General features: G+C 37.9%; 1 protein-coding gene, 1 long non-coding RNA gene and 1 other non-coding gene across 7 annotated transcripts; 1 reads left to right on the top strand and 2 right to left on the bottom strand.

The window, feature by feature from the left end:
* Positions 1-18,400: 18,400 nt before the first annotated feature.
* PLA2G4A (phospholipase A2 group IVA) lies at positions 18,401-178,327 on the bottom strand. 5 transcript variants are annotated; one of them, XM_019426657.2, is made up of 18 exons: positions 178,081-178,327; positions 146,426-146,528; positions 133,237-133,318; positions 110,148-110,296; positions 109,321-109,434; positions 95,799-95,836; positions 90,501-90,642; positions 74,175-74,311; positions 66,937-67,159; positions 65,964-66,078; positions 59,586-59,723; positions 59,405-59,497; positions 55,887-55,958; positions 48,615-48,857; positions 40,714-40,898; positions 29,107-29,302; positions 27,437-27,594; positions 18,401-19,017 (listed from the first exon to the last, which is right to left on the bottom strand). In XM_019426657.2, exons 2-18 carry the CDS (start codon positions 146,456-146,458, stop codon positions 18,886-18,888), a joined length of 2,250 nt encoding a protein of 749 aa, XP_019282202.2. In that variant the 5' UTR covers positions 146,459-146,528; positions 178,081-178,327; the 3' UTR covers positions 18,401-18,885. The 5 variants fall into 5 exon arrangements, with proteins under 5 accessions (XP_019282202.2, XP_019282222.2, XP_053765182.1 ...); XM_019426677.2 differs by lacking the exon at positions 178,081-178,327 and adding an exon at positions 170,642-171,035; XM_053909207.1 differs by lacking the exon at positions 178,081-178,327 and adding an exon at positions 169,428-169,624.
* Positions 111,200-113,787, top strand: LOC109253598 (uncharacterized). Its single transcript, XR_002074477.2, has 2 exons — positions 111,200-111,310; positions 113,070-113,787. It is a non-coding gene; the product is annotated as an uncharacterized LOC109253598 (long non-coding RNA).
* Positions 178,328-215,589: 37,262 nt separating the features above from the next.
* Positions 215,590-215,693, bottom strand: LOC128778917 (U6 spliceosomal RNA). Its single transcript, XR_008424779.1, has one exon. It is a non-coding gene; the product is annotated as a U6 spliceosomal RNA (small nuclear RNA).
* Between the last annotated feature and the right edge of the window lie 5,466 nt (positions 215,694-221,159).

Here is a 221,159-nt window from a genome sequence, read left to right as displayed (position 1 = left end):
TCACAACACATTAAACAAAATCAGTTAGCATTCTGCTACTTTTGCTGACAAATTTTGTAATAGGGATAACATGAAGTTATTTGCTTAGTAAACCTGGGTAGGATAAAAGTATTATATTTAATGCTGATAACTCCAAAGACATGTCTATTTTCATTAAACAAGTAAACTTAAATTAGCTTTAATATCAGTTATTTTCCAGATCACATAAACCTGAGATTCATTTGGATTAAATTTCTATTTTATTTTGGAGAATTTTTTTGAAAGCCAAATTTATATAAGCACTTAATTTTCTTTAAGCCAATTAAACAGAGCTCTTTTACAAATTTATTATGGTAACACCACCTGAAGGTAGGAAAATACCATAACTCTAACATACGTGCATTCAAATACATCTAGTCAAACACAGAGATCTTACAGCTTGCTTTAAAACAATATGAAACTCACTAGTTTATAAATAACAATTGGAATAAATTAAGTATACTCGCTCAGATGGCTAAAGTCTTTTACTATTTGTGGAGAAGACTTCTAAGATTTGTATTTGCCCCCGTAAGTAATCTTAAGGAGGCTGTGCTGGAGTTTGGGTACAAGAGGCCTTTTAGCAGTTTGGTTTTTAAAAAAGTCTCTTTACTTTTTTTTCTTCTTCAGTCTCAATTGACTGTGGGATGTGTTTACAGTTCGAAAGATTTATAACTTTAAGGGAAAGAGAAAGAATTCACGTTTGCCCTGTGTAAATCATGTAGTGAAAGTTAAAACAAGCAGATGGTGCCAGATTGTAAGAAAGAGATTTTATGTTGGAGATGGATGTTAAGCTTTGGCTTACATCTAATTTCTGTTCTTTCACATGTCAAAGGAGTCCCTAAGTATAGCCTTTATATTAGTAAAGGAATTGTTACAGGGAAAGAATGCAGGCATTGGCCTTGTCAGCTTGCTTTTCGAGCCAGCCTCACAGACGGGCATGCTCGTGATTCTTGTCAATCTGGCAGGTGTTTAGACAAACTCTGCTGTGGGTCTCATATGTAAAAACTGAATGAAACTTTACTTTTCTTATTAATAGCCTTTCTATTAATAAGACAATTGAGCACTCTATGAAGAATTCCTTTTTTCTTTCAAATTTGGCCAATTTAAAGGATCTATCATCTATCTGGCCACCGACAGATGGAATCCTACTAAGGAAAAGGCCTTAATCACACGGGTAGTAAGGATGTGTGGCGACAACAGTATCTCCAGTTTCCTATGAAAATATGCAGCATCTCTAGTCACAGACCTGCTAATCTGTGACACCAGGCAGGCACTGCTACAACGGGACTTTTCCAGCACTAACAAGCAATGAGGGGTAAGGTGACAAAGGTCCCTCATGGCTGGGACTTCTTATAACAAACATGTCTGGCATGAGCTGGCATGTCTGGACAAAGAGAGTGCTGCTAGTAAGTGCACATCTTGCAACCCCAGTCTCTTTGACCAACGTCCACCCAGGTAATTGTACCCTGTGGCTGGTGAAGACCAGAGAACATTCTCCCTGGTAATAAAGCCAAGCTCTGAGGACACAGAACAAGATTAAAGGAAAACCTCATCAAGATTGTACATAGAGGACCCACAGCAAAGTTTGTTTAAACAGACACTAGTCTGATGAGAACCTTGAAATCATCAGTCTGTGAGGCTGGCTGGAACAGCAGGCTAACGAGGCCTATGTCTGCGTTTCCTCCCTATGGTAATTCCTTTTTATGACAAATGACACAAAAGACAAAGAAAAACAGTGACGGTCTCTGGGAAGAAATGAATCATTCAGAACAAGAGTACTTTACCAAATTTATAAGAGTTGCCAAGCCCAAGGAACTGGTTCCATGAATATTTTCTTCTGATGATCTAAATTTAGAAAGAGAAAAAGGACTCTCCATACTCCTTCTCCATGAGATTCTTCAGGCAGAGAGCTGGTGGGGATGGGGATTGGGTGAGTACTGACATAGTAAAGATTCCTACCTTCTTCTGGTTTTTGGAAGATGTCCCAGGGTCTCTCAGCTGCAGCAGTGTCCAGCCAGAGAAGTTTATTCTGCGGACTACAGCAACTTTTGGAGAGGAGAAATATTTCTCTACCTTTCAAGGTTCTTCTAGCTAGTCTAAGAATTAAATTGACAGGAGACAGATTAACAGGAGAAAAAACAAATTTCATTAGCTGTGGACAGAGGTCCAATATTTAAATTGAGACCCAAAGAAACAACAAAGACTGGCAGCTTTTATACTTTTTAGATAAAGAAATAAGAAATCTTTGAGAAATGGGCTGTAGAAAAAGTAGAATTGACAGCAGAAAGATAGTAATGAAACTTACATGTGGGAACTTGAATTAGTAAGGAATTCTAAACAGAATTTGGGCTGGAGTAGTAAATTACTAAAAGTAAAAAGGTATATATATATATATATATATATATATACATATATATACATATACCTTATATATACACATATATACACATATATATATGCACACACACATACATACACATACACACATATACACACACATACTTCTTCAGCCACGAATTACCTGTCTGCTGAGGAATGTCATCAAAACTACATGACCACTGATTGACCTATAGGCTGGACTGGGCTCTTGGAGGCTCCTCACCCCCCTCTTCTGTCCTTGGAATGTGGGTTACACTTGCCTTTCCTGTTCCCAGAGGCTGCTCCAAGACAAAGCCTTGAGATAGTGATGTGTTGAGAAGACCTGTACTGTATATATGACTGAACCCAGTTAAGGCCTCCTTATAAACTTTTAAGACTGGCAGGCAGGTGGGAGGACCCTTTCCTCTTGCTGCTACCCAAGACACGCCTCTATATAACTTTTCTTTGCTTATTAAAACTGCCACCTACCTAGAGTTGCCTGCTTCTTTCTGTGATCTTTACCTGTCCTCTGTGTATGGGGGCTGGTTTTAAAATGATAACTGAGAAACCCTTAGGAGGGTTACAAATCAACACGGTCTCTGATGATAAGGGGGTCTCTTTGCTTTCTGGTACAGGAGGGTACCACTGACATGGGTGATTTGTTTCCTGCTTTCAGGAGACAAAGGGGAATCTGGGTGTCCTTATTCCACTGGCTGTTTCTGAAGTAACTTTAATTCAAAATAGCAAGTACACCAAAGTGGCATATCTTGGGGTAGCCTGCTCTTGGTCCCCATGTGTACATTAGTGTAGGTTCGAGTTTGGAAAAAGGCAGATGCTGTTGTCCCCCCAACAAATCACTCTGGGGACCTAGATTCTCTGGACATGGCCCACTTCAGGTCCCTGCTTTCCCAGACCTGCAACGGCCCATACATGGGCAGTATGCACCCCATCAGCCATCCTTGGATGGCTGGATACCCTAGTGCTATGGAGCTCAGATGAGTCCCCAACCAAATACATAGCCTCCAGTGCAGAGGGAGTCCAATCTCCCCAACATCATTGTGAAATAACAGCTTTAAACTTGCAACAACCAGTCCCCATTTGGACTGGCTGACTGCAGGGGTCCCGAGTTTACCCGTAACCAAGGCTCCCAGATGTCTGTTAGTAATGAATACTCTGACCAGCCCGCTGGATCCAGCCCTGGCGAGACAGCCCAGACTTCTCTAACTCTGTCTTCAGGGTGAATATGCACATTTGTAGAGATTAATGCTTGGAATTAGGCAGATGCCAATCAGTATCTCCAAGAGCCCCATCCTGTGACCCATCCTTGCCCAACATTGCCCTGCTTGTGTGTGCCTGGCTACCCAGACTTGTGAGGCTTGCACATGTGCAGTGAGAACCTGTAAACCATCCTTGAAAAGATGGACTCCCCAAAGCTTAGAAACTCTGGCCACAGGTATAACCTGCAGCGTGGAGGAAGCCCACCTTCCAAAAATCCCTCTGAGGTGGCAGCTGCAAATGGGCAACAATCCCCATGTGGATTTGCTTTTGCTGGGTTCTGGGCTTCTTTAGGAACCTGGACTCCTACGTGGCTTCTAATGGAGGATACGGTTTCCTGTCCACTTGGCCCAAGGCATGTAAAATACCTCCAGCTCTCTCTTTAGGGTGCCCACTCCACAATGGGTAGTTTGGCCTTGCAATCTGTCTGGCATTTTGCACTGCTAAGGGGCCACTCCTATGAACCAGCCTCTTGCAACACTTGCCTCTTTCAAGGACCTGGCTGGCCTGACTGGGACAATTTGCACAAGCCATATATATCTGGTCATCTGCCCTTGGTAGCCAGGCCCCTTCAGGCCTGTGGAGCTAGAGCCAAACTAGTACCCCCTTGGGGTGCCTGGGTGGATCCAACTTTGGTTCAGGTCATGATCTCGATGTTCATGAGTTCAAGCCCCAGTGCTGGGTTCTGTGCTGCTAGCTCAGAGCCTGGAGCCTGCTTAGGATTCTGTGTCTCCCTCTCTCTCTGCCCCTGCCCTGCTTGTGCTCTCTTTCTCTCTCTCAGAAATAAACATTAAAAAAAAAAAGTACCACCTTGTCTCAAGGGTAGAGAGTGCCCACCCCTCCAAAAATCACTCTGAAGCATCAGCTGAAGTTGGCGACAGTCTGTCTCCCTCTCTGCTGGGGTCCCAGACTTCAGCAGCGATCAAGGCTCCCAGTGAAACTCTGGCCTGGCCCCAAACACCTACATAGCCTCAGGCATGGAGGGATCACACCTGCTGAATAGAGTCCTGAACCAACAGGTACAAATGGGTCTTTAGGTGGGCTTGCTGCCTAATGGGGTACATCCCTAGGAACTAGGATTGCTAGGTGTCGCTAAATGAAGGATAGCCTATCCTATAAAACCAGCCCTCCCTGAAAGGCAGGGCATTCAGGGCCCTCTGGGTGTGTGGATCGGGGTCAGTCCGGAGTCAACTGCATAACCTCCAGCGCAATAGGCCCCCCCCCCCCCATCTTTGTGAGGTGGCTGCTTTAACCTGGCAACAGTCCAGTCTATTTGGACCAACTGCCTAATGGGGCCCCGGACTTACCCATAATCTGGGCTCTCAGATGTCTCAGTGTGGGATATCCCAGCAGCCTGGTCATCCCTGTCTTGGCCGGGGAGTCCTTACACCTCCAGCTTTACTTTCAGGGAGACTATGCACATTTGTGTGGATTACGGCTTGGAATTAGGCAGATGCCTTATATCCCCTGTCAGCCTGCTCCTGGGACCAGGCCTCCCCAGACACTTTACTTGTAACAGGTCCCTAGCTCGTCTGACCTTTGCCGCATGCACTTGTGTTAAGTAGGCACTTGCTGGCCGGCCTTGGGCAGCTGGGATCCTTCAGGCCTGCGTGTGGAGTTCTTTCCTGTTCCCAAACGCCCGCATAGCCTTTAGGGCATATGGAGTCCACCCCCGAAAATCCTTCTGTGGAAGTAGCTTTAGAATAGTGATAGTCCCAATTTGGACCGGCTTCCATAGCAATCAAGGCTCCTAGATAGGTCTTACTGAAGGATAGATACCCCAGCCAGTCTGCTGAGCCAGATGATGGCAAGGCAGTGCAGTTTCCTCTGGCTCTGCTTCAGAGGGAATATGTGCATTTTCGGAGGATGATGCTTGGAATAAAGTAGATGCCAGGTACCCCAAAGAACTCGCTCCTGTGATCAGGCCTCTCCCTACAGCTGTCTTCTTCCAGATCCCCCGCGACAACCCGCACCAGCGCAGCCCGCACATGCGCATTCCTCACCTCGTCCTCCGGCTTTGGCCTGTAGAGGGCACTCCAGGCTCGCGCAGCTGGGGAGGACGCTCAACCACCTGAAAGTAATCAGAGTGGACGGAGCTCGCGCCGGTGAAGTTTATTCGAGGCCCCATTTGAAACAAGATGGTTAGTTCCCATGTGGACTGGCTGCCTGATGGGGTTCTGGGCTTACCAGCAATCAGGTCTCCCATGTGTCTGTCAGTGAAGGATACCCTGGCTGGGGAGTCCAGACTCCTGCAGATTTACCTTTGGGAAGAACATGCACATTTGTGCAGGGCAGGGCTTGGAACTGGGCAGATGCCGGTAGCCCCAGTAGCGCCCACTCTTGTGCCCCAGCCTCCCTGTACAGCTGCTCTGTTGCAGGTTCCTTGCTTTCCTGACCCGCACCGCCACGCATGGGCAGTCTGTACTGTCTTCATCTGGACTTTGGCTGCCTGCACTCTTCCAGCTGTTTGGGTTTAGGCCAGTCCCCAAAACCTTCATAGCTTTCAAGCTGGAGAGTGCCCTGCCCCTCCCTCCCCCCAAGTCATTTCAAGACAGCTGCTTGAACTGGCTTCGGTCAGTTCCCATTTGGACTGGCTGCCTGAAGTGGGCCTGGGCTTCCCCAGCAAGCAAGCCTCCCAGGTGTCCCCGGTTGGTGGATCCCAGGGTAGACCTCCTGGCCCACCCCTGACAAGGTAGTTGAGAACTCAAGGAAGTTGAGAACTTCAAGTTCTGCATGTATGGGGGATATTTTCCATGTGGTAGTTAGAGGTTTCAAGTACATATATGCCTTGTCTCCAAGAACCCCTTCAGAGACCCAGCCTCTCCTTGTGCCCTTGTGGGTCCCTTGTACCCTGAACTGCCCTGCACTAGTGTGCAGTTTGTCCCCTTCAGTCAGGCTTGTATAGTGGAGCCGGTCCCATGTGACCTGCATAGGCCAGTGTGGAGGGATCCCACCCCTGAAAATCACTGTGAGGCAAAAGCTGCACATTAGTGACAGTCACTCCTTATCTGGACTCGCTGCCTGAAGAGGTTCTGGATTTTTCCAGCAACTGATTCTCCCAGGCTTCTCTTATTAGGTGGTACCCGGGCCAGTCTGCCTGGCTCCATCCTGACAAGGCAAGCCAGTAACCTCCAGTCCTGCCTCCAGAGGGAATGTGTACATTTGTGTAGATCAGTGCTTGAAAAGAGGCAGACGCCTCAGGTCTCCAAGATCCCCATCCTGTGACCCAGCTTCTAAAGACTAGTGACCTGGTTTGGGTTTTTGGTTTCCCTGAACTATGTTGCAAACATACGTGTAGTTCACACCCAATCAGCCGGCCTGAGTTCAGCTTGGGCCTCCCAGGTTTGTAGAGTTGGGGCCTGGCCCTGACAACCTACACAGGCTCTAGCACCCAGGGGACCCACACCTCCAAATCACCCTGAGGCAGCAGCTACACATGAGCAACAGTGAGTCCCCATTTGGACTTGCCTGATAGGGTCCTAGGCTTTTCAGCTACCATGGCATCCACATAGGCTTTATTAGAGGGTTTCCCACCCAGTCTGCCTGGCCACACCCTTGCCAAGCAATCCAGTGTTCTTGAGCTCTGCCAGCATGGAATATGGGTATTTGTGTAGGTTAGGTCTTGGAACTGGGCATATGCCTTGGTCTCCCAAGGTCCTGCTCCTGTGACTTGGTCATTCCTGTCCCTTGCTCTGGCTTTCCTGATCCAAGTCCCTGGCTACCCTGAACTGTTGTGCATGTGCGTTATGCTTCCTTTTACCAGATTGTGGGGTTCCTGTGATGGGCCTCAACTCCCTACATAGCCTATAGGGTGGAGGGATCCCCTTCCCCAAATATCTCTATGAGGATTCCAACAGCGTATTCCTGCCTGATGGGGTCCCGGGATTTGCCCACAACCAGCACTCCCACGTGTTTCTTGTTAGAGTACTTAGTCTCTCCTTCCCGCCCCCTGCCCCCCTGCAAGACAGAATTGCCTTGATCTGTTCCTTCAGGGAGAATATTCCCCAGTTACTGGGCTTGCAATTAGGTATATGTCTTGTCCCCTAAGAGCTGTTCCTTTGAACTGGCCTCTCCAGACTTAGACTCTCTCCCAGATCTGAGTACCCTGAAGTGCCCTTGCAGGTGCTGTGCATTCTGTCCCTCTTTAGATGCAGTAGGCAGCGTGGACCCTCCCGGGCCTGTGTAACTAGGGCTCAGACCCAACCACCCACATTGAATCTAATGTTGAGGGAGCTCACACCTGGAAGATTCTGAGGCAGCGCCTCACATCTGGTCCCATTAGGGTCCCATTAGGTCCCATGTGGACTTGCTGCCTTCCACGAACCAGGGCTCCCAGGTGTCTCTCGTTGCAGTTCTCCCTCACCCCGGGCCCCACCGACTGAGGTTTTAAGGGCCAAGATATGTGTGTTCAGAGTGATAAGGTCCTTTGTGTAGGTGCAGGCTTGGACACTGGGAGAAGCCTGTTCTCCCACAAGAATCCATGACAGTGACAAAGACTATTAGGTTTACTTGTTTATACCCTCCATATACTCAGATTATACCATGGAAACAGATTGAGGCTAGAATCCCCCTTTCTTTCCTGCCCCAAACATGTCACTAATTTAAAACACTCTTGTCAAACTCGTCTCAAAAAGCATTAAAAATTGTGTGCCAGGTCCTTTTCCAGGAGCATAGGGAATGTATCCTCATCAAAGTTGTAATTCCAGTATTATAATGCAAATGAGAACATAGAATTGAATTCCTCAGTCGGCCTCAAGAAGTGAGGAAGGTACCCAACAGAGGAGGTGATGTTTCTAGGACTCCCAATGAAGATAATGTTTTCATGGGGAAGGCATTGCTGATGGAGTGACCAGTAAATATAAAGGCGGGGTGTGTGTGGGGGGGGCTGTGAGATAGAATGAAGCAGACTGGTGAACGGAATGCAGATTGCGAGAGGCATAGGGGTGTGATGGGAGAGAGAGGGGAAGGGAAGGCTAAAGATGTAGGTGGAAACCAGACAGCCCCAAGCTCTAGGTGTCTCTGTAGTGTTGTGACTGCTTTCCTGGACTGAATGAGGAAGCGTTGAAAAGATTTCAACGGGAGGATGACAATCACATTTGCATTTTGGAAAGGAGGCTCTGATAGCAGTATGAAGGCTGGATTGGGGGGCTGATGAAACTTGCTTCGGGGACACTTGTAAGGACACTGAGCCACTAGACTCCTGTGCTCTAGTCAACAGAGGGTATATTCCAATGTGTCTCCTATCAGAGACTTTTCCCTTTTTTCTGTTTTTGTTTAAAATAAATATATGATTGTTCTATTAACCTTATTCTCCTAGAGCTGATTAATGTCACCACTGTTTCCTTTGATGCTTTACAGGGCTTAGTATAGCACTTGGCCTTAGTGAGCATGACATAAATGCTAATACTTAAGACAGAAATTAATGAAACAAGAGGTTGGCTGATGAAAATCAGAAACTGGGCCTGGGATGGGTTTGCTGTTTCTTTGGTGGAAACAGAACATAAGGCTGATCTAAAGGCACAGGGGTGGGAGCATAGAGGGTCATGCTTAACTCTGCAAAGGTGACTTTGAGGCTTCACTGAAAAGAATATTTCCACTGGATCTAGAAGAACAATCCAGAAGAAAAAAGTTGTCCAAAGGAATTGTTAATGAGAAAAATGCAATTAAGGATCGGAGTATGAGAAAGCACACGCGAAGTTCATTCAGCTGGAGCAGGCCAAGAGTGGTCAGAAATCAGCCTAGAAGTTTGTGTGGATATGAAGAGCTTCATAAGCCATGCTACATTTAGCTTCTTTTTTCAATAATATTTTTAATATCTAGTCATTATATTTACTATCTGCTTTGCATCTTCACTCAGTGTAGTGTGGGGGAACAGAGGAAATTAGCTCAGGCTAAAACGGAGAAAGGGAAGGTTATTAAAAGTCACTTTGTTAAGGTACGGACAATAACTTACATGGTGGGGTTCAGCACACATGGCAATGGTTAGAACTCTGCCTAAAATCTCCTTCCAGCCAGGTATCTGGTCTATGAAATTTTTTATTTTTTTATTTAAAAAAAATTTTTTTAATGTTTGTTTATTTTTGAGACAGAAGGAGACAGAGCTTGAGTGGGGGTGGGGCAGAGAGAGAGGGAGACACAGAATCCGAAACAGGCTCCAGGCTGTCAGCACAGAGCCTGATGCGGGGCTCGAACCCATGAACCTTGAGATCATGACCTGAGCCAAAGTCGGACGCTTGACTGACTGAGCCACCCACGCGCCCCTGATCTATGAAATTTCTCTTCAGAGATGAACAAACATCCTGATTAAAGTGCCAACAGAGCTACAGCTTTATATACTCCGAGTTGGAAAGAGGCATGAGTCCACCTAAACTGTCCCCCACTGCACCTAGCAAATGAATCTCTTGAACTCATGTTCTGTGAATAGGTGGATAACTCCAGTGACAAGGAATTTATTCACTTCATGATTGTATTCCATTCCGTAACTGGTAGAAACTTTCCCCCTATTTACAGCTGCACAGTATTTAATTCCTCTTCCACAAGAAACCTGGTAGTGGTTTTCAATTCCTGCCAATTCTAATCAACGGGTATGAATGACCTGGGGCGGTACCCAGCAGGAATCTACAACTTTGTCCAGATTCATCAGGAAGAAAGATGGTTCAATGGCTAGGTCAGTTAAGTATTCTGGAAGGGAGAGTGGCAACATATAGGATATATATTTTCATTCCAGACTGAGATATTTGAAGCCAATAGCTTTAAACAGCTCTACCGCCTGTGCGTTAAGTGGTTCCCGAATTAACACCTAGTATATAGAAGAATCTGAATAAATGTCTTATCAGTGGATTCAAGACACTGTTTCTAGTCACACCCCCACCCCCGCTCTCAAGTCATTTTTCCTTAGATATTCTAGACAATGTCTACCCTAAAACCTTGATGTCATACTTCTTTTCCACTGCATTATTGGTTTATTGGATTCCAGTATAGGGTTCTCCATTCATGACCATTAAATTTCATCTAATTAGATTTAACTTGTTGCAACATATAAAGAAAATTACTTGTCAAAATATTCTAAGGGTTTAGAGTTCATGAACTTAATACAGGTCAGTGGGTTGATGCCAAAACAAATCCTAAAGTGATATTAAGATGTATAGAGGGATACGGAATCGACAAAGAGGTATTAAGCTTGCTCCAGTAGAGAAATACTTGTCCCTAAATCCTACTTGGAATTCTACTTACCTTTTAAGAATTAATCTAAATGCCAGTTCTCCATGAAAGTTTCCCTAATTAGCCCCTTAATTTTTTTTTTTTTAACATTCATTTTTGAGACAGAGAGAGACAGAGCATGAGTGGGGGAGGGGCAGAGAGAGAGGGAGACACAGAATCCAAAGCAGGCTCCAGTCTCTGAGCTATTAGTACAGAGCCCAATGTGGGGCTCAAACTCACAGACCATGAGATCATGACCCAAGCTGAAGTCGGACACTTAACTGAGCCACCCAGGTGTCCCCCCTAATTAACCTATTTTTAATGAATCACCCTCACAGCAATTTGTATAAACATAATTTTTGGCATTTGTCATCTTATAGGTGTTCTTTTCTTTTACTAGTTTGTAACCTCTAAAACAATCCAGTCTTATGCATTTTGGTATCTGCCTTAGGTCAGGTTCTCTAGGGAGAGAGACTGAGATGAAGGTTCTTACATAAGTAATTTAACTTATTTTTTCAAATTTTTAGTTGGTATTTTTGAGAGAGATAGCATGCATGAGCGGGGGAGGGGCAGAGAGAGGGAGAGAGAGAATTCTAAGCAGGCTCATGCTGTCAGCGCAGTCTGACTTGGGGCTGGAACTCACGAACCCTGAGATCATGACCTGAGCCAAAATCAAGAGTTGAACAGTTACCCAACTGTGCTACCTAAGTGCCCCATGTAAGTAATACGTTGAAGGAGTACTCTTAGACAAACAATAAAGGAGAGAAGCTACACAAAAAGTGGGTTTAACTGTACTCTTACCTCAGCCTGATCCTTGGGAGAACTTTGGGCAGGAAAAGCATCAATCAGCCCATCATGGGATAAGGCAGCCCTTTGTAGCCCTACATCAATTAGTCATTGGTTGCAGGCTTCCTCCAGGAGGAAGTCCTAACAGCGCCAGCATATCTCCTCAGCTGAAGGCAATGCTCAGGAGAAGGCTGCAGGGATGGGCTTTTAGAAGCCAATACTTACAGCAGCTGGAGGAAGGGGCCCCCCGACCAGGCAACGGGGATCTGGCCACCCACCAACAGTTCCTGCTATAGTTTCTCTCCAGAACCAAGCATGGCATCTTACACATACTGGGACATAATAAATGTCTGCTGAACTGCACTTTTCAAAGTGTTCAACCAGAAGAACCACTTTTCTATTCAACAAAACTTTTCTTACTATTGCTTATTTTGCTTTGGTGTTTATGCAGCCATTGGTGGCCCTAATTGGATTTATCATTTTGGTATTAAAGTAATGGAAGAAATACAAAAATCATTAGGATGTCATAAAGCTCTATTCCTTAAAATATTCAGCAAAAGCTGGGGCACCTGGGTGGCTCAGTTGGTTAAGCGTCCGACCTCAGCTCAGGTCATGATCTCATGGTTTGTGAATTCGAGCCCCGTGTCAGACTCTGTGCTGACAGCTCAGAGCCTGGAGCCTGCTTCAGATTCTGTATCTACCTCTCTCTCTGCACCTCCCCCACTGGCATTGTCTCTCAAAAATAAGTAAACATTAAAAGAATATTCAGTGAAAGCAATTTCATAGAATTTTTAGCCTATGATTTATTTTGCTGGCCTTTATTCAATATAGATAAGTAGAATTTGCATACATCAGCTGTAAGAAGAGTTAAAAGAAGAAAATGTGGATATGAAAAGGAATCCACTCATGTAAAACCTCCTTAATTATTTGAGAATCTTCTGAGAGCCTACTGCCAAAACTTTAAGAACTTTTAACAGTTTGAAATAGTGCAAACGAGGGGCACCTGGGTGTCTCAGTTGGTTTGAGTGTGTGACTCTTGATTTTGGCTCAGGTCATGATCCCAGGGTTGTGGGAACAAGCCCTGGTTCAGGCTCCACACCGAGCATGGCGCCTACCTGAAGTTCTCTCTCTCTCTCTCTCTCTCTCTCTCTCTCTCTCTCTCTCTCTCTCTCCTCTGTCACTCTACCCCCCACCCCTGCTCACACACACTCCCCCTCTCTCTCAAATTAAAGCAAAACAAAAAACAAAACAGTGTCAAGCTTACAGACAAGTTGCAGGTAGAATTTGAAGAGAATATTTTTTTCTTTTGTGAGCCATTTGCAAGTAACTTGCCAACATAATATCACCCTGAGAATTTTAATGTGTAATTACTACAAATAAGGATAATCTGCTATATAATCACAATACAACAATCAGAAGCAGGATATTAACATCGATACCAACAATCTTCCTGATGACATCCTTTATAACAGTAAGAATCCAGGTGAGAATCACACACTGTCTTCAACTGTCAGTCATGTTTCTTTAGTTTTCCTCAGTTCAGAACCATTCTTTAGTTTTTCCTTGATTTTTCTGACCATAATAATTTTGATGATTACCGGCAATTATGCTTGGAGTTTCCCTCAGTTTGGGCTTGCCCACTATTTACTCATGAACAGACTGAGGTGATGTCTCTGTGGGACTATCACAGGAGAATGCTGCACCATTCCCATTGCATCCTGTCAGGTGTGCAGGATTTCAATCTGTCCAATTGCTGATGATAATTTTGATTATTCTGCCAGATTTTTCCATTATAAAGTTACTTTCCCACTTTGTAATTAATAAACATTGAGATGATTTATTATTTATCAACATATTTATTCATCAAGATACAGTAATGGTTTCCTATATTATTCGATGGGATTATGATCTGTTGCATAGCCAACAGATTATGATCTATTATCATTATTTATTTTAATGCTCAATTTTCCCAAAGGGAGTCAGTCAAACTGGATTCTGTGTCTTTTGGACATGTTCCTATTATTCCTTGAGCACTTCCTTGCTTTCTGGCAAAATAAAATGGTCTAAGATTATTTTATACTTTTCTTGTCCCAGCCCTGAAATCAGCCACTTCTCCAAAAAGCCTAGGTTTCTTTTTGTAAATAATGAGATTTAAAGGCCAAAATTGAGTGATGTCATCAAAAGGGCAACACAGGATGCTCCTGACTTTTCTTCCCCTCACAAGAAGGACAATTAACAATTATTCAAGAACAAGACACCACTGAGAATCCTAGAACATAGGAGTAGTGCTAAAGTACCCCCTGCCCCTGCACCACAGAGACCGAGACAGATCACATTAGAAGGGTAGGGGAGGCAGCTACACATTGACTGAATTGCCTCTTCCACAGACCAGTGCAGCACTATGCAGAGAGGTCTTTCCTGAGCCTCTCTGGTTCCTCCAGTGGGGAAAGAGAACCTAGGGAGACAACCAGCCACAGCTCTCCCCGCCAACCCCCAGCACTGTGAGTTGCTTTGCAGGAGCCCCTTCTCTGACTTCACACCACAGGGATTATACGGGAATCTGAGGGGCCAAGACAGAATAGAATGACATATTCAAATATTGAAAGAGAGTAACTGTTAACCAAGAGTTTTATACCCAGTGAAGCTGTCCTTCAGAAACAAAAGAGGGATACAGACTTTCCCAAACAAAAGCTGAGGGAGTTTATTACCACCATACCTGCCTTACAAGAAATGCTAAAGGGAGGTGTTTGAGTAGGAGGAAAAGCATACTAACTAACATCATAAAAACATTAAAAAAGAAGTATAAATCTCACTGGTAATGGTAAATATATTGTCATAGTTAGATTGTACAAAATGGTAATACTATAGTGCATAATTCATTTAAGACTCTAGTTTGTAAGTTAAAAAAATAAAAATAAATAACAATATTAGTAAAAATAACCATCACTACAACATAATATTTAAAAAAATGTAAATTGTAACAAAAATAACCTAAAATGTGAGGGACAGGAGAAGTAAAGGTGCAAAGTTGGTGAATTCTATTGAAGTTAAGTGGAATCAGTTTAAAATAGGGTGTTACCAGTTTACACTATTTTATATAAGACTCATGATAATCACAAAGGAGAATCCTATAGTAACTGCATGCCTACAAAACCACAAATAACAAGTCAAAGTACACCAATACCAAAGACATCAAAACACACAAAAAAGGTGGTGGCAGGACAAGAAACAAGGATCAGTGGATCTACAAAACAACCAGGAAATAACTACTAAAATGGCAATAGTAAGTCCTTATCTATCAATAGTAACTTTAAACATAAACTGATTAAATTCTCCAATCAAAAGACAAAGAGTGGCTGAAAGAATTTTAAAAAAATCCAATAATATGCTGACTATAAGAAACTCAAATTAGCCTTAAAGATCAAGACAGACAGAATGAACAGATGGAAAAAGAAATTTCAAGCAATGGTAACAACAACAACAACAACAACAACAATAACAACATCAGGGTAGCTATGTCAGACAAAATAGACTTTAAACTAAAAAGGTAAAAAGAGACAAGGTGATTATATAATGAAAAAAGGGTCAATATATCAAAAAGACATTACATTTTCCAGGATAGACCATACATTAGGCCATAAAACAAGTCTTTGCAAATTCAAGAAGATTGAAATCATACCAGGTATCTTCTCTGACTACAATGGCATGAAACTAGAAATCAACAACCAGAAGAAAACTAGAAATGCACGAACACATGGAAATTAAACAACATTCTAATGAAAACCAATGGATCCAAGATGTAATTAAAGGGGGAAATTAAAAAAAAAAAAAAGATTGAGGCAAATGAAAATGGAAACAACATACCAGAATTTGAACCGCAGCAAAAACAGTTCTAAGAAGAAAGTTTACAGCAATAAACACACTAAGAAACAAAAAAGATCTCAAATAAACAGCCTAACTTTACTCCTCAAGGAACTAGAAAAAGAACAGCAAAGTGAACCCAAAGTTAGCAGAAGAAAGGAAATGATAAAGATTAGAGAAGACATAAATGAAATGTAGAACAGAAAACAATTAAAAAAGATTAAACAAACTATTAAGTTGGTTCTTTGAGACAATAAACAAAATTGACAAGCTTTTAGCTAGACCAACTAAGGAAAAAAAAGCCCAAATCACCAAAATTACAAATGAAAAAGGAGACATTACAAATGATAACATAGAAATTCAAAAGATCATAAGAGGCTACTATGAACAACTATACGCCAATAAACTGGACATCCTAGAAAGAGTGGAAAAATTATTAGAAACATACAACTTATCAAGACTGAATCAGGAAGAAATAGAAAATCTGAATAGACCAATTACTAGTAAGGAGATGGAATAGGTAATCCAAAATCCCCCAATGAAGAAAAGCCCAGGGCCATATGGCATCACTGGTGAATTTTACCAAACATCAAAGAAGGATTAACACCAATGCTTCTCAAACTCTTTCAAAAAATCAAAGAGGAGGGAACACCCCCAAACTCTTTTTATGAGGCCAGTACTATTTTGATACCAAACCAGAAAAGAACACTAGTAGAAAAGAAAACTACAGGCTGATCAAAAAAATATCCTGCTGAATATAAATACAAAAGTTTTCAATCAAATCCTAGCAAACTGAACTTAACATCACATACAAAGGATCATTCACCATGATCAAGTGGGATTTACCCCTGAGACGCAAAGATGGTTGAACATATGCAAATCAATCAATGTGATGCATCACATTAACAGAATGAAAGAAAAGAAACATATGATCATCTCAATAGACACAGAAAAAGCATTTGACAAACTAAACATTTATTCATGATAAAAATTCTTAGCAAATTAGGCATAATTAGGAACATATATTAACATAGTAAAGGCCATATATGACAAACTCACAGCTAACATACTCAGTGGTAAAAGGTTGAAAGCTTTTCCTCTAAGAACAGGAACAAGACAAGTGTGTCTACTCTTATCACTGCTATGCAATATAGTACTAGAAGTTGTAGCTAGAGCAATCAAGCAAGAAAAATAAATAAAAGGTAGCAGAATTGGAAAGGAAAAAGTAAAATTGTCTCTTTGCAGATGACATTTTATATACAGAAAATCCTAAAGACTCAACCAAGAAAAAAAAGCTCTAATCAATGAATTCCATTGCAGTGTACAAAATAAAGTTTCAGAGGGGCGCCTGGGTGGCTCAGTTGGTTAACATCTGACTTCGGCTCAGGTCATGATCTCACGGTTTGTGGGTTCAAGCCCTGCATCAGGCTCTGTGCTGACAGCTCAGAGCCTGGAGGCTGCTTTGGATTCTGTGTCTCCTTCTCTCTCTGCCCCTCCCCCACTCACTTGCTCTCTCTCTCTCTCTCTTAAAAATAAACATTAAAAAACTAAAAAAAAAAAAAAATAAAGTTTCAGAATACAAAATTAACACACAAAAATCAGTAGCATTTCTATACACTAACAACACATTTTCTTAAAAAGAAATAAATTGATCCCATTACAGTAGTATCAAAAACAATAAAATATTTAGAAGTAAACTAAGGAGGTAAAAAAATGTCTACTCTGAAAACCAGAAGACACTGATGTAAAAAAAAAAAATCTAAATAAATAGAAAGACATCCTGTGTTAATATTGTTAAAATGTCAATACTACCAGATTCTATAGTTTCAGTACAATCCCTATCAAGATTCTAGTAGTGTTTATACAGAAGTAGAAAACACACTCCTAAAATTTATATGGAAGCACAGAAGACCCTGAATAGCCAAAGAAATCCAAAGAACTAAGCGGGAGGCATCACACATCCTGACCTCAAGCTACCCTATAAAGCTATAGTCCTCAAAACAGTATGGTACTGGCATAAAAACCGACAAAGAGACCAATGGAACAGAACTGAGAGCCCAGAAATCAACCCAAGCATATATAATCAATTAGCATTTGACAAGGAAGCCAAGAATACTCAATGGAGAAAAGACAGTCTCTTCAATAAATGGTGCTAATAATTGGACATTCATTCTTCCTTCTTTGAATTACCTTTCTTTACGTTCTCTATTCATTTGTCTTTTTTTGATCACCTTTTATTCACATTCATACGTGTGAGGAAAGATAAAGAAACAATAACAAAGAAGAAGGGAACATTCTTTCCTTGGCTGATTTATGCATACAAGAAACTGGTGCCCAGTACACATCATCAGACATGCTGCAGCATCTGGGGATACAGCAGTGGACAAAAGTGACAAAAGTCCCCACACTCAAGGACCTTACATTCCAGTGGAGATGACTGACAATAACCAAGATAACCAAGACAGGTGAGTTTCTTTACTATGTTGGTTTCTCCTTAGGTTTACACCAACCCTGAACCTTAGCAGTTCAATGGGAACAGAAACCACTGTCATGCGATACAGACTGTCCCTAAGCCAAGACTTCCAGATACAGCCTATGCTACTCTTCTGGATTTTTCTCTGAGGTCAACTGTTCTCTGGTGGGCAAACAGTCCAAGATAATCTCAACAAAGTAAAATATTAAACTAGAGGAAGTTACATTTTTTTTCTACTCGATGAATAAATGCATACCATTTATTCAACAGATTACATGTTTTCTCCTTTAAGAAAAATAACCATGATTTAAAATGATACGTTTCACATTACCAGTTAAGATTAACAACTTTTGTGTTCGAAACCTTTGAATCTGAGAATGTTTCATAGTTTACAGTGCAATACCCCATTAAAAATAAACAAAAAATCTGTTATGTTAATTGCATATTGATGTATTTATTTCATGTATGTATGTATGCATAATATAAATAAAAAATAGTGTTGTCTCGTGGTATGAATAAATCCAGTCAGTGAATAACATTTACACACAATGCGAAATCTTACTTATTGAGACTGAACCATTAAAGATTCTTAAAAGAAAACAATTTTTTAAAAAGAGGACACATAAGATAGTTGGTGAGGAATGTCTTAGCGACAGTGTATGTCCCTACATTTGCATCAGGAAATTCATACTGACAGAGAATGTAGCTGAGCATAATTTTACATGATCACATCATCTGCCAACCTAACAAATTTATAACCGTATAATTCTCACGTGGCTAAGTAACTTCAACTTTGAGTATCAGCCAGTCTCTTGTGATCAGTACTAACATCTATACTGTGTTTTCAAATCCAGTAGTAATGGCATTTCAAACTGCCTCAGCTTCAGAAATTGCTACCCTTTCCACAACACAAACTATGCTGCAGGTTTGCTTAGAAATTCCTTGTTGAAGAATCGTCTTGCTTCAACATTACTAAGAGAAACCGAGCAACGAGACGGATTCTGTCTTCTGTATTCAATGCTTTCAACTATGGCGTTCTTTATCACCTGCAAATAGAGGTAAAGTATGCATAATTAGTATTGCTCTAGCCCCCTGTAAGCATTTGTTTGGTCAAAACAAATATCTAATTGATCTTTTTAGTATAGTTTTCTTTTTGAAAGAGAGAGAGAAATCTCTGAGTCATGCATGTGTATAGTTAGCTCTAACATCCCACCATTTATACTCTTATTAAGCTCATATCCAGATAATCTTCCCTCCCCAACAAGAGAAAGCAGTATTCTGGGAATGTTCCAGATTTTGTGCTGATAAAATTGTGAATAAAACATTTGTAACCTGGTAAATGTATCCTTATTCTGGTTTTCTATGGGAAGGTGTCAAGAGGGAAGAAACAAGTAAATCTAGAATTTATGTCCTTTGCTGTTAGTGGATAAGCAGAAATGAGGGAACACAAGGAAGTAGAAGACTTTCTTTAAACCTACAGAGAAAAGAGGCATTGCTGAAGACCTGCCCTGCTTTCTCAGCTAAACAAGTACAGGGATAAAACATGGATGTCCTCTATCTAGAAAATGCCATACTTAGTGATTTTATGGATGATCACTATTTTTTTATTCAGAATAATCTTCATATATACTCAAATTAATGGTGACTATAACCTCTAAGAACTTCCATTGCAATTTTCATACTCTCTTCTGGTGTGAAGTTAACCTACTTAAGAACTTCTGGAAAGAAGACAAGACTTGGAATTTGGTTGAAGCGGTTGTTGCAGAGAATGGGAATGGGCTTTGGCAGAGAGGCCTGGCTCTGCTGCTGTTTTGGAACCCTGTCCAAATCAGGAAGACTCTATTCCCTAGGACTGGACTGTAGGATTTCATCTTAACCAACGAGGTAAAAGTTTGAGGGCACAGAAGAAAATCACAGGGATAATTTTACAATCCCCTTTATTCTCTACCCCAGGGACTGTTAAACAGCATTAAGGTATTATCTGCCTGTGTTTGAGCCCTTGGCCACAGGTAGGAAGCCTTGGCAAACTCATGTCCACAGCCAGTGTCACTGAGCAAGCCCAGGTCAATGCCTGAAAGAGAGAGATACTGAGCTGAGTAGTGCTAACATGTAACTAATATTCTGTGACTTTGTGTTGGGCCCGAAGGGCAGGCTCCTCTAATTCTCCAATGGTAACTTTAAACAACAAACAGTTGTATTCTGGAAAGAGGTATTTATCACAGAAATGGGACACCTTTATTTGCTCTATGATTTTTAAATTATATAGAGAGAATATATATAATAAAACATAGTATCATTTATGTATATTTAATTATCTTATGGGCTCAACTGTTACTGAGTTTTTTTAAGTAAAGCGGGTATTTGCTGACGCCATTTTCCCCACGAGTAAGGGAAACATAATTAATTCTATGGTGACAGAAGAGGCTTCAGGCCTGTGAAGGAGACCTTGACCAAGGACCTCCAGGCTCAATTACTTCTTGGCTATGTGAGGTCAAGGGGAATTAGCTTAAATCCTTGAACCTGTTTCCTCTTCCCTTCCTTCCTTCCTTCCTTCCTTCCTTTTCTTTCTTTCTTTCTTTCTTTCTTTCTTTCTTTCTTTCTTTCTTTCTTTCTTTCTTTCTTTCTTTCTTTCAAAAATATTTATTTATTCTTGAGAGAGAGAGAGAAAGAGAGAGAGAGAAAAGGGGGAAATCAAGCAGGGGAGGGGCAGACAGAGAGAGGGAGACAGAAGATCTGAAGTGCGCTCTGTGCTGACAGCAGAGAGCCCGATGAGGGGCTCAAACTCAAGAGCCGAGAGACCACGACCTGAGCCGAAGTCAGATGCTTAACTGACTGAGCCACCCAGGCACTCCTGTTTCCTCTTCTTTAAAGTGGGAATAATAATACTAACCTTGGCTTTTGTGGGGATTGGAGATCATTTATATAAAGTGTTTGGCACAATACCTGGCACGTAGGAAGCATTCCCTAACTAGCACCTATTTATTGTTGTTATTTTTAAACTGACCATGTGTGCGAGAATTTAGGAGCTTTAATTTGGATGTGAGGCTATAAAGTCTACCAGAAATAAACACACAAGGTATATCCAATTGTGGGCTTATTATATGGTAGAAGTCAGCAAACCAATTCTATCAAGTGTGTCCTACGTCTTCTTTTAGTAATCTCTCTGCCTTTCTAGATCTTATGTCAGCAAGTTTTCAGTTGGTTTCTCCTTCACCATGCCAGCACAAGACACATGAACCCTCGCTGCAGAGAAATACCCAAGTAAAATAAAAACCAATGATTTATTTTCCAAATACCTAAAAAGCTTTAAAATATAACAAACCACAGGGCACTTATACTAATAATGACTGCTGTCAATTCCTTTATAATGAATTCATAAACACGCAAAAATGAGCAGTATCAGTATCATGAACTAGTGGATTTACCGTAAGTGGACGTTGGAGGTGTTTCTAGAAAACAGGCCATTTTTATACAGGAAAATGAATATTTACATTTATTAACTGAAAATCCCAAATCACAGTTAAAATGCGCAAGTTGAACCACTAGGTGGCACATTAATACTATGAAGGCATTGCCCAGATTTTTCAGATGGCTGCAGAAGACAGCCCTTTGTTGTGATTTATAATTCTGTGATATAAACAGAAGAGACTAGACTCAATACTGCATCAGTTGCTAAATCCAAACTTTCTGGCATGATCCATGGTACGATCACATGTATCCAAAGAACTCTTAATGTGGATCCTTAGAAACTTAACAGAAGACCATGGGGAGGGGAAGGGGAAAAAAAAAGTTAGAGAGGAAGGGAGGAAACTGTAAGCGACTCTTAAAAACTGAGAACAAACTGAGAATTGATGGGGGTTGGGAGGGAGGGGAAAGTGGGTGATGGGTGCTGAGGAGGGCACCTGTTGGGATGAGCACTGGGTGTTGTATGGAAACCAATTTGACAAAAAATTTCATATTAAAAAAATAAAATAAAATAAATAATAAAAAAATTAAATTAAAAAAAAGGCCACCCCCCCCACAAAACAAAGAGGCAATATGCCATCTTTGAATCTTCCTATTTTTAAAATGGTATTAGGGGTAATCTTCAATAGTGTTTGTATCTAATTTCCTCTTTCATTCCCCTCTGAAATTCATTGAGATTCCAAATTCTTCCCTTTCATGTTATACTACAACAGCCCTCATCTCTCAAACCTCTCCATCCCCCTGCTCATCCCTAAGTATGACTGACCTATGTCATCCTTCACTTGTGCCATTCAGTACCCTTCAAATGTTGATCCAGACTCTAAATCTATGGCAATAAAGGCCAAGAATAAGAAAAGGAAACATGTTAAATGTGATCTTCTGCCCTAGAGGCATGAGATTAGAAGCAATCCACAAGCAAATACTGAATTCCCACAACAGAAAATGAAAAATGATCCCCAAGAGGAAAGTTATTGTATATTTTGAAAGAGAAATAAAAATTACAAACATAGAAGACTATGAGAAGATATTCTGGTCTAAATTACTATGAATTTGCCAGCAAATGCCTGCCTTTCCAAAATAAACTGAGTGTCATAGAAACAGGCACCCTATTAGTCTTGTCATTTTTGATCCCAGCATTTAGAACACAGAAGGAGAACCATAAATATTTGTCAAAGTAATGAATGCATGGAAAGTTGATCAAAACAAAGTTCAACTCATGGAGATAATGAGATGAATAGAAGGACATGAAGATTCTATAAGTGTGGTGGATGGACTGGGCATTCTCAGTAGAATTCTAGACGATCTTGTAAAATGGGCTGAAGATAGGAGATCATGGCATACATAGGAAACATCTGGGAATTGGCCTGGCAGGAAAGGAGACTATGTTTGGGAAACAGGAAAGAAGGCTTCTTGAGAAAAAGATGCTTCAAAAGTGAGGAAAAAGTGAGAAAAAAACCCCTGTGACCCCCATCTTGACTCCTCACATGATTGTGTGGCTTCCAGCAATCTGCCTACGTTATCCTTGACTCAGTTTCTTCACATATAAATAAAGATACCTACCTCATAGGCTAATTTTAAGTGTTAACTATTCTAGGGGAGAATATCTAGCTTATCTTAAACACTCAAAACTGTTTTTTTGTTCTTTTTATTTTGTACACTGTCATATCCTTAGTTACGAAAACAGTGCCTGGCACAGTAGATACCCAACAAATCTGTGTTGTGTTAATGAATAAATAAGATGGAAAGAGATTATAGGCAGCATTAAAGGTAGATGATTTGGGGCCTAACATATTAGGCCATCATATATAATAAGCTTCTAAATTATTTTTTTAACCTCTTTGTATTTTTTAAAAATATTTTAATTTAATTTTTTTTAAGTAGGTTCCACCAACGTGGGGCTCGAACTCACAACCCCGAGATCAAGAGTCCCATGCTCTACTGACTGAGCCAGTCAGGGTCTCCTAAATTATTTTGGAAAAGATAAAAACTTTAACTTGTAACTAAGTGCTCTTATGATGATGATGAAGAATTAAGTACCAGTACTTCTGGATACATGCTTTTCCTCATTTTAATTAACATCTAGTATTTTCCGCTTTAAAGAACTGTTTGCGAAAGAATTTTAAAAGCTCATTATTATGCATCATTGGAACATGTTGAATAAGTTGACACATAACCTTAGAATATGCCTACCAAAGTAATCAACTGAATGAATGAGGCTGTTTAACAGTGCATTTCCCTGTGGCAGTTAAATCAACAAGGTCCTGGGAAGGAGAGGCCATATTCCCTCCAGATCAAATTGGGGGTTTATGAGTCCAGCACGCTCCATGCCCAGGCATATAAGGTGTAGAGTTTCTGTGTGGTCAGAAATTCTGCCTCCAACCAACAGACCTGTGTCCTGCCACTTGCTCTCCTCTCCTCCTATGACATCAAACTCTTCAATAATTTCAGCCAGTAACTCAATGACATTTTAAAAATCATTCACAAAAACTTTATCGCATATTTATTTTAGGTGCCTGGCATCATGATCAATGTCTCTGGAGGACACAAGGTAAATAAGGCAAGTTACAGTTTTCAAAGGGTTTAAATTTATAAGTAAAAGTAGAAGACAATATGAACACTGATAATAATTATTATCATTATCATATTAATTGCTTCAATTTATAGTGTCTCTTACATGCCAAGCCCTTAAATTACATTATTTTACTTAATAATAATTTACTTAATAATATTTTACTGTAAGATATGTATCATTGTTTCTCTTTACAAGTGAGGGAGGCAAAATTTGGAAAAGTTAACCAACGTGTCCAAGATCACCCAGCCAAGAGGCAGCAAGCAAGGATTTGAACACCCAATTTGGTCTGACTCCAAAGGCCCTTCATTTCCATACCACATGTTTTGGTATAAGTCATTCTATGGTAGGTTTCTTAAAACAAACAAACAAACAAACAAAAAAACCCAGCACCCACCCCCGCCCCCACCCAATGAAATACCGCCATTGTAAAAGCACCGAGGCAATGTTCAGTGAGAAAGAATTTGGGAGGACTGAGTAAGTGCAGAAACCTGATGCTAATGAGAAACCCAGGCTGTTGTCACGATGTGAGCAGAAACAGAGCAAGAATTCTCTAACGGTGAACTAAAATTTAGCTTTAGCAAAGAAGGCCAGCTAGGATCTCTGGGAAAATAACCCAACAGAAGCATACAGCTGTCAGAGACAGGGTGGCCTTTTCAGAGTAAAAAGTTAAGCCAGAATGTTAATCGAAGATGAAAATTTGCCCCAAGCCAACAGTGGCCATGGCCACAAACTTGGAAACCATCTTCTATGGAGTTGGCAGTCAGGGGTCTGCATTAAAAGAATTTCTGTTCCTAGGGTCCACAACTGGCAAGCAACTGACAGTCCATGGGAAGTAAATATGTGCTGTGTTGCTGAAGTATGAATTAGTAAGCTACGCCATTCAGGTGGTGTGGGAATGAATGATTTAGCTAATGATTGAGTCTAATGAACTCTCCAGCATCCTGCCCTGGCAGTTTTATTGTTCTGTTTTATCATCCCTTATCAAGAAGCTTTGATTCTGATAAAATTTGTTTCCTTGGTTACAAGTGAGGGGTTGGGGGAATAGTCAAGAAAGAGATAAAATGTCAGTGAATACTGGAATTCCTACCCGGCTGGGTATGAAATGTACCCACGTGTACGTTCACACACACACACACACACACACACACACACACACACAGGAATCACTTGAACACAAGTCTCAACGGTCATAAAATTTAAGAGGAAGTTCACATTCACTCATGACCTCCCATTCCCCCCTGCCAATTTACTGCCTAGGCTACTATTACCTGTACAGACTTGTCTATGTTATTAATTCTGGGCATTTGCGAAGGTCTTGGGGGTATCTAGCATGGTATAGGATATAGATACACGTAGGTAAGATTCCCATTTATTGAGCGGCTTCTGTTTGCAGGTTATTGTACATACATCACCCGATGATTCACTATAGCTATTATAATAGGTGCTGTTACATCTGTTTTAGAGATGAGGAAACTGAGACCCCAAAAGTAGCTTATTCAAAGTCACACAAGTGGCCCCTTTGAAATCTAAATAAGATATAAAGCCCAAGGCCTTACTTCTACATTCTATGCCAGAAATATTCTTAGAAGCAATTTAAACCTGTTTTATTAATTAATGTTTGATGAGCTATATTTCAGGAAAGTTATTTTGGAATTCAGTCCATTTTTGCTTAGGCTTTTGCTTGTTCATCTACGTGTCAAACTACTTTTGAGAATATATAAATAGAACTGTATCATTCTTTATAGCAAATAGCTTAGCAGACTTTATATAAACCAGAAGTGAAAGCAATGAGAGAAATGTAGTTGTTTAAATTATATATCTATATCTATCCACTCACACATTCAGACTATATAGAGGTATGTAAATATGCAGATGTAAATATGCATATGTATGTGTGGGTATTCTTTTATTTTTCCAAGTCTAACAGGGTATTTACATATTCTTATATTCTATATTTTTTTTCCATTTGAGGACAAATGGTCAAGTTTAATGCATTTAATCCCAAGGAATACATAGGTTTGAGTTTGCTGGTTTCATACCAGATATAGGATTACTATGATATTACCCCTTAGTTCTCTTCTGACAGCATGGGGTTTTATAAAACACAACTCTATTTTGAGAATGTCTGTTCACCCCCTATAAGTTAAAAATTAAAATACTGATTTTCTCTTAATATTCTTTAAATTTTTACAATCACCACAGAAACAATGTAGCCTATGGATTTCAGATGTCCACTGATTGTAAGATAAAAGAAACAAGAAAAAGATAAATATATTTAGAAAATGATACATGCTATAAACTTTACTAAGCATGTTTGATGTGAATTATCACATATTATTCATAAGTAAAGGCTGACAAGAAACCATTTTAGAGTTTTAGGAACTGAAGCTTATTAGGGAAAAATTTCATGTTTATAAAAATTAAAGATACTGATTAATAAACGTATTATGGCATAACTGTTATAACTGTACACAATTGATCACCACTAGTCTCAGGCCAACTAAACACACAAGTGAACCAGACGTGCCAGAATTCTCTTAGTGCACATGGAACACTCATCCACATACTGTGCTTTCTTTGGCATCATTTGTACAGTATCCAAAAAGACTGGTAAGTCAGATAGGATACCTTTCCCTCTCCATTTAATACCTTTATTTTTCTTTTATTCTTTTTTTTAATGTGCAAAATCCAATTAGGCTACTGAACTTGGGCTTTCACAACTGATAGTAATTTATTAGACACTATGGTTTGGAACTACAAACCAACATGATTTCAGTTACACAACCACGTTCCTGAATGGTGAATTAGAGATTACAGAATGTCACATAGACGCAGAATCTTAGCAGCAGATTTATTGGGGATAGGAATGACTAATACTGAAGAGGATGACTTGTTGCTGAAGTTCCTAATGCAAAGCATACTTAATATCTCATAGGTGAAAAATGAGAAGGCTGTGACTGATGGCAACATTCCCAAGATATACAAAAATAAAGACGTTTAAAAGCATGTGAGTGTATCTATGAAAGCTCCTGATATTTTAGCAGATTAACTACACTTCTATTACATTCATTTTCCTACTCTTATATTTCCTTTTTATCACATTTCTTCCTACTTATAATTTATTTTATCATACGATGAATACATTAGATACTCTGGGAAAGAAGCTGAGAGTATTAAACAATCCTTCAATCAAATAATAGTATAAAATGTGGGCTCTGCCCAAAAGCAATCTTGGAAAGATTGCTTTTCTTATTTGTGAATTTTATAGGGTTCTTCTGGAGAGTAATAAAATAATTTACAAAAAATAAAATTGTACACTTTGGGTGGCATCATTCATAAACTTTATTTTTAATTAATTAAAAAGGTATTGCTATGTTTATGTGATATAGAAGTATGTGACACCATCAATGATCACAGGAGATACTTACATCAATGTTGTTCAGGGTATTGAAGTACATGAGATCATGCAGCCTTTTGAATGCTTGATTTGGATATTGAAAGTTGAAGGTTGAAAATGGTGATTCGGGGTCATCAAAAATATCAAAATCAGCTATTTCTTTCTCTTCCTTAGTTTCTCTTGGGATACCTAAATACCCAAAGAGTCTTAATTGGTGTGATTTTGAAAACTACAAAATATCTCTAAAACCCAAGAAATAAAACATACAAATAGCCATAAACATAACATTGGGAGCCCCCCACTGGGGTCATGTAATCTGTAGTACGCACTGTTTTGCTCTCACCCATATTCCCTGGGTCGGGATTTCTATGTGTTCTGCCTGGGCAACTTCCAATTGCCAGCAGCTGCATCCCTGTGCCTAAGGACTTTCTACCCCATCCTGCAACTGGGGAAGGTTGCTTTGCTCTCTAACAGCAGGATGTAAAGTCTGGTAAATAACACTCTGCCCCAGGCAGTAGTCAACCAAAGACACTAGGAAGTAGGATATAAATACTCCAGTTCCCTTGCCTATTGCTGCATGAAAAGGAAGGATGATTCTGGAGCATAGGCTCTATTCCTTTTCCTAGAGTATTCCAACAGGATCAAGTTCTCCTCATGGTAGCTGGCTTACTAACACATCTTTGCTTGTCTACCTTCCTTTATCACTTCCCCACTCCCTTACTAAGGTTCCCTAGTCCACCCAAATAAACCATCTGCCCTTGAATTCTTTCTCAGCATGTGCTTCTGGGGGAATCTGAACCAAGACATTATCTGTGTTCATGCCACAGGAATCCCCTACACAGCCTCTTCTTGAGTATTAACAGTGATAGAAGATTCTCTAGGTTTTAAGTACTCTACTGCTCAATAATTGAAAATGCCAGCCAATTCTTCCTTCTCTTGTTTTGAAGTATGACTCCTAGTAACCAACCCCCCACCCCGACTGATCTTTTCTTTGTCTTCCTCCACTCTCTGGAAGATCACTTTCTTTTCCATCAACCCCTGTCAAATCTTCCATGACTATCTTTTGTATCTTTCCGTTCACAACTGCACTTTCTGGTCCGAGGATAATATGATTTTTAGGCCTTGAGCATCCCGCTCGTCAATCTCTAGATCTCCTTTTTGTTAATCAGTATCTTCTAGGATATTGAAGAGTCTATAGACTCTGGATGTAGTAAAACAGGATGACCGTGCCTTGAACTTGATTCTCTTTTTCTACAAAAGATAACATGGCAACCTGAAATTACTAGCTATGTTGTATTATATTAATCCTGTGGTCACTTAAAGTTCTCAGAGTTTTTGCCTGATTTGTTCTGAAACAAGGGTTTTCTTGCATGGGTGATTTTTCAAAATATTTAACAATCCCTATGACAAGGGCACCAACCAATCAGAACAAACACAAGCCCAGGTTCTGGAGTAAAGCCCCAGAGACTTTTATTGATATGTTAATATATCAGTTTCTGAATTGTGAAGAACTCAGGGGATCTTGGAGTGAGAAAGAGGGGAAGTACTTGGGGTCTCAGGATAGTAGCTATTTATTAAGAGAAGGGAAGAATTCAAAATTTTAATAGTTGGTACAGCAAGTACCATTATGAAACCACTTAACATCAGTCTTGCTCCTTTCCCAGATTTCTACTCTACAGATATAATATATTCCCAACGTACCTGGTGCCTTGTAATTTCTGAAGTTGATGTTGGCCAGAACAAAGTGGATGATAGTTGGGCAATCTTTCTCAACGTCAGGATTCTTGGGTTTAAAGACATAGCATTCCTTCAGTCCTTCTCGATCAAACACATTGGGATCAATCTTTGGAAATGGAAGCTTGTTCATTCTGGCCCACTTTTCTGCAAGTAGAAGTTCCTATGGAGGAGAGGTAAAGATGCATTCGGGAATTTTCAGTTTTCATGTATTCAGTTGGTCTGGCCATCGTTCAATATTCATTAGGTGTTGACTGTGTCCTAGCAATGTGCTCCTTGCTAAGATGAATAATGACCTTGTTCACAAGAAGCTCATTAGTGTAAAAAGATACATAGTTGCCTCCAAACAAACTCGCTATTATGTTAATTCTTGGCCTCATAGGAGGCATGTGAAAATTTACTGATGGACTGAACTGAATGAAATTATATTGATGTAATTGCCATAGGAAAAAAATATTAGGGCTCTGGTTATCTATAACCCTTCAGAGTCAAAGATCTGAAGAAGCTAAATGAGGAACACTCTATTACTGAATTCTTACCTGTATCTTCTTAACACAACCAATTAAAATTAATAAATTTCATGTATGCTAACATATCTGAATTACTCTGAATCAGCTTTTTTAAATCTTCTGTTTATAAAAATATTTTAGCTTCTGGCCTCAGAATGCTATTAAATGTGTAGTGGCCAAGAGTGGGCCAGACAGGGAAACCAAACATTTAGTTAGTGGGTGTCGCAATGGTGTGATTGTTTCCACATATTAGCTCCCTTCCTGATAAGAGAATTATACATTCCCACCAGAATGAGAAGACACCTACACATAGTCACAGCAGATGATTTGTAGCTGCTGACACGTAATGTGACCAAGGAACACATGTTTTTTTGTTAGCCACTGAGATTTTAGATTTGTTTCTGCATCAAGGCTGACTAAAGGGTGGGTAAGCGCACAGACATACACACACACACACACACGCACACAGAGTGTTGAACTAGAAAACATAAATCAATATGGACAGATGCCATAAATAGGGCTTATTTATATTTAAAAATATTTTTCAATGTTTATTTTTGAGAGAGAGAGAGAGAGAGACAGAGCATGAGCAGGGGAGGGGCAGAGAGAAAGGAAGACACAGAATCCGAAGCAGGCTCCAGGCTCTGAGCTGTCAGCACAGAGCCCGACACAAGGCTTGAACTCACAAACCGTGAGATCATGACCTGAGCCAAAGTTGGACGCTCAACCGACTGAGCCACCCAGGGTCCCTGAACCTATTTATATTTATATACAGTTTCAGGGGGAGTGGGAAAAATAAGAAGCAGACTCTCAGTGGTAAAAGCACAGACTCTAGGGCCCGATTGCCTGAGTTAAAGCACAAGCTCTGAGCCTATGGGCATGTTTCTTAGTGTCTCCATACTCAATATCCTCAAATGTAAAATAAGGAAGGTAATAATAATAATACATATCTCCTGATTGCCATTCGAATAAAATAATCTCTGTACAGCATTTAGAACAGTGTCTGACACTTATGATTTGCTATACAAATGTTTGATAAATAAATGCCAATAAAGAGAGGAAAGAGGTGGAAGGGGAAAAGTGAGGAAAGAAAAGAGGAAAAAGAAAGAGAGACAGGTACAGTATTAGAGAAATTCTCATAGAGGTGAGGTATTAGGGAAATGATCACTGCAATCTTATTTTAACTACTCTGTGTCATCAATCACATCAATTGATTCGATGATAGTCATCAGTTGCAAATCAAAGCTCCATGCTAGGAGGTGGGAACATCACAGTGAATGAAACTCTTGTTGTTATGGGATTTATAGCCTGGTGGGTAAGAGATAGTGACCAAGTAATTCCTTGGGTTTAAAACTGTCGTAAACGCTACAGAGTCTTCACCATGAGATTTGCAGTGTATGTGGACTATTTCTTCAGAGCATACATTAATTCATTCAACCATTATTATCAGACACCTGTTTTGTTCTAGGCATAAGTCAAAGGCTGTCTTTGAATCCTTGAAGATTATAAATCAATGGGAAAGAGGAATAACAGATATTATAGTGCAATATGATAGAGGCAGCGAATGTGATGGATGGCTTCATGTGTGGGCTGTGCAGCCTGAAAGGCCAACCTCAAACAGAGACACCTTGATTTGCTACCTGGGTGGTCTGAGTCAAACTGCTGAGCCACCACAAGTCAACAGGGACGAAATTATTTTATGGGTTGAAGTATGTAGTGATATTCCCCTAATGGGAAGCATAGGAACCAACCAACCAACCAACCAACCAACCAACCAACCAGACAGGGACCAGGTTGTTCACTATCCCTGAAATAGTAGACTCTCAAACCCATTTCACCTCTATTCCTTCTGTTTCTTATTTCTCAGCAACTTATTTTCTACCACTGTGTGTAAAGTTTAATACTATTATTTTCCTCAGGATTGCTGTGATGATGAAATGAGGTAATGTATTAAAAAAAACTCAGTAATTTATATTTAACAGTATAACTTATAGTTTAAATATTTATATTTGTATATGTATATATATTTTTAATTGTAATTTTATTTTTAAAAATATTTATTAGTTTTTGAGAGAAAGAGACAGAGAAAGAGAGAGGAGGAGAGCGAACAAGAGTGGGGGAGGGGCAGAGAGAGAGGGAGACAGAATCTAAAGCAGGCTCCAGGCTCTGAGCTGTCAGCACAGAGCCCAATGTGGGGCTTGAGCTCACAAACCATGAGATCATGACCTGAGTTGAACTCAGACATTTAACCCACTAAGCCACCCAGGCACTCTGATATTTGTGTTTATATTTAAAATAGTACCTTAAATTTACATAAAAGTATACATTGAACCTTTCAGTACTCTTGATGCTTCTGGAATGTTGGGAATTTTAAGTTGATTAACTCTCAATGCCATTTACATTTTATTTACAAGAAATAAAAATTGGGGGGAACAAAGGATATAATGTATATTAAAGCAGTTATTTCATAAACTACTAGGCAAAATATGATTATATTTTACTGAAATATATATACAGATATACATATAAATTCTGGTTTGAAATTTGATGAAACTTTTATCACTAGCCCCTTTTTGCTCCCTGTTCCATTGAACTATTCAGTTTAGTTCTTGTCTGGCACTTTCACAATTATTCATTCAAGATTATTCAACACCAAAATAAAACCAAAAGTTCATACTGTGGATCATTTGCGTGAGAACGAGGCAAAAAAAGAGCTTTCTAGTGTTTACAAACATGACTCAGGATGACTAACTATGTGTGGATAGTTTCCTCTTCACAAGAGGAAAAGGAACTGTGTGAGGTAAAAGACCAAGCTATTTTTAGTTAGATATTTTATGCTGGAATCAGGAAGCGATTGAAACTTTCCCTTTCCTGATATGATCCTGCTGTGGAAAACGTTAAAATCCGATGACTGTAGAGATGGTGATTACAGGATGGAAAAACTACCTCCTCCCTGATGTCTCGTTTCTCTGTCAAGACTGAGAAACAATGACACAGTCTATGAGTAGAGCAGACGAGTTAGAAAAGAGTATTTTAGAAGAATGCCATGAGCAAGAACATTGCTGCTTTGCAAATTATGGCACTCTGCCTGAACTGTTTTCTACCACAAGTATCCATTTTGGTTGTTGGACACCTCACACTTCTGATTTCCATAGACTAATTCATGGCAAATTTACATACTACTAAAATGATTTTCTGTGGAGACAAAAATTTGTGAGTACCCTTCAAAGCAACACTTTGTAAGAAGTACTCATTTTTGAGCACAAAAACATTGTGAAGGATAAGAAAAACAGCCTAAATAAAATAGAAATATATACAAACTATAGTGTGAATGGCATATATGTGACATTTTATTTATTTTTATATGTGGATAAATATATATTTATATGTATTTTTAAATGTATAAATATATATTTGTATCTACTAAATTAGCTTTTCTCTAGAGGAAACGAGCATTTTCTCTGCCCAAACCTAGGATATGTACTTTCTATGATGTTTCTCAATATTTACAATCCATTTTTAGATTGGGAAGAGGTATGGAGTATAAATATGAACATAAATTGAATCTTAAAAAAAATGAACGAAGCAAGTAACATAAGATACAATAGATAGGGGTGCCTGGGTGGCTCAGTCGGTTAAGTGGCCAACTTTAGCTCAGGTCATAATCTTGCTGTTCCCGAGTTTGAACCCAGCCTACTTTGGATTCTGTCTCCCTCTCTGTCTGACCCTCCCTCCCCCCTCAAAAATTAATAAACATTAAAACAATAAAAAAAAGATACAATGGATAGAATCTACAGTTTAGAATTCACTATTTTCTGGTTATGATCATCATCGCTTCCAATAAAAAGCATGCTGGTATTAGGATCCAAGAGCTTTATAATGCAATGGGTGTGAAAGTAATTTTGTATATTTAATAACGTAGAGTATTTACATAGCACTTTACAGTTCTCTTTAGTTCTTCACCAAGACGTTACTATAACTTCACAAAAATACGTAGAGAAATTAATGTTGGGCATATCTGCTCATCAATAGGCATCTGATCCTTAATGACAAATACAGGTGTAGTGGGTTGAATGGTGGCCCTCCAAAACAGAAGTCCATGCGCTCTAACCTCCCACCCTGCCCCAGAACCTGTGAATGTAACCTTATTTGGAAGAGGGGTTTTTGCAAATGTAATTAAGCTGAGGGTCTCAAGATGAGATCATCGTGGGTTATCTGGCTGGGGCATAAATCCAATGACAAATGTCTTCATAAGAGACAAAGATCCTTATAAGAAGACACACACACATATAGGAGAGCCCATATGAAGACAGAGCTGAGATTGGAGTTATGCAGCAACAAGGCAAGGAAAGCCTGGAGCTGGCAGAAGCTGGAAAAAGCAAGGATGAATTCTAGCCATAGAGCCTTTGGAGGAAATGTGGCCCTGAGATACCTACATCGGTGATAATTTGTGATGGCAGCCCTAGGAAACTAATATTTGAGGTAAATCTGTAAATGCTATGTTTAATAATGGGTAGTTCCCTTTATTGGCCACAGTAGATCGATGCCCAGCAAGCTAACACTTGGACTGGCTTGGCCATGATGGTGTGACCCAAAACAAAGTCATGAATAAATCATATGCAGAGGTTTTCACACAAGGATCATGCCACAATGTTAACAAATAAATCAGGTTAGTGTGGAAAAATACAATTCTCTGTTTTTTTGTCAGTTTGATGGAATTTTGACCTTGAGTGAAATATAACAAGATAAAGCTAATTTAGATAAATTACTTTTATCATTGGTGAAAACTTGTTCATTTCAGACTTTCCTTTCTTCTCTTTTTCTCCTTCCCTCCTTGCCTCCTTTCCTTTCTCTGTTCTTCTTTCCTTTTATTTTTAGGAAAATGAACCCACTGCTCTGGGTTCTGCTCATTACGCATTTAAAAGGGCACTGAAAAACTGAGTTAGACTTATGTCCAATATATGGTAACATGATATAAAATAACATTATTTACGGCATAATAACTATTCTATTATTCTCCATAAAATTTAGTAAGGTTAAAAAAAATTTCTAGTAAACTCTGAATTCTCCTATATTCTTTGCTTGCTCCTTAAAAGAGCCAAAGCTTTCTTAAAAATGTTTTTCCTAAAATCAGTCTGTTCATTTCGCAGACTTGAATGTGAAAACACCCCTGGCTTATTTTCATGACCAACATTAAAGACAAACGCTATTAGAATTCTCCTTGAATGGACCCTAATGGTGAAATAAATTTGTATGGTATATATCTAAGTTATTATAGAGTTAACAAAAGACTCTTGACAAAATGAAACATAGAACTGATTTTTTCAAATCAGTAAGAATATTATTTAGAATCATGAGGTTCTTTATATCCAACCTACTATTAGGGTGTGTGCCTACAAATCTAAAACAAAAAAAAACAACAAAAGAAAACATAAAAACCTTCCAGTATTATTGACATTGACATCATCAGTTTTCAAGGCCAGTTACAACATAGATACGATAAAAACTGTGATTGCCTCCATCAAAATCCATGATATCTATCATTCATATCTCCCTGACAAAATCTGAGTTTTAACTATACTTATGAAATGCTTCTATCAATAATTGTGAAATAAGGTTTATGGTTTTATTTTTTGGCCCAGCATCTTTGTTCTGTTCTTTTATTACAAATGGCATTTATATTTCAACTCAAAAAAAGAAAATTTCTGGAGGAAAACATTATAAACAATAGTGTGTAACTTCCTTTATAGTAAGTCTTTGAAAATATAAATCCTTATTTCCAGAGTAATGGGTTTTATGCTATACTAAACCAATAATAAAAGGAAATACATACATATTGGGGAGAGAGGTGAGATGAAAGGAATTGACAAAATTTCTACAGCACATCTATGAGAATGCATAGCTGGAAATGTCTACAGAATTTGTAAATCTATATAGATGGAGGGATTGTAGGCTCTAAGATAGTAAATACATAATAAAGCTACAGTTATTAAAATACAGTGTGGTACTGAGAGAAGAATTACCAGATTGTCAGATGAACCAATGGAATACAATAGATACATACAAAACAGATCTAGGCATTCTGTAGTACATGATAAAGGAAGCATTGCAAATAATATCTTTGAGGGATTTGTTATTATGCACCTCATATATTGAAAAATATTAATGAGTTAGAATATTTTAAGAGAATATTATACAAAGAAAAATACCGGGGTGGCTGGGTGGCTCAGTCAGTTAAGTGCTGACTTCAGCTCAGGTCATGATCTTGCAGTTCGTGAGTTCAAGCCCTGCATCAGGCTCTCTGCTGACAGCTCAGAGCCTGGAGCCTGTTTCAGATCCTGTGTCGCCCTCTCTCTCTGTCCCCCCTGCCCACCCCAGCCCCAGCTCATACTCTGTCTCTGTCTCTCAAAAATAGAAAAAACATTTTAAAAAATTTGAAAAAAAGAAAAATATCAGTCTATATGTAACTGATTTTGTTAATATGAATTTCAAGAATAAAACCAGTGAGAGAAGTGACTACATAAATATTTAAAATGTTAAAATCATCAGAAATAAAAATTCCAACACAAATACTCATTAGATCATATTTGCAAAAATAAGACAAATTTTAATATCTTTAAGATATAAAATAGTAATGAACAGCAGCAATACTAATAATCCAATTAAAAGTAGTTTAAAAACACGAATATAAATAACCATAACAAACTATTTACACTCACAAGCAAAGGGAAAAGTTGGAGGAAAATGTGCTTCTTTTTCTTTCTGTCATATTGTAAATTTTTTTAACTTTGTTTTCAATATTTTTTCAGCCGGAAGAGCCATGTAAAATAAGGACTCACATATACAGTCTTATATAGTAATGTCAATTGGTGCAGCCTTTTGGGAAAGCAAACCAAAAATATTTATTAAAAGTCCTAAACTAATACCTATCTAAGAAGCCAACCTAAGCAATTAATAAAAAGTATGGTTAAAGATTCATGTGCAAGGATGATCACAGAGAAAGTGACAAAAGAGCAATAATCTGAAAGTTGAAAATAGAGCCTTGTTAAAAATTGTTGCATATTCACATACATATAGAGATACCATGCTGTGTTTATAATTTTTTAAAATTTTTAAACTTTTATTTATTTTTGAGAGAGAGAGAGAGAGAGAGAGAGACAGAGTCAGAGTGCAAGCAGGGGAGGAACAGAGAGAGAGGGAGACACAGAATCCAAAGCAGGCTCCAGGCTCTGAGCCATCAGCACAGAGCCCAATGTGGGGCTTGAACTCATGAGCCATGAGATCATGACCTGAGCTGATGTAGGACGCTTAACTGACTGAGCCACCCACGTGCCCGGCATGCTGTGTTTATTATTGTGTTAAAAAAAATTTAATGGGGGAGTGCTTGGGTGGCTCAGTCAGTTAAGTGTCCAATTCCTGATTCGGCTCAGGTCATGATCTCATGGTCATGAGACTGAGCCCCATGTTGGGCTCTGTGCTAAGTGTAGAGCTTGCTTGGGATTCTGTCTCTCCTTCTCTCTCTGCCTCTCTCTCTCTCTCTCTCTCAAAATAAATAAACATTAAAAATTATTTAATGGCATGGGAAAATGCTCACATTATAATTTTAGGTAGAAAGAAGCAAAATGCAAGACTATATTATCCTGGTGTTCACACACAGAGACACACACACACACACACACACACACACGTGAAGAAAATTGCAAAATATCAGCAGCTGTTGTCTGTGTACAAGAAGCACTTAATATATATTCCAAATATCCAAATTTTTAAATAATAAGTATACATTCTTCGTAATTAGAAACAATGAATCAAGTACATTTAAAAACTACAACAAAGTACAAGTTCTTTTTAGAGGTACAAAGTGATAACCAAAGAAGGTGCAAACCTTCTTCCCCATATTAACTCATGAGGTGGCAGGGCTATGATTCATATATAAAATTATGGCTTTGACATTTTCCAGCCCCCCTGGTGAAATGAATAATACAGTTTCTTCCATGTCCAGAACTAGTTTCCAAGCTATCCTCTTACAGTCATCCATTGAAATTCACTCCCCCATAGCTGCTCGTAGGTCATCAGATCTTCCTCTTGGCTTTCTCAGTCACCTGCCCTGTACAGTACTTCATTATCCTAGGCTTGGATTACATTAAATCCCTCTTAATTTTAATCTTTTGCTCTTCTTTCTTCAATCTGTCCTACTTTCCACTGTCAGATTAATCATCCTAAAATTCCAATTTCATGAGGCTGTTTGCTGGCTGCAAAGCCTTCACTGATTCTCTATTTCCTATCATCCAATTTTAGAGTCTCCCCTAAAGCCTTCCTAATGGGAGCTTAATATCTATCACTTCGAATCAGATCACTCCACTTCCTCAGATGTGCTCACTGCCATCTCTGTGCCATTTTCATCCTGGTCTATTTATTTCCCTGCTCATCTACCCCAGGACATACCAATCTATTCTTACATGGATCTCCCGTAACACCCATGCTCATATAAATCAAAATAACTCTTTAACAGTAAGTTTCTTAATTTCCTTCCAAATGACTCTCGCATGTAAAGCCTTTCCCCCAAGAAAGCTAAAATGTTATGGAAATCAAGAACCACGGTTTATCATTAATTGCTGCACACAGCACACAGCACAGAAAAATGTACATCTACAATGTATACGGAGGAGGCAGCTAGTGAAGGAGAAAGAGCGTTAGATTGTCATTCTGGAGCCTTGGAAGCTGGTCCAGCTTAACGGCTTCTTCTTCTTTTTTTTTAAAGGCATTAAAAAAAAAGTTTTATTTATTTATTTTGAGAGAGACAGAGAGCATGAGTGGGTGAGGGGCAAGGAGAGGGGGGGGAGAGAGAATCCCAAGCAGGCTCCGCACTGTTAATTCAGAGCCCAGTGTGAGGCTTGATCTCACAAACCATGAAATCATGACCTGAGTAGAAATCAAGAGTTGGATGCTTAACTGATGGAGCCACCCAGGAGCCCCCAGCTTGACCACTTCTTAACTAGCACTTTCCTAGCCATGTCCTGAGCTATGTTCTGTTTACTCATTGTCCATTTTATTTTATTTTATTTTGAGAGAGAAAGAGAGATATAGAGAGGCCATAAGTGAAGGAGGGGCAGAGAAAGAGAGGGAGAGAGAGAATCCCAAGCAGGCTCCGTGCTGTCAGTGCAGAGCTCCATGCGGGCTCAATCTTATGAACTGGGAGATCATGACCTGAGCCGAAATCAAGAATTGGATGATTAACCACCAGGCACCTTCAGCTTGACCACTTCTTAACTAGCACTTTCCTACCCAGGTCCTGGACTATGTTCTGTTTACCCATTATCTTATTTAATGTGAGGATATGATGAAATTGCTTATCTCATCAATACTTGTTTCCTTGTCAGAATACCACTAACTGCCTCTAAAAAAATTAAATGTGAAAGCATTTTTAAAATATGAGGTTTTATATATATTAAGGAGCTATTATGACAGCCACTGTTAGCCTTGAGAGCAGTTTAGTCATAGTATAACAGAAAGGAAAGCAGATACCAGAGGACTCAGGTTATCACTGACTTCCTGGTTGGGAGATCATGGACTATTTCACTTACTTTCTATGAATTTCCATTTCTTAATCTATGAAATGGGGATAATAACTCCATATCTGTTATAACATTTCCTTCATTCACCAACGAAAAAATGACCTACCTACACTTTGGCTGGCACTTATAATACAATTAGAACCAAATGATTAAAACAAAACATACATTCAAAATAGTGTTCTAGTTCCCAAGGAGTTCACAGACAGTGGAAGAGATATATATGTAAACAAATACAGACAATACACCATGAAAATTGCCATGTTAGAAGAATATACTAAGTCCCTTGTACTGAAACTAGATCTGTGGAGGTCAAGAAAGATAACATTTGAGATGCATCTAAAGAAAGTTTGAGGTGTTCCAGGTGGAGGGAATAATATTCATGATCTCGCTTGGGTAATATCACAGTGTTGCTGAGCAATCTATGTTGCCTGTTCTGAACTTTTTCTCATTTCTTCAGAGGCAGACTTTTATTCTCCACATGACCCTGGTTCCACCACCTCTACCCTTTCACTCTCAAAAGATAACATTGACTTCTAATTCCTACAAGAGTGAGAAGTCATCAGATAAGTACTCTCCTATCTTCCCCTCTCCATGCCTAACAGTGAAAAATCCTACCCTCTTGCCCCAATATGGACATTTCTATACTACTTTCCAACTGTATTTTTTTAAAATCTGCTTTGTACTCCTCACCCCTGTAAGTTTCCAGGACTGTGACTCTGACTTTATCATATATGTCATCTCTCCACTCTCCAATAACATCTTCATTAATGACTCCCAGGCATCAGCATTTAAATACACTCAAATCTCTTCTATTAACAACCCACCTGTTCACATACACACATAGTTTTCCTGTTCCCCACATCCTCTTGCGGATATAGTACATCTCCTTCTTCCCTGGGCAGTCTATAGAGTTGTCTCCATTTTCCTATCTTGCACTCCTCCTTCAAATCAATGCAGTATGATTTCTCCCCTCACAACCTTATTGAAATTGCCTTTGTCCAGTTCACTGAAGATTTCCTTGTTGTTAAAGATCTTCAACTGGTTTTCATACCACTGTACAATTCCTTAATTTTCATTATTTTTCCCTGATAGTTGTTGTTAAATTTTCAAGATACTATTTTTGTCCTCTTCTTGAGAGTATATATTCCCCTGGCATGGTTTTAATTATCTTTTACTTGCTAACATCCAACTTTCAGCCTCATTTCCTTGAACGTCAGATACATTGCATCATTCTTGTTCTGTTGAAGACTGTGAACTTTAATGTGGGTCATGTGAAATCATTTACAAATTTCTTTTAAAAATTTTTAAATTTTACAAATTTCTTTAAGAATGGAAGTGATTAAATCACATCTGTGTTTTTAAAATATTACTCATCATAATGTAGAAAGTAGGCTAAAGGGATAAGAAATTGGAGTGAAGAGGACTAAAATATCTACAAGGCATGCAAATGAACATGTTAGATAATGGAATGTTGTATAAATTCTCCTTACCTTGAATGGAGGACTAGAGTCACTTGGTCGTGCAGAAAAGTCAAAGGAGATAATGAGATCGACTCCTCTCTGAGGTCTCAGGATCAAGGGGTATGGCAGGTTAAATGTGAGGCCACTGTCCACTACATGAATCTTTTTACTTTTGACATCCAGAGGCTCATATATTTGCTCAAATTCATCAGGATCTTTAAAAAGGGAAGAAAGAAAAGAATAAATTAAATGGCCATTTCACATTATTTAGAACATAAAAAAAATGCATTTTAAAATAGTATTTATTTTGAGAGAGGGGAAAAAGAGAGAGTGCATGGGGGCGGGGTAGAGAGAGAGGGAGTGAGAGGATCCCAAGCAGACTCTGATCTGTCAGTGCAGAGCCCAATCTGGGGCTCGAGCTCACGAACCATGAGATCATGACCTGAGCCGAAACCAAGAGTTGATGCTCAACCGACTAAGCCCCCCCAGGTGCCCCCAAAATATTTTTAAGGTAAGTTTGTGAATAAAGTTTTATATGGTTAGGTCCTCAGGCTTTGGAGACAAATAGAGCTGGGCAGGAGTCCAGCTTTAGCAGCTGCCAATTAATTATTGTCTTTAACTCCTAGTTTCCGTATCTGTACCATCAGGTAAAAGAATCAAATAAAGGTGCTGTGAAGATGAAGTGAGACAATGCATGGAAAGTACTTAGCTCAGGCCCTGGCATTAATTCTAAGCTATGTACCCCTTTAACAGCTTTACCTCACATTACCTAGGTCTTTACTGGCTTAAAAACATTTCCTCATACATTATCTGGTTTTAAGTCATAACAGACATGTGAGGTAGACGACATCTATAAATGAAGGATGAAATACATCCATCTCTACAGTACAGAACAGGGGGGGCGGGGTGGTAGAGTGAATGGATCCCGCACTGCATCTCCCTGATGGGCGTCCAAGGAAATAATCCAGCCAATACATTCAGCAAACGTGTACTGTCTGCTAATATTTGGGCTGTATTTCAGGTGCTGAACAAGATGCAAACTCTGTTCTAACAGAGCACGTGACTGATAAATAGTTCGGGTAGTGATAAATGCAATGTAGAAAATGATAGAGGGTAATATAATAGGGAGTAACTTCAGGTGGATAAATGAGAGAGACCTCTTTGAGAAGAAGACCAGAACTGACCAGCTGACAATTTGGAGGGATATTTTTTTTTCTAGGGAGAGGAAAGAGCCAGAGCAATGTCCCTAAGGCAGAATCTGACTTGGTATGTTTGCAGAACAGCAAGAAGCCTGGTGTGGCTACAGTATCAGAGGGCAGTGAAATGAGGTGACAGAGGATCTGAAAGGTAGCAGGGTCTAGAAATCATTTGTTTTATGAATAAAATGGTAACATGCTACTCTTCACATTTATGTGTGGTGCTCCACATTCACTTCCCAGGAAAAAGGAATGTGATCAGAACCGAAGTGATCTGAGCTGAATGAAATAACCTGTAATTGTTTAGTTCTGTTCCCTTGCCTTCACACGTGGACTGTTAAGAAGAACAGAGTGATTATGCTCAAGAAAGAACAGAGTGATTATGATCTCTGAGGAAGCATTGAAATTCCACTTGGCAAGCCTTTTCACAGAGGCAACAATCAAAACTAGAGGGTCAGACCAACCTGTGTTTCTAGAATCACCTGAAAATGTAGTTAATACCTATTATTCAGGAAAATGTTCAGCACATGATGGGAACCCATTGAATGTTAGTTTCCTCCATATATTTCTAAGTAAGAATGATACTGACTATATAGTGAATTTTATTGTTATGTTTCGTAAGAGCAAGAGATCCAAAAGTTAGGCAAATCTTTAACTTCTTACTGTCCCATTAAATCCACAATCCTCATCATCATTAAAAGCTGAAAAGCACCGAATAGACAATTAGCCTTGATTATTCCGTGTAAATCGAAAACAGTTCTAAATTAGACTTTGGTTTAGTTACTTAAGAAAATATTATTATCCTTCTAAGTTTCTTCAGTTAACACAGAGTCATGTGTTTTCTTCTCTCATATTTATTAAAATTTCTCATCCCTAAAATACTGAATAACAAGTGAATGCTACAAACATATATTAGTGTGTTTATGAACGAAGCAGAACAGAGTTTACAGCAAGGTGATTTGTACCGCCCAGAACTGTTGAATGAGAGAGGGTATGAATGAATGACCTTAAACAAACAAACAAACAAAAAACCAAATATGCTTAAAAAAAAAAAAAAGGCTATGGGGGGAGTGGTTTAGACAAGAATAAGGTTATATAACTAAATGAAAATGTGGGCCAAGTTAAAAAAAAGAAAAAGTCTTGCTATGTCTAAGGTGAATAAATAGGCCAGCAAGGAGAGACAAAAGAAATTATTATTTAAATAATTATCTTTAGGTTAATTCTCTTTTCTTATCAAGTATGTATGGATTGTAGTGACAAGGTATTTTTCTACCAGCCAAGATTCTAAATTTCTATCCATCACAGAAACTGGAACCTAAGAATTATAACACTGAAAAATACATATATTATCAAATGTGATTTTAATATTTATTCCTCTGAAATTCTTATGGTTTAAAAATTACATATGTGAATGTTTTATGTGAATGTTTGTGAGTCTTTTCTTATATTAGTTTTTAAATATTTTAATAAGAGCTGAAATTCATTATTTGGGTACTTTTATTTCTCCTAAAAACAGCTTCATTTATTTTGAGGGTCTATAATGTATTAGAAATTTCATATATGATATTTATCATCCCCATAATACTCTTACCAAAAAAGGTGTTATCGGTGTCATTTTAAAGATAAGGAAACTAAAACCCAAGGGGTCCAGTTTCACACAGTGACAGTCTGGATTCTAAGACAGGCCCACAGGGTCTAAGCCTTCTGCATAGGGTCATGTTGTTACTTCAGTAAGTGGCATGGCCATAAAATTGAAAGGGTTTAAAATGGATGACTTAAGGGGTGCCTGCGTGGCTCAGTGGGTTGAGCATCTGCCTCTTGATTTTGGTTCAGGTCATGATCCCAGGGTCATGGGATGGAGCCCCACGTTGGGCTCTGCACTGAGTGTGGAGCTTGCTTGAGATTCCCCCCACCCACCGCCTCTCTCTCTCACTCTCTCTCTCTCCCTCTCCCCTGCTCGCACTTTCTCTCTCTAAAATAAAAAACATATACAATTAAAAAAAAGTAAATACAATGGGTAACTTAAAAAGCAATAATTACAATATAGAGAGGCTACCTACACATGCATCTGTCAATCATTAAAACCACATTAATATGTGTATTTCATCACAGGTAAACACAAAAGTTTTAAAAACATATTAGTGGCAGTATTTTTTTTACACTGCAGTGATTTTCCCCTAATACGATAAAGTAAAATGATTATCACAAATATCCTTCTTTGGCTTCATAAATAGTGCTTTTTAAAATCTTAGCTAAAAGATTACAAAAACAGACCATTTCTCTCATATTCCGTTTGGTTTGCTCCCTCTCATCATAAAACTGGTAGTGTCCCTCTTCCTCTTTTATATCCAAGATAACACCTGAGAGACAAATCATTATGTGCGCCAATTCCCAGCTGTGGCACATAACTAAATACCGTATTTCCACCCTTCCAAATAAACTGACAGAAAGTAGTGTTTCCTACTTGTGTTGCAAACAACATAGTTTTGCAAGATATTAACAGATGTTCTTTACACAAAATAAGAGTTCCATGATCAAATGGGCTTGAGAAATAGGATTTCAACAGCTTAAAGTAATAGCCAGTTATTGTGTTTGCCTTGGGCTAATAGCTCTTTTTAATGAAGATGCTATTTAATCCTCACAGTAAGTCTCTAAGATAGATATCACTATTACTTCTATTTTATAAGTAAGCTATTATTTCTATTTTATAAGGAATAAACTGTGAGGATTGCTGCAACCTCACTGCCCTACGGTTCCGTCAGGATCAGGGCTGTCGGTTTTTAGTTTGGTTCCACTTTTCTACCATTGTTAACTGAGACTTATGCTAAGTAAGGGCCCAAGACTGTCCTGCTAATAAATGGCGCACCCAGGATTCAAATGGAAGCCAGTCTGCTTTTCAAGTCCTATACTTGAGGCACATTAAGTAAGCCAGTCTGCTTAAATTCATTAGAGTATCCCACTGCATTGTGAAAAGGGGGATGGAGCTGTTAGTTCTCCCAAATTTATTTGAATTCGAACCCGATTTATTGTATGATATCCACTAGAATGTCATAGAGAGTTTGATGAATACCACTACGGAGGAATATCCTCCCATAGTTTAAAGCCCACATGGTTTCTAAACCTGTAAGTGAGTTAATCAGGTTTTTTGATAGGTATGGAAACATGCTGGGTTCTATAATTACGTACCACCTCCTTAAAGCAGTTCAGCTGTATCTGCAGATACTGTATCTCCAGGTATCTGCAACGGTAATTTTATAAACACATCACACAGATTCAATTTATGATGTACCAAAATGTTTGGCTGTTTGTGTATTGAACTCTGGCCTGAATTAACTCATGCCTCGATTTTTTATTCCAGATGGTATGTGTCACAGTGAATAACATAAACACAAAAGTAAACAGGAAAGAAGTTATGTAATTAATGGGCAGCTTCTCCAAAATTAGGTTCTAAAGGTATACAATGATTCTGAAGTAAACAAATGAGAGGAATCCACCTTCTCTTATTTTCAGAAGATTGTCTGCAAGGTGAGGTAATAGGCACAAAAACTGCACTATTTTTTTTTTCTCATTTTAGGTTAAGAGATTGTTTTAATTTTAAGATACTCAAATTTTAATCTGTAAAAACAAAATCATCATAGATAAACCAAAATGTAAGGTTTTCCTAAAATCTGTGGGTTTTTTTTTTGCATAGGGGTGTGGTACAAAAATAAAAGAAAGAAATTTGGTGAATGTTTTAATTAAGATATGGTATTTTAAAGTGTATAATAAATAGAACTTTTAATGAAGACTTTATGAACCAAGCTGATTATAGTTGGTTCATTATGAAGACTTTATGAACCAAGATGATTATAGTCGATGATTATAGTTTATGATACATCTTTTAACTTTAAGCTCCACAGACATAGTTAGTCTAAAGCTTGGAAATAATCAGGAGATAAACAGGGTCTACCTTAGTAAGGAGCTGTCTGGAAAAGCACTAATCGATTTAGCAAATCCAGTCTAATCTGCAGTCATTTTTTAGCAACGTTAATCTGTGAATTATAGATTTGAACGAGCTCATCACTGACCCGACTGGCTTCTTGACTAAAATCAATAGGCCGTATACATTTTCTCAACTGGATAAATATAAAGTCAGTGAAACAGAGTTTTTATGAGATACAACACAAAGAAAAAAATTTAAAGTTCCTTCCAAAGATCATTAATTTAAAACAATTTTCGGGTAAAACATTCCAAAACAGGCCAACAAAAGAATGGTTAGTCAGTGTAATACCATATTTTGAGACGATTTATTTTTCTGCTTCCTCATTTTACTTTATGAGAACCAACCATGAGACTTCCCTCAAAGAGCACCCAATAAAGAAAGGAGTCAGATAAGGTGATGTACAACTCTGTTCTCCAAGCACTATGGAGAGAAGTGAGGACTGTGTCCCACAGTTCCACCAGAATCAGGGTTGCTGGGTTTTAGTTTTACTCTACTTTTCTATTATTCTTAACTAGAGTATATAAATCCCTCCTATGAATCAAAACTTTAAGGAAAGGTCCAAAATGATTTTAATTTTTATGAGGGTGAGAATTACATTTGTCTTGTTGAGCACTGGGTCTCTAGAACCAAACACATTGCAAGTGCTCTGCAAATACTGTGTAAATGCATGAACAAAGGAAAGAAAGAAGATGAAAATGAAGAACAATTTGAAAGAAGGTGAAAAATAACAAAAGCCGCGCATTTCCTAAGGTTACCAAATTTATCTACTAAAAATACAAGATGCCGTTAAATTTGAATTTCAAACAAACAACAAATAATTTTTTAGGACAAGTATGTCCCAAATGTTGTAGGGGCCATATTTACATATGTGTGTGTGTGTGTATTATATATGTAATATATACAATATATATATATTATATGTGTAATGTATAATTTGAATTTCAAATTTAACTAGGCCTGCTGTATTTGATCTAGCAACCCTAATGCCTCTGAACCTACATAAAATATTGCAAAACTACCAGGAAGTTGTTAAAATGCAGTGTGAAGAATTCATGCTGTGCAAACCACAGAGCTATGCTGGGTAAATGCAATCAAAGTAATAACATAAAACAGATGTAATATAGTACACAGAAAGGAAACTTCCATTTTACATCAGCAAAACAATGACTAACAGAGACATGGAGTGTAGCAGAAAGGAAGAGCTTTTGAGCAATGCTGAGGTCTGTGACCCCATTCTAGCTCAGCTGATAAATTTTGGAAAATGGGAACGATTTTCTTTGATCTCCCTTTTCTATAGTGGAATATAACTAAAGATTCTTCCTGATTCTAAATGATCTTTGAGAATGGGGATTATAACAGCAGTAAGTATAATCATGTGCCACAAGACAAGTAATGTCACTGATAAATGGTCAAGTGTTTTTTTTTTTTTTTAATTTTGGATGAATTTTCAAATGGGATATTGATTTTATCACAAAGAGACTTTTATCATTGCTAATATATGAAAGGGTTTGGATTGCAGGTATATAATCATACCATACTTCACATCCTAGACTTGGATGCCATAAACATAATGCAAAGTATAGTGAGTTTCTACTCCTCTTGTTTAAACAAGGGCAACTTCTGCTTTTGCAATTTCCCTTAAGCTCAAGCAACAAATGGAAACAGCCCTATGAGAAACACCACCAAACCTAAAGTCATGCCCTAATTTTCACAAATATTTTATAGGCATGATGCTTAACCAAAGAGTAGAAGAAAGGTTTTTGGAAAAATTCCGCTTAAGTTTCTAAAGCTTCCTCTTGATGCCCTTAGGCAGAAATGAGTGGGAAATGACATTTGGGCAGTTAACAGAAAAAATGATGGTGTGATGTAGTAGAAAGATTTAAGATGACAGAATCATTATAAGAAAGATTATTATGAATTGATTAGTCACCAAGGCAAATTTAACTTTTAATTTGAAACATGAAATGAACTGAAGAATAAAGGGAATTATTCTTTGGAATTTGGCCCAGTGAGTGGGTTCTGACCAGCTGGCCTTAAGAAAGCTACCTAACCTTTCTGAGAACTGGAGGGACACACTCAGTAGCCTGATGGTCACTGAGACTGGTGAACTCAACTCTATTTCACGCACTTGGGTTGCATGCATTACTGTGTGGCAGCAGATGGCCAACTAAGGACCCCATTTACCAGAATCCCTTCCAGCACTGGTTCTGCTGAGACCTGTCCTTTGCCAAGGAGAAAAACCCACATGAGATTCAAAGGAGGAAATGAGACAGAAGATACATTTCTGCCATTTCTACTGCCAAGCACAGTTGTGTGGGCGTTTATTGGGGGTGATTCTAAAGTGTTTTTGGAATCATTTCTAGAAGCTCAGTCTGGAGCTTGCTCTTCCAAGCCTTGGAGCAATTTTGTAAACACCTACTTCCCTACTTTAAACCCCTCTCAATTAAACAAGGGAGAGGGTTTCCTGTTTTCTGAGTGAACCTTGTCCACTACAGAGAGGATCTAAGATCCCTCCTCAATGTTTCAATGAAAATTTTCTATGCTGAAATAACTATGCCCTTTCCTGTCCAATGGATGTTCTTCTTCTAAAAAACAGTAATCTGAAGCCCTTCACACATTACATGGATGTAGCTGTAATTGAGTATATGTGAATAAATATTGAATATGATCAAAAGGCTTCTTCTCCCTAGAAAGGAATACAGATCTCCTGAATTAGGAGAAACAAACACATGGATTTTGTGTTGTGTGCTTACCTGCAACAGCTGTATCCAATTCATCTTCATCCAACGATTCCTGTGTGGTAAAGTCTTTCAGAGGAGATATTGGATAGGATGTATTGAGATTCAAGCCCAACATGAAGTTGTGTACCTTCCCAGCACGTCCTTCTCTGGTATTGAATAAAGTTGAATCACTCACCAAAGCCATTAACATACGATGGACCCAACTTGCTTGGTTATCATTTTGATATTCCCTTTTAGCATCGTCGTTTTCAGTGCCTAAGGAAAAATAAAAAAAAAAAAAACCATTGTGTAGATTCCCAAATCCATTGAAAAAATCTTTGGGCAACTGAACGTTAAAATTAACAGCAAAGCTAGGGGCGCTTGGGTGGCGCAGTCGATTAAGCATCTGACTCTTGATCTCAGCTCAGGTCATGATCTCACAGTGTGTGAGTTCGAGCCCCACATTGGGGCTCTTTCCTTCTCTCTGCCCCGCCCCAGCTTGTGTGCTTTCTCTCTCTCAAAATAAATAAATGAACTTAAAAAATAAAAAAAAATTAAGAGCGAAGCTCTATGGCTTTTGATTTAACAAGCATTTATTTGTATAAATTAATGCAGTAAAATATTTCAGTTAATAATTTTTGTTCTTAAATTTTTCTTACTTTATCCTTTACCTATAGTCAGTCTAGAGGTTATGTTCTTAATGTGTTACTTGGTCTATGCTTAGGTTTTCAGGCAAACTGCTACTTTCCCCTTTCTGTCCTTCCCTAGTCCTTTTCTTCCTTTTCTCTTGGCTACACACACACACACACACACACACACACACACACACACACACACAGAGGGAAATTCCACAGTAGATAGTCCTCTCCTCTTCATTACTTAAGTTGCGTTCTGTATCCTGTTTAGTAAACATCCAGAAATCATGCAAACCGAGAAGAGGCACCTGAAGGATTCAACACGCATATTTGCTGCTCAATAAACACTCTATAAATAGTCATTTCATCCTTGCTTGTAAAGTATGGAATTTAAAGCCATGTAATTTAAACATGTGCTTTAAAATGTCTTACAATTCAGCAACTTTCCAAAAGAGGCAGTCTTAAATGACATCTTCCTTCAAACCTACACACATATCACCGTTACTTGGGAAGCCATGTTTAGAACATTGGCTCCAGAATCAGATTGCCTGGATTTCAATCCTCTCTCCGCTGCTTAACTAGTTAACTCTTTTCAGCCTTCATTTCCTCATCAGTAAACCCCACAGGGCTGTTGTGAAGACTGAGATAGTGCATTTGTGTAAATCTCTTAGAAAAGTGCATGGCCCATATTAAATTCTTAACAAACATTAGTTAGTGGAAGAGATAGTTGTGGTGACAGCAGCAGCTGCATAATCATTATCATTGACATGATTCATTCACAATCCAAATCAAAGAAAACTGTGGTCGAGTATAACCCCACCTGCCTACATCCCTCTGTTCAGATTTCTGGGAACTCTCTTTATATGCAATATGTAAAACTGTATGTGTGTGTATTTGAGAAAAAAAGTCTATGTTCAAACTTCATAATTTCTAGTAAATGTTAATTAAACATACAGAAAACCATAATAAATACTGATTTTTACCCTCATAAAGATTTGCTTAACTAAGCTAAGTAAATGAATGGATATTTCTTTCAGGAACGAATTCAGATGACTACATACAAAAAACATATACATTTTCCTACTCTCACACTTCTCTAAAGCCAAATACGACAAAGAAAATCTTTCATGAGAACAAATTAGGCTTTAAAGTGAATGATTTAGTGGTGCCTGGGTGGTTCAGTCAGGCATCTCACACTGGGCTCTGTGCTGACAGCATGGAGCCTGCTTGGGATTCTCTCTCCCCCCCTGACCCCTCTCTCTACCCCTCCCCTGCTCATGCATGCGCGCTCTCTCTCTCCCTCAAAATAAGTAAATAATCATTAAAACAAATAAAATGAATGATTTAGAGGTGCCCAGGGGCCCAGTCAGTTGAGTGTCCCACTCTTGATTTTGACTCCTGTCATGATACCAGAGTCATGGGATTGAGCCCCATACTGGACTCTGCACTGAGAGTGGAGCCTGCTTAAAATTCCATCTCTCTCTCCCCCTTTGCTCCTCTCCCCCACTCGCATGCACTCTCTCTCAAAAATAAATAAATAAGTACATAAATAAATAAATAATAAAGTGAATGATTTATATCTTCAGTTACACAGGATATGAATAAGATAATCAGTAATTTGTAGCTTCTTCCTCCTCCTCCACCTCCCTCTCTTTTTCTCCTTCTTCCTCTTTCCTTCCTTCTCCTCCTCTTCCTTCTTTTGCACCATCATAATTACCATCATCATCATCATTATTATTGCTATTATTAAATAAACACTCTGCACTAGAAAATCTACTGTCCTTATGAGACATTTAGAAATGGCATCATTTGTGGGACAAACCCAGGCTTCAACATATAAATGATAATCTACTGCTTTTTTAGTTAGAATACTAAGCACATTTCTATTTGCATAGTCTTTTACAACTTAAAGTCCTTTGTATGCATTTGCAATTTGATAATTATAACAATTCTATGACAGCAAGTAAAATGATGCCAGTATAGATTTGAAGAAACCAAAGTTGAAAATCCCTGAAGACCTTGCTCAAAATCATAAGACGAAAAATGAAGAAGCCTCAAGACAATGAAAAGACAAGACACGGACTGGGGGAAAATATTTGCAGAAGACATCTAAGAAAGGACTGTTATCCAAAATGTACAAAGAACTCTTAAAATTCAAAATAAGAAAACAAACATCCCAATTTAAAAAATGGGTAACAGACACCTCACCAAAGAAGACACAGAAATGGCAAGTAAGCACATGAAAAGATGCTCCACATCATATGTCATCAGGGAAATACAAATTAAGCAACAATGAGATAACACTACACATCTATTAGAAATGTGCAAATTGTAAACACTGGCATTACTGAATGCTGGTGAGGATATGAAGCAACAGGAACACTTATACATGCTCATGGGAATGCAAATCACTACAGCCACTTGGGAGGTTTCTTTCTTTCTTTCTTTCTTTCTTTCTTTCTTTCTTTCTTTCTCTCTTTCTCTCTCTCTCTCTCTCTCTCTCTCTCTCTCTCTTTCTTTCTTTCTCTCTTTCTCTCTTTCTTTCTTTCTTTCTTTCTTTCTTTCTTTCTTTCTTTCTTTCTTTCTTTCTTTCTTTCTTTCTTTCTTTCTTTCTTTCTAAGTAGCCTTCACATCCAACACAGAGCCCAATGTGGGGCTCAAACTCACAACCCTGAGATCATGACTGGAGGTGAGATCAAGACTTGAGCCGAGATCACTGATTTTTGCACTGTTGGTGGGAATGCAAACTAGTGCAGCCACTCTGGAAAACAGTATGGAGATTCCTCAAAAAATTAAAAGTAGAACTACCCTATGACCCAGAAATTGCACTACTAGGTATTTATCCAAAGCATAAAATAATGCTGATTTGAAAGGGCACATGCATCCCAATGTTTATAGCAGCACTATCAACAATAGCCAAATAACAGAAAGAACCCAAATGTCCATCGACTGATGAATGGATAAAGAGGATGTGATATGTATATACATATACATACACACACAATGGAATGTTACTCGGTGATCAAAAAGAACAAAATCTTGCCATTTGCAACAACCTGGGTGGAACTAGAATATATTATGCTCAGTGAAATAAGCCAGTCAGAGAAAGACAAATATCATATGATTTCACTCATATGTGGACTTTAAGAAACAAAACAGATGGGGCACCTGAGTGGCTCAGTCGGTTAAGCATCCGACTTTGGCTCAGGTCATGATCTCACGGTCCATGAGTTCGAGCCCCGCGTCGGGCTCTGCGCTGACAGCTCAGAGCCTGGAGCCTGTTTCAGATTCTGTGTCTCCCTCTTTCTCTCTCCTCTCCCGCTCATGCTCTCTCTCTTCTCAAAAATAAATAAACGTTAAAAAAATTAAAAAAAAAAAGAAACAAAACAGATGAACATAGGGGAAGAGAAGGAAAAATAAGATAAAAACAGAGGGAGGCAAACCATAAGAGACTCTTTTTTTTGTCTTTTCAAAATTTTATTTAAATTCTAGTTAGTTAACATACAGTACAACACTGGTTTCAGAAATAGAATTCAGTGATTCATCATTTACATGCAACACCCACAATCCTAAATACCCATCATATCACCCGGCTAGTCCATCTCCCACCCAACTCCCTCCATCAACTCACAGTTTGTCCTCTATCATTAAGAGTTTCTCATGGTTTATTTCCCTCTCTCTTTCCAGCCGCTCTCATATGTTCATCTGTTTTGTTTCTTAAGTCCACATATGAGTGAAATTCTCTCTCATTGACTTATTTTGCTTAGCATAATACATTCTAGCTCCATCCACATCATTGCGAATGGCAAGATTTCATTCTTTTTGATCGCTGAGTGATATTCTATTGTGTGTGTGCATATATACACAATAGAATATTGTGTAGAATATATAAGAGACTCTTAAGTTCAGAGAACAAACTGAGGGTTGCTGGAGGGGAGGTGGATGGCAGGATGGGCTAAATTAGAGATGAGCATTAAGGAAGGAGGGCACTTGTTGAGATGAGCACTGGGTGTTATATGTAAGTCATGAATCACTGGGCTCTACTCCTGAAACCAATACTACATTGTGTGTTAACTAACTCGAATTCAATTTAAAAAAAAAATACAAAAAAAAAAAACCCAAAAAACAAAAAAAGGACCTGAGCTGAGATCAAGAGTCAGATGCCCAATCAACTGAGCCACCCAGGCACCCCTGGAAGTTTCTACAAAACTAAATTATATGCCCATCACATGATCTAGCAATCATGTTTCTTGGTTTTTACCCAAAGGAGTTGAAAACATATCTACACAAAATTTGAACATGAGCATTTGTAGCAGCTTTATTCATATTTGTCAAAAATTGGAAGAAAATAAGATGCCCTTCAATAGGTGAATGGATAAATAAACTGGTACATCCAGACAATGGAATGTTAGTGCTACAAACAAATCAAAACAAAACCAAAACAAACAAAAAAGAGCTCTCAAGCCATGAAAAGACATGGAGGAAATTAAAATGCATATTACTAAGTGAAAGAAGTCAATATGAAAAGGCTATACTCTGTATGATTCCAACAATATGACATTCTGGAAAAAGCAAAACTATGAAGATAGTAAAAATATGAGTGGTTGCCAGAGGTTGGGGTGGGGTGGGGGTAGAGGGATGAATAAACAACACAGAGGGATGCTTAAGGCAGTGAAAGTACTCTGCATCAAACTATAATGGTAGATACATGTCATTATACGTTTGTGAAAACCTACAGAATATACGAGACCAAGAGTAAATCCTTAAGTTTGGACTTGGGGTGATAAAGATGTGTCAATGTAGGTTCATGGATTATAACAAATGTACCATTCTGATATAGGATGTTGATAGTGGGGGAGGCTCTGTGTGTGTGGGGGTTCAGGAAGTATATGGGAACTCTCTGTTCTTTTCGCTCAATTTTGTTGTCAATCTAAAACTACTATAAAAACATTTTATTTAAAAGGAAGAAAATGAATATTAAGAGCTAATACTAGAAATCCCCAAATAATCCTCAACAGCCTTCACCAAACTAGGCTGGTACTAAAATCAAAGCAGCCATGTTCAAAGGGTCTTTGAACTTCTCAGCCCTAGGGTAACCAGAGGTGATCAAATGCACTGACCATCTATAGTAATTTACTTAATAATTAACAAGCCATTATTATGTCTATCTGATAGTCCTTATGTCAATATCAGTTCTAGAAATGTTAGACATATGCTGTCTATTCCCTTTGTACTGGCTAGCTCCCTTCATTAAAAGGAAATTCAAAATAATAACAATAATAATAATAATAATAAAAAGACCTGAAGACCTGAACAACTAAAAAAATTAAAATTAAAACTATGAAGGAGAGGGAATTAGGACTGAGTTCTTTCCAGCGCAGGGTTCCTGCCTAAGGACCTGGCTACTATATGTAATGAGGCAAATCACTGACTGCATGAAGCAGCCGGACAGTGGGCAAATTGGGACTGAAGTGCAAACCGAGCAGTGGTCAAACCTAGTGCCTGGTGGAAAGTTCTGTCTGCCCAGGGAAAGGTTATTTTTTTAAAAACGTTACAAGAAACTACATGCTAGCCAAGCTGTGGGCTTGTGTAGCTGCTGAATTTTGCAGAGAAGGTACCTTTCTCCTAGGTTATACAAACTCATCTGATGAGTAAGTCACAGCTCAGGCGTGAAAATGTTGATTTGCAGCAAGGATTAAACGGGCTCTTCCAACATCTACACCACGGCTGGAGGAATTCTTGAACTTTAGAGCAAGAAAGCACTTAATATCTCCTAAAATCTAGGTGATCATATTCAAACTGTTGTAGGATGTTTACCCAGTTGTTATAAAATGTAAAAATCACTCCATTTACCACATAACATTGGCATCAAATATCCCTGATCCTCACCTTGTCCCTGCCCCGACTTCATCATTGATGTCCTGATCCACACCAAGCTCAAAGCTGCCTTGTCGAAGTGTGAAAGAACTCATTTGCACTCAGAAATAACATATACAATAAAAAGTTCTTGATAATTCTCCCCCACTTTATCACCGATCTCTTCCTAAAAGATAGATTGCTGACAATGGGGTAAGGCTCAGGGAGTGTGAAGAAGTTTTCACATGATACTTTATCAATAATAAAACTTTTCAAGATAAAATTTTAACTTTTAAAGCCATGTAAGAATGTTCCCATAAGAGGGCGCCTGGGTGGTTCAGCTGGTTAAGTGTCCAACTCTTGATCTGGGCTCAGGTTGGGATCTCACGGTTTATGGGATTATGCCCCATGCTGGGCTCTGTGCTGACAGTGCCTTCTTGGGATTCTCTCTCCCTCTCTCCCTCTCTCTGCCTCTCTCCTGCTTGTGTGCACTCTCTCTCTCTCAAAATAAATAAATAAACTTAGAAAATGTTCCTATATCACAATTTTCATGCCAAGAAGCCTGGTGCTCTAATCAGACCTAGAATTCGTTACTTCTACCGTCTTAGTTTATTCTCCATTTGTCCCATGGATAACATTTTGAGCTATTAAAAAGAAAAGAATAAGGGATATTTCTGTTGTACATTTTATTACACATACAACATTGATTTTCTCTGTGAACTGAACGCTGCAATTCGATAGCACTCAGTGAGACAATCAGACACAACATTCATATTCTTTTCTAATGGACCTCTGCCAGAGCAAATTCCCTTACCTTTGGGTTCTTGTGATTCATCATCGCTATCCGAGCTGTCATTGCTCACAATATGCTCTGCTGTAATATTTTCTGTGGAAAGAAAACAAAACAGTTGGACTATCTCAGGTGTCAAGGCTCACAATTAAACTTATCATAAGGAAGTAATCTGAGGAAAACCACCAAGTGAGATCTACTAGGTTTATTAGTGGAAATTTAGATCAATTTAGTACCTAATTCAATAGTTTCAAATTTCCCATTGGAAAACAAATTTCCTGGGACGGGAAAAATTAGTCTAAAACTACTCCTTCATGATTTAAAGGAAAGGATCTTTATTTCTCTTAATTCTGACAGAAAGAATAACTTGGTCACAGGAGGCTCCTGTTATAGCAAAACAATATAATTTTCTTTAATTAAATATGTTTAAGGCTGTTTCTGAGGGAAAATTCAGGGCAAAGCCAAAATCTATAGGAAGACTACAGAACAGTTCCTTCAAAATGAATGAAAGCTACTAATATAAGGTATCTTTTGATTTTCAATAATACAGAAAATTGTTTATTGAAATGTGCCTTTTGGTGTCAAAAAATTTGTGCTTTCTCAGAACATATTAAGAGGGCAGTTATGAAAATTAAAACTTAGAAACCATATACCCTTAAAACAAAGACAGGAGTAAAATCTGGCATAATAACTAGTCATTGTTTTTTTAGAACACACAGACCATCCTTATTATCATTTGTAGAAGAATCAAACTTTCTTCGGACACTTACATGAAACCACTTTCTATATAACAGTGACTTTTTTTTTTCCTTCTATGAGTCAATAGACTTTTTTTTATTTAAAAAAAACCCTGATTCTAAATTTTTAATTTTCCGTTCTAGAATCATTTAGGGGCTTTAAACTTGGAGAAATATAGGTATAACATATAGTTTCCCCATATTACTCTGTGTATGTTTATTATATCTGCATAAATGTCACATACCTGAATGAGAGTATATAACAGAAGGGTTTTAAATGCTTGAGGTAGTAGGTTAACTTTTTAGATTTATTTAATTTTACTGGTATGATTGCACATATGAAATTCAATAAAAGACAGTGTTCACAGACTAATATTATTCATTTAATTTCATGAGTATTACAGAAAGTAGTTTTGTTGTACAGAAGAGGGTGAGGTGTTAGCAAATGACCCACTGTGGGTGTCATATACATTAGGTATGTTTTTGGTCCTATATATATTTTGGCAGAACAAAATTTTCTTTCTTTTTTTTTTTTAAGCATTTTTTTTTCGGTCAACTTGATACTCTCCTTTAAGAAAATGGTTCACCAAAATATCATTCAATTTTACAAAGATATTTTCAAGAGATGAACAGCTTAATATTTGAACGTATCTATTGTCCATCACTATGGTATGATATGTAGCTCCATCTGTTCAAAAGCATAGATGGCTCACATTCAAAATTCCTTGAGAAAATGTGAAGAATTTCATTTCGAGTTATCGGATTATAGTCCAATTTTCCGTAATGTCATTCTTCAGAGGGGAAAAAGCAAAAACAGAAACAACCTCTGAACATCCCTTTAAGAGGTAAACTTTAATCAGCCAGTGGATGAAAAGAATCAGCAGGAGTCTTCAGATTCCCCTCAGTCACCTCTCTGGTCTCATTTCTGGAAAGCCTTACCTAATCTGAGGTAACACGCATCCTGGATCACAAGCACATAATACCCCTCACAGTCTGACACAGAGGACAAGTAAATAGGCCGCCAAACCACTGGCCTCAAAGGAAACATCCAACAGCAAAGAATATTCTGAAGACTGTTTAATATAAACATTCTCCTTTTTCTTGGCCTTCAGCCATTGTCTCACCCACCTTCGGATCTGTTATTTCAGTCCTATTCTCTTCCTGCCATCGGAGGAAAAAATAACAAGCTCTAGAGGTATCTGGATCATTCAACAGAGAAGGAGCTCAGAGAAGCAAGCATTATAACATGGGCTCCTTCTGTTTCTTTCCTCTTTTATTCTGAAATCTTCACAGAATTTTGAGAAGAGTTAGTGATTTCTGCAAGATTAGGTGGCTATTTATCCATCTGCGCTGTGATGTTCATTTTAAAAAGTCAAGTCAGAACATTTCAGCATGATACACTCGGCTTTATAGTTACTCTTAAGAGAAGGTGGCTCTGTAAGTTAAGGTCGGAGCAGGCTCAAAACTTCCACCAACCCTGACTGCTTGTTAAGTGAGTGCTGCCCAGAGGACAGAAGGCAAAGTGCTTTCTTTATTGTTTTTATTTTTATTTTAAAATCTTTCATTCTAGTGCAATCATTAAGATCACTTCTCTATTACTTATCAAGAGCTACTCAAAAATACAAATGATACTATTTAATAAAAAAAATTAAGGACCATGGAGAACTGCTGTGAACATAATACACATATCAAATAGCTAAACTCAATTTTGCAGGATGAATAACACTACTTATAAGCCAATTTGTAGTGCATTAATTAATGTTACAATTGTGTTCTTTTTTCTTTTTTGCATATAAAACTTAATTGAATCAACTGTCACTGCCTGGAAAAGCTAAGGGCAGCTTGTCAAAAAAAATCCTACATTAAGCTTTTTACGTCCAAGTATTCTTCAAATGAATTGATTGTTGAAAAAGCCATTTATGCTATTCTGTTAACTCTATCCTTACATAGATTGTGATATTTCATGGCAGAGAAGAGACAGTAGGTAGTTAGTGTGCGGATAATCTACAGGACCCTCTTCCCCAGTCCCTGCTGGGCTGACTCCCAATTCAGATTTAGCATTCACTGTTCCTTCCCACAGCCAATCAAAGTAGCCATAAGGAAACAGGGTCGGCACTTGGGAGACACTGAAGGTATGTTTCATTTTGTTTGCTTTGAGTCAAATTTACTCATCAAACAAAACATAAAAGTTCCTGTCGTTAATCTTATAACGAATGAAAACCACTGGTCCTCAAATGAGTTGGTCTACTTTTTCAAGTTTTGTAAATATTATATTTTAACTTATTATGGGACAGGAAGTTAGATTTAAAGAAAACCATTAGTGTTCATTTACTAGATGTGATTTGAAATAATTTTTTCCTCCTTCTTGATGTGACTTAGCTATAGGAAGCTAACAGAATTCTAGTGGGTTAGTATTTTAGAGGTAAGTAAACCCGCAAGTGTGAATTTAGGTGTCATATTGTGTTTAACTGCTGATGAGTCTAATGTTGTAAAAACTAACTGTATTTGATAAAAGGAAACAAATAGTATGTTTAGATATTTAATGACTAAGAGGAATAGAGATGCCTAGTTGAAAATTATTCTTAGGAATTGATAGTTTTTATGAAATTCACAACCTCAGTGTCAGGATAATATTTAGGAAGTAATATACATATGATTTCCAGGAAATATTTAGGTTGATTTAACCAAGCTATTGGTAACTTCAGAATAACTACAGTCTTTATGATGATTTAATTGTCTATACATGCATGTTAAAATTTGCCAGTTTAGCATAATATGGTCAACAGAAACATGTTTTTACAATACCTAGTTCTTCCTCCATTGTGGAACCTTTATTTTGTGAGCCAGAAACTCCCAAGACTCTGTTGAACAATATAGAAAACGCACTGCCCCAGACACCTAAAATAAAGCAAAAATGAAGAATAACTTAGAATTCACCAAGATTTAAAACAGTCAGGCAGACAAAGAGTAGATTTTGATCACTTACCCATTAAGAAATGCAAGGGGTTTTCTTCATATTTCTTCACAACTGTTCCCATAAAAAATTTGCTTCCAAATAAGTCAGGAGCCATAAAAGTACCATATTTAGCCATGCCAATCTCATATGGACTAAATTCAACCCAATCTGAAAGCATTTTTAAAAGGCACAATCCATTAGTAGGAAAATACTACAGAAATGCACACTGTTAAAGATCACTTCCAACAATGCCTTGATTATTTTCATTTATTTAAAATATTTTTTAAAACTTAACCAAATGCCTATTATGTATATGCCATTGTAGAGAAGTCAGTGGAAAAAACTTACTGAAATGAGAACAAAAAAAATCCCTTCAAATTTGTACAAGCTGAATATCTTTTGCATTAAAAGCTCAGACATCTTTAATAAAATCCATCATAATTCTAAAGAATGGAAAACAGAAAACTGCTAACTCAGATGTAAAATCCATGAAGGTGATAGAAGAAATTAAACTCTGATAACGCAAGTAGACTATGAAAGTAGAAGAAATTGTTTTCTAATATTTTCTTTATCTTTCCTTAATTTTGCCTATTAACCATTGTTCTAACTCACAAGATTATAACACAAAGTTTTTATGCTGAGTGTCTTAAGAAATACATGGTAATAGGGTCAATAAAGTATAATTTCTAGGAGTAGAGGCTATGAAGCCAGAGTCCCAGGTTCAAATCCCATTTTTCTCCTTACTAACTGTGCAACCTTGGGTAGATTACTTGTGTTCTTGGCGTCTTACTTCCCTAATCTATAGGATGTGAATAAAATCAGGAGACTGTAGAATTGTGAAAATCTAATGAGTTAAGAAATGTAGGGGCGCCTGGGTGGCTCAGTCTGTTAAGCATCCGACTTCGGCTCTGGTCATGATCTCATGGTTCGTGAGTTCGAGCCCCACATCAAGCTCAGTGCAGACAGCTCAGAGCCTGGAGCCTGCTTCGGATTCTGTGTCTCCCTCTCTCTCTGTCCTCCCCCGCTCACACTCCGTCTCTCTCTCAAAAATAAATAAACATTAAAAAATGTTTTAAAAATGTAGAGAACTCAGAAGAAGGAATAGCACATCTTAATCACTCCATAAATGGTAGCCACTACTACATTTCATGTATTTCCATGGCTATCACTATGTTTAATTATGCATCCAAAAAGAATTCCCATTTCTGACACCCATTTCCTACACTTGCTTCTCTCTCAGTCTTCCTTTTCTTGGTAAATGGCACTACTTTTCATATATTCGTACCACTATATATACTTTATCCTTGACAATTCTTTCCCCTTTATATCTTACATACAAAAACTCAAGTTCTGTAGACTCTCTTATCAGATAAGGTTAGAAACTGGCTGCTTATCCATTTGTCCATCATGGATCACCATCCATTTGTACCCTACTTGTACAAGCTGTCATACCCTCCTCCCTGGATCTCCCCAGTAGTCTTCTAAAACATCCCTTCTCTGTTCCCCTGCTATCTTTTTGATATCTGTTGCCAGAACAAAAATTTAAAAATAGAAATCACAGCACACTAATGCCAGCTGAAAGCTTCCCAATGGCTTTCCATTACACTGAACACAAAAATGTGGTCAACAAGGCTTCTTAGTGGTCTGGCTAGTGCCTCTTGACCTCATGTCCTAACCAATCTCCCATTATGTTGGTCTTACTCTTTCCACTTGAGCCACACAAATCTTCTTAATGTTCCTCAAGAGAAAGCTCACTGACACTGCAGTGCCTTAATGCTTGCTATTACCTTATGCAATTACAAGGCTTGCTCCTTCTTATCCCTTAGTTCAAGGTCAATTTTCATTGGCCATCCTCTATGAAGTTCCACCATTATCTACCCTTGCCTAACCCATAACCCTCTGCCCTCCTTTATCCACTCCCCTTTCTGAAACTATTAAAAATCTATTCAAACAAACCAAAATCCAGATAACTTAAAACTCCACAAAGTTTTTTGCTATTCATTTGGTGGTAAAATCTGACCTGAATTCATTCAGCAGAAAAAAACAGTCCTGAATGATGTATGGCTTTTTTTTTTTAACTCACTAAATATGCATATTGACACATTCTATTACAGAAATCACTCTATTTGATTATAAGATCCCCAGCGGTTATTATGTACCATACACGGCAATTTTTTTTTTTTTTTTAACTTTAAAATCTAAAATGTTCTGAATTCCAAAACATCTATCTCTAGTTTTAGAAAAGGGATTGCGGGTGTATATTTATTGCTTACTCAGTGGTAGATCATAACATTCTACTTCTGTGAAGTAAGTTATGAAATCACAGTTGTGATGAGAACACATAATTCATTTCAAATCAAAGCCAAGTGGCACATATACCTTTCTTCATAAAGTGATGAGCTTTATAATGATTTACATGGAGTTAGTGAGATATGACTAGCAATGAATCAGAGGCTGCTAGGAAAATTTCTGTATCACTAAAAGTAATTACCTATCTCTGAATCTCATCCCCTTATCTTGGGTACTGAAACACAATAACTTCTCGAGTAATCTCATCTTTATTAATGCTGTGGTTTGTGTACACGTAATTAAAGCATTCTCAAGGTAAGATTGCTCTTTATTCCTTAGTCAAGAACTCACCATGGTAGTGCGTGACTATTATTCTTTTGCTGTCAACTCGTATGTTTCAAACTTGAACTTCTCTCCCACACCTCCATCTACTCCTTTCCAACTTCCTGTTGTGGATTTACACTTACATACACTGTCGTCGCATCCCACTATGCTTGCCTGGAAAGGAATTCATCACCTTTCCTCCCAGTCTAGCCTACCTCTTTTGGTAAACAACACTATTACAGCCCTCAAAAAGAAATTTTTCAAAAATTGAAACCACTCTTTTACTCACTCACATCAAACCAATCCATGACCACCTTTCACTGATAACCTTTGGGCTTTTCACCTCCGTCTTCTGCTCTTCTTATCAGTATCTCCCTAGTTCCAGGACTTTATTACAAACGCACAGTGATAACACTGCTTCCGGTTTCCTTCCTTGTTAATCTACCCATATGAATCAACAAAATACTTTTTTCAAAAACACTAAATAATTTCATTGTCCTACCCCTAAACACTAAATGTTTCCCACTATCTTCATAACTGAAGAAAAATATTTCTGTCTGGAATTCAAATCTTTCTGTAACTTGGCACTAATAATTTTCCCAAATGTATCACCCTTCACCGGCTCATACTAAGTCTGGTTTCTTTTTACTGCTCTTGAAAACATATTTTTGACCCTCTTTCCGAGCATTTTCTCATCCTGTTTCACACAAAGAGGACTATTCACCTCCACTTGATAGATCTTTCCATGTTCAAATGGAATCGGAGCTCCATCACCTCATAAAGCTGTCCGTATGACTGTAATAAATCTGTACGATATCTTACACTTAGATCAGTTCTACACACTTTGATAGACCATAATATTCGTGCTCACTTCAGCAGCACATATACTAAAAAAACAGATCATAATATTCTATGTGTACGGCTCTTTCATTTTTCATGTTTTGTTTTTGTCTTGCTAATGGGATTGTAACTTTCTGGAGGAAAAATGCCATATTTTTACTCTGACGGTATCTCAAAGAATTTAACATGATGTTGGTAAGTTGTACTCAATAAATGCAATTTACTGACCAATGGAAATGAAAACGAAAGCAGTCTAGTTAAGTGAAGGAGTCAAAAATATTTAACAGTTTAAACAATGAATGTTTGTTTGTTTAAAATCTTCAAAAGAGGAAAATGTTTAAAGGGAAGAAAAACATTCTCTAATATTGTTGAAATAAAGGTGATCAAACTTCTGTAAGCTAAGATAATTTGGCTCCTTGGCTTTTAAAAATATTATTCAGATAATATTTCAACTTTTTCCCTTGAATATTCACTTTTAATCTAAGCAAACTTTAAAAGAATAAAGTATAGACATGTCTCCTTTTTTTCCTTCAATAACCCAAGCTACTTGAACCTTCATAACATACACTTTTGAGTGTCTTATCGGGTATAAGATCCACAGAACTAATGCTTGATGGCTTTGTCCAACTCTGTTAGAAGAAACAGCTTTGAATCTCCTTATCATAGAAGCTTAACAATGAAGGTTAATGGTGTATCTCTCATCCTGGTACCAGTATCACAGTTAGGCAGATGGCCCAAATAAGACACATCCAGGTCAAAAGATGACCAACTGAACATAAAACGGCCTTTCCCAATTCTAAATGAATCCAAAATATTCACTTGCTGAAATATTACTTGTTCTTTAATTTTCTCGATGAGATTTTCTATTGAGAATTGCTACTGCTTCAAAGTTAAGAATGAAAAAAGGTAACTGTCAAAATGTCATCACAATTTTAACAATAGTAATAGCACTATTATATTTTAGGTCTCTTTTACGATATTCTGTCTTCTGCCTGTCTCATGTGATTGTCTTAACAGCTGTGTAATATAAACCTGATATTTATTAATATCATTTTTTTAATAACGAGGAAAATAAGAATCAGATTAAATGACCCACCTAATGTATTTCAGCTCAGAAATAAGACAAGGCTTCCAAATTAGTCTAGTGCTTATTTGACCATAGCATAATGCTGTGGGGTAAAATGGCTTATTTGGCTATGCACAGATTTGACTAGCTTACTAGGAGGATTTATCAACCTATCTCCAATTATTCCAGGACCTCAAAAAACAACAGCTGTAGGAAAGCAAAAACAAAACAAAAGCAATTTCATCATGGCACTTACTTTTCTTATGTGAATAAATTTCACCTCTCCCTCTGAACTACATTACATTCAAGATCTTGCTCCCAATTGCTGCTGACAAGCCATGGTTATCCCAGACTCCTACCGCGTGCCTTACCTCCCATTCGAAAATTAAATTTGCCTCTCATATACAAATCCTATTTATCATTAAGATCCAAGACCTCTGATTTCTCATACAGCTTTCACAGAGCACTACATTTTTAAGACTTACTTAAACTTAATTTGGGCCTGCCACTGCTTTTATGTACTTTGCATACTTTATATCATTTATTTAGTGAAAACACTATGAGAGTCTCATCCTCATTTAACAGATGTGGAAACTGAGACTAAAAAAGGCATGTAACTTGGTCAAGGGAACAATGCACAGTAACTTCTTTCTTGTATCTTAACTTGTTTAACAATTATCGCAGATTTCCCAAACAGATTATAAGGTCTTATAGAACAGGGGCAATATACTGTGGGGGCGGGGGAGGGGAGTTCATGCTTAGCACCTGTCATACTACGTCTACACAGTCAGGAACCAGAGAAGCCATTATTTTAATAAAAAGAACAAGGGCTTTTTGCGAACAAACCTCAGCTCTGCTGCTTACTTTCTACGCGGCAATGTGCAAATCATTTAATTTTTCTGAGGTTTTGTTTTTGCTTCTAAGAAGCAGAGCTAAAAATACCTCACTTCCCGAGTTATAGTAAAAATTGAATAAGATAATAAATATAGTAAGTGATTTCTGAATCATAAGCATGACGAATGTTTTAGTCAATTAACTGATAAAGATTAGAATGAGTGAATTCCAGGTGCACTGCTTTCTATAAACAATTCAAAATTCTTGCCTGGGAATAGTCAGTCGAAAAGAGTGAGACCTTGTAAAATTTGCAAAAGGATTCTGGCTACAAATCTGTTAATTACCTTCCATTCACAATGACTTTTTTAAGCTCATGGAGTGACTGATTTCACTGAGGTACTTTTCCTAAAATTACAATGAACCCTACCATCTACAGTCAGAAATGCTACCACATTGCAGATTAGGACCAGCAAAGGCCCCCACAAGTATGATGTCACATACTTTTAGAGCACCCAACAAGAAGCAAAGCCACAGAGAAAACAAATATTTACATGTGAGATTTAACAATATGAGGTATTTTGTTCGCCAGCTGCCAGAAGCATAGACTAGTACTTTTTGAATGCTGAATTATAAAGACGAAAATGGTGCTTTGAATGATAAACATATATCATGTTACCCAATTTAATGAAAATATAAGCAGTAAGCAAAAGCATATGCATTGCCTAAAAGCATGCTATTTTGTTAAAAGTCCTTGAGGAATGAGTAACTAAAATTGAGGTGATTATATTCATGACTTTTTAATAATTTCTTTTTTATTTTACTAATTTAAATGAAGGTATATTAGTAACTGGAATGTATATTAGTTTCATGGAATAGTCTGTCCAACCAGAAAATCATCTAGCTTAACATTGTCTTGTATCTTCCAATGTTTTTATGTTACCGAAAATACATTAAAATAGACAACTAAAATTGCTTAGGATCTTCCTCTAATAAAAATCATTAGAAACCGCAGTTCAAAGGTTCCTGGAAATGCTTCGAAAGAGGAAATCACATACCTGCAAACATTAGCTCCGAAACATCAGGTTTGACATGGAGACAGGTGAAAAGGGGTAAAGGGCATTGTGCAGAATTGACTTTTTCCTTCAAACTACTCAAGGTAGTGTTCATTCTCTGTCCACAGAAGAAATAAAGAAATGGTTTTCAATATAGAAACATATACAGAGAGAAAACTATTTAAAATAGTACTTCCAATCAAGACACTTGAAACTTTTCTAATAAAAATCAGTCTTCCTTCTTCCAGAAATCTCTGGGTCCTAATAAACGACAACAAGTAAGCTCTATGGAGGTAATTATTATCTTCATTCTAAGAACAACCGTAACTCTTTTAAAGATTATGGCTACATTTGAACTGAAGAAGAACTTGGCAGCTACGAAGCCCAGAAAGCAGTTGGACCCCAGATTCCCTGGCACAGACTCTGTCTCCCACACTTTATCTTCAGATGAAATGTCACACTGTAGTCATGTGTCAAATAGTCTTGCTCCCTGTGACTTATTCCCTTTTCTGGCTTTCTTTAGGGAACCTCCGTTTTTCCTCTACCACTAAAATACTACTTGTATTCATCCCTTTATTTAAAAAGACTGCCATTGGGGTGTGGAGGAGTGGACAGTAAGAGGTCAAAATGTGTATTGAAGAATACAAAAGTACTTCTCTATACATCAAAACTGATACACAGAAAGAATTAGTAAGCACTAGTTGGAAATGTAGAAGTGTTATGTCTGGCGGGACAATGTGTACTCAGGACACATTGTTGATAGAATCAGCTGAGTCAAGTGACTTTTATAAAATGTTATATGGAAATGATGAATCACTGCGTTCTACTCCTGAAACCAGTACTACACTGTATGTTAACTAACTTGAATTTAAATAAATTAAAAGAAAAACCAAATGTATCATTTTGTTTTATTAAAACATTATGATACACATGGCCGATTTGTATTAAAAGGATTGCAGTTTGAGCCATAGCTTACATTGTGAATTAGTGTTTCTCCAATTAACATCCCAAAGATGTCAGTAAAGGTGACAGGTTGCCCAGAGCTTTTCTTCTTCCATAGAGACTCAATGTATCTCTTAACTTTCTGTGGTGTGAGAAGTAAAAGGGGGTTGTGGCTAACATTTTTCATTAGCTCTTCATTAATCTCCTCTGGCCCTTTCTCTGGAAAATCAGGGTGAGAATATAAGGTTGACATGTACCTGTAAAGAAGACAAAAGATGATTAGTAAAGAGAAAGGACGTCACATAGTAGTCTCCAAAGAAGGCAGGTGCTCTCTGTCATAAGAAAAATAAAGAATGTTAGAAATGGTTGGTTAACTTAATTATCTGATTAAAGATATTAATCCATTTAAGGAAAGAATGTATCAATCAGAAAGGAGCTGGTCCACAACAAAGGCAAAGTAAAAGAGAGGTCTCAAAGGAAATAGTGGACTTCCCAAGCCCAGTCCAGAGGAGAGGATGTCCTAGTGGGCTTACTGGCTGTCCACCGTCTAGCCTCTGGGAATGGGTAATTCCTATTAGACTATCAGAGACTGATGAACACAACACATTTAAGTCACGTAAATAAACTTACTTGTCTGGATATAATACCAGTCAAGTAATCTGGTAATTTGACTTTCCATAATGATTAACTATAGGTAGGAAATGTGCTGTCTAAACTATTGTGAATGCCTAGTTCTCCTAACAAATGTATTTTTGTTTTTATTTTGCCCATTGCCAGCTGGGTAGAATCCCGAGTCTTGAACTGAGAAAACAAAATAATGAAAGAAATATATACTCCACCCCTTCATCCAACCAAAGAGAAAACAGGGCATAGTTTAATCTCCTGTTTCCTTGACATTCAAATAGAAATGCCTACTATAATGGTTTATCTTTCCTTCAGGGAGGGGAGAAACCTGACCCTTACTGGGTCCCTGCCCTTCCTGAAGCCTGGGCTGGTTAACTGTACATAAGCTATTGCCTTGAAGACCTAAAATGCTTTCAATTCTTCTATTTTAAAGATGAGGAAAGAGAGGATTGATGAATTTAAATAAATGTTCACAGTTCCCCAATTAATAACAGAATGAGAATTTAAAATGTGTCTTCTCCCCTGATAGGCTTATTAAATCTCTTAAACAAGATTTCAGTTCTTAGAGACCAAACTACTTCCATTTCACATGAAATTAGAATTTCTTATTGGATTCAGAGTTCTTTGGAGACAAGTTGAGAATAATTATAAGTTAACAAATGGAGAGTGATGAGAGACCTTTTAACGTTTATTCATTTTTTGAGAGACAGAGACACAGCGTGAGTTGGGGAGGGGCGGAGAGAGAGGGAGACACAGAATCCGAAGCAGGCTCCAGGCTATGAACTGACAGCACAGAGCCTGATGCGGGGCTTGAACTCACAGACTGGGAGATCATGACCTGAGCCGAAGTCGGACGTTTAACCGACTGAGCCACCCAGGCGCTCCTCCCACAAAAAAATTTTTTTAAATAAAAATCCTTGGGGCGCCTGGGTGGCTCAGTTGGTTAAGTGTCCAACTCTTAACTTCAGCTCAGGTCATGATCTCACAGTTTGTGGGATCAAGCCCCGTGTCAGGCTCTGCGCTGACAGGACAGAGCCTACTTGGGATTCTCTCTCTCCCTCTGCCCCTCCTGTGTGCACATGTGTACTTTCTCTCTCTCTCAAAATAACATAAACTTAATAATAAATAAATAAAAACAAATAAGAATTCTTAAAAGATCTTTATTACATAAATTGGATTCCTAAAATTCCCCCAAAACATGTGATAAAGATAAATAAAAAAGACTTACTCCAGACTCAAGCCTGGGATAATTACCAAATATCTATAAAAATACAGCTTAGAGTACTTGAGAGATAACCAGGGTCTGTCTACTCCTGTAGTTATTCTAAGGTCTATCACATGACTCATAAAAATCAATAAATGTCTGGTTTTCTGGACCTCATCCTACTTTTCAATAATTGCGTGCATTGATGGAATGCATTGGTTTGTATTTAAGAACATAATAAAAATAGGAAAATAAAACATCTTTTGGTGCCTCTGACTGGTTGACTCTGGAACTATCCAGGATATGCTTCATTCTTTATGGGAACACTAAGAACTTCTTTACTGGTTTTATTAACAAGAATAATTTCTACCTCCATGGACAATTGGTTTGCCCTTAGCTTTTTAAAAATTATATTATGCAATTGGATTTTACATAGTTCGATTTTGCCTTGGACTTTAGAAGGCTTAAACTCAAGCCTGTGTTTCATGCTTTTCAGAGCTATAGGTTATAGAATGAATTTTTAATTGAATTTCTAGTTATATATTTACTTACCTTTTTTCACTTCTATCCTTATTGTATGCAACCCAGTTTTACTTTATAAGATACATTAAATCCTTTCCTTAATGAAGCAGGGTAAAGATAAAGAAAAGGACCAAACACTTAATGTCAGTAGAGAACAATTTAGCCTCAGAATAATCTTTTCAAAAGACAGATAAAAAGGAAATAATATGATCATTCTGCTGTTGGAAGTTGTCATTTCCAACTCCTCAGCAGAAAGATGTAATTACTCAAATCTGAAATAACATTATTTAAGACTTCCCTTCTCCATCTCTACTTAGCTGGTCTTTAAATGAATCAACTTATGATTCTAGTAAGTACCTTTGCCCCATGAATTGCCCCCAGCAAGATCTGAAGGCCCTTCCCTTCCCTTCCCTTCCCTTCCCTTCCCTTCTCCTCAATGTTAGCCATTGGCTCCAGATCAAGAAAGTCCTTCCTCTGGGGTTTGAGAATTGCTCAGAAGCTAGGACTTGTGCCACAGTTTCAGAGGTAGATTTTTTTAAATGGCCAAAAATTATACAGATGTCAGCCCAATTCTCTCTGTTCCATGTAGGAAGGTTGTAGTCCATTTCTTTTCTCTAAATGCTGAAGTAAACTCATTCACTTGAGGGAATTTTTCTCTCCCCCTTTCCCTCTCTGATTCTTTCCCTACTATGAAGCACTTGGTTTGAGGATACAAGCCCTAGCCAAAGACAAAAAGACCTAGATACCTCAGCCTTTGGCACTGGGTTAATGTTCTCTGCTTGTTCAGCATTTATTTTTTAGAATTCATGAGTGTGAACTGGACAGACTTTTCATGATGTCATCATGGTGACATGCAAGACCTGAGTTTTAGCTTTGGTGATGCTAAAGATGGAGGGGTAGGCAATGGCCAGTTTTCCTTAAATAGCTGTCTTTGTTTCCTTGGTTGCACCAAGGCAGGATTCACTGTTACTAGTGTCTGTGGACATGCTACCATCTAAAGCACACAAACATCACCTCAATTTGCAACTCTATAGTTAAGTCTTAATTTTCATCTCTTTACTAATACGTGATTCCCAATTATACCAATCAAATTTCTGAAACTAAGTGACTTAGACATAGCAGGGCCTTTACAAATAGTTAATTAATGAATGGAAGGATCCTCAACTTATTTCTCTATAAATCTGAAGATATCAGCCTCTAATTTTTCAACATATTTATATGATGGAACACATCATTCTCTCCATACGAATGCATTTTAGGCTAAGTGTGAAATTCTAATACTTAAATCATGTCAAAACTGCACAAGGAATTCTCAGTGCAGTTTCTTCCTCCAGATCGCCCGGCCAATGTTTTAAAATATCAGTGCCTGGCCTCCAAGGACTTGCCAAATCAGAATCCTTAGGGGTAAACATATAGAATTTCTATGCCTAAAAAAGTGTCAAAAGCAAGTCTCAAAAGCAACTAAAATTCGGAATGGCTTGAGAAGACCCTTGACATTTGTGAAGCAAATAGCCTGAAACCCTAAAGAAATCTCTAGATTAATTTTCCCCTCAAAAGGCAGTTACTTATGCAAATCTTCATTTAGTCATTCAGTGTGTGATAAACTGGAGAGATTCATTAAGCGAACAAGCCAAGCACAGTCACCACCCCAAACAACATATTTTTCTCTAACTTACACCTTGATCTTTTAGACTATCACCTCTTATCTGACAACGTCTCCTAAAATTGTTTCATTGTTCAATGCTGCAGGAAGTCTTCAGACTCCTGAACTGAAAGTTCTCCTTCTTGAATTCCGTTTGGGTCACTTTAATGGACTGAGCCCCACTGCTATCATTGCAGAGCTACTCTGATTTGTCTTTAGATGGCAAGGTCATACAAGCGTGGCAGTCAAGAGCCCACAGCCCCTTATGATTCTGCAGATGAAGCTGTACTGGGGAAGAGAGTTGTGCCAACTGGTTGGCTAACATTTATATGTAATGAATAGCACAGTATCATCCCAAAATAATTTCAGAAATAATTACCATAAGGGTAGTAGCAATTACAAGGGAAGCCTTTGTCCTACATAAAATTCTCTTTTGTGATCACAGAAACCTTTTTGGGAGGTCCAGGGCTTCTCCAAATATTTCCGTATTACCTCATTTGTGCCAAGTAATGGTCATGTGTCAGCAGAATATAAAAACTTACACAACACAAGAGTGTAATTTGTTTATCCAAGTCTTTCCGAATTCCTTCCTTTGAACTTTTTACCTTCTTGCCTATACTGTTCAAGAGAAAATGAACATGCATCATCCTGACCACCTTTTCTTCTGTTCAGGAAGTATCTCTTCTCTCCACAATGAACAGCTTTCACTTGTGCTTCTTCTCTTGTCCCGTCCTGTCTCTGTCTGAATCTTTTTCTATCCACGAACCACCTATTTCTTTACCTTCCATCTATCCTTTTACATTATTTCCTTTACTTCAGACTTCTACAAAAATATCCAAGTGCCTGAAATTCTGAAAATAAAACAAAACCAAAACCCTTCCCCAAGTTCCTATATTCCCCTTCTTGAAATACAGCACCTGAAAGGTTTACCTCCCCACTTTTCTTCATCTTCTATTCACTTCTTACTTGCAATTTCAAGATCAAGAGTTTTCTTTATTTCCTTTAGTGATTTTTGCTAAAACCACTAAAGATTTCCAAACCCAGTTCTAAGCTAAGCTTCTCACACATGTTTCACTCTATTAAAAGACCCACTACTTCTTGAAGTACTCTCCACCCTTGACCTCTGGGTCGTTTTTTACGTGATGCTCTTCTCTGACAGCTACTTTGCATTGTCCATTAAGGATTTCCTTCTCTTTTTGGTCCATTAGCTTTTGGGGTGTTCTAGAGTCCCATGAACTAAATTATTGGTAGTAATAGCTGAAGTGGTAGAAATTGGTGAAATTACCAAGGGGGGGGGTGTAGATATAACAGAACAAAAAGGAGGTCTCCTCACATTAAGGAGAAAAGCAGTGAAAGTAGTAAAGACAGTATGGAGGGCAGAGCAATAAGAGAGGAGGAAATAAAAACTAAAAGGCATAGTAAGAGGGATTTGTAAGAGGGACAGCTAATGTGTGAAATGTCCCAACTGCCAACTTCATCCTCCCTGGCTCCCCCAAAAAGTCAAGGAGGAAAAGAATTTCAAGACACCATTATATTTGAAAGTTAGGTGCTTTCAGGTGAAAATCAGTTGTAAGGATTTTAGGAGTGAGTGTCCTTTAAGGAAATAGAATAAATTAGTGAAGGCTAATCTTGAGGAATTTAGACAATTTTTTGTATATAGAAATTTTTGTATATAGAAACACATGGCCTGTAAATGTTTAAATGATTGGCCTGTAACATTTGAAATTCGAATTACATTTTGCAGGACTTGTTTTTCGAATCCCGACAGAATATAAGATGTTGCCCAAAGTTGCCCCAAATCCATAACCAACTCAATGACTGCAGCTCTAATTAAGCCTAAACATGCATTATTATACCCTCAAATCAGCACCCCAAATCATACCTGCTCTGTCTTTACTAGCTGAGTCTAAGAAAGTAAGCTTCCTGTAATGTATCAGTCAGGGACGGACCACAGGGATCTAACAAATATTGAATTCAGAGAAAGAAAGCCATTCAAAGAGTAATAACAAAATGCTTGAGTAGGCGAATTAATCTAAGGGTCCAAGTTTTTCCATCATATTACTCATTAAACAGGCAGGTGCCTGTTCTTTCCTTCAAGGGAAAGAATAATGATGGGCTACACCCTTTTTTCAAAAGAGATAAATCATTTTGAGGGTACATACAAAGAAGGTGGCAACCATAATTCTAAGTTTTTGTTTCTTAGCTAAAGAATCTGATTCAAAATGTTTAAGAAACTATAGACTCTTTATAGGTGAATCTCTATGTAGAATCTATACCTGTCCAATAGAAGGTTATGGTTTAATTCAAAGAATGCTAGAACAGAGGATCAAAAGCCTGACTTTACATGCTGGTTCAAATCACTTGGCTTCTGAGTCAAATTTTCTTTAGTTGAAAAATGAAAAAACTCAGATCCATCTCACAGGATGAGAAGGTACAGAAATTTTAGAGTGCTAGACATATTTAGTATAGTATTATAAGAGATGAACTTTACTATGGCTGCATGATTAAAAAGCCTTGTAAATCAAAGTCAGACATTTTGTAATAAGGTGACACTCATAGTTGAGACATCTGGGGAAGAACTAATATTTGATTTTCAATGTGCTTCTATGAGTTAGGCAAACCAAAAAGTACACAGTAGAGTCTTTGAACATGTTTTATACACGTTTGTGAAAAGTCAAATCTACAGTGCACAAATATTATACATGCAGATGTTTTATGTTTCTATCCAGATTTAGCTGCGCTTAAATACATTTAAAGGATTAATTTCACAATTATATGCAAATCAGTGAAACTTATTGCATTTCTGCATTCAAAAGTTGTTTTTCTTCTTTTATATACTAAGGTATCTTGCATTTCATTCTATTTGCCCTAGAGAAGAAAATGAATACCCAGTGAATCATGGAGACTTAGACATGATTGCTGAAAGATTACAAATCAGAAAATTATAGGAAGATTAAATTAATTACGGGTGGAGTATGTTATTCCACCTCTGTGATATTTATATAGAATTTCAATTGATCTATTTTTAAATTTTACATTTAACTGCATTTTAAGTTACAAACAGGCTTAAAGGGAGTAAATTTATGACAAGAGTCATCATTATGTATGAATTTGCCGTAAAAAACGTTTTTAAGAAGCAAATTATTCAATGAAGCTGCAATACTTCAGTAACGTGAAGTTAAGGTTAATTTTCTAAATCTTCTTTTCTTTTCTAAGGTTTGAGGTAGATAAATGCAAAACATTTAGCATGATATAACTAAGATTTAAAATGCATACTAACCATGTGGAGCCAGAAAGGCCAGCAACGTAAGTAGCACAGTCCAAAATTCCTGATTCATATAGTGCCTTCATCACACCGGAGAATCCGACCATGGCTCGGAACCCTCCACCTGAGCCCAGTATGGCCACCACAGGCACCTGGGATGATGAAACAAAGAGATCATTTGTGAAGCCATAAAATACATTTCTGTTTTGTTTCAACTTTTATGTTATATGTTCTACATTTGGTAATCAGGAATTGTAAATTCCATCATACCTTAATAATAACTAATTTTTAAAAAGGAAAATGTTTCATATAAGACAATCAAGAATTAATGTCTCTTAGAAGGCAGACATTGCTAAAACACCAACTAACTCTATTTAAAAATAACAACCATAACTCCCTATATTTACTTGACCCTTTGCAGTTTTTGGCTTGCTTTCGGGTGCATTTTTTTTATCCTCTCAAAAATCCTGCAAGGTGAACAAAAAAGTCTTTGCTTATTCTGCAGATGGAAGTTCTACAATGGTGATATTACTTGCATAAGGCCTATTAACTGGTGACTTCTAGTTAAGTAAGCACTGTGCCCTCTTGGCGCATAATTCTTACTACTCCTTTATGCTGACTCATTTCAAAATACATGCTATTATTCAAGCAATTAAAAAAGAATGTGACAAGACCTAAAAAATTTATTTACTCTTTATTAGATAAATCTCATTGAGCGGTCTCTATCTTTCAGTCATCACAGGTGGATCCGGGGAATATAGTTTATTTAAGTGAGGCAGAAACATAATAATAATTATGACAATAGTACGAATAGGGACAGATGATATCTGTTGAGCAATTACTATCTGATAGGAACTGTTCTAAGTATTTCATAGAAATTATCTCATTTGATTACCACAAAATCCACATGAAGATTTTACAGGTGTATAGGATTTTATGCTCTTTTATAGGTGAGCAACCAAGGTACTTGGAAGCAAGACCTCGAAAACTTGTTCTGGGTCATGCAACTAATAAATCGCAGTCAGGAGTCAAACCCCAGGTTCCTACATTGGGGTTCATGCTAACATGCCTTACTAAAATAAAGCGCTACAGGTTGGGAGTACGTGAGGTCCAGAAGGTGTGGTGAATTCCAATCAGAGAAACTGAAATGGTAGAGAGAGCTTCATAAATAAAAAAAGAAACCGGTTCTTAATTTTAAAGATGCACAGTTATTCAATAGGGAGGGACGAGGGCAGGGAAGGAGGCCGGTCTGGAAACGGAAGCAGCATGAGTCAACCAAGAGTCTTTCCAGTAGAGAAGCAAAGGCTGTCTGCAACATGACTAAAACACGAGTGTTTGTTTGGAGAGGAAGAGACTGTCATTTTCTTTGTGGTCCTCAACCATTATTGCTTAAGAGAGCTGGTGGTTTCTCTCTCTACTCTAGGGAACAGCTCTTAAAGTGTACACAGCTCTCAGGGTGTCCACAAGGTCAAAACTATTTTCATGATAGCAGTAAGAGGTCATTTGCCTTTTTTTGTTCTCATTACTTCACGAGGGTGTGATGGAGTTTTTCAAGAAATTACAGGATGTGTGATATAGCAACAGATTGGATTCAAAAGCAGATAAGAGAATCCAGCTGTTTTCTGTTAAGTCAAACAACAAAGATAATTGTAAAAATGGATCTCATTTTTTTTTGGTTCTTGAAAATTTGATTATTTTCATAAAATGTTATTTATATTAATATGACATCAACATATTTAAAATTTTTAAATGTTTTTATTTACTTTTGAGAGAGACAGAGACAGAATGTGAGTGGGTTAGGGGCAGAGAGAGAGGGAGACACGGAATCTGAAGTAGGCTCCAGGCTCTGAGCTGTCAGCACAAAGCCCGACGCGGGGCTCGAACTCACAAGCTGTGCGATCATGACCTGAGCTGAAGTCGGACGCTCAACTGACTGAGCCACCCAGGTGCCCCAACATCAACATACTTAAAATAAATACATATTTTAATAAGTTTTCTCAGTTTCAGTTTTTAATATGGTAAATATCCATAGAGATAACCCACATAAATAAAATATTTTAGAAGTTTATGGTATTTTTTAAGAGTATAATGGATTTCTGAGACCAAAATGGTTAATAACAACTGCTTAAGACTATCAGGCACATGGTGAGCACAATCCAACATCTTCCAGTAAAATTCAGAGTCTGTTGAGGACAAGACAGTGGGAAGAACAGACAAAGGCATAGGGAGTGGATGGAGGGAAATATTTACTGGACGGACAGAGGATGATGTGGAGGCATTGTGAGATTGCCAGGGAGAAGAGGTGTCTTTTGTTTGACATTGTTTCTCAGTGATAACAATTATCAAAGAAGAAGTTAGAGACAGAAGACTGAGTAGTTCATGGAGCAAAGATATTAGATCATGGAGCAATTCAAGGCTTTAGAAGAAACAAAGTGAAGAAACAAGCCCCCATGGGTAGCAGAGCAGAACCTGAACTGTGTGGGGATGCTCTGACTGGAGTTAAATAAAAATTTCCTACTGTTATCAGGTTTTCCTTTCTACATATGTGACAAAGTCTCATTTGCAAAATCAATGTCCAAATCATGGAGCGCATGTGCAGAGATGAGCTCAAGTATTTTCGGCAGTTCCATCTTATCTGTAACAGTCATGGTATCCTCTTCTTCTGAGGTGCAAATGGCAAACAATTCCTCCTTTCTTCTACCCCCTAAAGCGAAGCTTGTGAGGAGAGAAACAGAATCAAGGTACATTTACAAGGAGAAGCTGGTGACTGATCTGATGTTAGGCACAAAAGAGGAAGGAGTGTGGTCAGACTGTTAGGGTTTCTAGCTTTGCTCCCAGCAGATGATGTGGCCATTGCCCAGGAGAAGAACCCCCGGGGCAAGGGGCCAGCTGCAGGGGAAATATTGCACTCAATCTCAGAAATGCAAAATACACAACACGGATGCATTGTGTTCCAATCCCTTGGATTCTGATCCTTGGGTATTCATTGACCAATGTGATATATATATATATATATATATATATATATATATATATATATATATATATATATATATATATATATATATATATATATACATGGAACTATTATTTTAGAACTAGAAGAACCAAAAGTCTATCAAACTCTTATATATGGAAAGGGAAGTCTTAGCGGAGATAGGACGGTGAAGAGCCCGACACCTAGGACTAATTTCCTCATCCAAGGCTTTGTCTAATACCAAGTGGTCCCAACATGGAAGACCCTAGGCATCCTAATTAGATGCAGTTTGGGGACCTCACTGATGAAAACGCATTCCACCGGCACAATGGAGCAATTTAAATGGCTTTGAACCTGTGTATATTTAGATACACAGAATGTTCTCAAACACAAATGTTTAAATTGTCAATAAAGTAAAACACATAAGCTCTTAAAAACTGATCTGGAGGGGAAGGAAAGCTAAGATAGAAAACAGAAGTGGTTTATAAAGTGGGTGAGTGGAGCACAGTACAGTGTAGTTGTAAACAGGCCAGCTAAGAAGTTAGAAGGAGGAGGGATTTGAATTAGGCCTTGAGAGAGGAGTTGAGTTTATAGGCAATGTAGTAATAATAGTGAACATTTATTGTTGCCATGTGCCAAGCACTGAGCCTAAGATCAGGCCAAGATCGTCACTCTCTCTCTCAAAAAACAAATAAACATGTTATTTTTAATAATAACATTAAACCTATACAAATCAGATAGTTTAGAGAAAGAAAACCCTTAGTAACGGAGTACACTGTTCAACACAGAACATACAACCTGTATTGTTGTTTGGAGTCAGATTTAATAAGAAAAGTTGGAAAATTGAACATGAGACCTTCTCCAATCCCCAGCTGCCCTTCTTCCTAAGCCAGTAGCCCAGCATAATTTATGGATGCCTATTTTATATTGTTAGGAATTTTCTGGAAACAGCCACTTGCTCTGGAATTCGTTGTTGTATAACCCATTGTTTTCATTATTGCTTTATAGTAAGTTCTTAAAGACAGTTTTCACATAAGATTTTTAAGTCTGATATCTGAGCTGCTATCAGGTAAAAAAATGTCAGATGTTTGCACATAAAAATTGAATAATCACATGATGGAAAGACTATGAAGATTATAATTACCATCCTCATTTATTACATATGAATTAATCTGTTTTTATGTCTATCATTTAATTTTAATAACTCTATGAGATATATATTTTCACCTACATTTTAAAGATAAAGTAATTGAAACACAAAGAAGTTCATTTTTCCATTATCATAAAGCTAGAAAGTAATGTCCTGTGGATTCAAAGCTGGATCTGTCAGACTCCAAAGCTTTTAATTCACTATGCTCCACTGTCTCTGAAAGCTTTCCTTACAACTAGCTTTGTGACCCGAGGCAAAGAAAATCCTCTTTGAACTCTGTTTACTTCTATGTAGAAATGTTGGGTACAATGAACAACTTTTTTTTTTGCTACTAGTAACACTCTAGATTCTATAACTACTACAGAATATGAATTATAAAACTATAAAAGCACAGGATAGGGGTGCCTGGATGGCCCAGTCGGTTAAGCATCTGACTCTTGATTTCAGGTCAGGTGATGATTTCAAGGTTCGTGAGATTGACTTTCTCATCAGGCTCCATGCCAACAACACAGAGGCTGCTTGGGATTCTCATTCTCCCTCTCTCTCTGACTCTCCCCCACTCACACATACTCTCTCTCTCTCTCTCTCTCTCAAAATAAACTTAAAAACAACCTATAAAAGTATAAATTTTTATTAACTACAAAAACGGGAGATTAAACTTATCAAGAAAATACTGTGTACCTGGTATGAGCTTGGGTACTTTCATTCAATGTGTTTCATTTAATCTTCCCAGGCCTCTAAAGGAGATCAGCATTATTTCCATTTTTCAGATGAAGAGCAATTCAGTGCACATAAATACCTTGTCCACATACAGACAGCTGTTAGGTCATAGAACCATGGTGTGAACAAAGGTGTCACTGACACGATAATTCATTCCCTTTCCTTTTACTCACTGTTCAGAAAGACAGGGTAATCTTTATTGAAAAAAAACCATTTGATATTTAGCTAATTTATATTTCAGATTCATGTGTCACTTCAGATGATATCAGCACAACTTTACCTAACAAATGAAGGCTAACTTTTGATGTTTTAAATGTCTTGGTCATTCCAAAATAGCTTCAAAGAAAGCTGGAGAGTTATAAGATGCAGCTGTTAGACCTGGCTCAAAGTCTAAACGATTTAAAACAAAGGTTATTGAAAGTTTTGGGGTTATATTTAGACCTTATAGCATCAGAATTTGTGCATAAATGAGATCAATGAATATTTCTCATACTTCTCTCATATGATTACAGGAAATGAATTTTCACTTACCAAATATCCTGTGGTTTTGATTAAATTATTGTAATGCAGGGGCATATGGATATTATTAATTTCCTCCCTTGCAAAAGAAAACTCTAAAATGCTTAAGGATTTTTTTTTACATTTTCATAAATTTTTATGGTCTGAAAATTATACAGAGACTTTTTGCTTCCTTGGCTCCCCTATTAGTCAGGGTTCTCCAGAGACACAGAATCAACAAGATGTATCTACATATCTACCTCTCTAGAAAGAGATTTGTTATATAGAATTGGCTCATGAAATTAGGATGAATGGCAAGTCCAAATCTGCAGTATGGGCCAGCAGACTCCAGAACCAGGGGAGTCAATAATACAGTTCTAGGGGTGCCTGGGTCACTCAGTTGGTTAAGCATCCAACTTCAGCTCAGGTCATGATCTCACAGTTTGTGGGTTCGAGCCCTGTGTCAGGCTTTGTGCTGACAGCTCACAGCCCAGAACCTGCTTCAGATTCTGTGTCTCCCTCTCTCTCTCTCTCTGCCCCTCCTCGACTCACTCTCTGTCTCTCTCTCAAAAATAAAATAAACATTAAAAAAATTTTAAAAAATACAGTTCTAGTCTGAAGTCTGGCAGGCGGAGACCCAGGAGAGCCAAGAGTGCAGATGAAGAGAAAGGCAGTCTGTTGGAGAATTCCCTCTTGCTCAGGGAGGCTGATCTTTTTGTTCTATTCAGGCCTACAAATGATTGTACACCCCCTCTCCCCCCACATTACCCATGGCAATTTATGTACTGAAAATTCACTGATCTGAATGTTAATCTCACCTAAAATCACCCTCCAAGTTGACACATGAATTTAACCATCATAGCCCCATTTCATGTTTTAAAGAGGTAAAAGTATATAACCACCTCTGTGCCATAACTATCAAGTATTAAAAATAATGCTCAAAAATTATGAAAAACACAAAGAGAAAATTTTTTTCCTTGGTAAATTATTCATTTAACAAACATTTTTCACTTGTTATTGGGAAAAAGGTGTTTTTAATACATAACTCTACTGATATTAGATAAAAATATACTTCATTATATTTAGTAAAATATAGACTTAAAATATTTTACTTATAGTACTTTTTAATACACCTAGTCCAGTTCATTAAATGCATTTTTTAATTTCTAAGATGGCTTATTATTTTATTGACTAGTATGAAAGAGGACTACAAATCAAAAAAGTTAAGAAGTGTTAGAATTACTTATGCCAGTTCTTCACTAGTAGTATCAAAGACAGATGGTTATAATCATTTAGATTGTTATGTGTCTGGGTTTCATTTTTGTTAGTAATTATCACTTACAAATTATCCCTTTTTCTTTTTTCACTGACAAAATCAGGCAAATAAAAAGGGAAACAAAAGCAAAAATGAACTATTGGGACCTGATTAAGATACAAAGCTTCTGCACAGTGAAGGAAACCATCAACAAAATTAAAAGGCAACTGATGGAATGGGAAAAGATATTGGCAATGAATCTGATAAAGGCTTAGTATCCAAAACCTATAAAGAACTTAACAAATTCAATACCCAAAAAAACCAAATAATCCAGTGAAGAAATGGGGAAAAGATATGAAGAGACACTTTTCCAAAGAAGACATCCAGATGGCAGGGTTGATGCCTGGTGGCTCATTCAGTTAAGTGTCTGACTTTGGCTCAGGTCATAATCTCGCTGTCCTTGAGTTCAAGCTCTGTGTTGGGCTCTATGCTGACAGCTCAGAGCCTAGAGCCTGTTTTGGATTCTGTGTCTCCCTCTCTCTCTGTCTCTCCCCTGTTCGTACTCTCATTCTCTCTCTCTCTCTCAAAAATAAATAAACACTAAAGAAAAACAAGAGGGGCGCCTGGGTGGCTCAGTTGGTTGAACATTGACTTTGGCCCAGGTCATGATCTCGCAGTTTGTGAATTCAAGCCTTGCATTGGGTTCTGTGCTGACAGCTCAGAGCCTGGAGCCTGCTTCGGATTCTGTGTCTCCCTCTCTCTCTGCTCCTTTCCCACTCATGTCCTGTCTCTGTCTCTCAAAAATAAATAAACGTTAAAAAAAAAATTTAAAAAAAGAAGACATCCAGATAACTAACAGACACATGAAAAGATGCTCAACATCATTCATCATCAGGGAGATACAAATCAAAACCACAATGAAATGCCACCTCACACCTGGCGGAATGGCTAACATTAACAACTCAGGAAACAACAGATGTTGACGATGCAGAGAAAGGGGAACACCTCTGCACTGCTCGTGGGAATGCAAACTGGTGCAGCCACTCTGGAAAACAGTATGGAGGTTCCTCAAAAAACTAAAAATAGAACTACCCTACGACCCAGCAATTGCACTACTAGGCATTTATCCAAGGGATACAGACATGCTGTTTTGAAGGGACACATGCACCCCCATGTTTATAGCAGCACTATCAACAATAGCCAAATTATGGAAAGAGCCCAAATGTCCACTGACTGATGAATGGATAAAGAAGATGTGGTGTGTGTGTATATATATATACATATATTGGAATATTGCTCAGTGATCAAAAAGAATGAAATCTTGCCATTTGCAACAATGTGGATGGAATTAGAATGTATTATGCTAAGTCAGAGAAAGACAAGTATCATATGATTTCATTCATACGTGGACTTTAAGAAACAAAACATAGGGGAAGGGATGAAAAAATAAGGTTAAAAACAGAAGGAGGCAAACCATGAGAGACTCTTGAATACAGAGAACAAACTGAGGGCTGCTGGTAGGGTGTTGGGTGGGGGGGATGCGATGAATGGGTGGTGGTCATTAAGGAGGGCACTTGCTGGGATGAGCACTGGGTGTTATATGTAAGTGATAAATCACTGAATTCTACTCCTGAAACCATTATTACACAAAATGTTACTAACTTGGATTTAAATTTAAAAAAATCAGGCAAATAAAGAATGAATGTCACAAATTCCACATTATTGAAATTTATTTCTGATTATTTATTTCTATGCCCTCTAATTTGCCCCCAATTATCTCTATGTTCTTGCCAGTTTGAAGAGAAATCTGGTATGAATATAAAATCAGGACCCTTTCTTCCTCTACTTTTACTGAAAGTCAATTTTCCACAGTGCCAACCACCTCCAAACCCTCTGCCCCACAAAGCAGAGTCAAAGCACTTGAACATGCATTCCAGGAGGTAGCCAGGTCCTGGTTTTACGATCTTCAACTGACCAGTCCAATTTATAAAAGGTGCCAGAGAAGCTCTATTGAAAATTAGAGAGCCAACCCTGTAAATGTAAAGGAGGACAGAAAATGTAGCATTGATTTTTTTAAAGACTGATTATCTCCATATTAAAACTGTTAGGTTTTACACTGCTAGTTTGTACATCCTAGGTTGTTGCTGTTGTTGTTATTATTATCATTATTATTATTTATCATTTGGATTAGAGTATAGAAGCAAAGTTGACAATTATCGAGTCTGATTAACCAGTGCGTCCTCACAGTATTAGCAATGGTAGGAGCAGACATGGCTGCCCGGACTTGTGTAAATGGTAATCCCTGCAGTGTGCATTGCCTCCCCACCACCCTGTGCCCAGTACCAGCCCTCCCAAGGTGCTGCCCAGTCCATTTCTGGTCAGAAACTTAGGCAACATCTTTGTACACAAAGAGAAGGAGCTCACTGGCTTGGTTTGCTTCATGAAACATACAAAAAATAGTGTATATGATCTCGTTTCAACGTATTTACATTTTTTCCCCAGCACAGCCATAATTTCACATGTAAAATTTAAAAAGTGAGTTTACATTAAATTAAAATATATTATTGTTACTAGCATTTTGTTTTCATCGGGCCGCTGGCCCTTCAAGCCCAGTAAGCTTCCTCACATAATGCCTGATTTATAAAACAAATCACTGAAACCTGCAGCAAATCCAGCACCTGTCCCCATTGGCCTCCTCCTTCCTTGCTCCTGACACATGTGTTCTTTCGTGCCTCCCCCTGAGCCTGTCTCCCCGAGAGCTCTGTGGTCTGCAGGAGTCACCTGCCTCATAGTGGACAACCCTCCTGAGTGCAGTCTGGGCCGCTTGGACATCTACTTTCTAGACCAACTTCCAGGTCTCTTATTCCTTTGGCTGTTCACATCCCACCACTACCTCAGAGGAGAAAAACTCCCACTCCACCTTGTGCGTCCTCGGAAGCTCACACCCGCTCAGTGCTCCTTTCTGGCCTCTACCCTTGGGACTTTCACACTGTCTTCCCTGTGATACTGGCATTCTGGGAGGGGAATAGGAATTGAGAGTACAAAGTGCTGTTGTCACCAGGAAGGGAGGGAGCAAGAGGAAGAATGTTCTAGATGACAGAAACAACACAAACGAGGAATAAAAATTCTTATTGACTACTCAAGGTTGACTTCTATTACCTCCCTCAGAAACGGCTTTGCTTTGCTTCGTTCTCTGTCACCAAATGGACTCTTTTCTCTAGTCTTTCACTTCCTTTATAGGACAAACTTAAGTAAGAATAGCACTCACAGAATATATTACTCAAGGTCCGTTTTGATTTTCATCAAAAGATATTTGTTTAAATTGAAAGTATCTCTTGGGGCGCCTGGGTGGCTCAGTCGGTTAAGCGTCCGACTTCGGCTCAGGTCACGATCTCGCAGTCCATGAGTTCGAGCCCCGCGTCGGGCTCTGCGCTGACAGCTCAGAGCCTGGAGCCTGTTTCAGATTCTGTGTCTCCCTCTCTCTCTGACCCTCCCCCATTCATGCTCTGTCTCTCTCTGTCTCAAAAATAAATAAATGTTAAAAAAAATAATAAATAAATTGAAAGTATCTCATAAATTGTGCCTTGGGACGAAACACTTTCTCTTTTGTTCTCTGCTGCAGGTGAAAGTAAAATTACTTTCTCTTGCTTTCCCACTATTATAGTTCCAGACTCTAGTCCCCTAACCAGCTTTGCTTTGTTATGGTCAGTTACTAGGGAACATAAAAACTAGTGAGTAGCATTTCCCTTCACAGAAGACTATAATCTGGGAACTTCATCTGACCAAAAAGTATTTTCAGACCAGAAAATTCATAAGAATGGCCTCTGAACGATCCAACTATGCCAAAAATCCCCACGTACAGAGGCTTGCAGGTCTTAGTCATAGGAAAGATCTCAGGCCTTTATTCATAAAGAAATCACACTAGTCAGAGACACTGTTCTAACAACAAGCCTGCTTATCAGATTTGAATTCCACAACAGCAAAGTTGAAAGAGAAAGGAGTGGTTTGAAGAAATTACCTCAAGGGAACACATAAGGCATGGAGAGATGGCAGCTGATTGGAAAGGACACAGACCTGAGAACACTCAAATCCATTCAGTCAGGACGAGGAATGACCTGTCACTTTAGAAAGACTTCCATCTAAATGATTAAAATCAATACATTTCAAAATTTTTTTTTAATTATTGAGAACACATTTTTTTAAAGTCTTAGTATTTAAGAGAATAAACTCCTGAGTTATTAGATGCCTCAGCTCTTTGACTAACTCATTGTCCAGATGGAAAAGCTCAGATTTTATTAAATTTGACAATTATTGCCCTTGGGTGTTATGCAACAGAAGAGCCACACTCAGGTACAATACTATTTTCTTGAGCAACTACTACATGCTCTTACACATTGTGCTGGAGGCTTATAAGCAGTAGTACTCATCCTGTGACCTAATAAGAGCCCCAGGCTCCATTTTACAGGTGAAGCACAGAAGTGAAGGACCGTGCCCAAGTTTATGCTGCTCTAATTTATTTGACATTTCAATTTGACGCTGAAGTCCTAAACTGGATGCTGTCTGTTGAACACTTGGAATAAGACAAGCACAGTCTCTGCCTTGAGAATTAAGAACTGAGTAGAAAGTGAAGTCTTATCAGAGAGCAAGGGAATTGGGAACTTAAGACACCCTTCTCACCAAGGAGTAACATAAAAATAGGAAAGGGACGCCTGGATGGCTCAGTTGGTTAAGCATCTGACTTCAGCTCAGGTCATGATCTTATGGTTCATGAGTTCCAGCCCCGTGTCGGGCTCACTGCTGTCAGTGCAGAACGTGCTTCGAATCCTCTATCTTCCCACCCTCTCTGCCCCGCCCCTGCTCGTGCTCCTTCTCTCTCAAAAATGAAGAAAATTTTTTTTAAAAAACAGGAAAACATTACTTGTGGGGATGGGTGGTTCTAAATATATCTCATCTAATTATTCTGGACAAGAGAAAACAACTCTAGACCGAACTGAAACAACTACAATAATTCCAGGAACGACTTCCAAAAACACGGATTTAATATTTTTGAAGAAAATTCCACGGAACACAGAATTACTTTATTCTCCATCCCTTGCAGAAAAGCCAATTAGTATGAATATGAGGCCAAGTTTCATTTTCCTAGGAACACTCCTTTTTCCACAAAAAGAGGACTGCCTAGGGGCAGAGAGAGGGGGACAGAGGATCTGAAGCGAACTCTGTGCTGACAGCAGAGAGCCCAGTGCAGGGCTTGAATTCCTGACCTGTGAGATCTTGACCCGAGCCAAAGTCAGACGCTCGACCAACGGAGCTAGGCACCCCACCCCCGCACACATACGTTTCTAATTGAACAGTTCAAGCTGGGATCTTTTCCTCCAAACCTTCTCCTCCACCTGCGTCTCCTGCCTCACGACCTGATTCTGTGTTCCTGGGTTCAGAGTCTCTGATCCCTCCCTCTAGCTACTTCATCCCCTGGAGGCAGTGCGAAGCTACCTCCTGAATCTGTGCCCTGACTCCCACAACGCAAGACTTACTGAGGGTCTACCGTGTGCTAAGGAGCCTTTGCCAGGTGCTGGGAATATGAAGGTTAAATAACACAGCCACTGCCCTGGTCTTCATGTAACTTATATTCCACTGGAGAGAACAGACATTAAACGAATATCTGTACAAGTATTTTTTAAGTATACGTGTTGTAAATGCTAAAAAGATAATGTGCATATATTTGTGCCATTAATATAGAGAATATAACTGAGATCTAACAGATGTGGGGGGAAGGAGGGAGGAGCTGGTGAGGACAACAGCCTCAGAAGAAGCTAAGTATGTGGTGCTTAAAGTTGGGAGGGTCCTAGGTACCCCAAAAGGCGGTGGGGCGGGGACAGGGTGGCACAGGGAAGCACAGAGAGGAGAGAAGGGAAGCACACAGAGAGAGAAGAAACTGTGTGGAAAAGCACCACATGGGGAAAGGTTCTGAGGGGACATGGGACCAAGAGGCACCTAGTGAAGGAGCGTGGTGAACTGGGGGTGAACTGGCAAAAATGGATGCTAGAAAGATGCCAAGAAGCCAATCCTAAGAGCAGGAAAAGTTTTTTAAGCTTGGGTTTGAGAGTGAACAGGACATGGGGGAGGGAGGACAGGCCTTAGAGGAACTACAGAAAATAGAGGTGTTGTGCTCAGATTCAGACCTGCTGAGTTTGAGATGCAAGAGATACCAGTGAAGGAATCAAGTAGGTACCTAGATATTCAGGCCTGAAGCTCAGAAGGGAGGTTCTAAGTTGTTGACCTACATGGGGAAATTCTTCGTACACAGGCGGTGGGTGACATAGAAGGGAGAGAAAAAAATTTTTTTAATGTTTTATTTGTTTTTAAGAGAGAGAGAGAGAGAGCACAAGCGGGGAGGGTCAGAGGTGCGGGGTGGGGGACAGAGGACAGGAAGCAGACTCTGCACTGAATAGAGAATGTTTCAAAAAGTAGGGAAGCATCTATCATTTGCACCTACAGGGCTGGGGAGAGACAGGGCCAGGTCTTTTGTACTTATTAGTACTGGCGACTGGAGGAGCAGATGTGGTAGAATCATGAGGTCTGAGAAAGTGAGGAAGGAGAATGAGATTGTGCAGAAAACTCTAGAGAAGTTTGTGAACATAGGGAGAGAAGTAGAGAGAGGGGGGAAGGGAATGCACATCCCAGGGAGACTTTTTGTTGTTCCTTTTTTCCCCTTCATGTCGGAGTTTGTATTTTTATAGTAAAAATCTATACAGAGGTAGAGGCAGACAAAGGGGGGGGGGGTGGTGCAGCGGCTCTGGGAGGACCAATTGATATCCTGGGGCTCTTAGTTGGGGTTGGCAATCTGTATCTGATGTAGATCTGCATTTGAAAGAAAGGAGCTGTTTTCTCCACTGAATTCAAGAGGGCAGGAGCAAAGGGTAGCATCGGTTATGGGATATGGCAATCCTCTGGCAAGAAATGAAGGATTTGTCATCTGATGACATTTGATCTCTCTTTGATTAGGAGACAACTCTATCAGTTGTGAGGGGAGCAGAGCATAGATCAGCAGCTGGGAGGGAAAGAAATAATTGTTGCAAATAACTGGAAAGCAGCTAAGCAGGGAAACACTGAGATTACAAAAACAGTCTCCCAAGAGAAACTGACGGCCAGGAATCACAGAGGTATCCATTCCCTGCTTGTTTTCTAGCAAACTCATTGCTCGAGGCCTGACCAACAGTCTTCAATTCCAAGGAGGACTTTCCATTGCAGGGGAGGAAAAGGTTTTCCTCGACCCTTTTAAGGTCCCTGACTGGCTCTGAAAATGAAACTGACAAGAGGGATTCACAGGAGAAAAGCATAGAAATGTATTTAAGGGAAGTTTTATGTGACATGGGAACCTTCATAAAGAAATGAATATGCAAAAAACTAGTTATACCTGAGTATTTTTAATGCTGGGTTTGATGAAGAGTGGGTAGTCATATAGAAGCAGGATAGGCCGGAGGATGAGTGGAAATGTAGAAAACTGGAGGAAATTTAGCAAGACCTGTCTGTTTATATTCTTCTTGGAATCCCTTTGCCTTTGGAGATAAGGATGCTCTTTTCCTCCAGGTACAGGGAGGGGTCCTCTTGCATGAGGGTCTTATGGCCTGCCGCAGGGGAGAAGGGTGGGAGGAGGTCACAGAGAGCTTACTGCTTCTGTTTTCTCAAACTCCTTCAGCTTGACATATTCAATATGCTGAGCTGCCCTATGTTGGGTCAGTGAGTCCTGAACCCGATCGGCATCTCTCCACCACAGAGAGAGAGTGGGTCACCCTACTGCAAGCTCTTCTATCCTTCCATTCACGCCTCTTTTTAAAAAGAACCTGTGTTATCTGCTTAAATGTCTTTCTCTGCAACTCGGCTTTAAACTCACCGAGGAAAGTGACTGTCCAGCTTTGCTCATCTCTAGTTTTTAGCAGTGGCTCAACAAGTGACAAATGGCAGAAATGAAAAAAAAAAAAAAAAAAAAGAAAGAAAACTTGAAATACCATTTCTCTGCGCCAAGGGTATAACAATTCCAAACAAGGATGGGGACGAAAAGAAGATTGTAGAACTGTTGCTGAAAGATTCACTATACATTAAAAACAACAAACGAAGACAAAAATTTCTCAAGAAGCTAGAAACTTCTGAGTAATATGCAGAGAAGGAAATGTCTTCAAAGAGTAATTAACCTGAGACAATGATCAACCACAAGTGCTACCAGGGATTTGTATGGTGACAAGCAAGACGGATGGTTGAAAAGAAGTCTCTCTTCTTTTTTTTTCTTAATAGAAACCTCAGTAGAGGTTTTGCTTCTCCTCCAAGCTTTCCTTCAGCAAAAATTCCATATAAGCAACACTTTACCACAGAGTCTACTCCTTTAACAAAAAAGTCATTCCAGCAGCAGCAGCAGATTGGCTTTCAAACACCCCTATGTCCACCAAATAACACATTTGGAAATCTGCAATCACATTTGGGACAGATGTGCCTATCTGGCTCCCTTATTCAGAATTTATGTCTCATTTCCAATTGCATTTTGCCCTTAATTTATAATAATCTTGAATCCTTGGTCTATGTGTGCATGTATGGGAGTGTGTGTGTGTGTGTGTGTGTGTGTGTATACACACACACATAAATGCGTTACTTATGCATTTAATAAAAGGATAGACCAATAAATGGATGGACAGGTGGTTAGATGGGTAGATAGATGATAGATCAGTGAAGAGAAAAATGAATAAATGGACAAATAGCCAACAACTGGTTTACACATTACATGTTATTGAACAATAAATGATATTTATTTTCCTGGAAATTAAGGGAAGAAAAAGAAGTTAAAGTACAAATGAAGGATTGTACTTGCTATATTTGTTCACAAAAATATTTTAATTTTAAGATCTCTCTATCATTAGGATGATGAAAACATTAAAAAGTAGAGGTCATCATTCTTAACTATTTGGTCAATCTGGGATGATAGACTTTAGCTTCCTGTGATGAAATATTAAGAATTTGAAACATTTCCTTTTATCTCTCCCATTCACATCTACATAGTTTGGTTAACTGTGTTATCATTGACAAGACTTGTAGCACTTTCTTCTTGTTTGGTGATGATAAGTCTCACAATTGTTTAATCTTAGTCCATATTAAAGTTAATTCAATGATCCCAGAGGGGAGGGAGCTAGAGGGATGGCCAAAATGGGCGAAGGGAGTGGGAGATACAGAATTATGGTTATAGAATGAATAAATCACAGAGATGAAAAGTACAGCACAGAAAATATCATTAACGGTGTTGTAATAGTGTTGTGTGGTGACCCATGGGAGCCACACTTGTGGTGGGCACCACGCAATGAGGAGACTTGTTGAAACACTGTGTTGTACACCTGAAACTAATGCAACATCGTGTGTCAACTATACTTTAATTAAAAAAATAATAAAAATAAAATAAAATTAATTCAATGATCTTTTTACATCTGAGGCTAATCTTTTCTTACTATCAATAGCTTGTTTGTGTGTAAGTATGCCTATGCCTCTTTGTAAAAAGAGTACCTGATCAATATTGCTAAATACGGGCAGCATTTGTGATGATCTTCCTCAAAGAATCTGTATTTACGAAACACTTACCTCATCTTAAAAAACTGAAGATATAATACTCAAACTCAATATTTCCATACTTGGGTGAAATTTGGGAAACAGTACAAACACAATTATTATTGAATTGCAGTAACATTGGAAAATTTCCCAACTCACATCGCGCGTAGAATACAGGCCTCCACTCTTCTCTGGACCCAGGAGTTTCTTCATGTTTTCCTTTATGTTTTCTTTCCTCTGTTGTCTGAAAGTCTTCTCCTGATCACACAGAGCCATACTGAATCGGAGGTCTGGGGATGAACTGTATAGAGAACACAGTCGTGAGCCAATGTCCCCAGTAGCCTTGTTAAAATCACCCAGTCCCCGGTAGCTAACGCTGATACCTGCTCACTGTTCCCCTCAAGCCATTTCCTAGAAGGGGAGCTGAACAAGGGTATAAAATGATGGCTGTCTTAAAACTGTATGTTCCAAGGTGTGTTTCCAGAAAATATGGAGTAGGAGATGCTTTAGAAAAAACAAGCAGGCACACGAACGGCCAATGAGAAATTCATTGTATGATAGTAAAGACTTGGGGAAATATTTCAGAAAATAAAGCTGCTGAGATCTATTTGGCACAGTATTTCCCAAATTTATTTGATCAAGAATTCCTTCCCCTGGCTCTTCATTCCCCACTTCTCCATGACATACCACTGACATTCCAAAGAGTCTATGTTCTGTGGAGCATACTGGCAGAAATACTGCCTTTTTTTTTTTTAATTTTTTTTTCAACGTTTTTTATTTATTTTTGGGACAGAGAGAGACAGAGCATGAACGGGGGAGGGGCAGAGAGAGAGGGAGACACAGAATCGGAAACAGGCGCCAGGCTCCGAGCCATCAGCCCAGAGCCTGACGCGGGGCTCGAACTCACAGACCGCGAGATCGTGACCTGGCTGAAGTCGGACGCTTAACCGACTGCGCCACCCAGGCGCCCCCAGAAATACTGTCTTAATGAATTGCCTTGTCTAAGAGATGTCCCCGTGTGACAAAAAAAAGGCACTGCTAACGCTAGAACTTCAGACAGCGACAAGTAAGTTTGACTGGAGGATTTCAGAGCTCTTACACTGTATACCCTTCCTCATAATAGCAGCGGCGGCAACTTCTCAGATCCCTAGACTATGCTAGAAACCACTTTAGATATGTAGGCATGTATCCCTGCAGAAATAATGGGAGTAAATCTCACACGTTATTATACAATATATTATTTTTCTAACTACCTATTACAGATTAAAAAAACCAAAGCTCTGAGAGGTTAGGATCACAGAGCAAATAGATGATGTATTTTCCTCAATGCAACAATTCCTCACAAACAAGTCCAATATTGTATTCTAAAACCAGCTTCTGAATTTAAAAATAGTAAAAAGCAGGAGCACTTGGGTGGCTTAGTCGGTTAAGCAACAGGTTCTTGATTTTGGCTCAGGTCATGATCTCATGGTTCATGGGATAAAGTCCCATGTTGGGCTCTGTGCTGACAGTGAGGAGTCTGCTTGGGATTCTCTCTCTCTCTCTCTCTCTCTCTCTCTCTCTGCCCCTCCCCGCTTTCTCTCTCTCTCTCTCCCTCTCAAAATAAATAAATAATTTTTTTAAAAAATAGTAAAAAACAAAACAGAACAAGAAAACCTAGAACTCTATGTTGTGATGCAAATAAATCCAAATGTAGAAAGTAAGAATTTCGCTGATAAAATATTGTCTCTTTACCATTCATAAAAGTAAGTCCTTCCCTTCAGAGTGAATTAAAATTAAGGAAACTTCTGTTAATTCAGTGCATTTATTCCTCGTAAAACATAGGCCAAAAGACGAGACTCCATAGCCTCTGGGCTATGTACTCTATAATGATCTTTGTTTACCAATAATATTTTAATTACTATTTCCCAAAGGACAAACATGGATAACTCACAAAAGAGGAAGTATGATTAATAATGAAAAACAGAAGAATACTTAGCTTCACTAGCAAATTTTTAAAATACTGTTATTATTTAGCAGTTTTTAAGAAATATTTTAAGTATTTATTTTCTAGTAAAAAGTAAATATATTCATTTTGGGAATATAAATTTGCAAAACACCTTTGAAAGTCATCAAGTGATGAGCACCAAAAATAATTAAAATGTATATTCCCTTTGAGTAGTTCTATTTTTGGATATATGCTTTAAGAAAACTAACTGTAGGGACACCTGGGTGGCTTACTCAGTTAAGCATCCTACTCTTGATCTTGGCTCGGGTCATGATATCATGGTTCATGAGACGTAGCCTCAAGTCAGGTTCATGCTGACAGTGCAGAGCCTGCTTGGGATTTTCTCTCTCCCTCGCCCTCTGCCCCTCTCCCCGCAAAATAAATAAACTTTAAAAAACAGAAAATTAACTGTAAATTTTGAAAAGAGCACTTAGCCATATTACCCAATAATAAAAAATGATCAGTATAGCACATCAAAGCATTGGATTGCACAGTTATTAAATTTGATTATTATGAAGCTTTCCAAGGAGCAAAAGAGTTACGAGTGAATCAGTAAGAATTTTTTAAGTCAAGTCTTAGGGGTAGACTCTCTATTATTATTTATTACAATATATTAGGTTGAGTATCTTCTAACCACTTTGAGAAATAAAAATCTCACCTGCACAGTTGTCTCTGTGAATCCATCTCAATTGTGTTTCCTTTTCTGCTCCTCACAGTAATCACTACCTTAAACTTGCTCTTTATTATTCCAATGTATTTACACATTTATGAATTACAATTATTTATAAATTTATACATTTATAAATTATAAATATTTATAGCTTCACAGTATATATTTATATCTCTAAAAAATACATAGAGTCATTTTGTATGTTTTTAATTTTTTTATAAATTCTATCAACTATATGTATTCTGCAATATTTTTTCCATTGACCATTTTGTTTTTAAGATTCATCTGTGTTTGTATATATAGGAACAATTCAAACATTTTTACTATTGTGAAGTATCTCCATTATATGATTATAGCATAAGTTATTCCATGAATATTGAGGTTGCTTCAAATTTCTGCAAACTATTACAAGCATTTTTACTATGAACTTGTGGTGTACATGTGGAAAATTTTTCTACTTTGTATTAATATAAAATAATATGTGCTCTTTTTCTAAAGAACATCTCATTAAATCATCACAACAGATATGCTTATAAAGTACTCTTTTCTTATTTCACAAATGAGCAAAAGTGTCATTAAAAATGTTTCAACTGTTAACACAATTAGCAAGAGGCTGATTTAAAACTAGGATTTCTCATTCTGGAACTCCTGTTCCCTGTAATATACTAGGTAATATACTTGTAACATACTATGCTGATCACTATCCTACATTAAACACAAGGGCCATGATTTTTCAAAAAACCTATGAACAGAGCAATGAACACAGATATTTAGAAGATCAGTACAAACATGTAAAAGAAAAATAAAAAATGTTGAGTAATTTTATAAATACAATAACAAGTTTGGTTCATTTATTTTCCTCTTTTACATATTATCTTTAACTGTTTAATTTGATTTCTTGATTTTATTTTATATCTAATGAAAAACATTCCACGGAAAGTTAAATTTTTCTTTAAAGAACATTTCTGGGATACCTGGATGGCTCAGTTGGTTAAGTGTCCAACTCTTGCTTTTGGCTCAGGTCATGATATCACAGCTTCGTGGATTTGAGCCCCACATCAGGCTCTGTGCTGGCAGTGGAATCTTAGGATTCTCTCTCTCCCTCTCTCTCTGCCCCTCCCCCACTTGTGCTGTCTCTGTTTCTCTCAAAAGAAATAAATAAACTTTAAAAAATAATTTCTAAAGGGGCGCCTGGGTGGCTCAGTTGGTTGGGCAGCCAACTTCGGGTCAGGTCATGATCTCGTGGTTCGTGGGTTCGAGCCTGCGTGGGGCTCTGTGCTGACGGCTCGGAGCCTGGAGCCTGCTTTGGATTCTGTGTCTCTCTGCCCCTCCCTGCTCACGTTCCGCCTCTCTCTCTCTCTCAAAAATAAATAAGCATTTAAAATAATAATAATAATAATTTCTAAGAACATTTCCATTTCAGAGTCAAGACAAATGAACAGATAAAAATAGTTTGATCAAAGTTCATTATAAATATATAGTAAATTGCTTCTGAACATACGTATCTTATTTAGCTGAGTTTTTTTCCTCCATTTTTTGATATCTGTACTTTGTTAAAGCAAATTTCTTTTACATAATATGGTCCTAATTACATCAGTGAAGATCATTTCCCATTAAGACAAATAGCATGACTTTCTACTCAAATAGCAAAAGTTCTTTTAATCTCATGCTAAAATCTCATGTTATACCACATTTTTAAAAATTTTAGACAGAGAAAGAGAAAGCCTGAGTGGGAGAGAGGGGCGAGGGGGGCGGGAGGGAGGAGAGAGGGAGAAGGAGAGGGAGAGAGAGGATCTTAAGCAGGCTTCACAACGTGGGGCTCAATGCCAAGACCCTGGGATCATGACCTGAGCTGAAATCAAGAGTAGGATGCTTAACTGAATGAGCCACCCAGGTGCCCCCAAAATATACCATGTTTTAGCAAGAATCAACACAATGCAAAATAATGCAACTCAATTACTTGGACTGTCCTATGAGACTTCCTGACATATCTTGAGGGACAAGTAGTAATTTATGCAATAATTCACAAGGTTGAATCAACATGTTCTAGGAACCTAAAATAAGAGAAAGAAATACCGAGCCCAATGTCAACGTGTCCCTCAGCATTCATTTGGCAAATCACAATATAGGAGAATGTTACACTAATAAATGCAGTGTTTGGGAGAATTAAATGTGTACTAGTTACTTCAGTAAAACCCACTTCAACAGGGAAGTTCAAGGAGACACAGAGAGTTTGAAGGAGGTCGGATGTACTGAACTCAGCGTTAGATCCAGCTAATTCTCCGGGCAGGCCTAACTCCCCTAAGATGCACCATTTGAAAATAAATAAATGATTTTCCAACATTTTTTTTGGAGGCCACTTTGAAACAGCAACATGCTTCATGGAACTTTACTATCTCTGTGAACAAAAACAATCTCATTTTCAGTTTTTCCTTTTTATAGTTTCCTGTTTATGTTTACTTTCATGTTCTTGAGTATCTATCTGAATCAACAATGAAAAAGAGGCTTAACTAACCATATTTGTTCATTTCTACGGGAAGTAAACCAGAGGGAGGACTCTTTCTAAAAGCCCTTATTGACCTGATAAAAACTACCAGGAAAAGTAAGCAAAGATACAAAATTTATTATTTTTTAATGCCATAGCTATTAGGGAAGAGCTAAAGAAAAGTTTATTTAATGTGTTTTTTATGTTCAAAAGCTCTCAGAATTATTTCTTATTTTAAAAGTGGACCCTTAACAATTAAAATAAGATAGTGAATCACTCACAATATTTTCCACCCAATGAAATAAATGCACTTACCAAACTTCAAGAGACATTTCCAGAAACATTTCAGTGACCTAGAACAGATACATTCATCAGATTCGGTCATAAAATGGATGTGTATTATATATAATGCAAACAAAGTCAAAACCATTTTTGAGTGCCAGATTATTTTTAACCTAAAAGAGTCCTAAAGATAAAAGTAACATAGCTTCATGGATGTACATCAATAAATACATGTTTTTGCTATTTTTAATGATATAAATCTATTTAATCAGTCATTTTAGTAAACATAAGAATTGCTTCTGCATAGTTGTTTTCCTCCTTCACTAAAAGGAGGTAGTTGAATTCTGCAGTCATTATGGATGAGACATAAAAATTGCCTGAGCTCTAGGGGCACCTGGGTAGCTAGTCAGTTAAGTGTCCGACTTTTTCTTTTTTTTAATGCTTACTTATTTTTGAGAGAGAGACAGAGCATGAGTGGGGGCAGAGCAGAGACAAAGGGAGACACAGAATCCGAAGCAGGCTCCAGGCTCTGAGCTGTCAGCACAGAGCCTGACGTGGGGCTCGAACCCATGAACCGTAAGAGCATGACCTCAGCCTCGGATACCTAACTGACTGAGCCTCCCAGGTGCCCCTAAGTGTTCAGTGGCTCAGGTCATGATCTCATGGGGCTCACAGGGTCAAGCCCCATGTTGGATTCTGCACTGACCACGCAGAGCCTGCTTGGGATTCTCTCTCTCTCCCTCTCCCATACTCCCGTGTGTGTGCGCACTTCACACCCCGTCTCTCTCAAAATAATAAAACATTTTTGAAAAATTGCCTGAGTCCTAAAAAACTATGAAGATATTCTGCCTGTTATTCAGGAACTGTCCCCGGGCCTCCAGACAGAGGCAGAAGTGGTCAGGAGGTTAAAGAAAGCCTGGGTGAAAATTCACACGTGTGCATTTGTGACAAATGTGGGCTGTCAGAGACTGGAGACAGAACATCTATCCAAGGTGGCAGCAGGACCAGGGGCCAGCCAACTGTGGTTAGCTCAAGAAACATCTACAAATGGGAGGTGGGGCTCAGGTTTTCATTTTCCAACACTCTGTGAGCTAACCAAATTTCTGGGAGGACTCTATCCTGCCAGTGAGCCAATTTTAGTCTAATGGAAAAGAGAGTGATTAATATCCAAAGAGAAAAAGGGGGATTAAAAGGTATCTCTCCAGGGACTATAATTCTGTTGTATAGAAAGACATTCTCTGTACTATCCCTGTCATTAGTTATGAATAATGTAATTTTAGACTGTCTTGAGAACCAATTGAGAAAATGTTTTGAAGATTGCTGCATAATTATAAAATAGTGCTATTATTTTTATCATATCAGTTACCATAGAATATAGTTAGAGTGAACCTTTCCAATACCTTCAAATAGACCAGAACTCAGATATGTCTCTTAAAAGGTGAAGACGGCATTTTCAGAAGCAACACAAAATGCTATAGATTACTGGCTTTGTTTTCTGTTTGGTTTCGGAAGATGGAAAAAAACAAACCAGAAGGAGCTTTCCAAAAGGTTAAAATAAGTTCACGGATAATTCTCAGCACTGAATTTTATGAGTAAGAAAAAGGTATGGAAATCATCTGTACAAGAATTTGCCTCTCCCACTAAACTGTATCTATCCTATATAGATCTATCTTATATGTATTTATATGTATCTTATATGTATCTATTTTATATAGCTCTCTATTACTAGTTCATTGCAGGGTTTGGCATATGAGACATAATCAATATCTGCTGAATTACTGTGCATGTGTGTGTGAGGGAGCACATAAGGCAGTCTTTTCTTGTTAAGAAACATTCCATCGCTACTAAACATAAAATCATGGGCTGGTGTAACACAGACAGCCGTTCCTATGAAGTCCTATGAACCTTTACTCATCAAAGCAACATATCAATATCACTTTGCAGTTATCAAAATAATCAAGAATCCCAGTACAAGTAGAATTCCACATGCCCAGATGAATCATAGTTCAGTTATAAGTAAAAAAGATGAGTGGTTTGGGGCGCCTGGGTGGCCCAGTCAGGTCAGCGTCTGACTTAGGCTCAGGTCATGATCTCATGGTTCATGAGTTTAAGGCCCACATCGGGCTCTGTGCTGATAGCTCGGAGCCTGGAGCCTGCTTCAGATTCTGTGTCTCCCTCTCTCTCTGCCCTCCCCCGCTCATGCTCTGTCTCTTTCAAAAATAAATAAACATTTAAAAAAAATCTTAAAAAAGGTGACTGGCTTCTAAACAATTACTGTAACTGTAGTCTGTTCTATCAATGTTAGTAGCACCGCTCAGACCACATCCCGACACATCATGTCTATTCCCCATTTCTAAATTTCAAATGGAGTCTTTCCTAAAGAGGGCTTGGAAAACTTTATATTGAATGAGCTTGCTCTGGATATTTAGTGAGAAAAACAAGACGTGGGTAAAAACATAAGTCTGTTTTCTACCCTCCCTCATGCCCCCGAATACATGAAAGCTGGTATTAAAATAAGACTAGATTTACTGTTTTCATTTCCAGAGGGCAAAAACACCATGGGAGAATGGAAACTAAAAGAACAACATTACAACTCATTGTGCAGTTTTCTAACAAATGGAAAGATTTTAAGCTGGAATGGGCTTCCTAGTCCAATGTGCCACGTCATGACAGACTTCCCAACTGGAAGGTCCCTAAGCAATTTGTACGGTAAGATATTCAGTGCCTGGATATATCTAATGCCAACTTAATAAGTAAAAGGAAAATCAACTGTGCTATGTTTATGGTCACATTGGTCTTCAGAATGTCCCTTACACATCCAGCCATAGCACTTCTTGGCTGAGACATTCATAATCTTTGACTGACTGATAAGAATCCTTAAATGAAGGCAGGATGAGAGAAAGGAAGACACAGGATTTTCCTGCCATTGGCAATATTACAGAATATGGTGTGGAGGGACTTGCCGCATGGATGGGGATCTTCACTTCCTCATGTTGCCCAAGTGGATCACCCACAATCTGGAGGAAATTTTAAACTCTCCCACTTGACGTGCCATGCTCAGACATGCCATGAAGACTGACATTTACAATCTCTCCGCACCTTTTACCTGAAACATGTCATTCGGATGCAATAGCCACAAAAGCATGTACTTCCTGTGAGGCATGAAACAAGTATTGTAAATTCCTTCCCACCCACTGCACGAAGCAGCTTTGCATCACAGTCTTCCACACTGCTGGCACCACCAAGGTAAGTTGAAGAAAGGTGACCCCGTCTGGCTGGCTCTCCCCAACCCCATAACGCTTAGCTAGGAGCCAGACGAAGAAGAAGAACTTCACCTCTTCTAGGAATTATAAATGTAAGAAGCAGGCTGTGCTCATTGTCCGTTCTTGTGGAAAACAACAATCTCACCTTTGAATTCCACAGTGGAAAGCAATGTTACATGCTACAACAGGAGATGTTCAGCGTGGGGAGGGGGTGTGGGCCCAGAGGAAAGAACCTATATAGAGAAGCCATTTTAAACTTAAAAATAATGTTTTAAAAGTATCTAATCCACTAATCCTTGCAAACTTTCCAGGGTCATTCTGAAATGATAAAGCAAAAGCAACAAACATAGTGCTTGGCATGAGAGAGGTTGTTTAAAATTATCACAAAGAGATGCAGACAAATGATTTTAAACTTAAGAACCTACCCTATTGGTAAAGAGCTCTCCAAATGCACTCTGCCTTTTCTTAAATTTTTTTTTTAAATGTTTATTTATTTTTGAGAGAGACAGAGACAGAATGTGAGTGGGTTGGGGCAGAGAGAGAGGGAGGCACAGAATCAGAAGCAGGCCCCAGGGCTCCGAGCTGTCAGCACAAAGCCTGACGCAGGGCTCGAACTCACGAGCTGCGAGATCACGACCTGAGTCGAAGTTGGACATTCAACCGACTGAGCCACATTTTTCTTATTAACATACTCTAGCACTTACAACCTTCACTTTCAATAAAACATTATATTGAATTCTGATCCCTCCCGAGTCAGGTACTCTTTTTCTCCCCCTTAGCAGACTAAAACAGCAACTAATCACCAAGTAGTTTCAATAATCATTTACATTGAATTATAAAATATGTTCTGCTTTGTCTCTGTATAACTGACCTGTGCAAGAAACATAAAGTTACATTTAAGAAATAAGGGCCACTTGCACTAAGAATCATGTTTCCATACACTGTCACTCTATCCAGTGAAGAAGGAACCAGGTGTGGATCTAACAAGAGGCAACTCAAGTGTGAAGCAGAAATTACAATCCCACCAATACAAGCCAGACCCCCTCCAGATAAATTTTGCACTTTTAAAATGGAATGAGATACTGCTAACATCACTTTTTCAAATGTGTCTGATTTTTAATAACGAAAAACTAATGTTTGTTTATTTTTTTAACTGAGATATAATTGACATTTAACATTAGTTTCAGGTATATAGCATAATGATTCAATATTTATATATATTGCAAAATGATCACCATAGTAAGTCTGGTAACATATATGATTTCTTAAGAAAATAAAATTAGCATTTACTACCAGGAATCATCGAATCCATTCACCCAAGAATTCAGGATAACTGTGTCCCACGCCCCCACCCTCCGCCAAATATCACGGATAGTCTTAAAAGATTTGAAAGATTAAAAAATACACTATTTCCCCTAGTCATGTTCCACTCTATCACGCAGCTTTCCTCCTTTCATCTGAGGATGATGTCTCTTTCCTTCATTTAAGGTCCCTTTTCTTTACGTGGACATTGGAAATTCTAAACCTGACTTCCAAGAGCACTGTTACTAAACCAAGCATTCTCTCTTTTTCTCCAAATGGGAATTTCCCAGACTCTAGTTGTTTTTTTTTTTTAAACTTAATTTACTTTCATTATTCCTGTCTGAGCAGTTCCTAGATTCTCTGTATTTCCCATAAGTACATTCATTAATCCATTCATCCAAAAATGATTCAAGCATCTAATGTGTATCAGGCTAGGTATGCAATGGTAATTAAGGTGAATGTGTTCTACTCCTTGATGGAACTTGATGGAACTTAGGTCCAGTAGAGGACCCCCCCAGGGATACAAGAACATTCTAAAGTACCTTATAATTTAAAAGTTGTCTTGTGAAAATGTCAAAAAAAGACTCACATATGTTTCCATTGATAGCATCCCCAAATAAAAATGCATTCTCTTTTAAAGCCAGGAATTATTTGGCCTGTGTTTGAACTCTGACCTGCATCCAACGGATGACATTCACATCTTAGCCAAAGATCCCCCAGACTTCTCATCAAAGTATATACTTCTCTTGTTTCCTTTCCAAACTTTGCTTTGTCTCATTCACTTCGCTAAATTATAGTCTTAGCCTTCACACATCAATACATGGTTTTCCAAAGAAATCATCCTGACACTAACTTATTCTGAACTCAGCATCAACACTACCATTTTTTTAAAAAGCTTTGTCACTATCTCTTCTATTGAACTACCTCTTGCATTTTCAAGTTTGCAATCATGAATAAGCAATAATCAAAGAAAGCAATCAGCCAGAACTAGATACCACAGCAGTCATGAGACATGGCTATTTTTAAATAATACCACTAATAGCTAAGTAAAGATGGCAAATAAAAACACCATACCATGTAAACTTAGAGGCCACCTTCCTCAGAGTATTGGCCTAAACAAACTAATTTTGTCTAGAAAATAAAAAGAATAAATATCTTACTTCAAAATCTCAGCATTTTTATGATCCTCTTGAAGTGGGCTACTTTGTTTACAAAAAACACACTAAATTCTGAAGACGTTATATCTTTCCACTTTAAAACAGGATTCTGTAACCCACAGCCACACTTGATCTATTCAGTAACAGGTGACTAGAGCATTTTTGAACTGTCTTAAAACAAATGATCACGAAACTTATAGGCTCTACCTGTATATACAAATAAGTTCATTTTGCTAAGTTCAAACAAATATGTTTCATAGTTAAGTCGGTTCCATGAACCAAATGACAGATAATTAAATCTGGCCAGTTATAATTATAATGAGAATATCTAATATTTATTTAGTGCTTACTGGGCCAGGCACCGTTCTAAAGCTTTACATACGTCAATTAATTTAACCATAACCACAAACTTAAGAGGTGGGTACTATGTATAACCCTGTTTCACAGACGAGGATGGCAAAGAAAAAGAAACAACTTGTCCAACATCACATGGCGAATAATTAACAGAATTGTGATTCCAACCCAGGCAGCGGCTGGCTGACTCTGAGCTGGGGGGTCAAAAACAGCAGGTCCTGCCAATTTCTCTCAGATGACAACTTTGATGCTCTCTCAAGTTGTGACTCCAATAAACACAACCTCACCTTATTTTATTTATTTGTTTATTATTATTTTTTCAATATATGAAATTTATTGTCAAATTGGTTTCCATACAACACCCAGTGCTCATCCCAAAAGGTGCCCTCCTCAATACCCATCACCCACCCTCCCCTCCCTCCCACCCCCCATCAGCCCTCAGTTTGTTCTCAGTTTTTAAGAGTCTCTTATGTTTTGGCTCCCTCCCTCTCTAACCTCTTTTTTTTTTTTTCTTCCCCTCCCCCAAGCTCTTCTGTTAAGTTTCTCAGGATCCACATAAGAGTGAAAACATACAGTATCTGTCTTTCTCTGTATGGCTTATTTCACTTAGCATCACACTCTCCATCACACGTTGCTACAAAGAACACAACCTCACCTTAAATGCCAGCTAGAAAACAAAAAATGTGGACCCAGCTCTAAGATTGCCTTCTCTAATGATAATAATAATAATAATGACAACAACAATAATAATAAAGAGAAGAATGATAAATAAATTAAATAAATAAATAAATAAATAAATAAATAAATAAATAAATAAATAAATAATGGAGTGACAAATCACAGTCTTGGGAAGGGCCAGATCTACCGTAAATTCCCACTCTGCGACTTCTCTGGTCCTCACTGCCGCAAGCAATCTTTCCTTCAACTCCTACGGACGCATTATAGCTGCTGCCACACTCATTTTCCTCAAGTTACCCTGCACTCCTCGTACCTGTCTGTTGCCACAGAAGTAGTCTGCTTTTTGTTTTCTTTTTTTTTCATCCTACAAACTTTATTTATTTTTAAATATATGAAATTTATTGTCAAATTGGTTTCCATACAACACCCAGTGCTCATCCCAACAGGTGCCCTCCTCAGTACCCATCACCCACCCTCCCCTCCCTCCCACCCCCCATCAGCCCTCAGTTTGTTCTCAGTTTTTAAGAGTCTCTTATGCTTTGGCTCTCTCCCACAACTGATGAATGGGCAAAGAAATTGTGGTTTATATACACAATGGAGTACTACGTGGCAATGAGAAAGAATGAAATATGGCCCTTTGTAGCAACGTGGATGGAACTGGAGAGTGTTATGCTAAATGAAATAAGCCATACAGAGAAAGACAGATACCATATGGTTTCACTCTTACGTGGATCCTGAGAAACTTAACAGGAACCTATGGGGGAGGGGAAGGAAAAAAAAAGACCTTTTTGTTTTCAATAGTAAACATTCTTTATCTACTAACTTGTTGCTTACTAATACATCTGAGAAAGAAGCCAAATCCTGTTTGCCCGAAATTCCCCATTACCTGGTCAAAAACCTTCCATGACTCACTGCTGTCGGTAAGAAAACATCCAAATTCCAACATCTAACATCTGAAATTTGAACTCTGCTATAGTTTGATCCCAGCGTACCCATTCTACCCTCACGCATGAATGCTCTGCTCCCATCACACTGGTCTAGACGCTGTTTCCTGAACATGCTTGTCGTTTTTAGGCCCATGACTATGAACAAAGGCTCAGTCTAGTCTCTCCACCAGAAGGGCTTTCCATCCCTTTAGTGATCCAACCACATCCTTCCTTTAAGGACAAGCCTAAGCCATTGATAGCCACTGTAAGTAACTCACTGAAACCCCATCCCCCTTCACCTCCCTGCCCTCATCTCCTACCACAATCTCTGCTACTCTTTCTCTGTGTTCCAGCCATATTCTCCTCCTTGCTGTTACTCAACATGGCAGGCAAACTTTCACTTCAGGACTTTTCTACTCAGAACAACTTCTGCCCCCGATATCATCCGAGATGTTTTCTTAGCCACATTTTTGGAACTGCACTTGCAACCCCCTTTACCCACATATACAAATGCCCCTCTCTTCCTTCACTAGTTTATTCAGCACTTACTGCTATCATTATCTAACACAAGCAACTTTTACTTACTTATCTTGCTTCTTGTCTCTCTTACTAAATAGAATATAAGTTCCAAAGATGCTCAACGTCGCTCCTCATCAGGGAAATACAAATCAAAACCACACTCAGATATCACCTCACACCAGTCAGAGTGGCCAAAATGAACAAATCAGGAGACTATAGATGTTGGAGAGGATGTGGAGAAATGGGAACCCTCTTGCACTGTTAGTGGGAATGCAAACTGGTGCAGCCGCTGTGGAAAACAGTGTGGAGGTTCCTCAGAAAATTAAAAATAGACCTACCCTATGACCCAACAATAGCACTGCTAGGAATTTACCCAAGGGATACAGGAGTACTGATGCATAGGGGCACTTGTACCCCAATGTTGAGAGCAGCACTCTCAACAATAGCCAAATTATGGAAAGAGCCTAACTGTCCATCAACTGATGAATGGATAAAGAAATTGTGGTTTATATACACAATGGAATACTACGTGGCAATGAGAAAGAATGAAATCTGGCCCTTTGTAGCAATGTGGATGGAACTGGAGAGTGTGATGCTAAGTGAAATAAGCCATACAGAGAAAGATAGATACCATATGTTTTCACTCTTATGTGGATCCTGAGAAACTTAACAGAAACCCATGGGGGAGGAGAAGGAAAAAAAAAAAAGAGGTTAGAGTGGAAGAGAGCCAAAGCATAAGAGACTCTTAAAAACTGAGAACAAACTGAGGGTTGATGGGGGGTGGGAGGGAGGGGAGGGTGGGTGATGGGTATTGAGGAGGGCACCTTTTGGGATGAGCACTGGGTGTTGTATGGAAACCAATTTGACAATAAACTTCATATATTGAAAAAAAAAGAATATAAGTTCCATAAGGGTAGGGATTCTTGTTGTTTTGTTCTCTGCTGAAGAAGTGGTGCCTAAAAACTGTCTGCCACACAGTAGGTATTCAATGGTTATGCGTGAAATGAATGAATCAATGAGTAATTCCTTCTTATAACTCTCATTGTACATATTGTCCACACTATTTGGCACTTAAAACTATATTATGCAAATACTAAACTCTAGTTAATGAAATGCTAAAGTGTTTAGGGGTAAAACATTTGTTGCCTGCAGTTTGTTTCCAAATGCATCAAAATAGTTTGATGGATAGGTAGATGGAGAGCTATGTGGCAAAGTAAATACAGCAAAATGTTAATTGTAGAGTCTACGTGGCAGTTTTTCAAATCTTCCAACTTTGTACATGCTTGAAGATTTTTATAATAAAATTCAGAGAAAAAAAATCTAATACTTTAGAAAGGCCTTCCCTGACAGAAACATTAGTTGCCACCAACTATTCCCTGTCACATCCCTCTATTTTCTTCACAGTATTTATCTCTAGCTGATGTTCTGCTGATTATCCTTTTGGTTTTGTTGCCTATTTACCTCCCCCCATAGAATACAGGTTCACTGGAAACCAGAACATCATCTGTCAGGTCCTCTACCGTTTGCCCACCACCTGCAATACTGTCTAGAACATAACAAGTGTTTAATAACACCTAAGTAAGTAAATTAATGAAGAGATTCCTTATGCCACTAATTATTATATTACTTACCAGTTTACACGCGAATGTCTACTCCTTTCCAGCTTATTAATTCCTTGAAAACGAACTTCTTGTAGTTTTCTTAACATTTAGCAAAGCGTTAGCTGCAAAATTTTAGCTGCTCAAATTCTCATACTGAAAAATAATCTACTGACGGGTCAGTATTTTAAAATCACATAATAAAGATTTTTTTTTTGGCATCCCCAGGTGGGCACAAAATGAAGGATTTTTATTACTGCATTATTATTATTTTGTGTCCATGGACACAATATGGAAAGAATTAAAAATGTTTGAATAAAAAGGTCATATGAAAAAAGGTAATCTTTCTAGATCACAAAATTTTATAAATTAGAAATGGTCTTAGAAATATGTTAATCAAAACCTCTCTTTTAGAGATGAAGAAAATAAGACAGAAAGAGTGACAACTCAAACACTGTACAGCGAAATTAGTGACCTAGAGAAAATCAGAGAATGGGGCTCCTAATTCCCAGTTTCTGCCCTGAGTGGGCAGAGTAGGCTCCTTGGGAATCTGGCACTCTCCATTTAGAGGCTCTTGTTCTTTCTCTAGCTGGCTGCTGGCCACAGAAATCACTGTATGTTGACTCAGTATTGACTTTGGGAATTTTGAAGAAGTTTTTGCTAATGTCTTGGCTGGAAATATGTGTTCTCTATCTCTCTTTCTCTTTTTTTTTTTTTTTTTTTTTTTTATTACTTTGCCATGATCATCTTCAAGAATTGTTTAAAAGTCTATTTTCCCACATTATATCCTCCCAGTCTGCTCCCTCTCACCTCTGTGAACACTGTAGAAAGAAGCCCACATTCCTCTGAAAGGTCTGGTTCAGAGGTGAGGCAAGGCTAGACAGCTTGCATAGGGCACACCACATGATCTGGAGAAGACAGGGGCTCTCCAACCTGTGGTGCGCATTCACCTTTCTCCCCTCTACCATAACAGGTCACTAACTCAAACAACTGTCCTTCAGATAAAAACTGCAAAGGACTCTTAAGAACAGAGTGATGTAAAAAAAAAAAAAAAAAGCGGGGCGCCTGGGTGGCGCAGTCGGTTAAGCGTCCGACTTCAGCCAGGTCACGATCTCGCGGTCTGTGAGTTCGAGCCCCGCGTCAGGCTCTGGGCTGATGGCTCCGAGCCTGGAGCCTGTTTCCGATTCTGTGTCTCCCTCTCTCTCTGCCCCTCCCCCGTTCATGCTCTGTCTCTCTCTGTCCCAAAAATAAATAAAAAACGTTGAAAAAAAAAATTAAAAAAAAAAAAAAAGCTGCTTGTCCAACTGTTTTCTCAGGCACACTTAAGAAAATAATTATGTAAGCTACTTTAAATTCAGGAATGTAGAGAGTCTTTTTTAGAGCCCGGAGGTTATACAGCTAACCATAGGAAATGACAGGAGGAGAGGAAATGCATGTTTCCCTACAATATTTTCTCTTATAATCAGACTGAAGAGGGGGAAAAGCATACTTTGGGAAGGCCAATCCATGCTTACAAAGCTCTCAGCAAACGTTTATTAAGAACCAACTCCAGCAACATGCCTTAGGAAGGTCGGGGGATGTTAGCCTCGACCATCTTTAAAGTTTACCCACGGCTCATCAACGTGTGCCTGCCAAGCCTTGTGACTTGCCAGGCCCCAACTTGCTTTCTTCTTTCAAGACTACATGCCTTTGCATTTATATAGAGCTTAATGTGTTCTAAGCACTATGTGTATGTATGGATACATCCATGTGCATACAGTATTGATATATAGTTCTATAACCAAGCACCATTATATATTTAATATGTAATAAATTATATACTTAATAAACACATAAAAGAAGTAACTTTTAATCTATACCTTATGTACTAAAGTGTATAAAAGTATAATTAAATAATTATAATAATTAAATACATAAATATATAAATATATACAAATAACATATGTAAATCTATATAAATCTATAAATCTATAAATATTTATATTTTTATATAAATCTATATTAAATATATAATTATATCTAAATATATTTAAAATACATGTATACATAATATACATTATATATTATACAACTATATAAATAAAATTAACTCATCTAATCATATGAGATATTATCTCCATTTGACAGATGAGCAAATCGAGGCACAGAAGAGCTAAGTGATTTGACCAGGATAAAACAGATAGTAAGGGACAGAGCTGGCATTTCAACACCAAATAGCCTGGCTTCAAATGCCAAGGGATTAAATCACCATGTTCACTGTTCAGTCTATTCAAAATCACCTACTAATACGCAGCCATCCCTGGCTTCCTCCCCCAACACAGTCTGTCTTTATTCTGTCTTCCTACCATACTCTGCACATTCCTCATTGATGCTTATCTCACTGGATGGTGGTTTCATTTCATCACGTTCACATCTCCTAAGCCTGCTTCCTATTTCCACCCCTACCTCACCTCCACCCCACAGAAAGACAACTGAGGGAAAAGCCTCCTGTGTCTTGTTCTTTCTTATATTCCTCGCACAGAACACAGTGGCTGGTACACAGGGCAATTCCATAAACATTTGCAAGAGGGATGAACGAAATAACTTCAAAAAGTCAACAGAACTGTGGGCTGTGTATCTCTTGGCACTGGATTAAGACATACAGAAGACATGCTTCCAGAAGCAGCTCAGGGAGTCGGCAGAGAGTGCGTAACTAGAGTGTCCTCAGGCACCTGGGCTGCTCTGATTGCATGAACTGGTCAGGTGGCCCTTTGGGCTTGAGTTGGTTTCTAAATCGGTATACCCTCATTCAATAAGTATACCCTATGTATTAACTCTGTAATTGGACATGCATAACTAGTATTCCTGACCTATAGGATTTTAGTGTACGGGGAGAGGGAGGGAGGTGAGCAATGGAATGATTTAAATGATTCAGTCCCAATGAATACCACAGATAATTATCTTAGGAGTTCGGAGAAGGAGGAGGTCACTTGGGATAGCAATGGCTAGGGAGGTGAGACTTAAGGAATAGGCAGGTTTGAGTGAAGACAGCAATTTGAAGTCATTCCAAGAATGAGCAAAAACAGAGCCTCTCCCAATAAGAAATTAATGTATTAACCAGTCCCTGCATACTTGTCCACCAGTTGTTTACATTTCTCACTGTAAAGTATTAAATTAGTTTCTTATAAAATTCAAAATCCAATGTTTGCTCTGTAGTGATAATTTTTCTAAGGCTTTATTGTTCCTAAATTATTGAAATTTCAGAAACGCAGCAAACCTAGCATTATAAAGAGAATAAAAACCCCAAGACTATTCCTGTTGACCTTTCATTGCTTCAGCCCTAATTGTTTGAGGATTGTTTGAGACAGATCCTCCACAGAGGCTTAATTTATTACTAAGCATGTAATTTTGGAACAGTTTGGACGTCCCAATAGTTTTCTGAGTTCACTCCCTCATTCTCTCTTCTCTGCTATTCCTTTCAGATTTCATATCTTCTTTCAGCTTTCCAAAAGTTTTGTTAGACCTGCCAGTGGGATCCAAAGTCATTGCCTCACTGAGAGCAACAACAGAGATTAATGTCTTAATAGTATTTACTGTGATACCTCAACCAAAGTCTATAAATATCAAAACAATAAAAAGATTAGTATAAGAAGTAAAAGGGAAAACAAAATTTTCCTGTTTAAAACACAAACATTCAAACAAACAAAGAAATAAAATTCCAGAATAAAGAGATTTTTATCTGACATAGGGTTGAAAAATAATCCTGTTGTGTTGCTTACTTGGTTGAAAATAAAAGGAACCTCTTTCTTCTCTCCCACTCTGATAGAGGATATGGGGAATGTTGCTGTTCCTAGAGTTTCATCCATGACGTAATTGGCATCCATTAATGTGACCTGTAGACATTAAAAGGTAAAGCACAAGAACACAATTTCTCTTGGATCTTTGGAAATTATATCTAAAATCTCCACCACAATCAATAAATGAAAGTTTTCAAATGATCTTTAATAATCATTTGAGGTCCTCAACATTCAGCTTTGTTATAATACTTTGTCTTTTCTTTCAGACACATTTGCTACTAAAATAATAATTTTTTTTCATTTTCCTGATTGACGTCTTCATTATCATGCTTTCAAAAATGGGACTTTATCCCCTTTCAGGGGAAATGCTATTTTGGAGTATGAGAAATAAATTAACGTAGAAAACCCATGCAACCATTTTGGAAATGATCTATTTTAACTTCATTGAAAGTTAATGATTTTAAGTTAGAAACCTTAAGTTACCTTAAAGTCACAATCAATTGACAGTAGGGTTATTCTCTTATACTTGGACTTTTCTCTTTATAACAGAAAATGTTTTCTCCAAAGCACTCAAGGAGGATAAACGATTCTTCCCAGCCCTACCTAACTCTTGTGTTTTCCACTGGACCTTCCCATCACCCGGGCGGGGGGGGGGTGTCACATCACCTGGGGGGCACCATCTGGAGCCTAGTGTGCCATGCTGCACAGCTGGACTCCAACTACACCCAACTGAAGAGAAGGGACAAAGCTCAGGCACCAACTTCAACATGAATTATGATCATTGAACAGTCCACAAATGATTCACTGACCTCCAAAACATTTTCCTGATTAGGATCCAAAATAAATTCAAAGGTCTCATTCCACACTGGGTTTATGTCATTATTGAAGTGTCTTGTTCTCTTCCTGCTGTCAGGGGTTGAGGAGATGAAAAGTTCCACATAGGGATCTGGGGTATCAACTATAGACAGCAAACACAAGGGAGAAGGATACAAAGATGTGATTCATAATTCCTAATTTGTTTTTACTGTATGCTCTGTCAGATTATTTTTAATGAATCTGCCATCACATATTCAAAATGTCTGAGACAAGATACTACATAACAGAAGAACATCACAGGTTATATACTTCTTACACATTATGTCCCTGCCCTTCACAACAGTCTTGTGGGAAGGAATCGTTTATTAGGTGCTTTACTCAGAATTCTTCTGTCCACTTTAGGACATGTTCAGTCAACATGTCAGTCCAACTGCTAAATGATGAGAGCAATCTCACCCAGCTAACTACAATATAACCGTCACCCCAGGACTCTGATGGTGACAAGGTCATGGGTTCAGGATCATAGTCTACAACAGAAAAAAATTATCCTAATTACTTTCTTTGCCAAACAATGACAGTCAGTGTGAGATAAATATTGTAGTTATAGGGTTGCCTTGTATAGCTGTACAGGCTGCACACTGAACAGCACCTGTATTAGTAATCCATGTATGTTTCTGTATTTATTATAGCAGTACTCAATCACATGGAAGTGGGTGTCTCAAGGAAGTGACAGCTTTTTCTTTTCTTTTTTTTTTAAACTTTTTAAAATGTTTATTTATGTTTGAGAGACAGAGCACAGGCAGGGGAGGAACAGTGAAAGAGGGAGACACAGAATCTGAAACAGGCTTCAGGCTCTCTCAGCACAGAGCCCAACATGGAGCTCGAACTCACAAACCATGAGATCATGACCTGAGCCGAAGTCAGAAGCTTGCTTAACCAACTGAGCCACCCAGGTGCCCCAGGAAGTGACAGCTTTTTCTTTTCTTTCTTTTTTTTTTTTAATTTTTAATTTTTAATTTTTTAATATATGAAATTTACTGTCAAATTGGTTTCCATACAACACCCAGTGCTCAGTGACAGCTTTTTCTACTGTACATAAAGACTTGCTTGAGTCAGGGCATGATGTGGGTACCATTTTAAATAGAAAGAAACAAAGGTACTATTTAAATTTCTTCCCACTATATATACACTTAACAACAAGGCAACTGACTAAGCCGTGGAAACATTGATCACTCCCTCCTTAGTGGTTCCACTGAATCCTTCACCGTCTTACAGCATTGCACACACTACATTTCATGGATGTAATTACACATTTATCTTTTCCTACAAGACTGTCAACAGCTTGAGGGCAGCCATCAAGTCTGACTCAACTTTATCTCTTTAGAACTTAACAACCATCCCAATATTCATAGGTCTCCTAACTTAAGGACTTGACTTTTCTCTTTAACACATCCTTTCCCAAGTGGCCATTGTAATTCATAACCACAAAAACCAACAGTTGAGTAATGCCTGCTAGGATCTCCGTTAAGCACTGTACACACATAAGTCTCATTCAGATCTCCCAACAGTACTACAAGGTAAGTGCTCTGTTGAAACAACAGGAACTGAGGGATGTTAAGCAATCTGTCTACTATCATCCAGCTGGTAAATCTCAGGGGAAGTTCTGACTGCAACAATCATTCATTTAATGACATCATGCTCCTAAGTTCTAAAGATGATATCATAAGGTAGGCATTGCTATAGAAAATAGAAAGAGTCATGGAAAAGAAGAGGGAAGGAGAAAGAAAGGGAGGGAGGGAGGAACAAAGTGGCACAGATGTCCACACAAAAAGATATAAAAATTGAGAACAAAGGAAAAGCAAAAATAATAGTTCTCAAATGATTGTTTTCCAAAGAAATTAAAAAAAAAAAAACCTTTGTCTTTCAACAGTAGTTATGGCCATCAAACAATTTAATCAGTGCCCTTCACTTAATTTTTAAACGCTGTTCATAGTTCTATGTGGTGATCACATTTTTAAAAGCCTTTTTATGGTAAAGTGGAAAGATTTGTGAATGAGGTATAAGCATTTGGAATTGTCTTTTATTTAATTTTCCCATTTGGACCTTATGCATTGATAGTTAAGGGCAGCTGAGTCTCAAAAGTAAGAGTGTAATATAAATGCCTAGGGTTCTACTGGGCACCTGACTGGCTCAGTTGGTGAAGCGTCTAACTTCAGCTCAAGTCATGATCTCACAGTTCATGAGCCCCACATCGGGCTCTGTGCTGAGAGAATGGAGCCTGCTTCAGATTCTTTGTCTTCTTCTCTCTCTCTCTGCCCTTCCCCAGCTTGCAGTCTCTCAACCAAAATTAGATAAAACATTAAAAAAAGAAAAACCTGCAGACCCCTGACCCTCATTTCCTAAGACCTATGATCAGCAGATCAGCAGAGAACTTAGAAATGTGCAGTTTTAAAAGTTTAGTTATTTTTGAGAGAGAGAGAGAGAGAGAGAGAGAGAGAGCGCTCACACACATGAGTGGGGGAGGGGCAGAGAGAGAGGAGACAGAGAATCACAATCAGGCTCCATGCTGACAGAGCAGAGCCCAATGTGGGGCTCAAACTCACAAACCGGGAGATCATGACCTCAGCTGAAATCAAGAGTTGGATGCTTAACCAACTGAGCCACCCAGATGCCCCAGGAATCTGCATTTTAAAATAAATATTCTAGCTGATACTGATGTAGGTCATCTTCTGTTCACACTTTCGATACCCTGTTTTAGAGAAAAGGGAAATAGGTAATTATTGGAATTTTATTTATTTATTTTTATGGAGGTATAACTGGCATATAATATTGCATAAGTGTAAGGCAGACAAAGTGTTGGCTTGATACATTTACATATTGCAGTTTCTAACCCAGTGCTTGTATCTCTCAACCAGACCATGGAAGACAAACTAGAAAACAAAAGTACTGAGCAGGAGGGAAGGCAAGGGGAAACGGGCCAAAGCAGAGGCGGGCAGGCTACAAGGTGACTCTTCCCACCTCCTCAACCAGGAGATGTTGCTTTTCCTTAACCATGTTCTTGCCGCAGCACCAGCGCTCAAGACGGCAAATCAGAAACAAAACTACAGGTTAGAATAGCAGGTGGTGGAAGGCCATGAAGAAAAATATCTTCCCTCTTTTGAGAAGTCAACACGTGATTTAAAGGAGACGATTCAACTGGTCCTTCACCTTAAATGTGCAAAAATGGAGCCCCTTCACTAGCCCATAGGGCAGGTTCTTTCTCATGGGGCTGATGCTCTTTTCTGTTTTCCCCAAACACTAGAACACACAAAACCAGGCAAAAATCAATCTAGAAAACAAAAAGTGTCCGGGAAGAGGAGGCATGCAAATGGTAAACATCACTCCTTCGCTCAACAAATATTTGAGTGCCTACTCTACGCCAGCAACTACCTGTCAAGAAGCAGTTTGGCTTTACCAGGCCACCGAGCGTGAAACTGAAGATCTGGACTGTGGAAGTGACTCAAATGCTAAGAGCCTAATTTGAGAGGCAAAGGTAAACGGGAGACAAGCAGATACACTACGCCCATGACTAGTAACTCAGTCACTCGGATTATTACACACAAATAAAGTCAGATCGTAGGTGGAGAAATTGCCTTTGAGGCTTGGTCTTCCTCTGAATCTGAGGAAAGGAGGGAGAGGTTTTCTTGGGCCAAATGAGGAAGAGAAAGCAGAAAGTTACGTTCCTGGGGAGAAACCCAAGAATAAGAAAAGAATGCAGCAAACTGAAATAGCATAAGTCAGTCAGGGATATAGCCATCTTCCAAGCCATCCTGGGCGCTCAGTTCAGGTCACACACCCTGGCAAATTCTAACTCTGAAAAAATGATAAAGAAAATACCGTGCGACAGGATGCCAATGCTACATTTATACATCAAAACAGGGACAGACCTCTTTTAAGAAAACCAGAACCCAGTTTAAAGCTGTCACTTTGGATTCTTCTTTTCACTTGTCCCCAGCATCAATAGTCTACAACTTCTGTCAAGAGTGGTAGTTGTTTTACTTTCTCCTCTCGCTTCATTAGTGAGAGACCTCAGTTAAGATGTCAAAGGGTGCTGGACAGTGGAAAACCACCGACAGCTGCAAACTTTGATAGCGCAGTCGGCATCACTGCTAATCTTTGCAAGCTGAGAAACATCTGGCAGTGGCAGACACTGCAAGATGAAAAAGAATTTTAGAATGCTAGTTTCAAATTGGATTATGCTAATCACACAGCTCACGCCCTTTATATAATCTATAATCTTCATTGGCACCATAGTGCCTAGAAGCTTTTTTTTTTAATGTTTATTTATTTTGGGGGGAGAGAGAGAGAGAGCACGCACTAGTGGAGGAGGGATCGAGAGAGAGAGGGAGACAGAGAATTCGAAGCAGGCTCCAGGGTCCGACCTGTCAGGACAGAACCCGGCACAGGGCTCGAACTCACGAATCGCAAGATCGTGACCTGAGCCAGAGTCAGACGCTAAACCGACTGAGCCACCCAGGCGTCCCACACACGGAAGCTTTGAAAAGGGAAAACAGTCCAGTTCGACAGCACAACTTAGCCAGGTGCTTGAGAGCAGTTCCTAGATATGCATTAAGGGGAGAAAGAAGTCAAACGTAGGAAAAGAAATGTTTGGGTTTCTTTCTCCTGTATACTTAGTTCATGGTTTTGTGAGTTGATGCCTATAGGGTAACTGGATGCTGAGTCAATGATTCAGCTTCGCCTTGATTGGTTCCAGCAAAACAGGTGGTAAAGCAAAGATGCAATGTGTGGGCAAAGACTTCCTCTCATTGCATCCTTTTATCTAAATTCTGACAACCAAAAATGCAAGGGGTGTGGGATACAGATCTTTTTCTGCTCCCATAAAGATGACATGAAACTACATGCACCTGAAATAGCTTCAGAATTCCAGGGTTGTAAAACTTCTCATAAACTTCAGTAGTTTAAGGAGTGCCTACCTAAATTAATAACAGGCCCATCTGCCACTTCAGCTTTGTCTGAACAAAATATTATATGATTCATGATAGGGGCTGATGGCAGCTTCTGTACTCTGTTAAGTTCTATTTTAAATATTCTCCATTTGCTTTCTCATATCCACTTTGCTCAGCAACTTAAACCCTTTGCTCTAAATGAAGGTGACTCATAACCTGATACAAAACAACCAAAAAATCCCCAAAAGAATAATCCCCCCAAATTCCCAGTCAAAATATCATTTTCCAAATAGCTATTACTATTGATGGTGAACTTAAGGTAGTGTTTCTCAAAATTTAGTCCCCTAAAATATCTTCACAGCATCGTCTGGAGTGTTAAAAATGCACATACTTTGCGTCTTCAGTCAGAGCTCAGGCTTGGAAATCTGCATTTTTAACAACTTGACCAGGTGGTTCTTAGGTACACAATTTAGAAAAATGTGGTTTAAGGTATATGATTAGAACCAACTAAAGAACAATAATATAAAGAACACAGAAAAGTAGAAATATTTTGGCACTGAGACGTCAACAGGCTTACTGGCCGTCTGTCATGGAGTCATGCTGCCCATAGACTATATTAAGCACAATCCAGTAATTCACTTCCGTTTCTTTCCAGCCATTAAAGACCTTTTCAAGTAGCCACATGAAAACAAATCCAAGAATAAAGTATGCGGGGTGTGTTAGCAGGCAACGTATATAAGGTGATAGACTGAATATTCAAGCATTCTGCTTCAGTTACCACCAAAATAGGAGTACCGTAAGACCAAAAATTAAATAGTAATTTGTTGAAATAAATGCTTCTGCATATCGCTTTCAGCTGTCATCACTCTTTGAAATATGTGTGATTTCATGATAAAGGTAATTATAGGGAGCACTTAAAGCTTTTCAACTTAAAGGTTTAAAAACTTAAAGGTTTTATGATTACCAAACTTTTCACTCCCCAGGTTCTATGCTGGCTGAGTGACTAGCCAGGAAAGTGATTGTTAGCCTCACCGTAAATGTACAAATTGCAAGAGCCATTTGGTTCTTTTTTACCGTAAAGTTTTTGTTGAAGGAGAAGATATAGGCAGAAGAGTTAGAAGATCATTGCTACAGTCTGTTGAGTTTTCATAAACTGAACTCACTCACAATAGCACCACCCACATCAAGATACAGAACGTTACCAGCACTCCGGAAGCCTCCCTCAAATCCCTCCAGCAGGGTGACCAGTGCCCTGCCTTCTATCGGCATAGAATATTTTTACCTGCTTTTTATCAATAGAATCAATAGCACAATATGTACAACTGGGCCACCATTAAGTATGTGAGATTCATCCACAGTAACGTGTAAAATATGCTCGTTATTACTGATGGAAACTATTCCACTGTATTCCATAAAATGTTTATCCATTTCACCGTTAATGGACATTTGGATTGTTTCTAATTTGGGATATTACCGGTGGTGCTGCCATTGAACATTCTGGACGTGGCTTTTGTTGTGTACATGTGTATGTTTCTGTTGCAAAATTCCCAAGAATGGAATTCCTTAGGTATGAAATTATTACACTATTGGACACGCTGATGTTAATAGTCACACGGCAGCACATCCTTCCAATACTTAATATTGTCAGTCTTTTAATTTTAAACATCTGGTGGATGTAAGATGGTATCTCAGTGTGGATTTATTTCACACATCTTGGATGATGATGAGGTTGAATACCTCTTCTTTTTATTGGTCAATTGGTGATTCTCTGGAATGAAGAGCATACTCAAATCCTTTGTCCATTTCTTTCCATTGGGTTGCTTGTTTTTTAGATTAATTTATGAGTACTTTACATATTCTGGATGAGTCCTTTGACAGACATACATAGGTTGCAAATATATTTTCTCAATTTAGGGTTTCCATCTTTTCACTACTTTAAATGATGTCTTTTGACCAAAATAAATGCCGAACTTTAATATAGTTCAGTGTGTCCAACTGTTTTCTTATAATTCAGGTTTTTTGTCTTTTTTTTTTTTATTTTAGAGAGAGAGTGAGAGACGGTGTGCATGTGTGTGTGTGAGTGGGGAGGGGAGTGGGGATGGAGGTGCAGAGTGGGGCAGAGAGAGAGAGAATCTTAAGTAGGGCTCAACCTCACGACCCTGGGATCATGACCTGAGCCAAAATCAAGAGTTAGGTGCTTAACTGATTGAGCCACCCAGGCTCCCCTGCTTTTTGTCTTTTAAGAAAACCTTAGCTATTCCAGTGTCATAAAATAGTTTGCATTGATGTCTTCAAAAATCTTACTGGTTTTACTTTTTCTTTTTAGATCTAAATTGGAATCAATTCCTGCGTATGGTGTGAGGGGAGTGTTATGATTTTTTTCATAGGGACTCAGGATCATTTACTGGAAACACTGCCTTTAATCCTAGCATGGCAATGTAACTTTTGCATTAATCAAGAGGTCACATAAATGCAAGTCTGTTTCTGGATTTTTATTGGTTTATTCGCCCATTAGTCTATTCATTTACTCTTGCACTAATGCCACTCTGTCTTAATTATCCTAGTTTTATAATAAATTGATGTCAGGTAGTATAAGTTGTCTTTCTTTAATTTCTTTGGTTATTCTGGCAGATATTTTATTTCAACACTTCATAGATGTCATTCTGTTATCTTGTGGTTGTTTTTTTAAATGTCTTTTTTCCTCTGGATACCTTTAGAACATTTTTTTTCTTTCTCTTTAGTTTCCAGCAATTTTACTGCAATATGCGTAGGGTTGGTACTCTTTGTACTTATCCTTGAGTTCATAACCTACACACACACACACACACACACACACACACACACACACACACACCCTTTCTCCTTCCCAGTGCTTTCTATCATGCCCTAGATATTCCTTACGTTTTCCTCTATAGTTTATTTCCCTTTTTGTTCTCTGTGTTTCAGTCTGGATATTTCCTACTAACCTATTCCGTTAATTAATTGCCTCTCTTCAGATGTGTCCAAACGACATCAAACCTATCTATGGAGTTTTTAATTTCACTTCTTGTTTTTAGTTGTAATTCTTCCATTTTATTCTTTCCTATGTATCTGGATCCCTGGTAAAATTCTCCATTTGTCATCTATTTTCTCGAACATATCAACCATAATTATTTTATATAATCTGTGCAGATCTATTTATTTTTCTTGATCTTAGTCTTTGGTATACCTGGTGATTCTTGGCTCAATGCCAGACCTTTCTATGAAAAATGGGAAGGGACTTAGATCTACCTCCACAGAAGCCCCATCTTATCTTCCGGAAGGCAGGCAGGGAGAACAGGATGGATCTCCTGAACTTAATCAAAAATGGAACTGACTCCAATCTTTATAAGGTTCAGCCTACCTCTCGTTCAGTCCCACTGAAACTTCTCAACTGAGAGCCCAGGGTGTTTCGAAGGCCCCTTTTCATTTGGAAGTTCTGAATTCCATTTTTTTCCCTCTTAGCACTGTGATGCTGCCAATATCTCTGCTTTGTTTTGGGGGGTATTTTATGTTTGCTCCTCAGCCTGTTGCCCCACGCAGATTAAGACTTTGTTTAGTGCACATGGTGAAGGCGCTGACTTTCAGCTTCTCTGAGTTTCCCTTCTCTCAGACGCTCTGCCCCTCAAATTCTAACTGGCTTGTCTCGGAAATGCAGTTTTTGTGTCCCCAAATCCTTTGAGATTGTCAGAGCCCTGGTGGATTGTCTGCCTCTTCACTACTTGGCTACTTCCTACGTCCTTGTGACCCCCCCAAACCCACCTAAATCCAGCAGTGGATTGAGGGGGGAAAGATGGCTTGTAGAACACTGAGGCCTACTTCAATGACTTCTCTCCTCTGAGATTTTGGTCCCTCAAATCCGGGTTGACTCAGCAGTTTTCAATCTTTCAGACATTCTTTAAATTAATTTAACCTGTGTCTTATAAGTTGCACTCAGAGGAAATGAATGTTCTGCTATTAGTTGCTTCAGCATAGTCCAATGCCTACTGAGTCATTAACTTGACCAAACATATACTAATCCCTATTCCTTTTATTTCCATTCTTTACATGACTGCCCAACACTTATTACATTTCTCAAGTCACCCACCCTATCTGCTACTCCTCATCTGAGGGTACAACTCAGGCTCATACTTCACTGAGAAAACAAAAGGAGAGGATTAGATGGATTCATTCAATTTCTCTTCCCTATACTTCACAACTGTAAAACCATATTTATAATTAGAAAATGCATTTATTCATACTTAAGTTCTTCCTTCATGTCTTAGAAGAACAAGTATCCATACATTCTTCTCTCAATGTCATACTATTCTACCTCCTCTCAGATATTTCTCATTTATCCCCAGCCCCAAATTTAACCTGTAAACATTTGCTTTGCCCTGGCTACACCTTCGCAACCTATAAACAAACACTGATCATCAAAAAAATAAATAAATAAACAGGAGTGCCTAGATGGCCCAGTCAGTTAAGCAACCAACTCTTGATTTTGGCTCAGGTCATGATCTCAAGGTTCATGAGTTCGAGCCCCGCATTGGGCTCTGTGCTGACAGTGGGGAGCCTGCTTGAGATTCTCCCTCTCTCTCTGCGCATCCCCTCCTCACATTCTCTCTGTCTCTCTCAAAAATAAAGAAATAAACTTAAAAAAATAAAATAAATTCATTATTTTTGCTAATTCCTCAAGATCCTTCCTACCCTCATGAGTTTAGAAAAATAAATGCAGTCTATACTTGCAGCTTCTAATCCCATCATCTTGTAAAATTCTGACCCATTATACTCCACCTTTTCTATGACATAGTGTTATTCTCCCTATTGTAACTTGTTTTCTCAGCTTTACTGAATTATACTAAACATATAACACTATGTAAGTTTAAGGTGTACAACATGATGATGTGATACACATATTGCCAAATGATTATCACAGTAGGGTTCGTGAACACCTCTATCATCTCACACAATTACCATTTCTTTTTGTGGTGAAACCATTGAAGATCTACTTTCTTAGCAACTTCCAAATATAGCATATGGTATTGTTAACTACAATCACCATGTTGTAATTAAATCCACAGAACTTATTCATCTTATAACTGGAAGTTTGTTCCCTTTGACTGCCATCTCTCTATTCCTGCCTCCCATCCCCCAGCTCCTGGCAAAAATCATGCCTCAATCACAGCTTCCATGGAGACTTGATGAATTTTTTTTTCTCAATGCAGTACCCTTTACGCAAATAAATGATATCATTATTTGCAATTTCCTACCTACCTCTGTAAATGTTCCCTCAGTATATCTTGCCCTAAGTTTCCCCCTCAGCTCACCACTAAATTGTGGGCTCTCATTTCACATCTCTTACAAATCCTTCAAAGAATCCTTCAAAACAAAGTGAACCCCTTAAATTAATGTTCATGTATTCAAAACCAACTTATAAAAGAATTATCAACTATTCATATTGTCTTAAAAAAGCACACTCAATATGCACCCCTCAGGTCACATGACCCACACGAAGCCTGCAGTTTGATTAATCTCATATCTTTTATTTTTATTTATTTTTATTTATTTTTTTTAATTTTTTTTCAATATATGAAATTTATTGTCAAATTGGTTTCCATACAACACCCAGTGCTCATCCCAAAAGGTGCCCTCCTCAATACCCATCACCCACCCTCCCCTCCCTCCCACCCCCATCAACCCTCAGTTTGTTCTCAGTTTTTAAGAGTCTCTTATGCTTTGGCTCTCTCCCACTCTAACCCTTTTTTTTTCTCCTTCCCCTCCCCCATAACCTCAGATCATCTTCAAGGCTTAAATGGCAGCCGTGATACATTCATTTCCTCGACGCTGCAAGGAGGACAAATATGAGATTCTTGATTCCATGTCCATATATAACCTATTGCCAAGTAATATATCTTTAAAGGCCTCCATCTTTTTTTAACCATTCTGAATCAATTCTTGAAGTCCTTGAATCCTTTCTTGGCTCTGGCTTCCACATAAATATGATTTTCTCCCTAATCTACATTCCTGAGCCCCTCTCTACTCTGAGACTTTGAATCTTCTTCTTGAATGCCTTTGAAAAATACCTCACACTCAACTTGTACAAAACAAGTTTATTCTCTTTCCACCTTTCTTTCCTTAGCTGCAAGACAAAAGAAAAACAAAGCTAAATGAACCAAAAACCTGTTAATTTTTCCTGACTTTCAATGTCTTACTTGCATGGAACCATCACTTCCAGCCCCAGAGCTGGACACATGAGGGTCATTCTCTTTTCCTCACAGCTCCTGTATCCAATCTGCCTCCGAGTCCCACCTAGTCCACCTCTAACGCGGCTATCACGTCTGGTTCCTCAAGCCCACTCAAAATATCACCACCTCAGTCCAACTAAGCAGTGCCTCTCACCTGGGCTGTTCACATCATCTCCTAGCTGCTTGCTTCCCCCACATTCCAACCACTCTTCACAAAGCCACCACCACGATGTCTTTGGGAAACACACTTTTGTCTTGCACTGACTGACTCTGAGGGCAGGCCTATGCGTGGTGAGGAAGGGTCACAAGGGTGCCCCTGACCGGACCCCAGGTTCTCTTTCCAGTCAGTGACCCTCCTCGATCACACGCTGCAGAATCACCCCCACAAGTCAACATGTAGGCCACGTGGCATCTCTGGAATCCAACATTTTGAACATTCCACACAGTCACCTTGATGGTGGAAGCATTTGTTCTGAGTAAGAAAACACGGCTTCTGTTTTACTTGTGCACACCATTATGTTTTCCTTTGGCATTTCAGCTGATAACTAAATGCTAGTAAGGTGTTGTCCTTGTCCTAAGAATATTCAAGGGTCCAAATACTATACACATAAAGGATGAGCAGAAGGAGATGTTACCTGTATTTTTTCCTTATCCTGTTCATACATCTCTAGGCAACTAGTTCTGTTTTCTTATCAGGTAAAATTGGCTACTGTAAATCATATTCCCCAGAGGCCTCATCTATATACATCTGCATAAAACAGAAGTAATTCCACATAAAGCTTCAACTTGCTGAGTTAGATATTATTATTCCCATCATGAAGGTGAGGAAACAGACCCAGAGACTTTTAGTAAGTTGAGCAAGGTCATTTAGAGATAGGATTTTAATCTAGGCTTTCTGAAAGCCAAATTCCTTGCTCTTTCAAATAATCCAACACTGACCCTTACCTATTTTTGCCTCTACTAAACTGTAAACTAAGTCTGAAACGTTATAGGAATATATAAATATTACCAAAGTAATGGATAATAGGCTAGCCCTGAGCAATACTGCAGAAAAGGTGACATTTTAGGCACAGCAATCTCCCACTCTTAACTTCTCTCTGCTCTTGCCTAATATGTCTCAACCTTCCTGGAGCTTTGTCCCACCCCATTCATTTGCATTTTAATATGAGTCAATGCCAGTCATTTCTTCCCAGTGCATTTGCATTTAACCTTTGCTTTCAAGTTCTAAACGCAGTAATAATAATGATAAACCTTTGAATCTCATCTTGCCACCCTTAACACCTCCAAGGAATCCGGTAGAGTGTCAAGGGACTTGTTTATAGATAGCAGTCCCTGCTTCTTCCAGAACAGGCTCAAAATTGGAATGGTCATGGCTATAGATGCTGAAGGGCAGTCCCTGAAAACTGCTGGAAATACAGAAGCTAGAAAAGTTAGTGATGAATCCAATATAGTTTAGTAAAACAGAACTTTGGTAGTGATTCTGGATACATTGGACAGAGAAGAGAAAAGCCCTTGCAACAGCAGCATTGTCTATGTTCTCAAATAATCACAGAATACCTTATCCTTATTTGAAATTACAAAGCAGTTTTAGGGATGTCTGGGTGACTCAGTCGGTTAAGTGGCTAGCTGACTCTTGATTTCGGCTCAGGTCATGATCTCAGGGTTCCCGAGTTCAAGCCCCACACTAGGCTCTGGGCTCCCAGTGCGGAGCCTGCTTTGTATCTCGTCTTCCTCTCTCTGCCCCTCCCCAACTTGGATGTGTGCATGTGCACATGCTCTCACTCTTTCAAAAATAAATAAATGTTAAAAACAATTTGAAATTACAAAGCAGTTTTATTAATACCATTTTTAAATCCATTTACCAGATAGAGTCTCCAATGTGAACTCTCCTTATTTTTTCATTTTCCTTTTTCTCACAGCCTCAGATCTACAAAAGCGCTTTCCCAGGGCACGTGTGTCCCTTTGTAAAGGGACATGAAGCTGTCAGAATGTATCATCAGCCAAGTGGATGTCAGGAAGAAAGCCCAATAGCATCTCTGCACAACTGACTGGGTGCAGTTTGAACTAACAATTGACTTAGTACATTAGTGAAGTGGTCTACCATCTGGCATATAGTAAAAATAACTTACTGTAAAGAATGTTGATATTCACAAGAAAACAGAGATAAATGCAAAACAACCCAAAGCAAGCTAAAGGCCAATCTACAACAGAACTGAAATTTTCGTTGTTACCTACATTGCCTTTTTACTTAAATCTCTATGATAACTTCTTGGAAGGAAACAAAAATACCTTTGTTACCAGTATCTATGTTTGGAATATTTTTTAAAGATTTAGAACTTAGAATGTTTCTTGGCATCTGTTTAGGTAGGAGAGAAAGAGTAATTCTCCAGAAATTCTTATATATTATTATAAAACACATTAATTTATTTATATTATTAATGTTAGTTATATGGGTTTAGTTGTATGTGTGCATTCTACCCTATACAAGAATAATTCTTATTTTTCATTAAAATAGGAACTCTCAGCCTTGACACTCTTGGTATTTTGGGTCAGATAATTCTTTGCTCTGAGATGCTGTCCCTGGCCTCTACACATTACATGCCAGAAGGGATCCCCCAATTGTGGCAACTAAAAATCTCTCTAGATATTGCCCAAAGTGCCCTGTGCAGCAAAAGTGACCCCCAGTTTAGGGTCAGTATACTCAAACAAGGCATTATCCTTGCTACCTGACATTTATTCACTAGCATAAACCATTAAAAAATAGCCAGATTCCTTAAATAATAGACATACCGTGCCCGTAGACATACCATGCCAGCCCGATGTTTAAGACCTTTTATGATGTTTTTTCGAAACTGAAGTATCAAAAGTATTTAATAATAACAAATTAAAATTCTACTGAAGTTATAAAATCCGTCTCCATTCTAGCTGTGAGGTCTTCTGGGAAGTTTATTGCCAGCACTTTTCAAAATCAGTAACATCATACAGCCTAAACACACAATTACTGAGTGCATATCTTCTTGGGTTGGTTTTCCAGACTTATTCACAGCTGTTTCATCTTATCACCTAGGCCATACAAAGCTCAGAGGCAAAGCTACTGTACAAGTAAACATCAGAGTGAGAGAGATTTCAGTTCTAGCCATAAAACCTAACAGCTGTGTGATTTGGGAACATTTACTTAATGTCTTTTTAAAAAATTGTGTATCTGTAAAATTAAAATAAAAACAGCATATATCTTCTAGGGTTACTAAGATGAATAAATGCAGTATGTTAAGTTCTATGAACTCCACTTAATAGTTTTGCTTATTTATTTAACACATATTGTGTATACTATGCATCAAGCCCCTTTCTAAATGCTTCATAATCTAATTTAATTCTTGTAAAAAAAAACCTATGAGGAAGGTATAATTGTTACCCCCGTGTAGCCACTGAGGAAATTGAGGCTTAGGAAAGCTAAGTACCTTACCCAAAACCATGGAGTTAATAAATAGAAGGCAGATTTGAATTCAAGCAAGCCAGTTCCAGAGTCCTTGCTCCAATCTCTAAGCCATGCTTCCTCTCTGGTATGAAATAGGCACTGAATAAAGTTATCTACCACACGTATTATGTTTATTTTTTTTGTACTTCTCAAGATAGCAGATGCTCAACATTTATTGATGAGGACATTAATAATGGAGCCTTGCTTGGGGCGCCCGGGTGGCTCAGTCAAAGCATCTTACTTTTTCATGATCTCGTGGCTCATGGGTTTGAGCCCTGCGTCAGGCTCTGTGCTGACAGCTCAGAGCCCAGAGCCTGCTTCAGATTCTGTGTCTCCCTCTCTGCCACTCCCCAATTTTCTCACTCTCTCTCTCTCAAAAATAAATAAAAAGTAAAAAAAGAATAATGGAGACTTGCTGGAAAAAACACTGGGTTCTATTTCTTTTAACATTTGTTCTCCAAAGTTAAAATTTCCAAGCTGTTATTTCATTTTGCAACTGCAGATTTGGATTCACCTTGTATATCAACTGAAAATAAATTTGTCTAGAATTTTATCTAAAATATTTCATAAAAAATATATTGATGCATCATGGGGAGTAAGAACGGAAAAGTACTTATGAGGAGTCAGTGAAATTTACAAAACTCCCAGACTATCCCTTGACTGAGTTTAACTTAACTTAACTTCAATCTCTATGTCATAGAATTTTTATTTTTAAGAAATATTTTAAAATATTAAAATATACTAACATAGCATACATGATAAATGTTTTCACATACATGCTCAAACTTTTAGAGCAGCAGAATTATTCTCTTTGACATAAAAAGTTTAAGAGCATACTTTTCTGAGGAAACTTAAGAAACATTTAACTATTTTTTAAATTTTACTCCATGAGATATTAATCACACATTTTCAATACAGAAGTGGTGATGTATGATTTTTGGCAAAGAGAATTTACTTAGCTTAAGAAAAGAAGCCTGCATATCACTCAGTTTTTAAAAAGTTTTTAGAACGAAGATTTCCCTTCATTAAACATTAACATGCTGAAATATTTAACATGTAGAACATTAACGTGTTGAAGTATTTTTGTGAAAAATATGAAAGTATTTTAAGACAAAGAAGTTCAAGTATAAGACATATGTGATAAAAAACTAAATTAAGGAGGTTCTATCACTGATAGTCTTGAAAAAAAGGAGAGAACATGTGGATTATGTCCCTATTAGTACCGGTGACGTACTCTTCATTTTGATAGGAATCTGCTTTCCTTATCTCACAGAAGCATTGCTACCAGATATACAACTGGAAGATGCTGTTAATCTTATTGAATAAATGTGGTGAAAATCTACCCAAGGATCAACTGATATTATCAAAATATATAGAACAGTATTTACAGTACTCATCAGACCTAAACACAAAAATATACATATGAGTCACACACGCACAGAGATCTAATGACATTTAAATAGAGAAAAAAACGACTAACTGTCCTCCTAAAACCATTTGACCGTTTAATAAACTACATGAGTTAAATGAATGAAGAACAGTAGTTCTTTCCTAACACAACCTATTTCTCAACTTTGTAGAAAATACAAGATAAGAGATGAGAGATAGGCATGTTCTGGAACACTTTATTCATCTTGAAATTATCTTCCATAAAGAGGCCACTGGGAAATTGTTTCGTTATACACAGAATTTTTTAAATCTTGGGTGGATACTCAAAAACATTCCAAAAATATTAGTAAGCCGAAACTCATTCATCATAACTTAAGGGCTAAAGCCTAGGGAAATGTTTGATTCCATAAAAAATACACATATTTGGCCAATAGCAGTTCCATTTATTTATGTACATATATATTTGAAGCCCCATAATTAATCCAAGAAAAGGTTTATTATATTAATCCAAAGGTGTTATAAAATATATGTACCTTGAAACCCAGGAAAATTCTAGATAGCTATGGATAGAAATAACAGATATTTATAATCTACAAAAAAAATGGAGTATAAAATTATTTTTAAACTTCTCTCTTTAGTGAGGTAAAAAGAAGGCACTACCCAAGAAGAAAGGTATAATTACACATATTTACAAATATCATTTGTCTATTCCTTCATCCAAAATTCTGAGATCTTACTACTACTTTGCCAGTCTCAAGGCTAAACACCTATCTTCTAAAACATAAGATACAGGCCGCAGTTTTATAAACACATGGTTAGACGCCTATGTGACAAGTGTTAAACAGAAGTCTGGACAGCTGGCAGAGGTGCACAGGAGTGAACTGTGCCCAAGTGCATCAGAGAAGACAATGGAAGTGCCATTCTACCATTTATTTCTTCTAAGCTGAAAAAAAGAAGGATCCGTTAATTTGCTCAACACAGAAACTCACAATGGAAATTTGTCTCCAAGGTGAAAAACTGAAAAATTATAGTGCATGGACTATCCCAAAAGAATATTCTTTAGCTCACACAAAGATTATATTTAAGAAATAAATGTCTTCTTGGGGCACCTGGGTGGCTCAGTTGGTTGTATGTCTGACTTGGGCTCCGGTCATGATCTCACGGGGTTCATGAGTTCGAGCCCTGCATCGAGCTCGCTGCTGTCAGTGCAGAGCCCGCTTTGGATCCTCTGTTCCCTTCTCTCTCTGCCCCTTCCCTGCTTGCACTCTCTCTCTCACAAATAAATAAATCTTAAAAAAGAAAGAAAGAAAGAAAGAAAGAAAGGAAGGAAGGTCTTCTTATGTTGGTATCTGAAATAATTTTAACAATAATAGATAATACCATTGAGGTCTTACTATGTGTCAGGCATATGAGTACTTCACATTAGTTAATGCATTGAATTCTCATAACATCTCTATGGTGAAAAAAGAAGACAGAGGAAACTTGCCCAACAACATGGGATGAGAGAGTAGTGTTTTGCCTTTGGAGACCATACTCTTTCATAAATATATTTGGCCTGTTTCCTAGGGATTTGATCACTGTGATATTCACGAAAGTCTACCAGAGATAATATATTTTTATAGTAATTTCTACATTGCTCTTGCTGCTGCTGAAGATTCTCAAAAAAATTAAATAGATAACGTTCCTCTACGTACGCACCCAATACTCTGCCTCTCAGGCTAACACTTACAAATAGGAAGGTTGAGTTCTAGGCTCCTTTCCCAGGGAATTATTAACACTATGCATTGTGGGTCATGTCCTTGGAAGAGGCTAAATTCTCTGGATGGTCCTAGATGTGAGGGGATTGAGCTGCTGCTGGGGAGAACAAGACTGGAGGAAAGAGGAAAACCTTTCCCAGACTTACTGAATCAGAATCCACACTTTCAACAAGAACCGTGGGTGACTCACTTGGACATTAATGTTTGAAAAGCACTACTTGGGGAGATTAGGTCAGCCTTGGACCTGCAAATGGCACAGCTGTTTAAAAATCAGGAACTTGATTTAGATCTTGCTATGAGTTTATCTACAATAAAACATCATTTACCCACAGACACAGACTTTATGCAAATAAAAGCTTGAGGTTCTTAAGAAAACCCAAAAAGAGTACCTTAAGATAGAAGCAATACAATCTTATTAAAATTGGTTTCAACATAATAAGCTCATAATTCTCCCAAATATATTTATTTTTTTCTTAAAGTTTAAAGGTTGGAATTAAGCTCTGTGTTCTCCTGAATACTTAAGGAAAGTAGATCTATCTGCAATCCTATAACTGTCTTCAGAAACCCTAACGTTGGTGACGCTAATTCTGTAAAGAGAAAGAGTTCAGTGTCTGTTGAGACCAGACAAGAATCATTAGTATATTTGCATAATTAGGATATTAAAAATATCTAATACTGGTATAGTATTTTATTGTTTCAAAAACACTATCCTATCCATTTTCTGACTTCATCTTAGGGACTGAAACATGACTCTATCCAGTTGTGAAGTCTGAGACTAGCCTCCATTATCACATTTGATCTGTGTTTTCCCCAACATTAAAAGGAGCAGAAACTCAGGGAGGTAGCTAAAACATTTGTGCCAGCCATTTCATTTGGTTTTAAAATCAGGTTTGTGGCCAGGGCTGTGTGTTTCACTTCACACATGCACAAAGAAAACTCTATTACCAACTGAAATTTTATCATCACTGTAGTCATTCTGCAAATGTGTAACCTCTGTTAGAAGAGGAAAGGGACAATAAAAAACACAGAGTTTAATATATATCCATCCAACACATGCACCTGCTGCAGTGTTGACATACTCATGACTACACGTTATATTTAATATACCATAAAACCTTGGACTGTGAGTAACTTGTTCTGTGAGTGTTCCAAAGGATGAGCAAACATAAGTACATTTTAACTTGATAAAGAGCTATGTCTTGCAATACGAGGAGTACATGATGCCGAACGTCACATGATCACAATGGAACCAATGGTTCTTGAAATTCGCTTTGATATACAAGTGCTTTGGATTACAAGCATGTTTCCAGAATGAATTATGCTTGCAAACCAAGGTGGTACTGTATATATATATTTATGTATGTATATATGTATGTATATGTATACATATATGTATACATATATGTATATATGTATACATATATGTATATATATATGTATATATATGTAATACATATGTATTATGTATGTATATATATGTATATATATGTATGTGTATATATATATGTATGTATATATATGTATGTGTATATATATGTATGTATATATATATATGTATGTATATATATATATATTATACTATAGCTTTAAAAGTGAGAGTTATATTAATATTGCCAAAATTAAGGCAAACTACTTATTTTAAAACTAAGACTATGGTGAGTCAGTTGCAATTATGAACTTCAAACAACCTCTTCATATGATGTGAGAATAAGAATGCATGGAAGGGTGGGCACTGGGATACAGGCATAAATGATACATTTTCGCACACTGAGATTAGCAACCAGGTCCGGGAAGGGGCTGTCCTGCTCTTGGCTGGCCCAGGCCCTTAGGTAAAAACAACGAAATAAGTGAGATGTTGTGATTAAAATGTCAACTCTGACCCCTCAAAAGACAGCTCATGGGGTGCTGCTGATTTTATTATGATGTTTTGACAACATTACATGATATTTTTAAATGGAGATAATTAGAAAAAGATGATCTATCAAGGGACAAAATAAAAAATAGACATAATCTTAGTATTATCTCAAAAAAAAAAAAAGAAAGAAAAAAGAAAAAGGCAGATATAGGTATTTTACCAGGAATCAACCATTTGATTTTTTTGTGGCACCCTTGAGAAAGCCCCCACATACTCAGGCAAAACCAAAAAACCCAGTAGTAATCTGTCATTCTTCTTTATCAACACGTAAAATTTTATGGAAATTTGCCTTCTCAAATGAACACAGACAATATCAACAACAGAAGAGGGTGTAGGTTTCTGCTCTCATAGTCTTCACAGATCTTAGGGCATTTTTTGTAGTTTTATCTTTGTCTATATTGAGAGAGATTCTATACACAAAGAATCCAAATTCAGTTTACTTGGTAATTCGTATTGATCAAGCTCACCACGCAATATCATCAAAACTCCTCTTAGGAAAGTGACAGCTAATGCCAATACCTTTTCTCACTGTAATAATCTCCTACAACTTCTCAGAAATAAAGTGCTTGGCGATGTATTGCAACCCTTCACTTTTTTATGCTAACCTTCTCACTGAATTTGTTTCTTTAAGACTTTCTCTTGTTCTTCCTTCTTATCTCTTCCTGACTTTCTATAAACTCATTAAGGTGATATAAAGGGTTAGCAACAATTGCCCCTCCTCCAAGAAATTATGTAACAACTCAAATGAAACAAAATCAAAATACAAATGCTGAATAAAAAGTTCACCAGAATGTCATGACACTGTCCTTTCCCCTATAGTGATTAATCTCCAAGGGCTATTCCTTCCATGGGTCCTTCATTTTCAAAAGGAAGCTTCTAGAGACCAAGGGTCTAAACTGTGTTGTGTACACTGTGAGGATCCAAAATGAACCTGTTCCCTGTTTCATGAGTTAATATCTCATGTTTATATTTAAGTATTATTATTAATGTCAACTCACATAGGCTTAAAATGACACCTGCTATACCACTATCTCCCCTGGCTTAATCCTAATAAATAACGATAGCCCAAATACCTGTGCCTCTGGGGGAAGTAGCTAGAAAATCAGATCCATACCAGCTGAAGGTGACTCACAGAGTATAGAGGTTGAACTGCTGTGTGGGCTCGTCTTAACCACAGTAACACCTGTTGTACCTGAATGACAGAGTTCAGCGCTATAAGAAAGCATTGTTGCTGCCTTGTATAAGACATAACTATATTTTTTTAAAAGTCAAATTAGGTTAGTAACTTGCATGCCTGGCAAGTTACTGACCTAGGCTTCAAGGGAATTAAGGAGAGCTTATCTAACAATCGACCTCTTGAATTTTAAAGCCTGTGCCTTTTCTCAAGGTCATGGGGGATATACCAGTTTTTAAAAAGGGTTTCTGACGTGGCTCTTTCTTCCAGGGAACTCTCATTTAAATGATGAAAATGCAGAGAATTTTAAAAAGCAAAATAAGAATAACTTCAGAAGAACATTGACCAAGGAGTGGTTAAATGGGTTGGATTGAAGTATAAGATACAATTTAAAGTATAAATCCCTGGTCCAGATGAGAGTGAAAGAAATTATCCTTGTACTCTCATCTCTCATGAAAACTACTGCTCATCTAAAACTCTTGCCATTAGATTCTACATTGTTTCCCATTTTACTTCTGACTTTTTAAAAAAATATTTTTTAAAAAGGTTTATTTATTTGAGAGAGATAGAGACAGCGTGAATGGGGGCGCGGCAGAGAGCATGAGAGGGAGATAGAATCCCAAGTAAGCAGTGCAGAGCCCGATGCAGGGGCTTGAACTCACAAAACTGTGAGATCATGACCTGAGCTGAAACCAAGAGTCGAACACTCAACTGACTGAGCCACGCAGGTGTCCTGTCCACTTCCTGGACACCTCTTTTCATTTGTTGAAGACTTGGGCACTGAGCTCACTTTTTTTCCCCATAGTATTTAACTTTACTGGCCCATTTTCAGCATGATTTCAAGCAGCTAATTTTTATTCTTGCATCCGTTATCATATTTTTTATTCTTAAAAATATAAAGTATACCTCACATTTGCTTCCAATATATTTAACACAATATGGCCAGAACAGACATTCTAAAAAATGTTTTTAAGTTTATTTATTTATCTTGAGAGAGACAGAGACAACACGTGAGCAGGGAAGGAGCAGAGAGAAAGGGAGAGAGAGAGAATCCCAAGCAGGCTTCACGTTGTCAGTGCAGAGCCCAATGCAGGGCTTGAACTCATGAAACTGTGAGATCATGACCTGAGCTGAAAATAAGAGCTGGACGCTTAACCCTCTGAGCCACCCAGGCGTCCCCAGAACAAACATTTTTTAGAATGAAAATTCAATTTGTGATTTATGACAAAAATGCCATCAAATTTCTCCCATTGTATTTCTGATGAAATCTCAACCTCAGCCTTTGTTATATTAGTGCTGGTCCCCCTTCCCCTTTGCCGTCTATTCTCTAACAACACTGGATCTCTTCTAGTTCCTCATAAGCACTGTGTTCTCTCACTTTCAAAAACTCTACTTGCTCAGCCTGGGACTTCTCACTCTCCTCGCCAAGATTTTCTTCCTCCAAGTACCAGTTTCAGCATCATTGGGCAAGGCAGCCTTCCCTGCCTGCTTCCCAGCTTGACAAACTATAATCTCCATTCTTTCTCCAAATCCCGTTCTGAGAGGTAAATCGCCTGTTCCCATATTTTAGCAATCATCTAAAACTTTACCAAATTCATCATCATAATCCTTATCCATCTTTCTTTGTGTTTCTACCCCCATAACCCCCAGCCTTTTGAGTGGTGAGATGAACTCGGAAAATGGCTTTTGCCAAGCATGGGGAAAGGATACCGCCAGCAAGTTCATTCAACATTATCCTCAGGCTGGGGTTCACGTTGTTGGAAGCTGTGCTACACCAGTTTCTTTAGCTATTTTCACACATAATAAACACATTTACGGGCATAAGAACTAGAGAAACTGCATTTTTTTAATCCAATAGGCACAATGCCTCAGGGGCAGCTTGTTCAAAGTCTTCACTCAGCACTCTTTTCAAAATAGAATTAAATAGAATTTATTTTAATTCCAGAAATCTGGATGTCATAAGACAGTCATTTTTTCTGACTCCAAGTACTCTCAATGTAAAGTCAAGACAAAACACTATTCCAACAGAAAGCAGAGCATCAGAGCACTGTTGGAAATGTTATCATTCAAAGATCTAGACAAAGATAACCACATCTGAAAGAGAGGGAGCCCCTGGCTTGTCAGAGGGCCGGAGCAACTAGGTTATGCATTTTCAACAGAAAAGCAAATAAGGACACTTACGCATGTCACCGAAGGCCCCCTTTGTCACTTTGGTGGCACGTAACACCACTACTGTGAACTTGTGGGAATACTGGTGCTCCACCTGGAAACAAATAATAGTAAATTAAAAATTAGCTTCCAAGATAGGATCCAAGCAAACTACGCTCGTTGTTTCCTTGAGACCGGTTAAAAACATCCAGGGTGAAGGGAAGTAACATTCATACCAGAAACATCCTTTGATCCCAGGGCTGCTCCTTATTCGAGTCTCTCTCTCCTCTCTCCCACCACAGAATTATTGAGAAGTTTAGATCATGCTTTAAAAAATGTCACTACGACTTGACTGATGGAACTTTTCTGCTGTCAGGTTTACCAAGCTTGAGGGAAAATGTAAATCAGGACTGCAAGCCTTCTAGGAAGACAATCAGGCTTTGTACTGAATGATGAGGAAGCCCTGGCTTAGAGAGGCAAAGTCAGAGCAAGATGTTTGCATTATTCAGATTTGTTTGCTTTTATTGTTACTGTTCAATGAAAGTTTTCTTTGGCAAGACATTTCCAGAGCAGTTTTAAAAATCTTTTGGATCCAAGGCGATGACCGGAAAACTACTTATGTTAATTTTAATGCATTTGTTATAAACCATATGTAACGATGTTAAAATTTTCTATTAGCCCAGTAGCTTGTGTGCACATGATAAATAATAACTGGTTGAAGATTATTAAATACTTCACCTAACTTGAAAGTAGTCACTGAACAACTCTATCAACCAAAACAGAGTAAGGAAGCAGGAATTCACTAAGTTCTCTGAGCAACTGGAAAGATTACAAAATCTTTATCTGAAGCTCAAGCATGTCTCACCTTAGAAGAAGCACACACTTATAAGCTACTCCTATCTTTCCTGACTTTAAACAGACTTGCTTAACACTTTAAAAAGTCCATAATTGATTTTAAAAAGGTAAGATACTGGCAATACTGAGAAATGAGTAATGACAGTCTAAAATCGAGGAGGTAGAAAAAACTATAAAACAGATTCATATATAGGACCAGCAGTAGTGAGATATAGAATCAAAAGTTATATAAAATTCAACAGTTTCTGAAGATATCACTCTCTCAATAGAATAATTTATGTTCAGATTTGTAATGTAGCATCAGGAAGAGGTAAAGTCCTGAATGATGAGCATACTTTATTTAAAAAGGCAGAGAAGCATATAAAATCTTTCAAGATAATTCTTACTCAAGTTTATTATTGAAGAGAAATATCTTCTATAGCCAGAGGTGCCTGAGTAGTCAAAGTTTTATTCTGTATAAATGAAATTATCAATTATAAATTAAATGAATGCTTGTAAAAAAAAAAAAAGTGTGTTGCCCTATACAACTGAAAATAACACACACTGACCCTACCAAAAAAAAAAAATTCACTGTATTAGTTGGAGACTTCAATACCCCTCTATCAGAAATAGAACCATCAGGCAGCAAATTAGTAAGGACACGTTGGAACTCAACAGCACCATCAGTCAACTAGATATAATTGACATTATGGGCTACTTCATCCAACACCAGAATACACATTCGTAAGCTCATGTTGAACAATCATATGATACATACTCTCAGATGACAATTGAATTAAACTGGCAATCAAAACTGAATGACATCTGGAAAATCACAAAGTACTTGGAGATTAAATAACTCACTTTTACTTTTTTCTTTTTTTTTTTTCAATATATGAAATTTATTGTCAAATTGGTTTCCATACAACACCCAGTGCTCATCCCAAAAGGTGCCCTCCTCAATACCCATCACCCACCCTCCCCTACCTCCCACCCCCCATCAACCCTCAGTTTGTTCTCAGTTTTTAACAGTCTCTTATGCTTTGGCTCTCTCCCACTCTAACCTCTTTTTTTTTTTTTTCCTTCCCCTCCCCCATGGGTTTCTGTTAAGTTTCTCAGGATCCACATAAGAGTGAAACCATATGGTATCTGTCTTTCTCTGTATGGCTTATTTCACTTAGCATCACACTCTCCAGTTCCACCCACGTTGCTACAAAAGGCCATATTTCATTCTTTCTCATTGCCACGTAGTATTCCATTGTGTATATAAACCACAATTTCTTTATCCGTTCATCTAAATAACTCACTTTTAAATAACACATATGCCAAAGAAGAAGTCTCAAGAGAGATTTTTAAATATTTGGAACTAAATGAAAATGAAACTACAACTTATCAAAATTTGGGGGATGCAGCAAAAGTAGTGCTTAGAGGGAAATGAAATAATATGTATCTTGACATACATATTATTTCATATATACATATATTTCAAATTTTATTTCATGATATGCATATATGAAAAAAGAAAGATCTAAAATCAATCACCTAAGTGTCTACTAGAAAAAGAAAAGCAAAAATTAAGTCCAAAGTAAGCAGAAGAAACAGTAAAAATTAGAGCAGGAATGAATAAAATTGAAAATGGAAAATCAACAAAGAAAATCATTGACTCTAAAAGTTGGTTCTTTGAAAAGAGTAACAAAATTGATAAGCCAGGCTACATAAGAAAAAAAAGAGAGCACAAATTATAAATATCATAAATGAATGAGGGAAGTTCACTCCAGATTCTATGGACATTAAAAAGATAATAAAGGAATACTATGAACAACTCCAAGCCCACAATTTAATAACCTAGATGAAATGGACCAGTTCCTTGAAAGACATAATCTACCAAAACTCACACAAATGGAAACAGACAAGCTGAATAGGCCTACATATATAAATAAATTGAATCAATACCTAACCTTCCAAAACAGAAAGCACCAGGCCCAGATGGATTCACTGGTAATTCTACTAAACACTTAAGGAAGAAATTACACCAATACTCTCCAGTCTCTTCCAGAAGACAGAAGCAGAAGATATAGTGCCTAACTCATTTTATGAAGCCAGCATTACCTTGATAACAAACCGGACAGAGACATTACAAGGAAAAAATATAAACCCACTACCAACCAGTATCTATCATAAACATAGATGAAAAAGTTCTCCACAAATTATTAGCAAATAGAATCCAATAATATATACAAGGAAATATAACCACAAGCAAGTGGGATTTACCGTAGGTATGCAAGGCTGGTTTAGCATTCAAAAACCAAATAATGTAGTGCATTACATAAACAGGCGAAACAAGAAAAATAACATGATCATATCAACAGCGCAAAGAAATCATTTGACAAAATTCAACACCTATTTAGGATAAAAACTCTCAGCAATCAAAGAATAGATGGGAACTTTCTCAACCTGATAAAGAACATAGGTTTTATTTATATTTATATATAACTAAAGTGAGATTCTGAGAGGTTAAATAATTTCCCAGTATCTCATAGATAGGAAAAGTTAAACTTGAATTAGACTCCATTCTTGCTGTCCCCAATGTCTTCACTCTTTGTACATTCCTTCGCTTATACAGAGAATAATACCAAATACCCACACCTTTAGTGAAAAAGGCAGTTTTCCTTTATTAAAGTGGTACAGTTATCATCTAGTCTGTCTGGTATACCTGTAGTTGATCTGACATTCCTCTAGTAACTGAGTTATTTCCTGTATCATTCAGCTGTTTTAATCTGCTTTTATTTCCATTAGCCTCGATTCTGTCTTAACTATAATGAATGAAATACTTGCAAGCCATTCATAGGAAATAGGGGACAAATCAACCATTTCTTGGTTCTTATAACTTAATTTCAGAAACACGATAAATCTTCAGATCACCTGTAAGTTATTTTCAAAACATGAGTGTCAAAATCATGCCCATCTCCTTATAAGAGCTGTAAAGATTATAATATCTGTAAAGTAAATACAAATTCTTTGAGAAAAATGTTTAGTTTTAATCAAATCCAAATACATTTTGATAATTCTTTGAAACATCCCGGGGCCAATATCAGTTATAATTTCAAACTAGTATGGACTAGACTAGCTTCCGACTTGGATAGGAGACTTTTGGTTATGTCTCAGGGGTGGTGCCAGAGGAAATGATATTATTGAATCCACAACCAGTGTTCCCTGGAGGAAACTGATGACTCAGCACAACGCTAGTTGGTAGTTGGCAAAAAGAGATGCCATATTTCAATTGAGATGTCAAATATAAGCTCAATACACTGACTCAGCCACCAAGATTAAGCTTTGCCTTCAGGTCTTGGATTACCTTACTTTGAGTGTCTTTTTCATCCCTAATCTTTTCCATCGTGAAAATCATGACCCTTTTTCGTCTCACAATTTCCCGGTCATTATGAAAATAGCTACTGTATTAAATTCATTCTGGAGAATTATATTAACAACCGTAACTAAAATGGGCATTGGAAACAAGAACCAGTTTGTAAAAAGTCGATTTGATGATTGTTCTAATCTGTTGAAAGTTCTACTGTTATAAAGAACTGAAGAAATAATCATAACACAAATCTGATGGAAGAGAAGGTACATTCTGCATGCAAATAGTTTTCTTTCTCTACTTAACTGTCATTGCTTAACTTTAAGTTAAACTAAAACCAAAGACTGTTGGTATGATAAAGACTGTGGAATCTCATTACCGAACCCAGAGATTGTCATCACCACAATCAGCAACAGGCAATTTCAAACAGATCTCAGAAATGTTTTTAAAAGAATTGCTGCATTGATGCCATCTAAGAGTTAGGATAGTGTTTTAGATAAGATACCTATTTTTGGTTTCACTTCCTGGTGTGGAGTTTCATTCTGATGTATTTGAGAGGCACAGGCATTGTGTTACTACTACTCTCTCACATTTTTTAAGAGTGACCAGTTTAACTATTTACAACCTACAATTCTATCTAAACTCTCAGAATTCTCAGTCATGGATTGCTATGTGCAATTATCCTAATGCCCCAAACACCCAATTTGTCAACAGAATTTGTTAGTTCTAGCGGAGTTCGATTTTTCTTCATTAAAAGAAAATCATAATCAGAAATCTGATTTGAATTTCTTCTCCTTCATCAACAAGAAACTTTCCACTTACACAATATGTATGTATATATCAAATACAGTAATAACATATTATACCATAATAAATATGCATATATATGTTTAAAAATTGAAGTATGATATAGGGTTCGTTTTCACTGATGTTAGAAGATTTTAAGTCCTATTTAATTGGGATTACTAAGACTGTTCTAGCAGAAAACCAGTCTAAAAAAAATTTGATGGTGACAGCTTACATCTAAAATACTCAATGCCACATTCACCATAAAGTTATAGTGACTATAACATCTTCAAAAATACCTTAAATGAATCAGTCACCCGAATCTTTAGCACCTGAATTTTAATTGAGATATAGATTCTGGTCCAATGGGTAATTAAGTAGCTACAGTTCCACACACACACAAAATTTTTTTAACATCGGCTTTTTTCCTACTTCAATACCCCTGAAGAAACGCACACTGGTCTTGGAGTAATGATGGCTGAGCTAAGGCCCATGAGGTAGAGAGGTACACCTTCATTCTCCTGGAGGGGCTCTTTATTTTTTTTATCTTTTTAAAAGTTTATTTATTTTGAGAGAGAGAGAGAGAGAGAGAGTGTGAGCAGAGAAGTGACAGAGAGAGGGGGAAAGAAAGGATCCCAAGCAGGCTCCACACTGTCAGTACAGAGTCCAACGCAGGGCTCAAGCTCACAAACTGTGAGATCATGACCTGAGCTGAAACAGAGTGGGACGCTTAACTGACTGAGCCACCCAGGTGCCCCTCCTTCTCCTGGAGAGGCTCTTTAGAACACATGAAGCACCATCTGCTTGAAAACTTGAAAAAGTTTTCCCCATTCTTAAAGATGTTTTGGGTGGCAGAAATACTTATTTGGTTTAGAATTACTGATCTAGGTAATATGTCGTGTTCATTCAAATCTAAGGTGTCTTTGCGTGGATGATCTTCAGATGTGTACACGAAGTCTAGTAGATCCAAACATTTGAAAATGTAGATATATTTACAGATGCCATTTGGGGTAATTTTATTTTTAGGGACTTTAGTTTATTATCTTTATTTTAAGGGACTTCTTAAAAACCTTCTCTTGGTCTTACTGTGTCTTTGTCATTAAGCAGTAAAAGATTCATAACTAAACAATATAAACATAAGTCAAAAGGGTATTTACAATAAATTGCCTTATATTTTCTCAGTTTTTCCTGCCTTGGTTTCCTCATCTGTAAAATGGCAATTATTTCACCAATGACATGGGATTTGTCAAGGGTCCCCCGAAACAAATCCAGACTCCAACATTAGAATTTCACATAGAGCAATATCGAATGTCAAGTTGGAGGGATAATTTAGCCATCTGCAAAACTCTGTCAAAATCAGACTTTCTCTCTCTTCTGGGGATTATGCAGAAGCACTACCAATTTCAAGTAATGGGGAACTCCACTTGTGATAATGGCAGATTAAACAATCCGGATTACCACTTCCCACGGAAAATAACTGAAAACTGGATAAGGTTTTACGAAGTGGGTAAAGGTTTTCCTAAAAGTAACTGTGACTGACGTTGGGGTATTCAGATTAAACATTACTTCTGGGTGTGTGTGTGTGTTAGGGTGTTTCCAAATTACATTATCATTTGAATCAGTGGACTCAGAAAAGTAGATTGCTTTCTCCCAGGGTGGGTTGGCATCATCCAATCTGTTGGGGGCCTGAACAAAACAAAAAGAGGAATATGCCTCTTTTCTCCGAGTTTCACTGCTTGAGCTGAAACCCCTCATTTCATCTTCTCCTGACCTTAGACTGCTATTTATACCATTAGCCCCCTGAGTTCTCCAGCCTCCAGAACTGGACTGAATTAAACCCCCATCTTTCCTGGGTCTCCAGTTTGCAGATGGCAGAATGGGTGACTTTACGGCCTCCATAACCACATGACACAATTCCTCAAAATAAATCTCCATATCTAGATCTATCTGCTATGGTCTGAATATTTGTGTCCCCCAAAATTCATTTGTTGAAATCTTAACCCCTCAAAGATTAGGAGATGGGAGCTTTGGGAGGTACAAGGAACTCTCATGAATGGATTAGCGTCTTTATGAAAGAGAATCTAGACAGATTCCTTGCCTCTTCTACCTTATGAGGACGGAGTGGCTACAAACCAGGAAGAGGGTCCTCACCAAATGCAGCCATGCTGGCTCCTCGATCTTGGACTTTGCAGCCTCCAGAACTCTGAGCAATAAATTTCTTTTGTTTACAAGCTAAATCCAGACTCTATGTCCTATCGATTCTGTTTCTCTGGAGAACACTGACTAATACAGTAACAAAGAACTAACAATATAGAAAGGCCTTAACTACCAGGAGGGAGATCAAAAGTCAAAGAGCACAGCAAACCAGAGAGGTAAGCATGGTTTTGCCACAGGGGCATTTGCTGATCCAGAGAGGAGGAGGCTGAGACTAAGCAGGGCACCGACGAAGGATGAGTACCCTAGTAAACCACCCCCCTGTTTTAAGTTGAAACTGCCATAGACTGCACCATAAGGAATGACTGGTATCAGGGAAAGATTAGAAGCTTATCGCTACCCATCCTTTTTTCACTTTTCTAGAACTTGGTAGTGCTCACATACACAAAATATGCTATTTGCCATAAAAACTATTAGTTTTGCCCAGTGCTAGGCTTTTACAATAGGAATTTCGCCACCTTTATATTTTTGATTTCTTGGTAGCAGTATCTTACCTTCTGAGGTCCCTTGGCTGGAAATGCCTGTCTTTACTGTGTCTAGAGAATACTTTGTACACATATCAACTTACTATTTATAAAAGCCCTGTGAGGCAGACACAGCAGGTACCATTCATACTGTTTTCCACACGAAGTGGCTAAAACTCAGTTGAGGTGCTCATGAGCACGTAACTAAAGACAGGAACCAGCAGTAGAATACTAGTTCTTTGACAACTTACCCAGCCCCCCCCACAATGTTACCATAATAATCGAGAATAATAGCTTTCCACTTTCTTGGTAAAATTTCCAGTCATCCCACAATAATGTTTTTCAAAGCTCCTGCATTTAGCAGGCAGTCAGTCATGCTAGCATACCCATGTGGTTGACTGTCTCTCATGGGAAGACAACCTTAGGTTCTGTGGAAGTGGCACAGTGGCCCCCCATTGCTAATAGGTGGTGGGAAGAACTGTGGATTCTTTTTCATTCCAGGAAGTGACTCATTTTCAGAGTAAAAAGCTGGAAATTTTTATAAATCTTTTATACTTGATCTATTCTTGTAAAATTGGTCTCCTTGGTCCAAAAGAATTTTAATAAATCCCGGAGACACAAACATCCTTCAGGTTGGAAAGAATCTCACAATTGTAAACATATGGAAACTGAATTCTGCCATAGGTTTATCACTCCATTTTCTACCAAATTCTTAAAAGCCAGCACTATGGGAAGCAAGAGAACTTGCTGGCTGTCAATTGCTGCGTCAGCCCACGGGATTCTCCAACATGTCACTGCATCACAGGGGTGGTGAAAATAAGGCCAATCTTCTGTGCCTTGAGGCAGCCAACACTGTGTTAGCCTGTCTGACACCACTCATTACAAGTTAGCTGACTTAATTTTCCCCATCTTTCCTTTTTACTAAAATTGTTCTGTGTTGAGTATACCCCCTTACATATTTTGAAAAGTATCTCGAAAACTAGAGCAGGGAATTTCGTCACTGAAACAATTTACACAGACACACACACATACACACGCAGTCTTTTTCATACATACACAGAAAGAACAAGAAGAAAGAACAAAATTATAAAGCACTTGGGATCCTCTTCCTGTAAAGGGGATATAAGTTGGAATAGTAATTAAGTGTCCCACTCTGAAGCTGGGAAAGGTCATGAAAACTGTGATACAGGTATGTGGTTTGCATGCTTCATCATATGAAATGCCACATAGGTAATGACTATGGCCTAAGTATTTAGCTACTGTTAAAATGAGAGAAAGGATGACAGCAATGAGTTTTAAAATATCTAGATGCAGTTTAATTTTTAAATATACTCTGCCATGTAAAAAGAAGAAACTAGGGGTGCCTGCATGGCTCAGTTTGGTTAATAATCTGACTTCAGCTCAGGTCATGGTTTCACAGATCTTGAGTTCGAGCCCCGCATCAAGTTCTGAGCTGACAGGGCAGAGCCTGCTTTGGATTCTCTGTCTCCCACTCTCTCTGCCCCTGCCCACCCCACTCTCTCTCTCTCCCTCCCTCCCTCTCTCTCAAAAAATAAATAAACATTTAAAAAAAGAAGAAGAAGAAACTAAATGGCCAGTTCACAGGTCATCTGACAAGAGACAGGTGAGGACTGTAAGACACTCAGTAATAAAGCCTGGTCAGATTAGGTAGAAGAGTGAAGGTCATTTGAAATAACAATGTTCTCTGAAATGTAGTACACTCCAACCATACTGAACTTCTTTCATTTCCTTAAATGAACTTTCTCATCGCCACACTACCTCATATTTGCTTTTTCCAATCCAGAAAAGTAATTTTCTCCCTCTTCACTTAACTTCTACTAAACTTTCAGGTCTATGTCACTCCCTCTAGGAATTTCAGAAGGATTCCAATTATTAGTTATTCCCAGAGTTATTAGTTTTATTACTTATTTATTTATTTTTTTAGTTATTGTCATTGTCTCTTATCAGAGCCCTTTCTATTTTTTTTTTAAATTTTTTTTTTAACATTTATTTATTTTTGAGACAGAGAGAGATAGAGCATGAACAGGGGAGGGGCAGAGAGAGAGGGAGACACAGAATCCGAAACAGGCTCCAGGCTCTGAGCTGTCAGCACAGAGCCCGACGCGGGGCTCGAACTCACGGACCGCGAGATCATGACCTGAGCCGAAGTCAGCCGCTTAACTGACTGAGCCACCCAGGCGCCCCTCAGAGCCCTTTCTAAATATTATGGTTAGCGTGTAAATAAATGTTTGGCGTAAGCTCAGTTCAGGGACTCTGTTTGATTCACTTTTGCATCCCCAGTGCCTACTGACAACTGACAGGGAGTGGTACACAATGGGCATTCAATAAATAATGATAAGTGCTCAGAAAAAAAAAAAACTGCGATAGATTTAGAGGTAGAATGAATTGAAAATCCAAATGTTAGGATTCATAATTGTTGGTTTTTGTCTCAAGCTCAGGGTTATAGACTTTAACCTTATCTTCCTTCTTCGTTTTCAGTCTCTAGTGCCAAATTTCATGTTCAAGTTGAAGAGTGAACACTTTGGTTAAATTCTCTGAAAGTGATAGAAATTACCCACCACTCTTGAAATGGTAAGATGAGAAACATTAATCTGTGCATAAGATATAAAAACTCAATTAGTATGAAAAATAACAAAAGGAACCTACCTTCATTGTTGAAATGCATCTATAGAAAATCAGAATTGGGAAAGTAGGAGACTGTTTCAGAAAACAAAGATCATCTCATTTTATGATTTTATTTTATTTTCATGAGTCTGAATCAATCATCTCATTTTAAACACTGATTGTATGCCTTTTACAAACACCACACTTTAAATATAAGGAAAAATATAAATTGCAAGTAAAAAAGATGCACACTCTAATCAAAGAAACCAGAGGGTTCAAATTAATAAAAGACAAAGTAAAATTTAGAACAAGTTATTATTAGAGATAAAAAAAGGACCTAATGATAAAACATCAATTAGACAGACATATATACATTCATAAGTTATATGAACTAATAACATATCTTCATAATTCATAAAGCAAAAGTTTTAAAATGGAATATACTGTTGTATATGGAACATTGAAAAAGGAATTAAGTTCACTGGATCTACAAAAATTGATTCCATTTTGATATAAATGCAACAACTACTTGGAAGATACTCTTTACCCACAGGGGATACATTCCAAGCAACCCCACATCCCCATCCCACCCCCCACCTCCCACTCCAGCCATGGATGCCTGAAACCATGGATAGTACAAACTCTCTATATACTGTTTTTTTTCTTAAACATATGTCTGTATGATAAAGTTTGTTTATAGATTAGATGCAGTAAGAGATTAACAATAACCAATAATAAAATGGAACAAAATAACAATAAACCGTAATAAAAGTTATGTGAATGTGCTCTCTCTCTCAAAATGTCTTGTATTGTACTCACCCTCCCGTGATCTTGTGAGATGATAAAATGCCTACGTGATGAGATGAAGTGAGGTGAATGACACAGGCTTTGTGACACAGTGTTAGGCTATTACTGACCTTTTGACAATATATCCAGAGGATCATCTATTTCTGTATAAAAGCTGACCACAGGTCACTGAAACCGCAGGCAAGTGGGGATACTATAAAAGGTTGTTTACTGAAAAATACAATACACTCCAGAGAGACTTAAAGATAATCTAAATAACATTCATCTGGATTAGATTCATGGGTTATTAATGGGTTGGAAGACTCAACAATGTTATCATGTCATCCCTCCCTTCATTGGTCTATAGAATCATTACAGTGCCATTAAAAATTCCAGCAGTTGTGTGTGTGTGTGTGTGTGTGTGTGTGTGTGTGTGTGTGTATGTGTGTGTGTGTAAACTGACAAACTATTTGCAAAATTTATGAGGAAATGCAGAAGACTGATAATAGCCACGGCAATCTTAAAGAAGAAAAGTTGGAGGATTTACACTATCCAGAAGATACATTTCAAAGCTACAGAAATTCAGATGGACATATAACTGGTATTATATAACAAAGACTAATAGACCAATAGAGCAGAATAGAAATCAAGCCACACACATACGGCTGCTTGATTTACAGTAGAGGCACTGCTACCATTCAGTGAGGGGATGATGGTTATCAGGAGACCAGATAGTCTGTAGTATATTCAGATATGAAAATTGAAATGTGAAAGTGTGGAAATTGAAATGTGAAGTGTGAAAGTGTGGAATTCTGCTGCTCACAACAACATGAATGAATCTCGCAGATATAACGTTGAATGCAGGTATCTATATGAAGGTCAAAAACAGGCAAAACTTATCTGTGGTAATAGAAGTCAAACATTGGTTACCTTTGTGGGGTTTAGTGACTGGAAAGGACATGAACAACTCTTCTGGGTTACCTCTAATGCTGTGTATTTTTATCTGGATGATGGTGGAATATATAGGTTATATATTCATGAGTGAATATACAGGTTAATATCCATCAAGCTGAACAGTTAAGATTTATGCACTTTATTTATGTCACCCCTCAATTGAAAAAAAAAAAAGACTCCAACAGGAAGAACAGCTTGCAAAGAAAACCAAGAAGGAAACTATTGCAAGAAAATAGGAAACAGAACCAGGGAAATCGGAAACAGAACCACAGAAAATTGAGAAGAGTTTTAGAAAAAGTATGACCAGTACAGGTGGGGGAGTACTGAAGAGTCCATTGAATTCAGAGCCAAAAGAGGCCCTCGATGGATTTTTTTTTTTTTTTTTTGTGAAGTGGGAAAGCTGAGTCCAGTTTTTAATGATTCAGGTTGTGAATGGAGGAGAAGAAAGCACTAGAAAACAACTGTAATATGTTAATCACGGCTACCCAGGCAGGGAAAGAGAGAGAGGATGGTAGCTAGAGAAGGATGTAGAGTAAGAGAACAGTGCTTCATTTTAAGTAATAATAAGGCTGTGGATTATTCCTTAAAATCCATAAAAACTATTTTTAGTCCATATAAACCTAACCTAACTGGATCTCAAGTGCTGAATTCAGCAAAACAATTGCTCCTTTGTTTCTCTGATCAGAAGAGAAGGTGAATACTTCCAACTGAGTTTGGAAAATACATACTAAAATTTGAAATGACTCAACTCTTTCCTGATAATTAACCACTCATACAAGAGTTGGTTTAACTATACCTACCTAAGGGAAAGTATAGAATGCATTACCCTGGCACAGCATACCAAAATGTAGCCTTCAATTCAATAATTCTTTTTTCTTCTCTCCACCAATTCATGTGAAGGGTTGAACTTACACAGACTGATAGTTGCTAAGTGGTAACTACATTTTTTTATTGTTCCATGAAAGTTCTGTACTGTTACACATGTTTTGGTATTTTTTTCCCCCTCCAAGTACCTCTTACAGTGAAAAAAAATGAGTTACTTTTATCATGTGTTATAGGAGTTTGTAGTTTATATGAGTTTCATGAAAAGTCCAGGAGTTGCCATAGAGCTTTACTTTATTAGCCAACAGAAGCAATACTCGTGCACAGAAATATATCTGCCTCCCTCCCAGAAAGGATTTATAAACAGTAAATGACTTACTATAATGTGCTGATAAGGATCTATAAATGACATTTTGGTTTCAATTACAGAAAATCTCTTCACACTTCAAAGGTCTTCTCTGGTACTCTAGCTTCTTTAAAACCTACAAAAATAAATAATCATTATTGTTAAGCTTCCTCTTGGATGCAATTCTAAGATTTATATGATGATGAATATGAACTTTAGGAAGTAAAAGTCCACCCAAGGGGACCAGATAGAGTTCCCATTTGTTATATGACTGAGCATACACACACAACTTAGGGAAAGGATAAACATATTTTGATAGTACTGTTTAATTTCCATATTTATTTGTTCAAATGTATCCTGTCAGTAATTATTAGGAAAGTCCAGAATTTTTTTTTTTGCATTTGCCAAGTATTTTATGAGAAATTCATTGAACTTACGAAAAATTAAAATAATTTTTGTAGTGTTTATAACTAAAAAGCCACATCCCATTGTTTGTTTTCTCAATTGGGCCAGTGTTACACAAAATCATGCTAAGGAAGGAACATTTTTTACCTTAGCTGTTTGTTAAGAGCTTTAAAAACATTCATGTTGGGGTGCCTGGGTGGCTCAGTTGGTTAAGCCTCCAAGTCTTGATTTCAGCTCAGGTCACAATTTCCTGGTTTGTGAGTTCAAGTCCCACGTCAGGCTCTGTGCTGACAGTGCAGACCCTGCTTGGGATTCTATCTCCCTCTCTTTCTGCCCCTCCCTCATGCACATGTGCATTCTCTCTCTCTCTCAAAAATAAACATTAAAAAATTATAAATATATATTTATAAATATATTTTAAATATATAACACATGTTATTAATATATATTATATATGTATATGTATATATTAATGTATAATATGTAACATGTTATTCATATATAATATTAATATATATTTATACATATATAACATATATATTAAATATATAACATATATATTTCACCTTGAATTTCAACTTCAGTGCTGACATTTTTAAAAAAAGTATTCATTCTAAAATACCAGTTTAATTTGGAAGCAGTTGAATAAAAAATATTTCAGTGAAAAAATGCTTTCTATACTTTGCTTTCTTCTCCTACAATTACTCCATATTATTTAAAATCAAATAAACTATTCAATGAACATCTGTTCTTCCATCATAGATTTTTTTTCCCTTGAGACTATAAAACAATATATATTTATATCTTAGCATTCTATATGTCACATCTAATTTGGAACAGCTTTTCAAGTACCTTTGTTATTTATGATTAATATGTACATTCTAAAATATGTTTTAATTTCAGAATAAAATTAAAAAATTTTAAAGTGTTTCTTTTCTTTTTAAACATCACATTTTAAAAATTATAAAAAATAGCTCATGCTCAATTTTATGAACATGAACTATGGAAACAAATAAAGAATAAAGTGTAATCATGATTTTATTTTGATGTGTATCCTTCCAGACTATCTGATGCATAATCATATATTTAGAGTACAAAGGAAAAGAAAGGATTTTAATTTTTTATACAGATGGGATCTCATCAAGTGCCCTTGAGTTCTAAAACTCACTTCCTTCATCATTTCTTAAGCAAAAAGAATAGCACTTATTTATTCATTCATTTATTTATTTTTAAAGGCTTTATTTTTTCAGGGTAGTTTTAAAGTCATAACATAATTGAAATGAAGGTACAGAAATTTCCCCATAAACTCCCTGTCCCCACACATACACAGTCTCTCCCAATACCAATATCTCCTACCACAGTGGGACGATGGTTACAACTGATAATCCTACACTGACACATCATCATCACCCAGAGACCACGTCATGACCTGAGCCAAAGTTGGAAGCTTAACCGATTGAGCCACCCAAGTGTCCCTGATCTTATAATACATTTTCCTGATAAAAATGTAGCCAGCATTTTAAACCAAGATGAAGGCAAACCATCATTCTGATTTTATAAACTACTATAAACTTAATCTTGTATTAGCTTATTTTAAACTAAATACAATTTTTTATAATATTACCCAATCACTAATTGCCTTAGCTGTCTGTTATTTTGGTTGGATCTACTTGCCTTGTCAGTAACTTTCAGATCTTTACTACAGTATCATCTTCCCTGTAAAGCTTTCCCTGACTATATTATTTACTTATTTTTGAGACAGAGAGGGTACGAGCGAGGGGCAGAGAGAGACAGAGACAGACAGAGACAGACAGAGAGACAGAGAGACAGAGAGAGAAGCAGGGCTCACCCAAAGCAGGGCTCATGAACTGTGAGATCATGACCTGAGCCTGAGTCAGATACTTAACTGACTGAGCCACCCAGGTACCCCCTGACCATATTATTTTAAGTGGTGGAAACCTTTCTTTTTTTGCCATCTAACATGGATTATCTAGTTTTTTGTCTATTTCCCCTCTCACTTAATTAGGATACAAACTCCATGGAGGCAGATCTTTTATGTATTTTATTTTGTAATACTCCCAGCCCCTATGTAGGTACATATGGCCAATTAATATATATTTGTTGAATGAACAAATGGATGGATATATTTATATAAGAGAAACAACTTTTAAGACCAGTTATACAAAAACACTGTAGCCAAGTAAAAGTTCATTTTTTTTAATCCACAAATTGCATATTCCTCATCTCTGTCTATATCTTCTGCATCATTTCACTCTCTTAATCTATACTAGGATAAGTTTCTCTTTTCCTGCTTATTATTTCCCCTAATTATCCTCACATTATAAACATCATACAAACATAATTATTTATTTACCACCATACTGTACTGTGCCTCTGATTAGGCTCTAAGTATTCTTACAACTACATTTCATGTTAAAGGAACAACAGCATAAGAAGATACAGGCAACACTCTACTAGGATGACCTGATATTTATATTTGAATTTGTTATATAGGAAATATGTACATGTATCAGATGGTACAATCCTAACTAGCCCTTCCCACTGTCAGGATTTTCTGAGCTATTTCTAGGACACCTTATTTAAAATGATCATCAATGACTTAATGGCTACTGCTTTCATGCCAATTAAATTCAAGATAGCCTACATCAGGTCCCAAGTCAGAATACAGCTCATACTCTAGAGCTGCTGGTGGAACATATTCTTATGGATGATAGAGCATGGAAATTGCCTGCACTTTTCTTAGTCTAACAATCTATGTTTCCCTTATATTATTACCCCTTAGAAGTGAAGCAATTTCTTAATGGCAATTCTTTTTTCAAGCACATTGATCAGCCACCTGAAGCTCCAAGAGCATGAAGTCTTTATGCTGCTGCAGTAGTCCTAATCCCTGAGAGATACACCTTCCCCCTCCAGAAGCTGCAAAGTCCATGCAGTTGTACGGTAATGCCAGGGGACTACTATCAGGGATTCAATGCCCAAGGGAAAATCCTATTATTCTCTTCATTGAAGCAGCATAATTTGGTAAAAACACCACCGGATGTGGGATTAAAAAGACCCTGATTCAAACTCCAGTTTCACATTTTAAGACCTGGTGTATTCTGCCACAACTGGGAATAGTACTACCTTCAATGGCGTAGTGAGGATGAATTAATTATAGTGAAAGGTGCCTGGCCCATAGTAAATAAATTCTCAATGCATGCAAACTTTCTTTTTTTAAATTTAAGTTTTTATTTTAATTCCAGTGACTTAACATACAATGTTATGTTAGTTTCAGGTGTATTATATAGTGATTCAACAATTCCATACATCACCCAAGGCTCACGACATGTGCACTCCTTAATCCCCATAACCTATTTAACTTAACCCTCTGCTTCCTTCCCTTCTTGTAACCATCAGCTTGTTCTCTGTAATTAGGATTCTGTTTCTTGGATTGTCTCTCTTTTTTTTCCCTTTGCTCATCTGTTGTGTTTCTTAAATTCCACATATGAGTGAAATCATATGGTATTTGTCTTTTCTCTGACTTATTTCACTTAGCATTATACTCTCTAGTTCCATCCATTTCATTGTAAATGACAAGATTTCATAGTTTTTATGGCTGAATAATATTCCATTGTGTAGATGGACACTTGGGCTGTTTCCATATCTTGGCTATTATAAATAATGCTGCAATAAACACAGGGCTGCATGCCTCCCTCTAGTGTTTCTGTATTCCTTGGGTAAATATCTAGTAGTGCCATTGCTGTATCCTAAAGTAGTTCTATTTTTAACTTTTTGACGAACTTCCGTACTGTTTTCCACAGTGGCTGCACCAGTCTGCATTCCCACCAACAGTGTAAGAGGGTTGCTTTTTCTCCACATTTTCACCAACAGCTATTGTTTCTTGTGTTGTTGATTTAAGCCATTCTGACTGGTGTGAGGTGATAATCTCATTGTAGTTTTGATTTACATTTCCCTGATAGTAAGTGATGATGAACATCTTTTCATGTGTCCATTGGCTATCTGTAGGTCTTCTTTGGGGAAGTATCTGTTCATGGCTTCTGTCCATTTTGTAACTGCATTATTTGTCTTTTGGGTGTTGAGTTTTCTAAGTTCTTTATTTATTTTGGATACTAATCCTTTATCAGATGTCATCTGCAAATACCTTCTCCCATTCTGTAGGTTGCCTTTTAGTTTTGTTAATTGTTTCCTTTGCTGTGCAGAACCTTTTTGTTTTGGTGTAGTCCCAACAGTTTATTTTTGCTTTTGTTTCCCTTGTCTTAGGAGACCTATCTAGAAAAAAGTTGCTGTGGCTGATGTCAAAGATATTACTGCCTTTGTTCTCTTTTAGGATTTTTATGGTTTCAGGTCTCATATTTAGGTCTTTAATACATTTTGAATTTATTTTTGTGTATGGTGTAAGAAAGTTGTCCGGGGCCACCTGGGTGGCCTGACTCTTGGCTTTGGCTCAGGTCATGATCTCACGGTTTTGTGAGTTTGAGCCCCATATTGGGCTCTGTGCTGAAAGTGTGGAGCCTGCTTGGGATTCATTCTCATTCTCTCTCTCTGTCTCTCTCTCTCTGTCTCTCTCTCTCTCTGTCTCTCTCCCTTTCTCTCTCTTCCCCCACCCCCACTCATGCTGTCTCTCTCTCAAAAATAAACTTTAAAAAAAATTTAAAAAAAAGAGAAAGTAGTCCAGTTTTCCCAACATCATTAGTTGAAGAGACCATCTTTTTCCCATTGGATATTCTTTCCTACCTTGTCAAAGATAAGTTGACCACACAACTGTGGGTTTATTTCTAGGTTTTCTATTCTGTTATATTGATCTATGTGTCTATTTTTGTGCCAGTATTGTACTGTTTTCATCACTACAGCTTGTGACATAACTTGAAGTCTGGAATTATGATGCCTTCAACTGTGTTTTTTTTTTCTCCCCCCCCCCCCAAGGTTGCTTTGGCTAGCCAGGGTCTTTTGTGGTTCCATACAAATTTTAGAATGTTTGTTCTAGTTCTGTGAAAAATGCTGTTGGTATTTTGATAGGGGTAACATTAAATCTGTAGATTGCTTTGGGTAGGACAGACATTTTAACAATATTTGTTCTTCCTATCCAGCAGCATGGAATATCTTTCCACTTCTTTCTGTTGTTTTCCATTTCATTCATCAATATTTTAATAGCTTTCAGAGTACAGATTATTTCACCTTTTGGGTTAGGTTTGTTCCTAGGTATCTTATTATTTTTGGTGCAGTTGTAAACAGGATTGTTGTCTTAACTTCTCTTTCTTCTGCTTCATTATTGGTGTATAGACATACAACAGATTACTGCACGTTGATTTTCTATACTGCAGCTTTACTGAATTCATTTATCAGTTCTAGCAGATTTTTGGTGGAGTCTTTTGTTTCTACATATAGTATCATGTCATCTGCAAATAGTGAAAGTTTTACTTCTTCGTTACCAATTTCTATGCCTTATTTATTTGTTGTCTGATTGTTCAGGTTAGGTCTTCCAGTACTGTGTTGAATAGAAATGGTGAGTGGACATCCTTGTCTTCTTCCTGACATGAGAGGAAAAGGTCTGTTTTTCCCCATCAAGAATGACGTTCACTGTGGGTTTTTCTATATGGCCTCTATGTTGAGGTATATTCCCTCTAAACCCACTTGTTGAGGGTTCTTATCATGAATGGATGTTATACTTTGTCAAATGCTTTTTCTGCATCTATTGAAGTGATCATATGGTTCTTATCCTTTCTCTTACTGATGTGATATATCATGTTGATTGATTTTCAAATGTTGAATCACCCTTATAACCCAGGAATAAATGCCACTTGATCACGGTAAATGATTTTTTGTCAATGTATTCAATTTGCTGGTATTTCATTGAGGATTTTCAATCAGGTATATTAGCTTACAGTTCTTTTTTAGTGATTTTTTATCTGGTTTTGGTATCAGGATAATGCTGGCTTCATAGAATGAATTTGGAAGTTTTCCTTTCTTTTCTATATTTTGGCATAGTTTGAGAAAAACAGGTATTAATTCTTCTTTAAATGTTTGATAAAATGATAAAATCCTGGACTTTTGTTTGTTGGGAGTTTGTTACTGATTCAATTTCTTTACTGGTTATCAGTCTGTTCAAATTTTCTATTTCTCCCTAGTTCAGTTTTGTTAATTTATATGTTTCCAGGAATTTATCCATTGCTCTAAGTTGTCCGATTTGTTGGCATGCTTTTTCATAATAGTCTCTTATGATTGTTTGTTTCTATGGGTATTTTTCCTTTCTCATTTGTGATTTTTTTTTCCTTTCTCATTTGTGATTTTATTTGAATTCCCTCTTTTTCTTGATAAGTATGGCTAGAGGTTTATCAATTTTATTAATTTTTTCCAAAGAACCAGTTCCTGGTTTCATTGATCTGTTCTATTGCTTTTTAAATTTCTATATCATTTATTTCTGCTCTAATCTTTATTATTTCCTTCCCTCTGCTGGTTTTAGATTTTGCTTATTGTCCTTCTTCCAGCTTCTTTGGGTGCAAGGTTATATTGAGATTTTTCTTGCTTCTTGATATAGGCCTGTATTGCTATAAACTTCCCTCTTAGAACCACTTTTGCTGTATCCCAAAGGTTTTGGACCATTGTGTTTTCTCTTTCATTTGCTTCCATGTACTTTTTAATTCTTATTTCCTGGCTCATTTACTGTTTAGTAGCATGTTATTTAACCTCCATGTATTGTGGTCTTTCCAGATTTTTTCTTTTGGTTGGCTTCTAGTTTCATAGCGTTGTGGTCATAAAACACACATGGTATGGCTTTGATCTTTTTGAATTTGTTGAGGCTGGTTTTGTGGGATAATATGCGATCTATTCTGGAGAATGTTCCATGTGCACTTGAAAAGAATGTGTATTCTGCTGTTTGGGGATGGAATGGTCTAAATATATCTGTTAAGTCCATCTAGTTCAGTGTACCATTCAAAGCCATTGTTTCTAGTTGATTTTCTGCTTAGATGATCTATCCATTGATATTAGGAGGGTGTTAAAGTCCTCTACTATTGTTGTATTATTATTGATTAGTTCCTTTATGTGTAACTTTTATGTATTTGGTTACTCCTATGATAGGTGCATAAATATTTATAATTTTTACATCTTATTGGATTGTCCCCTTTAATATTATATAGTATCCTTCTTTGTCTCTTGTTACAGTCTCTGTTTTAGAGTCTATTTCGTTGGGGCGCCTGGGCGGCTCAGTCAGTTAGGTGTCTGATGTCAGCTCGGGTCATGATCTTATGGTCCATGAGTTCGAGCCCTGCGTCTGGCTCTGTGCTGACAGCTCAGAGCCCATAGCCTGTTTCGGATTCTGTGTCTCCCTCTCTGCCCCTCTCTTGCTCACACTCTGTCTCTCTCAAAAATAAACATTAAAAAAAAAGTTTGAAGTCTTTTTTGTCTGATTTAAGTATTGCCATTCCAGCTCTCTTTTGACATCCATTTGCATGATAGGTGTTTCTCCATCCCCTCACTTTCCATCTGCAGGTGTCTTTAGGTCTAAAATGGATTTCTTGTAGGCAGCATATAGATAGGTGTTGTTTTTTTACCCATTCTGTCACCTTATGTCTTTGGATTGGTAGGTTTAGTCTATTTACATTAAAAGTAATTGTTGATAAATATGTATTGCCATTTTATTATTTGTTTTGTGATTGTTTCCGAAGATTTTTTTGGATTCCTTCTTATCTTTCTGTCTTTTATGTTTTGTTGATTTTCTTTTTTTTTTTAATTTTTTTTTTTAACATTTATTTATTTTTGAGACAGAGAGAGACAGAGCATGAACGGGGGAGGGGCAGAGAGAGAGGGAGACACAGAATTGGAAGCAGGCTCCAGGCTCTGAGCCATCAGCCCAGAGCCCGACGCGGGGCTCGAACTCGCGGACCGCGAGATCGTGACCTGAGCCGAAGTCGGACGCTCAACCGACTGAGCCACCCAGGCGCCCCACGTTTTGTTGATTTTCTTTAGTGATATATCTGGAGTTAACTTTCTCTTTATTCATCGCATGTTTAGTAGTTTTTAATTTTTGGTTACTGTTAGTTTTGTATATATCCTCTTCTTCATACAGCAGTCTAAATTAAGTTGATGGTTGTTCCAGTTTGAACTCATTCTTATCTTCTCTCCTCCCCATGTTTTAGGTATATTTTATTTTATTTTATCACCTTTTTTGAGTTTCTTGACTTTTTACAGAAATATTCATTTTTACTGCTTTTGTGTTGTAAGTTTCCTTTTTAAGATCAAGATTACATAGACTAATGACTATACATTTACTTTGAAAGATGTACTGTTTCCTGGCATTATTGTTGGAAAATCAACATGTTGATGGGTTCATCATTCAACAAATACCTACAATATGCCTATAATACACTTTGTACTATGCAAAGCACTAGGAAGCAAATGGCGAGCCAGACCATTTGTGTATTATGAAACTGTAGCCCTATACACTTTTTACTTGGTATTATCCATAGTGGAACCTTGAAATATTAACAGGACCATGGTAGTCATTCTCACCAAAATTTTCATGTTAAAAAAATATTAATTACAGTAACATAGCAGAAGAGCATCTGCTGCTCCATAGCTTTTCAATTCACAAACAGTAGCTTCACACAAGAGATCATCTACCTGGTCTGTGCTAGACACTGGGAATGCAATGGTGAATAAAGCATAGCTTCTGCCCTCAATTAACATAAGGTAACCTAGTGGTGGCAATAACTGCAGCCTAGCTGGGTACTTCATACTCACAGGTTGCTAAAAGCATCAACACTCTCTATGAATAACGTCTAGAGTTGGAAAGTAATCTTGAAACTTATTCCTCTATAAAAATATTCTTAGGGGTGCCCAGGTGGCTCCTGGTTGGGCTTCCGACTTTGGCTCAGGTCACGATCTCACGGTTTGTGGGTTTGAGACCTGCATTGGGCTCTCTACTGTCAGCACAGAGCCTGCTTTGGATCCTCTGTCCCCTCCCCCCTCACTGCCCCTCCCCGCTCGATCTCTCTCTCCCTCTCTCTCTCAAAATAAATAAATAAACTTTAAAATTAGTTTCAGTGATTTCCTATTCTTTCATTCTAAAGTTTCAAACTGTTCAATGTCATGGGGCATCTGGGTGGCTCAATGGGTTGAACGTCTGACGTTGGCTCAGGTTGTGATCTCACGGTTGTGGGTTTGAGTCCCAAGTCGGGCTCTGTGCTCACAGCTCAGAGTATGGAGCTGTTTCAAATTCTGCATCTCCCTCTCTCTCTTGCCCCATCCCTGCTCATGCTCTGTCTCTCTCAAAAATAAACATTAAAAATTTAAAAAAAAAGAAATCTTTCAATTTCATACCTATTGTGTGGCTTTCATACCTATTTATGGCAAACCATAGTAGGAAAACCTTTTTATGTCACAATACCCAAATGTATGTACACACATATATAAATAAAATATGGAAGCAAATTTGACAGTTTTACAAAGACCAGTATATCCTAATTTTAATTCTATGTCATGTGCTTAAATCTGGTAGCTGCCCACTGAATTGATTTCATGACCCACTAATGGAAGTTTGAAATTAATGGTCCAATGACTTCAAGATGATTTCTATCAAATTCCTCTGTCTTATCCCACAACCCTCCCTTTTTCTTTCTATGCTATAGCCATACTGTTTGCTTTCCTTTCTTCAGTGGTGTCATACTCTTGTCCACTCAGGGCTGTAACCTACCACTTCCCTCCACCCATTTATTCGACAAATATTTAAGGCATAAGCCCTATGTGTCAAGCACTATTCCAGGGTCTGGAGAGGTGAAAGTGAATGAGCTAGATATATTACATTCCCTTTTCTCATTTCTAGAGGCAGTCAGAAAACAAATAATCCAAGAAATAAATGAAGCGATGAGAATTAGAGGTGTATAAAATGATGGAAATGAGCAAAAAGCAGAACTAGAAAATAATCTGAAGTCTGATCTCTGGAAGACAGCTAGCTTTGGAGGGAGGGGAGGGAGTGGGCTTAGAATATAGCGTTCCAGTTTGAGGAACTGAGAGATGAGTAACTGGTTAATGGTGAGGTTGGAAACAGAGGGGAGGCCAAGTCACCCGTTCTTCAGGACTCAGCTTAACTGTCACTTAACTGTCACTTCTCCATAGAGAAGCCTTCTATGACCTTCAGGGTATGTCTGGTCTGCTACTACTGACTCCATTTGCATCTGTACTTCTCCTTCAGGACTTTCGCTCAACTTACATAATGTCTGCCTTTCCTGAGAAAACTAAGGGGTGCATAAAGTCAGGAACTGCATTTATCTTGTTCATAGAGTTATCCCTAATGCCTAGACCAGTGCTGAAAATATAGTAGGTTCAGGATAAAAATATTTATTGGATGGATGGATGAATAATACACACTGTCAGTTTTATATATGAAGGAGATTCACAGAAATAGTACCTGCACCCTCTTTTGATATCCTTCTCTTTCATTCCTATTTTTAACGTCAAGGGATGTTAAATATCAATCTTGATTTTTTTTTTTTTACAAAAAAGCAGAACTGCTATTTCAGAACAGATGAGAGTAGTACTCAAAATGTTGAGAGGAAATGTGTGCTGGCACCCAAAGTTTGGTGTCAGCAACTTTATTTCCTCTTGTCATTCCTAGCAACTCCATTCATAATCACTGCGCTCCTCACCTAACTATTCGCCACCACTGTTACTACTGTATCCTGTGGCAAGACCTGGATAGAGGCTCTCCCAATGTTAAAGCTAAAGGCAGAAAACATGCTCATGATAGCTAACTATCCACGTTTATTAGGTTAGAAATTAAGAGGTAAACAGATAATAAACAAGCAAAACTCATGGCATTTAATCCTAGAGCAACATTCCTTTGCTTTTTAAATCCATTCAGGGCTAGTCTTCTCCTACCTTGGTGAAACCTCGGTCAGCCTCAGAATGTTTCTGTGAAAACATATATAGTTTAGAAATGAAAATTTTAGGACCATGTATTCAATCAAATTAGGCTTGATTTAGAATTGAAGTTTTTCTCCTCCCCAAACTAGAGCCTATAAGGAAAGGTAAGGTCATAGACTTCTCTCCCTCCCTGTCTAGAGTCTAATCGTTCTAACTCGTGAACTCTGGTTTTTAACCCCTCGTGGCTGGAGAAGGCTGGCAAAGATACAAAAGCAAAAAAAAAAGTTCTTACTTCACTCTACTATCCTAAGCAGGCTTTGTGATCTCTGGGCCTGGTACATATTAAAGCTGATTCTTTCTTTTCGTAAATAGATGCCTTGGGGAATTCTTCTGAGATACTCAACTTTTGAGATCTCTTCCTTGTATTCCCTGGCATGTAGCAATGCGTCTCTATTCTAGCTGAAGGCTTGCACTTTCTTCGAAGCCCCCATGCACCCTGTGGTTTACATCCACAGGTCTTCTGAGGTTCTTTCATTCTAGCAGGCAACCCCCTTGTATAGGACTTAAAATCCTTTCCCATGGTTCTTTAGTCCACAGAGAATACTTATAACTACTTCCTTTCTTTTCTTCAACAGACTGAGAATGCAATTCCTTCCCAAAGAAACTCTCCATTCTGCTACCTGTGTCCCTCTATGTTTTTCAAGCCTGACGAGACACCAGCCAATGTAGGAGACCATATTAGACTCTCTGATAAACTTCCCAAGTAGTCTCTTTAAAGTCCCCTCTCTTTTTTTATTTTTTATTTTTTTAATATGTATTTATTTTTGAGAGAGAGACAGAGCATGAGAAGGGGAAGGACAAAGAGAGAGGGAGACCCTGAAGAGGCTCCAGGTTCCGAGCTATCAGCACAGAGCCTGAGGCGGGGCTCGAACGCTTGTACCTTGATATCATGGCCTGAGCCAAAGTCGGACACTTAACTGACTGAGCCACTCAGGTGCCCCAAAAGTCCCTCCTGTTGACTTCGGGTTAGGAGATATATTCCTTCCAGATCTCTCACCAAAGGAAGAAGGATTCTACTCCAAGCAATTCTCTCCAAAACAAACAACAACACAAAACTCTGATCTCAAAGTCCTCCCTACATATCTACTATTCTAAGCTTTCATACGGGTGAAGTATGTATGGTGTTTTAGAGTTAAACACTACTCTTGCTCACCTGATTTTCTCAAAATGTCAAAGGGTAGGCTGTAGCACAACCTATTTTAGTATTTTATATCTTAGGTCTTAGGTCTTAAAGTCTTGACCAAAGATTCCACTTCAAAGTTCAATATGGAGGTGTGCCAACTGCCAAAATGGCAGAATGAGGAACTTGGGAAATTCTCGTTCCAGAAAGCACTGATAAAAATGGTCAGAGTTATCATAAACAACAACTCTAGAAACTAACCAAAGGACACAGAACACATGAAAGGCACTTATTTTTAAAACTCTACTAAATCTCTAGCCAATAGTATTGTAATAGCATAATACGGTGACAGATGGTGGCTACACTTGTGGTGAGCACAGTATAACATATAGAGAAGTTGAATCACTATGTTACAACCTTCCTGAAATGAATGCAGTGTTGTGTATCTATTAAATCTCAATAAGAGCCCTGGAGGTCTATGACATTTTATAGCAAGAAGCTGTTCCTACCGTCCTCCAGTTCCACAGCATAGAAATTCTAGTTGGGAAGATAGGACAGCCCTGAGGATTTATAGCTCTATTGCCTTTCTGTTTGAAGAAGAGAGGAGATAACTGGTATTTGGAACAAAGTATAGAAAATCCCATGTCCAGGTGAATTGTAAAAAACAATAAAGATACAGTAGCAAACAATGTGGGAAGTTTACTGGTTGGGGTGACCAACAAAAGAGCAGACCGTTCAGAAATTTAATAGCAAGATTGAGAGGAGGAGATCAGCAAAGAGCACCTTGCTCTGACCCACTTACTCCTAGTCTGGAAGGCTGTGTATATATGCAAGGCTGTACCTCCTAAGAAGAAAGCTGAGAGGACTTAGCCAAATACTCACTAAAAGGGAGGCCTTGCAAATCCAGAAAGTAAAAACCAGGGAGAACTTGTAACTTCCCTGTATTTGAAAGTATTCCCTGGGCCACATGCAGATTAAACAGCAAAAGGTAGACTTACTTGTTCAAGATGTCTAAGCAAAACTTTAGCTATCACTGCCTGACAGTTAAACTATGCTGACCCAGGGGCAACGGTTAGGAAACCAGGCTTAAAAACAAAAACAAGAATGAAAAATAAAAACTGAGCTGACACATCACAGTATCAGAGTCTGAACACTGTAGGGGAAGACTCCACTGAACCAGCTCAAGAAGTCACTAAAACAAACAGCAGCAGTAACCTTCCCAGAGGAAAGATGAGAATTTAAAGTTGCTGCAATATATAATCTAAAATGTTCAGTTTTCAACAATAAAAACAAAAGAAACGAACAGACAAAGCCAGGAAAATGTGAGCCAGACACAGGAAAGAGAAGCAATCAATAATAAATATCTCTGAGGAACTTCAGATTATGAACTTAACCAACAAATATTTTACAGCATCTGTTATACACATGTTCACCGAACTAAAGGAAATCAGAAAGAATAAATGAAAGTAGGACACGGTAACATGGCAATAAAGAGATACAGACATTCAAAAAAATAGCCAAATGGGAATTCTGGAGTTAACACATAGCTGAAATGAAAAATTCACTAAAAAGGATAAACAGCAGATTTGAGCTTTCAGAAAAATCAATGGATTTAAAGATGCATGAATAGGATGCCTGGGTGGCTCAGTCAGGTAAGCGTCTGACTGACACTTGACCTGAGCTGACTTGACTTGATGCTGACTTGAGTGTCAGCTCAACTCTTGATCTCATGGCTTGTGGGATCGAGCCCCACATCAGGCCAGCACAGAGCCTGGTTGGGATTCTCTCTCTCTCCCGTTCTCTCTCTGCCCCTCCCCTGCTCACGCTCTCTAAATGAATAAACTTAAATATATATATATGCATGAATAGAAACTATGCAATCCGAAGAACAGAAGAAAAATAAAAAGAATGGAGAAAAATGAACAAAACCTTAGAGACTTGGGGGGGACAACAAGTATACAAGCATACATGTAAATGGAATCTCAGTGGACAAGAGAGAAAAAAAGGAAAGAAAAAATATTTGAAGAAATAATGGCTGAAAATTTCCCACATTTTATTAAAACCATGTCAAAAAGCTCAACCAATTTTAAGTGGGATAAGGACAGAGAAATGAACACTTATGTGACTATGACACGTCATTGTCAATCTACTGAAAATCCAAGACAAAATTTTGGAAGTCACAAGAGAAAAAAGGTTCATCATGTACGAGGTAACCAAAATAAGATGAAAGCATGACCTCTCATCAGAACAGAGGCTTGAAATTAGGAGGAGGACATATTCAAAATTCTCAGAGAACAAAACTCTTAACAATGTATACTATACCCAGCAAAATTATCCTTCAAGTGAAGGAGGCAGAGGCTGTCAGACTGGATAAAATCTGTTACATACAAAAGAAGAACGAAATCCAAATAAGATCTGTAGTTTAGTTAATAGCTTTATGCTAATGTCATTTTCATGATTTTGATCATGTTCTATGGTTATGTAAAATGTCACACTGGGGAAATCTGGGTAAAGTGTATATGAGAGCCCTGTGATTTTTTTTTTGTCATTTATTAAATTATTTCAAATTTAAAAAGTTATTTAAAAAGTCCAATACAGGGGCGCCTGGGTGGCTCAGTCGGTTAAGCGTCCGACTTCGGCTCAGGTCATGATCTCACGGTCCGTGGGTTCGAGCCCCGCGTCGGGCTCTGTGCTGACAGCTCAGAGCCTGGAGCCTGCTTCAGATTCTGTGTCTCCCTCTCTCTCAGACCGTCCCCCATTCATGCTTTGTCTCTCTCTGTCTCAAAAATAAATAAACATTAAAAAAAAAAAAAAGTCCAATACATGTTGATAGATCTAGTTTATATGTGCAATTTTCATTCCAAAGTTCTAAAGAAGTAACAAAAGAGTCCTATGGGAAAACTCACTAAGGTTTACTTTCTTCAGGATAAAATTACTGGTCATTATTGTTAGACGGTGACAGCATTTTCAATTCCAGTTACAAATAGGCACCGTTTCATCCTTTTATTTATTTCCCTTCATAGTAGTAGATATTTTAAGTTTTTGTGAAATTAAGGCATTCTGTCCAGCTCACCACATTAAACACTGGGAAAATGTTTTTTCCCCCACATCTGGCTCAGTCCTGGAAATCTTATTGCAAGCAGGTTGCACAACGAGTATCACGAATGCTCATGAACCAGCAGTTTGGGAGGTTTTGTGTTTTGTCTTTTATAACTAAGCTGAATAACCAGTGTCGGTGAGTATACATGGTTTTTTTTGTTTTGTTTTGTTTTTGGCTGCCCTGTCATTAGAAACTTCCTGAACACTAATGAGAGGGAAATTTGGATATGCTCTTTAACATACTCGCCTGTGCAATGCAACTTTTGGCTTTCCATGAATGCTTAGTAGTGTGTGGTCTGTCTAAAACGGTTTTAGTCGTACTGTCAGGGCAAGACGGGCTTCTCTGGGAAAAGTGAACAAGAACCAGAAACACACTAGTCCATTTTCTTTCCTGCACAGTGTGATAGGACAACAGGAAGGGAAGAGGCCATCACTAGGTTTGTGGCCTCTGGAGGAAAGGTGGATAGGCGAAGGATCTTTTTCTCTTTCCTTCCATTTCATTGTGTGACAGAACAGAGGAGGTACTAAGGGACTCAGCATGGAACTAGAGGCAGGCTTCCCTGCTGGAACCAGACTGATCTAAGTTCAAGGTTGTCTCCTCTTTTCTCTGACCGTACGATCCTGATCTTCCATTCCCAAACCTGTGAAATGGGGGAAGTGGCCCCCACACCTCACAGAGGCAGTGGGATGATGAAATGAGAGAACACATGTCAGTCATCAAGCACAGTGCCCAGCAGGTCACAAATATACAAAATAATCATTTGCAATTGTTGTTTATGAAATTGGCGCTTCCCCCCACCTGCCTCCGCCAAATTGCTTCAATTTCCTGAGACTTCTTTGGCTCTTTGGAAATTTCTTTTTTTTTTTAATTTTTTTAACGTTTATTTATTTTTGAGACAGAGAGAGACAGAGCATGAACAGGGGAGGGTCAGAGAGAGAGGGAGACACAGAATCTGAAACAGGCTCCAGGCTCTGAGCAGTCAGCACAGAGCCCGACGTGGGGCTCGAACTCACGGACAGTGAGATCGCAACCTAAGCCAAAGTCGGATGCTCAACCGACTGAGCCACCCAGGCGCCCCATGGAAATGTCAAAGAAATTCAAGTAGGCAAATTTGTTAAGCAGCTCTTACAAAGACTGTGTACTTTTTCATACTCAACAATGAGTTTTAGTTAGAGATTGTACTCCTGCTTTTGATCTGCTAAAATTTAAAAAAATATATTGGGCCACTAACTTGTCTGCATCCAAACTCAGAGCTTTCTCCATTATGCTGGATATAGAAAGGGGTTCCAAAAGCAAAAAGGGCAAGGTGCCATGGTTCCCACCATCACCATCTTTCCCACCATCACCATCCTTGTTACAATGGCATGACTAAAGTTTGAAATTCTTAGATTATTTTGCTGGAGCTTTTTTAAAACCTAGGCCAAGCAAAGAGTTCGCTATCATCAACAGGCATAGAAAAATAAAGAAACAGCAGGAATTAAGATAAGTAAACGAATGGCTTTTTTATTAGATAGAAATGTCTCTCAAGCCATATTCTCAGTGTACCACAGACAATCTGTTAAGAGAATTTTCCTGTTCCCAAAGAAATCTAAAAGCATGCCACCAGATACAAAGGTGCAGATTGATTCCCTCGGTCTGTTTCCTAAACCAGGAACCCAATGGTATTGAATTTGCCTCCCATTTCCCACAGAAAGACACCTGGTCCCAGTGGCTAATGTCCATGCTATTCCTTTTGAACTGATTTTTTCTGCTCTGTTTTTACTCCTAGGTCTCTGGTACTGCTTCTTTATCTCTCAAACTTCTATTATTGAAAGTTCGTTATGTAAACAAACCAGTATATATGGAATTCCTACTAGAGTTTCAGAGAAGAAGTAGGCAGTTTCAAATAGAAAAGGCTTGATAGAAAAGGTGAATAAGCTGCTATTCAAAATCCTGAACAAGCTTAGATGTAGAGAAATGGGAGATGGAAACACTTTCTCTAGGAAAAGGACATGAACAGTGAGCCACAGCCACATTGGAGATGCTCTGTCCTGTCTCAGTTTCGTCCGGTGCTGTGCCACTGCCCTCACACGTTCTCTACAGGATAGTCTCTGCCTGCCCCTCAGGGTTCTGTGTAAACTTACTCTCTGAAGTAAACTATCTCTTTATTGACTGTCTTTACTATCTCCTTATCCTACAAGGTTAGGACCCTTGCATTTCTTTTTGAGCTCTCTCACCACACTGTTATATACCACATTACCATTATATATAGCGTATGTCTCCCCTCACTGTGAGCAGCATGAGGGAAGTTCTAGCTCCTTCCCCTGCATGAGCCCCAAATGATCCCTCAATTACTACTAACTGAAAAGATGAATGAACAAATGTGGGCATTTGTATGGAGTGCTGGGGAAAACCACAGATGAGGTCTTGTGTTGAGAAATAATCAAGGGGAAACAAAGCCTATTTATAGATCCTAGACCGACAAAACTGGAAGACATTTTAGCAATGTTTACTTTATTTTCTTTTTATTATTTTTTTAATTTGCTTACTTAATTTGAAAAGTTCACATTCATTAAACATTTCCTAGGTGCCAAGCACGGAGCTAAGTGATTTATATACACCACTTCATTTCGTCTTCATAACAAGAGAGGAATTATTATCGCCATTTTAGAGATTAAACAAAACAAAACAAAAACCTTAAGAAAAGTTAAGTGATTTGTCTAACTGGCAACTCAAATTGAGGCAGACAGTCTCCCAAACCACACTCTACAAGAGAATTCTGTCTTCCAGGAAGACTAAGAAACTTTCCCCAGGTCATACGGCCCTAGAATCCTGACCCTCTGCCTCACATCAAATTCTTACTTTCTATACCATTCTGCCACTCCATCAAAGACCCTAAAGGACAGGCATTAATTCCAAGACATCATACAATAAACAACTGCATGTGAAAGAATCTTAGCAGAGAGATGGCATGATGGGAGGAGCACTTTGTATTAGTTTGCTAGGACTATGGTAATAAAATGCCACAAACTAGGTGGCTTAACCAAATAGAAGCTTATTTTCTCACAGTTCTAGAGGCTGGAAGTCTAAGATTGACCTGTCAGCAGGATTGGTTTTTTTTCTGAGGCCTCTCTCATTGGCTTACAAATGGCCACCTTCTCCCTGTGTCCTCACATGGTCTTTCCTCTATGCCCACATGCCCCTGGTGTCTCTATGTGTGTCCAATTTTCTTCTTCTTATAAGGACACATTCTGAGATCCTGAGCTTAGAGCTTCATCATATGAATGGAGGGTGGGCACAATTTAGTCTAAAACACACCAATAATGTAAACATAGCCATTAAATAAGAAGCATATGGTCGCTAATGGAGAAATGCGGTGTTTGAGGAGAAAGGGGCGCAGCCAGCCAGAGAGGTCCAGATGTGTTAGGAAATGCATCTAAAGGAGAACTGTGGATGTGATAAAGAGGAGAGGCCACAGCATCTTTTAAATGGGCACGCCTCCCTCCCCCGGTTATTTAAAAAGAGCATGCATGCGTGCACCGGATGCATGCATGTACACACACACACTCTATAACTGAAACACAATACGTAACAGTTCATTCCACCACTTCACAATTGCGAAGTCTAATCCAGATGAACCTATTGCAAGGGCTGAGGAAACTGGCCTGCCCAGTTTCACAGGCTGCATTACAAACAAAGTAAGAATGTTGCGTCACCGCTGAGCCAGTTGTCAGCTTTTCTTTCCTTGACTCTCTGGTTTGCTGTTATTTTCCATTGTTTCATCTCTAGATGGCCAAAACCAAGCCACCATTCTCACTGTATGTCCAGTTCACAAAATTTTAAAATTGGAAGAAATATGCACAACTACCACCCAGGCAGAACTTCTTTGTGCAAATATACAAGCCGAGGCCTAAAGGTATAAACAAACCTAGTGGAGAGACCAAGGGCAGACTGCTCCAAAATATTTTGTTTATTTATTTTTAAGGGTTTTTTTTGTTTTTCTCATTTTTTTTAATGTTTATTTTTGTGAGAGTGACAGTGCAAGTGGGGGAGGGGCAGAGAGAGACAGACAGACAGACAGACAGACAGAATCTGAAGCAGGCTCCAGGCTCTGAATTGTTAGAGCAGAGCCCAACGCGGGGCTGGAACTCACAAACTGCAAGATCATGACCTGAGCCGAAGTCAAACGCTTAACCAACTAACTGAGCCACCCTGGAGCCCATGCATGTTGATTATTTTAAAATAAAAGATACTTAAGAAATAGCCAATGCAAAAAGAACACTCTGACTGCCACATCCCACCGTCCCACCCCCACCTTTGTCTACAGAAAGCAGGAAATAAATCTCCCATGTGAAAGGTACCCTCACTGGACCAGAAGGTAAAGAGAGACATCCCCATCACCAAAGATAGGGAATACCGAGCTGAAAAGGCTATTTGAACAATCTTTGTTACTTTTAGTAATTTAGTACCCCAACCCAAATTAGTTTAGGATTCCTTATCAATTAAAGTGCCTAAACATAAGTTTTCTTTGTCCTATTTCTCACAAATTTATTGTCTCTGTCTAAAAAGTATACAAACTGCCTACCCTGGTCATTTCTTTAGAACTTGCTTCTATGCACACATAATTAAACTTTGGGTTTTTTTTCTCTTGTTAATCTGTCTCATGACAATTTAATTCGTAGACCAGCCAGAAGAATCTTGAAGGGTAGAAAGAAATTTTTCCTCTTGACACTAGCCAAGTTCACCCAGTAGGAAAAACAGCTGAACAAAGTCTTTCACTCTCAACCAGCTACTCTTTCTTTGTACCCTACCACATTCCCTCCTCTCCCCTGCCCTTCACATACTCAGGCTAAAAAGGAGATGCATCCAAAATAAAAAGGATATAAATATATATAAATATATATATATATTTTAGCCTGACCAAAATCTGAAGTTGCCAAGTTATTATTTGATGGTGCAGAATAGGCTCAAGATATGAATTTGAGAGAAATGAAAAACTGAATTTCTATGGTTGGTCAAATAAAGTTTTAAAAGAGTCATTTTCATCTTTTACACTTTTCCGAATTTGAATTATAGTTATAAGATGTTAACTTGCAAATATGAGGTGGACTATTTAAAAAAAAATTCCTCTTGCCACATAGACGAGTATGGAATAATACCACATTGACAAGTGTTAACTATATTAGGTTCATTTTCAGAAAACGTAGAATAACGTTCTTTTACTTAAAAGAAACAGATACATTAATGCCCTTGGTGTTACCACTTTTTAAATATACCTAATGACATGACACAAAACGCTAGCAAAAAGAGAATGTTTTGAGAAGCATGTTTACTTCCACAGCTTTCTCTCTCCAGACCAGGAGGTTTGCAAAAAATGCTCCCCTAGAGAGTATTTGTGTTTTGTTGAGGGTTCCACTCCCCCTTAATTGCTGCCCTTTTTTCATGACGTACTCAAGATTGCCACAGGAGGGGAAAGCCATATCTTTTTTCTAAAGTAAACAGTCTAGGGAAAACCCCCAGGAAAATCGTCATGTTGGCTTAAATGTTTCATGAGAACCATTTTATTACTGAATGAAATTATCAACATTTTGGGTTTGTTTCACTCTTCAACTGACACAATAACTATTTCAGGCAGCTAGTGAGGTAGTTAAAATATGGATGTTGACTGTGAACTTGAAGTGGAAAAGGTTGACAAATAAATATAGCAGGACTGTGGAAGATAAGAGGAGCCATACACCCACCCATCCGAGGCACTACCAGGAAGCGAAACCACTAAGCTGGAAATGAGCATTCTACTTGTCCTGGATTGTGTTACATGAAATAGGAATTCAAATCCACTGTTCTTTTCTCAGGTTGTAAGGAGCTTTAGAAATTTGCTTCTAGATACTGTGAATGGCAATTCGCTTTTTAAAATAAACCGGAAACCCAGTCTTTTGAAGGATGAAGAGCTGTGTAAATGTGCCTTTGAAGGCAATACCCTCAGGAGTTCTTGATCTTTTTTGTACCATGGACCACTCACTCTGGCCATCTGGCAAAGCTAACCCCTGAGTAGAGTATGACATTATAAAGTTCATGAAATAAAAACATTGGATTACAAAGAAAACTGATTTTATCAAAATACATGGAGTCTATGCAGTCTAGTACACCCCTTATATGATACTTATATATGCTTCAGAGACTTGCGGTATGTTTTCCCCCTCTACTTCTGTGGAACTAAAGTTCTAAAGTTCAATGTAAAATTTTTGAGGACCGAAGAGCTCACAGCACCATAAAGGGTAAAATGATAAAAACAAAAAACAACAACAACAACAAAAAAACAGTTCTTTTTTGTGCTACCTACCTCTGCTAGCACCATAATAAATGTGTAAACCCAATCTGAATATTTAGACGTTGCATGTAAAAAAACACAGGCTGGAATAAATTAGAAACACCATCATTTGCTTCAAAATAGGAAATTTACATTTTCTCAACCTTAGAGCAACAAGCTAGAGAACAGTACCAAGGACATTGGTAGAGTCTGTAAGAATATTTCTACTGAGCTTCTCTGCTGGTGACATAAATGTCCCTCCCTCCCAGTGAGCTTGCAAAAAATATGAAATTAACAAAAACAGTGCTACATTCTCCCCTTCAGTTTGCAGATGTCCCCTTCATTCTTGGACAGGAAGAAGTTAGATAACTACATCTAAACCACAGCCTAACAAATATGGCCAGAACCCAGGAATAAAGTACAGAATGACTTTCCAATTCATGGCGTGTCTCATTGAGGTAGGAGGAAAGGAGGCCAGAGAAGAACCTTGAGTGGCAAGCAGTGCATCTGGAAAAGGTCCGAGCCAGATGCAAACTTAAGGGCATTTGACCACAAAGAGCTTCCCCTCCTCTGCATGTTGCCAGGCTTGACCCACACAGACTCATTGCTCTCATTCAGGAAAGTGCCCAGCCATCCTTAGTGCAAAACTAAAGAACTTTAATGTTATAAGGATTTAAATATATATATATATATATACACATATTTATACATATACATACATAAATATATATATATATATATACGTATATATATATATAAATAATGAATTTTGAAAAAACAACAAGATTTTCTTCTAAACTTTGAAGAAATGTAAGAGTCAGTATTTCAATAATATTGTCATTCCTGAAAAAAACATGTCGATTATGGTAACCAGCTGTTCTCCAAAGTTCTAAGGATTAAAAAAGAAAAGGAAAGGACTTTTAGTTGCAAAATCAAGGATGTATTTCAGGTTGATGAAAGAACATCCTGATAGCAAGGCTATAAAAGAAAAACTTTTTCTGATGGTCGATTATTACTACCACATGTTTTGGCCAGCCTTATACTATAGAGCTCTAATGGTTCAAATTCTATAAAGCAACTAAACTATCTTGAGGGAGCACTGATGGCTTCCAGGAGCCTGGAGAAGTAAGCAAAAGCTGAGGAAAGCTGAAGGGTATGATATAAGGCAGACATAAGAACTTACCTAGGCACCCAATAAAGGCCGGCACAGCAACTGTTAGGCAATCAGAATTTAAAATGACAATGACAGTTCTAGCAACTAAGACAAGAAGAGTAAAAAGCCCAGTATGGTGGCTCCTGGAGCAGGTAAAGGCACTGAGATTTGCCAAAGTGATATCCAGTCCAGGCAACTGGAAAGGTAAGAATCCGACAAGAGTGAAAGCAACAAATTCAATCCCTTCCTACAAAATGCTAGAAATCAAGCCAACTTGTAATTACTCCCTGCTAGTTAATAATTACCTTAGATAAAAAGGTCTGTATTCTATAAGCTCATGAATTTCTATGCATTGTTTTAGGTGTTTTGTTTTCATTTTGTGTTTTGGCTCAGGGTACTGCCTGTTCATCTTAAGGATTTCCAGATTTTCTTGCTTGCTTGCTTTCAAAACTCCCACTCTAGAAGAATTCAGCCATTCTAGCTTCTCTGGGTTTGCTCCTGGCATTTAGCTAGAGAAAAACCACATAACCTGGCAGACTGGTTTTATTTTCGGTTCACATTCTCAACATTCACAGAGGCCCTGGACACTACACAGTATCTTTCTAAGTTTTTCCTGTGAATTTGCATCCCCATTCTAGAAAATGGCTTTCTTCTCCACCTTGCCTCTCCCCACCCCCCTCTCTTAGCTGGTGACCTCATCTCCCTTCCCTGAGAAAACAACACCAGAGGGAAGTGTCTTATCTTCCCACCACCAAATCAGCAAACTCCCTGTACTTGCACTTCAGTCCCGTTTGCCTTCACCAAGGAAGCAGAATTCCTCCTCCCGTTAAGAGACCTGACCCCGCAAGTGGCTCTTGGGACACAAAAGCCCTCTCTCTTCTGTAAGTACATGATAGTCATACCTCTCTTTTCTGAACAAACAAAATGACTTTCTCCTGATGACCTGATGAGCAAGCCCATAGAAGTCCCTCTGCTTCATATTCCTCCTCCCTCCATGTTTCCACGTTTCTGCTGCATTTACCAACAGATTTCTCCAGAGGGCCAGTTGTTCACAGGGTATCCATGCTCCCAGAGTCCTCACCCCCCATCCACGGGCAACCTCACGCACACTTTCTGTCCCCATCACTCCACTGAAACTGCTCTTAATCAAGATCACTAATGACCACCAAGTTTTCAAGTGAAGTCACTTTTCTACCCTCTGTTTCCCTGGAACCACTTTGCTTCCTTTGCACCCACGACATTACCCCAATCTCTGGTTTTCCATCCAGCTTCTTGCTTGCTTTCTCGAAGGCTCAGGTACCAGTGCTTTGCCTGGAGCCCCCAGCGCAAGCCACACCCTTCTCTCTCCATTCACCTCCTACGCTCTCTCCTCTCTCTCGGCTTCTCATCCCTCACAGCCTCACTTTATGCTTACGTTTCACCTCAGGGAAACTTTTCAGTCCTGCCCCTCTCCAGATTATTCTCAACTGTTGGAATCAGGTTGCTTCCTTTATCATCTGTTTATTGTTTGCTTAATTATTGCCTCTCTCTTCCAAGAGGGAATTAATCACACCTGCTTTATTCACCCAGGTCTCCCCTACAGGGATCACAGTGCCTAGCATGTAGTCAGTCTGAATTAACACTTCCTGAATTGGTGAAGGAGTAAATGCATACAGCCCAGTGATCACCAATTCCTGGTAATATTAGCTCTGGATTTTTCTTTTTAACCCAACAAGTAAAATTCTTTTTCTTTTTTTTTATGTTTACTTATTGTTGAGAGATAGAACATGAGCAGGGGAGGAGCAGACAGAGGAGACACAGAAGCAAAAGCAGGCTCCGGGCTCCGAGCTGTCAGCACAGAGCCCCACGCGAGGCTCGAACTCATAAACTGTAAGATCGTAACCTGAGCTGAAACCAAGAGTCAGAGGCTTAACCGACTGAGCCACCTAGGCACCCCTCAGCAAGTAAAATTCTTAAGTGACAGAGAGAGCGCAGATTTTCTAAATTGTTTCCTTTAATATCTGTTCTTTTTCTAAGTATTAAAAAGATATATTTTTCCTACCATTTTTCTAGGAGTGCTATATACTATATTAATAAAACTGTATTTTCCTCATAGAAAATTATGATTTATACAAATGTGTTTTCATTCTGACAATTGTTCACGAGGTATTAATCAACCAAACCAATCTGTCAATCTAAAACATAATTTAGGGGCACCTGTGTGGCTCAGTCAGGTAAACATCTGACTCTTGATTTCGGCTCAGGTCATGATCTCATCATTTGTGAGACTGAGCCCGCACTGGGCTCCTCACTGAAAGCACAGAGCCTGCTTCAGATTCAATCTTTCCCTCTCTCTCTGCCCCTCCCCCCTACTCTCACTCACTCCCTCTCAAAATAAGTAAACTTTAAAAATAAATAAGTAAATAATTTCAACAGGAAGAATTTCTGCAAACACTGAAGGAGTCTCACAAAGTTGATTCTTTTATTACTTTTCATTGATAGCAGAGACATCATTAGTGGTAAGGGTAAGAAAAAAATCCCATATAAATATTATGAGCTTTCATGTATTTAAAATATAAATTCTTGGTGAACACCGCCTCAAAAAATAAGTACCAAGTGGTAGTCTATAAGCAACCATCTTAATAATCTGCAGTTAAATTTTTAACTAACCAAGAAATCTCTTTAAATGAGAATTTTTGCTATGTGGCATCTTCCTAAAATATGTTAGTACCATCTTCTAAGGATCAAGGGTCTAACAATACTTTGAAGTTCTTATCTGAACGTGAATTCCCATTACATATTGAAAGCAGTGATTTAGAAGACTGTGCCATGAACTACCGATAACTCTGGTGTTACCTTTTTAAGATCTAAATTTGTGACCTCCATCAATTTTAAATTCATCTGCCTCTTCTTCATGACAGTTGAATGGAAAGGAATACAATACCCGTTTGAGGTTTACGGTATATATAACAAGGGACTGATGGACATTAAGCGATCTTAATTACAGGGGCACCTGGGTGGCTCAGCCGATTAAGTGTCCAACTCGGGCTTCAGCTCAGGTCATGATCTCGCAGTTTGTGAGTTCAAGGCCCACATTGGCTCTGCACTGTGGCGCCTACTTGGAATTCTCTCTCTCTCTCTCTCTCTCTCTCTCTCTCTCTCTCTCTCTCTCTCTCTCCTCCCTCCCTCCCTCTCCCTCTGCCCCTCCCCTGCTTATACACCCTCTCTCTCTAAATAAATAAAATTAAGTCATAAAAAAAGATATCTTAATTACAGATGCAGGTGCCTATACAGCATGTCCTCACAGCTGCATGCATCTGTAGGCCCTTTTCCCCAAACTGCTTTTCTGTAAATTCTTACATAATTGCTTTAAATTTCTTTCCTCAATACTTTCCTAATATTGAACCAAATACATGTAAAAAGTCTACAAAATGGATTACCCTGTTGTTTCAATAAATTAAAAATGATATTTGTACAAAGTGGAGATAAACCGTACTTCCAAACAAGGTTGTAAAGGTAGACTAAGAATCAGAAAGGATCAAAAACACTGAGATTCACACAGCAAGAGCAGCAAAATTTTGGTGCATCTCTTTTTTTCTCAGGCAGGTGCAAGTATCAAAAGATCAGAACAGTGTCTGCTCTGGTTACTGTCCTCTTTGGAAAGGACTCCAGAACCAACTAACCGTTGGGTCCCCCCAACTGTCCCCGCCCTAAGCGTCAATGAGTAGATGAAGAGATGCTAGTAAATTCATTTTCTCTAAGTTGGTTCTCAGAGTGGCTCAGTCGGTTAAGCGGCCGACTTTGGCTCGGGTCATGATGTCACGGTTTGTGGGGTTCGTGGATTTGAGTCCGGCGTCGGGCTCTGTGCTGACAGCTCAGCCCCTGGAGCCTGCTTCAGATTCTGTGTCTTCTTCTCTCTCCGTCCCTCCCTCACACTCTGTCTCTGCTTTTGTAAGCATTCAAACAAATTATAAATAAAAAGTTGGTTCTCGACAAATATGGATGCTATTTTTCCTACAAAACCTTCATAAAGAATCGTGTAACCCTTAGTCTTCATCTTCTCTACATGAAACAAGTCGAGATGTTCCTGGAGCTGTGGGACATTCTACAAGGGTGTTGGCCCACTTCCCTGAACCCTCCTCAACTTCTCTGGTTTTGTAGACTATGACAGTCTATGAGAATAAAAATGGCTTTCTTTCATTTTTCTATGCATCTCACCCATTTTTAAAGAACAGGTTTCAGGCGACAATAAGAACAATTTTCCAAAATTGAGAAAAGCGATAGTTATAGAATTTGTATTTCCAGTTTAATGTTTAGCCTTTGATATTAAGACCCCCCCCCAACACTTCAAAATTATTGAGGACCTTTTTTTTTTTCAATATATGAAGTTTATTGTCAAATTGGTTTCCATACAACACCCAGTGCTCATCCCAAAAGGTGCCCTCCTCAATACCCATCACCCACCCTCCCCTCCCTCCCACCCCCCATCAACCTATTGAGGACCTTTAATAAGGCCTTTGGTTATGTGAGTTATTTCTTTTTAAAAAAATTTTTTTAATGTTTATTTATTTTTGACAGAGAGAGAGAGAGAGAGACACCTAGCATGAGGGGGAGGGGCAGGGAGAGAGGGAGACACAGAATCTGAAGCAGGATCCAGGCTCTGAGTGGTCAGCACAGAGCCCCGACGTGGGGCTCGAACTCACGGACCATGAGATCATGACCTGAGCCGAAGTCAGACACTCAACCAATTGAGCCACCCAGGCGCCCCATGATTATGTGAGTTATTTCTATTGATATTTACCATATTCAAAATGAAAACTGAAAAATAAAGGATTTAAAAATCACATTGAAAGAGGCAATTCATAAACAAAGACACATGAGTGGCCAGTATAAAATTGCCCAACCTTATTTCTGAAAAAAATATACATTTGAACAAGATACCATTTTTCATATAACAACTAAATTTTTGGATTTATTGTTGTTTGTCCCATGTGACTGATAACACGGTGTTAGCGTTATCATAGGGAAGTTCTACTCTCGAATACTGCTTCTAAATTGATACAATTTTTCTCAAGAGCAAAATGGCAACAATAATTTCTAACCTTCCGTGAAATTCTGTTGAGCATTTTTGAGAATCCTTCAAACACTCAATTATTATTATTACTCCTATTTTACAGTGGAGAAAAGAGTGCTTTGATAAAGCAACTGGCTTATGATCTTACAACTTGTAAGTAGTGAACTTTTGTTAAAACCTGGGCGTACACTCTTAAGAATCTATCCAAAGGAAGTACAATCTATCCAAAGTTGTGCACAAACATTTACATAAGGGTCTTTGCTGAAACGTTATTTGTAACAGTAGAAAACAAATCCACCTGAATATCCAAAAATCAATGATCAGCCAATATAACATTTCCACAGTCCAAAAATTACATGCTGGTGAGAAGCACTCTTATTCATGGGTAGATAGCCATTACTTGTCCAGTACCTGGCACACAGTAGGGACTCAATAATATTTGCTTCAGATAAGAATGAACACAAACTTATACACAAGTATAAAAAAATCATGTTTTAACAGACAATATCATGCCTGAGGGGTAAGCATGTTATAAAATAGCAAGAGTAGCATGTTAAACTAATGAAATAAGGAGGCCGTTAGATAAGGTGACACTAATGCCTTGGTGGTCTACATAAGCAAACCAAAGTCCAAAACGGTCTAAAAACTAACCCTACATATTGAAACCTAAGGACAACCAACCACAAACAGCCAACTAGGCTTTAAACTACAGCCAATCAATAATTTTGTTACATTGATTCCACTCTTTCTTGATAGAAGTCTCTTTTTGGAGAGCCTGCTGGGGAAGTGCTTCTGTCCACTTTTGTTTTGCACTGTCTCGTTCCACTTAACTGTTGCTCAAATAAACTTTAAAAATTTTTGATATGCTTCAGCTTACCTTTTAACAAATGTAATCACAATTTTGTAAAATGTACCTGTGAGTGTATGTATAGAAAAATGTCTAGAAGTATAAACAGACGTATATAAATGAATTCCTGTCTCTTTGTCTCTGTACTGATGCCTAATAGTTAATAAATATTTGTTGACTGACTGACTGAATGAATGAATGAATGACATTTTAAAAACAGCCCTTGAGGAGGGGCACCTGGGTGGCTCAGGTGGTTGAATGTCCGACTTGGGCTCGGGTCATGATCTTACTGTTCATGAGTTCCAGCCCCACAAAGGGCTCTGGGCTGACAGTTCAGAGCCTGGAGCCTACTTCAGATTCTGTCTCCCCCTCTCTCTGTCCCTCCTCTGCTCATACTGTCTCTCTCTCTCTCTCTCTCTCTCTCTCTTAAAAATAAACATTGAAAAAAATTTTTAAAATAGCCCTTGAGTGGATTATAGGTCATTTTTTCCTTTCCTCCTTTGCAATTTTCTATATTTAATGAAATTTAAGCAGTGAGTATGAATTATCTTTGTAATAAACAAGAATATTATAAAACAATCATGCAGGGAAATATTGTTAGGAATTTTGGAATAAAAACAGCAAATACAGACATCCCATAATCCAATAAAATATAACTTGTATCTTATTTTCCTACTTGTTTTATGTGCTGCATCAACAATTAAAAATATCAGATGTTACAGAAAAATGGCAAGCTTAATGTTACACAGTTAATTATTACTGGGGTTCAGTATAGAATCCAGGTCACTTGGTAGTTTTTTCCATTACACCACACTGCTTAGAGTCCCAGAACACTAATGAATGAATGACAGTATGGGCACTGCAATATTCACTGTTTAACAATTCTTCTTATCAGTGAAATGATTTGCTAATTATTTGATACGAGTAGAAAACTCCAAAGTTCTAAGAAGTACTACATGTGCATGTGACATGAATTGTTTTGGTGGGTTTGTGATCTTCCTAATGGTGTTTCCAAATTTGTACATTTTGGAAGAGCATACGTGCATTATTCTGGGGAATGGTCTATAGATTTCACAAGATTTGTAAAAGGGTCTGTGATTTAAAACAAAAAAAAGCAAAGTTGAGAAAAATTAGAGCTATAAAGTCTGCAAGCAAGAGGAGGGGAAAACACTGAAGGTAATTACAAGGCTTATGAGAGGAAAAGGAACCACAGCTAACTCTGTCTTCCTCTTTTTTATTCCTGGAACTTGTGTTTTAATATACAAATGACATGGTTTTATGATTTTGCTTTCTAAGTAGTGACACCAGGAAAGACACTGCTGGGTTACAAACACAGGCCAAATTAGCTCTACGGAATGAACTTTTTATCAGGTACTAGGAAATCTATTTAATAATTTTCCTTTTCCTATTAAAATACAAATGCAAAATACTTCAAAAGTGACTTACAATGTTAAAAGGACTGTAAGTCACAATTGGGGTGTTTTGCATTTATGTTTAAGTAGGAAAAGGAAAATTATTAAATAAGTTTCTTTGTTTCTTGTTCCATAAAATGTGCTTCCCTTTCAGGAAGTCTGCAAAGCTGCTTTCAGCAAATGCAGAATGCACACTTCTCTGTGCATTTCACAATTATTGCTTAATTTAAAATTTAACTCTTCCTTTGCTCAGTGAAAGCAGCAAATACTTGCTTCTTATCCCAACATCAAACTTGGTTGGCAGGGTCTAGGGACCTCCAGGAATAAAATTTTAAAATTCTTAACAGGGTTTGTTTCACTACGATTCCCTGCAAATATCTCTTCAGCTTCAATTCCAAATTTCTGAAACAAACAGAAATAAAACACAAATCCTCCTTGAACTCAAAGGGTTGTACATGCAAATATCCTAACCAAGAACTGACACCCATCCAGATGAGATGCCTCTACTATATACTCTCCATGTGCCTTGGCCAAATAAATGCTTACATCATCAACCAGTGTGACCAGCGTTTCTTGTTCTACTCTTTGAGATGAAAATCATTATTTTTAACACTCCAATGATTGTAAGTTCTAGGAGACTTACGTAGGTTAAGCCACTCTTATTTCAAAGCCAAATGCCTTTTTTAACTTTTTCTAAAACAAAGTTACCAAAATAGTATCCACACTCAAAACGTAACTTTGGTATTTGCTCAAAACTTGCTCAGGATCTAGCTCTGTTCTCCAGGCTCCTCAATTAACTTAGGGAAGGGCAAATCAGAATACCAGTGGTTTTACAATTCCTTTTCCAACATGGTCTTTCTTTTCTCCTGACGCTGCAGCATATGAGAAACCCAGGAACACTTTGCATAAGTAATCGAAACGACTTTTTTTTTTTTTTTTTTTTTTTTAAATTAAAACGTTAACAGAGCCCACAGACTCCATCGCTAAGGAGTATTAGTGGCTGTCAAAAACCACACCGCTCTAGTCCGGGATCGGTAACCTCAGGGAGGCATCACGTGGAGCTCTAACAAGAGCCACCTCACTGCCCTGTCGACCGGTCGCTTTCTTTGGGGGCTCTAAGTAAGGGAAACCCCTGTCGTTCCATTCGCCCATGCCTTTAGACCCCGGGAAGCAAGCTGGCATTTGTTACGAAGAAATTAAGTGCCCTGATCTGAGTCTCCTTTCCAAAAGGCAGAGGAGAGGCAGACTTTGTAAAGCAGCGAACCACCGGTTTCCCTCCGTCCTTTCTCCCTTTCAAGTCAGATACGAACTTAAAAGCTAAGGAGCGTGGGGGAGAGAAGTGAGCGGGGCAAGAGTAAATATATTGCTTACTGTTCCCAGAGTTACATGAGATTCTTCAGGCTCCTTTATGCCTCTAGCTTTCTGTCAGGATCCTTTTTCAGCCGGGACGACAGAGGAGTTCAAGTCCAATCCTTGGTAGGAGGGGCTAAACTGTGGGCTGGTTTCCTTCAGTCTTCGCAGCTGTTTTAAGGTGGAATGAAAGACGAAGCGAGGGAAAGCAATGTTCTCGAAGAAGCGGGTATCTTAAATGTAAATGTTAACTTCTCAGAACCGGAGTCTGAAGTCCCAAAACATGCTTAAATAGTATGTAAGTGAGCTGATCCGAAACCACGTGGATGCTACTGTGTGTGTCTGTGTGTATGTGTCTGGAAGCACGTCTTATCCTTAAGTAGTTACAGCTTCCTCTCCACCGCCCCCCCCCCCAACAAGTAACAAAATTGAAAAGATGAATAACCTAGAGCATTTTTGCATTCTTTAAAAGGGCAAAGTTTATAACAAACCCAAAATATAAAATGGATACATTTTGAAGAACAATAGAAGACCACTTTAATTATTGCACTATGTGTTAACTAACTTGGATTTAAATTTTTAAAAATGCAATGGAAAAATATCAGTATGATATAATCGTTGGGTTAGATCACTGGGTTAGATAATTATAGGTTTATTAATTAACACATTTAAAAATTTTCTAATTTGGTAAATTGACTACAATTGTAGTATCCCATTACCTCTTTATAATATATATAATAACTTTATATATATGATATATAATAGTCAACCTAGTTTTAAACTGAAATAAAACAATACTAAATATATTTTAAAAGTATATAATCTACTCAAATAGTTCCTCCCCAAACTCAAAACACCTGAGTTGGTAACTGAGTGTAAATTTAGGATTAAGAGCATACCAAAGGCTGTAATACACCTGTTGAGATATAGAGGGAAAAATCAAATCACGTTAAATTACAAGTTGGCAACACAAATTGAAAAACCCGGTATCACAGTAATAAGGGAGGTGTACTGTTTAGATTTATCCAAATTCCACAAGAATGGATCAGTGTCTTTAAAGATTGACATATTCATTTAGTATATCATGTTTTCAGGACCTTCTAGTTTTGCTTTTAATCAAATACTGAGCACATTCTCCTAGCTCTCTTGTAACATTTTCAAAGAATGTAATTTCTGTAAACTCTGTCATTATGGCTTCTCGATCATCTGCTTTCTGCAGCCCAAGAATCAGCTCCCTTTTGTTTTTTTGGTTTTTTTCCCCCATAAATGCAACCTGGCATACTATAAATCTCTCCTTCCTAAAAAAGGCCTGTAGTGTCTCAGGGGATCAAGATATTTTTCTTTTCAAAGAAGACCCTGAATTTCTTGAAAGGTGGTGTGTGTGCAACAGAGGAGCAGAGAACACGTTGCTATTTCTCACCCCTCCCCCCGGGTATAATTGGTGAAAGAGTATGTTTCACAGGGCAAGTTCATCCTACGACTCTGACAGAAAAAGACTCCCTTTTCATGAGCTTCATACTGTTCTAGTCAGTTTGATAATCAAAAGTTGTAGCTCTCAATATTCAGAGAGAGAGGATTTCTAATATGTTACATGTTAAAAATAGGAAAATGTTTTGATTAAAGGCTTTTAAAGAAAAATTCAGTATATGCTATGGCTAGAGTGAAAACATATGGGGAGATGTTTGCCTCTTTGCAAACTTACTAAATGAGACCGACTTATTTCCATACTTGCAGTGAACAAAAGCTTCTGCAAGTATGTCCCCCCCTCTCTATAACTGATATAGACCACCTCCCATTGCTTCACTCTGTGTCCTCTGTGCCCACATCCATTTTGGCTCCTTACCTATGATCTCACTGTTTACACAGACCCGTAAATGGATGGTACAAATTCAGATTTACTACCTTCACTTTGTCCTATTTTCTCCAAAATTATGTTACTGGCTCCAAGGACCTCCACCTCCACTAGGTGAGAGAGACACTGCATGCATAGACTGCCTCGGGCTGTAGGACCAGTTAGATCTGAAGACCCCTCTTCCCTGGGCCTGTGATCAATGAAGATCATTTAGAGGACTACAGGTGCAACCCATCTGAAACTGAAGGTGTGGTAGCAGCCCCTTTAAATCCAGTCCCTCCTTTTGCATTATTACTAGTCAATGAGTTTCATACCATTTGTTACTCATCAACATCTTAAAATTTTAGACTGGATAATAAGCTCTAATAATAAGCCCTAATAATAACTAGCACTGGATAAGTAAGCAAATGGAAAGTCCTAGAAGTGGCTGAAGTAATTAATAAGGAAGTACCTACTTGTCAAAACTCATGGCTCAAAAAATAGAAAAGAAGAACTTGATGTTTTTATAATTGGCTTTTCTTTATATGAAGTTGCTTTCTATTTTTTTACAACTTCTGCTTCACGTATCCTATACTCTTAACTACGCAAAAATGATTTGTCTCCTATGAGCTTGGGCTTGAGGAATGAGATACTATTTGTAGTAAAATCCATACATTCAGTGAAAATGATTAGCTAGTACGCTAATTGATACTCAGAGTGCTAAGAGTTGGATAGGAAAGTTTAATCCAGACTGCAGATAGAGAAGATTCTAAATGTTCACCGATTTGCTCAGAATAATATGTCCTTCTTGTCCACTATGGTTGAGTATTCTGGTGCATTCTGCAACTGTATTTATAGTAAAATAATAACCTGGTATTCTTACTACTTATCTGTCTGTGAACATCATTCATATGAGTCATTCCTGTCTTTAAGTACTGATAAAATCAAGTTAGTAAAACTCCTGAATCAAAGAAAATCGAAGACATTCTCACCTGTGAATTTTTTTTTGGCATCCAGCTAATTGACCCTCATCTTTGTCTCAGCACAGAAATGAATTCTCCTTGCGCACCTTTCCCTTAAATTCCACTGAAATAATCATTCTGCAAAGCTTAACTCAATTGCCACTTTGGAAAATTTCTCTACCAGCTCCCCTTTCCGGCATAAAAAATCTTTCCACTTGAGAAAGAACATTCATTCGAGCCCTAGTCAATTTGTTTTATACTTGGCCATGAAAGCAAAAATATTTTATGGTCTATGATGACAGGAAACGAGCCTTCTTCATTCTAATCAACCCTTTCCCCCACTCCCCAAGTCCGCATGATATTAGGGGCTCAAAGGATATGTGTTGAATCTGTTATCTATGATTTTGGGCTCAAAAATATCTGGAACCTGACACCCAGATAACATTCTACTTGCTGCTGCATTTTCATCATTACTAAAGAAGAGAAAGTTTAGTTTTTCTAGTCCCCCCCCACCACAAATGGTAGTAAAATTCCTGGTAATATGAAGCTAATCTGAAATTAGGAGTGGAACAGACTCTAATTAAAATGTATTTATAATAAATTTAATAATTAGGTGGCATGATGAAAGCACAGATCTAGAAAGTATTTGTGAACTATAAGAACTATATTTGAATAGCTAAATATCTACTAGAATCACCTGTACTTTTCATATACATTGACCACAGCCATACATTTACATCAATATTTTGACCTGAAAAGTGGAAGCAATAATTTTCTCGTAATTATTATCTTTATTTAAAAAAAATTTTGTTAACGTTTATTTATTTTTGAGACAGAGAGAGACAGAGCATGAATGGGGGAGGGTCAGAGAGAGAGGGAGACACAGAATCCGAAACAGGCTCCAGGCTCTGAGCCGTCAGCACAGAGCCCGACGCGGGGCTTGAACTCACGGACCGCAAGATCATGACCTGAGCCGAAGTCGGACGCTTAACCGACTGAGCCACCCAGGCGCCCCTCTTAATTATTATTTTTAATTGAACATGTTAGGAATACTACTTCTTTAAAATGTTTTCCTTCTTAATTTTTTTTTAATATAGTAAGAGGACTATAACAAATAAAGCACTAGTAATATCACTGTTACTCTTTAAATAGAGCCTATAAGGAGCTAGGTAGTTTGTATTATTACTACATTTGTAGCATCCTTCACTATAATCATGAAATTAGGCATTATTATCTTTATTTGGAATCCTAATATTACATAAACCCAGAAAATTGGCAGTGAAGTTAGAATTTCAATCCAAGTCTGGCAAACTTGACAATTTTTCCAGTATATCATACTATCTCATAGCAAGTGTTGTTGAACCATCTGTTCAGCTTTGTGCCAAGCCAACCAAATCCCTGACGGTGGTGGTGGTGGTAGAGCCACTGGTAGGAAATGAAACCTGTAAGTAGCCAGGCTAGAACATTCCATCACTCTCTTCTTCATCAGCAAATGGTCACTCTCTTGCCTCTCCTTCCCACTCCCAACTCCTTCATTCATCTTTGGGTTTCTATATTCAAAATTTTTATATCTACAGTTTCCTTATCATTTTGCTGTGAAATATTAATTTATACTCTTACATTACTATTACTTTCATATATTATCATTGGGGTTCACCCCTGCATCTCTTTTCCCCTCTTAACATCACCATAGACTTCATTCCCAGAAAAAACTTCCCTACAAGTCAGATCATTTTATTGCCAGACTCCTACCGTGCAGTTTTCTCCACGCTTCTATGGACTTCTACTACTATACCTTAAAAATATTTCTTTTTTTCTTACAGATAAAGAAGTGAAAATCAAATCAGGATCCCTTTGGATTTTATCACAAATTGTAAATTTATATTGTACAATTAGAATGGGTCATACATTCAACAATTAATGTGACTTAATACACAGTAGAAAATTGGGACTACAGATACACCACGTTCAGGAACTTTTGACAAAGCCAAGTTGTCCAACGTTTAACCTACTCAAGGAAATAATTTAGCAAGTTGTTTTCTGCTCTCTAAGATCCCCCTTAATTTGGTAAAGAAAATGCTTGGCTAGTTTTAGCAATTCTGTCAGAATGGGCACCAGCCCAATTACATGGATCAGAGACCAACTTGCCAGCACTTAACAGAATTGTAAAAATGCTTGTGCTCTTGGAATTTAAATATGCTGATGACCATGAGAGGATCTGAGCCCATGTCCTTTGCTTTGAAGGTAATCCTGAATAGGAAGAATTACTACTAAGTGAAAGTCTAGGCTTCTTCAAGTAACTGAGCTCTGAGAGATGTCAGTAGTGTTTTCATAAGAGGGCTAAGATAGTAACAGCATTCCTGTACTTATGTCTATAAAACCAGTGACTAAGCATCTTCAAAAGCACTTTTGCTATTTGTCCAAATATGTTGTCATGCCCAAGAATTTCTCTTTGGAAAATCTTCCATATATAGATAGATAGATAGATAGATAGATATGGATATAGATATAGATATCATTGATATGTCATTGTTCTCGGATGAAAACACAATGAAAAAAAAGCAAGTAACTCTTAATCTTCACCCAACTAACAAAGATAGTCACATACTAGAATTTAATTTCATAACATTTAATCTAACCTTTAATCTCAGTTTGTCCCAAATCTGTTTTTTACGTAGAGTGAAATTTGAGATAATTCACAACAACTGTAACAAAATTCCAAAAACTGCTATGAAAAAGCCAAACACTCATCATAATCAAATCCATTCCAAATTAACAAAATGATCCTACTGTTTTACTTATATATAGATAGGACCATTGAGGAGAACATTGCTAACACAAAATAATTAAATATTTCTCAATTAATATCCTACTGAGATACTTTTACTTTCCTGAAAATAGCAGCAGACTGGTTCAAAAACTGAATTAAAAACAAAAGACTAATATCCTAACCAGTTGTATGCCCGTTCTTGCTTATAATTTGATACAGGTAAAGAAAGCATTATAATATCAAATAATATTTTGATTTATCACTAAAATAGGAAGAGAGAAAAGAGTGTGACTATTTTGCTACAAATAATAGTTCTAGAAAAACAATTTCCCTTTCATTTGGTTCTGTAGATATTTCCATTTTACCTAACACTCATTCTCATTTTGTAATAAATGCATGGTTTGTTACATATGGTCATTTGTTTTGGAATGTTCTGCTAACACTTATATAGCATTCTCTTTGCATATAACATATATTTAATAAATAGCATCCATTCACCAATAATAGGATTCATTCATTTGATCACTCATATACAATAATTTTTAAATATCTATGCTGGAAGATCCTTTTTAAAATCTATAATTTACTTGGGAAGGCAAAACTTAAGTTACACTGTTAAACTCATTGGCCAAGTCACTTCATCTCTTGAAAATAAGAAGCTTATCTGTTTTGTGATAAGATTGGCTCCTAAAAAGTCCTGAAAACATAGTCCAACTTTACCCAGAACTTAATGTAGCCATTCCCCTGCAGTCTTGCCTATGTATCATGTGCCTAGCATATTATTAGGGGCTAGAGAGAGAGAAAACTGCATTAACAAAGTTCATATTTTCATGGATCTTATATCCTAGTAGATGGGGAGGCAAGGAACAAAATAAACAAGATGGTGACAAAAAAAAAAAAAAAATCAACATGTCCAGGAAAGTTCTCTCTGAAGATACATGTCCATTGAGACTTGAAAGATGAAAATAGCCATGAAACTGAGTGTGAGAAGAATGTATTGGTGGCATGAAATATGAAAGATGTGTATGACTGAAAACCATTCTAAGTGTCCTGAGCAGGAAGTGCTAGAAGGAGGAAATAGAGACAAGGGAGCACTAAGTTAAATCTGAAAATCCCCAAACTGGGCCATGAAACCAGGATTGGGATTTTATGGGTTGTTATAAATTTAAGTAGAAAATTCCAGTAGACTGGAATTCATGGTTGGCAGGGAGTACAAAGGCAATTGTAGGAGATGAGAGTTTGTGGGGAGAGCAATAGGAGGGAGGTAAATTTAGAAATGTATGTTGGGGGTCAGGCTTTAAAATTTCTTATAAAAAATAAAATAAATAAAAATAAAAATTCTTTAATAATATAGAAATTTAGACATTTTCCTGCAGTGAGTAAGAAACTTCCCAGTTATCAAAGTTGGTAGTGGTTAGTTGCACCATTTTGTTTTAATTTTGGTAGCCAATGACTTGTCAGAGATGGATTTTGATGTTTTGGATCTCAGCAGGGGAATGACACTGTTAAACTAGTAATCTGGAAGACAGCAGGATAGACTGAGGGGTAGAGACAGTGATGTGGGGAGGGAGAAACCAAAGTCATTACTGTGTCAAGACTTCCTGAAGAAGAGGAAGCCTATCAAGATGGAAAGGATGGAAATGGAGGGTTGAAAAAATTCAACAAAAGTCAACTGTATGAATAAATCAGACCATACTACATGGTAGGGGAAGATAATCTGTATAAGATTGTTCAAATTTAGAGGCTTAATGTTTTATACATAGTATATTTAATAATGTCTTATTCAGATTTATGATTTAATCTTCAAGTTGCTGTTTGTCTCATGAACTTACATCTGAAAACAAGTCAGTTTATTCTTAGTTGGAATCAGTATTTCCCCCTGAAAGTTGTGAAAAACAACTCAGGAAACACAGAGATTTGGGATTATAAAACATGTCCTCTGTTTTTAAGTCCTCAGAGCAGCAGACAGGAGTGCTTAGGGAAGAAAGTCTTCCCAGTACATGGGAATCATACACTAGATTTGCAAGTGACCTCTGGGATGAATTGGGGTCCTGACAGCATTGCCCCAGGCCACGTTGTTATCATTCCACTGGAAGGACAGGATGCAATGGACTCTGGGAGGGTGAGTGCTTTACCCAAGATTGAACATCAAAGTCAGACTTTAAATCAAACCTTTGACCTCCAATTACGTATGTCTTTTTATAGCCATTTCCCATTGGCTATTCACAGATAAATTGAGCCCAAGAAGTCAAAGAAAAAGCTCCCAAGTAAATAGGAAATGAGAAAGTTTGGAGTTTTAATATACACATGCTTTGTTTTATTTCCTGCTAAATTATTGTTAAAAAAAATTCATACTAAATAGGTTAGAAGCTCATTGTTGAACATTTTGAAAGTGCATGTACCATCCTTTTGTATTGAGTTCTCCTGGCTATGGATATATTTTCCTTCTCCATTCCCAACCATGACTTCATGTTCCATCGACAAAGAATTTTTTAAGTTTTATGAATACTAAAGCAGCCAGTACAAAGCATGGAGATTACTAACCTCAAATCCTTACTTCCTTTCATTTCCCCTGTCAGTTATGTTTGCAAAGCCCAAATTGTTATAGAGAATTATGAGAGGAAGCAAACATGGAGACAAGGTAGAAAAGATCCAGGTGATTTGTTTATTTACAGAGTACTGGTAACTCCCATCCCTCAGATCAAGAGCAGGTAGCAAGACTGTCGGGGAATGGCTATCTGGCCATATGGTAGAAGATAATTTTCATAAGATTGATGATTCATACAATCTAGTAATTCCACTACTGGGTATCTACCCAAATAATATGAAAACACTAACTGGAAAAAAAAAAAAAAAAAGAAAACACTAACTGAAAAAGATAGGGGTGCCTGGGTGGCTTAGTCGGTGGAACATCCAACACTTGGTTTTGCCTCAGGTCATGATCTCATGGTTGGTGAGTTCAGGCCCTGCATCAGGCTCTGCACTGGCAACGTGGAGCCTGCTTGAGATCCCCTCTCTCCCTCTCTGTCTGCCCCTCCCCTGCTCATGCTCTCTCTCAAAATAAATAAATTTTGAAACAAACAAGCAAAACAGATATATGCACACCTATGTTTATTGCAGTGTTATTTATAATAGATAAGATATGAAAGCAACCCAAGTGTCCATCAATAGATGAATGGTTAAGGAAGATGTGATAAATCTTTACAATGGAATATTACTCAGTCACAAAAAGAAAGATATCTTGCCACTTGTGACAACATGGATGGACCTAGAAGGTATTATGATATGAAATAGCATGTGAAAGCATTATGAGATAAGTCAGACAGAAAAAGACAAATGCCATATGATTTCACTTATATGTGGCATCTAAAAAACAAAGTAAATAAATAAACAACAACAACAACCAGAAACAGATCCATAAATACAGAGAACAAATTGGTGGTTGCTAGAGGGGAGAGGGAAGGAGAGATGAACAAAATGAGTGAAAAGGAATAGGAGGTACAGGCTTTCACTTATGGAATGAATAAGTCATGGGATAAAAGGTATAGCATTGGGAATATAGTCAATGGTATTAAAATAGTGTTGTATGGTGACAGATGGGAGCTACACATAGGGTGAGGATAGTATAACATACAGAATTTCATATCACTATTTTGTACACCTGAAACTAATGTAACATTGTGTGACAACCATACTTCAATTTTTTTAAAAGTTGCTAAATGCTTAAAAAAAAAAAGATTGATGATTCAGAGACTCCATTTAAAATTAGGGACTTTTTGGGGGCACCTTGGTGGCTCAGTGGATTGAGCGTCCGACTTCAGCTCAGGTCAAGATCTCATGGTTCACGAGTTCGAGCCCCACATTGGGATCTGTGCGGACAGCTCAGAGCCTGGAGCCTTCTTCAGAATCTGTGTCTCCCTCTCTCTCTGTCCCTCACCTACTCTCCTCTGTCTCTCTGTCTCAAAAATAAATAAACATTAAAAAAATAAATAAATAAAATTAGGGACTTTTGTGCCCTATTCATAGTAAGTAATACATATGATTACATAGTAATACATAAGTAATACATGGCGATACATATTAACTATTTAATAATTTATTAAGATTAATCTTAAAAGTACCATTTACTTCAAGAATTAATACATGAAAAAGAAACAAGCTTATTCTTAGTAGGGAACAGTTTTGCTACATGAAAATTTGAAAAACAATCTGAAGAGGAAAGAAGAGATGAGATTACAAAATGCAGGGTGCCCGAGATAACATTGGGCTGTATCTGCAGGCGTTCCCAGAACTCAAGATTGGGGTAGAGACAGAACAGCTCTCAAATTTCAAGGCATAATGTGGCTTGGGTATGGGATGATCATTGGTAATCAGAATATATCAAAATCAGAGAATTCTATTTAAATGTCTGGAACTTTACAAGATCCACAGGGTGCTTGTGCAATCTTGAGAATTTTAAGTGGAAAGAAATTTCGATAATGCTTGAAATTAAATGTTCTAGCCAGATAAGGGCCAGGAACAATTCGATTTTTATTTAGGAAAATAAAAGAAATGTGACATCTTACATCCTGTGTTACAGAAGTCATAGCCACTGTTCCTAGTTCCATAGAAGAAAGAGAATAAAAATCACACATGCCCCCACCTAGAGATAACATTGGCTAATAATTTGTTGTATATCACTCTGTTTTTTATTCTATGCATTTACATATCATTTTAATACCATTGTAATATACCTGTTTTTAATCTTTATTTTTACCTATGGAGGCACGTTAAAAATATTTTTCCATGCTAATAAGATATATTTTAATGGTTGTACAATATCACAATGTATGGACACGCTATAATTTATTATTAAAGGATGACTTATTTCAATATATGCTGTTTCCACTTGTTCTCTTTTATAAGCAAAAATTTGATAAACATTTTTGTAACTAATTTTGGCTCAGATTCACAATTAAAAAAATTTTTTTGGTGTTTATTTATTTTTGAGAGACAGAGAGAGACAGAGCATGAGTGAGTGGCGGGTGGATGCTAGAGAGAGAGGGAGACAGAATCTGAAGGAGGCTCCAGGCTCAAAGTCACGAACGAGGAAATCATGACCTGAGCTGAAGTCAGATGCCCCACTGACTGAGCCACCCAGGCGGCCCTCAAATTTATAATTAATTGAAGAGGTAAGTTTTGATATGAGAAGTAATGGGAAAGTTAACATTTGTATGTTTCCTTGTGGGAAACAGTCTGGATCAAGCAGATGGATGGAAAATATTCTCATCCAAAGGGATGTAGTAGGTAGACAGAAGTTTGGATACAGCAAACACTTATTGAGGTCCAGAAAACAGTTATAGTATTTCATTTAATTTTCAACCGCACCATGGAAGGGTATTATTCACACTTTATAAATGGGAAACTAAGGCTTATGATTAAATTGCCTAAGGTAAATTACTAAGTATTTGAGCAGAGATCCAAAGTCAAGTCTTCCTGATTTGAAAGACCATGGTTTTTTTGTTGTTGTTGTTTTCTTCAGGTTCTTTTTATTTTTTTTTATCTATATAACTTAAAACAAGTTTAGCGAAACTCACCATTTTGCACAGGCAGAACTTCCTAATAATTATAACATTTATTCTGCTCTAAAACATGTAAGGACGACTTGACTTTCATACTTCGTGAAAGTATCACCACAATAACTTTAGTTAACATCCATAATCTCATAGAGATATGAGACGAACAAAATTAAAATGTTTTTTTCCCTATTATGAGAACTTTTAGGATTTACTCTTTTAGCAACTTTCACCTATACCATACAGCAGTGTTAACTAAAGTCATCATGTTGTACATGACATCCCCAGTGTTTATTTACCTTATAGCTGGAATTTTGTACCTTTTGACCCCTTTCGTCCAGTTCCCCCACCCTCCATCCCCTGGCTCTGGTAACCACAAATCTGGTCTCTTTTTCTATGAATTTGGGTCTTTTGGTGATTTTTTAATTCCACATGTAAGTGAGAACATATAGTGTTTGTCTTTTTCTGACTTATTTCACTTAGCATAATGCCCTCAAGATCCATCCATGTTGTGACAAATGGCAGAATTTTTCCTTTTTTTAACTGAACAATATCCCATTCTATATATATAGTTAGATAGACAATTTAGGTTGTTCTATGTCTTGACTCTTGCGAACAATGCTGCTACAAACAAGGAAATGTAGATATCTTTCAACAAAGTATTTCCACTTCCTTCAGATAAATACTCCAAATTAGAATTTACTAGGTCATTTATTGGGTCAGTTAGAATATACTACCATATGATATGGTGATTCTATTTTTAATTTTTTCCCAGGAACTTCCATACTGTTTACCATAGTGGCTGAACAAATTTATAATCCCACTAGCAAGGCACAAGGGCTCTCTTTTCTCCACATTCTTGCCAGCACCTGTTATTGCTTGTCTTTTTGATGATAAGACATTCCAACAGATGTTAGGTGATATCTCACTGAGGTTTTGACTTGCATTTCTCTGAAGATTAGTGATGCTTAGCACCTTTTCATCTACCTATTGGCCATTTGCATGTCTTCTTTGTATATTCAGGATCTTAGTTCATTTTTATTTGAATTTTTTTTTTTTTTGCTTTTGAGTTACACGAATTCTTGATATATTTTGGATAGTAACCCTTGTCAGATATGTGATTTGCAAATAACTTTATTATTCCATAAGTTGTCTTTTCATTTTGTTGATCATTTCTTTTGCTGAGCAGCTTTTAATTTGATGTATTCCCATTTGTTTATTTTGGAAAAACTCTTCTTGGTATGGTAGGTGTCCCATATTGAGGTTCTGGAATGAATGTTTAAGACTCTGTGACATACTTCAATTAGACGGTTGATGACAGCAAGGTTTCTTAGCCATTTCTGGGGGTGTGCTACGGTGAAATGATTGAAAGTAAGGTAAGCAGAAGAAGAGTTTTATCAAATGGAGAAAATCATGATAGAAAACAGCCCCATCCCAAGCAGTTAAGACAAGAAAGAAAACAGGTGGTTGGGCGGAGCAATGCTTACAAAAGCCAAGAAGCAGTCACAAACATTTCCAAGACTAGCAGACCAAAAAATGCAGTTTGTGTGTACAAAACCCGGGAAAGATTCCTAATAATATACTTGTTGTAAACATATTTGTTCATCCAGATCATGATCACTTTCAGGCCCTCATTTTGAAATAAGAAGAGGGAAGGAAAAGGAGGGGCATATAAAGAAAATAAACTGCTCCAATTCCTGAATCTTATGAATTTAGAGAGGACACTGACCCTGAAAATCACCTAAGAAAACTCTTACCAGTTTCTAAATGAGGAACTGAGACATGAACTGCACACTGATTTGCATTCACCCACTCCGTGATCTTTTAGTGGACCACTAGTATATCTAAAAAATGTAATGAATTGTAAGCAGCATTTAGTACACCCCTCAAATTTGATGCCATCTCAAACTCCCCAGTGCTCTTAAGATCCGTGGACTCAAAACCCTAGTTATACTTGAATGAATGCTCTCCTTGTCATCTCACACCCAATGAGACTTTTTAAGTTCTGTCCTTTTTTTTCCTCCTCAATGTCTCCTAAATTATTTTTACTTTCTTTTTTAGTTCTGGGGACATACAGAACTGCAGTTCTTCACAATTCCACAGCTGGTGGACTATGATCACCCCCTAACAGGTCTCTCTGTGATTCAGCCTGTGCAGCAGTAGCCAGAGTAGTGAGAATAATGATCTCCAAGATCATATCCACCGTAGCATATGACATTTTAGGCTCTCACTCAGAAACTTTAATGGTTCTCCGTCACCTAATAAGTCAAAAAAAGTTCACAGCAATCAGGAACTGTCTGCTCCCTGGCAGGAAATCCTCCTTCTTATACACATATCTGTGAGTTCAACTCCATCCGTGCTGTGATCCTGGGCAAACTGGACAGAACCCAGCATCGTTTCCCAGCCTTGCTAATCACTAGATGTATGGCTTTGTTTCTGCTCTTTATTGATTCTGAGCTGCAATTTACTTGTCTCTAAAGGATAGATGATTTCACTGCTTACCACACTGACTTGCTATGAGAATTAACAGACGTGATTGAAGTAAAGAACTTGGCACGTATCAGACATACACATACACTTTACTCTTATTTTATATAGTCGCTCTGCCTAATTTCACAAAGGATTTGAATAAGCTATCATCTACTTAGTCTTTCATTAATTTATTCAATCAAAAAAAATAGAACACTTCCCTGTGTCAGATGCTATATCGGTAACTTGGGATATAAAGAAAAATAAGACATAAATCCCTCACCTTGAAAAACCACACATAGCAGCAAAAATAAAAATACAAACATAAAGCAATGTGACTATATGGGAATAGTAATATACTATGCATTCAGGGAGGGATCCCTGAGTAAGGACTCCTAAACTCCTCCATGATTTGGGAGTTGGATTAAGGAGTATGGGACACCTGATTTCAACCAACAGGCAAAGATGAGTAAAAGGTATAAAGGCAAAGAGGAAACAGGAGCCTGCCACAGGTAGGTGGTACACCACCAGAAAAATTATTACAGTTACTATAAAGTCCTGCCTCAGATCCAAGATAACTTCTGGTTCCTTACTTACAGCAAACTGTATTCAATTCTAACATTGCTCAGCTTATCCGTGACTGAATCTCACACATATGCCCACACCCAGCCCCTGGACTCCTCCTCTTTGAACTAACTCTCAACTTCCATAAACCTCAGAATTGTGGTTTGAGTTCCTGAGATCCTTCCTCCCAGGATCCTCATTCTCCCTTAGCCAACTTGCATACTTAAGTCATTTGTTTCTTGCCTACTCCTTCTTGACCACGTTGGCCTCCCAGGGTTTTTGACTTAGTCTGTCTGCTGGGAATTGCTCTGTCAGACTATGTTCATCCCGGTCATATATCCCTGGGTATATGCTTGTGACTCCTTCTTGACTTCAGGTCTTTGTTTAAATGTCACATCTTCAAAGAGCCCTCCCCTACTCATGTCCCTTCCCACTCCCAAATTGAAAAGAACAATCAGTCTCTCTTCCATGTGATTCCCTTTAATTTCTGCATTGCAATTACCATCTAGCAATTTTTTCACTTGTTTATTCATTTAGTCAGAAACAAACTCCTTTCACTGGGATTTAAGTTTCGTAAGGTTTCAGGCCTCATCCAAGTGCTAAGAACATTTCTTGGGACATAGTAAATTGTCAATAAACATTAGATTAATTAAGAAGTGAATGAATGAATGAATGAATGAATGAATATCTCTGCTCTGCCAGCTGACCATAAATTCCTGCTCTCCAGACTGTCAGAGCTACTAGATTGATTGCTTTGCTTTCAGCAGATTCTTAGTTCCAGAGTCTGAAGTGGAGCTGAGCACTGAACACAGGGGCCAAGTAGGCCCAGGTATAAAAGGTGGAAAAGAGCAGTGAAAAGACAGGCAGGACATTATCCCTTAAGTGCACCCCCTAGGTTCATCACACTCATTTGATGCCTCTGTTTATGAGGCTATTTGCTCTCTTTCTCGCCCTTCATACATACACATGTACGGTGCTCCTCTTCTTACCAGCTATTCCTAACATTGAACATTCTCATGGGCTCAGGATCTAATTTTAGTTACAGTATGGGGTAACTCAAGTCAGCATGTCATTACTAGAAGTTTAATAGTGTTTCTTATCATTCTGAAAGCACTGAAAATTTATTAATTTTATTCTGGTTTCCTTATTTTTTAATTTATTTCAATAGAGAGAGCGAAAGAGAAAGAGAGAGAGAGAGAATGAGCAGGGGAAGAGCTGAGAGAGAGGGAGAGAGAAGGAGAGAGAGGATCCCAAGCAGGCTCCACACCCTCAGCACAGACTCTGATGAGGGGCTTGAACCCATGAACTGTGAGATCATGACCTGAGCTGAAACCAAGAGTCAGACGCTTAACTGAGCCACACAAGTGCCCCTACACTAGTTTTCTTATAATACCATAATCTATCATATAAGCTATCAACCCTTCAGTTGATTGAACATTAGAAATTTAACTATATAAATGACTTAAGCTTTAATCTCTTTAATAAGTTATTTTGTGTAAGAGGTAAGCCACCTTCCCAGAATTTTGCCAAACATTTTCTATTATAGTTTTATTTTTCACATTGCTTACATACTTAAGTCCCCTCTCTTTGGTTCACTCGCTCCCTACAGAATTTTAACCTCATTCTCCCCTGAGGAGCTATAAATTATTTATCTTGGAATCTTTTAAGAGTTCTTGTGGTTCAAAATTTTTCAGTAGTAAGACTATTTTCATCATTATGAGATAATCTCTCAATGAAAGCAGCATTAATCTTCACAATGCTAATCTTCCACTCCATATTTCTTTTTATTAGCAAAACAAAAATTTATTTGTGGGTTACCACAACCCTTCCAACTTCTCTTTTTGTAAACATTCAGATCTTTATTATATACTGTATCATTATGTACCACGGGGGAATTAAAAAGGAAAGAATGACTCAACACTTCTCTTCCAAAAGCTTATACCCTAATTGAGGGTTTGAAACTACATATGCACAAGGGGGAAAAAAGCAATAATAATGATGATAATGGTAATAATAATAATAATAGTAATGGTAATAATAAACCTTATGGAGCTTTGCCATTTTCAACAGACATTCTCTTATTTGATCCTATAATAATCCTGTAAGGTGGATATTATCATCTCCATATTACACACAAGAAAACCAAGTACCAAGTGTTGATATGACTCCTCCAAATTTTCTTAACCATAACCAGAGTTTGAAATTGGCCTTCTAACTTCACAGACTATTGCTTACCACACTGTCTCTCAACAGTGAAAAAATAGTACATTATTCTCTGCCTCAAGTCACCCAGATTACGTAGCGTTAGGATTTGAGGCACAAAGGAAGCACTCTAATTGTATTATCAATATTTTTATTTCTAAATTCTTTAAGAAAGGGAATAATATTTCAAGTAAAAGTTTGGACTTGAACTTTGGAAAATGGGACCTGTAATTGAAAGAGGAAGGAGACATTCCTATCTGTAGGGTTACAAAAGTAAAGCTCTAGTTTCAATAACAGGCATGTCTTATGCAAGACATTGGGAAGACTCCCTCACCTGATGAGCTGTAGCAGAAGATGTTCTGAATACAAAGTCAAGGGACAAATAATAGTACTGAATGACCCTGAATGCTGGGCTGAAGAACTATTTGATAGGCAATTATGAGTCTCTGGAGGGTTTTATGCTCAAAGGTGACAAGATCAAATCACTGCTTTAGTCAGATATTTAATGTGCCTAGAAGCAGAGAGATCAGCCAAGACATTCCTCTAAAACTCCAGGCTTTGGTGATGACCATCTGGACTAGAGGAGGCCCATGGTTATGGAGAAGAAAGGAAAAATGTGAAACAACTTTGAAAAGAGGAGTCAGTACATTTTGGTGGCTGATTAAAAAGAAAAAAGAAAAAAGAGTCAAAGTCCTCATTGAGCTTTCAAGCGTGGGTGAAGGCACTAATTAGAACACAGAAAGACTATAGTGAAGTCACTCTAGTTTGTAAAGTGAAGAAGGAAATCTAAGAAATCATCCTTATGAAACTAGCAGGAATGGGGATGCTCTCAAGCACATAAAAAAAAGTTCAAACTTACTGAAATCCACTATTCCTCCCTTGATATTTCCAAGTCAACAGATAAGAGTGTCACCTTGGACATTTTGTAAGATTATGACTACCCTCGTATTGACAAGAAGAGTAAACAGCAGCTTGACAACTTTCTAGTTGAAATCAATTCATAAACCTCTCAAGCCATAAATAACTTCTCAAAAAACATTTCATTCAGCAAATATCATATACCTTTAGTCACAACAAAGTGTCCCTTTCTCTTTACCTTGAAGCAGTATCTAGAATCAAGCATCTGATTGCAATATTATTGTTGTATTCCAGTTTATTTTATTCACAGAATTATAGTCTTTATCCTATCTTCTAGAGTACTAGACTGACGAGGTTATATGGTGTGAGGGAGCTACACAATAGACATTTATTCTATAACAGTGCTTCTTAAACTTTTTGGTCTCAGCAACACTTTAAAGGAACATTCTTGAAAATGATTGAGGACCCAAGAAAGTTTTCCATTATATAGCTTATAGCTATTGATATCTACTGCATTTGAAATCAAAACAGAAATGTTTCAATTATCTATATATTCATTTAAAAATAATAACAACAAATCCATTATAAATTAATGTAAATACATATTTTAATGAAAAATGACATTTTCCAACCAAAAAATTTTAGGGAGAAGCGTGGCATTATTGGACACTTTTGCAAATTTAATGTCTGGCTGAAGTGAAGAAAGCTGTACTTTCATGCTGCTTCTATCGTAAGTCTATTGAAATATATCGTTTTGGTTCAAGTCTATGAAGAAAATCCAGCCACACACAGATATGCTACTGTAAAAAGAGAGCGATTTTAATAGTTGTAAAAATTACCTTTGATACCACACATGGTAGTGATAACAAGTGGCAATTTCTTCAAGGTGAGTTGAAATGTGAAATCTGAAGCCAAATATCAGTAGGCTTACTCTTTCGTCTTCAAATATATCCATTGGTCTGTCTACCCAGATCTTTTATCCATGCATGATCTTGTAGTATAATATGTCTGCCATTTGGAAAATATTGGGTCACTGAGATTATGCAGCTCTTTAAAATGCCGACACATTTCACCATAGAAAATGAAACATCACATTTGTTACTGTTACTACCAGTCTCATCAGGAAAGTCTTTAAGTATTTGAAAGCTCTCAAGCTCATAGTGGTGGATATAAGTTTTCCAAAATTCTAATTTTCATTTGAAACTTCAAATGCTATTATTGGCAACAAACAGTTATCTTCCCTCAAGTGACAGGCTAACTCCATTCATTTTTGAGAAAATGAATGTCAAATATTAAAGTCGAAATGACCATAATTTGTCGGCAATTTGGTCTTTCAATTTAAAACTGTATTTCATGGAAAATGTGGGTAGTTTTACTCACAACTCAAATAACTGCACATGTGATTTTTTCCCGACACCATCATACTTCAGGGTACAGGAGTGTTTTATGTATTCTTCTCTCTGTATCGCATAAAATATTACAATGATATATAAAATTGAAAAATAAAAATAAATAACACAAAAATAAAATGATATACACTCAAGAGTTGAAATTTAGTCAAGTTACTAAGTTTTACTACTTCATAAAGGGTATTCTTAAGTGACACTGACTTTTTTTTTAACTGAGATTGTGTGGTGGGATTAAATGACAACAGCACTGGTGCCAGTACCAATGGTGAAGAGTACAATGACTTCTAGCAACGGTTAAGTAAACAATATAAAGATGATGCCTTAGTACTATTACGTCTTGTGGACCTCCTGACAAGATTTTGGGGACCCATGGGTATCCATGTATCACTTTCCAGCTACTGTTGCTCTGGAGCTTTCTGGTAATAGCTAATGTTTATAGGCTCTTCCTACGTGCCAGATCCTATTCTAAACAGCGAGTTATTTAAACTCTGAATTTAACATCTTTTTTACTTTAATGAGAATTGTAAACGTGCCAAAGTGGAGGAAGATAAACTCTAATGTTGTGATACTTTCTGACAGAACATATTGAGTAAATGCTCTAAGTAGCTTGAGATCTAAAGTATAGTTTACCCTTTAACAGTGGAGGGGTTGGGGTTCTGACCCCCCACATAATCAAAAATTTGTGTGTAACTATTTTTTTTAATGTGATGTATCACATTGTATGATTAGCAAATACTGAACCACCCTTGCATCCCTGGAATAAATCCCACTTGATCATGGTGAATGATTTTTTTAAATGTATTGTTGGATATGGTTTGCTAATATTTTGTTGAGGATTTTTGCATACACGTTCAATATCAGAGATATTGACCTGTAGTTTTCTTTTTTGTAGCTTCTATCTGGTTTCGGTATCAGAATAATTCTGGTCTCGTAGAATGAATTTGGAAGCTTTCTTCCCTCTTCTATTTTCTTGAATAGTTTGAAAAGAGTAACCATGAACTCTTCTTGATTTTTTTATTATTAAGTTTTTTTATCTTAATTCCAGCATAGCTAATATGAGAGTCATATTAGTTTTAGGTGTACACTATAGGGATTCAACAATTCCATACATCATTTCTCAGCGCTCATCCTGATAAGTGTACTCTTCATCCCCTTCACCTATTTTACCCATCTACCCACCCACCTCCCCTCTGATATGCTTATTTTAAATGAGTACCCTCATTTAAAGTTTTTTTTTTAACAAGAACATTTTTACTTAAAGCGTACTTCGGAATACATGGTTCTAAAAGATATATATGAAATATTCCATCCAAGAAAAATAGAATACAAATTTTCTTCAAGTACACACAGAAGAATCCCCTGGTTAAATCACTTAAAAAGAGTCATAACAAATATTACAAATTTAAAATGACTGAAATCATACCAAATATATTTTCTAACCACAATGGTACAAAACTAAAGGTCAACAATAAAACAAAGCTGGAATATCTACTATGTAAATATTAAATATTTAATATGTCAATATTAAACAACATATTACTGCACAGTGGACCAAATTAGAAATCAAATGGCAAATCAAAATATGTCTCAAAACAAAAGAAAAACACAATATTCCAAAATCTATGGGATATAGCAAAAGCAGGTGTTAGAGTGAAATTCATGCTGTAAGTGTTTTTACGAAGAAAATATTTCAAATGATTTGCTAATACTTTGCAATGAGGAACTAGAAAAAGAAAAAACAACTGAAATTTAGTAGAGGAAGGAAATAACAAAGAAAAATAAGAGACAAGAGACCAGAAAAAAACAAAAACATTTGAAAGCAGTGGCCAGCTTAAAAAAAATAAAATTGGTAATGCTTTAACTACATTAACTAGAAAAAGAGAAGACTCAAAAACCAAAATTAGAGATGGAAGAGGGGCACTTGGGTGGCTCAGTCGGTTAAGTGGCCGACTTCAGCCCAGGTCATGATCTCACAGTTCCAGAGGTCAAGCTCTGCATCCGGCTTTGTGCTGACAGCTCAGAGCCTGGAGCCTGCTTCAGATTCTGTGTCTCCCTCTCTCTCTACCCCTCCCCTGCTTGCACTTTGTTTCTCTCTCTCTCTCTCTCTCTCTCAAAAATAAATAAACATTAAAAAAAAATTTTTAAGAAATGGAAGAGAAAAAAATACAACAGATAACCACAGAAATGCACAGTTACATTAAACAATTATATATGAAAAAATCTGATAACTTAGAAAATACCCAGATAATTCCTAAAAAACACACAAGCTACCAAGACTAAGTCATGAATCTTGAATCCAAGAAATAGGAAATCTTCTTGGACAAGAATGAAAGATGAATTAGGAACCAAAAATCTCCCAGCACAGAACAGCCCAAGACCACATGGTTTCATTGGTGAACTCTACCAAACATTAAAAAATAATAATAATAACACAATCTTTATCAAAATCTTACAAATATGGAATAGAGGGAACACAGTCAAAATCATTCTATGAGGCCAGTACTACCGTGATACTGAAGCAGGATAAAAACAATATAAGACCAAAAATGTCTAGTTTATCTGATGTTAAGTAGTGTTACTATAACTTTCTTTTGACATCCATTTGCATGATAAATGTTTCTCTACCCCTCCACTTTCAATCTGCAGGTGTCTCTAGGTCTAACATGAGTCTCTTGTAGGCAGCATATAGATGAGTCTTATTTTGTATTTTTTATTTTTTTACCCATCCTGACATGCTATATCTTTTGATTGGGGTTTTTAGTCCATTCACAATCAAAGTAATTATTAATAGCTATGTACCTGTTGCCATTTTATTACTTGTTTTGTCTTTGTTTCTGGAGATTTTCTCTGATCCTTTTTTGTCTTTGTCATTTTTGTCTCTCCTTTGCACCCAAAGAGTCCCTTTAAATGTTTGATAGAATTTACACAGGAAGCCAACTGGTCTTGTACTTTCATTTGTTGGGAATCTTTAAATTACAGATTCAATTTCATTGCTGGTAGTCAGTCTGCTCAAATTTTCTATTTCTTCCTGATTCACTTTTGGGAGGTTATATGTTCTAAAAATTTACCCATTCTTCTAGGTTGTCCAATATGTTGGCATAAAATTTTTCATAATATTCTCTTACAATTTTTTTTTAATTTTTTTTTAACATTTATTCATTTTTGAGACAGAGAGAGACAGAGCATGAACAGGGGAGGAGCAGAGAGAGAGGGAGACACAGAATCTGAAACAGGCTCCAGGCTCTGAGCTGTCAGCACAGAGCCCGACGTGGGGCTCAAACTCACGGACTGTGAGATCATGACCTGAGCCGAAGTCGGAAGCTTAACCAACCGAGCCACCCAGGCGCCCCTATTTTTTTCTTTTTTTCTTTTTTTAAATTTTTTTTATTTTTTTTTATTTTTTATTTATTTATTTATTTTTACAATTGTTTGTGTTTCTGTGGTGTTGGTTGGTTGTTATTTCCCCTCTCTCAGTTGTGATTTTGTTTATTTGGTTTCTCTCTCTCTCTTTTCATGAGCATGGCTAGAGTTTTATCAATTTTGTTGATATTTTCAAAGAACAAGCATCTAGTTTGTTCTATTGGTGTTTTTTTATTTGTTTGTTTGTTGTGTTTTCAGTTTTCATATCATTTATTTCTGCTCTGATCTTTATTTCCTTCCTTCTGCTGGTACTGTTTGTTCTTTTTCTATCTACTTTAGGTTTAAGTTTGGTTGTTTATTTGAGATTTTTCTTGCCTCTTGAGGGTAGCCCTCTATTGCTATAATCTTTCCCTTTAGAACAGTTTTGCTGCATCCCAAAGATTTCAGACTGTTGTGTTTTTACGTTCATTTGTCTCCATGTATTTTTTAATTTCCCATTTGATTTCTTTGTTGACCCATTAATTGTTTAGCGGTATGGTATTTAACCTCCATGTGTTTGCGTTCTTTCTGGATTTTTTTCTTATAGGTGATTTCTAGTTTCATACTATTGTGGTCAGAAAAGTTGCATGATATGATTGCAATATTTTTACATTTGTTGGGGCGCCCGGGTGGCTCAGTCAGTTAAGCATCCGACTTCAGCTCGGGTCACGATCTCGCGGTCCGTGAGTTCGAGCCCCGTGTCGGGCTCTGGGCTGATGGCTCGGAGCCTGGAGCCTGCTTCCAATTCTGTGTCTCCCTCTCTCTCTGCCCCTCCCCTGTTCATGCTCTGTCTCTCTGTCTCAAAAATAAATAAACATTAAAAAAAATTAAAAAAATATTTTTACATTTGTTGACAGTTGTTTTTTGGTCTAACATGGGACTTATTCTGGAGAATGTTACATGTGCACTTGAAAATAATGTGTATTCTGCTGTTTTTACATAGAATGTTCTGAATATATGTGTTAGATCCAGGTGGGCTAATGTGTCATTCAAAGCCACTGTTTTCTTGTTGGTTTTCTGTCTGGATATCTATTCATTGATGTAAGCAGGGTACTAAAGTCCCCTACTATTATTGTATTACTATCAATTGCTTCCTTTATGTTTGTTAATAGCTGCTTTATGTATTTGGGTGCTTTCATGATGGGTGCATAAATATTTACAATTGTTCTCTTTTGATTATGTAATGTCTTTCTTTGTCTCTCGTTACAGTGTTTTTTTAAGACTCCATTTTGTCCAATATAAGTATTGCTACCCTGGCTTTCTTTCCTATTTGCGTGATGTTTTTCCATCCCTTCACTTTCAATCTGCATGTGTCTTTAAGTTTGAAGTGGGTCTCTTGTAGGCAGTATATAGATGGGTCTTGCCTTTTTTATCCATTCAGTCACCCTATGTCTTTTGATTGAAGCATTTAGTCCATTTGCATTCAAAATAGTTACTGAAAGGTAGGTGCTTATTGCCGTTTTGTTACTTGTCTCACAGTTGTTTTTGTAGTTCTCCGTTCCTTTCTATTCTTGCTCTCTTCCCTTGTGGTTTGAGGGTTTTCTTTAGTGGTATACTTGAATTCCTTCCAGTTTTTATGTATATGATGTCATACATTACATCCTTTTATTTTGTGAAATCCTGACTAATTTTTATACAAATAATTGATTGTACTTCTTTTGTGCTTTAACCTCTGTGCTAATTTTATAAGTGTTTGATGTATTATTTTTACTATATTTGTATGTACCTATGAAATTTTTCCTTTCTTAATTTTCTTACTCATGATTATGGCCTTTCCTTTCCATCCAAAGAATTTCCTTTAACATTTCTCATAAGACTGGTTTATTGGTGATGAATATCTTTAACTTTTGTTTGTCTGAGAAACTCTTTATCTCTCCTGTTCTTAATTATAACCTTACTGGGTATTCTTGGTTGCAAGTTTTTTCCTGCACTTTGAATATATCATGCCCCTCCCTGTTGCCTGTAAAGTCTCTGCTGAAAAATCAGCTGACATCGTTATTTCCCTTGTATGTAATTGTTTTCTTTTCTCTTGCTGCTTTTTAAATTCTCTCTTTATCACTACTTCTTGTCATTTTAATTATTATGTGTCTTAGTGTGGACTTCTTTGGGTTGATTTTTTGGGGGGTTCTCTGTGCCTCCTGGAGCTGGATGTCTGTATCTTTCCCCAGATTAGGGAAGTTTTCAGCTATTATTTCTTCAAATAAATTTTCTGCCCCTTTCTCTCTCTCTCTCAAATCTCTATAATGGGGATGTTAATATGTTGGATGATGTCATTGAGTTCCCTTAACCTATTCTCATGTTTTATTATTCTTTTTTTCTTTTGGCTATTCAGCTTGGTTGCTTCCCATTACTCTGCTTTCCAGCTTGCTGACCCATTCTCCTGATTCCTCTAGTCTATTCTTTATTCCCTCTAATGTATTTTTTTAAATTTTTTTTTAATGTTTTATTTATTTTTGAGACAGAGAGAGACAGAGCATGAACGGGGCAGGGGCAGAGAGAGAGGGAGACACAGAATCGGAAGCAGGCTCCAGGCTCTGAGCCATCAGCCCAGAGCCTGACGCAGGGCTCGAACTCACGGACCACGAGATCGTGACCTGAGCTGAAGTCGGACGCTTAACCGACTGAGCCACCCAGGCGCCCCCCCTCTAATGTATTTTTAATATCATTGAGTTCTTCATCTGTGATTGGTTCTTTTTTATATTTTCTATCTCTTCATTGAAGGTCTGAGATCCTCCACTCTTTTCCCAAGTACAGTAAGTATCTTTATGACCATTACTTTGAATTCTCTATCAGGTTTATTGCTTATCTCCATTTCATTTAGCTCTTTTGCTGTGATTGTGTCCTGTTCTTTCGTTTGGGATATATTCCTCTGGCTCCTCATTTCGTCTAACTCCCTGTGTCTCTTTCTCTGTATTAGGAAAATCAGCTATGTCTCTTGATCTTGAAAGTAGTGGCCTTATGAAGAAATCCTGTGGTCAATGCCCCCTGTTTACCAGAACTTAAAGCTTCAGTGATGTCTCCTATGTGTATTGCGTGCACCTTACTGCTGTGGCTGAGCCACATATTCCTTCAGTCCAGTCAGATGCAATGGCCCTGTTTGCCTGTTGTGGGCAGTGTTTGGTCCCTGTACTGTTAAGAGGTCTGTCAGGGATCACATTGTGCTTGTAGTTGGGTGAGACCAGATGCCTGCCTTCAGCCTGTTTGTTGGAACTATAGTTGTACCACACTGCAAGGTGCTCTCCCTGAATTGTCTGCTAAGAGGTTTTCATGGGCAGGTCTGGTAGTCGGACCAGATGTCTGTCTGCAGTTTGTCTTTTGGGGTTGCAGTGACCCCAAACTACAGGGCTCTCTTTCTCTGCAGCCCACTGTGAGGGTTTTGATGGTGGGTGGGGCCAACATCAAATTAGATGTCTGCCCCAGCCCACCACTGGGGCTGCAGTCTAACTGGTGTGTATGGATATCTGTCCCTCTCCCCAAGGCAAGAGTCACTTTGGAGTGGTTCTGTCCATTGTTGTGGCAGAATGAGACACACGAGGTATTGCTTCGGAGGGACTCCTGACAAGTGGGGTGGGTTGGATGCGGCAAGTCTGTAGCCATATATAACTTTTGAGTCCCCCCCAAAACTTAACTATGAGTAGCCTACTGTTGATAGGAAGTCTTACTGATAACATAAACAATTAACACCCATTTTGTAAGTGATAGGTATTACATACTGTATTCTTACAATAAAGTAAGCTAGAGAAAATAATATTATTAAGAAAATAATTAGGAAGAGAAAACACATTTACAGTAGTCCACTGTATTTATTGAAAAAATCCAGGGGCACCTGGGTGGCTCAAGTCAGTTAAACATCCAAGTGCTAATTTTGGCTCAGGTCATGATCTCACAGTTTGTGAGATTGAGCCCCACTGTGCGCTCTATGCTGACAGCACAGAGCCTGTTTGGGATTCTTTCTCTCCCTCTCTCCCTGCTCTTGCTCCACTGGTTCACTTTCTTTCTCTCAAAATAAATAAACACTAAAAAAAAAAAAAAAAAGAAAAAGAGAAGGTGGACCTGCACAATTCAAACCTGTGTTGTACAAAGGTCAACTGAATGTATTTTAAATACTATGCAGTGGTGAACCATGAAAAAGTCAACATTTTTATGGGACTGTAAACAGAATAAGATTTCTCTGGTTCTTAGCATTCATTCTTCCAATTGGAAAGGAATTAAACAAAGGTTTTAGAGGAAATTATGCCTACTTGGTGATACAGTAATTTTAGGAGGTTCTTGTTTCTATCTTCAAGAAGCTTATAGAAGCTTAGAATCAAATTCAAGTTCCAGCTTTGCTATTTTCTTTAAGTGTTGCTGCATAATGTAAACCATTAACTTTTGGGGGCTTTAGAGAAAGAGGAAGAATTTTAAAGGCACAAAATGACCTCAGATCTGTGTCCATTAAGAGAAAACCTAGAGCTGGCTCAAATTCTAAGCCAAGAGTTATTCAGAAGGGCTGTTGGGTTACATGTTCCCCCTGCGGAAGTGGCTGATAAGTGGGCCTTTGGTACTGAGTGATGCATTGGAATATAGAAAGACTTTTGGGGTGCCCGGGTGGTTCAGTCTGTTAAGCATCTAACACTTGGTTTCAGCTCAGGTCATGATCTCACGGTTTGTGAGATCAAGCTCTACATCAGGCTCAGTGCTGACAGTGCTGAGCCTGCTTGGGATTCTGTCTACCCTGTCTCTCTGTCCCTCCCCTAATCGTGGTGTGCTCTCTCTCTCTCTCTCAAAATAAATAAACTTCAAAAAGAAAAGACTTTTAGACACTATGGAGACATCTATGTACATCAACCACACTAATCTAGATGGTCTAACCAGTAAACAAAAAACCAATGAATGAAACACTAGTCTCTCTAGACTTAGCACTATATCATCTTATCTGTCTTGTTTACTAAACCTAGTTTCTGTATCTGTAAAATTGGTCTAATAAAATTGGCCTAATAATTTAGGATTATCCAGACCTAGCAATATGGTATAATTCTAAGATAGCATGTTCATGGCTAGAACTAGTTAATTTACAGGATAGTTTTGGTGTCATAAAATCTAAGGGTAAAGGATAAGAATGTACAAGGGTCTCAAACCAACTTCTAAGATTCCCCCAAATTACCAATCTTCACTGTAATTTGGGATGAAGGAATACGTGTCATTAGTCATCATAATGACTGATGGAAAAAGGCATGGAAATTTGGCCTGTCAGTAAATGTTGAAAGGTAATGACATAGCATTCTCTCATAGGTCAGCAGGGGGTGTCAGGCCACCAGACTTCTTACTTTCATCGTAAGCTCCTGAAGTTTCAGAGGAAACCTTTCAATGAACAAAGCATTCAAATGAAATTCATCCATGACAGCTATGACTCTTACTTGATTTAATGTTTTAAAGGATATTAAAAGATACAGATCAACAGCTAGATGAAGAGACACATAAGTTGAGGTCTAGAACAAAGGAGCCTTTATCTTCATGGAGTTTGGGGCCTGGCATGTTGGCATGTGGAAATGTTCTGGAACCCCAATATGGAAACTTCCCTCCCCAACCTCATCTTTTGGGATTCTTACTGGAGGTTTCATTATGGTAGGCATGACTAATTAACTCATTGGCCACTGATTCAACCTCCAGCCTCCCTCATCTCCCCAGAAATCAGAGGGTAGGACTGGAAGTTCCAACCCTCTATTTCTGGTTGTTTCCCCTGGCAACCAGGCTCCAACTTTAGGTGCTTTGCAAAAGTCACCTTCATTAATATAAACACAGTTGTGGTGGAAAGGACTTGTTATGAATAACAAGACACTCACTTTACCTTTATGGCTCTGAAGCAACTGAGGACAGGAGACCAAATATTATGACAAAAGGTGCTTCTACTGCTCTTATTGCTCAGGAAATTCTGAGCCTTTTGGGAGTTGTGAGCTGTGATGCAGCCCAAGTGTATATATTTCTTATAAAGCACAACATTGTAATAAATACAGTAAAAATTCTTAGCTTATATATTACAAACATGTCCCTATTTATGACGGTCAGAAAGATCAACTCATTTAAACATACAATTGAATCTGGTTTCTCATGCTTTTGAAAAGAAACAAATAAGCAAAAAAATCATCTCAGGAAAAACTATAGCATTCCTCATGTAAAAAGGAGCATTGCAGAATGTAATGATATAGGAACTTTAAGAAAAGTGGCTATATTACTAACAAATAGGCAAGGTTTTCCTCTATGAAATTCAAATCATGTACCAGGAAATATAGTTCTTGGGGCACCTGGGTAGCTCAGTTGGTTAAGTATCTGACAAGAGTTAAATTTTCGGCTCAGGTCATGATCTCACCATTTGTGAGATCAAGCCCCAGGTCAGGCTCTGTGCTGAGCCTGCTTGGAAATCTTTCTCTCCCTCTCTCACTGCTCTTCCCCACTTGTGTTCTTTCTCTCTCAAAATAAATAATAAACATTAAAAAAGAAGAAATACAGTTTATATCATACAGTTGCACCTAGGTATGGCATGTGGAAAGCTGGTAAAAGTTCACACAATCAGGGCAAGTATACCAAGATAATCTGGGTGCATTGAGACAACAGAGGTTGTGGTGAGGCAGGAGTGAGAAACTAAGGCTGTAGGAAATTTTTCAAATTTAATTGCAAAAGAAATAAAAATAAGAACAAATGTAAAATGCTTAGCAGGAGGCAAATTAAGAGGAAACAGCTTGCAGTCTGGTTTTTTAAAACCTAATGAAATTACAGTAGTCCCCATTTATTCATGAGGGCTATATTCCAAGACCCCCAGTGGATGCCTGAAACTGTGGATAGAACTGAACCCTCTAAATTCTGGGGTTTTTTTCTTATACCTACATGCCTATGATAAAGTTTAATTTATAAATTAGGCACAGTAAGAAATGAACAATAATAAATCATAATAAAATAGCACAAGTATAATAATATACTGCAATCAAAATTATGTGAATATGGTCTTTCTCTCTCAAAATCTCTCATGGTACTGTTCTCACCCTTCTTGTGATGATGTGAGAAGATAAAATGCCTCCGTGAAGAGATGAAGTGAGGGGAATGACCCAGGCTTTGTGATGTAGCCGTAGGCTACTACTGAACTTTGGATTTTGCTTCTGAAGGAGAATCACCTGCTTCCAGACCCCACAGACCCAGGTAATTAAACCCTGAAAAGCGAAACCACTGATAAGGGAGGACTACTGCTGCGGAGGAAAAAAACAAAACAAACAAACAAACAAAAAACCATTGGAGGGAAAATAGGAGAGGGAAAGCCTGCATCCTTCTCATTTTCTTTGTATATCAATGGAAACTAGGAAGGTGGGCTTATGCATTCTATATTGTCATATTATCAATTGATTTTAACAACTCATGTGTTTAAGAGGTTGTGGAGGGGTGCCTAGGTGGCTCAGTTGGGTCAGCGTCTGACTCTTGGTTTCAGCTCAGGTCATGATCTTGTGGTTTATGAGTTCGAGCCCCACGTCAGGCTCTGCGCTGCCATTGCAGAGCCTGCTTAGGATTCTCTCTCTCTCCCTCTCTCTCTGCCCCTCCCTGTTCATAATCTCTCTCTCTCAAAACAAACAAATAAATAAAACTTTGAAAAAAACTGTGGAAAGTAAACTAATTACATAACATCTTTTGCATTAATGGACAAACATAGCTCTGACCCATTCGTGACCTATCATGACCGTGGAAGTAGTTTTCATCAGCTTGGTTATTTTACTCCTTAAGTGTGTCAGGCAATCTGGATCTAGGTGACAGATTAGGACAATTCATAAACTTTTGAATAAAGGTTAATGTTTCTAAAGGGAAGGAATCTAAATGTGGAAAAAAGTGTTTTGTTTGTTTGTTTGTTTAACCTAATTTTGCATCCAATAATTCACCTATATGCACACTGCCAATATAAGTAATGTATATTTCCTACCTGTTTAACATAGATAACAAGACCTAAAAGACAGTGAAGTAAAAATATGAGGTGCTTGGCAACATTTCAATAACGAGTTGATTCATTATATGTTGTCAAAGAAGGCTCCAAGAGCTAACCGTTCATGCTTGCATTGATGGAACAGAGTTATTCCAAAGCATTTACATTGCACTAAAAATCTCCCCTGTTATGTGTGTTCAGTGTGGATACTGGTTAAAAACAATTGGGGGTTGAGTGGAGTAGTATGAGTGAATAACCTTGTATGTCCTTCAGAAAATGCGTAATAACCGTGTCCTGCCTTGAAATATCATAGTTCATTAGGTTTCTGAATACCCTATTCAATCATTTCGAAGCTTGTCCATGGTTAAAGAGTAACAACACTATTATTTCCCTTTCCGCAAGGGAACTGCCAAAATGCAATATCCTGTTATGGAGATCCAAGCCTCTCACACACATACTGAACATTAAAGCCTCTCTCGCTCAGAATAATTGCGTTGCATCCAGCTTCATTGTTCTGAGTGGGGTCTCTGGTGTGCTTTCATGAATACTTCAATTTATAGACTATTTTGGGAAAAAAATGTGACTTTTTTTTTCTGATACATTTTATAATGCACCAAGATAACAGTGAGTTCTGATACTCAAGGTTCATTCTATGGTTTAAGCCATATTGTTGCAGAAGAACCAGACAAGAACTGATTTTTTTTCTATAGGAATAATAACAAACAGCAAAACAAGCAAAATTATCAAATTTGAAGCTCAGATGTTTGTTTTAAGGATCCCCAACCTCTCCATTATTATCCCCTCTTCTCTAATAGCAACTACTCCTCCTTCTGAGTCTCACTGGGACCACATTCTCTACTCCCATCACTCAAAAAGAAAAATAGCCCTGAAAATAAATAAATAAATAAATACAAGCACTCATTCACAACATTGTCTTAACTTCTACAAGTAACCAATTTAATACACGGATGACAAGAAAAGACAGAATGCAAAAGACCAAGGATGAAAGAAGTCAAAGACTGCACAGGGGTTTCATCTGCACCAGCGCTTTTCTGTTTTCTATCCATCCCTCTTTCTTCTGCCCCAAGGACTTTTGACTCCGGAGATCCAAAATCTGCTCTCATTTCAAAACACTCCCATCCCTGGTCTAGTGTGTCCTTGAATAATCATACTTTCTGACTTATAGACTATTACAGTTTTCCACATGAAAAATAGGCACAGGACCAGGTGGTAGCAGTACAAAGAAATGGCCAATGCAGGGCACCTGCCTTTAACAGTCTGATCCCGCTTATCGGAAAATTGTTGTCCTTACCCAAGCAGTGCATGTAAGGTGCTCAGAATAGCAGTGTCTCCCATAGGGTGAAGAGAGGTAGTTCAGAGGGATAGAAATGTCACTTTCAAAACTTCTCTCAGTGAGGGCAGCTGGAGGCAATGGAAGCAGAGGCTAAACCCTAACAAAAGAGATATTCCCCAGAATTCTGGATTAGGAATCTCTAATCTCCATGTTTCTGAACTGGGAGATATATTCCTGAAGACCCTGAGAAAGTTCCATCTAAAACTGTGTGGAGGTTCCTCAAATAATTAAAAATAGACCTACCCTATGACCCAGCAGTAGCACTGCTAGGAATTTACCCAAGGGATACAGGAGTACTGATGCATAGGGGCACTTGTACCCCAATGTTTACAGCAGCACTCTCAACAACAGCCAAATTATGGAAAGAGCCTAAATGTCCATCAACTGATGAATGGATAAAGAAATTGTGGTTTATATACACAATGCAGTACTAAGTGGCAATGAGAAAGAATGAAATCTGGCCCTTTGTAGCAACGTGGATGGAACTGGAGAGTGTTATGCTAAGTGAAATAAGCCATACAGAGAAAGATACCATATGTTTTCACTCTTATGTGGATCCTGAGAAACTTAACAGGAACCCATGGGGGAGGGAAGGGAAAAAAAAAGAGAGGTTAGAGTGGGAGAGAGCCAAAGCATAAGAGACTCTTAAAAAATGAGAACAAACTGAGGGCTGATGGGGGTTGGGAGCAAGGGGAGGGTGGGTGATGGGTACTGAAGAGGGCATCTCTTGGGATGAGCACTGGGTGTTGTATGGAAACCAATTTGACAATAAATTTCATATATTTAAAAAAAAAAGAAAGTTCCATCTAGCAGACTAATAGCAATGGTCTTGGCCATTTGCTATATGACAATTCTATTTTCATATGGAAGAAGAGGACTATTACAAATTGTCACTGATCGCTCTAATATTTCTATTAGAGAAAAGCAGATGCCTGCCTCCCAAAACCCCAAATGAGAAAAGAGTTATAACTGGTTATAACTGGTTGGAAAAGAAAGAACCTTTTCAACAAAGAAAGCAATCTCACAGGTAGAGAGGTAAGGAATTGGGGTGGGGGGTGATGTTTGATAATTATACTTAGTTTTATCTTGAATAAATTATAAAATAGACAATGGTGAAAAATATTTTTGTTTGACATCTTTTTCTTGGTGTTCTTAATATTATTTTATCTTTTAAAAATCAAATGAATTCCTTTGATTTCAACAAAGAGATAGGAGTCTCTCCTGAGCCTTCACCAAATATTGCATTAAAAAGCAAATTTAGAATACATCACAAGTTTTCTTTTGGTCTTCTAGGTCAGGTAAAGATTCAAAAGGAAATACATCATCAGTATCTTTTGGCATTTTGAAATCAATGAATTTATTTATGCACTTCTTGTGCTCTCCATGTTCTGCCTGTAATAACTTCCTCTCTGTTCAAATTTTTCATTCTATTAGTACCACAGTAAAAGGAAGAAAACAAATTGATTGACAATGTGGATCCAACCTCACTGGTCACTGATCAGTGATATGTTTTTAATTAACTTTAACTTTGGAAATTACAAAATTTTTTTCTTTTGTTGCACCAGCCATGTTTCATAGTTTTTTCTCATTTATTTATATTCCTATATGTCTTAGGCCATTGTTCAACAGTGGGCGTATTCAAACTCCAGAAAGGCAACCAAGGAATAAGTTGCAATAAATAATTTTAATATTTTATAGTGCACTACTTTATCCCAAATTTTGCTTTGGTCATCTTAGATGCAAGTATCTGACATATATTTATTTATTGCATATATGTAATTAACATACATAGTCATGTCTTTATACACTATAATATTTAAATATTTATGATTTTTGTAGAGTTTAACAAGATCACTTTACATCTTATAAAAATGATATATTTAAAAATGCTAATTAAATAAAATTAATTTAATAATCTTCAAGGTCTGGAGTATTCAAGCAACTAATTCAAAAATCAAAATATCTTTCCAGGGTGGCTACTGGCAAAGTGGCTATCCTACTGGGTGGCTCAGTAGGTTGAGCATCCAACTCTTGGTTTCTTCTCAGGTCATGATCCCAGGGTCACAGGATGGAGCCCTGCATTAGGCTCCGTGCTGAACATGGAAGCTGCTTAAGATTTCCTCTCTCTCTCTCCCTCTGCCCCTCTCCCCAGCTTGCACTCACTCTCTCTCTAAGCTTAAAAAAAAAATCTTTCCAAATCTCTAAAAGCCCAAAGTCAATGCAACTGTAATCTTAGGAATTCATTCTTTGCTATCAATTTCTAATCCTACCCTGAAAGAGATTGTGTCTGCTTCGAGCCAGAGTTAAGGAGGAAAGGGGTTTGTAAGGTAGAGGAAGGTAGGATATGACCTCTTGTTGAAAGTTCACCACACTGAAGTTGTGCACCTAGATATCCCCCATCAGGGGTGCTTGGGGGAGCTCAGTCAGTCAAATGTCTGACTCTTGATCTCGGCTCAGGCCATGATCTCACAGTTCATGAGATTGAGCCCTGCGTGGGGCTCTGCACTGACAGCACAGGCCCTGCTTGGGATTCTCTCTGTCCCTCTCCCTCTGCCCATCCCCTGCTCGTGCTTTCTCTCTCTCTCTGAAGATAAGTAAATAAAGTTTAAAAAAAAGCTATCCCCCATCAAAATACCATCAGTCAAAAAAGTACAAGTTAAATGTCAGCAAGTAATAAAATCTTGTCTGGTAGGAAGAAGAAAAACATGAGAGATATTGTTTTAAAAAAATATTGTTTAACTGAACACAACAAGTGTGGTAAAGTTTTTCAGACTGATCAATTTGGAGTCAATGGTATGAATCAGGACTGACTGTGGATGTCTGTGATCCTAAAACCAACGTGAAGGAGAGTTGGAGGCTATGAATGAGGATTAGGGGAACACAACAAAGGCATCTCTTATGCACAAGACATTTCTACACTTTTCCTCCCGTCTAATTGTCCTCAAAGCAGTAACTTGGTAACGGTGGCAGCAACTGCAGTGAAACAGCTTCCGTCCTTTGTCATGCTTTGATACGTGACAAAGATTTGCAGGTATGTCTAGAGTGATGATGGACGTGGCTATGCTTTATCTACCGTGCAATATTACATAGTAGTACAATCACAATAGTCCTGTAATTTAAAATATACTCATCAATCACATACTAGTTATAAAATACCTTCATATATATGGATTATGTTACAGTATGATAAGCTCATTACATGATAATATCCTTGCTTGCATTATAACATGAAGATACACCAAATAAGAATACTTGTGATTTTTTTTTACAAAGGGAAAAGCTATAATACAAAAAAAATTTTTCTTTAACATCTTTAACATATGATGTTTTCTGAGTATCAAAAGGGGAAATGTGGACAGAAAACCTGAACAAGACTCTGTGAGTAGGCAAATTACTTGGCTTATATCATGATTGTAAATTAGTTCAGGAAAGGACGGTGGGAGGGAGAAAGGAGAAGGGAATGGAAAGGGAAGATAAGTAAGGCAAAGAAGAATAGAACAATCCAGAAACAATCAACAGCGTCTTTTTTTAAAAAGGTAATGACTTCATAATACTACAAATTACAGAGTTATTAACCTTATAATACTATGAGTAAATAAAAATGTATTATTTACTCAATGGCTAAGGTAAGCTGTGAGTGGAAAAGGAATTAAGCAACTCCTGAATTTTCCGGCTCAGAAATTACTAGTATCATTTGGCATTATTTTAATTATTTAAAAGTGATATGATCAATGACCCCAGATTAATATTTTTAATTTGCTCTTATTTCTTTTTTTATAAAAGTTTATTTATTTATTTTGAGAGAGAGAGGGAAGGAGGGTGGGAGGGGCAGAGAGAGAAGGAGAGAGAATCCTAAGCAGGCTCCCACACGGGGCTTCATCTCACGACCATGAGATCATGTCCTGAGCCGGAATCAGGAGTCAGATGCTCAAATAACTGAGCCACCCAGGCGCCCCTAATTTGCCCACTTTCTATTCTATTTCATCCATCTTCTAACAGTTGAACATGTTTGTCATGTCACAGATGCAGAGCTAAATCACAGTGCAAATGTGCAAAGTCTCATTAGCATAAAAGACATTTCTATCATTAGCAAATCAGTTATGGAAACAGAAACAAAGAGTAAGAACTCTGGTTCTCTGATTATGATTTCCCCTCATAAGAAACATTCTGTTCAAAATGTCCTGTATTTTTAAGATGGGAAACATGGTTTACTCTGAATTATCTACAAGGTCATATTGAGAAATGTTTGTACAGAGTGTATCTGCATTTGTTTTATCAATGGAATTATCAGTGACATTGGTCTTAAATTGGAGGTCCTGGAATATGGAATCTGAAGTAAAAAAATGATGAAACACTTGTGAGCAGAGTTCTGTATGAGAAAGCGAAAGTCTGGTTTGCCATAAAGCTTATATGAGCTACAAAGCTTGTCTCCACTCACCTGGAGCCTCTTTTTACTTTTCCTTGTTCCCGGTGCCTTGTCTGATCTGGCTTCCTCACCACCCCAATTAGTCCCTTTTTTAGCATGTAGTGGTCAAACACCCCTATTAGGAAATTTTCTGATTCACAGAGTTTCACTGAAGTGTATTTGAGGGATTAGGTTTTATTAATTACCATTTCTATTTGCATCTAGAAATGTAAGCTTTAATATAAAGAAATGAAATACGAATGGTGACATTTCAGCATCATTTGGGAAAAGGGTTTGGGAGCTGATAGAGGCAGGGGCAGAGTGGAAGGAGGATACTAAGTGAGCGGTGGCTCCTGATGCACAGAGATGGCTACTAACACACACGCACACAGCCCCTCTTCCCTATCCCACCTTCTTCCTGCTGATCTCACCTAACCGCATGGTGCTGCGGAAAGAGCCTTGGATTAAGAGTGGGGAGACCTGACATGTAGTTTTAACTCTGCCTCACTTTATTTGTATGATCCAGACCAGATTACTTCCTACTTCATTCTCAGAGCACCTGTGCATTCTTTTAACTTGTTTAAACAAAAACAAAAAGAAAAAAGCCTATAGAAAATGAGGTAGAGGATGCAGTAATAAGAGAAGGGTCCTTCCAAAATAGCAAATATCAGAGTTGAATAGAACACTGTGCTCATACCCATTACCTGAATTACAATGTTGGCTTCTGAGACTAATCTTGCAAAATTTCCTACTGCCCGACACTATCAAGAGTTCCATTTGTAAATCCAAATGTCATCATTGAAAATGAGTTATGATTTCCTGCTCAAACTCCCACAGAAGCTCTGGGCTGATAAGCAATCCCCTGAAAGGGACTATTCCTCTTCCCAAGGGATTTAGAGCCTAACAAAGATGAATAAGATAAGTAAATATTTACTGCTGTTTTAGAAACCAGAAAGCAAACAGCCTAGTGAGTGGGCAGACTTAGCATGAGCATGGTGATAGTAATGTGACTATGAAGGTTTTTGAAATACATGACTTATAGGATTTTGTTTGCTTCTTTTACTCTAAGAATCCTAATTTTTTACTCAGGGGTTTGTTATCTATTTATGATTATGCAATTTCTTTACTAAATAATGGCAACCTTTGCTACTCTATTAGAAGTTTATAAGGAAAAAAGTGTAGAAAAACACAAAAACATAGACACACATCTGACCTAAGCACACACTCGTAAATAACGAAAGCTCTGAAGTGCATCATAAAAAGGCCTTATGATCAGAAAAGGAAAGAATGAATAGGGTTGGAACGGAAGCTAAGAGAATTATTGGCTGCAGTGCTAGAAAGGACTGAGCAAAGAGAGGGATGCATCTGACCAGGCTTTGTTAAGGAGGTAGACATTAGTTTGGGATATTATTTTATTCCTAACATTTTTAAAAATTATTAAATTTTTTTTGATGTTTATTTATATTTTGAGAGAGAGAGAGAGAGAGACAGAGACAGAGTGAAAGTTGGGGGAGGGCAGAGAGAGAGAGGGAGACACAGAATCTGAAGCAGGTTCCAGGCTCTGAGCTGTCAGCACAGAGCCCGATGTGGGGGTTGAACTCACAAACCGTGAGATCATGACCTGAGCCAAAGCTGAATGCTTCACTGACTGAGCCACCCAGGCACCCCATTCTTACATTTTTTAAATGTTTATTTCTTCTTGAGAGAGAGAGAGAGAGAGAGAAAGAGAGAGAGAGAAGTGGGGGAGGGACAGAGTGAGGGGGACAGAGGATCTGAAGCAGACTCTACGCTGACAGCAGAGAGCCTGATAGGGGACAAAAATCTGGAAGCTTCACAAATCTGCATGTCACCCTTGTGCAGCAGCCAGGCTAATCTTCGTATGGTTTCAGTTTTTAGTATATGTGCTGCCGAGGCGAGCGCCTTCCATTTTTATAGGAAAGTCCAGGAAACTTCTTATATGTAAATGATTATAGTTAATTTTATATTTCGTTTTGATAAGATACTTACTAATTGTAACAAACAGGTTTTTTTCTTTTTATGAGATGTAGGAGGCTAAAAGTCTTTCCCCTCATTAACTTCTCAGGTTATCTAAAATTCCAAGCTCCAGACATATGTGCCCATGTCTCTGTTTGATATCTCCACCGATGTCTTAAAGATGCTTCAGACTCAATATGACCCACATTAAAACCATAACCTTTGTCTCATACCTGGTCCTCTCCTGGTGTCAACTCTTTCAGTGAATAGCATGTACACATCATTGTCACCCTTGACATCTTATCCGATTATAAGGAAAGAGGCCCATCACTAGGTCCATTGATAACACTTTTAAAATATCTTTAAATCTATACACATCTCTCTCTCTCTCTTTCTCCTCATTGTCACCACTCCTAATTCAAATACCAAGGTCTCTTACACTAATCTCTTGATCTAATTTTCCTGTACAACCCTTGCTCCCTGCCCCTAATTCTCACACACAGGAGACGATGTGAGCCAAGTAAAATATAAGTCTCATCACGTTCTCTTTCTTCTTAAGAGTCTTTAAAGCTTATACAGTGCTCTTAAGATAAAGAAGAGAATCTTTAACATGTCCTATGAAGCTCTGACTGATATAACCTCAGATCACCTCAGCCCCAGCCTCCTTGCCTGCTTTCTTCCTCACTCTTTATTCAAGCTTCCTGGCTTCTTTCCAATTCTTCTTTCCAATACCTTGATCCTCACCATAGGGCCTTTCCACTCACTGTTGCCTCTGCCCGGAACACCTCTTACACACCCTCTCACTTAATAACTTTTCCTTGTCTTCCAAATTATCCAAATACCTCTTCCTCAGGAAATCCTACTCTGACTTGACAAATTGGATCAGATCAGTACATCTTTCATGGCACTGATCACTATTTGTAATTTGTATACTTAGATGATCACTGTCTACCTCCCACACAATGAGCTTCATGAGGGACCATGTCTGTTTTCACTGGTCCTTTTCTTGAGCACTCAGCCCAGTGATTAGCAAGTACTGAGTTTTCAATGTATTGAGGAATGAATGAATGTATGAATGACTGGATGACCGGATGGATGGATGACTGAAAGATCACTATCTTCAGATGTCAAATAACTAAAGTCATTAAGCCAATTTGTTGTAGAGTTTTATCATTTTCCAGGAAAAGAGATCCCAAGAGAATGGCATTTGATGCAATGGTATAGAGAATAGGAAGGGAATAACACAGAGCGTATTTATAGTTACCTTTGCTATTCAGAATCTGTTCCCCTTTCCTAAGACAGCATCCTCTTTTTAGGGGACTGTATTTTTCCTTCATGGTGTGGTTTTGTGGGAGTGTATATTTTTCAATAAATAACAAAAAATCAAATAACCCAATTTAAAAATGGACAAAGGATTTGAATACGCATTTCTCCAGAGAAGATCTACAAATGGACAATAAGTTCATGTAAAGATGCTCAAAATCAGTAGTTCTTAGAGAAATGCAAATCAAAATGACAGTGACATGCCACTTTGCACACAATAGGATGACTCTAATCAAAATGACAGACAATAACAAAGGTTGACAAGGATGTGGAGAAACCCATACTTCTCATACACTGCAGGTGGAAATGTAAAATGATGCAGTGCTTTGGAGAAGAGTTTGGCAGTGCCTCAAGTCTTTAACTGTAGTTAACATATTACTTAGCAATTTCACTTCCTAGGTATCCATCCAAGAGAATTAAAAACATATGTGAACATATGTTCACAAGAAGACTGATACACAGATACTTGTAGCAGTATTATTCATTACAACCAAAGCGGAAACAACCCAAATGACCATCAACTGATAAATGGATAAACAAATGTAGTCTATCAATGTAATGGAATATTATTTGGCAATAAACAGGAATGCAGTGCTGATACATACTACAAACATGGGTCAGTCCATAGTAAAAGTACTATGTTAAGGGAATGAAGCCAACCACAAAAGACCACGCATTGTTTGGTTCCATTTATATGAAATGTCTAGAATAGGCAAAACCACAGAGACCAAAATTAGAATAGTGGTTCTAACGGCTGGGGTGAGGAGAAAAATGGAGAGTGATTACTAATGGTTATGGGGTTTCTTAAGCGGTGTTCAAAATGTTCTAAAATAGATTCTAATAATGGTTGCACATCTCTGGGAATGTATTAAAAACTACCAATGTGTATACTTTAATTTAAAGGAGTGAATTTTATGATTGTGAATTATATCTCTATTTACTGTTAAAAAATAAATATGATGTATCAATAAGTCTAAATCTTGTAATAGGTACAAAATGTAAGGGTGGCACAGACTGAGGACAGGAGTGGAACAAAGAAGACTACATTGGTGAGATGATGGTAAATCCGTGAATTACTTGTCTTTCACCCAACCTTACCTGTCAGCACACTGGGAGTCAGTTCCATCAGGCTTTGGCTGCCCAAATACATAAATTTTAAAGAATAACAGTTGCATGTAGTTTTGAATGGAAAATATGTTCCAGAATGGTCAAGCATATAAATCCAAGAGATTAAGCTTCAGGCAAATCCAATCTACACAGGCAGATCGCTAATAGAGGTCATGATTGCAGTTTGGCTACACCTGAGTTTATTCAATGACGCATTTTTCTTTTCTCTTCAGACTCATAAGCACAAGAGCTGCCAGGAGACAAGAACCCCCTCAAACATATTATTCTCGCAGGATGTTGAATGAGTAGATATTAGAACCCACTTCACTTATCTGGTTGCTCACTGTGTAACCAAAACAATTCAGGTCTCCAAATGTTTGCTCACATACCAAAAACCTAAACAATATTAAGCAGCACACTAAAGACAGGAAGTGCCTTTTGGAAATTGTTGTCAGAACTTTGTTACCACATTCAAACTTCCCCATTAAGAAAAAAAAAATGTCTCTCTTAACAATGCATGTACTCAGAAATGATAAAAAGCAATTTACAAATTCTTTATTTTCTCTTATGGACTATATCTGTGTTAAATGGAAAAATGTTTTAGACTGTACATCCCAGAGTTCCTATATATCATTAGCCCAGGGCATAGTTTTTACTCCTGGTTACTTATTAGTACTATTTCGTCAATCTCATACAATGAGTAAATAATAACTTGCAAACACAATAGGATACAAAGTAGAATTTTTACTGTAACCTAGGAAACTAAAAGCTTGTCAATCATTTCTCCTTGTGTACCACTGAATCATAGAGAAAGGGACAGGAATGGATTGTGACAAAACCCTGCACCACAAATTATGCATAAGTTTTATGACCTTAAGATTTCTGGCAGAAAAAAATGTCACGTCAAAGACCACCATGACCAGAAAAGAATAGTAGTCTGCAGACCCGGAAGAAATGTATCTTAGCAGACTGTGTGGGCAATCCCTGGATAATATTAGGAAATCATAGTTTGTAATGTAATAGAAGCGTACTGAGTCAGATTCAAGGTTAACCTATAATGGTAGACTATTAGAATCAGAAAGCAACATGCACTGAGGAGGAGAACCCTACATTTCCACTGAATAAGGGAGACCATATCTCCACTGGAGGTCGGCCTCCAGCCCAGATATGGGTATCAGTCATTTTCTGCTCTACACAGATCTGCTGAATGAGGAAAGAGGAAAACAAGATCCTGAAGGTTTGGGGTAGAGAGGAGCAGGAAGAGGCCCTTATGGCAGACCGCCTGCTTGGTAGAGTGTCCACAGAAAATTAAATATCTTGTATGGTGAATTTTAATTTCCCTTTAGTATTTGCTTTGTGCCATTTAAAAGAATTTTGTTGAGGTCTATTTCACTGCAGTGAAGTAGGCACACCTTAAGGGTCCAGTATCATCAGTTTTGACAAATGGATAAAGTCATGTAACCTATACCCTATTAAAATACAGAACATTTATGGCCCCAGAAGATTCCCTTATGCTTCTTTCTAGTTAGTCTCTTCCTGCTCAGAAATAGCTTTGTTCTGATTTCCATCATAAAATAGTTTTCTTTGTTTTATGACTTCATATAAATATTTATTTCTTTACATCAGGCTCCTTTCACTCTGTATGACACTGTTGTTTGCATCTATAATTTATTCCATTTCATAGCTGAATGTTGTTCCATCGTATATTTGTTTATTCTTTCTTCCATTAATGGAAACCTAGGCTGTTTCCAGGTTCAGTTTATGATAAATGAAGCTGCCTGTGAATGTTCTTATAAAAGTCATTTTTGATATATATATTTCTCTTGAATAAAAACCTAAAATGGACTTGTTGGGTCATAGGGTAGAAATACATTTAAATCTTTCAAATATTACGAGTTTTCCAAAATAGAGGTAGTATTTTACACACCGACCAACAATGTATGAAGTTCTTTTTGCTTTACACCTTTATCAACATTTCATGATGTTTTCATTTCACCCTTTCTAATGGCTATGTAATGATTTCGCATGGTGGTTTTAGTTTGCTTTTTTTCCTAATGGTTAAGAACATTGAGCACAGTCTCATGTGCCTATTGGCCATTCATATACCTCTTCTGTGAAGTATATGTTCAAGTCTTTCCTCTGTTTTTATATTGGGCTGGCTATCTCTTCATTAAAATGTAGGGATTCTTTATATATTCTGAATACCACTCTATTTCTCAAATTTATGTGTTGCAAGTGTTTTTCTCTGCCTACGGCTATGTATTCATTTTCTTAGTAATGTCTCCTGATGAGCAGTTTTAAATATTAGCACTCAATTTATCATTTTTTAAGTTGACTTTTATTTCTGTGTCATTTATAAGAAATAATTTTCCCAAATCAATCAGTGTGATACATCACATTAATAAAAGAAAGGATAAGGGGCACCTGGGTGGCTCAGTCGGTTGAGCAACTGACTTTGGCTCAGGTCATGATCTCATGGCTCATGAGTTCGAGCCCAGCGTTGGGCTCTGTGTTGACAGCTCAGAGCCTGGAGCCTGCTTTGGATTCTGTGTCTCCCTCTCTCTCTGCCCCTAAGCCACTCGCATTCTGTCTCTGTGCCTCTCAAAAATAAATAAACGTTAAAAAATTTTAAAAAATAAATAAATAAAAGAAAGGATAAGAACCATATGATCCTGTCAATAGATGCAGAAAAAGCATTTGACAAACTACATCCTTTCTTAATAAAAAACCCTCAAGAAAGTCGGGATAGAAGGAACATACTTAAACATCATAAAAGCCATATATGAAAAGCTCACAGCTAATATCACCCTCAATGGGGAGAAACTGAGAGCTTTCCCCCTGAGATCAGGAACACGACAGGAATGTCCACTCTCACCACTGATGTTTAACATAGTGTTGGAGTCCTAGCATCAGCAATCAGACAACAGAATGAAATAAAAGGCATCAAAATTGGCAAAGAAGTCAAACTTTCACTTTTCACAC

The sequence above is a fragment of the Panthera pardus genome, unplaced genomic scaffold (genome assembly GCF_024362965.1).
Source record: "Panthera pardus isolate Hobbes unplaced genomic scaffold, ASM2436296v1 HiC_scaffold_21, whole genome shotgun sequence".
Taxonomy (NCBI): Eukaryota; Metazoa; Chordata; class Mammalia; order Carnivora; family Felidae; genus Panthera; species Panthera pardus.
This window is presented reverse-complemented; position numbering and strand designations above follow the sequence as displayed.

Excerpts from the sequence above, each read along its gene's own strand:
- PLA2G4A (XM_019426657.2), bottom strand. The coding sequence starts at position 146,458 with ATGTCATTTATAGATCCTTATCAGCACATTATA. Across the intron at positions 133,319-146,425 it reads ATCCTTATCAGCACATTATA|GTGGAGCACCAGTATTCCCA; the intron begins GTAAGTCATTTA and ends ATTTGTTTCCAG. Across the intron at positions 29,303-40,713 it reads ACTCTAGTCCTCCATTCAAG|GAACTTCTACTTGCAGAAAA; the intron begins GTAAGGAGAATT and ends TCTCCTCCATAG.